This window comes from Dermacentor andersoni, chromosome 9, assembly GCF_023375885.2.
Source record: "Dermacentor andersoni chromosome 9, qqDerAnde1_hic_scaffold, whole genome shotgun sequence".
Classification (NCBI taxonomy): domain Eukaryota; kingdom Metazoa; phylum Arthropoda; class Arachnida; order Ixodida; family Ixodidae; genus Dermacentor; species Dermacentor andersoni.
Window position 1 is genome coordinate 30,637,287 of NC_092822.1, and position 288,358 is coordinate 30,925,644.

The 288,358-nt window shown below is 47.2% G+C and overlaps 7 protein-coding genes and 1 long non-coding RNA gene across 13 annotated transcripts in view; 3 read left to right on the plus strand and 5 right to left on the minus strand.

Annotated features, from left to right (window-relative positions):
• Window positions 1-28,261, minus strand: part of LOC129383815 (uncharacterized) — a 309,376-nt gene extending 281,115 nt beyond the window's left edge. For 3 of the 4 annotated variants that reach the window (XR_008611695.2, XR_011890280.1, XR_011890279.1), the window contains exon 1: window positions 27,826-28,261. This is a non-coding gene — a long non-coding RNA (uncharacterized lncRNA). The remainder of the gene's footprint in view (window positions 1-27,825) is intronic. The other variant, XR_011890281.1, reaches the window with a different exon arrangement.
• A 12,855-nt stretch (window positions 28,262-41,116) lies between these two features.
• LOC126527390 (uncharacterized) lies at window positions 41,117-77,464 on the minus strand. 2 transcript variants are annotated; one of them, XM_050175207.3, is made up of 3 exons: window positions 76,913-77,464; window positions 53,519-53,693; window positions 41,117-42,734 (listed from the first exon to the last, which is right to left on the minus strand). In XM_050175207.3, the coding sequence occupies exons 1-3, from the start codon at window positions 77,060-77,062 to the stop codon at window positions 42,607-42,609; spliced, it is 453 nt and encodes a 150-aa protein (XP_050031164.1). In that variant the 5' UTR covers window positions 77,063-77,464; the 3' UTR covers window positions 41,117-42,606. The 2 variants fall into 2 exon arrangements, with proteins under 2 accessions (XP_050031164.1, XP_050031165.1); XM_050175208.3 differs by lacking the exon at window positions 76,913-77,464 and adding an exon at window positions 68,711-69,193.
• Window positions 77,465-91,290: 13,826 nt separating this feature from the next.
• Window positions 91,291-119,525, minus strand: LOC126527391 (uncharacterized). The gene is made up of 3 exons (XM_055068711.2): window positions 119,396-119,525; window positions 92,992-93,181; window positions 91,291-91,424 (listed from the first exon to the last, which is right to left on the minus strand). Exons 1-3 carry the CDS (start codon window positions 119,432-119,434, stop codon window positions 91,393-91,395), a joined length of 261 nt encoding a protein of 86 aa, XP_054924686.1. The 5' UTR covers window positions 119,435-119,525; the 3' UTR covers window positions 91,291-91,392.
• Window positions 101,871-110,943, plus strand: LOC126527387 (CMP-sialic acid transporter-like). Its single transcript, XM_050175202.3, has 6 exons — window positions 101,871-102,127; window positions 103,162-103,303; window positions 103,953-104,199; window positions 106,830-107,013; window positions 109,146-109,263; window positions 110,408-110,943. Exons 1-6 carry the CDS (start codon window positions 102,110-102,112, stop codon window positions 110,806-110,808), a joined length of 1,110 nt encoding a protein of 369 aa, XP_050031159.2. The 5' UTR covers window positions 101,871-102,109; the 3' UTR covers window positions 110,809-110,943.
• Window positions 119,526-120,892: 1,367 nt separating the features above from the next.
• Dcps (Decapping enzyme, scavenger) lies at window positions 120,893-128,456 on the minus strand. The gene is made up of 4 exons (XM_050175206.3): window positions 128,066-128,456; window positions 127,856-128,001; window positions 123,847-124,071; window positions 120,893-121,231 (listed from the first exon to the last, which is right to left on the minus strand). Exons 1-4 carry the CDS (start codon window positions 128,427-128,429, stop codon window positions 120,962-120,964), a joined length of 1,005 nt encoding a protein of 334 aa, XP_050031163.2. The 5' UTR covers window positions 128,430-128,456; the 3' UTR covers window positions 120,893-120,961.
• A 230-nt stretch (window positions 128,457-128,686) lies between these two features.
• On the plus strand, window positions 128,687-130,874 carry LOC126527385 (CCA tRNA nucleotidyltransferase 1, mitochondrial). The gene has a single exon (XM_050175199.3). The coding sequence runs from the start codon at window positions 128,865-128,867 to the stop codon at window positions 130,257-130,259; it is 1,395 nt and encodes a 464-aa protein (XP_050031156.2). The 5' UTR covers window positions 128,687-128,864; the 3' UTR covers window positions 130,260-130,874.
• A 742-nt stretch (window positions 130,875-131,616) lies between these two features.
• Window positions 131,617-163,538, minus strand: LOC126527386 (E3 ubiquitin-protein ligase makorin-1-like). 2 transcript variants are annotated; one of them, XM_050175200.3, is made up of 9 exons: window positions 163,203-163,537; window positions 159,124-159,252; window positions 158,306-158,460; window positions 153,930-154,043; window positions 151,083-151,318; window positions 148,849-149,063; window positions 141,959-142,069; window positions 133,939-134,098; window positions 131,617-132,181 (listed from the first exon to the last, which is right to left on the minus strand). In XM_050175200.3, exons 1-9 carry the CDS (start codon window positions 163,235-163,237, stop codon window positions 132,041-132,043), a joined length of 1,296 nt encoding a protein of 431 aa, XP_050031157.1. In that variant the 5' UTR covers window positions 163,238-163,537; the 3' UTR covers window positions 131,617-132,040. The 2 variants fall into 2 exon arrangements, with proteins under 2 accessions (XP_050031157.1, XP_050031158.1); XM_050175201.3 differs by lacking the exon at window positions 153,930-154,043 and having other exon boundaries at window positions 163,203-163,538.
• Window positions 163,539-164,067: 529 nt separating this feature from the next.
• On the plus strand, window positions 164,068-220,463 carry LOC126527517 (ATP-dependent RNA helicase DHX30-like). Its single transcript, XM_055068712.2, has 19 exons — window positions 164,068-164,310; window positions 164,396-164,506; window positions 166,680-166,807; window positions 168,089-168,209; window positions 172,918-173,145; window positions 178,044-178,321; window positions 182,316-182,563; window positions 183,945-184,155; window positions 185,522-185,749; window positions 190,374-190,532; window positions 192,221-192,446; window positions 197,714-198,018; window positions 200,602-200,810; window positions 206,064-206,163; window positions 207,436-207,586; window positions 210,212-210,446; window positions 212,791-212,983; window positions 214,417-214,687; window positions 218,621-220,463. Exons 1-19 carry the CDS (start codon window positions 164,139-164,141, stop codon window positions 218,629-218,631), a joined length of 3,585 nt encoding a protein of 1,194 aa, XP_054924687.2. The 5' UTR covers window positions 164,068-164,138; the 3' UTR covers window positions 218,632-220,463.
• The last annotated feature ends 67,895 nt before the right edge of the window (window positions 220,464-288,358 follow it).

Consider the following 288,358-nt stretch of genomic DNA (forward strand, 5'->3'; position numbering starts at 1 on the left):
TATCACTGCTGTCTGTCTAAACATGTATAAGTATGCGACTTCGATTGTGATGATCGTGACGTCTCCAGAGCTGCGCCTGTGTGCGCGTTGGACCACCTTGTACGTTCTCGTTTATCAAGGCGATATTTATGTACCTCTAATCTATTTACAATCGTGCGATTTCGCGCACACTGGGACACGGTTGAGCGCGCTGGAGTTCTCTGTTAGATCACCACGAAAGTGCATGAAGTCCATTATTAATGCTACAAAGAAAGGCGCGATCGATGGTGGGATCGAACCTCCGCATTCCAGCACAGACGTCCGATGTCCTAAACATTAGGCCACCATTCCACGGATGCAACTCTCGGGCCAAGGCCGCCCTTAATTGAAAAGTCTGGCGAGTGGGTCACGTGCCATTAGATACCTTCGGAGCAGGTGAAGTTGCTGGTTTGATGCTGCCTTACTAAAAGCAACGGCCGTGTCACTCCACAGCAAATCATCAGGCACGTTTCGTTGCTCTCTAACATGCACTGCCGTTAACAGTGTCGGTCTTACTCCCTGTTATAACGCAGTGATTTTATGATGTTACATGTGTCACTGCTTATGTTGGTGACTAAGACGAAGACAGCAATCTTTTTTTTTCACGAACGCGCATTGCCGCCGGTGATGCAACGAACGCCCTTCATGTAAGACTATTCTGGCGTATAACGAGGCACTCGGCGCGACGAATGAAAAAAAAACGAAGTTAGTGTAAGTGAAATGAACCTTGCAGCACGCCACCTCCTTATACAAATATGTGCGCCCGTATCCAAATATACGCTTCAAATATATATCGGACAACGTTATTATTTCCATGTGTTTTGCTGCCAAATTCTAGACAGAAGCGCTGTTACTTTCTGCGTCACAATAAAGATGCAAATCCACTGCCGAGCGGCTTACTCGAACAACTGCCAACAACGAACAATGGTAGCTGGCAGAATTTGTCAGATAACCCTGCAAGAGAGACGTTATACTGACCGTCTCGGAACATTATTCAATAAAGTTTCTCGTCATCATCATTACTGTGTATTTTTCTGTCAGATTGCGGGACAAATGTTTGGCCATCTGCACAGCAGAAATGGCGACAGCTGCACTCTTTCTATATACGATGGTACCTGCGCCAATTTATTTTATTTGCTGGTTTCATTTCCAAACGGGAAATAAAACCAGCTGCCTGCATTAGAGATGTGTTCACCTAATGCGCAGTGCTGATCCATCCACGTTATCTTAGATTGTAGCGCGAACTGACACGGACACAGACTAGAAGCAGACAGGACGAGCGCTCGTCCTGTCTGCATTTAGTCTGTGTCCGTGTGAGTTCGCGCTACAATCCAAGATCTTGTTACCGTACCAACTCGCCCAACTTTCCATCTTTTTGATCCATCCACCATTCACCGTTTTTCTCGTGGGTGGACTAGCGTAACCTGTATATTTCTGCCATCTGTATTACACATGATATTGCTGGCTTACGACGAAGCATTAGTGAATTGGAGTTCGAAGAAAATTATGGTTTTTGTGAAACACCTGCTTTGATATCTCCTATGGTCACGAAAACAGCGCGAGTTGTCGCAATATATTGTTTTACCAGCTGAATGGATCCTTGCGAGCTGGCGACGCTAAACCTGCAACATCGGGTAAACAGGAACCGAATGCACATTGTTCGTGACGCGTATGAACGACGACGCGCAACAATGGTGTGAAAAAATTTACATCGACCGCACCCTGTGTTGTCAAAATGCGTTATAAAGGTGCCAGCCGCCACTTAAATGTGTTTGCGCATCGCGAAAGGTGCCTGTGCTTTCAGATACTAAAGTAACACTTGCAAAGTGCCATGACAAAGCGGCACCTGAGAATATAGAAACGTTATTTCGTATGGCTGTCGGCCCAATCGTGGGTCGACACTGGCTTCTTTATTTATTACCTGAAAATAGTGGTGAGTCCAACTACTTAGAACCAGCTAGCCCGTCATTTCTGACAAGGAAAATAACTAACAAGACAGAAGAAACGGCAATAGCGGACAATGCCGAAACAAGTCTATGACCAAATAATGAAACGCTATCAAATCAAACACATGAAGTTCGTTAAAACCACAAAACGAGATCAGAGGTTGTAGGAGAACAGTACAAGTCTAGAGATATGTTATCTGCAGGCGCATCACTATGCGGAGGGGTCCCTTGTCTGCCCCCTGCCACGTATGGACCCAACATGCATTCATTCTTGTGATTCCTGCACAATCTTGCTAGTGATACCCACCTCCTGTGCATGCCTTCTTCGTTTCCTTCTCTTTTTTTCGCGCTGCTCTGCCAAAGAGTGTAGTTCCAATTGACCCAGCATGCCATCCTTCGATCGAGTACAGTTCGGAAGTGTCGGCCATGTAGGGCCACTCACAGTTAAGACAACCAATCACACAACAACCGAACTGGTGATCCCTGCAGCGTCGTTCGTCAGTGCTATAGAACGCGCTCGCACGTATACGCTCTGCTACTCGTCAGCTTAGTTGCAGTTTCCACAGCTTTCCATTGCTACAGGCAGACAGAGCAGCGCACGGAGCAAGGCTTAGCGCGGCACAAACCTGTAGCCTCGCGGGAGCAAACAATGCGCGCTATGACCCGTGACCTGCCTGCTCGGATTCGATCAATAAGCTGGCTGGTAGCAGAGCAGGATGTATTGTACTCGTCGCGGCCGGGCTTACCACTACGAACGTAACCCACTTCCTAGTGTTTACAACTTCCGGACGATTTCCCGTGGTTTGGGGGCTCAGCCAGCTGCTGTGCTTCATTAAAAGCGACCGGCTCAAGAGTGCGAAAAGTGTTTGTAATAGGCGTGGAGGGTAACTATGCCCTTTTACGTTTTACAACTGGTAAACGGCAAAGATAGAAATATAGTCGGCGCCTGTTTCTTCCCGCTGCTTAACTGCTTGTCTCTATACTACAGAAGGACATTTCTTTTTATTAGAGATTGCTTGCTAAAGCAGATCACTTACGAAGTCAGAAGACCCAAAAAACGAAAAAAATAACACATGTAAGCACATTCCATAGGCGCTGAAAGTGTGTCTATGTGTTATCCTTCATGACTGTGTCTTAGCTTTGGGGTTATGTCATCTGTAGAATATCCTTAAGCTACAGTCTGTGGTATTTGTACGCAGGCTGCAACACGTTTGCCTTTTTGCCCTTTAGTTAAATTTTTAATCATTGTGTAGTCAGAATACTGGTGTTTGTGCATTACGTGAGCATTTGCACTTAGGTTTTGGTGTGAGCTTGTATTTGCACACACGTGTTTCTTTCTTCGTTTCGGTTTGCTATTTCTACTCTGCTCTCTATTTCTATTTTTATTCTATGTATCGGTTTGCAAGAAAAAATGTTGTTAACGAGCCGAACATGGTTATGTTTAATCATGCAACTAGCATGAGAACTCGAGACCGTGAACGTCACGGAGTGGTATGTACATTAATCGCAGAGTAGTCAATTTCTTGGAGTGCCCTTTCTGACACCTACTACTCCAAATTCTGGTGCGAAAAAACTAGCATTCCTGTGTTTTTTGTGAATATGTGAGACCGACCTACTTGCGTTATGTTAGATCACTTTTTTTTTCACTCTCTGTCCTTCTACTCGCATGTTGAAAAGAAGAAACAAAAGTGTTCATCTTTGACGTATTGTACAAACACGAGGCATAAGCCCCAAAATGAGTTCAGTGACAATGACACATTTGTAGTATTTAAAACATAGTAGTTATAATCTATTGAAAACTCAATCATAAAAAAAATTAGAATAATTCAGAGCATGTCAGCATAAGTAACCAAAAATTTCAGCACCTGAGCAGTAAACCTTCAGTTTCTGAACACACTGGAAATAGTTGACGGTGGTTGCTGTGACTCGACGGAGATCGTTATTGTGGTTTCATGGAAAAAAACTTGAGCTCCAGGAACAAAAGATTCATCACTTCATTTTGTTTCCCATTAGAGGCTTCCAGTTTCGTGGAAATTAATAACACAAACCCGGATTCGTGAGCCTTTACGGATAGCTTGACGGCTGATGAAAGACTTCTCCCACCGTGAAGTCCCGCACGATATCCTTCGTCAAGTGCTACGTTGACTTGGTTGTTTGAAGCGTGTATTCCTTTTTACTGCTCGCGAAAGAGTCACGATTAGTAGGGCCAGGTTTGTGTCAACGTGGTGTGATTTTTGTCACAGACGTGGCTACCTGATCAAGTTTTTGCTTCGAAGAAAATGGGAACGCGACTATATGACGCTATCGGCCATATGCATATGGCTGTAAACGTTGTGCATCGATGACGGAGAAAAAACCTTGACGGTTATCTTCATCTTCAGTAGCGGTCTAATGTAGCGCGATGGGACCGAGACAATAAGCTACAATACTGCTATTAAGAACGCCACTGTTCCGAGAAGCTCGCCTTGTCAATGACATCTTTCACCTTGCCTTGCTAGTAGTCAAGTGGGCTCGACCTGCATCGCCATCGACCATGCTGCAAGCGCTTGCGTCATCAGCAAAAAAGCAACGGCACAGAATACATTCACCTTTGTGTGGCCAACGTTCCATTGTTGCCAACGCATTGTTTTTATTCCCCAAGAAGAAGCGGTCCGTTAGTGTTACCAAAACCTGCGCAGATGCTCAGTGGCTAACTCAATCGATAGCTCAGAACGAGGTCGCGAATAGCCTATCCACTCGCAGCGGCCGGATCTTCGTGATGGCAGAGTTCCCGAGGGCCTGATAGCCAATTCAGTATCTTTCCTTTTTTGTCTGCTTGTGTTTTTGTGTTCACTTTGACACGCTTCGTCTTTGCCCGACGTTAATCCAGCGTCCTCGTCCTGAGCATTGTGAAAGCCCGTGGTCCAACTTCTTTATCTAAATATTTTGTTCGTAGCTTCTGTGCATCATCACATATAGTCGTAGTGAGTTTGATGACTTCCGACAACTCTGACGTACTGCTTTTTTTTTTCAATCTTTTCGCTGCTTCTTGGCTACAGCATTGTCACCAACGTCTGCCCTTTAACTGAACACTATCTTTTCATCTTTCCTCAGAGGGCTAATATTCGTCTTCTCATTGATGTCGTTCCGTCCCTTCTGATCACGATCGAGCCAAAGTCTGGTTGATCTCATGGCTGCGAAACCCGTGACGTCATGTCTGGCACAATTTCTGTGTTTTCGGAGCCATATCGTTTTCACCAACCTCACTTGAGCAACCCAGAAATTTGAATGCGAAATGTATTCATGAGAAAAGTGCGGCCTTTTAGAGATACTCGTTAGGCCTAGTGCATATACAAGTGACTCCCTCCATTAAGAGTTCCTAATAAAATTGTAAAGGCCGCAACCAGTAAACAAACTTCCAATTAAATTTGGTAAAGGTATCATATACACTACAAGCTATAGACCAAGAACTGACTAAAGGCAATGGACTCTATAACGACCTCTGTCTGCAGACAGTTCGCATAGATTTGCAACATTGACAAAATAAGTAATCTACAGAAAGGAAGAGCCGTGCAATCAAATATATAGATACAAATCTATTTTTGTTGTAAATGCTTTGAAGACTCCAGTCATTTCACCAGCTAGCTGGAAAATTTCACTCCGTATATCTGTCTTCTTTTGGCGCACTACCAACGAAACAAGTTTGAGCAATTCTATACTGTCGGTTATAAAGTGTTTATCAATTACACTGAGAAGACAGTAACAAGACAGTAAGGTTTTATTTGCTTAGTTTAAATTATTATTAGACATCAACGTACCAGTCTTCTTCCATGTATCACACCAACAACGACCGGGAAACGCCTGTATCAATTTCTTTTTATCAATCACACGATCCTGCCCACATTTTCTATACACTGACTGCTAAACACCTTGTCTCGTTCAGAAATAAACCTAACACTTGAGCAAGGAAAAGGCTAGGAATTCTAGCATGAACTTGAAACGAGTCGCCGTTATTGTCCTGTTCCTAAACGAAGAAATTTTAATTAAGCGCTGCTACTGCCTTATCTCTTTGTCAGCTAGTATTGCTCAGAACTTCTCACTAGACATCTGTCCCCTGAAAGTGTTTTGTTTGTAGCTTGGCAATCATCTGCCTTTATCGAAAGAAACTGGTCGTTCGACATGCACAAATGGCTGTCTTTTTCTGGATCGCATAGGATAGACCGTTAGGCAAATAATCTCTCGAACGCAAAATAAGGAGCAGTCCCAAAATATTTCCCCACTTAAAATGGAATTCCAAGCCTGTAACTCTGAAACGAAATCAATATAACTCCGGCCTTGCCATTCCCTTTCAGATAGCTATTTTAGGCGCAACAATGGTACCAATAAATGGCCTCCTTTTCCTTTCTTCTTCGCTCACTCGCTCTACTTGTGTTACAGCTCGTAAACCGACACCAAAAATGCAAGAAACGAGGACTGAATGCCCGACGTCACATGTTGTGGGAACAGTTAAGAGAGATTGTTCGTCATCTGGATACTGCATGAAAAGCACTTTTAGAAAAACGAAGAAAACAGTAAACAACATTTCCGAACACGCGAAAAGCCCATTTTTGAAGTAGAATCGTAACGTTCTGTGGGGCAGGATTCCGCTTCAAGAACCTCGCAAGCGCACAGATAAAACGCCGTAAGCGTTCTTGTTTGCGTCTTCTTTCGCGCGGCAGCACAAACTGCATTCCGCTCCAGCGAAGCCTCAAAAGAGGTAAAACGGGACACTCATAAGCTTTCCGTTTGGAAAGACATACTCGTAAACACGCACAGCGTTTGAAGGGATGAGATTTAAGAAACGCCGCCATGCGCCGTATACGCAAAAGCCGTGGCAACAGCAGCTGTGGCAGTAGCTCAAGCTGTTCGGTGTGCGGAAGTAAATGATTTCGAAACGATTTTCACGCTGAGAAAAATACGTCATGCCAGATGTGTGCAGATGCTCCGGTCGATTTAGTAGTAGCTGCGCGCGAGCTCGAATGCTGCGGAGTTGGCAGCAGCCAGTCGGGAATCCAAGTCATTCGTACTTAAGAACCTCTTAGTGAAGGATTTTTGCTGGAATTCTCATCAAAAAGTTCAGCAATAAAGAGGATACACAAATTGCCACTCAATCGCAGATGACGTCAGATTCACCGTGGCAACTTTCTGCGTTCCATGACGTTCAGGCAAAGCACCTTACGCCTGCATTATAGGCCCTTTGCGGTATGCGGGTAGGTTCCTGACTCGCCTTAACTCGTACCCCTACAAAAGAAAGAAATGCATCGCCGACAGTGGGATTTCGACTCTCACTCCGCGCACAGCAGCTGGATGCGGTAACTATTACTCCAGCACTGCTTTCCTTTACTAAGGCGAGAGACTTGAGTGGCTCATCGCAATGGCTCACAACCGAAAAAGGCGGCGTCTAGTCCAGTTAACGAAACGGTTTGTGCCGGTTGTGCAAATGTGCGAACCACGTTTTTCTGAGAGTAGGTTTCTTGGCAGAAGTAGAAATAAAAGAGCACGTGAGCTGATGGAAGTTTGCCATAAAAAAAATAAAGGTTAAAGTTGCATTAGCGATATATCTATCTTGCTCTACAAATCGGAAACGAGATTGTTTGACCGCTGGATAACGTAGATTCGTGAACAGCCTGCGCGTGCTTGTGTCTGCATATATATTCAGGTGTCACAGCCCAAATTATACTTGTTGGAAGTACCGCCCATGTTGTCTTTATGTGTCTTCCTTTTGTGTGTGTTTTAACTTGCGGCAAAAAAAGCTTGTCTTTTAGCAAGCACTAACTAGGCCAACAAGCAGTTCTCTTGCAAAAAAAATATAATTAGGAATGGCTCACACTCCCGTAAGCAAGCAACGATGCAATGGGTGAATATGAATGAAGAAACGAAAGAAAGAAAGAAAGAACGAAGGAAGGAGCGCAAGAAATAAAGAAGCAACCTTTAGGTAGGGCTCAGGTGCTCGCATGTGTCGTTCAGGAGGTCGATCTACCTGTCCTACAGCACCATACGTTTACTTCACACAGCGACTGGTTATGTCTGACCCCTCCGATCGTATTGTATAATGCATTAACACGTGTGCCGCAGGCTTTCGCCTTCACGTGTTACGGGAGCGCAACAACCTACTGCCCAGCGTTTTCTTTTTTATTTCTTGTGCTACAATCACATGTAGTCTCTTCCCTCGTGCGAAATCAAACCATTGCTCTGAGAAAATTGGCGCTTTCGTGACCTCCCAGTTCCTCGCATCCTACCCTCGCGACAGCTAGCGCTAAGAGACACCGACCGTGCTAAACGGCACCGTCTTCGGCATTGGCTCCCATCCCTCAGTCATTCACCCGTAAAAGCTTACGCTACGTAGAAGCTGCGCAAAACATCATACCATGAACGGTCCGCGTCGAACCGGTTTTTTAACGTTCCTTCGCCGCACTACGGATGTTTTAACGTAGACCGCATGAGACGAGCATAGGCACGCGTACGATTCTATAACGCCTAGTTGAAGATTACCGTCGGAATCCGTTTAACTCGCTTACGCCATTCCGGTACATACGAAGGACCCAAGATTCGGCAGGTCGTGAACTCACGTCTAACGACCGCAGTGTAGAAATCACGCACTCGCCGTCACACAATCATCGTCGGCTTTCGTCTTGCTGCTGTCGTCACGCGCTTGCGTCATACACAATTGATCGCATTACACAAACGTGTTGCTCCTCCTGATAACGCTATTCGGGAACGCCAAACGACGTTGAATAGCCAGTTACCAGCAAAACGCTTCACATAACATCGCTTGCCAAAGCCCGTGAGATATGAATTTTTTTGTTGTTGTTGGTGGTGGTTCTTTTGTTGTATACTATCTCGATTGCTGTATTTCTTATGCTACATTTTGGTTCTTGGTTTTTTTTCTTTCTGTCCCCGTACGATATTTCACTTGCTAATCGTCGTTTGTGTAGCACTTTCGTCCCACTTGCACTCACGATATTCAAAATATAGATCCCATGGAAAACCCTACCGGAATGAGCTGATCGTAGCTGCTGCTAGTGATGACGCTTCGCCGCATAGCTGACAGAACGAAGAGCAAACAAATTTTAAACCGTACTATGTATATTGCGCCAGCGGTCGGCTCTGTTCTGTACCGATTTACGCAGCGTAACAACAAATGGTAGCAAATTATCCTCGCTACTTCACGTAACACACACCGCGAACGAACGAGTAACAAACGTACGCCTTCGAGCGCGTGGTTCCTCATTAGTTGACCCTACAAATAGTGCGGTAGTAAACGTCGCTGATCACGGAGATACACGATATATTAAGTAAATTGCGCCGATCCCGGAGGCAATGAAATCCGTGGTCGCGAGGGTCGCATCGGTCGCGCCTCCGTGCGCAGGCACGCACTCACTATGCTGCAAAACGAGTCGCAGAACACGAAAAACTTTATTCCCTTTATTCGAGCGCATCGAGAAAGCTTTGCTTCACATTGATTTCAACATGTGCGTTAGATCTGTAATTGTTTTTTTATCTTTACGCCTGTATTCTTTTTCTAAAATCATGAACGTAAGAAAGACATACCCAAACGATATAGTTCTAAGCGCTGTAACTAAGTACTGTTTTAGATTTTCGCTGGTCCCTGCCTGCTAAAGAACGAAATAAAAGGTAAACGTAAAGCGATTGTCCTTATATAAGAGCAAAATTCCGATTACACTACAAAATTTATAACATCAATGTTCACACCATCATATACGCTTTTGCGTAGACCGTGCGATTTCTTTCCGCTAAAGGACACCAGAGCGAAGAGGTGAGCAAAACAGTTTCTGGTACATCGCTACTCTTCACTTTGAACCACTTGTCATTTCATCTACGTTGGCATACGATCAAATAAGCCAAGCAAAACCTTTATCGGATCAATTTTATAGATGGCTTGGCGGAGATTTGACCATGCCCTGTTGACTAACGGATGTTCCTTTTACTCGTAACGTGGTTCGAAAGTTTACGAGCCAGCCTAAAATTATATAGAGAACAAAAGCACGTCACGCATGCGACTCCTATAACTTTCACGTGGAAGAAAACAAACTAGCCCTTCAGCGTGCCTGCCTGAGTGTATATTTATTGTGATTTGTCTGTTTTCTTCTTTAATTGTTTCCACTTGGGCAAAATATGTTCAGCCGTGGAACGTATGTGGAGTCAAAGACAAGGTGCAACATATCGAGCTTCGAATCTTTATCGTCTCTCCCTCTCTCTCTTGTCCGCTCACAGTTCTTTTTTTTTCCTTCTCGATTCTCAGTATTCTTTCCAACACAATGAAAGTATGAGAAGCTGCAGCTGGGCTCCTTCGCGACAAACTTACAAACTCTCGCGTAGTATAGATAAAAACGCCGAGGCGAAATGATGTGGACTAGGGGAAATAATGTAAACTCAGCAACGGAAAGAGCCTGTCGCAATATAGAGTAGAAGACCACTGGCAGATAAATCGATCCCACTAGCCAGTTACATTTTCGTGATCAGTGAGAAAGCAGTATTTGGTCACTTCCAAACGTTCCCTAAAGAGGCCCTAAACTACTCTTTTATAGAAGTTGAGGAATGCACTTGAAGTTAGGATAAACTGCTTCAGAAATACTTTGCCGCAAAAAAAAGTGTTTGAATGAGTTCAACAGAAGTGGAGTTATTGGTAACCAAACACCGTATACGCGGTTCAACCGCTCCTTCTTCAGTGAGTGGCACGGCAAAGATTACGGCGGAGCGAGGTATCCTCACAACGCTCCGCCTACTGAACGTGACGTCACCGTGGCACGCAGTTCAAATTTCATTTTGGGCGTTCACGTAGACGTCACTACTTCCTACGACAAGCCAAACTAGCGTCTCTCTGAAAGAGAGAATAATCCGCCGCTACTTTTATCCTCTCTTTCAGAGAAGATAGTTCACTGATGTCCAACAGAGCAGATAATCCTCTCCCCCCACCCCCTCACGCAAAAAAAGGAACTTACAGTGACACGTAGAGCGGCTGACACCAAAACGCTACTTCACATTCCTCCACCGACGGTGAATAGCACATTTTTCTTTTTCTATTCTACACCCTCGCCGCTAACACACCCTCGTTCGTTGCCTCGTCCACCCGCCTTACTCCCTCTCCAATTTAGAACCGTACCTATATTTACCGTGCCGAGAGGAGCATATGTTGCCTTGAAAAAGACAAGTCCACTTGTCGAAACGTTGGCTCCGGCGTTCACTTTGTTCTCGTTTTGCTTGCCGTCTTGAATTTCTATTTCCCGCCTTCCCCGTGGTTTCCCTCGCCTTGCTCGCGATGTGAGAGGCGCGACGCGTAGCGTCGATACGTACAAACTTTGCATTGCAGTTGCGTTCTATTCCCCCAAGGTGTCCTGACTTGTAGATGTTGCGCATGCCACTCTGCCTCCACCTACGAGATTGTCCCAGCCACTCTCACTTTGCATTTATCGTTCCTGGTTGCTATGTTGCCTATTATACCAGTCGCATTCTGGCTGGTAAGCTTCTTACTCCTTATGCAACACCTGCAACGCCACTGGCGGCGGTCGTGAAGCTGGTAGCTCGCACGGTGTTGTTCCTTCTGCCCACCACGAGTTGCCGCGCGCGCTGCTGAGCGCCATCACGTCGCACCCGCATACAGTCACAACATCGTCCAAGTAGTGCTAGGGCAACGCTAGACCTTGCTGTTGCTGTCACGGCATCGCCCTTCGGTCTAAACTTTTAATAAAGCAATTTGCATCATAACTTCAAGGGCACGTTGTCCGTTTTGTTGTGTGTGCGCCACTAAATATCAACCGTCTAACAGAAGGCCTATATATTTTAAGCGGAAACTCATTTACATGTCTCTCGATTAAACTAATATGTTATTACACTAAAAGTCACAAGATGTGATGGAAATCCTGTGCTAGTTTTGCTCCTTGAGCCAGTCGGCGAAATTGCTGATACATCATTTGATAAAAATGCTGAAGTATTACCAGAATTGTTACGGCAAATGAGTAAGGTAGCGTGCACTAAGGATTATTGAAGCATCGGCTCCAAAGTAGTACGCAGATGGGTGGTGAGAGTAGAGCAGTTAGAAGATGACGTTATTCAGCTACTACACAGCGCGAGGATTTCAACATTTCTGACAACGTGTGCCATGTATGCAGCAGTGCGCAGTTAATAAATGAATCGCGCATGCCTTATTACGACAAAGCAGATAATGGGTTGAGTGACCGTTCGGCGAACATAAAATTACCTTTGGCAATGGCCTTGAGGCTCGTCTGTTACGCTTGGAGAGCCTTGTAGGGGCTGGTCTTCCATTCATTCTTTTTTTTTTTTTTGCCTGTGGGAGACTTTGCGACGCTGCTGCTGGACTTGGATTCCTTCTGCGTTTCTCCGGCGGCTGCTTTAGGCGGCGTTCCATCGTCGGCAGCCTTGCCATTCTCGTGTCTCTTGAAATATCTTGAAGATACTTCAATATCTCAATACTTCACGTCTCCTTTGTTCTTTGCCTTTACGTTGCCCTTGCCGCCTTCCTTACCGTCCTTCTGAGACCCGGTGACGTCTTGTTCTCGGGATAAGAGCACTCTTGTACGGAAGCTTCGTAAACGATGGAGGAGCTGCGGCGCTGTCCCGGGCCCTTCCATGGCGAGGGGCGTTTTGTACTTGTATTCGTTAGCTTCCTCAGCCATGTTTCGTATGCCTACTGTATTTAGGTGCGACATCACAGAAATGTCTACTTTCAATGACACATCTTCTCTGGGAGGCTCTCCAGTACCAAACACCAGAGACGTGCACTGCACAGTTAAACCTTGGAAGAGGCTGCGGAGGGTTCCCTGTACCATCCGTCTAGAACGGGTTTCCACTGCAGCAAGTTGAGGGATAATCGACATATATGGCCGGTTAAAACGTACCAGTAGATATCGGAGCCAATGAGAAAGCTTAACTCGTTTTCTCGGAAAGTAGCTGCTTCAGGGCTCGCATCAGCGCAAAGAATATGGGGCGTCGAGGCGATGATCACGCCATCCGCTGGTGGACTGGTTACCGCAGAGATTTCCGGCACTCCGAAGGCATCTGCAGTGGTCTCGTTGGTACTGCGCTGGCTCCGCTGGCGTTTTCCCGAAGGTGAATACGTTGAGGCGCTCAACACCTTGAACAGAACAATGAAGTGCCCGAGCAACGTCCTGCCGAACGAAAGTGTGCTGACTACCGGTATCTATAGAAGTAACCACAGCGAAATTGGCGTATCTGGTGAGACAGCCCAAGCTCCGCCCGTTTGCAGGAATACGAACATGGGTCCCGTAACACTCGTCGACACGGATGTTGCTCGAGGTCGTGCGTCGATGGACTCCGTCCTGCTCTCGCATTGCACGGACGACACAGATGCGTTGACCAGAAGCTGTGGTTGGATTTCACTTGGAATAGAGATATTTAACAGGGACGTCCAGTTCTGTCCAGCAACAATGTGCACATTGCTGATTTCTTGCGCCTCGCTGTTCCTGGCGACGTGGTTGCGATTGGCGCTGCGGAAGCAACGGCTGCGCGCTTGAAGCTTCCTTCGTTTTACCGCGTAAGTGGTTATGTATGGGCTCATTCCAATAGCATTTTCGTTTGGTGATGGTGTCCGCGGCCGGCGCTAAAAGCTGTGTCCGGTGTCCGTAGCAGCTATCGCCGGAAATGAGAAAAAAGTACCCACTTCCTGCCGGGATCGAGACCGGGCTCGCTCCGTGGGAATCGGCTACTCTGCCACTGAGCCACGCCGGCGCTTGCTGGCATGCAGAGGAAGAATGCCCTATAAACGCCTCCTTGTGCGCGATGAGTCATGCGATGTAACGTTCTCACCGCGTAGCGTCGATACGTGCCCATTTCGCATTGCAGTTGCGCAGTATTACACCATACAGAACGTCATGTTAGCAGATGCACAGGTAGCCCTACAAGGCAGTTACACTGCTTTTTCTTCCTCAAAGTTCTTTTAAAAATATGTGTAGAAGAATGCTAGAAAAAATATACGCCGAGTACTGACTAAATCAAGCTGGCTAGGTGACTATGTGACCACCGCGTTTCAAAGGGGATGCCGATAAATCATCGTCACCAACACCATCAGAACCGTACCATGCCATTGGCCTTGCGATGTGAGATGCCCACCGCGCAACCTCTATACGTACGCCATTTGCATTACAGTTTCATATCACTGCACGAGGTGGCAAGCCATGTAACAGTTGCATAGTTACCGGTACAAGGTAGCTACAGAAGTCTTGAGGAAGAAAAAGATTATGGATATGTATAAATATGTGTCTAATGAAAAAAGACGCAGTTTCTCTCGAAAGGCGAAGCATCGGTTGCGATAGCATATTAGTAGATAGCTATACAAAGTAGGGATAGCAGTTTTATCGGCCGTATAAACTTGTAAACATTCGCTTACTAACTAAATTAACAAGCATTGTGTCACGCGCGCACAGGTAAACATGCACACATCACGCTCGATGGCGGCGGAAACTCTGAAAACATTGGAGTGAGGAATCGTGGCAGCAGCAACGAGCGATTTGACCTTCTTTCACCTCTCGCTTTACCGCGAACGAAACGTCGAAAGCACAGCGCACACGAAGCTACCGGCACTACACGCACTCTGCAAACATCGCAGATCGCTTTGAAGATGAAGCCCGTGTGGGTGCGCACTTTGGCCACGCCACAGATGTCTTCCAAGATACGGCATTCGCACATTAAGTGTGTGAGCGTCCTTGTTCGTGAACGGAGCTTACATAGGTCGCTTTCCTTGTCCCCTGTGATTTTGTTAATGTACTTTGGGTGTGGTATTGTTTGTCTGGAGCCGCCTAAACGCAACCGCTTGCGTTTTATCGAGTTGCTTGACCTCGCTCCCGTTTTCTCATCCCCCCGTCAGCGGCGAGACTGACTGGACAGCCTGGCTCAGTTCCGGGGACGTCGACCGACAGCTTGAACTGGTGGACTGGGCGGAGAAGACCAAGCAGGCCCAGGGCCTTACTCGAGCCCGATCCCTCAGCCACCTCCCCCTTCCCCCTTTCAATAAAGTTTACCACCACCACCATCAAGATACGGCGACCACACGGCCGCGGAGTAAGCAGCAGCCGTCGGAGAAGAACGCACCTACCCCTCCCTCCCTCCCTCCCTCTCTCGCCTGACCCCGTGCCTCGCGCGTGACAGAAGAGGGCGCGCTTCCGCGTCGCCTTCCTGGCGAGCGCATGCGAGATTGAGCCGCGTCTCCGGCTCACCCTCGCACGCTTTCACTCGAACATACAGCACACGGCACACGCCGACGATATTATCGCCCTTGGATTTTATACGGGACCTCACGGCGACGCCGACGACTGAAATGCGCCTTGAGTGTCCATATAATTACTATCGCAATAAAATATGTATGGTATACTCGATTAATTCAAGTTGGCCAGGTGACTCTTTGTCACCGTCTCGTTTCAAATGGTATGTCATTAACTAATAATCATTATCTTTTTAGCATCGTTTCGTGTCATTTGACAGGCGATGTCCAAACTTTGCATGCAGTTCCGTTATAATCCACCAGGTATGCCGACATGTAGCAGTTGCATGCTGCATGAAGCTGGACGTGGCTAACTCAAGCAGGCAACGTGTCCATTTGTGATCACTCTGTTTCGAAGGATATGCCAATAAACCATTATCATCATCATCAACGGCAACGTACCGTGTCACGGTTCAAGTGATGTGACATGTGCGCCACGTAGTCTTGGGTACAGATATGGCATCCTGGCAAGCTACGAACCGCTGCTGAAGGAGCCAATCATAGAGCTATGCGCGTGGCTGCAACCAGACAAGATCGGGCACAGCATACCGCTTTACAGAGAGCAGGACAAGCCGCAGCTCGCCTTGGACGCAGGGCGAACAGTTCAGATTGCTCTCGTGAAAACAACGCGAAGAGACTTCGCTGAGAAGACCCTGTAGTGTGGGGTGCCGAAAATGGAGCTCCTATGGAGCCGCTCCTACAGGTTATTCTGTGACTGTGCTGCAGGCCTGCGATATCTTTTTAAAGCGAAAGCTTTACTGGCCGTGAACTTGCGATTTCGCCGTGGCGGTGCACCGAGGAGGCACATGACGTCACAACACGCGCCTAGCCGCGGATATTTTTCTCTCTCTCGCTCCCTAGTCACTACTGCGCATGCGCCACTAGTAGCACCGAGCCACAGATGTTCCGCCGCTGCGTAGCGTCGCGCCTTTCCGCTACCGCCGTTTGGTATGACGTCACACCGCGTTCCTCGTCGTTGCGCTGGACTCCGCTCGCTTTAACAGCTGCGTCGCATACCTGATAACATGTCGGAGGATTGAAAAGGAGAGCTCGCGTGCGCCGCAACCACAGTTGAGGCGGCACTATGGACGGCGACAATTCTGATAAGCAGAAGGAGGCCTGGAATCGACATCGGAACGAGATGAAGAGGAAACGAATCGCCCAGAAAAGAGACGAACAGCGCGCCGAACGACTGGCTAAACGCCGCAACATAGCTAGACCTAGAATCGCAATCAAGATTAACCAAGGCTACGTGTGTGTGTTTGCATTAGGGTGCGTGTGTGTCTGTGTGAGTTTGCGTCTGTGTGTGCATCTGAGTGGGTTTGCGTCTGTATGCGAGTGCGTCTTTGTGTATTTGCGCCTGCCTAAGTGTGCGTCTGTGTGTGTATGTGTGTGTGTGTGTGTGTGTGTGTGTGTGTTTGTGTGTGTGTGTGTGTGTGTGTGTCTGTGAGTGGTTACGTCTGCGTGCGTTTGCGTCTGTGCGCGTGAGCGTGTGTGTTTGCATTAGTGTGCGGGTGCGTCTGTGGGCATGTGCGTCTGCGTGTGTTCGCGCCTGTATGTGTCCGTTGCTGTGTGCTTGCGTCTGTGTGCGTGTGCATCCGTGTACTTGCGTCTGCGTGTGTTTGCGTCTGTGTGCGTTTATGTATGTGCGCATGTGCGTGTGTGTGCGCCTGCGTGTGTGTATGCCTCTGCATGCATGTGCGTCTGTGCGCGGTATGCGTTAGAGTGCGAGTGCGTCTGCGTGTGTATGCGTCTGCGTGTGTTTGCGTCTGCGTGCGTGTGCGTCCGTGAGTATTAGCGCCTGCGTGAACGTGCATCTGCGTGCGTGTGAGCGTTTGCGTTAGTGCGTGCGTTAGTGCGTGCATTAGAGCGTGTGTGTGCTTGCGTCTGTATGCGTGAGCGTCTGCGTGTGTCTGCGTCTCCGTGCCTGTATGTGTGTGCGTCTGTTTGCATCAGTGTGCGTATTCGCCTGTGTCTGTGTGCATATGCGTCAGTGTGCATTTGCGTCTGTGTGCCTGTGCGTCTGCATGCGTGTTTCTGTGGGTATGCGTCTGCTTGCGTGTGCGTCTTGTGTGTTTACGTCAGTGTGCATGTGCGTCTGTGTGTCTGTGTGCGTTTGCGACTGTGTGTGATTGCGCCAAGTAAGCGCGTGCGTCTGAGTGAGGGTGTGCGTCAGTGTGCGTCTGTGTGTTTGCCTCTGTGTACTTGTGCGTCTGTGTGTATTTGCGTGTGCGTATGCGCAAGCGTGTGTTTGCCTCGTGCGTGTGCGCCTGCGTGCGCTTGCGTCTGAGTGTGTTTGCGTCTGTGCATATTTGCGTCTGCGTGCGTGTGCGTTCATGAGTGTTCGCGTCTGCGTGTGCGTGTGTGCGCGTAGTGTGCTTGTGCGTCTGTGTGCTTCCGTCAGCGTGCATGTGCGTATGTGTGTCTGTGCGTGTGCGCCTGTGTGCGTCAGTGTGTGTGTGCGTCAGTGTGCTTGCGTCAGTGTGCGTTTGCGCCTGTGCGCGTGTGCGTCCCTGTGCGTGTGTCAGTGTGTTTACGCCTGTGTGTCTGCGTCGGTGTGCGTCTCGTGTGTTTACGTCAGCGTGCGTGTGCGTCTGTGTGTGTTTGCACCAAGTATGCATGTGCGTCTGTGTGCGTCCGTGTGCGTGCGCGTCTGTGTGTTTGCGCCTGTGTGTGCTTGCGTCTGTGCAAGCACACACAGACGCAAGCACACACAGGCAGACACACGCAGACGCACAGTGTGCGTCTGCGTCTGCGTGTGTTTGCGTCTCTGTGTGCTTGCGCTTGCGTGCGTTTGCGTCTGTGTGTGTTTACGCCTGTGCGCATGTGCGTCCGTGTGTGTGTGCCTCTGCGTGCATGTGCGTCTGTGTGCGGGTGCAATCTGCGTTAGCGTGCGTCTGCGTGTGTATGCGTATGTGTGTGTTTGCGTCTGTGTGCGTGTGCGTCCGTGCGTTTGCGTCAGTGTGTGTGCACGTCTGTGTTTGTACCTGTGTGCGTGTGCGTCTGTGTGGGGGTGTGTGTTAGCGCCTGTGTGCTTGTGCGTCTGTGTGGGGTGTGCGTATGCGTGTGTGTGCTTGCGTCAGTGCGTGTGTGCGTCTGCGTGCGTTGCGTCTGTATGTATGCGTCCTTGTACATGTGCGTTTGCGCCTGCGTGTGCTTGCGTCTGTGTTCGTGTGCGTCTGTGTGCATGTGCCTTTGTGTGTTTGCGTGTGTGTGCTTGCGTCTGTGTGACTGTGCGTCTGTGTGCGTGTACATCTGTGTGTCTGGGTGTGCGCGTCTGTGTGCGTGTGTGTGCTTGTGTGTTTGCATCCATGTGCATTTGCTTCAGTGTGTGTGTGCATCAGTGTGTGCGTGCGTGTCCGTCTGAATGTGTGTACGTCTGTGTGCGTGTGCGTCTGTGTGGGCTTGTGCGCTTGCGTGTGCGTCTGCGTGCATGTGCGTGTGCGTCTGCGTGTTTTCGTCTGTGTGTGTTTGCGCCTGTGTGTTTGCGTCTTCGTGTGTTTGCGTCTGTGCGTGTGCGTCTGTGTGCGTGTACGTATGTGTGTCTGTATGTACGTGTGTCTGCGTGTTTGCGTCTGTGTGTGTTTGCATCTGTGTACGTGTGCTCAGTGTGCGTCTGTGTGTGTTTGCATCTTTGTGTGTTTTCGTCTGTGTGCGTGTGCGTCTCTGTTTGCGTCTGTGTGTGTGCATCTGTGTGCGTGTGTCTGGGTGCGTGTGCGTCTGTGTGTGCGTACGCCTGTGTGTGTGCGTCTGTGTGAGTCTGTGTGTGTTTGCGTCTGTGTGCGTGTGCGTCTGTGTTTGTTTGCATCTGTGTGCGCGTGCCCGTCTGCGTGTTGAATCTGCGTGCGTGTGCGTCTGTGTGCGTGCGAGTCTGTGTGCGTGTGCGTCCGCGTGCGATTGCGTCGGTGTGATTGCGCCTGTGTGCGTGTGCGTCTGTGCGGGTGTGTGTGTGGGCGTCTGTGTGATTGCGTTTGTGTGTGCCTGCGCCAGTGTGCGTGTGCGTCTGCGTGCGTTCGCGTATGTGCGTATGCGTGCGCGTGCGTCAGTGTGCGTGTGCGTCTGCGTGCGATTGCGTCGGTGTGATTGCGCCTGTGTGCGTGTGCGTCTGTGCGGGTGTGTGTGTGTGCGTCTGTGTGATTGCGTCTGTGTGTGCCTGCGCCAGTGTGCGTGTGCGTCTGCGTGCGTTCGCGTATGTGCGTATGCGTGCGCGTGCGTCAGTGTGCGTTCGCGTATGTGCGTATGCGTGCGTGTGCGTCGGCGTGATCGCGTCAGCGTGCGTGTGCGTCTGTGTCTGCGTCTGCGTCTGTGTGTGTACATCTATGCGCGCGTGTGTGTGTGTACGTGTGCGTGTGTGTGTGTTTGCGCCTGTGTGTTTATGCGCCTGCGTGCGTGTGCGTCTGTGTGTGTTTGCGTCTGTGTGAGTTTGTGTGTGTTTGCATCTGTGTGTGCGTGTGTCTGTGTACGTGTGCGCCTGTGTGTTTATGCGCCTGCGTGCGTGTGCGTCTGTGTGTGTTTACGTCTGTGTGAGTCTGTGTGTTTGCGTCGGCGTGTGTTTGCGCCTGCGTATGTGTTTGTGTTTGTGTGTGTTTGCGTCTGTGTGTATGTGCCCATGGGCGTGTTTGCATCTGCGTGCGTGTGCGTCTGTGTGCGTGTGTGTCTGTGTGCGTGCGCCTGTGCGCCTGTGTTCACGTCAGTGTGCGAGTGCGTCTGCGTAACAGTGCCGCGCCAGCGTGCGTGTGCGCCTGTGCGTCTGCGCGCGTGTGCGTCAGCGTGCGCGCGCGTTTGTGTGTTTGCATCTGCGTGCGTGTGCGTATGTGGGTGTCCGCGTGTGCTTGTGCGTCGGATAATTTGCGTCTGCGTGTGTTTGCGTATGTGTGCGTGTGCGTCTGCGTGATTGCGTCTGTGTGAGTCTGCGTGTGCTTGCGTCTGTGTGCGTCTGTGTGTGTTTGCGTCTGTGTGCGTGTGCGTCTGTGTGTGTGCGTCTGTGTGCGTGTGCGCTGTGCGTGTTTGCGTCTGTGTGAGTATGCGTGTGTTTGCGTCGGTGTGTGTCTGCGTCTGTATGTGCTTGCGCTTGTGTGTGTTTGCGTCTGTGTGCGTGTGCCCGTGTGCGTGTTTGCATCTGCGTGCGTGTGCGTCTGTGTGCGTGTGAGTCTGTGTGCCAGCGCCTGTGCGCCTGTGTGCGCGTCAGCGTGCGTGTGCGTCTGTGTGCGTTTGCGTAACAGTGCCTGCGCCAGTGTGCGTGTACGCCTGTGCGTCTGTGCGCGTGTGCGTCAGTGCGCGTTCGCGTTTTTGTGGTTGCGTCTGTGTGCGTGTGCGTCTGCGTGCTTACCTCAGTGTGCGTGTGCGTCTGTGTGCGCTTGCGTAACAGTGCCTGCGCCAGTGTGCGTGTGCGTCTGTGCGCGTGTGCGTCAGTGTGCGTTCGCGTTTGTGTGCTTGCGTCTGTGTGCGTGTGCGTATGTGTGTGTCTGCGTGTGCTTGTGCATCGGAGAATTTGCGTCTGCGTGTGTTTGCGTATGTGTGCGTGTGCGTCTGCCTGTTTGCGTCAGCGTGCGTGTGCGTCTGTGTGTCTGTGTTCCTGGGCGTTTGTGTGCGTTCGCGTCTTTGTGTGTGTGTCTGTGTGCGTGTGCGTCTGTGTGTGTGCGTCTCTGCGCGTATGTGTCTGTCTGTTTGCGTCTGTGTGCTTGCGCCTGTGTGTTTGCGTCAGTGTGCGTGTGCGTCTGTATGCGTGTGCGTCTGTGTGTGTCTGCCTCTGTGTGCGTGTGCGTCTGTGTGCGTGTGCGTCTGTGTGCGTGTGTGCGTGTGTGCGCGCGCGTGTGTGCATGTTTGTGTGTGCGTGTTTATGTGTGACGAAAGGGGTGGAATTAGATATGCGTCGCTTAAATGGCCACAGACCAATGAATAATGACACGTTGTTACTTAGAATTCGTTTATTGTAAAACTGAGGTTCACGTTCATGGCTCGACGAAGCGCACGCAGAGCGGGCCTATGTGCCGCGTGCTACAAAGGTCGCGTCGACCTGGTGCGTGCGCCAGATGTTTTCACTTGAACATAGCCACAAGAAGCTGCCAAAGCGGGCTTGTGGAAGTGAACCATTGGAAAGGAGCCTACGTCGGCTGATGTGTTTAATTAGAGTAATGGCTGCTTCTTTGGCTGCATTACGACCGAATGCTTCATGGGGTTTCATGTCCCATAGCACTTAGATACACTGGAAGAACATAGATCGTGCTGCTAAATTTAGGTGACCAAGCAATTTTTTTTTCATTTCGCCATCAAAATATGGCCTTCAAAAGGTGAAGCACCAATAGTGACGGCACACAAGCAGAAATACAGACAGGACAAGGCGCGTGTTGCATCTGCGTGCGTGTGCGTCTGTGTGCGTGTGAGTCTATGTGCGTGCACCTGTGCGCCTGTGGTCGCGTCAGTGTGCGTCTGCGTGCCTTTACGGTCGGGAATTGAACCCGCGACCTCGTCATCAGTAGCAAAGTGCTATGCCCCGGAGTATCACCCACGGGTTAATAGCATTAACAAAATGAGGTAGGCATCACTATGCTGTCTCTTTCTTGTTGCCGATACTTTCTTCATTCGATACCCCTCAGCACTTACGGTTTCGATTCTGCGTTATGCGCAAACCATATGCTGCGCCTTTACGCCCCAATTTTGGGCCTGGGTGAGTCGAAAGAACTTTCGGTTATCATTTTTGCCACTGTGGTCATCATGCGGCAACAGGGCGATAATACCCGTTCATTAATCTCCCGAAAATGGCGGGTGCGAAATAACTCTGCCGAACTTGCGATAGAGGCCACAGTTGTTTACTTCTCAACCACGAATCACTGAAGCTTATTGGAAAGCTAGCAAAGCCACTGCTTCGAGCGTTTGGCCTCATCATCTCTCCTTAGATCCCAAATATAACGTTCCTGGCTGCAACACATATACCAACATGCGGAGCAGAGGACGTACTACAAGTCGTATACAGCATAACGCCTGAACGAGCCTTACTATTAGGCAACAAGCAACAGCGCTATCTACAACGCCAGATTCGCCACCGGCCAGCCAATATTGGCATCCTACATTCGCGAACCCCTGCCTATTCGAGCGAAATAGCTGAGCTGGTGGTAAAGTTGTGTCGCCACTATTCGTCGCTGCCATATCTGTATAGCACCGCTGCAAAAATGAAGCCCCTTCCCCCCCCCCCTCAAGAAAAGAAAATAAGGGTGCAAGTATATCGAAACTACCTGACCTTGAAGAACCCAGACTAGCTTTTACTGCTCCTAAGACTCGCCGCTTATAGCTTCGCGAGCAATTCGGTCATGCCAACAGCCTTGTCACTCACAGTGAGCGGCCCCCTCAAGAAAACAAGCCAGCGCTGTTCATGGCACAGCCAGATTCAACCAGTCAGCTACCGACCTCGCAGAGCTGCTCCCTTTACAGTAAGATTAGGCGTCACTGAAACACTGACAACTGGGTGGACAGACTAGTCCTTCTGAGGAAGTAACCCATATTTGACCCCTATATTTTGGCTCCCTTTTCTTACAGCGCTCATGATTGTCTAGGGAGCGCGCTCACTTATCCGGAGCTCAAACGGAGTTAATGCGCTCTCATTGAAAAAGAAAGTGTTTCAGGTACCCCTTTATTTACTTGTAGTATACTGAGCCAAGATACCTTGGCTCGCCAAGGCCTCCTTGATTAGCAGCCAATCATGAATCCGTCTCAAGTGATGACAGCTTTGCGGATGCAGGTTTTAAGTCGACCTGCTGCTGTCAGGGTGGCTCCCAGCGAATCCAGAACCGATTCTGCAATAAGCTTTGTGCCTACGTATATTCGACAGCTTGTACCAGTATTGTCGCATGTATAGAGAATTCAAATAGATGCTGTCAGACCGGCTACCAACAATCCAAAACTATGCTGGGACTTGGAAAGAAGTCTGTGTTACGGCGTTTGAATAGCTCGTAGGCAGTCAGGTCCAGGTCAGTCCAGAAGGAGCCTTACGTAGAACTTTGTGGATGCGGACCTTGAATAGCTGTTATCGAATGGGCCCCCATATCGATAGAGAGCCAGAACTTGTTTTACGTAATAAGAGCATTGTAGGCACGCGCGTTCAATGGCAGACGCATTCGATATACCTCCCATGTTGCTGCATCATTCTAACGAGAAAAACAAACTCTCATAAGGAGTAAGGCTACGATAAATGAGATATAGGAGTGCATTATGGAAGCGCCCAATGTCTTCATCACGTGTCTCTTCCTTCCTGCGGGGAAATGGAAACTTGGTCGAGAGCCCATCTTCCTCTAATTAGGGCCCAGAAGCGCGCAGTTCGGCGTACGCGTAAGGTTTACACACGAGTGAGAACGCGCGTGAGTTAATTACGCCGAAATCCCGATGCCTTGATTGCAGTGCGGATGCGAGTGGCGCACCTCGAGGAGCTCCTTTTCTTCTACTTCTTTCCTTCCTTTTTTGTAGTTTCGCGTTACCTCCTCACCAGCGCTAGATATGCGGGGCCCTGGATGCATACGTAGCCGAAGCCCAAGAACTAACGCCCCCACCCAAGTACCGCCTATATCAGACATCCGTGCCACAGGGGTGGGACACACTTATTTTCAGATGAATATATAGGCTCGTTTTAATATAAAGAATTGTCTCTCGCGGCAGACTCGTTCTCCATTCGCAAGCGACACTGAAGACTCGCAGTTACGACACGAATGTGTATACGATCGCGATTAAATGCAGGAGAAATCCAGGTGTGACATAAGCGTCGTGAAAACTCTTCGGCTACACAAAAACCAATGGCTGTCGCATAAGCCGCTGCTTAAAGGAACTAAAGCACTTAAACGATATCAATTTAATGTATATTTTGGAAAATGTGCCACTGATGTAAGTGCAAATTCTGTAAGCGATGTAAGCGCTGTTTCATGGGCGCCGTGACGAAGTTTGCTATAGCGAGGTGCGGATGCTCTCGAACGGGGTGAAGGATCTGTGTTGGCGGCGATGCCGCGACTGTGGCGCCATCTTGCATGCACCCGGCGAATGACAGTGCTAGTGCGCAGGACCACCTTGGAAATATTTTTAGGTGGTCCTGCGCACTAGCAGCCCCCCCCCTCTCCCCTTGTGTACATAAAGCCCTGTTTTCCATGAATAAGATTCAGTTGAAGTGCGGCGTTCGTGTTGTCTTTCTCTTCTCGTCCGTGTTCAATTGAGCGCTGGAACGATGTTTCATAATGCCAAAAGAGATTACATCGATGTGAGCACACGCGCAGTTACATGATGGCCGGGTTCTTTTTTATTATTTCTTTTATTGTATTTTTATTTTTTGCCAGTTGCTCAGAGATACAAGCAGATAGCTGTGACGTAATGGGTGATGTGATGTGCAGATTGTACTGGGGTGGCATGAGGTCACGCTTACTCAGCTTTGCTAAAATTGGTATGAGTCCCATATTGCGCATGTGTATTCCCTCGCCAAAGTGACGGTGAAGAATCTAATGCTATCTTCGGCTGGTCGTTTCAGAGCACTCTGGAGCGCTCTCGCGAGCGGCGTTGTCTTCGACTGGTTGAAAGAGGGTGCGCGCCCTGCGTTCGGCTGGTTCTTCTCGATTGCTCTCCTCTATCTTAGAGCGCTCTGAGGCGCTCCGAGCCCTGTCGTCGGAGCAGTCATCGAGATTGAAACGTCATCGCAGCGCCGCGTCGCTGCTGTTGGCGACGGCCCACCGTAACCTTGGCAACCTAGGCCACTGCATGCTGGCGTCTCGACGAACGTTCGTCCCGCCGGCACGTCCGCCGGTTTTTCGGGCAGCGCCGGGAGCTTTGGACAGGCGAAACATCGGACGTTGGCAGTAGTCACGTGGTTTCGCATCAGCAATTTCCACCTCCGAGAGCGAGTCGTACGTTCGGCTTGCACGCTTGTCCCCTACCTTTGAGCTCGGGAAACGACCGATCTACCCGACTCTGCTTCGGGGCATACAGGCGACCAGTCGAAGATACCATAAGACATCCGGAAAGTGCAGATGTAGGTTCCAACTGTTCATTGGGCGAACTCGTGCACAGCAATGACGGCAACGCTCAAATGATAATGATAGCAGTGAACAAGGTCATCGGTCGAATTCAAAACGGATTTTAAGAGGAAGCTTTAGCTCGAGTGCTCCTATCTAAATACATGTAAAAGGAGAATTCGTTTTTCTCGGCAACCACTGCACCAAATTTGACTAGGTTTGTTGCATTTGAAAGACAAACGTAAAATCTAGTGACTGTTGGTTTCGAATTTTTGAGTTAGGTCGTGAAATTTTTATAAAAAATTGCTAAAAATCAAAAATTTTCAAAAAACGAAACTATCAAGTTTACAACTCTGTAACTCAACCACTATAAACGATAATAGAATTCTGTGGATTGCATCTAATAGTACATCTAAAGCGGACAAAATTGATATGTTACACATGAATATAAAAATAATTTAATCATAGGGAAATACAACTTTTGCAAAACCGTTGTAACCAACGTAACAAATTCACGTAAGATGTAAAATGACATACCGAATTTGTCCGCTTTGAATGATCTAATGGATGCCGTTTACAGAACCGCGATATCAGTTCTTGATGCAAAGCTATGAATTTGTAAACTTTGTGCTTCCATTCTTTTCAAAAGGTCAAATATTTGAAAATCGATTTAAGAAAATTCATGCCCGAAATCGAAATTCCGCTTCCTACAGTCACTAGAATTTAACTTTCTCTTTCAAATGCAACAAATTTCATCGAAATCGGTCCAGGGGTTATCTCAGCAAAACGTTTTTGCGTTTTACATGCATTTGAATAGGCCGCGTCGGAGTTCGGCCCGAGCTAAAGCTTCCTCTTAAGGCTCAAGTGTCAGCTATACACGCTTCAATGCGTTTTTTTTTTCTTTTTAGTGGCACAAGCACCGAATGACACTTGTTTCTCGCGCAGCACTTCCGGTTCACTTCCTTAGTCGGCCGGGGACGAAATTGAAAATAAATAAGAAAATAAAATATAAGAAATAGTGCAATACAGAATTCGTGGGTTTCATTATAGATATGATATCAGTGCATAAGTTTAGTCTCAAGTTGAGTTACTGAAGTGCGTGGAATAATTAGAATTAATTAGACATCCCTGATTACTGGACACCAAAGCACAGTATCGTAGACTTTAGAGGCCTGCCACGTGAGCACGACTTCGGAGAAATTCCTGGAAACCCGGAAGTGGAGCGCGGAAGTAATGACGTCACTAATGACGTCACACACAACGAGGAGGCATGATATTTAACCGTCTAATTAATGGAAAACGGTTGCCTGGCACAGACTGAAGATCTGCCCGACTGAGGGGATGTAACGTCACTCCCTCCTCTCTCGCTTCCCTCTCCCGGCGCACACCTGCTCTCGCGCTTGCTCGCAACAGCAGCGCGCGCGCGCTCGTTACATGCTGTGACGTCAGCACCGGAGAGGACGCGTAAGGTGCGCTGTGTGCGCCGCTCGCTAGGGGGCAGGTGGCGCGCGCTGCGCTAGCTGCGCTTCCTCCTCGCCCTCCCTCGCTCCTCGTCCGCATATGGTGCCAGGGAAAAGTCGTTCGCTCGCTTAATCCAAGGAACACCAACGCCGAGTTGCGAGTGCGACTGAGAGACACATAAGTGAAAGATTAGGGTCGCCTACATTTTTTTTTCCCAAAGCTTGCTCTGTGCTAGCTGCCACCCCGTATATACTGCATAGCTTAAACGAAATAAATAAAATTCTTGCGTTTCACGTGTTCAAACAACAATCTGATTGTGAGGCACACCGTATAAGCTTGGGACTCCAAATTAATTTTCACCTTCTGCTGTTCTTTAACGTGCAACCAATGCACGGTACACGAGCAGCCATGCAATCCGCCTCAATCGGAATGCGGCCGCCGCTGCTGGGATCGAACCCGTAACCTCGAGCACTGCGCTGCTGCAGCGGCGCAGTCATGGCTGAAATTATAAGCACGAAGGTAAAACATGGACAAAAGGGGAAAAAATGACGAAAGGAACCGCGCTGATTTCCAACCGCTTTATTCCTTTCCGAATAGAAGCTTTTGCACAATTCACGTACGAGGGTCGACAGAATTACGAGAAGGGAATAATTGATCCAACCATTTGGTGTGACATATTGCGACCCGAAAATGCATCTTACAACAGAAATGGCGACAAAAACGGGTCAGAAAAGAGACACAAACTTGCCCAGCTTCTTCCGCTATTCTTGCCTTAATGCTTCATGCACCAACGAGCCCGAAGAGCTAACACTCCTGAAGACTAAATACGTCAGCGTGCAGCTGCGGCCAGGTTCGAACCCAGTACCTAGAGCTCAGAAGCGCAACGACATAGCCCCTGCATGTGCTCCAGCGGCGTGTCATGCTCAGTGTGAAAGTCCCACTGAGACACAAAGCGTCAGACAGTGCGTGCACCGTGTCTTACAGTCGCATTTGTCCCACAATCCGGTATCCTTTAGGCGACGCGGCAGCGTGTTAATGTAGCGGCTCGCGCTAATCACAACACAATAACTTTTTTTCGGTGAGTGCGCTCCTGACCAGCTAAATCAATTTTTTTCGCGAAGGTTTGGAGGTAAGCATGATTACTCACGTGAGGCCTTGCAGCACGTATAAGAAGGCACCGCAGAACAGCAGCAAAATACCAGGTCCACACCGAATCCGGAGCATCTCATTCGAGCACCAAGATCGACGCGTTTCTTTTCGCCTAGGCAGTCAACATCACCAATGGCAATGGTTATCGATCAATAGGCTTGTCTCTGAAGGTACTCACGAGCCGTCTGCTCACCGCGTTCTGCTCACTATCTCGCAGACGTCGACATTCCGTCTTTCGCCGCTTGGTGTTATCTCGTTGCTTCTTGTCGCCTCCAAGCCATGTAAGCCAAGCCGTACTTGCGGCATCGTCTTATGGGGCACAAAGTTCCGCCTTCGTTTGAGGCCTACGTTGACCCTTCCGCTGCCTTTAGCCGAAAGAATGTTGAATGTACATCGCCGAACTATGAATAAACTGCAGAGCATGACGTCATGAAGGTGCTGCGCCGTTGCTGTCACATTCCATGCTGGCGAAGCTTATACTGGCCCGCATTCTCAGGGCAGGTAATAGTAACAGACGCGGCCAAGTTGCTGAAAGTTACTTTTCAGATATTGCTCCCTGTGCGTCGAACAGAAAAATAGTCTTCTGGAACTACGGGCTTCTTTTTTTATTTCCGTGGCACCTGTGTACGTGTTCTGGACGTTTGTGCTTGAAATATGTCACTCATGCCGGGTTCCAAGAAACACTTGAGATAACGCTGTACTAATTCGCGAGGCACAAACGCTTACATTTACCCCATCGATGCTATGAAAGACCACCCTGAGATCAGACCTGGCAAACCGGCGTATCAAGCATGTGCTAATTACCCAACGTACTCCTTGCTTATTGGGAATAGACGGGTGCACTCTCTTATCTGCACTTTTTAACTCGCTCGAACATCCCACCCTTACTTCCGTATACTTCGAACAGCTGAACCGCTCTACCGCATGGAGATACTCAGATTATATTTCTTTGCATTTCTACTAATTACATATTCAGTCTTAATTAATTATTCAACTTCCTAAATATTACCATAAAATGAAAAGTATCAATGAGAAAATTGCAGAGCAATATGAAAAACTCCGGATAGAGCTTTTGTGTTGCTCTGTACGTGCTATATAAAAGTGTTTTTCTGAGCGGGAAAGCAGCCCGCGAATACACGCAAAACTGAAGTGCAGCTGGCTGCTCGAGGCACCTTGCGTGTTTTCGCGGGCTTCTTTCACGCTTGTAAAAACACTTTTATGTAGCACGTATTGAGCAACAGAACGCTGTATCGGGAGTTTTTCATGTTGCTCTACAATTTTCTCATTGACACTTTACATTTAATAATAGTATTTGAGAAGTTGATTATTTCATTAAGACTAGTTATGAGGGGAATCATGGTCATTGACAAAGTTTAATGAAATATCTGGCGTTTCGGAACCACGTTTGGGAACAGCTAATGAATGTGAAAGACAAGTTGCCCATTGGATCAGTCCCAGGAGTCGTGTATAATATGCGCTGATTGCCATCAAGTTCGTATTGGCGAAACAGGGAAGTTTTCCACACGGCCCAAGGACCACAAACGTGACGTAATAAGTAACAGTCAAACGGCGAACGCCATTGCCGGGCATGCGCAAAAACATAATCACAAGTTTGACTGGGACAATGCCACTGTTGTCGCCAAGTAAAAAAAAAAGAATAACGCGTCATCCCGGTGGCTGCTAGAATCGCTAATCATTCAGTCGACACCAGCCACGATGAACCGGACAGCCAAGACTATATATGCCATTTACGCACGCTCGTTACGTCACGTGCTGGTTGCATAAGCGACGACGATTTCCTGTCCAACCGACTCAACGAGCAATCCGTACGCGGTTCCGAAACGTCAGGTGGGCTGTGCGGTGACAGTATGCGGCGACAGTGACCGACTGTGATTGTATGTCTATGCTCCTTTCTTTCTTTATCTCCACTTTGTTATCACTTTACCTGCCCCTCCCCTCTCTCCCCAGCGTAGGGTAGCAAACCGGATATTCCCCTCTGGTTAACCTCCCTGCCTTTCCTCTGTCTCTCTCTCTCAGATGTTTCATCACACTTGGTCAGTGAGCGTGATTCTCCTCATTCCATGCCTGACCAGACGAGCTTTCGTCGAACCCTTGATTATAAGACTAATTATGCAATTAGGCGGTATGCAAAAAGTAATCAGAATACCTCCAAGCGACGGCAAACAACATTACCTTGGTTCTGTCCAGCTACATGGCATTTGCAGATTTTTAAATCTTGGTTCAAGATAGTTGAGTCACCCTGTATACGGCCACTGCTGATGTCTTACTTATATGACCTACATACCGGCTGGTCATTTCTAAGTTATACGGAATTCTTAGAAATCACCTGCGGCAACTAGATAGCGCAATTCTTGTTCTTGAGGTGGATTACTCGAAGAGTCAGACATTACTAGCACGATAAAAGGGAATACATGCGGCATGACAGTTTTTTTTTTTTTTTATCCTGGAAGAAGCCCGCGAAAGCCCGGGAAGTGTACCACGCGAATTTTTTGCTCGTTTAGTTGTATGCTATGAATGCTTTGTAAAAGAAAAGGGCATGCATATTGCTCGATTTTGCGCTTCTTGAAAAGCAGGTACCAAACCGTCGTATGCATTGATCTTGTGCTGTCTGCGTTTGTCAATAAAACAAGGTGACTGATGCTTTCTGTTGCAGTTGGATTTCTTTGTTTTACAGAGAAGCTGTTAGCCTCTCGTTCGTAGGCATTTTTCGTGTCGATGTCCGTAGGCAAAAATGTGGGCCCATCCCGGAGGTAGTCAAATACCGGGCCGATCCGCGGTGAAACTGAAGCAGGCCTCAAGCACTTTGCAAAGTGAGGCGAAAAGAGGCATACATTCTTTGGTATCACGCATACAATATACAGAAAAGCATTCGTTTCAATAAAGAACAAGCACAAAACAAGCATCTGTACCGCATAATCGATGATAAAGCACACCTGATAACAATGCGAAGGACGTAGAGGCTCCTCGCATACGTTTCCCGGTAAAGATTCCTCTTGCGCAAGCTGCCGCGGGTCGGCAGCTTGCGATGTGGGGAGTGACGTCACTAGCCGTTCATATTGTTACGCGAACAAAGGATTAAGGCTGGAGACTATTTACAAAGTATATTTACAAAAGGTAACTGCAGCGCTGGCCAGTTCAGACGACAGCTCGAGAGCCAGAGAGCATTCGTCGTCTTCGTCGGGGCGCCCACGTGCATCAGCCACAAGAAACACGCATGTATCATTACCCCCGGCGGCAGAAGCACCATCCCGGGGCGTCTAAATATCGGTGATAACACGAGAGTAATGTGGCTTGAGGCATGCGACGTGCACAACGTCAGTGGAATTTGGGCAGATGAGCCACTGGTACTGTCTGGGGCGATTTCGTTGGTAACTGGAGTCACGGGCCGCAGCACGCGATATGGGCCTGTGTACCGAGACAGGAGTTTTTCTGACAGGCCAACGTGACGAGTCAGGGACCACAGGAGTACCAGATATGCAGGCGAAAAGTGGGCGTCTCTGTGTTAGCGATCGTACAAGCGCCATTGCTTGTCTTGAGTGATCAGGAGGCGAGCGTGGGCAATTTTGCGTGCTTGGGCTGTCCTGGTGATGGCGTCAAGTGCATACTCACCGGTCTCTGCTCCGGCGGATGGAAGGGATGGGTCCAGTGTCAATGTGGGTTCTCGGCCAAACAGCAGAAAGAACGGGGAATAATCGGCAGTGTCGTGACGCGAAGAATTATATGCAAAAGTTACATAAGGCAGGGCAAGGTCCCGATCAGTATGGTCGGACAAGACATACTTTGCAAGCATGGCTGTTAGGATGCGATTCAGACGCTCAGTGAGACCATTAGTCTGTGGATGGTAAGACGTAGTAGCTTGTGCTTGGTGGAGCAGGACTGCAGGATGTCGGCTATGACTTGAGAAAGAAATGTCCGACCACGGTCTGTGAGCAGTTGGTGTGGAGCACCGTGCTGCAGAATCACGTCGCGTAAAAGAAAGTCGGCGACATCTGTGGCGCAGCTGGTTGGAATCGCTTTGGTGATGGCGTAGCGCGTGGCGTAATCTGTCCCCACAGTGACCCACTTGTTGCCAGACGTGGATAGCGGTGAAGGGCCAAGTAAGTCCAAGCCAACGCGAAAGAACGGCTCCGAAGTAATGTCGAGCGGTTGGAGGCACTCGGCAGGTAGCGTCGATCGTGTTTTCCGGCGCTGGCATTTTTCGTACGCCGCAACGTATTTCCGGACGGAGTGGGCAAGGCCTGGCCAAAAGAATAATAATAATATATGGGGTTTTACGTGCCAAAACCACTTTCTGATTATGAGGCACGCCGTAGTGGAGGACTCCGGAAATTTCGACCACCTGGGGTTCTTTAACGTGCACCTAAATCTAAGTACACGGGTGTTTTCGCATTTCGCCCCCATCGAAATGCGGCCGCCGAGGCCGGGATTCGATCCCGCGACCTCGTGCTCAGCAGCCCAACACCATAGCCACTGAGCAACCACGGCGGGTAGGCCAAACGAAGCGTCGGCGGCTCCGGTCGTAGGTGCTGGAAACACCAAGGTGACCTGCCGTTGGTAAATCCTGAAGTTCTTGGAGAACAGCTGACCGGAGGTGCTTAGGAATGACGAGGAGTAGGGCAGGACCGTCGGGACGTACATTGTGGCGGTATAATACACCATCCCGGAGAAAAAACAGGTGAAGGGACGAATCAGAAGGTGAAGATTCCTAGCCATCAATGATGGCGCGCAAAGTCGCATCACGGCGTTGCTCGTAGACAACGTGTAGCAGGTGAGAAATGGAGAAAACACATGCGTCAGTATCTGGGTCAGGGTCGCCGGGTGATTCGTCCACTGGATAGCGTGATAAACAGTCTGCGTCTTGATGTAATCGGCCTGACTTGTACGCTACTGAATAAGAATATTCTTGCAGCCGCAGAGCCTAGCGATCAAGCCGACCAGTAGGATCTTTGAGTGAGGAAAGCCAGCAGAGCGCATGGTGGTCCGTGATTACAGAGAAGTGCGTGCCATACAAGTACGGGTGGAATTTGGAAACTGCCCAGACGAGAGCCAGGCATTCACGATTTGTAATAAAATAGTTGCGTTCCGCTGCTGTGAGGAGGCGGCTAGGGTATGCGATAACGCGATCGGGACCCTGTTGGCGCTGGTCTAAGACGGCTCCGATACCGTGACCACTGGCATCGGTACGCATCTCTGTAGGACAGGACGGGTCAAAGTGGGCCAGTATAGGTAGCGTAGTGAGAATGTCGGTGAGGTGGATAAACGCGGCAGTTTGAGCGGGGCCCCACATAAACGGCGCGTCCTTCTTCAGAAGATCAGTAAGAGGTCGGGCAATCGCTGCGAAGTCTGTAACGAAGCGTCGGAAGTAGGAGCAGAGTCCTACAAAACTTCGGACGTCTTTGACAGACTGAGGTAGAGTAAAAGACGCGACAGCACGAATTTCTTCCGGGTCTGGTTGGATACCGGAAGCGTCGACGAGGTGGCCCAGCACTGTAATCTGCCGAGGACCGAAGTGACACTGCGAGGAATTTAATTGGAGCCCAGCCTCGCGGAAGACTTGAAAAACAGCTGATAAGTGTGCAAGGTGTGTCTCAAATGTAGGCGAAAATACGAGAACGTTGTCTAGGTAGCAGAGGCATGTTGACCATTTGAACCCTTGAAGCAAAGAGTCCATCATACGTTCGAATGTTGCTGGGGCGTTGCGTAGACCGAATGGCATAACTTTGAATTGATATAGACCATCAGGAGTGACGAACGCGGTCTTCTTTTGATCTTTTTCATCCACAGAAATCTGCCAATAACCCGACCGCAGGTCTATTGATGAAAAGTAGTTGGCGCCTTGGGGACAATCGAGGGCGTCGTCAATGCGAGGCAAGGGGTAGACGTCTTTCTTGGTAATGCGGTTTAGCTGACGATAATCTACGCAGAAACGCCATGTGCCATCTTTCTTTTTAACAAGCACCACGGGCGACGCCCAAGGGCTCGACGAAGGTTCAACAATGCCTTTGGCAAGCATCTTGTGCACTTCATCTTGAATAACATTTCGCTCTGAAGCAGAAACCCGATATTGCCTGCGATGAATAGGTCTGGCATCGCCAGTATTTATGTGATGCTTAACAATTGAAGTCTAGCCCAATTGGTGATTGCTGAGGTCGAATATGTCGTGATAGGAAACCAAAAGGCGACACAGAGCTGCTGCTTGTTCAGGCAGTAGGTCCGCAGCAATCATAGGACGAAATGTTGCGTCAGGGCAAATAGCATCCTGTGGACATGGTGAAGAATGTGAGCAGACGTTTACGGAAAATGCCGTAACGTGGTCATATCCGATAGCACGGAGCGTTACAAGCGATATGCCTTTGGGTAAAACTTCCTTTGTCAGGCCAAAAATAACGACAAGGAGGCATGTCCGGTTATCGGCGACGGTGACGACGGAGCGGGGCACAGTGATATTGCGCCTCAAAAGGACATCAGGAACAGGTGTGACGACGAAATCACCATCGGGCACAGGAAAAGATGATAGCAAATCGACGAAAGTCAAGACTTTAGGCGGCAGGTGGACGAAGGCGGTCGTACTAAAGTTGTTCGGCAGTTCGCCACAAATATGCGCGAGTAGAGGAAGTTCGAGGCAAAGGGTACCGGCAGAACTGTCGATCAAAGCTGAATGTGCCGTAAGAAAGTCGAGTCCGAGGATTAGGTCATGGGGACAGTTGGTCAGCACTGTAGGAACACGGCGGCCGGCGGTACTTATACGGGAAGTACACATTCCAGTGACGTCAACAGTGCTGCCATCGGCCACACGTACGACTCGAGTAGTAGGAGGCGTAAAAACTTCCCTCAGTCGACGACGGAGGTTACAATTCATTGTGGACACCTGGGCTCCAGTATCGATTAACGCCGTCAAAGGGACACCGTCGACGTAGACATCAAGTTCTGGTTCGTTGGGAGCGTCAGTAAAGTATTTCGACATAACGAAGATAATGCAGCAATATATATTCCAGAACCAGCCTAGCAACTGATTTCAACGTTGTTGCAGCACCACTATGGGTAGGCAACGCATTGTTAGGACTCCCAAGGAGCATCGTGAATACGAGGAGTGGCAAAGGGAAGAAAAGAAAGGGCAATACGACCAGCGGTGGCGTGCCGTCAAATTTATCATTACTCCCATTACTCTAAAGCAATAAAGCATTGCATACTTCCCTACACAGTTCTTGCGGCGGTTTTCAACAGCTATGCTGGACATCCACTTTAGCCGGGCCGGGATAGCGAGTCAGTTTTTCTCTTTTTTTTTTTGGTCTTGGCGCATGTTTCATCGTCAACGTCAGGAATTGCTAAGACAAACTGCGCACCAACAGTGGGCTACCTCAACACCGCCTTGATAGCGCAAGGCCTCTTCACTCCAATCCATGACGTCATGCTACCTGGTCCCGGCTGCCATAGAATCTGACGGGGACGCTCCCGAGTAAGCAACAGTTCTTTTAATTTCACCGCTTTCGTCACGCCAGCCTTGGCAATAGAAATTTCGGGCAGGTAGCATGACGTCACGGATAGGAGTAAACACGCCTCGTGCTACCAAGGTAGTGCTGGGCTACACGCGAAAGAGAACCACGCAGCGCGCATGCGCAACGACAAAAAAAAATAAAGACAAAAGAAGGGTAGCACAACGCCATGGCACGACAGGCGAGCCGGCGAGCGGGGACGGCACAGAAAAAGAGAGAGACGAATAAAAGCAGCCAGTTGGTGCTCCTGACATACGCCACTTGTTGAGGCCAAAGCAGCACCGCACGTGTAGAATAGTGCTACACGCGGCCGTGGTTTGTTATGGGCACAGCTGTTCAGCACGAACGCCACTGTCTGCGCGCACAATGCTCCTGCAAACAGAGGAAGGCAGAAGGCTGCCCTGGTTTCACTGCAGAGCTGATCGCACGGAGCCTGAAGGTGCGTCCACTAAGTAGGCTTCTCTGTTTTTCTTTCTTCAGCTAAGCGCCCTGCGCATCTCTGGAGTCCTAAACATTCATGCAAGGGCTGCGCACGGGCGAGCACGCCTCGAGGGTCCGTTCACTACAATATAACATGCACCCTTAAAAGACAGCGAGGGTGTAAGTCGGTCTATAGGTTACATCCTCACACCCAAAAATGTGTGCGTGTGTGAGTTGTAGACAGATTTACGCCGTTATTCACGTTTACGGGTGCAAAAGGTGTGAGCGTGTGAGTTATAGACCAATTGAGAACCCTATTCACATTTAAGCGTCAAACAAGTGTTAGTGCGTGAGTTATAAACCAGTTTAAGCCATTGTTCTCTTTTAAGGGTGGAGATGGTGTAAGGGCTAGTTCTAGACCAATTTACACCCTTGTTCACCTTTAAGAGTGTAAATTATTTCACAGTGTACAACCGCTATGGCAGGTAAATACACCCTCCCTGAATTAAACGAAAACCACAAAATTTGTTGTGCAGCGGCAAAGCAATACAGTGCTGAGTGCGGTCGCTTTCCATTTCCGCAACGCCATGCGCTGTCGCTTTTATCGTGGTGCTCACTTTTATGATCACACTGCGTTGAAAGGACAACGGCAGATCTCACAATGGCTCACCATTGTTAACCTTATCATAGCATTTCGCAGCATTGGTTAAGCTTGTGTGGCTACAATAAAAACACGTACGCGTACCGCCGTCTGCAAAACAAAGCTGTGTAGTGGGTATTTAACATAAATTGAGGGAAACCCCATCCTTTGACACTCAACGGCGTCAAAAGCGTGGCAGTTTGGGCGAGTTGGTATGTCATGACTGTTTTAGGCTTGTAGCTTAGCTCAGGACGAGCAAAAAAGGAAGGCGGTAGGGGTAATCAAAGGGAACGGAAAACAGGGTGAGCGCTCACCCTGTTTTCCGTTCCCTTTGATTACCCCTACCTCCTTCCTTTTTTGCTCGTCCTGAGCTGCGCTACAAGCCTAAAGACTCAACGGCGTATTTTACAAGCGAAACTCAACCTGCTAGACAATAGAGCGCTCTCAGAAGAAAAGATCCTTGTACCGTGACCTATGCGTTCTTGCATGCAAGAGGCCATAAAAGCCTTTTTGCGTTTCTTGAAGGACACTGAATTGTATAAGCGCTTGTGACAGTACAGATTCACCTTCGACTGACTGTGACTGGCTGACTATTATTTTTCTTTTCTCTCCTTATCTGTTCTTCCCTTTTCCCCTTCCGCAAGTGTAGGGTAGCCAACCGGGCACGTCCTTGGTTAACCTCCCTACCTTTCCCTTTTTGTTTCTCTCTCTCTTTCTCTCTGTCTCTCTTGAGGGAAACTTTAAAATGGGCTACATTACAAGCGGTCCTAACAGCATATTTCTCATAGTCATCCTGAGCAGCTGAAGATTTCTGTTTTGCACATACAGCTAGATATAATGAACTAAAATAAACTATGCAAGCATTTTAATATTAAATTTGGGGCATGTATTGGCAAAAGCTATCACCTACATGTTCAGAAACACAGAAGGAAGTCAGGACAGCGGGCTCCAGTTTTAGTTTGGTAATATAGTTCAGCGCATTTCGCGATAGGCGAGGTACCCAAAGAATAGGGCAGAATGTCCGATATTTGCTGTAGTTGAAGTCTATAATTATTGTTTGTGTACATTGTGTATGGAACTGAAAGTTGTCTTCTTTTCCCTGCTGTTTCATAATTTCTTGCACGCGGTCGCATTGTTTACTGCTCAAGCAGACGGCTTTTTCAATGTTAGTTGCCCGGTCTCAGTCTCAACCACAATGAGTGATCGGCTAACCGGGCTTGTGGGTGGTGTTATCAAAGCTACTTCACACCAAATAAAAATTTATTTTCCTACATTTCAAAGGAACGAGCACCACGTAAAAACTGAGAAACTAAGAAGCTAGCCTAGGCAGCTACTCGCATAGCGAATGACAACCTGATTTTTTTTGCACACTAAATGCCAGTTCGGCCGCCATCTTGTCTCAATCGCCATCTCTTGTGCACCCTCTGGCGTGGTCACGGGCTCGCCTGCTTTTTGGAGAACTTTTATTTTCCGCTTTTAGCGTTGGCCACAACTGGCGCAGCTTAGCGGTTAATTTACATAATGACATTCGTGGTTTATCAAAAAGAAAAGCAGCAGCCGGGACAAGCTCCGCTTCCCAGCGGAAGATATGCGTAAGCGCTGTATAGTTGTCGCACTTGCAGTGAAGTTAGTTAGCGTTCAACTTCACGTAGTAGCTAGCTGTGTCAGTAGGTCGACTCGGCGGTTGTGCGGCCTGAAAAAAATAGTCTGCTGAACTGCTGCTCTTCAACACACAGGTGTTTGCCTTGCCTTCGACGTGACATACTTATCGCTGCCTACTCTCTCATCCGTTGCACAGCGGTCACCCCGCGAACTGCGTGGAATCGTGCACTGGCCGTGACCTGCCTGCTCGTCGCGAAGAAGAGTGCTTCGATCCAACACCAGCGTCGCCTCGCAAAGCTGCGATCGCTGCTTTCACTCCCGAATGCACGATCGTCAGCGAAATCCGTCGACACACCGGCTTTAGTAAGAGGGCTACAGCCCCGCGCGCCAACCTGTGGACTCGGTGGCTGTACCACGAAAGAGGTTCACAAACTGCTGCCTCTACAAACATGCAGGTTAGTCAACCGAGCGATATTTGCGCTAAACAACCTGCAGTGACAACCGATCGGTGCTGCTGCCGAGCTCATCAGTGTTTTGGTTACATCGCTTTTGGTTGTCTTCGTGTCATGCGTTTCTTCTCTGGAAATGTGGAAACAAATCCAGGACCCGATTTTCCAGGACTATGCGGCGCAATCAGCTGTCCTAGATCTATTTAGTGACATGTGAAGAGGCTGTCTGCTTTTTATTCGCAGCCCATCTGATGGGTAGGTCCTCCGTTCTTCTGACCGAGGATGGAACATGTCATCGTGCAATGTGCCAGGGAGCGCTGTAGCGCGTATCGCAAAATCCCACGTTTTTTTTAAAGCTTAAAACTATAAAGATTTGTTCGGTCATTACTGGGGAATGACTGTCTTTGCGAATGTTAGCTGCGTGAATGTTATCTTCATCTGGGCGTCCGGAAAGTCCGAAGATAAGAGCTTCCCGTATCCGTAGTCACACAAGGAAGCCACAAAAGCGAAATTCCTGCTTCCGTAAGCAGAACACAGAAAATTCTCTAAATTTCGCTAAGATTTCACTGATTCGATCGCCTCTGGAAGCGTATCTACGCGTGCCTGATCTTTAGACTAATAACATGAAGCGTTCTTTTTTTTTTTTGCCTCATAACGAGCATTTTGAGATAGTTACTGTCGGTCCTCGTTACGGAGCTTTGCAATAAAAAAGAAACAGAAGTTATGATCCCAATGGTAATGTTGAACCAAAGCAGTGACAGCCCAAACGCCCTACGCTCCATCTATTAGCACCGGGCTACCATACCAGGCCACAGTCCTCCCGTGCCAGCGCCAACCAGCGCTTTGAGACGACTGGCGCATGCGTCGCGTGGCATGCCAACAATTCGCTTTAAAGAAAAAAAGGCGAAAGCCCGCACTTGCGTGCCAGCTTCCATTGGGTCACAGGTGCGGAAATGCAACGCGCCAATATTTCCCACTGTTACCCTCTACGCGCGCGCTTCACGTGCTACTGCTTTTCTCGCTCTCCTCTCTTTGTTGTAGATAGGAGAGGAGAGCGAGAAAAGAATCTGTCGTCTGCGTCACCGGAGCATGTGCAGGAAAATACTGGCGCGCTTTTACTGGCGCGCGCTCACAGGGCTAAGGCTCTAGTAAACAAACTTAAAAACACACCGGCGCATAACGTAGCGTACGTGGACGCCGCTTGCGGCAGAGACGGGGCTGCGGTATCGACGGTGGTTGATGGCGACGGGTGCGTTAAGATAGCGTGCTCCACGTGCACGAGGGACGCCTGTACAGCCGAGGAGGTTGCAGTAGCGCTCGCTTGTGCGGGTACAAAACCGGGAGTAATATTATGCGATAACAAATTAGCTATCCGAAATATTAACAAAGGGAGAATCTCGGAAGAAGCCCTCCACATTCTACTCAAAAACCCTCCCAGGAGGGACATAACTTTTATTTGGGTACCGGCCCATGAAGAAGTCCCAGGCAACGAAGCCGCTCACGAGCTCGCCCGAGCACTCTACCACCGGGCAACTCTAGAGCAGCCAGTTCCAGGGATAAAAGATAGCATGATCACGTACAGGGAAATTGTCGATCACTACAAAGCCGAAAGAAGAATCTTTCCGCCTCCGCATCGGTCTCTCTCTCGGGAGGACGCTCGCATTTGGCGACGCCTCCAGGGAAACAATTATACATCACCTCATTGGATCTACTTAACACAGACGAGGGACTATAACGACGCCCTCTGCAAAATTTGTAAGCAAAAAGGTACGCTAGACCATGTAATATGGGAGTGTGCTGGCTTCCAAGGGGCCAAGAAAAAGATTGACAGTAGAGAAGCCTGGCAGGCCTTGCTCCAGAGCGAGGCTGAAGACGACCAGCGTCGAGCAATCCGCCTGGCCGTTGAGGCCGTGAAGACTCACCGTCCTCAACGCGCGGGGACTGCTTCGTCCTCCCCCCCTACCTACGTGTAGGTTAAAGGCGGGCACCCCAGCTCGGTGGAACAATAAAGTTTTCAATCAATCAATCAATCTTTTCTCGCTAATGGGGGCCCCTCCAGCGCCGCTCACGCAAACCACAGAAAGCGGCCATGTTTAGGTCTCCGGGTGGCAGACGACGCAGGCGGCGACAGCCAACGCGACATATCGCTGGCGCGCCAGCCAATTCGCGCGCTGTGATTCTCTAACGATTTTTTTTTTTTTTGTCATTTCGAGAGATACTGCCGCAACGAGCTGAAAGCCATGTCACTGAAGTCGATAAATTCACCTGAATATTCCAGTGTATATTTTCTTCGAAAATCGATTTTTTTTTCTGCGCCAGACGGGGCCTCGAAATTTTGAACGGTTCCATACACTCCCATATTCCAAGCTGTGCATGAGATGTGAAACACACTTCTGGCGAGAAAAAAGAAAGTTGTGATGTTTGCTTATATGACATGTCGGATTAGGTGTGTAGAAGTTATTTTCTGACTTATATATATATATATATATATATATATATATATATATATATATATATATATATATATATATATATATATATGTGGATTGGTTTTGCACAAGAAACAACGCTTTTCCATGCAACACGTGAATGCTTGCAGGCGGAGGCTGCTAGGACGAGCCATGGGGCTCCTAATTTCTTGTCTTGAGCATACTCACACAAACATAGAAACGAAAACAAATTATTTATTGATGCATGGTGGACAGCAAACACTGCGAAAGTTATCATTCTGCAAGATTGCTATCGTATAATGAAAAACTAAAGCTATGAAGCGACTCTGAATGCCGTCTTCTCTTCAAATGTCTGTGTTTATGCATGTGTGTGCGTGGTGTTTTCCGACTTCGTACAGATGAAGACGGTGTCTAGAAACTGCTCGGGGAGACATGCAATTGTCAATTAATTGCAATTCATTCGTGATGGCCAGGAGGACTGCCGCCGTGTAGACTTTGGAAGATGGTGTTTATTAATGTTCGAATAATCCTGTGACTTCCACTTTTCATCCTTCAAAAGTCTGGCCTTCACAAGACGCGCACGAAATTGAAAAGACATAGCAGCAACTCCCCCCCCCCCCCCCCTGCCTCTTTTTTTTTATCACATCCGAAAATTCACAAGCGTGGCCGAAATGCACAGCTTATATCCACAGCGTCGCATCCCAGTGATGCGACGCTACTACAGTAATGAATGACGTTATGGTCATACGAGGAGAAATTTATGACCTTGTGCAGCCACACAAGAAGAATCATTTTTTGTCACCATTGCCTCCACCCCATTCACTTGCCTTGCTATGAAAAAAAAAATATGAACGCAATTGCACATAAATTAGCTAAGTCTACCCATCGTATCCTTATGTGCATGTATGTGTATGCCCTACCTAACATCCGTCAAGCCTGCTATCTTAAAGAGACAATGAAATCAAACACAGAATCAGTTTACATTGATAAAGTTCTTTGTTCAAAATTTCATTTTCGTTATTGCGCGGTGAGAGGTCAATCGCTAAAAGAGAAATTGAAGGCCAGACTTCCCAGCTTTTGAATTTCCCGCCAAAGCCCTTCTCCCGCTACATCACCGTGACGTCACAAACTTCAACGTATTGTCCCGTACGTCTGGCCCGTTGCGGCGCCATTAAACCTGTGTTCAAAAGTTCCTCAGGTCAGTCTGTGGCTTCCTTGAAATACGGCGTGTTCTACGTTTTACCAGTAAAGGAGGACTGAGCCCGAGCAAACGTCATCAAAATTCATGACGTCACGACGAACTGGTTCGCGAACTTGCACGGGGCGTCGCCACTCGTATTCCGCGATTTGCGTTCTTTCTGGCTGAAGAAGACTCTTCTCTCGGCAAGTCGCTTCTGTGGCATTGTTGAAGCGTAACTTACTAAACAGCTCAACTTATCTTTGTATTTAATGTATCTTTAAAGTCTATGTTCCCAGTGTATTCGCGGGGAAAAAAGGAACACTAAAAAAACGTGTCGTCACCTAAGTACCGTTGGTAAGTAATTGTTGGTGAGCGCAGGGGGGCACCATCAAGCTGGCATATGATAGATATTCTTATTGTTCGCTGGAGCTTGCGGTACAAAAACGCAACTTAATACAGTGTTACAAGGAGCCTCTTCGGAGACCGTGCAATTAGCATTGGACGCTTCCAGCGGCTGCGCTCCACTAGGGCCTGGGAAACTGTGGCCTCTGCTGGAATCCTGACTCGACGGGGCGTTGACCCTGGCTTGGTGGTACGCACACTCCGTTGTCGCCGAAGTTGTGAAGTCGATCACGCGTCAAGGAGCAAAGGCCTGCGAAGAAAAAAATAAAGAAACAGTGAAACACTGTGCTTGAGCATTCTGATAAGCTTGGTGCGCGTGAATCGTCTGCCCCGAAAAACAATTCCAACGAAGAAAAAAAATTAGGGAGAACTGAACGGGAATGGACGAGTTCTTTTCTGAACACCAGATGGAGCACAGTATTGTGTGCGATTAGAACCCAATGCCCGAATTTCAAAAAAAAGAAAGAGAGAGAAAAGATACAGAGAAAGAACGCCGTTAATTTTGAACTCTTCTCCTGGGTTTCGAAGTCCTACCGAGATCTTGTATATCTTCTAATACGTTCCACTCGACTGGTCTTTCGTATGCGTACCTGTCCGCCGACATCTGCTTCTTCTTCTTCTTCTTCTTCTTCTTCTTCTCTGTCATTTTTACTGTTAAGTATGAAATATGGGAAGTTTAGCCACAGATACGGAGCCGACTATAAGTGTGGCCAGACAACTGCCTCTGCAAGATTGAGATTTGCGACGAGTAAAATCATAGCCTCAACATCGCTTTGCCAGTGAGTCGGTCAGCCACACCTAGAGTAATGGTGGTTGAACGTTTTGCTTTCTCTATGGTTTCATTTAATTAGCTTATAATACATTGGTTATCCCACAGGGTACATTGGTTCCGCAGGTTCCACAGGGTACGTTGTGCCGGTACACTAGGCATTTCTCGCATGCGGGTAGTCCTTCATTGTCGTGCATGTGATCCTTGTAATTTAAGACAGAAAGAACAATTGTAGCCGGTGATACCGATAAGTTCCTTCGCACTCGCAGTTCAACGAACTCCACGCTTCCACGACACCTGAGGTCTCTACGATTCAGGTCAAAAGGCGTATTTATGTGGATGAGAGCATTTCTTTGTTTTTGACATCACTAAAAAAGGACATATTGGCACAGGATGTTGCACCAACTAATCACTTTAACATGAAGATTGTAGAAATATATCCAAGTGACACAACGTCACAAAGGCAGAAATGAAAGCACGCATTAAAGCTACATAAATACCACTACTCGGCGCACGAAATGTTGCGGTTAAATAGGAACAGGTCTGAAAGGATCATAAACGCGTCAAAAACCTATGACACGAAATATTAAACATTTCACTGCGACGAAATGGAAGTGAAATAGCTCTATTATAAATGCGATGTTGCTAGGGCAACATTTCATTTCCAGAATTTCGCAAATCTTCTAATTCAAGGAGTCTCTGAACAGACACAGCGAATAATCAATGTATAATGGTAAATTAGGAATTTGCGAACGTCTCCAACAATACAGTGGATTGACGAACACCCGAGGTTTCGGAAGCCAACTCGGCTCGTTCCTAAGGAGAGAAAAACACACCGCAGCACTAAAATAACATCTTGTATCCAGCGCCGCCGCCACCGCAACATTTTCATAGAATATGTACACAAATTCTCAACAAGTTACCCGAACCAAACAGTCGTGGGAAAATGTTTAGCTTCCACTCTATACCGAGATACTGCTTTCACAGAACCTTCTCGAAAATTTGCAGCGCTATGTAATTGGTTATTAGCCGGGAAATCTCAAGGCCACATTACTTTTTTTTTTATTCGCGGTCAAACGTCCGTGTTTTCGCGCCTGCCTTCCAGTGACATAAATGGGCACTTACGTTGAGATCATGACGTCACGCACTTCGTAGCACATTTCCCGCATTCGCGTCCTTCTTGCGCCTGATAATAGTGCGGAAAAGTTGGCAGGTTACGTTTCCGCTTATTTTTCAATCCAAATTATAATTTAACCCTTTATTGTGTTTGAATGCTGGCTGACCTTGGTTATGGACACTGCTTTGTGTGTCCAGCCGAGGTCACCGCTTTGTGTGCGTGTGCGCGCGTACGTGAGCGCGTGCTGACCATTATCAGTAGCTCCCAATAAGCGCGGTTATTTAATTAACCGCGATTGCAAGTGACACGCCAATCTCTTATCAACAACACACCCTCGCAGCTCAACGCCTCGCCGAGAAAAGAAGCACATCCAGATTCGTCGCGAACGAACTCGTTTAGTCGGTCCGACACCCGCGGATATTTTTCCACGCAAGAGAAAAGAAGCTCCTCGGTTTCGCCCTCCCCGCCATTATACCGTAAGAGCCCGCACATAGTACACGAGGTTTTGTTCCGGACTTTTGCACATCAAGTTTTCGTATCGTCGCATGCAGGTTAACCCATGCTATAGAGGCTTAACTGCAACAAATTAAGCCTTCGGTGTCACGACGTTAATAGATTCTAAAAATATTTACACCCTTAAGGGAGCTTTAACGTCGCGTTGGTAACACCTTTACTGTTCGGGCTTTATAAATGTTTATAGATGAGGACAACGGAGCTTTAACTACAGGTGCGATGACAAAATGCGTAATTGAAAACTATGCAATCATCCTAACAGCCTTGGGCGCCAAGAAATATCCGACAGGAGAGTTTCCTATCTCTTCCTGTAAAATTTTTTTGTCGGATATTTCTGTGGGACCAAGGATGTCAGAATGAGTAGATACTTTTCAACTATGTCTTCTGTCATCGCACGTCTAGTTTGAGCTCCGTTGTTAGCGTCTATAAATTTTTGTAACGCCCTAACGGTAAGGGTGCTTACCAGTGCGACAAGAAAACACCCTTAAGGATTTAAACATTTTTGTAGCGTAAAGCCCTGGCTTTTACTTGGTTTCCTGTGCTTTCATTCCCAGAGAGAGAGAGAGAGAGAGAAGGTCGCACAAGAGTGTTTGTGAATTCGCATAAGTGAGTTGTTCCGCCTTATACCACTGAAAACAATGTACGAGGGCGACAGAGAAAGCGTAATTGTGGATTTGATACATTCCTGTAGTGCCATTGGCAACTGGAAGTCTCGTCAATTAACTGAGTAGTTTGTAAACTTATTAAGCGACTCGTCAATGCACAGGAAAACGATATCATACAATAGTTAAACTTCCATATGCCGCCATAACCACGGTTTCAAAATTTAAAGGAAGGCAAGGGCAACTAGACCCACATCCGGTTTGCAACCCTGTACTGATGGAGAGGGAATAAAGAGATGAAAAGAGAGAAAGAAAAGAAAACGGACAGTACTGGTTGCATAAGTGCTGAACAGTGTTACAGGTGGTTATTACGAGACGAAACACGATTGCGGTTGCCAGTTACACTGTCGCGGAGATTGCTTCAGTAACTGATTGCACGTGGCAGAGCAGACGTACTAGATGCTTGGATTGGATGCTTGGATTAGATGCTTGGAAAATACGCGCAAAGCTCTGTCTGTTATCTGCAGCCGGCGTGGCGTACGATGATGCTAGTGACAATGCATTTCCGCGTGTACTGTAAACTATTTCAGGGAGCAAAGAAACAAGGACTGCCTTTCGTGTGGATTCCAAGGACTGAAAGTGCGAAGTGCCTAATCTATAACAATGAGTTACCTAATTGTGTGTCTTCCCGCATCAGGCTTTTTGCCGACGACCGTGTAACATATCGCACTATTTTATCTGACGACAAGCTTATTCTTTAAGCTGATCTTAAAGCAATGAGTAAATGGCTTTAAACATGGCTAAAACGCTTTACGTCTCTAAAACAAAATCGTTATCACGTTCCAGACGTAATCACAGATTCCCAAGAGCTTACATAATAAATAACAGCATAACAACGCCGTTGAAATTATAACTTCATATAAGTACTTTGGCGTTCACTTAAAGTCCAGTCTAACATGGCCTCATCACATCTGTCTTACGCTAGCATCAGCTAATCGCTCACTAGGCCGCCATGGAGACTATCATGCTCCGGTTAGCTTACCTAGACTAGCATACACGACACTGATACGTCCCAAAATCGAGTGCGCCTCATCCATTTGTGAGGTTTCCCAAAGTTATCTCGTTCAGGAAATCGATTCGCTGCAAAACCTAGTGGTCCGCTTCATTTATTCAGATTATTCCCCGTATACATACGCTAGCATTTCTGCACTAAAAGATCGCGCTCAGCTTGGCGACTTATCACATCGCCTCAGAACCGCTAGCCTATCGCTTCTCCATAGCCTCTATCGTCACCCGCACCTTAAGCCGATCTACCTACAGCCTTCTTTCGCCGCACAGATCACTCTTTTACGATGAAACCTGTCGTTCGTCACTTTTTGCTAATTCCTTCATTCCCCGAGCGATAGTTGAATGGAATAACCTGCCATCACAGATTGCTACTCAATAAGATTTCCCATTTATCCAAGAATTACCTACACGAAGAATCAGTTCTCAGTTTAATTGCCGATTGTGTAACCCTTCACCGCTTTTCACACATATATCAGTGTATAAATTACTTGTTTACTGTTATGTTCAAGCGATCGCCTAAATTACGAGTAAGACCGTGCTTTCTACCACTTTTCCTGCCCATTTTTGCACATCTTTTTGTGTATTTTTGCGCCATTATTACATAATTATTGTCTCTGATGGCCACGTATTGATAAATTTATTTTCAATTTCGGGCTTAGTTTGTTTTTAATAAGTTGCAGTTCTGCCCATGTATACATTTGTTCACCCTCACTTCTCAATCTCTTTCATTTGTGGATTTGGCCTTATCACCTCATGGTGTATATTCTTGTCGCTTTTGTATAATTCAGCTCCCTTCGTGTTTCGTCCCCCCCCCCCCCCCCCCCCCCCCCGCTCTGTGTGATACCCTTCAGTGGGCCTTTCGGGGTACTGTGAAACAAGCTTTAAAAGAAAAAAAGGAACAAGGGCTTCGTGTTAGTCCCCACTTATAAGAGTGCGAATTACGCGTGAGATTTCACGGCACTCGCCCCGTCCACTTCCTCCCACACCTGCCCCCAACCGCGAAGCCGACCACCAGAGAGGGGTCCCGTCGGAACAACGACAGAACCCCTTTCTCTCTTCCATTCACACAGAGATAAAAATGGAAATGAAGTATATATAGCAGGCGGCCCAACTAATTATTCACCCAGCGAAGCGCGCGCTGCCAGTTGTGAGAGGGGGGTCTACCCGCGCCCCTCTCACCCTCTACGGCGGACCGAGTAGTCACCCTCGCTTAAGGGCGGCACTCACAGAGAGCGCGCGTTGGTGTATAACGGGATTTCCAGTGGCCGCGACGGCGCCGGTCACAACGCGGAAAGAGCTCGCCAAGCGCAAGAGCTCGTGTCTGTGCCGCAACTGTCACGAGGCCACCGTTCGTGAGTGCCTAGCTTCAACGTTTGTCAGATACTCCCCGAAAGTTGCCGGGACAAGCACCGCCAGCAACGTCTCGCTTTTACACTGGCCTCTGCTTCGCAAGCGTGCGGTCGAAACGGCAGGCCCTCCTAGCTAAACGGATTTTGACGTTCCCGCCCCGAGAAGCTGCAGCCCACCGAAAGAACGCCTGCCGATCAGTCGTGTGAAAGCTGCACCGCTAGTTGATTTCGGCGAGGCTTGAACCATTGCTGAATATTGAGCTTGTCCGCTACAAGACGTTACCTCCGTTGCCGTGTGTGACTGAACCGTCAACGATTTTCCCCTGACAATGCGTGTGGGGTGCGTCGAACTGTCGTCGACGTGCTCGTCCCCTGCACTGGAACCTCTCTACTTGGGCGAAAGGAGTCTTCCGGTTAGACTTTTGACTTGAGCTAAGTCTGGACGTGCCACTGAGCGCGAAACGTAAGTTTGCCAGGCGAGAGTGTCGGTGCTTTTGTCTGCTTCGTGACTCGAAAGATTCTTGCCGCCAATAAACACGCTTCAGACTGTGGCAACGGGTCGTTTCGGAAGCGTGAAAAATCCTTGTCGATGCTCATCGGGCCTCCCATTGTGCTCTGTGGTAGAAATCGCTCAGTGCTCGAGCTGAGTCGGCAGCCAAGTAAACTTCAAGTTGCGAGGGCATAAGAGACGTTTCGCTCGACCACCTGTCTACGCCGAGTGTCTGCAACCGACCGGCGGATTGAGGCCCAGGTACTGAAACTCGAGCAACTTCACCGGCTGGCCGCTACGTGGTGGATCGCCGCCCCCAGCTGAGAGCGACCTCCCGAATCCGGTTTTCTGTCGGCGCACGTGTGTGTAAAGCTGCCGTGTTGCTTTTCATTCAACGAGTGCGCGACGTAAGAGCAAAGGAAAACCGAGTAGGCAAACCGGACTTTCCCGCCAACGCTGTGGAAAGTGGGTCGCACCGGGGATGGATGAAGTTAGCGCCAACGAGTAGAGAGTTCGCGACAGCGCAGCGAGGTGGAGCCACTGCCGTTGAATCTCTCGATGCTGCGTCTGGAGTCGTCTGCTGCGTGCAAACAACGATCCAGATGCCGCGTGCGGTAAGCAATTTTCGAAACGCGCCAAAATTTCGATTACTTCGTTACTTTGCTGGCTGTCTTTTGCCTTTAAACAATTGCCCAACTTTATTTCTTATTTGATTAGTTAGTAAATTGTACCCGTGACACACGTCAGTAGTTTTCTAATATCATCATATCTCAAATCACTGCTGGGCTTTTAATGGCATTGAACATGGCGATGCCGATCGCTGAAGTCAGTGCTGCAAGTTGTTTGGCAATCCTAATATTAAAAGAAAAGAGAGAGAACGAGCTTTTTACGGCCGAAGGATGCAGTAAGCCTCGAATGAAATCACGTTTCATTAAAATTATGCATGCCTGTGTACCACCACATCATTCTCATTAACGTTTGAGGTATTAGGCAGTTCGCGTCATATCTGTACTCGAGGAGCACGTGTATTAATTGTTGAGCAGTTCGTCAGTCATCCCACATACTTTGACAGTTATGCTACATAAACACCAAAAGCGACACTATAGCTGCGTAGGGCCTACTATGTGGTAGTTTCGCTTTCATTTTTACTGACAGATGTGCTGCAATCAGTGGCGTAGCTAGGTCGTCTGGCACCCGGGGCCCATAGGTCTTCTGTCACCCCCCTCCCCGGGTGTAGCCGGTGGAAAGAGGGGTGTCTTCAGACGTATATGACACCCCCCTCTCTCTGGCCCCTTGCACCCGGGGCCCACGGCCCCCCGGCCCCCCATGTTTGCTAGGCCACTGGCTGCAATACAAGTGGCTACGACATGGAACATGTCCTTGATTTTTCTTTTTCCCTTTCATTGCTCGATCATACTTGTACACAGCGGTATCAGGTCTTGCCTGCGACTCTTTTGAAATATTTCTTGTTGTCAGCGTACTTAGCCGAGCCAACGCGACAACGGATACCTAGATGTAGTGTTGTCCTTTTTTCCCTTTCTTTCTTTTCTTGATAAAATAATGGTTGGCAAAGGTTATTTCTCAGGGTAAAGCAATCTCGCTAACTTACTTTCAGAGTAAGTGCCAGGTACTATAATAATGCTCTCTTACAAGCGCGTTATTAAAGTGAATTTTCAGTGTAGGACCAATTATTAAAACTATGACATAAGCGTTCCGTGTAGGTAGCTAATGAGGGGCAAGCAGAGCTCGGTCAAGCTGCAATAGACCAGCTTTCATTTACTGCCACCTTTTTTCGAATGTGTAACAATGTGAAAATAAGGTTTTCGAATTGATTGATTGATTGATTGATTGATTGATTGATTGATTGATTGATTGATTGATTGATTGATTGATTGATTGATTGATTGATTGATTGATTGATAATTTACTGCCATTAGTGCGGTGCCTACAGCCTTACTTAATGGAATTAAAGCTTCATACCATGCACTTACCAAGCGGGGCATTCTCACACCTCCTTCGGTACTCGAATGCATAACCCGAGATAGCTATTACGAGTGCGCGTGATACACATTTGAGAGTAATCTGAAATACGTCTACATAATATGCATGCCTGTTAATATTTTTATTGGTATTTAACGTAAAATAACGTTTCGGCGATGTTAAAATGGACCAACAAATGAACTTTCTCTGTTTACTGCAGCTATCGATCGCGACGTTCAATGTCAATAAAGAAGCTACAGTGACGTTTCACTTCGTGAACGCGGGCTAAGCGCAAACGTAGGCACTCCGCGAACATGCACAGCGACATGGAGGAAGGGTAAAGTTATAGGAGAGAGCATTACGTCACGCAACCAGCCTCGGCAAGCGAACGCTCCGCGACGCCAGTCTCTTTGCTCAGTGTCGGCCCAACACGTGACCTCTTGCGTCGAGATCACGGAGCAAGAAACGAGATTTGCCGAGACGTTTCGTTTAGAATGGGCACGGGGGAAGGAAAATGCGAATAGGTATCGAAAAAAATTCAACCCGGAGCACTAAAACCTACGGCGCGCTCTCACGTATCATCCGTGTTCTGACGTTTTCCCCCACGTGTTTGGCAGATACTCTTCGCTTCAATCACATTGTGTGATGCTGGCTCCCATCTTTTTCCTTCCTGCATGCACAGCGAGAACCACAGTGACGAAGCACAAACGGAAACGGCGCGAAAGCGGTCGCGGACGCTACATTGATTAAGGTCCCTGAATAAAACTTAGTGGTAGCGACATGCTTTTATCTTCCCGCCGCCGCTGCTACGAGGAGCATAAGAGGAGGGCGGAGAAGAGGTCTGCGTCTCCCAATTGGTTGAGCGCCGTCACGTGGTACCTTTCGCTCCCTTTTCTCTATTCTTTCTTTATTCTTTTCCGCGTCTCGGCGCACTCACCGCCATGACATTTGGCCGTCGACTTTCCGAGGCGAGGCTTTCGCAAGAGATTACAGATGTTTTAGCTAAGTTTCGTGCCTAATCGCGTCATTCAAGAATTCAGTTTTTTTTTTTTTTTTCAATCTTGGGGATTGATTTCAATAGTACTGGAGGTGCAAACGTGTATGAACGGAGCCTTCTTTCTTTGTTCACGGGGTGCGGAGCTCAGGCATTGGTAAGCTTATGCACGGGTGCTATTCTCGAGGCTCGTTCATATTTGTTTTCCTGATCGCGCTATCATAAACAGGTGTGTGAAGCTACGGAGTGCATAGGCTGTGTTCTGTCATATATCGTTCTAGAAACGCAACACGTGTTATTGTTGTAGTACTGAGAGTGCGCAACTTGGTGAGTCCATACTTCTGTTAGGCACTGCAAATGTATTTTGCGAGGACAAGTTGTTCACTACCAGCGCAACTGATTTTGACTATTGCGAGTAGGCTTTCTCCGCTTCGCCGTCTCGGCAGGATAAAGTGCACGAGTTTGTTGGCTCATATTGGCCTAATTGGAACTGCGCAGAGGGGGGGAAGTGCTCGTTGATGGAAACCAATTGTATGTGTAACTTCCGTCCATGCATACGCTTTGTTCACAAACGAAGTGTAGGTTCCACTGTGATGCTTGCGCTTGAGAGCCAACTGCGCCAGTTTGTCACAAAAACGTACGACCAGTTTCACTGCATAACGAGATGCCAGCGTCATGAGGAAACGACGAGAATAGCTGAGATGCTCCGCGTTGAGCGGGCACGTTTCGGCGTGACGCTCGCGTTATTCAGGCGAACATGTAACGCTTCCTGCGTTCGCTCATCATGCTACTAAGATGCTTAAATTGTGAAGGTGCACAAGCTGGACGCACGGCAGTCGATTGGGTAGACGCAAGTACGCACGTACGCACTTCGAGCAGCGCAAACGCATCCGAGTTGTTGAATCGGCAGCTACACAGTGCTGCACACACGCGAGCGCATCGTCGTTGGCGTGTACCGCCCAAACCTTCATCGTAGCCCTTTCACACCCGGGCAAATGTCATGAGAAAGCCAAATAAAGAATCTGATAAATGCAATAGAAACAACTCGCGAAGCGGTTTGATCTGTGCAAGCCGCGACAGTGTTCTTGCCTACGAGTACAATGCATGGCAGTGGACGACATAACGCTCAAACAAAGCTCTGGCATGTATATAAACCATCGTGTACATTACGTATACATCATTGGCGGGACAAGGAATTTAGGTTTTTGTGCTAGTACTCGACACTAAAAGGAATGTGTCCACCAAACTAGCCTCCAAAGCCTTCTTCTAACCGGAAGCAGGCAGCCAACCCGAATCCACAAAACAAGCGCGCATTTGCGCGCTGAAAAAGCACAAAAAACATCTGCTTCCGCCAGTGTCACAGCGTTCTATCATCGCTGCTAGCACATCACACAGTAATCAATCCTTAACTGCGGTAAAAACTCATGCGCAAACACCCAACAACAATTTTTAATGTCCCACCTCGTGTAACTCTATGGGCGGCTTCCGAGCGAACGGCCAAACTGCGAGGGCGAGCTACGAGGGAAAGAGCGAGCTGCGAGAAGGCCAGGAGAAGGAGAGGCCGGGCGAGGAGGAATGCCGCTACCTTTTAAGTTTTGTTCAGGGACCTTAATATTGATAAAGACGGTGCAACCACTGGTGTGCCACGCGGAAAGCGCATGTTGCTACCCACGTAAAGAAACGCCGCGAACATGCCCAGCGAGCTCCACGGCGTTGCAACACAAACGGAAACGGCGCGGACGTGGCGATTCTTTTCTCTACTTCCAGACGCCTTCCTCCTCCTCCGGCGTTCGCTTCCCTCGCAGGGACAGATCTCGCCGAGTCTTCGCTTGCGCGTAAAAAAAAAATGCGTTTTGCATGTATGCGCAGCGTACTCACCGTCGGCAGCGCAGCATACACCGAAAGCCATGCGCTCCGCTGGTCGCGTTTCATTAAGTCCTGCTAGCCCCTGTACCCCTCCTCGCTTGGCTGCCAAATCACCGTTGGCGTTGCCAAATCAACGTTGGCAGTGCTGAGTACATAAGCGACTCTACTCAGCGGAGTAAGATAGAGACTCGAGTGACTCGTATGCGAATACAGAGGAGGGTGGGGGGGGGGGGGGGGGCGCTTAAGATATTGCGTCTTGCCCATGTGGTGCCGGGGCACGTTATACCTTCTAGACAAGGGCAGTGGTCCGGGTAGGCGCCGCCCTTCACTTGTCCGTTGGTGCACTTCTGCCCGATCTTGGACATGGGCTGGCACGTGCGTGTGTGGTCCCTAGCCAGGAGGCAGCACAGCTGTGGCTGACAGTGGTTGCTGTTGCGGCACGGCCCGCCAACGCCGTTCCTCTGCACAGAACACGGAGCGACCCACATCAGTGCGGGACGCACGAGAGTTCGGATATAGCCCGGATGGGTACAGCGTGTCCCGAGTCCGACCTTGGGGCGTGCTCCTGCAAAAGTTACTCTATGCTCCATCTCACAAATCGTTTGCAGCACTTCCGAAGTTACGAGGCTGTGCACAGGCAATATCCTCGCGCAGCTGAATATAGTTCCGGGAGTAACCGTCTAATCAACGATGGGATTTGAGAGTTGTGTGTTTTTGCGTGGCGCATGATAAGTTACAAGGATAAGGGACTTGTTACAACCTTTGCGTCTGCACGTTTGTATACCGCGAATCACTGTGGCGGCGAGCAGACGACGCGGCGCGGATGAACACATCTCGGTGGGCACTCGGCCTTCGTATTGGTGAAGGGGTCTCCTAGCCTCCACAGTGCTGCAAACGACTCCTGAGATGGAATGTACGCTCTGTTTTTCTTTATTTCTCTATTTATACTACAATTAATATTCCACGGTGGAATAGGCATTATAGGAAGGAAGCGCGTGGTCGTGGGTTCGACTTCCCGACCGCAGCGACCGCATTTCAATGAAGGCGAAATGCAAAATCAATGTTAAAAGAAACGATAATTTACCCTGTATTCGGTGCACGTTAAAGAAGCTCAGGTGGTCAAAATTAATTCGGAATCCTCCACTGCAGGAACTGCCACATAATTAGAGAATTGTGTTGGCGCGTCAAACCTCAGAATTTAGCTTTCTATCTATGAACGTTAACGAAAGCTGGCCCAATTTCGCTACACTTTGATAGAAAAAAAGAATAGCACACCACCCGCACTCTTCGTACATTGTTATTTGACTGATACCAAAAACAAATCGCTATATACCACTTACGTCGTCGAATTCGCCCCTCTAAAGAAGGAGCTTTAGTTCGAGGTCCGCTCCGATTTCCCTGTTGAAACACGCGTAAAATGCAGAAGTTCTCTCGTGAGACTATCGCTAGACCGACCTCGATAAGATTTGTTGTATCTGAGAAGGAAAAATTAAATTATGTATAGTGAAGGAAGCAGATTTTTGATTTATCAACATGAAATTGCTAAAATTTAAAAAAAACGGAACGTTTACAAGAAACTAAAGCTCGAAGTTTCCAAACCCATAACTCTGCAATAAAAACCTATATCGCAGTTCTGTGGCCGTCATTTGCTAGAGCATCTATGGTAGATAAATTTCACATGAATTAACAGCTTACGCAAATTTGTTACAATGTTTACGAGGATTTTGCAATACCTCTATTCGCAACTCAGTGGTACATTTCAGAACGGCGTATAACACATCAGTTCTCTCCGTCATATATATATATTTAGGGCAGTTTCTAGCATTGTGACACCATTATTTTCATTGCTGAGTTCGCAAAGCTTCATACTTCATACCATTGCATTTTAGAATTTTGAAAAACTTTTGCGAAAAATATTTAGCGTCTCAATAAAAAAATATGCTTTGCTACAGTCAATATATTTTAACTTCTTTAAAATGCAACAGTCCTTGTCCAAATCGGTGGAGCGGCTGCTGAGAAAAGCAATTTCTCTTCGCTCCCGTGCTATGCCCAGAGCTAAAGTTTTAAAGGGACACTAATGTGAAAAATGATTTCTTCTGCATCAGTAAATTACCGCTCTAAACAACAAAAACACCACACTTACAACGGTAAGACGTTTGGTAAGCCAGAAAAAGCGCAAGAACGAAATACGGGTGGCGACGCCTACTTAAGTTCCCGCACCTGGGGGCTGTGACGCCATGGATTTTGATGACATCTTCTAGGGCCTACTAATTATATATAGCAGTACAGATTGACTACATTGTGTTCTAAAGGAGCCAAATATTAAACATGGCAAGTTTCGGGAACCTTTATTCAGGCAACGCGGTCCAAATACGAAAACGTACTTTGGAAACCCTGACGTCACGCTGACGTACCTGCGCTGGGGTTCCGGCGCGCATTTTAAATACTGATACTTGTACCTTCATTTTCTCTTCTAATAATCAAACTATTTTTTGAAGTGACTTCCTGCAGGATTCTCAAACAATGCTTCATTAGTCTAAACTGATTTGGTGTTTCGCTTTAGTGTCCCTTTAAGTATTTTCAGGCCGTTGGCTCCTGCGGGTAACTCCGGCATGACTATCAGATCGGATTCATCACATCGCTGTTATGCGTCAACTATGGGACTTAAGAGGATGTTGAAAAAGCACTGACGTGATATTTTCGACTTAACTACTTGCTCTAAAGGAAAAAAGAAAATACTTGCGTGCATTACAGCACCTTGTACAATATTACTGCAATACTCGTTCCTAAGACCCAGTTTCGGTTTCGGCGCCAAGGAAGTATGTTCTTCATGACCGGCCACAACGTCATCAAATATTGGCTTGCTCTCATCCTGCGATAACGGAGGCAAGGCTGAGACCTCCCCACGCGCGAGCGCAGGCATCACGCACAGCCTTATTGCTACACTGCGTCAACAGCAAATTTTGCTCTGTGTCGTCATATGACGTCACAACGGGGCCGACGATGCCAGGTCCGGCATCTTGAGACAAACTGTAGTATCAAGCTGAAATATATTAGAAGCGATTGCGAACTTGCTTTCACACCTGCTACGTGTCAACCTATTAAGTCCGAGAAGCGTGCAATAAGAGTTTCTATAGTTTCTATTTCGAAAATATGTAACGGTACTCATTCAAGCGTTACCTCACGGAGCGCAGCGTAAATGCACTGTAAAAGCATTTATAGGCCTAAAGCGAATAAGGGTGTAAATTGGTCTAATACTTATACCCTTACGCCCAAGCAGGGTGTAAGTGTGTGAGTTATAAACCGACTTATAGAGAAGTGTGTAGGGGTGTGAGTTAGAGGTTGACACCCTCATTCACTTTGAAGGGTGTTAATTATTTTGTGCAAGGGTGTGAGTTATAGATCCATCAAGGGCCTCAATCACTTTAGAGGGTGTAAATTATTTTACAGTGTATGGCGTCCCGCCTTCTCAGTGAGCTTACTCAACACTTTGTGGACAGCTGCGGTGCGCAAATCTGGAAATTTTACTTGCTCCCCCCCTACTTTTTTTTTCTATTTGGCACTCTTTCCTACCTTTCTCCCTAGCCCATATTGCCGATCGATATTCAGGTATAGTGTACTTGGACGGGCTGTCACCCACGTCAAGCCGTATTCTGAAGCGTTATAAAACAGTTTACACAATTAGAAGCTCCAGAGAACATTACCAGCATAGTAATTAAGCAACAAAATTTGCCGTGAGACAACCCGGCATTGTATTGACTCGGGGATTGGCCCGTGCATCGACACCGCACTGACTTGGCTCGTGCGTTTGGAGCGGTTTTTTAGACAGCTGAAGCTGCGGATGGCTGTATCGTGTTGTTGCGTTAAGGAGGCATAAGAGAGTTTTAGAATAGGGGCCCCAAACGTTTGGGGCCCCAAATAAATAGCGTCGAAGCCACTGCGCATGCGGCAAAATTCGCTTGGGTTTTGCGTCGGGCACGCTATTTCACTGATTTAGCGGGAGCTCCAAAAGCTGCCCCAAAAGATTTGCGTAAACAAACATGGCGGCACCCATCGAAGCGACGGCTCTAACCTAGCGCCAAACTGGGCTCGATTCGTGGTAACGCGTGAAGTTCACAAGCTACAAGTGTCTGCGCTTATCGCTTTCTCTCAACTAGCACGTGTTATGAAGATTGATTCATTAGACGCCGTTGATTCCGAATGCGATTGTGGATTTCATGGCTTGTAGGCCTAACACGGCTCAGCTTGGCTGGTGAAAGCACGTAAAGTTGGTTACTCAAAACTAAGAGCAACTAATTGTTCGCTGCCAATAGAATAACCTCCAAATTGTAATTACACGCGAGAACACGAAAGTCAAAATTACTATTCTTGTCACAAAATGGTATATCTTATTTAATTATTTCTAATAGCTTTTCTTTGACGCCGTAGTGGCGCTATCAGCGCAAGACGCTATACGCAAACGTCAAGACCTATTCTAAAGCTGTTCAACTCCTCCGTGCCCCAACTCTAACGCACGCAAAGCCTTTGGGTGCCCCAAACTATTGGGGCCCCTATTCTAAAACTTTCTATTAGGTGCCTGCGCCGCGCTGTGCTTTCGATCATGTGGAAGGCGTGGCATGGGCAGCGGCAAACCGGGAGAGAATAAAAGTGAGAGACTCAAACACCTCGCGTCGTGAAGTGTATCGTTGCGTGTTCACTACGTTTGCATGGTAGTGAGCGTATAGCACAGTGTTATACTTGCGTAACATATTATAGAATAGCATAGCATTGTGCATAAAACTGCGTCGCGTCGTAGACAGTTGCATAGCGCCGAACCGGCTCTGCCAAAGCAAGTTGCTCAGGGGTGGCATGAAGACAGAAGCATATTTTTTATCTCTTCTGTTTTACAAGAGGTGCCTTCTCAACTGTCGTCTTGAAGCAGGCAGATTCAAACTCCGTCTCCCTATACTTTGTTCTATTCGACAGATCCCTAGCAGCGGGCAATATTACCCACCTGTTCAGGAAACATATAGGGCTGGCGATGTTCCGTTCACTTGCCTGGTAACTGTGTGCCACGATATCTTTATTAGTGGGGCGCGGCTTTTTTTGCTTACATCAGGTGTTTCTGCTTACCTCTATAGATTTCCGTTACGCACGACCTTGAGCGTCTACACTGTGTAACTGCCTGCGCCAATGTAGCAACTGCTCTCCAAGTAATATGAGCTAGTGCGCATGCGCCATCGAGCTCGGGCGTTGCGTGCCTCCCACACACTTCAAGCTAAACTAACCATTCAGAAGGTGTCAGAAATCGCTCGCGCAAAGCCCAGCCTCACAGACGCATGCAAATGCACGGGCGCCTCGCGCGCCACACGCGGTATCTTCTTTTGCATAAAACGGCGATAATTGACGCATCGTCCTTGAAGGCGTCCGTGTTTCGAAGGACCTGCTGCTAGAAAGACAGCTGTACACGCACAAAAAAAAATGCGCTGCCTAATGAGCGAGGCGACACTCTCGAATGCCACAGCTGCCGGTGCGTATCGTCGAGATTGATGGGAGCCGCTCGGATGTTGCGCATCACTGTAGTGCTCGCTGAACAGGGTGCCCTCGGCGTTCCACACGTGATGCTCCTCTCGGAGGCAGCTTGGGGTTAACTTGTTATTCATCAATGTTTATCTTTTATTCATTGAGAGGCTGCGTGACGCGCATGTAAGTGATGTCGACGTCGGTATCTTTTTTTTTTTACACCTTCACGGACTCAAGCTTGAATTAGTAAAGGCAAGGCGCAGAAGACCAGGACTCAAGAAGTTTGTGTTCTTCTTAAGTCACGGACTCAAGACCGCTCCCCGAGTCAAAGATACTCGGACCATGGCCACACCCGTCACTGGCAAGAAAAGGAATTCGAGCACTAGTACTATACTTGAAGTGCACTAGCTTAAGAGGCCATTTGTAGAGTCCCTCTGTATATTGTCCCTCCCACATGCACTCAGTGCTTACTCTCTCCCTCTTTCCCTCTTTCTATTCCCCTTTTCCCACCCCCTGTGTAGGGTAGCAAACCGGGTGCTCGTCTGGTTGACCTCCCTGCCTTTCCTGTCCTTGCTGTCTCTCTCTCTCTCGCTCTCGCTCTCACGTTGACGCGCAACCAACGAAATAGTGGGATTATTTTTGCTATAAACACAGTTTACGAAACCAGAATAAACGGGGTTGTTTCAAAGTGAGATAGAGATGGGATGAGGTGTACGATGCAATATCATTGCAGAAAAGAAAAAGAAGAGAAAGAAAACAAGATAACGTACTCGCAATAGACAGTGGGCCTTGAAGCACCACCCTAAGGATGTGCAAGTTATGCCGTTGGAAATAAAAAAAAAAAGCATCCCCAATAGAAGCTAGAGAAGTTCGATCGGCCGCAGGTCTGGACAGTGCTACCTTCCCTTAAATGGAGAGTTAAATTAAAGAAAGGATGCGCACGGAAGGAACACGCACTCACACAGGCGACAGTAACATGTTCAGACTTGAAAGTGTCCACAAGGTTTCATTGGAACGCTGTTTCCGCTTGACGGAGGCCGCTTTCATTGTGAGGCACGCCTAAGAGTTACTTTCCCATAGGCCGACAGCATCTATCAGTTTCAGGTATAAGCAACGATGACTGTTTAACGTTAATAAAGGTTCATGGCTGAAATCATGCGTGTAGCAACCACATTCACACGGAAACACACCTTCTAGAGGCCAACCTTAACCCTTAGCCCACCTAAAGGGGGTGTTCTTACTCCCGTTCTTTTACTGGACAACACTATAGGTTATATTTTTCCTTGAATCGGCTTCAAAATACACGTCAGTGTAACCTCTAAGGGCCGACTCTCAGAAGAAAGGGCGTGCTGGTACTTTGATCTTAAGATATACCCCTTGTGTTCTATACTTGGGCGTATATCAGATTGTGAATAGCTGAAAATATTTCCCCTGGGTGCTCATAATGTTCGTAACGGGAGTGTTGGTACTCCCTCTGTTGTTAGGGTGTGCCATAGAACGTATATTTCAGAGTTAATGTGCGTGGTTGCGAAGGAAGCGGAGGGGGAGCACACCGTACGGAGGGCACTGCCACAGAAAATGACGGATAGCGTTCACGCTATCAAAAAAAAAGAAAATTCTGCGAGGAAATGCTTAGGATGCCGCAACGCTAGAGGTGGGCAAATGTAAACTTTCTTTCTCGAATACGAATCGAATAGGAACAGTAAGTATCTAATACCGAATCGAATATCGATTAATCAAACACAGACGAATATATTTATAAAATGAGTATTTATTTCCATATAGTTAGCTACCACATTTGTGCTGACTGCTCTATAGAGTAAATTATCTATGAGGAACAATTAGGATCAGTTTTAAACACAAGATTCCTAATTGTCGTTTTAGAAACTGCAGCAACAGCCTCTCAACATTTTTGGAGCCTGGTTGCAAACCAACTTTAAATATGAAAGGCGGCTGCATGACTACCTTTAAAAAATAAACGCTAAATAAACGCTGAATAAACTCTTGCAGGAAAACGATTAGAAATTGTGAAAAGGGAAAATAAAAAGCTGCTGAGGGTTCGACGGTCACGTTTCAGTCCCTGATTTTGGGACCCTCGTCTGTACATTATCTGTAAGCCATCCACTGTAAAAGAATAATAAACTGAAACTGAAGGACTTGTGTGACATAGACACTTTTAATGATGCCAGTTGCAAGGAAAGCATCACTGGTTCTAGCGTAAAACATAACACTGCTACGTGACTAAACTGCCCCAAACACTAAACGACAGACTACAAGCTAGAATCGCATGTTTCCGTGCATACGTTTCAGCGGCGAAACCAAGAACAAAGTTTGCCATATATACCCACTTTCTTTCTGCATTGCTTCAAAAACTTTTCTCGCTGTTTCCCTTCTGATAATTTGCCATAGTTTGCTTTGTAGACGGAGAACAGTAACCAATCTAACAGTTAGCTTCGGCAAAATATTTGGTTAGTTCTGATATTTGAAATACCAAATAGTTCATTTTCTAATACAAATACGAATACCTAGAGACAAATGTTCAGTTCGTATTTGAAACATCGAATATTTCCACCCACCCGCCCTGCTCAGCTCCGAATACGGGGTGATCATCTTTAAGTTTTCCAGTCCTTGAGCTGGATTATTCAAAGAGGGGAATATTATTTTCACCAGAAATCGAAACACATATCCAACTAATTAATACAATAAACTAATTAACCTACTTAATTATATTACGGGCCATGCTGCCATTTCCGAGTAGTAGCCGGTGAAATCGCAAAGCGTATCCACTTGGAATTAGTTTCCGGAATGACACCAGTTTTGAGATGCTCATAATCAAACTCGCCCTAAAAATGCACTGTTGCTCCGCTCACTTTCTTTAACGAAGCGCTCTTTCATGAACTGAAGAAAAAAAGTAACTGGAACGCCCACGTATTTCGTCCCACTCTTTGCGAAATAATACCTCGAAACTGGTGTCACCCTGGAGATTCATATCAAGCGAACACGTCTTGCAACCTCACCCGATGCAATTCGTGAATTTCAATGTGTGCCGCAAATTAATTAATTAGGAAGTTAATTGGCGAACTTGTGTAAATTAGTTTAATTTGTGTTTCGATTTCTCGCACCAGCAATGCCCACCTCTTCGAGTAATTCAGCTCAAGGACAGGGATTATGCTAGCTGCCACAGGCAATTTTTGAAAATTCTGGAAAACCTTAAAATGATCCCCCGCCGTATATCATTCGCAGTCATCGGCAAAGTTCAGTTCGCAACGTCCGCTGTTATATTCAGTGTACCGGTAGTCATTGAATAATACAGTCAGCGCTGAACAACCTTTCATTCCAAAGCGATCCATGTTGCTTATGGCAGCAATAAAGTTCTCTGCGGGTCTATTAAATATGTTGGCCTGATCTCTGCTGCGGCCGTAGTAAATTAATTGGCCTCTATTGTGATCTACGACGCGAACAAAAGAGGCAAAACGCCATTTCAACCTCCCACTTAGTAGCCCATGGCAGACGAAAAAAAAAATCTAGCAAGAAAAAGCTGAAATGAAATGTGTGAAAAGAAAGTTGTTCGTCATTAAAAGCACGCCTAGTTATTCGCCTGTATCACAGTTCGTTTCACTCTCACGCATCTGGCAAAAACATCCAGCTGCCGTGTTCCCATACGGAGAGCATTAAAAAAACACTCCCCTTGTGGGGGAGTTTTTTTTTCTTCTTCTCGCACATGCGTTTTCTTTCAGACACGTGCAGTGCGCTTGCCGCAGCTGGCCTTAGGAAATTGTTAACCACACATGTGAGACGTCGCTTTGCAAGTCATACGCGCCTTCCTTAGTCACTATGATGTGAGACAAGGCAGTTCACTTGTGCATTCCTTACCCGTGGTACTTATGCAGCCGCACTGAGTTACGCTTGCTGCGCGTCGTGTTAACAACTCTCGAAGTATTCAAGGCGCGCGCGCGTTCGTGGATGCATTGCGTGTGGCTTGTGAACGCTGAGATATGTGCGCTGGGTTCTCGCTGTGTATTCAGAGCGAAGCGAGAGAAAAGAAAAACGAGGCTAAAAGAAAATCGTGCGCCATATGTCGAACGCTGTTAAACGTTGATTGCCTCAAGAGTGGGCTGCCTACAATAGACTTTTACCTATAAGTGAAAGTGCACGCCACCTTAACACAAACAAACAAAACGGTTGATGCGGGAAACTCAAAGGAAAGCCTGATACGCCACCCGAAACATAAGTAGCTGCCCCGACGACCGCATGAAGACGAGGACAATGAAATCCTGCTACCGAGTGGGCTACGTCTCCTGCGGTTTTGCGAAGAAAACACGTTGGCCATAAACACAGAAAGTACTTCATGCGTACTCGACTGTCTGAAGCACTACTTCCTAGCCCATTTCTCTTTTCAAACCAAGGTGGTTTTCCACACACCTAATGATTGCCCCTTAACGAACACCCAGACAAGAGACTCGCTCGACTAACACCTACTACTAGCGTCTGTTTAAAGTACATAGACCCGCATATCGAAACGTCGACCGGCATACCTAGGCACCGTGAACTACCCTCGGTTTCCACAAAGTCATTATGTGCTTCTTCAGAGTGTGGCGCATCTTTTTCTTTGAAGACCACCAACTTCAACACCAACCTCAGTACGCGTGCACAGGCTACTGAGAACATTTACGTAGTTCGGTGGGAGGAACAGAATTCACAACACACCGCCTAACCACGTCTGGTAAGGAGAGGACATTCCTACGTCACTGTTTACTTGCGCAAGGCACAAGTGGAAGCTTTCGCATCCATGTCACCAATACCTACATTCTGTACTATCGCTTTGCGCAGTTTGATGACTTGTAGTCAGTGTTGTAGTTGGTACAAGAGTTCATCAGCAATAGCGTTTACATCTTTAATTTGTGCTAATGAGCAATGGCAAGATTTGCAAGCCGCACGTTTCTTATCTCTTCAAAAACATGAGCGGCTGTCTTACATCTGGCATCTTTAACGCGCCTCGCTCTCAAGCTCATGGTCATTGGGCAAAAACATCTGTTGCAACAAGGCTGCTCCCGCAATTTATGCGGGGTGTAATGTGCTAGATTGCGTTTTGGTTTGCAAGAGGGCAATATTTTGGCCGGTGTCAGTTGCCGAGTAATATGAGTGACAGCGTGCGATTTACTGCCGTTCCTCTCCGCTCGCAAGAGGACGACCGCTCCAGTGCCTGCTCCATGCCAGCGTGGACGAGATTCTGCGAGAGAGTGTACGCGTATCCTCGCGTGTCTGTAATTACCTTTGATTCCTGGCACGTCTTTCGCAGTACAGTTGTCGGGCAGTCCCGGCTTTTGTACGGAGTTAAGAAATGAACAATAGTTTGCTGCCACGCGCCGTGGTTACTCAGTGGCTATGGTGTTGGGCTACTGAGCACGAGGTCGCGGGATCGAATCCCGGCCACGGTTGCCGTATTTCGATGGGGGGCGAAATGAGAAAACACCCGTATACTTAGATTTAGGTGCACGTTAAAGAACCCAAGGTGGTCAAAAGTTCCGGAGTCCTCCACTACGGCGTGCCTCATTATCAGAAAGTGGTTTGGGAACGTAAAAACCCATAATTTTTTTTTATTTTTCTGCCGAAATCGTCATCACCTCCTACCAACACTTGGCCTGAATGTTTCGTTGAGAGTGATACTCAGCACTCTAGCAATAATGATACCAGAAAACTTTGCCACATTAGAATAAGCGTACGCCGAGCATCAAACACACTCTAAGAAACACGACGTGGGTTTAAAGTGCAGCCGTTGCGCGCAGGTAGACCATAAACCGTAGTGTCATAACATGTCCGTACGAGGAACTGGGTTATTATTTCGACATGGTTCAAGAAAAAAAAATAACGCGCAAGGACCGACGTCGCAAAAATTTCTTTCACGACAGTTGGTAAAGGAGAGTTTCCGCATGCCAGCGTTAGTATGACAGCGTTCAATACAACATTGTCAAAGAATATAGCGTAATATCCTCCCACTTTGAATCTGTCATGATAAAATGTCAAAGCCTTTTAGTATTTGCTATATATAGGCCCCCTTCCGGAACTGTGTCTGATTTCCTGAGCTGCATGGATGAAATGCTTGAGTACTGTGAACAGAATGGCGCACAGGTAATTGTTACAGATCTCAACATAGATATGCTATCTACAAGCAACAACAAACAATATTTTCTTGACAGAATGCTTTCCTTTGGTTATGAAAACACAATTCATGTACCTACAAGGATAACACAGTTGACTGAAATTGCCCTGGATTTATGTTTCACTAACTACAAAAATGAAATATGCACAGGGGTTCTAACACCTGGAGTCAGCGATTACCTGCCGATTTTTGCTTTTTTTTCCCGTAATGCGTAAAACAACGAAATCCAGCAAATCCTACGCAGCGTAAAAAAATTTGCCAAGAAACAAGTAATCATTTTCAGAAAGTCGTCGCCGAAACGGATTGGAGCTGTATCTTCAATAATACTGACCCAGTAAATGCCTACGACATATTCATAACAAAGTTAACAGACCTTTATAATTGAGCTTTTCCAATTGTGGCTCATAAAATAAACAAGAAGGCAAGCAAACCATGGATAGACGCTTCTCTTTTCAAAAGGATGAAAGCAAGAAATAAGCTGTTCACAGAATTCATAAAAACAAAGCGCTTAGAGTACTTGGTTGAACTTAAGCAGGTCAGAAATAAGGTAGGATCTCATATTAAAAAGGCGTGAATTAGCTACTACGAAAAAAAGTTTGCAAACATACTCAATGATCAGAAAGCCATTTGGAACGCTGTGGACGATCTTTTGCAAAGGAAAACTGCGAAGGCTATCCCTCAGCTTCAAATAGAGGGCAGATCTTGTTCAGGTACTTTACTTCCGATATGTTCAATGATCATTTTTTGAGTTCATGAGCTTCTGATATTTCAAATGGTGATGACCAGTCTTACAAATCGTATATTAAAGCACGCGTCTCGGAATCTATTTTTCTAACTCCCACGAATGAATCGGGAGTAGCCTGGCTGATACAGGATTTAAGTAACAAATGTGCTGTGGGTTTTGACAACGTAAAGGCAGAACCTCTAAAAGCAGTTTCAAAGCACATTAGCACACCATTTGCACATATTTGCAACCTTATTTTGAGCACTGGAACGTTCCCGGAGAAATTGAAAATTGCTAGAATGTTCGTTATTTACAAAGGTGGGGATGAAAATGACATGAATAACTACAGGCCCATTTCTGTTTTGCCCATTTTTTCTAAAATTATAGAATGTGTCATATATGTACGAATCGCAAACTTTCGTAGCTCAGAAAAATTATAACAGAACATCAATATGAATTCAAGCAGAACAAATGTACTGAACAGGCCGCATTATCTATTAAAGATCAAATTATTTAACATATTGAGCAAAAACATCACACAATTAGAATATTTCTTGACTTTAAGAAAGCTTTTGACTCGATCAGGCATGAAATTCTTTTGCAAAAACTGAATTAATATGGAATAAGAGGTACGCCCCTTAATTTATTAAGAAGTTACCTTACTAATCGGTTTCAGTATACAGATATACAGCACTCGAAGTCACAAATGGGCAAGATAAAGTACGGCGTCCCACAGGGGTCCATGCTTGGGCCACTTCTATTCTTATTTTATATAAATGACATCGTAAACGTACTTTTGACCCCAGATATTATATTATATGCAGATGACACTAACGTCTTTTTTTCAGGTCAATATATGTCTAAACTAGTACAAGAAGCGAACCTATGGCTTAGCAACTTGTCGCTATGGTTGAGAACAAACAAGCTGGAATTAAACATTAACAAAACAAACTACATTATTTTTCAACCCCGAAACCATTGTATTCTTTGCAATACGCAGCTCATATTCCGAGGAGCTTTGACTCAGCGCGTCCAGATTGAAAAGTTTCTAGGCGTTATCTTTCACGAAGCATTGAGTTGGTCGAATCAGATAATCTCCGCACCCACATATCGCGGTCCACTGGCATAATTGGCAAAATCAGATGCTTACTGCCCCTTTGGGTGACAAAGCAGATTTACTACACTTTAGCTTACTCGCGCATACATTACTGCATATTAATGTGGAGCACAACGACAAAAACAAATAAAGATAGTATTCACAGGCTGCAAAAAAGAATGTTGCGTATAATCGAAAATGTTCCGCGCCGAACGGCTTCTGCTCCACTTTTCCATAAGCACAGCATATTAAAATTCGAAAATATATTTTCTAAAAAGCTAGCGACAGTCATCTACAATCAAATTAAATCGAATACAGATATATTTCAGGATACCTACTCCCGCAAAAACACACACCTATAATCTTAGGAAAACCACCTATTACAGTGAAAGGATTCAGACCAACTACGGCAAGCAAAAACTAATACACCTTATTCTTTCATTTTTAAACTCTAACATGATAGCCATGAGCATAGAGAATGAAAGCCGATCAGTAGCCATGTTCAATATATATATATATATATATATATATATATATATATATATATATACACGCTTATCTACTGACGCTTCAAACATGGCATTTTTCCCCCTCTTTCTCTTCTGTGTAAGACTTGCTTATCTTGTATACTTTTATCAAGAAATGTATTGTGCCTTAATATTCATCTATGAAAATTGCTTGTCGATAAGCTCTTGATATCAAGTATGTTCTAGTTCACTTATTAAAACCACGGCTTAGTTCTTTTTTCTCCTTCACTGCATTTATGTATTACAGCACCAGGCTGAGTGCTCTGCAATATTTTGTTGTTGTTTTTACTGCATTTATGTATTACAAAGTGACACACCGAGTGTTGTGCAATATCGCGGTCAGGTCGGGGACTGGCGCATTGCCAGGCATTCAGTTGCCTTTTCGCCACCCCTTCCCGCTGTACCACTGGATATGTATGCTTGTACTGATGATGAAATAAACCATTCATTCATTCATTAAAAAAAAATGTAGCGAAGCGTCCGCTGAATTCGTGTGGAGAACGCGTTGCCAGGACGCCAAGTGAGACGTGGCTTCGCCTGTCCACATTTTCGCCTCCCGCTAACTAATCCGGGCAACGTTAGGTAGGAAAGCGAACGAAGTACCGTGCAGTGCGCGCTTGAAGGAGCTTGGCCCACGCCGTATTTGCGTAGAACTACCAAATGACTCTGGTGGAACGTATACCCACTGTGCCATTGTGACTGTCGCCAGTTCAAATACTAACATTTATCTTTAGTCGCGCAACTATGCAAACTATGCAGTACTCGTGACTACGAGGCATGCAACTACAGTAAACCGTTCTACCGTTATTAGCAGCTTTTCTGGCGCTACCACCGTGCACAGTTTATTAGTATTCTTACTCATTTTTTTCCAGTAGTAATGGCAGCGTTGTTACCACCATTGTGAACAGTATTCCAACACTGCCACCGTTGATACGAACACTACTACCGCTACTGCCATTAGTACTGATACTACGCTTAGTACTCCGACTACTGATGCTATATAACTGTTACTCAAATTGCTACTTCTCCGTCTGCCAGTGCTGCTATTAGAATGTCTACTACTGCTAAATACTTATAACAGCAATCCTGCGGCCAAAATCACTGATGGTGCTACCATCAGTATTCCAACGACTTGTACCACAGCTTTACTGTTCCTGCTAGTACCTCTCCTACCATTACTACGATTATCTTGTAGACGAACATTGTTGCTTACTACTTCTAATAGTCGTTTTCGTGCCACTAGAATTACTACTACTACTACTAACGATAATAACAATAATATTATAAAATAATAATAATAATAATAATAATAATAATAATTACTACCACTACCATCAATACAGTAAACTGCAACACAACTACCACTACTACTACTACAAGTAGACAACGGAAAAACTACTACAATGCGACAGCAGTAAAGCTACCCCTATTGCAAGTGCATAGCGCGACGTGGTACGCACTGTGCCCACCTGATTCGGCTGCTGACGGAACAGAATGTCGTGCTGCATTGTTCTTTCGTCGACCTCGAACTGCAGCTCCGCCGCATACGCAGCCGCAAATGCCGCGCAGGCACAGATCAGGATCACGGACCACGGACGAGATGCCATCGCTGAACGCCGCTACGAAACTGACCGGAGATTCTTCAGGAGGATACCGATCGGCTTGGCAATGAAGCGCGGTGAATTGAGACAGGCTCTCGGGCTGCTGTCAAACGTAGACGAGAGCGAGCGGACTTCGAAGCGACCCGGCAAAGAATGCGCTCCACACCGACACGCAGAACGATCCCGATCCGGTCGTCCCACCTTAAAGGGTGTGGGTGTGCGAGAAAGACGTGGGAAAAAGAAACACGCCAATGGCGGAGGAGGCGATGAGTTGACGGCCGAAGAGAGGCTGCGACAGACTCGCTCTCTCAAGAAACGTACGTCGCAGAGCGCAGTCCCCTCGAAGAAAGAAGGGGGGGCCTTGGGGCCCAGCCCGGCGGCAAGCAGAGCCGCCGACGGGACACGACTGCTCAACCCTTTCCGCGTCTCCCTCTCTCTCAACCCCCTATTAAAGAAAGGAAAGGAGGAGGACGGGAAGAGGAGCACATGCATTTGATATAAAGCCACTTCCGGAGCAGCAGTCGGAGGCTTTTTCACATTTTGTCGGATCCGTCACCTTGAAGGAGGAGAAAAAAAATTTTAAAAATAAAGAAGTGGGGCTCCGGTGGAAGTCGTGAGTGGATCAAGCTGGATTGCGCGTAGGCTGTTGACGCTTTCTCGTAAGCAACCTTGTTTCGTAAGACAGCCTGCCTTGACGGCGTGTATGCCGCTTGACAAATCGCACTGCAGACCTCACATTGCGCCAGGCAAAGGGCGCTGACACAATTGCACAGATAGCAGACAGCGTCCGTCTGGTTACTTATTTGGTCATTGCAGTTTAGCACTCTGTAAAACACTATTCTGAAACAAATGGATATTTTTGTGCTGGCTTCCCAGTACCTTCTATGTCCCGCTTACTTTTATCCGAGAATCTACGAGTTCCAGTAAAGATGCTAACAAAAAAAAATTTTCGCCTCCGTAAGAAAGTTCATGGGCAAGGAACGACACCATGACAAAGAAATAAGGGGACAGCGGTCATCCTAAATGTATACAATATAGGTACAGTGTGAGTCCTTATGTGTGCACTTATGTGCCATTTTTAGAACTGATCGTTGACGATTGTGTTTAATCGTCGTGGGTTAGATCGCCGGCCACGGCGGCCGCATTTTCCTAGGGGCGAAATGCAAGAATCACTCCTGCACTTAGATTTAGCTGCACGGTAAATGTGGCTAAATTGAAGGTGGTTAAGAGTAATCCGAAGGCCCCTTACTACGGCGTCATGACATAGCCCCTTCGTCGCTTTTGGACCCTAAACCCTGTGAATCAATTAGTGAAACGATTAAGTCCACAGCATATCACACGGGTCAATGTTGATTTTGAACACGTGATCACGCACCCAAGCTTCGAAACGAAACGTGTGCAACGACATTCCCCGATTGTACCTTGAGTAGCTATAAACTTCTGACTTTGTTTTTTTTTTCCTTTTCAGTTAGATTACGTCATGCTTCGGTGAACAGAGTCGTCCAACCCAGTGTTTCACTTCGTTTAACAAAGAAACCAACGTTAATACCTCTACTCTAGTAAGGACAAAGGCAGCGTGTAAGATACGCCTTAATTGCTCGTTCCAGACGCAGCGAACGTTTATATCAGGGTTACGCTGGCTAGGTGGGGTAGCAGTTATGTACGTGCGTCCGTCCAACATGGAGTCTTCTCAAGAAGTAATTGTGTGGCTGGAACGAGGACAGTTCACAGCCAAAGAACGAGCTGTTGGCTCTTCCCTTTTTATCACCTTTTATGCAGCTTTTCATAACAGCCTGTTGTCTTGAAACTAAAGCTATAAAAGAGCTTACTTTTTTGTTTTAAATTTAACAGTAAATGTTTTTTGTTCTATGTGTGGCAGTACTCTTGATATGAAAATCTAGCTCGGAAGGAAAAAATAAATCGCGCGGCTAGAGTTTGTAGTAGTTCCCACTCAATAAGACAGCTCAGACCTTAACGTTAATTAAAATTATGGGGTCTTACGAGCCACAACCACGATCTGATTATGAGGCACGCCCTAGCAGAGCACTACGAAATAATTTAGACCACCTGGGGTTCTTCAACGTGCGCTTAAATCTAAGTACGCGGGTGTTTTCGCATTTCGCCCCCATCGAAATGCGGCCGACGTGGGAGACTTTAATGTTTGAGCTACTTGTGCATAACACAAGCCTGCGTGTATTCTCGTGTAGCACATTATGTAGCTGCTGAGTTGTATATGCAAGACTCCAAACCAAGCTGATCTAAAGACACGTTGCTTCCTTTTCTATCCACTCTCCTTTGTGTTTCTCTAGCCAACTTTTGACTTTCTGTTAAGAGCCCCTAGATTTACAACAGAAGTGCTTCCCATTGCGGCTTGCCGGCCGAACATTGATCAAGGCCGATCACTTTTGATCACACTTGAAGGAGTAGTTCACGCAAATACAGCTTCACTGGACAATACTAAACAACGCATGGTGCCATTGTAAAAGTTTCAATGCCGGCTGGTGAAGATCATCATCGATAAATTACGTTACCTACGCAGAGTTATTTACACGCAAGCATAGCTTGGCACAGGGCGTGTTCAAGCTTGAAGGTTGTTCCACGCGCATGATTCGCTACAAAATTATATGCAACAGTCTTTTTTGTTTCTTTCTACGAACTTTCAACTGTACTTTTGTTGCCTACTCCGCATTGTATAAGGAATTCACAGATTCCCGACAGGACTTTGTTTATATGTGGTGAACCAAACATACGTTTTAATGGGTTCCTTAACGCAGTAGTTCCGTGTATGGGCGAACGTAATTGACTGTGCGCGCCACTGCTACAAGTTGTCAATTAGTTGAGCAGCACGCGCCCTGCATTTGTCATTACATTCTTAGGTTGTCGCCGAGTATAGTGCATATTTAGTTTGTCATTGTCCTCGGGGAACTGGTACGTTCGAGCTAGTTCAACTCCTTTCCTCTGTGCTCGTTTCGGATGGTGTTTCAGGCACAGCTAACGCTCGAGCGCCCCTCCGCATGTGCGCTACAGTTTATAGCTCTGGCTGGGCCGTGTGACTCAACGAGTCAACAAACAAGCGATAACTCACGAGCGGGTCAACCAAGAGGCCGTCCTTCTCGCAAACTGCGTGCGCGGCTTCGACTCCCGTTCGCCTATCGAGGCATCGCCAACCATGGCCTGCGCGGCAATTCGTTAACGGTCTAGGGTACAGGCGCTGCGCGGCGAAAGGGCAGAGGAGACGAGCACGCCCAAAACGGGTTTTCCGAAGGAACGTGACAGCACCCCGACGGTACCAGCGAAGTACGATACGCCACAACGTCCGAGTCCGGTCTGCAATCGGCGAAGACGGAAGGAGAAAGGAGATGCTCGATCCTGCGTCCGGAAGCGAGATTTATGCGCGAGAACGTTCGTTTATTGGCTGAACTGCCGTTCACGGCTGAATCGTTTATTTATTGCCTCGCCGTATTATCTAATTCCACCCCGCTTTATATGATGCGTCGACGGCCCCCCGGGGTAACTGAGCAGGTCTGTGGTTTTAAAGGAGTCAGTTGCAAAGCCGCATGCAAACGCGCGATTGCCGCACACTTTGCCTGCTTACCGGGAGGCTTTGGCTGTCGTACCCAGATGCAATGCAAATGGTTGTCTGACAACAACAACAAAAAAAGAAAGTTGTGTGGCCTATGAAAAGAAAGACTTAAGTTCGAGTCCCAGACGAGGACGAAGTTTTCTTCAACTGCGAGGCTCTTCCTTCGAGGAACCCGTATGGGTTCCCTTTGTAGCAACTGCTACGATCGGGTGGTTGTCTCATTTTCCCTTTATTAAAGACTTAAGTACTACCCAAAGCAGCTCCATCCGGAGAGAGACGACTAGCATGGCGCGAAGCTCGCTTTCTTTGTACGGCGTGCCCTCAAGCGGCCCACGTCGAAGATACCGCACCAATCTATGCACGCCTTTAAGCGCCTAAGTGTTCAGCAAGTGCGGAAAGAATGTCGTCGTAAGTGAACGAAACTGCATTGCAGTGAAGTGTCATTGCATGTTGAGATTGCAAAATAATCAAAACGTCACGCAATTTTGTCGATCAGATGCAACGCTCGTCAGTTTCGGGTATGAATTAGCGACAGTCACATTTTGAATTTCGACCGTGGACGCCCGTATAAATGAATTCGTTAGCTAAGCAAATATTGCGAGGATGCATGAACTGAGTGGTATTTATACTCAGTTATACCAAATGTCTTGACAGTAGCTTTAGCCAACAAATGGGAAGCTATTAACAGCAACCACTAGAGTACTACTGCAATACTATCGACAGTTTTTCATATATTAGTGATAATTTAAGAACTGTCACTGCCATCGGTAGTTAACTTACCGATGTCTCCAGTGCGAATATTTGAAATTTCACCTAATTGATTGTGCTTTCTTTGATTCAAGATAGTGATATACGGTTGCTTCGAATAGTCGGTTATGACCTGCTACGCATAGTAAAGGGCCTACGTAGGTTGGCACATCGGCTGTTCAAAATACTTCGTAAACCAGTCAGGCCCAGTGTTGAGCTTTCGCTTTTAGCTCATTTACAGGCATGCATAGTCGAACTAAGTGGCCCGATGAAATTAGGAAATTTGTTGCGGGTGTAGTACATCCTCAACGACGTCTCACCAATCAGCACAAGCAAGCACTTTGATAAGGTTGGGGTCAGCTGGCGCAAGACAGGGGTAATTAGAGATTCAATGCTGATCATGATGACCATGAGAGTTAAAGAGATTTTCAGAGACCTTGAATGTATACTGAAGTTATTTGCATCTCGTAGCAAAATGGTCAACTAGGTCACGTGTACGTGGGAGGCGTGGCCTAGATAACATGACCTAGGGAGCACCGGAACACGCTGCAAGGCCCAATGTGTTCCTGGCACTTGGCAATGCGTTGTCATGACTGCGTGCACTGCAAAATTCGTGCGCAAAAGCAAGCGAAAAATGCAATGGCTCATAGCTCTGTAAGTCTGAGATTACAAGCGTTCAGCAAAGTGAAGCGAAAAATGCTACATTCATTGAAGACACCCACACACACGCAGAACAGCATACGTTTCAATAAAGAACAAGCTCAAAACAAGCATCTGAACAATCAATAAATATTTCTTAAGAAGGGGCTTTACCTCAAGGCCAACTGCAATTTCCCTCTTGAAACACATGTAAAGCACAGAAATGCTTTCATAAAACTACCGCTGGAACGACCTGAGTAAAATTTGCTGCACCTGAGAGAGTAATTTAAAGTATATGCATTGAATCAGAATTTTTGGTTTAGAAACAAGAATATTTTAGAAAAATATTTTAAAAGCAGAAGGTTTACAATAGAATTGAGGCACGAAGATTTCTAATCCATAACTCTGCGCTGAAAACTGACAATCGCAGTTACCTAAGCATCATCTGTTAGAGCACCTTGAGTGAGAAATTTCATATGAATTTACGGCTTACGTGAATTTGTTACACTGTTTTCGAGGGTTTTGCAATATTTCTGCTCACAGTTTAGTGTTATATTTCAGAGCTGTGTTCATACATCAGTTCTCTCCATCTTAGATTTTTTAAGAGCAGTTTATAGCACTGTGACATCATTATTTTCATTGCCGAGTTCGTAACTTTCGTACTTCAGTTCATTTCATCTTAGAATTTGCAACAATACTGTAGAAAAGCATTTATGCTCTCAATAAAGAAAGCTTCTTTCCTACAGTCAATATATTTTAACTTCTTTTAAATGCAACAAACCTTAACAAAATCGGTGCAGCGATTGCTGAGAAAACGAATCTCTTCGGACCCATGTCTTCTGCATATTAGTCTTCAACACTACTTCTACACTTTCTCGTTAAGGTTCCCAATCGTTTGTTGAAATTCATCCCCTGTATTGCTGAACAGGACAATGGCATGTGCAAACAGAAGGTTGTTCAGATATTCGCCGTTGATCTTCACTCCTAAGCCTTCCCATTCTGATAGCTTGAATATTTCTTCTAAGCATGCAGTGAACAGAATTGGAGAGGTTGTGTCTCCTTGCCTTACCCCTTTTAAGTGATTTTCTACTTTTCTTGTGGAGAAGCGAGACAGCCGTGCAATACTTGTAGATATTCCCCAAGGTATTCATCTATGCCTCTTGTACTCCTTGATTACGCAATAATAATAAAGACGGGTCGGAATGCATATGGCAGACATTACCAAATCCTGAGTGGAAGCTTACCACTGTCGTTGAAAAGAAAAGCGCACAATCATTGCATTCTACCGCTGCTAAAATATGGGGAGAAACTTGGAGGTTAAGAAAGAAGCTCAGAACAAGTTCAGGAGTGCGCAATGAGCGACGGAACGAAAAATGTCAGGCGTAACGTTCAGAGACAGCAAGGGAGCAGTGTGGATCAGAGAGGAAACGGGGATAGCCGTTATTCTAGTTGACATTATAAGAAAAAATGTCGTTGGGGAGGTCATGTAATGCGTAGGTTTGATAACCGGTGGACCACTGGGGTTACAGAATGGGTACCAAGGGAAAAGAAGCGCTGTAAAGGATGGTAGAAAATTAGGTGGGGTGACAAAATGAGGATATTTCCAGGAACAAGTTAGAATCAGCTAGTGCAAGATAAGCGTAATTGGAGATCGATGGAGATCGATGATGATGCTGATTCAATTACACAATACTAAGCAAGAAAGCGAATGAAGAAACGTGTAATACGCGCTTGAAGAAAGGTGATCCATGCTGTATTTGTATACAGCTGTATAAAATTTATCAAAACATTCTGGTAGAAAGTTGCCCGCTGCGCAGTGGTAATCGTCGCCAGTTCAACTTCTGACATTTATATTTAGTAGCACAATTTTACGAACTAGTACTCAGATCAACGCGGCATGTAACTATAACAAACACTTTGACGGTTGCTGGCAGCACTGTTACCACCAGAACTGTGCACTACACTTGTATTCCAACATTAAATTAAATTAAATGATGGGGTTTTACGTGCCAAAACCACTTTCTGATTATGAGGCACGCCGTAGTGGAGGGCTCCGGAAATTTCGACTACCTGGGGTTCTTTAACGTGCACCTAAATCTAAGTACACGGGTGTTTTCGCATTTCGCCCCCATCGAAATGCGGCCGCCGTGGCCGGGATTCATATTCCAACATTGACATCGCTGGTACAAACGCTACGACTACTGCCGCTACAACTGTTAGTACTAATACTCCACTTAGCACTCCGACTGTTAGTGCTATAACTGTTACTAGTCTTACTACTACGGCGGCTCCTCCGTCTGCCAGTGCTGCTATTATCATAACTACTATTGGTAACTCCTTTTAGCAGATATCTTGTGGCTATAATCGCTGCTATTACCACAACCAATACATGTAGAAGGGTTACTTTTACCGCAACAATTACTAGCGCGTTTACTATAATTAGTAGTCTGACGACTTGCATCCTGATTTTCACTATTCCTGTCACTACTTCTGCCCCGAATACGATTACCATGCCCACTAATGCTGATAATACTATTTCTAATAGTGATTGTGCCACTAAAACGTCTGCTACTACTACTATACCTTCTAGTGCCACCCCAACCACCACCATCAATAACAGTATAGCTATAACTGCGACAACTAATATTGCTGCTGCAAGTGCTGCTACTATGCTACTACTATACTACTACCACTGCTGCTGCTGCTACTACTACTACTACCACTGATGCTGCTGCTGCTGCTGCTGCTACTACTACTACCACTGCTGCTGCTGCTGCTGCTGCTGCTGCTACTACTACTACTACTACTACTGCTGCTACTACTACTACTACTACTACTACTACTATACTACCACTGCTGCTGCTACTACTACTACTACTACTACTACTACTACTACTACTACTACTACTACTACTACTACTACTACTACTACTACTACTACTGCTGCTGCTGCTGCTACTGCTACTACTACTACTATTACTACTATTACTACTACTACTACTACTACTACTACTACTACTGTTGCTGCTGCTGCTGCTACTACTACTACTACTATGAATAAACAACGAAGACAGCAGTCAAGCTGTATTCATTGTGCCCACCTGGTCCGGGCGCTGGTTGAACCCAATGTCGTACTGCCCTGTTCTTTCGTCGTCGTCAGGCGTAGTCTCGAACTGCAACTCCGCCGCAAACGCAGCCGCAAACGCCGCGCAGGCACAGATCAGGATCACGGACCACGGACAAGATGCCATCGCTGAACGCCGCTACTAAACTGACCGCAGATTCTTCAGGACCGGACCGGTCGGCTTGCCGATAAACCGCGGTGTCGTCAGACCGGTGCTGTAGAGGAGTGGCTAACGTAGATGAGTGCCAGCGGACTTCGAAGTTACCCGGCAAATAAGAGTGCGCTACACGCCGATACGCAGAACGATCGAACTCCGCTCGTACTATATACCTTCTCGGGTGAGTGAGCGCGTGTGTGATGCGAGCGAGAAAGATGCGAAACAAGACAAAAAAAAAATACACGTGAATCGTAGAGGAGGGGAGGAGTTGGCGGTCAAAGAGGAGATTCGGCTGCGGTAGGCACCCTTTCTAATGAAAACAAAAGCAGTGCGCAACCTCCTCGAAGTAAGAGACTTGGGATAGGGCCCAGCAGGCCCAGCAGCAGGTGCAGTTGCCGAGAAGCCGCAACAGCTCGACCCTTTCCACGTCCCTTTCTCACTCAGCCTAACAAAGAAAGGAAAGGAAGGCGGTAGAAAGAGGACGCGGGCTTGATATAAAGCAACATCCGGAGCAGCAGCAGCCGGACGTTTCTTTTTTTCTTTTTTTCACTTTGTCAGCTCGTCACCTTTATGACGAAAATGGGGTGGGGGGGGGGGGGTTGTAGGAAGGAATAAAACTTCTTTGGCGGAAGTTGGGGGGGGGGGGGGCAGTTCCGATTGTGCGTCGGCGGTTGATTGTTTCTTGTAAGCAACCTTATTTCGCAAGACATATCTTCTGTTGTTTCGCTTTGACAGCAGATATGCCACTTTGCAAATCTACCTTGTAACGCTGTAATTAAGGCTGTCTATTGACTTCCATTTTTGCCTATGCATGTCCTTCTATTTAATTTCGCCTCAGAATTTAGAAGTTCAAGATACATCAGTTTTTGTCTCTTCAACAAAGTTCATGCGCAAAGTACTATCTATAAAGTAGGATTCAACGGACACGTGCCACCCTAAATACATACACATCTGGCACTGCCTGATTGCTTATGTGTGTGTTGACGTGAATTGTTTAGTACTGATGACTGACGATTGACGTTTAAAGCATATATTCCATAAAGCAATTGAATACGCAACATAATTGGCTAAAGCCACTGTTTAATTTGGCCGTTGAACGAAGCCGTCCACTATACGTTTACACCATGAGGGACAAAGTCATCGTGTAATATCCGTCCTAATTGCTCGTGGCAGACACAGCAAACATATATTTCTGGGTTACGCTGGCTACGTAGGATAGAAGTTATGTACGTGGGTCTATGCAGCATAAACTCTGCTAAAGCCATAATTGTGCGGCCGGAACGCGCACAACTCTCATACAAGAAAAGGAATTGTTGGCTTTTAGTCTTGGTATTCACATTTTACCACCTTTCACCCTAAGAAAAGTTTACACCCTTTGGGGTGTGTATTTGCCACACAACGATAATCGTCATCTGCCTTGACCGCATTTCCTTTCTTGAAAACGCCGCGCCCGCTACTTTCAGGTCGGGAATGCTATGTCAGGCTGATAACGCACATGCCGTTCGTTACTGGGAAGTACCGGGCTCGCAGCGTTAAAGAAAGGAAATGCGGGCAAGACAGATGACGGTTATCGTTGTGTAGTAAATATACACCCCAAAGGGTGAAATTGTTTTTAGAGTGTTTGTGCGGGCTCTAAAAAATCCTCTTTAAACTAAAGGTATAAAGACGCTATGCGTAACTTGAATAGTACTCGTGTTTGGCTCTTAGTTTCACAATGCTCTTGAAATGAAGATATCGCTGTGAAGGAAAAAAAAAACAGCGCCGCTCAAGATTGTTGCAGTTTCTACTCAATAACACAGTTCAGACCATATTCTGTGAGCTACTTGTGTGTGGCAACGCACGAGCTGCTTGTGCATAACACAAGCGTTGCACGCGTTCTCGCGTAGCACAGGCTTTGCGACTGCTCATTTGCATATGCAAGACTCCCAACACTGTTGCTTCTTTTCCATAAACACTCTATCGTCTTTCTGTTGCATACTTTTGAATTACTGTGAAGAGCACGTAGACTTCCAACAGAACCGTTTCCCATTGCAGCTTGTGGACCGAACATGTATCACGACGGGTCACTTTAAGTAGTACGACATGACATGACAAGAACTTTATTTTAGTCCTGAGGGACTGAGATCTTGGGGAGCCAAAACCGAAGGCTCCCGAAGATCAAGTCGGTGGCTCCGCCCACGATGGGACCGGGAGATCAAGTCCCGCCGCAATGTTGTGGGCCCTCTGGACAGCCTGGAGTTGAATGTGTAGATTGCTGCTCTTGAGATATTCCTGCCATTGTTCTTTCGTGACGGGTGGAGAGGCGTTAAGGGCTGGGCACAGCCAGAGCATGTGTTCAAAAGAGCATGAGTCATGACCACATTTGGGGCACGACTGTGAGTGGGCAGGATCTATCCTATTAAGAGACCGAGGAGTGGGATACGAACGGGTTTGCAGAAGTCTGAGTGTGCTAGCCTGAGGTTTGTTCAATTTAGGGTGAAGGTGTGGAAATGTCCTCCTGCCCAGTCGATAATGGGAAACGATTGCGTGGAAAGTACATAACGGATATTTGTGGATGTTGACCTCAACAATACAATACAACCTCATTGAACAAGACTAATCAATGCACGGTGTCTATGTAAAAGTTTGAGTGTCAGCTGATGGAGCTCATCAAGGCTGAGTTACGTTACTTACCCCGAGGTATTCTACACCCGAGCATAACTAAGCCTACTACGGGGAGTGTTCAAGCTTGAACGTTGTTGCACGTGCATGATTCGCTACAAAACTAAAGCCCGAATATTTTATTATTCCTTTCTACGAACTTTATTTTGCGTTTCTGTTGCCAGCTCCGCATTCTATAGGGGATCCGTGGATTACCGACAGAGTTTCATTAATATGTTTCGATCCAAACATAGGTTCCAATGGGTGTCCTTGCGGAGTAGTTCCGAAAATTGGCGAACGCAATCGGCTGTGCACACCGCTACTATAAGTTATATATTATTTGAACAGCACGTTCTGCATTTGTCATTACATTCTTAGGTTGTCGCCGACTCTGGTGCATGCTTAGCGTGTCTTTGTCTCCGGGAAGATGGTACGCTCGAGCTAGTTCAACTCCTTTCCTCTGTGCTTGGTTTGGATGGCCTTTCAGGCACACCTAACGCTCCAGCGCCCCTCCGTACGTGTGCATCAGTTTATAGCTCCGGCTGGGCCGTGTGGCTGAACGAGTCAACAAGCAGGCCATAACTCACGAGCGGGTCAACGAAGAGACCGTCCTTCTCTCAAACTGCGTACGCGGCTTTCACTCCCGCTCGCCTGTCGAGGGACCGCAAACTATGACCTGCGTGGCAATGGGCCGGGATACGAGCTCAGCACGGCGAGCAGGCAGAGAAGACGGGTCCACCGTAAACGGGTTTTCCGAAGGAACGTGATAGCACTCCCATGCTGCCAGCGAAGTACGATACGCCGCGACGTCCGAGTCCGGACTGTAATCAGCGAAGACGGAAGGAGAAAGGAAATATTCGATCCTGAATCAGGAAATGAGATTTATGCGCGAGAGTGCTTGTTGATTGGCTAAAGAGTTTATGGCTAAAGCACTTACTGCTTAGCCGTGTTATCTAATTCCCCCACCCCCCCATCCGCACCCCGCTTTCTACTATACGTCACGTCGACGAACCTGCTCTGGGGTGACGGTGCAAGTCTTGTTTTGAAGGAACCAATTGGGGCCGCATGCAGTTAAGCGATCCCCGCACACGTTCCCTGCTTATCAGGACACTTTGGCAGTCGTGTCCAGATGCAATGCAACTGTTTCTTTTTACACTAAACAAAGTTGTATGGCCTATGAAAAGAAAGACGTAAGTGCCACCAAAAGCAGTCATAACCAGGCGGACGAGGACCAGCACGGCACGAGAGCACGCTGCCTTTTGTACGGCGTTCCCTCAAGCGGCCCACGTCGAAAAACACCGCAGCAATCCGTGCACGCTCCACCACTGCTCCGGACCTCGACGATTGCTACGAGATTACGATGTCTTCCATATAGCCGTATTCGGACGGTAACCTCGGTGGACCCATGACCAAGCCATCGCGAAGTTCCTGCACGGTGTTGGCGCACTTACGGTTGGGGGTTGGGGACTAATGATGCAAAATTATCAATAATGTACTATCAATACGATCGATACTTCAGTCACTATCAAACTGTCAATGATAAAGTGTCTAAAGTGCAATCGATAGTGTACTATCGATACTACTATAGCACGCCAAACCTTTCAGGGACTGTGTAGAGGGGTGGTCTATGAGATACCCTTAGATTGCGGCAGGTCCTACGTTGGACAAACGGGACGTTGTATTAATGACAGATTGAGGGAGCACGCTAATTGTATTGGTAAGTGTGACAATGCGCATCTTCATGCGCACTGGAAAGCCTGTTGTTGTACGCCATGCTTTGAGCAAGTCTTGATTCGCGGTAAAGGTAGGGACAAAACTGCCAGGGACTTGTTGAAAGCCGTCTGTACCGAAAAAAAGGGATCTGATTGTGTCAGCGATACATCTATTATAATTCTATTCCGCCAGAAATGTGCTTTCTTCAAGATGTTATCATGACCACGTTGTTCTACGTCACACCCTGGCTCTCTGCGCACGCGCGGAAGCTGTCTTTCTTCAGGATGTTTCTGAGGCTGTTAGTAACAGTTGGGGCAGTTGACGCTTCTCTGTCTTCCTTTTTTCTGTCCCTTTCCGCGAAGCGTATTTCGTGCCACAATTAAGTATACCTAGGGAAGATAGTCAACTTACCGGTAGTTTTGCATCGCCAGTGGGAATACTCAAAATTTCACGTACGAATGTACTGATTATGCTTAATTCGATTCCAGATGGCGATATATATGGTTTCTTCGTATGTTATCTTATGGCCTATTACACTGTGTTGCTGCATTTATTGCAGCTTGTCGGGCATTGAAAAGGGCCTACGCAGGTGGCCCATCGGATGCTTGAAATTGTAAGCCAATCAAGGACAGCACTGAAGTTTCACTATTTACTTATTTACATCGTGCATAGACGAACTAGGTAACGCGAAGAAATCAGGAAATTTGGAGGTATAAGATGGGGTCCACTGGTGCTAAAGACGAGGGTGATGGGAAGTCGCTGCAAGAGGCCTTCGTCCTGAACTGGACGTAATCGTCCTGAAGTGCACATAAATAGAACACGATGATCATGATGAACATGAAAGTAAAAAGGACTTTCAGTGACGATTATACATTGAGGGAATTTATCTCGTAGCAAAATGGTCAACTAGGTCACGTGTACGCGTGAAACAAACGGACTTGTTTGAATGTACGCCTTATGGAGCGCCGAAACGCCTTGAAAGGACCAGCATGTTCCTCGCACTTCACAAGGTGTTGCCACGACGGTGCGCGCGCTTGAAAAATTCGCGCGGACAAAAATTTTCTTGTGGCATCGAGATCGATTTACGAGCGAAATAAGCGAAGCTTACAGCGGACATTCAAGTATTGCAGTGGTCTCCGACACCTGCAGTGACGACAGGGGGATGACGACGGTGGTGATAACCAACTTTTGCACAAACGCCAATATCTCTCCGACTTCTTTCATGTTCAAATAATGATGGCAAGCGACATGCGCCCCTCTAACTCTCTACTTGTGCCGTGGCACTACGGTGACGTTGACAACCAGCAATAAACTTCGTTGTACTCCGTGATGCTTCCCTTGAGAGGAATATTTACTATGGTAGCTCCTATGTAGGTATATATGGGAACACAGAAATCGTTTCTCTCGGTAAACACTGCACAGAGTTTTATGAGGCCTGCAACGTCTAAAAGAAGTTATAATGAAGTAGCAACACGAAGTGGATACTGAATATCAATTCTTTTAGAATAATTCTTGAAGACTGCAAAGTTTCAAACAAAAGTAATAACGAGTCAACTTTACAGCTCTGTGACTGGGCAGTAATAAACGACGTCACAGTTGTGTACACTGGCAGTAATAAATGAATTCACATTTGTGTACACTGCGCCTAACAACACATCTGAAGCGGACAAAACTGATGCATAATAAACCGATCGGGAATGTAGTATATCGCTACTGTACAGTATTATCTTCAAATCCTTGTAAACATTGTAACAGTTTCGCATGTGCTTCAATGTTATGTCACATTTGTCCGGATCAGATGATCTAAAAGGTACATCTCACAGAACCTAGATGTTTGTTTTTAGTGCCGACTTATGCATTTGTAAAGTTTGTGCTTGTAATATTTCTTCGACTTGCTGAATTTCGGCAGTTCTTGTAAAACTTGTGGGAGATACGGGGGTTCTCCTCCCGTATCTCTTGGGACAAAGGAACGACAACACAGTAGTGCAAACAATCACAAGCGCATTTATTGCACCTTTCATAGATCAATGCCTGCTAGCCGAGTTGCTATCCGCAAAACATGCCGATGGGCGCGCGACAAATCTAGAAGTCCGACTTACCGCGACCTGAAAACGAGCGAATATGTTCGCCCCATGCTGGATCCCAACGCCTGGTCGTTCGCGTGTACAGTCACGCGAATGGTGGCACGTTCGAAGGCGGCCACGCGAGACAGTCTCGCAGAAGCATCGGACGGCGCCCGCGCGGACGTCCGCGCCCGCCGACGACCTCGAACCAAAGAGCCCGCGCCTTGTCTCTCGGCGCCCGAGTAACCCCGCCGCGGCGCGACGGTCGCGCCATCTCTCGCACCGCGCTTGTACCACTCCGACCGCCGCGGGCGCCAGGCCACACGAGCCGTGCGGGAAAACAGCATATCAGGGGATGCGTGAGAGTCGCGCATCCCCACAAACTTGAGGTCCTAAATCAAACTTCTGCTACGTGCAGTTACAGTTTAACTTCCTCTCTCAAAAGCAACACATTTTATTCTATGAAGTATGTCCAGCGGTCGTCATGTGACAGAATTATTGCATTTTAAACCTATTTGAATATAAGAATCTGAGTTGGACCCGAGCAAAAGCTTCCTTTTAACAGCTATCCCTGTAAAAACAAAACAAATAACAAAAAGAGTTGGCACGCTTTCCAGGGGCAGTGTAAAGTGATACATATCTTTTTTCCAACACGACTCACCACTACTCATTTCTCTATGGAAGCGTTAAGTGGACCGATCGTTGTAACTTGTACACTATGTTCAGTGTTCGCGCATTCGGCAATCCCGCACATTCCCCGTCAGTGGCGTCAAAGTACAGCTTGACGTCAGAGAGTTTGATATCAGTTCTGACGCACGCTCGCTTCGCTGCCCTGACATATTTTGTGCAATGCTTCGCGGTGAAAAAATATGAAAAAACGTTTCCTGGGCCTGTGCTCTGTGAGGCAGCACCGTGCACTCTCTTAATGGAGAAAGAAAGAAAGAAAGAAAGAAAGAAAGGAAGAAAGAAAGAAAGGAAGAATCTGTTCTGAGCGCCTGAATGTAAGCGAAAGAAGCGATCGAATCGAAAAATTAATTTCTGGGGTTTTACTCGCCATAACCACGATATAGTTATTACACATGCCGTAGTGGGAGACTCTAGATTAATTACGACCACCTGGGGTTCCTTAACGTGGCGCCACTACACGGTACACGGGTGTTTTTGCATGTCGCCCCCATGGAAATGCGGCAGCCGCAAACGGGATCTGATCCAGGGCTCTCGGGCTTAAAAGCGTAACGGCAGAGCCCTTACAGCACCACAGCGGGTAAAAGGTATGAGAATGTAAAATAAGTAAATTATAACTTAAATAAATACGGGAGTAGTGTAGTTGAAAGGAAACGGTTTGTTCGGTGTTCTCTAGTTTCTGTAATTAAACGCAAGTAAAAGAAATTAGGTCAGTCGGATAAGGCAATATAAATTAACAAGAAACACAAACAAGTGTCATGGTAAGTGTTCACACATGGATACAAAATTCCTTCCATTAATGAATGTTACTAAAGCTTCTAAAGTAGATCACTGCAACGGCGCGTTAGCAGAAGATGTGGTTGGGCGGGTCGGCTAAAGTCTACGGGATCCATATTAGCGCGACGAAGAAACAAAGACTTTAGTAGGAGAGAAAGCAAGAATGAACAGAGAGGGTGTTGCTCATGACGCGTTACTCCATGGTCCAAGCAACACCACCTATAAAGCAGGCTTTCGCACACTGCTTCGTGAGGTCATGCTAGTTGGCCCAAAGTATCTACTGCCAGGCGCAGCGTGACGAAAGTGGTGACGCAATAATTGGTCCGGCTGCGTTTCCAGCGTTCCCACTTGAATCTATCTCAGTCGGACCAGGTAGCATGACGTAATGAACAGAGTGTAGATGCCTTATACTGTCTAGGTGGTGCTGGCCCAAGCAACATTCGTACACTTTGAAAAAAAATTAAATCATGTGGTTTTACGTGCCAAAACCTCTTTCTGATTATGAGGCACGCCGTTCTGGAAGACTCCGGAAATTTGGGCCACCTGGCATTATTTAACGCGCACGAATTGGGGATAAGAGTTAATGGAGAATACCTTAGTAACTTGCAATTCGCTGATGATATTGCCTTGCTTAGTAACGCAGGAGACCAATTGCAATGCATGTTCACTGACCTGGAGAGGCAAAGCAGAAGAGCGGGTCTCAAAATCTGCAGAAAACTAAAGTAATGTTTAGCAGCCTCGCAAGAGAACAGCAATTTACAATAGGTAGCGAGGCACTGGAAGTGGTAAGGGAATACATCTACTTAGGGCAGGCAGTGACGGCGGATCCGGATCATGAGACGGAAATAATCAGAAGAATAACAATGGGCTGGGGTGCGTTTGGCAGGCATTCTCAGATCATGAACAGCAGGTTGCCATTATCCCTCAAAAGGAAAGTGTATAATAGCTGTGTCTTACCAGTACTCACCTACGGGGCAGAAACCTGGAGGCTTACGAAAAGGGTTCTACTTAAATTGAGGACGACGCAACGAGAAAGAAGAATGATGGGTGTAACGTTAAGGGATAAGAAAAGAGCAGATTCGGTGAGGGAACAAACGCGAGTTAATGACATCTTAGTTGAAATCAAGAAAAAGAAATGGGCATTGGCAGGACATGTAATGAGGAGGGAAGATAACCAATGGTTATTAAGGGTTATGGACTGGATTCCAAGGGAAGGGAAGCGTAGCAGGCGGCGGCAGAAAGTTAGGTGGGCGGATGAGATTAAAAAGTTTGCAGGGACGACATGGCCACAATTAGTGCATGACCGGGTTTGTTGGAGAAGTATGGGAGAGGCCTTTGCCCTGCAGCGGGCGTAACCAGGCTGATGATAAATCTAAGCATCCGAGTGTTTTCGCATACCGCCCCCATCGATATGCGGCCGCCGCGGCCGGGATTCGATCCCGCGACCTCGTGCTCAGCAGCCCAACACCATAACCATTGAGCAACCACGGCGGGTGGCAGCGAAATATTGTTAATTTCTTAACGCTGTGCAAAAGCCAGGAGTGCCCAACAGCTATATACTGCGATAGACGCGCCAAGAACCAAACGTAAATACAGACACGCGAGTACGCGTACGCTTTCGCAGAATTTCGTCTACGCTGGCCTGGAGCAGGCACACGAACGGCCGTCCTCTTGCGAGCGGAGAGGAAACGTCCATAAATCACTCGCTTTCACTCATGTGACTCGGAAATGGACACCGGCGAGTATTGCCCTCTTGCAAACCAAAACGCAATCTAGCTCATTACATCCTGCAGAAATTGCGAGAGCAGTCTTGTTGCAACAGATGTCTTTTGCTCAATGACCCTGAGCTAATTGAGAGCGAGGCGCGTTAAAGATGCCAGATGTAAGACAGCCGCTCATGTTTTTGAAGAGATAAGAAACGTGCGGCTTGCAAATCTTGGCATTGCTCATTAGCACAAATTAAAGATATAAACGCTGTTGCTGATGCACGCTTGTACCAACTACAACACCGACTACAAGAAATCAAACAGCGCAAAGCGACAGTACAGAGTGTAAGTGTTGGTAACATGGTTGCAAAAGCTTCGACTTATCTCGCGCAAGTGAGCAGCGAGGTCAGGGAATTTACTCTCCTTACGAGACGTGGTTGGGCGTTGCGTTTTGAATTCTGTTCCTCCCACCTAACGTCGTAAATGTAATCCGTAGCCTGTACACGCGTACTGACGTTGGTTCGGAAGTTGGTGGTCTTCAAAGAAAAAGATGCGCCACACTCTGAATAAGCACATAATGACTTTGTGGAAACCGAGGGTAGCCCACGGTATGCCGGTCGACGTTTCGATATGCTGGTCTATATACTTGAAACAGACGCTAGTAGTAGGTGTTAGTCGAGCGAGTCTCTTCTCTGGGTGTTCCTTAAGGGACAATCAGTAGGAGTGTGGAGATCCACCTTGGTTTGAAAAGAGATGCGGGCTAGAATGTGGTGCTTCAGACAGTCGAATACGCATGACGTACTTTCTATATTCCACATATTCAGTGGCGCATACCCAGTGATGAAGGCTGGGGTCAAAGAGGTTCATCTTAAAGTGCGACACATACCCGGTGACCAAAATATGTTCGAGGGTCAGTTTCGAAACCCGTTTTCTCAGCGAAGCATGAAGTGCCGTACCTATCAGACGATGAACAACACGGTGAGCTAAGTTGGCGGGAAACGGTTGGAGACAAAGACAGATAAATAGTCCTTAGAAAGTGTGCGTCTACCGAGCTGCTCTAATGTAAAAAGACGAGTTATGACACGACCTTACGCTCTCACTGCGGCAATCTCTATAAAGTCGCCCGTTTAAGCATGTAGAGGCAAAATTTGTGAGTTTGAAATAAGGCAGGGACATCGGTGCTATTTGGTGCCTAGCGAGCGGCGTCATAACAGCAAGGTTTAGCTATAGGGGCCCGCTCTTGCTTCCCTGTTCAGATACATGCGAGACACAGAAACGCTTTCTTTAAACGAAAAATGAAACGACCTCAGTAAAATTTTTCGAATGTATTAGAGAAAGCCTAATTCCCTAACGACTGTAGGAAGCAATATTTTAGTTTAGGGCCTCTTGCAATTTCTTTACAAGAATGGCCCGAAATCAGCAAGTTAAAAGAATGTGGTAGTTTCGATCATTGACAGAGACAACAAGGTTTATTGTCTTGCGTGAATTCCTCGGACAGGGTTCTAACTACACGTGGGTGCGACATGTTGGCGCACGACGTATAGCACGCAAGATTACCACTGGTGGTCAGAAGGAACAGCGCCCCGGCAGCTGCCAGGCGTCTCAATATGCTGCCTCGGTGAGGAGCGCCGACAGGTGACGCAGCAGGCGCCGCACTTCAATGCCTCACGAGATGAGACCGACGGGAATAGGCACTGGGCGGCCGTTGTAAGACGCCAGAAGCGCGCTGGTGAACAGCGCCGTGAACGGCAGCAGTATAAGGCCACTGGCATGTGAAGCAGACGACAGCTAGGGCGAAGGCGCCCGCTGCTGCGCGCGTCCAGCAATATCGCACTGTGGTTCTCAAGGCCTGACGAACCTAAAAACGTATTTTCGGGCGTCTGCTATTGAGAGAGGTCGCGGCTTCTACGAAGGAAGTCAAATTCGTAGCATAAGCTACTATATAAAGCGGGAAAGGAGTGCAAAATGCGATCTAAGTGCGCCCCGCAAACAAAGCTCACCGCGGCAAGCTAAGACGCGGAATTTCAACAGTTATTTTGCAGTTGTTATTTTGCTGTGCACGCGAACATCGTCGTGTATTTAATACGCGTAGAATGGCGAAGCATCACAACAATCACAGGCAAAAAAAGTGCCTTTTTTTTGCGCTGCTTCGTCGGTTGTACTTGTGTCGGTACGTTCCCGTTCGGCGTTCATTTTCTATTTTTCTTTCTGCGATGTTTCGCTAAGCTTAATGTATTCAAAAATAGCCCAATCTTAAGTCTTGATCAATTACACCCAGCTTGACGGCGGCGGCGGCGGTCGGTGCACGTGTAATGCCGGAATTGACGGCAAGTGTGAACGTGCTACTGCACTGACATTCGCCGTCGATGCAGAGCAGAAGGAGTCGTGTACCAGACTCAGCCACAGGAAAACATAGCGTGAAAGATCAAAAACTGAGCCACTGAGAGAACGGCAAAACGACGACTACAATTTCGCGCATTCGCCTCGGCGCCGAAGCTCCGAAGTCACCACAGCTGCGGAAGCGAAGACACAATTTGCATGGAACACGAAGCTCCCGCTAATAAACCGCTCCTTTATTCGTCAGAACTAGTCAAAAGCAAAGCAGCCTTGCAAATGTACGGACGCTTGCCTACGGACGGCGCTCGTCCAGGCCTTCCGAGGAGGCGATGAAAACCGAAGAAACTGCTTCATCAGCTCAAGTCATATTTGCGTAACTGGTCGTGCACACAAAAACGCAACACGACTGTCCGGATTCGTATCCACGAGGTATAGCGGCAACGCAAAGCAGAAGAAACGATGGAACGTTATCAACCGACGCAGATGGCGCCTGCGCCTGCTGCGCCCGGTCCGGCAGTGGCATGCCAATACATTCGCAGCGCCGCCGCTTGATGGCGCCACCGGTCCAAACTCGTACTCGTATGGAGCATGTTTTATTAGAGTGTGAAGGCGTCTACCCAGCGGTCGATTTAGGCACCACTGGCCTCCTTGAAGTCCTTGGGTTCAGAGGGAGCAGTGGTAAAGTAAACATGTCCGCAATAGGCATTAGTAAGAGGAGATTGGAGGATTGGTGGAAGAAAAAGTAGGGAAACGACAAAACACGGAGAGCTACAAAAGCACAGTTCACACTAGGGGATCAGAAAATTTGGGTGTGTTTTTTTGGGTGTTTTTTTTTTATTGTTTAACCTAGGTAGGACATTAGGCAGTATAATGGCAAGAGCTTGGTGGCGCAACCCACCGCCCCGTTCAAAAGGGGGACGCTCATAACATCCATCCATCCATCCGTACCGCGCCCAGTGCCTCGCTGGCGTTAGGGCGTTACCGCTGGCGTTAGGGCTAGAGCGCTGTAGTTAGGGTTAATTCACACTGGCGAGTCGTAGAGGTGGCGCGACCAAGTTGGTCGCACAGCGACGGGTAGCCATATATACGTATAACCGCAAAGACTGGTCGAATAGTGCCCGTTTTTGGGTGATTCGGTCGGCAGCACGTTCGCAGGTGTGGATGAGCCTTTATGAGCCAGCGAGTGAAATATTAGATAACGTTAGTTTAACATTTTCCGTCCATTCCGCTCAAACCAGTGCGACCACACCGAAGCTCCGCAGGAACGCTGGCGTGCTTACAGTATGTATTGTGCCTGGAACACACTGACTAACTATTATGCTGAGCGCAGGCACGGAGAGTGGTGCCTGTCAGCGGCAGTACAGTGGTGCGCTGCAGTACGGGACCATGCAGAGCATATACTCTAACTCTTGGACACTCTTGAACGCTCGAATAATTAATTTTCTACAATGGCTGCAATTAACCTACACAGGATAAACAGTTCCCGTTCGTCATTCGCAACATGCTTCGCACTTCAACGAAATAGTTCACCGAGTAGACCAGGAAGACGAGCTACACGTCTCGCATAAAGCATGAGAAACTGGGACGAAAACGAGTGTTATGTTTTTATTTTCAAGGCACATAATAACCTACGCACTTGAAACTTTCGGTACACGTCACCCATAGGGTCACCCCAATTTTCTAAAAACGTGGAATTGCTGCCGTTTTCGACCTCCTCTCCCCTCCCCCAGGGAAGCGAGGAAACTTGCACGAGTTCAATTTAGCGCCTCTAGACAGCAATTTGCATTTACCTCTTAACAAACACACGCACCTCAAAATTTACCTGCACATTTCCCCAAGCAATTCTAACATTGCCTCGAGGTAGAACCTTTTTGAGTGATCTAGTTTTTTGAGAAACACTGTGAAGACAAGAATATAACATTTCCGAACGATTTTCGCGGCATTAGCAGCTTCGCTGTGAAGAAAATATCGCTAGTTCTGTAAACAGCAGCTATTAAACCATCTTAAGCAGACAAAGCTTATATATTAATGTACAGCTCATGTGGAATTGCTACGAAGTTCTCAAGGGTTTCGCAAAAGTTACACAAATTAGTAGCATATTTTCAGGCGGTGGACATCACATCAACTTTTTGACCGAAACAGATGCCTTAATAAGTGCATAGTTGACAGAACTTATGTGTGAATCATCCTGGTCGCCAAAACTTCCAAAATCGTTAAAATTATATCCACGATTGAATTGTCCAAGTTGAAAAGCAGTAAATTCCACATTTTCACGCTCTCAGGTGCATATGTTTATTAAACTCCGCATTTCGTCGAAGTCTGCACGGGCTGCTCCATCGCCTTCAGAGCCCCAAGAAACTTGAGTCAGTCTCTGCCCATCTCATGAACAGTATCCGTTGCTTCCGCAGTGGCCTTGAAAATGAAAAAAAAGGTGTTAGTGAAGAAACACGAACAGTAGCGACCGTGCATGAAATAAAGACAGACACACATTAGATACATTAAAGAGTATTAGAAACAGCATACCCAAGTGGCTATGCGAATGCAAAATATCCAAGCTCCATTCGCGTTCATCTGTAATCTCTTCCGAGTTCTTTGGTACGCGCGGCGGATAGCATCCCCCAACTTACAGCGCCTTATTCCTAAAACTCCATACTATAGAGGTTTAGCTTGTTCCTAAATTGTTACCGTTTACGGATTGCTGGAGCCGTGGGCAGCAAAGTCGGTAGTGACATCTTGTGGCGCTTCGTGCAACTACAATGCGTTTTGAAATATGTTCTTGTGTTGCGGGAGTGTTTTCGTCGCAAGGAAATCATAATATTACTATACGTTTACGATTATGTCGCTATCGACGCTCTGTAAATAGGTAACTGCAGTATTGTCATCCCTGCTCTATGTTATGCTCTTTGTCACAAGATGTCGCTACCAGCATTGCTGCGGCTGTGCACCTCCCTCCCTCTGGAAGCCGGTATTCCGCCAACGGCTAGAGTACGCTTAAGAACTAAAACTCTCTATTTTAGCTTCACCGCAAACGTATTGCCTTTGCCGAATACCGGGTTACCAGAGACGTAAACATGAGCGTTCTAAAGCGGCTCTATAGAAGCGCCTTAGAGCGTCCGGGTTGGCTTGTGCCGCCTGACGGCGTTGAGTTTAATCATGCAGAGCGCACACATACCTATGTGTATATATCACACTAAACACCTTCGTGGGCGTACAAAGGGTGTTTGGTTATTTCGTGGCTAACACCCTCACGTTTAAGGGGCAAGATCGAATCGTTGGTGAGGACAAATAAGTTTTTCTTGCTTGTCAACTTTTTATGCCAAGTAAACATGGTGATAGCTCCGAAAGACGACACAAGAGAACTGCACATCAAAACGTTTCGTAAGTACGCTGTCAAATTTTCGTGTAAGATATTAAATTCTTGCACCAGGTGTTAAGAATTAGTGCACAGTTTTCACTTAAGCCTTTTCGTCATTGTACGTATACGTAGAGCTCAACGTTCGTGCGCAACAATGTTTTTAATAGCCATAGAAGTAAGCGTGTCAGCCATGGGACAGAAACACCTTTAAAGCTGTACACTTTTCTTAAGAGTGGTGAATTTTGCACGAAAATGACTCTCATAATTCCGGTATACCCTGAGCCGTAGAGCACACACCGAGGCGACAGAAACACCCTTATGTATGTACACTTTTCTTAAGAGTGATCAATTTTGCAGAGAAACTCCGGTAATTTCGTTATACCCTGAGCCGTATAGCACATACCGACGCGACAAGAACACCCTTAACGGTGTACACTTTTCTTAAGAGCGGTCAATTTCGCAGAAAGAACTCCCATAATTCCGGTACACCCTGAGCCATATAGCGCACACCGACGCGACAGAAACACCCTTAAGGGTGTACACTTTTCTTAAGGGCGGTCAATTTCGCAGAAGAACTCCCGTAATTCCTGTGTACCCTGGGCCGTAGTGCTCTAGGCAACTCACCGACGCGGCAGGGACACCCGTTCACGTAGACGCCTCCCTTGATCTGCTCGTCACTGCATGGCTCGCCGGGCTCGGCGTAGTGGCGGCACTGCCTCGGACTGCCGGCCTGGTCGCCCCTGGGGAACACCTTCACGCAGCACTTGGAGCGGCACTCGGCGCTAAACCGGCAAAAGCCGCCCACTTCTACGTCCTGTTCGGCGAAAGGGATAGTGAGTCGGATGTTATTAAGTGGACACTGAGGAGCTAGGGATAAAGTGCGATGCATATCGTGCCAATTTCAAACTTTTATAGTTCGTTCCACTTTTACTTATTGACAGAGCCCGCTTAATTTGGCCAACAAGAATGGCAACAGCGAGCAGCAGTACTGCAAGAAACGTACGCCGGCAGACTTTTTCAACACTTTTACGCTGCAAGTAATCACAAGTTTACGACTCAATTATGCCGTAAAATGGGCAAAAATTTTAAGAAATTTAGCAGAGACTTCCTGCACATTGAATCAGCTTAGGAACACACCTTTTCTCGGCACATTAGACTGATAGGACATGCGACCAGAATTTTCTTGGGGATACGGGCTCGGTGTTCTGGCGATGGGTGTCATAGAGAGCAACACAGGGCCACCGCGAAGCAGTCATATGGCGCCATATCGCAACTACGGGGTTCTTTCGTCCGGACCTCAGTCAATGGCCCAGGATATTTTATTTCACACTTTTGTTGGTAGAGATCTGACTCCTGACAACTATAGCCACATTCCGGAAAGTGAACGGTGATACGAAAAATAAATAAATGCATTTGCATTTAGTATGGCAAGTACAATATGTGTAAATATATATACAGCTACGAGGCCAGATAGCTGAAGTTTCACGATAGTGGGCGCGGGTAGGCAAACGCTTTGCTTGAAAACGCTGCGGCTGTATGATCGCTTCATCGGTCATATATACACGCAGCCCTTTTTGGCTGAAAGATTGACATCTGCAGCTGCGATGAAGCCGATTCCTTACCTTCGCAACCGGACCCACGGGGACTTGCCCGATGTCCTCGCTGAATGCCGACGATACTGCGGTAGCGGCAAGTAGCAGCAAAGCGACGGTGGCAATTTCCTTGCGCATTTTTCTCGTATAGTTGAGTAGAGCCGAAAGCAGTGGATCCCCGCCGGTTGAACGCTAATACGAGTCTTACCCTTCGTCTGATGATTTGTGTTGCGTGCTTCGCACTTAAAGAAGCCATTCACTTATCAGATTTGGCGGAAAAAGCGTCAAGTGCCGCGTTTCATTGTGTTCACCCATCGCTTATAGGGCGTGAAACGCTGATAACAGCGTATCACCTGAGCTCGATTGGCGGCAAGCTATAGCGCTGCGAGGTTATTATCTGGAGTTAATTAGAGTCCCTATCCGAGCGGCCAGCGATAAGGATCGTGAATATGTCGTTTAATTTGGCCGTTCTTTTTCATTCTTGCGAACTATGTTCTCTTGTTTTGCGGGCCCTCTCAAAACGAGCGACGATGCTCATTCAGCAGTAAATCGCTGTCGTGTGTTAACAAAAAAGCACGATAACATCAAATCAATAAATCAAATGTATGCAAATTCCTGCCATGAAACACTGCTTCGACGACTCATTTCAAGGCTTTCATGAAAACAAATAATAAATAATCTGGTCTACGTAACTTCTCTTATACGCTTGTATTGCGCATCAGGTTGCAAGGACACGTACGTGCAGCCTTTGCGTGGACATGACTTCACCTCGATCGTGGATAGGACGATAGTCGTTCTTTCGTGGCACAGAAATACCAAAGGCGAACGGTGGGACCTCTACAGATTAAAGGTCGCAGGTTGCATAAGGTAGTATTTCCAGGTATTAGCGCCGCACGTCTATTTCCTTATCTACCCGGATGAATAAACAGGGCTGGAAAAGACAATGAAGGATGATAGAGATAAGAAGTGGACGAAAAGATACGAGAGCAGCTGCCCGAGACCACCTGTCTGGACATCGGGGTAAAATAGCCCTTTCCGTGCGAGAGGCAAGGTCAGATCGTCCAAACTAGGTATGAGCTTTGCGAAACCTGCTGTGAACGTTGAGAACGCATACACAGCTTGCGTCTACGCCAGTTGGAAAAGAAAGAAAGAAAGGAAGAAAGCCTCAAACTTCACACAGTTCAAGTAGTCCGAAAAAAAATATTTTGCAACGGTTTTCTCTCACTTTCTTTTTTTTTTTCGTGGTGCTGGCTATGATTTGGTTCAACATGACGGTCTCTCCGTGTTCTCAGTCGGTGGAGCACGACGCTGCAAAAAGAAACAATTCTGTGAATTCCGGGGAACAGGGACGCCTTCGATCACAGGCATCGCAGTGCATATTAGACATATCACGAATACTGAAGCGGACGTCGTAACGCCGCAATATATTCAACTCTACACTGCGGCCCCTGGGACCGATTCCGTGCCAGACGCAGTCCACGCAGTCACTGTGTGACACTGCACTTTTTTCGCACAACGCAAGCGCGCGACCTCGCATACAGAAACGTGACAGGCACATCTTCGAACGTCAAGAGCATGCGGGTGATCGTTACTCCGCCGACAAAGCAAGTACAGAGCACGTATTTAAAACAGCTGTACCCGTATGATCGCACACACACTACCCGTACACGTACTACATGTACTACAAGGCTGCCGGCGCTTCCAGCGTGTTAGCGGCTTGGCTCACCGCACGCACAACGTATACACACGGGTGAAGGTGCAGGAAGCGATGTCTCATACCGCGTCAAAGTCCGCCGTCCATCCGCGGCCACTCCGCTAGCAGCAGCTAACATACGTTCTGGTGGATGAATGGGAAACACTAGACGCCTGTATCACGCAGCCACACGTCTTGCACGTCTGTGATCCCCTTCCTTTCTGCCTGAGTCGAGCACCACCATTATCCATGTTCCCATCGAAACGCGATGAGTTGCTGGGTGAAGTGCTTACGCGATCGTCTCACCATTACGGCGTCCGGAAGACTACGGAAGGGCAAGTGTTTTGCGACGAAGTAAGTGAGAATTGCGAACACCAGCGCTTGACTGTATAACGGTGAATGATTTCGAATTCTACGCCGGCGTCAGCAGCCACAGACATCTGCTCCCGTTGATCAAAAAGCTTCGTGATCTCCCTGCCTTTTTTCTTTGTTTTTAATCTCCATGCCAAAGTACACGGAGCATAGTGCGGAAAAAGCGAGAAGTCGGCCTCAGGTATGATCTTTTTTGTGTGTGTGTGCGTGTAGACTTAGACGATAGACTGACTGCATCAGCGATTTCGAGCAGCCGCTATGAGTGAGTGAGTGAGTGAGTGAGTGAGTGAGTGAGTGAGTGAGTGAGTGAGTGAGTGAGTGAGTGAGTGAGTGAGGGGAGTAAGTCAGTGAGTGGGGGAAATAAGTGAGTGAGTGGAGTGAGTTAATAAGTGAGCAAGCGATTGGAGTGAGTGAGTGAGTTAATAAGTGAGCAAGCGATTGGAGTGAGTGAGTGAGTGAGTGAGTGAGTGAGTGAGTGAGTGAGTGAGTGAGTGAGTGAGTGAGTGAGTGAGTGAGTGAGTGAGTGAGTGAGTGAGTGAGTGAGCGATTGACATTGTACTAAATCGACACGATCGGGTACGTCGGTTGCAGTGAACAATAGAATCCACGCCTTAAAATGGCTCCTGGCTCGCGTTTATTGGGCAGTTGGCCAGTGGTGCAACCACAAGGGTGGCAATTGCTGTCTCTTTTATTGTCTATTATCCTTTCGGATATGCTCCTATGCAATGATCGCCATTCTCACGTCTGTAGCCAACGCCCTCGTAGTAAACGCCCGTACTTCTTGGGATGTATTCTGCGGCGATCACTTCGGCGATGCTATCGCCTTCACGTGATGCAGTGCTCAACCAGCGAATCAGCTCATCCGGTTTTGCGCAACCAGCCAATTAGCGCGCCCCTGACGGCGATGCTATCGTCCAGTCGACACTAAAGTGATAGCCGCAGAGTACGCCCCTTTGTCTCCAAACGCAACAAAATGTACTAGCCCCTGTCAAACACGCCCCCATAACCCCACGTCTCGCGGTAATTCCCCAGAGCAGTTGCCAATATGGAGCTCAACGCGGAGCTAAAACGCAAGTGCGATGCACTTTTTATCAGAATTTTAGTAGGTAGCTGCGCAGCAACGTAACATTTTCACATAATGAATATCCGTCTTTGTATATAAGGCACATTTTAAAATAACCTACACCCTAAAACGCGAATATGGGTTCAAATCAATCTATGTACTCGCACAGTTACACCCAGAAAGGGTGTAATCAGAAAGCGATACAGATTGAGCACGTCATATGCATTCTGTTGCCGCCAAGTTGTGCCAACAGGTGGCTGCCGCATCGTCTTCGCTTTCCTCACTACGCGGTCGCCGCGCAACGAGAAGCAGAGCAGACTGAACGAAACAAAGACGAACAAAAAAGAAAACACAGGCAACGTTCAAACCGACACGTTTAGCGCTGCGAAACAACCGGAACAGAATGCGCCCGTCACAACATGCATTCCGTCGTCACCAAATTCCCTCGGCAACGGCGTCGCTTAGGTTTCTGTTATTGCGCTATCATGGAAAGGTAGAACACACACACACACACACACACACACACACACACACACACACACACACACACACACACACACACACACACACACACACACACACACACACACACACACACACACACACACACACACACACACACACACACACACACACACACACACACACACACACACACACACACACACACACACACACACACACACACACACACAAAACAACCACAAAACCGAAAAAAAACACGAGCCACGGTAGCGCACAATACGCGCTGCGAGCCGAGAGCGGCCAACAATGACTGTCACGACCGGACGACCGCGTGTCAGTGAAGCGTGCGCGACCTGTGAACGCAAACTGCTCGGCGACGAGCCGGCAACCCCCCGGCGCGCTGGAGGCGACGCAACGCGAGTACGCGGTCCGTGTTCGCGCTCGCTTCCTGCGCGCAGCCAGATTTCTCTTGAACGTCTTCTAAACGTGTTTTTTCCAAGGATTAAAGAAAAAAAGACACTGCAGTATGGGATGACATGCTACGAGGACTACACGCCAGAAGAGGCAAGTGCCTAAAGGACACAGTCCTTCCTATAGACCTCGCGTATTGCTGGGAGGAATAGCCATACGGCGAATTGCACCTTTTCTCTCTCTCTCTCTCTGTTTCTTTTTTTGTCCTGTCTCTGTTGTCCTGTCTCTGCTGCCACGACCAAACTCGTACATTCTTTCAATTTTTTCTTTCTTGCGGTGGAGCGGTAGGGAGAGGAGGGAATTTATCTGGAAAAAGCATTTCAATGGAACTTGAAATACTTTATTGCGAAGAAAGAGCGTTCCATATTCGTTTCACACTTGCTACCTCTGGCTGAATTAAGGCTTGCGTATGCTTGCTATAGCTGGAAAAGCATCGCTGGGGAACAGAGCTGCAGAGTTTTAATTTGTAAGATATAAACAGGAAAACGATACACAAACGCAAGAAGCACTTCTAAAAACTGCTTTGTTTCATGAAGAAACACAAAAGTGGATTCGTGAGCCAGAGCACCCAAGCACCACGCGGTGGCTGTAGCGCTGTCTAACAGTCAGAGCTAATCTCGTACACACATGCAGATATACCTGTGAATACGCACGGGTGGCCACCGTGGGAGCCTAATTGTTAAGGCACCGCATACACATAAAGGTGTGGGTTCGACTGCCACCTGCGCCAAGTTCTTCTCGTCCACTTTCATTTCTCTCTTTCCGGTTACTATTTATACTATTCCGAATAAACGTAATGACTACGCTCTCCTACGCGCTCCTTGTCGCTTCGCTGGCTCTTTTCTTAGTGCCATTCGGATATAGGAGCTCGAATTCGGTGTGTTGCGAAATTGTAACAACAGGATATAAGTGGTCCGAGACAGGGAACTCTATAGGGTTCTTTAACTTGCACATTTAAATTTATTAGTACACACGGGCGTTATTGCATTTCGACCGCATCGAAACCGCGACATGGTGCTGAACAGTGCACCGCCATAGCCACCGAGTTACATCGGCGGTGGTGGTGGTGGTGGTAACAACTTTAATAACAATCCGGCAAATTCGTGGCCTGGGCCTAGGCCGCCCCCGAGGAGGTCCGGAGATCCTGTCTCCTCGCCGCCTCACGGGCTTGCTGGATGGCCCATAGTTGATTTTCGAGGTTTGAGCTGCGCAACGCGGCCGTCCATCGCGCCGCAGCTTCATCTGGGGAAACTGCATTTTCTCGGCATATAACCTCACATTCACAGAAAATGTGTCTAAGAGATGCGTGAGCCCTGCCGCATAGTTTGCAGTTATCATCTGAGTAGATGTCCGGATATATCCTCCTGAGATGGGCGGGGTTGGAAAAGGTCTTTGTTTGTAGCTGCCTCCAGTCTACCGCTTGGGCCCTGTCGAGTTTGGGGTTTGGGGGCGGATAAACCCGCCTTGAGTTTTGATAAAATTTGTAATTACATCGGCGGTGATTTAATTACTTGCGACTGCATAAGGCGAGCGCGGTGCACAATTAAACTGAGACATGCCCAATTAGCGCTTTCACAAAGTGATACGCGCAAGAGTTTACGCCAGACAATCCGAATGGGTTGAGAAATGCTTCTTTTGAAACCGGTGATCGAAGCGTTTTTTTTTTTTTCGCGTTTTCTTTTTTATTTATTTGAAGGCGGAAGCCTTGAGTGGCTCATAACCGCGATGGTCTGGAAAACGCGGCGTGCGGTAGAGAAGGTCACGTGAGCTCGCCTCGCGCGCTCGTCGTCTTCTTCCACAGCTGGCTCCGATGCCGCTCATCATGCCAATGAAATAGGGTCAAAGTTATTCAAGATAGAGTTAATCCATGCACTCAAACCCACGACCTCTGGTGTTAACTAGAGCGAAATTAATTAAGGCACAGATAATTAAGGTAGCGTCAATTAAAGCACTCAAACCGACAACCTCTGGCGGGCGGAAACACGTAATAAGAAGTAACAAGCGCATTCGAATGAGAATGCGAAGTAATTTAACGAATGTTTCTTGAGCGCGCAGGCTTTCGCCTTCACCCCGTTTGGCGTATACTAAAGTGACTTCATTATTTTCCGGGTTGATCCAAATATACAACGTTGGGTTGACGTTCACTGCACGCGCTTCGCTCAGAGCAGAGCATGAACACGGCAGCTGAGCAGGAAACGCTAGTGCGACCAAGTGTGGAAGGGCACCGGTATACGACGCTCACGCCAGCAGCGGAAGGCAGAACGCTTCCCTGGCTCGGCAAGCGAGACGAATGGGCGTATTAGCGTTGACGGTGGGGTCCACGCAACGCCTAAAGCTAAGACGATACGATTTGCTCTGATGCACCAAGCGCAGTGGCCCAATGTGGTGCTGCGCATCCATCCGATATAACAAGTAGCCTCGTTCAAAGAAAGCTTAAGTGGCGTGGAGACATTTGCATCACAAACTGCATTACCGCGCCGGCTACCATGTGAAACTGCATGCTGCAACACGCGTATGCTGAACGTTACCACGATGGCGTTAATAACCTCAATGCAAACTCCCTTAAGTTGGCCACAGCGCTTTACTGCACGACTGTCGTACTACCAACATATTCGCCTTCTGGTCACACTAAAAACAAACCGATCGTCGTCTGAAAAAAAAAGACAGAAAAAAAAACAGTCTCGCACAAAATGTCGAGAACACAACTCTTGTCATCGTCACAACTATGCGACGCGCAGATCCGCCATCCATGTGGCTCTTCAGCGTCATCAGTAAAATTTGTGAAAGGAAACAGACTTAACTGCCATTCAATCTGGCTGATTAACACTGCAAAACGCAGCAAAATTGCTTAGCCGCGCGTAGTTTCTAAGATGGATTGGATTGGATAAACTTCAGGTGGAGTCTCCATCGCTCTACAAGCGCACGCTATCACTGTAGTATAGGGTGACAGACGGTCCCATATCGTTTCATGCAATAATCACTAGAGGGCAGTATCGCGCAAGTGTCTACGAGGGCTGCACGCGGGGTGGTTCAGACAGCATGTGAATAGTGGTTAAGTACAAGAATTTGCTTGAACTTCGTCTTCCTGACTTCAAACGGCTTCATGCACTTCGCGAACTCGTCATTTTAAACCAATTACCGTGTTATGAATAATTCAATAAACACCAATGAAATCGTTCAACGGCAGAATTAGAACGCAGGACGTCTGGTATAGGAGCCGGATCACGCCACGGACGCATGCATCGGCAAGCAGCATAGAACGTCCTTGTAAATTTCTTGAGGGCAAGCGGGCGCGCTGAGACGCTTGACGCGTTTCGATTCGGCCACCTCGACAGGCCGAACTCCTGCAATTAGTAGCGATTATGCATGTTCACAAGGTCTTCTGCATTTATAGAAGTATAGAGTGCTTTGAACTTTAGGACGCTGAAGGCAGATAAAGCGTAATAAACGAAGCCACAAGAACGTCTGAAGACATACACAAGCACACACACACAGGGAGATCAGACAAATCCATGCACTTCGTTTCCGCGGTGGCTGAACGATAGCAGCGCTAGATTTCCCTCTAGTTATTATCATGGGAAACTCAATGGACCTTTTCCGACCTTCGTGCGAGAATTCCTGCGCTCGCCGCTAGGTGTCGCATGGACCTGCTGGAGTCGCGAATGCGGTGCTGAAGCGGCCTAAATACTCATGAACTACTGGCTCCTCATATAAAAAATAACAGTGGCTTCATTCATTACGGATACATGTCCACGCACAATGTCACGCTGTGGTCATATGCGCGACCATCATGGCAACAAGAAGAAAGAAGACGACGATCGTGTCGAGCGCAGTAGACAGCCACTCAGGAGAACAACGTTCATTATAGCTTACCTATCATAAAAGTATGACTTATTTTGCACTTTACTATAACCTACCCGATTCTTAGCCAATCCCCCAGAGTGGGTACGTGCCAGTAGATCACAATGATCTTCATCTACATCTAGTTAGGCCCGCGAGCAAAGGAGAACGACACGAGTGAGCCATCTAACTTCAGTGCTTCATTTCCCTACAGGAATATCGAAGTGAATTCTGCGAGAACTCGGCATGGAAGCCAAAGATGAGGTGAGTCGCTGCTGGTTCTCTTGAGGTGCGAGAGTCTGGCGACTTGAGGATCCCTATGATGCGCTTTATACTTAGCAGGTAACGCTGCGGAAGCTATACGAAAGAAGTTCGATCATACAAGTTGCACTCTGCGCGTTTGGCACTGCATTTGGTTTGTTTGTTTTTTTTATCTGCGACGCTCCCTACGGCGTAAGCACTTGACACGCTACAGCTGGAACTAGTGGACCTAGCGATAAGTCGGATCGCGTATACTTCGTGCACATTTGTACTTGTGAAGACTGTGCACATTGATGGACTTATATTTTTGCATGTGAAACAAAGCTACCTCTGCTTCTTCGAACACGTATTTCACTGTAACATTATGAACAATTCTTCTTAAAGAGGGGTCAACGAACTTTTTTGCATGTTTCCACTACTGTGTGCTCCGGCCCTTGTTGCTAGATCTCACAGCTCAGATCTCACACATTTTATTCCTCCCTTGCACCCACCAAAGTGTATAGCGTAGCAAATGAACCAAAACTTGGGCAAGAGGCTTTACATTCATCTCGAGGACAATGCGTGTCAAGATGAATGTATAAGTACATTGCCATGTGGCGTCGCGGACCCATCTTTTCACCGCAGTGGTTCTCCATTATGGCGGCTAGGATGGCGTCAATGTATCATAGTCAGACGCTGGTAACCGGTTTCCCTGGAGGAAGGACAGCTTAGGAGAGCTGCCCCTGCCCAAGTGGCTGTGTTCGAGCCGCCCGAAGCGCCAACGCATGAAACTGCTCGTCCTGCTGGTTCACCGGCATGTCACCTTGGACAATGTCAGTGCAAGACATCTATACCTGTGCGTCCGTATACGTATGCACTGTTCTCTTCTAATAAAAGTTAGTTGCGAACAGCACCAGTCTTTGTGCTGTCCTTTCTTACGTGTCCCTTCTCTGTCGGAGTTTGGTTCTGAAAATGAAGGGTAGCTAACCGGATCCTCCTTTCCAGTTACCCTTTCTTTACTCTAGCTTTCCCTCTCCTCTCACGCGCAATTGCCGCAGGCGGGGACTGGCTCGCCGAAGTCGTCTCTGGAGCGCCGCGAGGTTACGTCGCTACCCGTCGTGCTGGGGCTGTTCGCGGCATCGACGTTCACTGACGTCAGCAAGATGATCTGCAGTTACTCGCTTCGCTACCACAACGACGGTGAGTCCTAAAACGCTGCGTAACTTCAACGAGTGAAGTCTGGCGAAGCGGTGCCACGGACTAAGCGATGTCTTGCGACTTCCGGCTCTTACGTAAACTAATTGACGCAGCCTAAACATTGTCTGTAGACTTCTCGTAGACCGCTTTGGCAACCTATGAACTTGTCCCTGTGGCTATATAAAGTTTAAATACTGGGCGTCCAACGTAAATTTAGCCATAATTTAAAGCTATGCAACTGATAGTGGTGGGACGTACGCACATGCGGTCGCAGGGTGATCTGCGGGCGACGACATGCCTTGTTTGATGTTGGCTTGTTTCCATGTTGACCAGTGCTTGCTACCTCTTGCATGTACACCGTGTAAATGTTCTACTATACGGTGCTTCCCCGTAACAATATTAATTATCCATCTTCTAAATATTACGTTCACAGTAAAAAATGTCAATGACAAAATTCTACACCACCTTGAAGAATTCACGATCCAGTTTTCTGTTGCTCAATGCGCGTTCTACATAAAAGCTCCTTTCCAAGTCTGCCAAAAAGTGAAAGAAGTACCGTGCACGGCAACACTCCCGAACTGGTGTTGTAAAGTGGGGGGAGGGGGTGAGCTTATATAAACAACTGGCTTGCTCGTACCTACTTGTGACGCAGGTGCGTACCCGATGAACCAGTCGCTCATGGTGGCGCTGACCGAGGTGGTCAAGTGCGTGCTCGTGGCCGTCGCGCACGTGGTCACGAGTGGCTCTCTGCGCATGCGCCCCTCGCTCAAGTTCCTGCTGCCGTCGCTCATCTATATGCTCACGAACAACATCTTCTTCTTCGCGCTGAACTACGTGACGCCCGCAGTGTGGCTCGTGTTTACCCAGTGCAGGATCTTCCTCACGCTGCTCGTGTACAAGTGAGCCTGTGACGATGCACGCTATTTTCCTATATAGTGTGAATTTCTTTTTTCGAGTGTCTGATAAGAAAGCACGTAAATGGAACTCGTAAACATACTCTCGGGGGAGAATCATCATCATCATCATCATCATCAGCCTGGTTATGCCCACTGCAGGGCAAAGGCCTCTCCCATACTTCTCCAACTACCCCGGTCATGTACTAATTGTGGCCATGTTGTCCCTGCAAACTTCTTAATCTCATCCGCCCACCTAACTTTCTGCCGCCCTCTGCTACGATTTCCTTCCCTTTGAATCGATTCCGTAACTCTTAATGACCGTCGGTTACCTTCCCTCCTCATTGCGTGTCCTGCCCATGCCCATTTCTTTTTCTTGATTTCGTGCTTTCTTATCAGACAGTGTCGGATAAGAAAGCACGTAAATGGAACTCGTAAACGTACTCTCGGGTGAGAATGGGAGAGCCAAAATCAGTTTCTCGCCACTGGCAACTTCTATGCGAAACTAATTGTGGTCTTTGATAACGGAGCGCACAAATTTGTGAAACGCGGGTGAAATAAGTATCGCGAAAAAACTAAACGTTTGGATGTCCGCATATTTCCGTACTGCCGAAATTCTAAATTGCCAGGTTAGTCGTCTCGCGTCTTAATGCAGCTTACAAAACAGTCAGTACAATTTCGGAGATGACGACGGCAATTTCTTGCACCTGGGTGGATGCAGCCGTTTGAAGCTTATTGGAGTGTTCACTGCCGATAGAAACTTGCTGTTGTGACACGCCTACGTATTTTTGACGCAAGACTACAAATAGCATCAAAACCAAAATAATGACGGAGCAGCGCAATACGACAGGGACCAAGGATAAGAAAGACACCTACATAGCACTGTGTATGTGAATTGTCCTCTGTCCCTGTCCTACTGCGCTGCTCCGCCTCTATTATGAATCCAAACCAACTAGCCCTGCGACATGCCCTAGAAAATTTCATTCAGAACCACACTTTCGCTTAAGCATCCATTTCGAGTTTCGGAGGTGGTTGGATTTATCGCGAAATTGCGACGACAGGCTGGGCTTCAAGTCGCCCTGGCGGCATTATGTGTTAAAGGCACACTAGAGAGCAAGAATAAATTGCTTCGAATTGGCCCGCCATCATACCTATTCAAAACTCTTACTTTCACAGACTTGGTGGAAAAGGCTTCATTGCTACTTTGCTATTTTTTCGGCAGAGTTTATGACATATTACTAGAACAGAGTTTAATAAATGAGTGGCAATTGGGATCGGCAGTGGTGTAAGACATTGCACCAAACGTTCTTATTCGGTGGCCAAACGCTACCCTGACACACGGCCGGCTATTTGCTCTGTTGCAACCCCTTATCTGTCAACAAATATCTATACCTATCGCGGCACTCACGCTACCCTTTGCCGTAATTGAGCTAAGGGAAGGAAAATGAGCCACTGCGGTCAGACCTCCCAGACGACATGCGCTACTCTGGCGCCATCTCGTAGCCACTGCCACCGCACTACGCTTTTCTTCTCACGCTTTCGCCATACCCTCCTCCTCCCGCTTTCTGCCTCATGGTTCCGCTGTACCCTCCTCCTCCTCCGCTTTTCTCCTCGCGTCTTTCATCCCTCGCCGCGCTCCACGTTCACTCTTTCGTCTATGCTCGTTCGCTCGCTTACGCCGACGCTCGCCGCAGAAATGGGCGCCTAAGAGCTGAGCTCTAAAGGAGTGTGTATATAGACGTTTTTGATGCCAAACTGGGGAAAAACCGCCGCCATTACCGTTCAACGGAACTGATGCGGAATCCAAAACTTCGGCATGAGCTCCGAGATTCGGCGGTACCAACGGCGCGTTAAAAATCTTGGAGGCCATGATCTGCGATAAGCGTCATATCCGCTCGCCGCCAGATACCCGCATCGTCTGCTAAGTTACTGATTAAAGGCTTCTCAATGTGAAAATTTCGAATTATAGCGATTACAAATATATTTCTGGCACACGAAGGAAATCAGAAATTATTTCGAAGTGTAAATTATACGTAGTTGAAATTACCTGACTGTAATTACCTGTAATGAACTAAAAATTAATCTGAAAAGAAAAACAAGAGCCGAAATATTTCGAGCGAAAGGCAAACTAATGTTTCACACCCCTTACAGTATATATTTTACCGACAAAGTGACTGAACTTGTTAACAAATTATATACTGACTCTGGGACTAACTTTTTTTAGAAAGAAATCAAATGAGACGTGCACATCCAAAACGTAGCGACAAAAGTTGCACGAATACCGGGCCAAGTTTATAGAAATCACCACGCATATCCAACGAGCCCTCCTCTGATGAACTATCGTTCATTTTCTTTTTCCCACACATAAGCTATTGTTTTTTGGTATAGGGAAACGCTACACGAACAATGACAAGCATCTAAGACTCCGCAAGCGATTTATGAAGATAACTGGTAAAGTACTGTAGTTACCTGGGAAATTGTCTGCTAAACAAATTATTTTAATTGCATTGAAAGCCTTTATATGTACCGGCTCCTTAAAGGGATTAGGCCATGGCGCTACCTAACGACGACCTAATGGCCATGATTACTAATTGACATGGTGACGCTTACCTGCACCATGCCTGCACCGTTCCCAGGTACCCGTTCGGCAGACACGTGACCCGAGCGCAGTGGACTGCTGGCGCCCTCATCGTGGTGGCCGTGGTGGGCAGCCAGGCGGACGCCCTGATCAGCCATGCGCGGTCCGCGTCAGTGGCCACGGCCCTGGCGCTGGCACTGCTCTGCGGGTCCCTCTCCACTATGGCGGCTGTCTACACAGAGGTATACCGCACCTCTACTTCGCAGAACATTAAAGGTACCACGTGCACTATGCAGCCATAGCCAGGAGCGTGATCGAGCTCATTGTCTCCGGGACCCTGCGGTATCAGTGGGAACGGTAGCGCCGGCAAAGCCCCCCGGCATACCCGTAGGAGTAGTCGATGCGTCTGCAGCGAAACTTCCTAGGCGCACCTTAGCGGACTTTGCTGACGGCGACTCCTGCTGAGTGCTGCTGCCGCTATTCTAATGCCGAACAGTTCACACAGAACAGCACTCGCGTAGCGAATCGGCTTATATATGTAGTGCATCTGAACTACTGCCCCAAAAGTGCGCCGTGGCCAGGTCTATTCCTTACGGAGTTGCACAGAGACGCAACAAAGACTACTTAATTATCCTCATTGGAAACAATCTGCGCTTTCGAGCGCATGCTTCCTTTAAATAAGCGAAGATTTCCACGCATTCTTTCCATCGGTTTGGCGCTACTCGGCATTGTCTTCTTCTCGAGTAAGGTGGGCCGGCCTGAAGATGGTGTAAACGGGGTCGATCCCCGGAGGGAGTGCGCGACTCGCGGTCGCATGGGTCATGTGAACCACGTGGCTTAAGCTCAGTCTCTTGCTAAAGGCGCGTAATCTCTATGCTGCAACGGGCGTTCTATAAAACGATTAGTCTTACATTTAATTAACCGCTTCACGAGAGCATTGCTTCTCGATGATTCTCTGGGCTCATCATCATCATCATCAGCCTGGTTACGCCCACTGCAGGGCAAAGGCCTCTCCATAGTTCTCCAACAACCCCGGTCATGTACTAATTGTGGCCATGTCGTCCCTGCAAACTTCTTGCAGGGACGACATGGCCACAATTAGTGGGCTACGTCCGTTCAATGGCTGATAAATCTTCATCGCTAAGTCTTTCTGTTGGGAGCACAGTGCAGATGTTGCCATTTCTAGCACAATTGTTTCACCGTTTCTAGGATACGGTCATTGTCCCTTGATCTACAACACCGTCTGCTGATTGCGCTAACATGACGCTAACAGACAGACAATATTGCACCATTTGTGATTCGTCGTGGCATTCACCTGTGTCTGCGTTATTGGAATGGCCAACAGCTCTACGTGCGTCCCGCACAGCTGCGAGGCGACATGCCCAAAAATTTATTTGTGCCTGCTCACGCTCAAAGTGATAGAGGAAAGTGATGTGCTCTTTCCTAAGTAGACTGGAGAATCGTCCACTCTTTTATCAGAAAGTTCTAGGCCAAAGCTCCCTATGTAACCTCGCGCAGGAAGGCTTTATCTTTGCTGCTTAAGTATGTAAGGTCTCCGGATCAACCACACTGAAATTTTTCGATTGCGTGTGCCGATTATTCCTTTGGGCTCCACTATGACATTACACCAAACTCCATGAAACCACTCAGAAATACCTCCAATTAACATCCCTTCCTTTTCCAGGCATCCTTCTTTTCTTCTCTCTCTGTCTTTGCTCAATGCTTTTCCCATAAGGTTGTCAGTCTGTCTGTCTGCGAAAAGACAAGATCAGACAAGACCAGAACAGACCAAACAGACAGACAGACAGGCATTGGTGTGGTGACCAGTAGGACCTTGCAATAAATTAAAATCCGCACGACCTACATTTTCCTCAATAACCACAGCTGCCGCTCAGTCAAAATCAGTTCATACACCACAACTTACTGATATGATTTTGTTGAGTGACTGATTTGGTTTAACCTATCAATTAAAGTAACCCACAGGATAAGAGTCGTCGTAGCGGAGGGTTCGATAGCGGTTGTCGGATATACTATAGCCTTAACTATGCAATGACACGTTTAACAAGGTGCTCGGTGCCGCCTGTTAATGCGCCCCGTTATGCAAGTTACGGAGATAAGTCTGTGTGCTCACAAGAACAGAGGAATAATTTATGCTATTGCCTCTGTGCAAGTTAAATAAAATACCTTTTCCTAGCTGTCGCCTTCACAAAAATACGTCTACCAGACATCTAAAACCCGCCTAAACCCACCTAAAACCGAAGTGACAGAAATCTACGCACGCTTATGACAACTCGTTATGCTTTACCTATGACGCTGCGTACCCACGCTCCATTATATGTCATGACAGGGTGTCATCTCTGTGTTTCCATCGCAGTACTACTTTAAGAACGACAGTCGCACCATTTGGGAGCAGCAGTTCCAGATGTACTTCGGCACCGCCTGCATCTCCGGCGCAGCTGCTTTGTTTTCCACAGAGTCACTCGTCTCCACAGGTAACCGAGTCTGTGCCACTGTATTCTGGCATAGCCTCCTGTGTTTTATTCAATACCTGCCCAGTGCGCCAAACTTCGAGGACGCCACATTTCTAGTAAACTGTCGTAGCATGGCCTCCGAGATACAGCGCTGCGCTCACTGCCCGATATCGGGTGACATGACGGCTGAAGTTTACTACAAAAAATCACCGGAGAAAACAGGCCGTGCGATCACTCGGTTATTACGAGACCTATGAGCGCGTATTTGTGTAATCTTCGTGCTTGTGACTTCCAACGTTCAATGGGTCCTTATTACGCAAAATCATTTTTCGATTTCGAAGGAATTCATATTGTTGAAAACGCACGAAGGCAATTAGGTTGGCGGATTTACACAATCATTGCGAATTGTTGCATATCTAGCACAATATATTGCTGAATATGACAAAATTATTGAACAACAAAACCCGTTGAAACCAGATGGACGACGTCTAGGCAAATTCATGCACTACCAATCATTCCTATGACGGTCAAAACGCCGCCATAGACACATAGTGCGTAGACACTAGCGTCAAAGTTTGCACTAGTATTGAGTGCTGAAGTTAGCTGGCATAAAACATCTCCGAGATCAGGCGGCGCGGAGGCCACGCGCGATATTTTGGCTGCCGCCGGACAGGATAATATAAGGTCTCTTCGAGATAAGTTTGTCCTGCAATAGACGTAAATGTGTTGTTGCTGATTTGCTTGCTCGCTTGTGACGAGTGCTGGAAGTTGGCAGGCGCAGTCATACGATGAGTACGGCTAATACAGGATGGGGTCGAGAAATCTCTTGGAAAGGACTTCATTCTGCGGCAGACTTAAACCTGGGGGGTTATTCTCTAAGTGTCCACCTAGAGGACACATCCACTTCAACTGCTGCTGAAGTGCTGACTGGCTGGGGGCGCCTGTCTCCTTCTTACGCGTAGCCCAGCCCAGCCAATCAGAACGCCAGTAGCAGACTAAATCGACATGTCCACTAGGTGAACACTTGCTCGCCCCTCTGCTCGCCGTTCTGCTTGCTTCTGTATTCTCGCTTGTTGCCTGTTAACCACACAAGTTCATTCGTGTGACTCGTCCCTTTCGATTTGCAATCACGCAGCACTTGTGAATCGCTTTCTCCTCCGCACAGACGAGCTGACCGGCCGCGTGCGGAATTTCCTGGTCGCCACCGTGGTGTTCAGCGCCGCGTACGGCCTGTGCGTGGCGCTGGTTGTGACGCGACTTGACAACGTGGTCAAGTACCACCTGTCGGCCACTTCCAGCCTGCTCAACACGATCGCCTCGGCCGCCCTGTTCCCGGACCAGTTCCGCGTAACGCCGGCCTACGTCGTCTCGTTCGTCGTGCTGATGGTGGCCATCTACCTTTACGAGAAGAAGAGCTTCGCGCTGCCCGACTGCTTACACCGCTGGCGTCACGACAGCTTCAAGCGTGTCGGCCTGACGACAGTTTCAGTTACAGGTGATGACCCCTACGACGCCGAGGACGTTGACAACGAGAAGGTGCCACTTGTCGAATCGGGTCGAGCCTGACAGTGACGTGATGCGGACAACCCAAGTCTTGTATGGTGTTCTGTGACATTAACGCTTCATCATCATGTTGTTCACTGGTCTTGTTGGATAATCATTCACTGGCCTCCTTTAATTACACATTCATCTTATTGATAACTGATGAGTGGTACGGTGCCAGTAGGTCATAGTGGAAAGAAGGCATAGTTATTACGCATGTATAAAGAACACTGGTAACGATAGCCCTGACGATGATGCTGACACGAATACACTACTAACGGGATAGGGCCGCGTCTAACGGCACTGCCTCACGGCCAGCCTACCACCAAACCGTTTTGCTGGTCAAGCCACCTGCGAACGCTTGCGAAGTTTTGGCTTCTTCGCAAAGCACTGGTAGCAGTTGGGACCGTTTGACCTAGTGATGGCACTCGGCGAGTACCGGCACCCTCAACACCCTGTTAGTACGCGTAGCTACAAAGCGAGGCACACTAATTAAGAAGAATTATGAGCTTGCTGCGGAAGATTACTACACAGCTGCCGGTTTATAGGCTCCTCTGACCTCCGGGAGGCCCTTGCATTTGGCGATAGCAGGGGGAAAGTAAAATGTCCGCAACAGAGATTAGTAAAAGGCGATTGGAGTTTTGGTGGCAGCAAAGTAAGACAACAAACAACGGAGCCGTACGAAAACAAAGTTCCCAATAGTGGTTCAGAAAGCTTGATGCTGGGAATCCCTTCCGTGTTATTTTTTGTTAAACAAAGAAAGATAGGTAGGACATTAGGCAAAATAAGAACTGAAGCGTGGTGGCGCAACCCACCACCCTGTTTCAAAGGGGACGCTCATAGCATCGATCCATCCATCCACAGGAATCGCTGCTGACGGCGCGAGCGTCGCGCCGTAATATCTGCGCAACGCATGCACCTAACGCCCGCTGAAGACCATGACGAAAAACTACCATCTGCAGCCGTGACCTCCGATATCGGACGGCGAGCGCTGTCTCGCCACCAGATCACTGAGGCCATAATTCAGCTGTCAAGGGTGCCGCTTCAACGTGCACGCATGCATGGGCCAAATCGAACAATGTTAGGGGCCCCACGTAGTCTGGCTACGTCTGGCTCTAAAAAAGACAAGCATGCTTTCAAAGTGAAGCCTTCTTAGCCTCTTCCATCGACTTTTCCACTGCTGCTGCTGCTGATGTCACTGTCTTAAACGCCGCTTCGGGAGATGGTTCGGGAGATGGATAGCGCGCCAGAAACGAAATGCGACGCTAGAAACTCTTTTGGACCTTTCCACTGCGTCGCCACAATTCCCTCCAGGGCTCCCTAGGCATTCCCACAATACCCTCTCGACTGATGTAATTAGCCGTGGCCCTCCTCAAAAGCATTGCAGAAAGTGCAACGCTTTCTGCTAACCTCCAACAGGCCGGAGGGGAGATAGATAGAATGGTAAAGAAGAGGCAGGGAGAGCAGGCAGAGAATGGTTAGAACCAACGCAGTGACGAACCGAGTGAATAACAGCCAAGTCATTCTTCGGTCGCCGCCTGCATACATGGGGGAAGGCATTAGAGGGAAAAGGCGACGTAAGAAAAAAAAAGAAGGAGCGCTGCAACTAGAGCCGGTACCAGTTACAAACTGTCCAGATAACTTGAAATCCAAGGTACGCTACGGTACTTTTCTATTATATCTGAAAAATAAAGTCCGTCCGCGTTAAATGGACAACAGACGACGCTGCAGAAGCGGCCGCCGATCCAATTAACACTTCAATACCAGCCGCGGCAGTTTTGTATGAGTTCGCTCGAGGTAGCCGGTTCAATCCCGACCGCGGCAACCGCAAGTCGACGGCGGCGAAATGCAAAAGCGCTCGTGTACCCAGATTTAGGCGCATGTTAGAGAACAACAGGTGGTCAAAATTAATCTAGAGTCCTCCACTACAGCGTGTCTCATAATCCACTTGCAGCCTTGGCAAGTAACACCCCATAATTCAGCTGAACGTTAGAACTTCTGCCACGATTACATATGTCGTGTGAAAGGCAATCACAGTGCTAACCTTCGCGGAAGCTACGCACAATGGCGCACAACAGATCAAGCAAACTCGTGTCGTCTGTGGGCTCTGTACGCGTACTACGCACATAACCGAGGTAGCACACAAAGTCTTGAAAACGTCGTATTAAGGGATTCAACGTCTGAAACGGATTTTTGACCAAAATCGACGCATCAAAGACGTTCCAAACAAGATAGCTTAAAAACGAGGGGTGAATACGTTTTGATAACGTTGGAAGTCAGACAGCTTAAAAACGAGGGGTGAATACGTTTTGCAAACGACTCAAAACGCCACCGCCACGCCACGGCGCGTCAGCCTCTTTAGCGGCTTCTACAATATTCAACAACCCATCAACGCGATCCAACCTTGCGCAAGGTGGCGATACCGTCGTCAAATCATGTGACTAAGGTGGCCACGTGATTCGTGATGCCGGAAGCCGGGCGAGCCGGGCATAGTCGCGTCGTCATGGCGTCGTCGCGTCACCGCACTCGCATTGCGCTGTGGTGTGTTTGCGGCTGTTCTGAACGTGCTGCTGCTGCCCTTTGCTATGTAAGTGTTGCAGTGCTTTGCTGTCAAGAAAACGATATTATGTGATCAGTTTGGGCTGTGCGATATGTTTGTGTGGTTTTAATTTGGAAATCACTAGTGTTTTCAACTGTTATGTGACCAAGGCGGCCACGTTATTCGTGAAGCCGGGCATAGTTGCGTTATCGCACTCGCATGACACTATGGTCTGTTTGCGACTGTTCTGAATGTGCTGCCGCTGCCCTTTGTCATGTAAGTGTTGCAGTGCTTTGCTGTCAAGAAAACGACATTCTGTGATTAGTTTGGGTTGTGCGATCTGTTTGAGCCGGGCATAATAGCGTTATCGCACTTGCATTGCGCTGTGGTATGATAGTGGCTGTTCTGAATGTGCTGCCGCTGCCCTTTGTCATGTAAGTGTTGCAGGGTTTTGCCGTCAAGAAAACGACGTTCTGTGATTAGTTTGGGTTGTGCGATCTGTTTGTGTAGTTTAATTTGGAAATCAGTAGTGTTTTCAATTGGAGGGCGCGGAGTGGAGGGCACTAATCAGCTCTTCAAGTTCATTGTCATGTTATGTGAGGCGCCTTTTCACTGACGCTGTAATTAAGGCGTTAGGGCAGTATAAGGACGAAAGTTAGAGGGACGAAATCGTGCCTGTGTGTCCCTAGCGTCGGGGTCGGCCGCTATGCGTGATCCTAACAAAAAAGCATTTTGCAGAATGCGAAGAAAGGCGGCAAAATTTCTGTCTGTGCGCACCTTGCCGATCTCCGCAATAGAGCCGTCATCGTGGTATTTTAGTCTCCCGTTTAGCAAGAGTGTTGCAGACAAGGGAACTGGTTCAAACAGGCTTTTTTTTTATGATTCAGTACTAGTGCGGTATCCCAAAAGGTGAGGTCAAGTGCTCGCCCTATTTTCTTCCCTCGCGCTACAGCGCACTGACAGAATTTCGCGTGCACCATACCGTGCTTTTATCGTTTGCGCTTCAGGTTCTCGATTGTGTTTTCGCCCCCTTTACCCATGTGATGGGTATTTCATGGTATTACCGGGTACCACATGTGTCCATATATTGTGTCCAATATATGAAACGGCCAAATTCGATATTATTTGACGCCTCAAATGGTAGTAATGTATTGAGTCCCTTGTAGCTTTGTGCTTGTTATCAATTTTACTATTTGGCGAATGGATACAGCATGTACGCTGCGTAACTCGCTTGTGGATACTGCATACGTGAGTCGAGTATGCCCTTGGTATAAAATAACTTGTAAGATTTAGGAAGTACGATTGTTTGCAGTTTGGGACATGTGTCGGAATGTACGCTGTGCGCCCTTCGCGCTTTACGGCGGCCTGCCGAGTTCGTGCGGGTGCCATGTGTGCGCATGGAGTTCGCGAAGCGCTCTCGCAGTTTTATTTTTATATATATATATATATATATACATGTGTTCTGTTCGCGCGCTTCGCACAATAGGGCATGTCGCAGTTCTTTGTCCTTGTGCAACACATTTTCCTAGCGTACGACTATGCATTATTTGATACCGGTTTCACACGGGGCTCTTTTAGCCGCTATCCAGTCCGTTACAAATCGAATTTCTCGGTCGTGATTGGCTCCTCTGCGCAAGCTACAAGAGTGAGCCAGTCGCATCGATAATTTCGATCCGGATCGGGCTTGATCGCGATCGAGAGTGGTCGTGTGACACCGGTTTTACACATGGCTCCCACATAGGGAACACTAAGTTCAATGCTACTGAGTGAAGAGCAAGTGCATATATATGCCAGTGGTGGTATGTGGGCAAGTCTTTCTGGTGAAGCCAATACTTGTGCATTCAAAACATTTCAATTACCAGCGTAGTGCATCAACGTGTCTGCTTCGACAAAATGGAGCACCAGTGCAGATATCTGAGCATACCTGTCCAGGGCAGCAAGTGTGTCTACATTGAAACCACTACCAGCATGTGCGGCAGTTCTATTTCCAGCAGCGGTACTGCACAATAATCAGTAGGGTGCTCTCAAGCTATTTATCTATGAAGCTCTGCCTGGACTGTGTGCCAAATATTTTTGGACGTGAAAGTGGGGGTGAATTGGTAAACATCAGTGGAACTGTGCCTGGACTTTGTGGCAAATGTTTTTGGATGTGAAAGTGTGAGTGAACTGGCAAAGAATTTGCTCTGGGCTACATGTGTTAAACGTTTTTCTCATTCAGAGTGCTTTTTTTTTACTTTGGGAGACTGGAGATGTGTGCAAAGTGTGACATGTCAGTGTGCTAATTAATGTATTTGCTGGTTTGCAAATTATTCGTTGCAACTTTGTTTTTGCCAGAGAGGTACAACTTTGCCTCTTGTAAAGGGCTTTTTAGATAAAACACTTACTATTTATTATGACCATTGCTTCCTTTGTTACACAAATGCAGCTTCCAGTGCATTCCAGTTTATTTCCATGTTTATGTAAGTTTCTAATATGAGGCTTGCATATTCATTTCTCACGTTCTGGAGTGGCAAAATGCAGCATTACTGTCTCATCGTTCGCTGTACTATATATGTATACAGTAGTGTTCACTTGTTACACTGAATCCCGTTAAGTATTCTGTACTAATTTCACTTTATTGCTTTTTTGTTGTATGGCTATTTTTTCTCGCCATTACCTTCTTTGATATATCCTAAAGGCAATATTTCCAATTTTGCATTGTTCCCATTTTTTTTTATTTCTGTCACAGGATTGTTTTATGATGGTATACGGTGGTATTTCTTTTTGTGCTCTTTTCAAGCTTCTAGCTGATTGGTAACATTGCTTGGAGGCAGTTACCATTCAATTCATACTCTCTTGCATTTTTCAGTCTACTTCTTCCATTCGCACCGATGTCACTTCTGCATAACTCTAGTCCATCTAATAGCACGTGCACTTTACTATGATAAATTAGACACTTTAGTACACTCCAGGTTTTTCTGTTCATTTTTGTATGTGTACTTGGAATTTTATTTATGTGCTAGTGAATGTTCACTTTCGAGTTCATTACGGATCCTTTCTGCGACTTTTGTCATTGTTGATGTACTTTTACTTCTATTTGCATTTCTCACACAGTTTGTTCGAACCTTGCATAAGCATCACATTTTAATAAAGTGTTTTTGCTTTGTCACAATGTTCTCATTTCATGCACTCTTGGCATGAAGGGCTTGGTCTGGTCACCTGCCAAGACGTGGCCATTTGTTCTTTGCAGGATGTCATTCCCATTGTGGTTGTAAGCATTGTAGCTTACTAAAGGCGGTATTAAGGATTTATTATTCCTAACAGGCTCATTTTCGTGCGACTTGGTAGAGGATGCGCCGGCCATGAGGGGAGAGAGAGAGAGAGAGAAAAACTTTATTTGTTTCCTTCAAGGATTTAGCGTCTCGAGGTCTCGGTCGTCTTGGGCGCCGGCGACTTGGAGCCTCTTCCGGCAAGGGTGGGCCCCTATTCCAGGGCTCCACTGAGCCTAGCTACCTCACTAGCGTGCTGCACTAAGGCCCTTTGGACCGTGAGCTCGCAGCTGGTAAGCCGACTCTCCCATTGCTCCGCACTCGGGTTATTGTGTTGGTGGAATGGTTTATTGTGTTTACATTCCCATGTGACATGATATAGTGTGGGTGTGGCGGCGCACCATGGGCAGGTGTCTCTGTATTGGCTTGGGTACATTTTGTTTAGGATGTATAAATTTGGGAAGGAGTTTGTCTGCAATCTGCGCCAACTCGTTGCTTCCTCCTTCGTTAGAGCTTTGTGCGGTGGGGGATATTTGGCTCTCGTCCCTCTGTATAAGTTTAAGATTTCTGTGAATCCTCCCTCGCAAGCGTGTGGGTGATACTCCGGGGTGCGCGACTGCTCTGCTCGGAACGTGGTCTCTCGAGCTAGGCTGTCTGCCCTTTCGTTACCCTCTATGCCTGCGTGGGCCGGAATCCAAATTAATTTGTGTGTAACGTTCCATGAGGGGAACAGTGCTTGGCACTGCGCCATGGCTCTTACAGTCAACACCGACGCTTCTGCTCATCTGGGGCGCGATTGGAGATTGTTGTTCGAAACGCCCGATCAGTTTCACCTCACGCGATTGGCCTAGGCCGTGCCAACGGGTGCGGCTGACGACGTCTGCGCGGCATAGGCCAGTCGCGTGAGGTGAAACTAAATGCGTGTTTTGAACAACGATGTCTGATCGCGCCCGTCACCCGCGCAAATTAACTTCAGATGATCGTAAACCTTTCAAGACCGCTTCTAGACCACCTTTTTGATAACGTCCTAAAAACGTTTAGAAATTGGTTACGAATAGTTTTGGCAAAGGGATTACTTGTGTCTTTCCCAATCCTATTTCTAGACCAGCTTTTCGAATACGTCTTGCAGACCTGTTCTAGATCGTCTCAAGAAAGTAATTAAGCCGGACATCAGCAGAGATATACGACGTTTTCCCGCCGAAGTTCTCTCATTCGTGTCTTCTTTAACCCGTTTTTATCGTCTTGGATAAACGCTACGAAAACGTTACGTATCTCTTTTGTGCTACCTGGGAAACAGCAGTGGTGGAAACAACGTGACGTTACATTCACTCACCCCTCTGGTATTGCACTAAACACCGAAGAACTTGAACATTCACCGTCAACATCACCGCCAATTAGCGTCAGTCAACGCAAACACTATAGAAAGCCTCGCTTACATCGATTGCCACAGCGCGTGGGATCCTCATGACTTTTAATTCAAATTAAGTACAGTACGGCGCGTGCCGTACTGTAGCAGAAATAGCAGAAACGTAAATTTCTGCTATTTCTGTAAAATAATCACGCTGCAAGTTCGTGCATGCGGACAAGTGGCGCAGGGCGTGCGAACGCAAAGCGAAATTAAAGCAACGCAGCGTCAACACGACAATGCGCAAACAATACAAGGCGTCGATGAAAAGAGACTAGAGAAGTTTTGTTGCTTTTAAGAGTCATTAAACCACGTATTACACTATTCTTATATTATACTGAAGAGTGTTAACGTCGGAGGTTTTATTCATACCCTATATACTCGCAAAGGCCACCCTCGTGTAAGGACCGCAGCCCCACTTCGGAGGGCTAAATTCTGGAAAAAAATTTGAAACATCCCGCCGGAAGCGAAGTTAGTTTCATTGCCGCTAGATGACGCCATCTTCTTTTTCGTGGACGCGGTTCAGTCCACGGGATGTTCATTTGAGGGATCGCTAGCCGTTTGTGCGCATGCGCGAGTAAAAGCGGGCGCGAGAGAGAAAATCTGGGGGCTTTTCCTCCTCGAATATATGACTCTGCCTAGGCACTACGGAGGTTTCTTAGCGCACGTTGTAGGCATTTGTCCCTAGGCGTTCCGGCATTGCGGAGTGGGGTAGAGTTTGTTTACGCTCGGACGCTAGCTGCAGGCGCGGTGAAGTAGGTGAAGCACCGGATACTGACGCCCGATTTGGCGACCGCTGTGTCGGACAGACTGTCTCGCACCTGCGGCGCTCGTGCTAAGTCAGTCGTAGCGGATCATAGCTTGCGACTGTAGTAGAGCCCAGGCCGCATATATTGAAGATGTACATGGCAGAGCGCCTTAGCAAGTCTGTCCGACCTACCTTCAGAGGCAACATTCTGACTGGTGTTGCAGAAGTCGCGGGGCGCGGTAGTGCTGAACTTAAGAGTCCCAAGTTGGCGGCTGGACATAACTATATTTATTCAACCATGTTTTTTTTTTTACCAATTGTAACAACGTGTCATTATTTCGCATTATCGACGGTGCCTCCAGGTCACCAAAGCGGCAACGGGGACACCAAAGCTAGAACCCGGACTGGTGCGTGGGTTGGGGCTTGCAGAGCCGATCTTATACACCCCTGGCACGCGCAGCGTAAGGTAACGTAACGTAACGCTAGCGCATGTCTCAGATTTACCGCTGAATCGCCACTGATGTTCTTTCTTTCTTTAGAAACTGCCGAGTGAAACACTGTTAAAAAAAATCTGACGAAAGTGTGGTTCGCTGTCGCCAGCATAATCTTTCTTTCTTTAAAGCAATTGGTGCTTTACGTATCGAAAAGCTGCGAGAAATAACTTCACCTACCTCTGTAGAACTCATCGCTTCACATTCCTTCCACGGCATCGCCCGTAGCCACTCATGATGGCGGCTGTCTTCCTTCGAGAAGAACACATGGCAGCTGCGGCTGGTCAGGACAGTTATCGCGGCACCTTTGCACACGACACTTACATGGTATGGCCAGTGGCCATTGAAAAAGCGGCAGCGCAAAAAAAAGGGGGGGGGGGGCACGGACGGATGCAAGACGACCAGGCTCTCTCCCGTTTCGCAAAGTTGCACAACCACACAGGCACCGCGAAATAGAGCGCAATCATCACACGCCGAGGCCGCACAAGCGCGACATGCTACAATCACAAAAGCGCGTGTTCCGAAGCCGCGGCGGCTCGTCGCCTACTGCCAGACGGATGAACTACGAAAGAAACGCGACGCGCATGACGTCACGCGGATGGCAAGCTTACTTTCAGCCATGTCTACGAGATGTTCGCACATTCCAGCGTAACGGTACACGCGCCGCTCACGCAATCTGATTAGATCCTTTCGGCGTTGAATTGCCCAACGACATTCAGGACAGTTCTGATACATGTAGGCGCGTCTTGTACCGAGCGGTAACTCTGTAACAATGCTTAGGCGTTGATAAACGGTCACCAGTGAGAAAAAAAAATGTGCGTGTGTCAATACGTAAATATTCGCCCAGGGAAGGTATTCTGTAGGAGTCCACCTAGTGGACATGTCCATTTCGCCTGCTGCTGAAGTGCTGATTGGCTGCTGAGCCTGGTTGCTGCGGACGCACTGCTCAGCCCAGCCAATCAGAACTTCAACAACTGCATGATCGTTCTGCTATATGTGGTTCCGCCGTCACAGCGTCGTCTGCTCGGTGCACCAGAGCCACGCCTTGTAGCCTCCCACTCCGTGGTGGCTGCCGGATTGTTGCGAAACGTACCACAAATAGGGTGCCCCACGCACTCCTGCTTCCCTGCTACGGAGAGACCGTATCGAAGCACCCTACAGCCCACATAAAACCCCTTAAACTTCGTAAAGTAGCGACACTCTCCTCCTCCGCCTTCACCCCTCCCCGTTTTTCCTCTCTTTCACGCTCCCTCATCGACCGTGGCGCCACCTACACTGCTCGAGCGTAGCAGCGGCGCCAACATGCGCTCCTCGCCACTCCGTAGACGCTTCTCGAGCAAAAATGGCGCTGAAGCAAGGCGCGAGGGCCCACGTGGTGCTATTAGGCCAATAGCGACGCGGCGTCGGACTCGGCCAGAGCGCACGAGGAGGAGGCGGCATTCTTCAAAGCGTGGTGCTACTTTACGAAGTTTAAAGGGCTTTAAACCCACAACGGTCCTCAGCGCCACCTGTCGGCCGAGTACAGCATTTATGCAGCACTTGGCGTGACTGCAACGGAGAACGCAGGTACTCCATTATACCGTCTTCAGTCCTTCGATGGACCGAAGGCTCACGGAAGTAACTCCAAAGTACTTGTGCCAGTGATATCACCCTCGAATAAAGATGCACGAGGAAGCGTTGTTGTGAACCATCGTCGTGTTGTGTACAAAGGAAATATAGAGGGATATCATCTCTGCCTGGGAGTCGCTAATCGAAGTAGCCGGCCTCCTTGTACTTGGCGTGCAGACCATCGCCCTCCTTGACGGTGAAGCCCAGCGTGGCATGCCCGTAGTAGTCCGGGTACGCCTCCAGGTTCGCGATGACCGAGGTGAGCAGGTGCGCCCTCTCGACCTGCGTGCCGGGTGCATCGAAGCCCAGCACTGAGAAGTGCACGTGCAAGTGGTAGTACGAGGGCTGGTAGTGCAGGTAGCCACGCAATCGGTGCGAAGGAACGCCGAACTGCAGTGCCAACGCCGCCTGGGCGAGTGAGGAAATAGAGCACGTGTTACACAACTGGCGTGGCATGGCCTCCGGAATTCTTAGCACAACCGCGCTCACCGACAGATATCGGAGGCCGTAATACCGGGCCTTCCATTGTCTTTAACTGTACAGGGTGATATAGGTAAATGAAGGCAATGCACGACCCGGTGTCATGGCCTTCGTGGTGGTGTGGGGTGCCGCGCTCTGTTCCAAGCAGGCCGATCTGCCATCCACATTGTCATAGGCTCTAATATCATCACTTAACTAAACAAACACTTGCAATCCCGTTTCTTTAGACTGGGATGGGAGAAAGGGCCCGGGGTGTCGTAATATCGGTCGATTATTTTTGGCGAATACTTCCCCTTTGCGCGACTAACCTCAGAACCTCAGGACAGGAACTGCTCACTGGTGTCACGCTGTTCCTGTCGATGCACTCGATAAAAGTAGTGTTACCCGACATGAAAATAGACCTGACAAGAGACGTGTCATTTCATTTATTTATTTATTTATTTATTTATTGGCACGTAAGCCGCTTCCGACGACAAAAGTCAATCAGCGCTTAGTGAAAGGGTTGGCTCCGAAAGTGTACTAGCGAGAAAAGTGCTCCTGGACTTCTTAGGGGGGTGGACGCGTCACTTGAACCAAAAGCCGCAAGGTGCAATTAGACAATAGCAGTTGAATGTATCATCAACAATAGCAATTGAATGCATCATCATTTGCGTTTGGGGAAATAATGCAATTTCCCGAACCGAAACAAATCAGCCCCCAGAGACTGACTGACTGTCAGGGACTCCTGAAAATGCGCCGCGCACTACACCGGCGTTCACAATTACTGTCGATCGATGTTGTCGGCTACGCACGTACATGAATATATCCAACAAACACGTTATACCGCAAAAGTGAAACCAATGAGCGAGCCGGGTTGCTCCTCATCGCGCCTCTTATTGCGGGAAAGCCAGCCTTGACGAATACTTTTCAGCGACAAGGCTTGAAAAGCGGCTGCTGAACATCCACATTCTACGCGCTAGAAGCGACGCTAAGCTGAACAACGGATACAAACACGAAGGAACAGGACTTGTATGGTGAAGTGCAGACTAACAATAGGAATTTAAAGAAAGTGAGCAAAAAGAAAAAAAGACGAAAAGACTTGCAGCTGCGTACTGCATTGTGGGTGAAAACAATGGAGACTGTCGATTTTTATATTATACCTTTATGACGGATATACAAACAAAACTTCGCTCCCAGTGAAACTTCGTCATATCGAAGGTTAAAGGTCAATTGCAAGGCAATTTCACTTTGGCCAAAGTGGTTATAAGTGAGTAACATACAGCGTATTATTGAAGCATTCTTGGCAAAGCTGTTGGACTAGTAATCGCCTTACGGCGCTTTATCAGATGCGGTCAGATTCCGGCGGCGAAAGCGTATACGGCGTAAGCGAAAGCGGCGGCTGCGTATGGTGCAGCTGAGCGCGGGTGCGCGAACCTTGTGGTGAAAGCGATATGCCATGAGTTGAGTCCACCGCGTGGGCCCTATCTTGAGAGCAAACTGCGATGGGTACAGAGTCTAGATGCACCGAGTGCTGATAGCGTCGTGTGCGCTGTGTTCTCGCCGCTTAGTTTGCGTTGAAGCGAGAGGCAGCACGAAGGTCGATTCGCTCGCTGCCGCTGCCGCTCTTCTTCACGCCAGCGTTTTGACACCGAATGTCCGTGCTCTTCGAGTGAGATGTGTCTTATGTTCGCCTGTGCGCGCGTGACACCATGCTTGTTAATTTAGTTAGTAAGCGAATGTTTAAGTGTTTATACAGCAGGTAAAACTACTATCCTTACCTCGTATAGCTGTCCAATAATTTGCTATCGCAATCGATGCTTCGTGTTTCGGGCGGAACTGCGACTTCTGTATTTTCTAACATATGTAATACGGGTCACGCAGTTCGCGGCAAACAGCGCACTGCATCATGTTTCCATTGCGAAGCTTGCCCAATCGCTCCTCGCCGGTACGTGCAATACGTTAAAGGCAAGAAGACCGAGTTTAGAGCTTCGTCTTTACGTGTAAGTACATCCTTTTCAAAATAGAAAAGCACGTCGTACAAATAGCCACAGCTTTTGTTTCATTTACCTAACACCTTGGTGGAAGTGCTTGCTGGTGGAGGTGGTGCCTGGAACCATCCTCTTTTTACGCAGTCCAAACTTTCGTTGCATTTGCCCTTTAAACTGCGATAGGCGACGACATGCAAAAATTGACAGTCACTTAAGATCCTTACGTGATTTGAATGCGAAAGCATTATGAGTTGTCTACGTTATCACGTTAAATTAAAGCTCCATCTTAATCAGCGTCGCTGTAACTTGTACCAACCTTAATCCACTTTAACCCACATTAATTCGACTTTGGGAGTGGGCCACGGCGTCCGTCCTACGCCGTAGCTGTTCACCGTGTGATTTCGCAGCGCGTGCAGCAGCAGATGCAGCGCCGCGGGAACGTGACGTCATCACTTGGTCACGTGAGCTTTGGTACCATGGGATGATAACAATAACGGCGCACGTCGGGTTTTCCGCTTTATGGGGCACATAACGCTTTCGCATTACAAAAGAGAAAAAAAAGAAAGGAAGGCTTACGTTGACTTTCTCGTTGACGTTGCGCAGCAGCGGCAGGTGGTTGGGTTTCAGGTCCCTGAGCGACCTGATGCCCCGCTTGTGGCAGATGGCGAGCACATACAGGTTCTCCGGCTGCTTAGTGTCCCACTTCATGTCCGGAAGTAAGATGAAACCCGTTTCCGGGTCCGGGTCCTCGAACAGGATCCGCTCGGACTCCTTCTTGTGCTCGAGGATGTTGTAGACCCACTGGCGCCGAGGGCGGAAAAAGTTTAAAGCGTTGTGTGGCGCGCAACCATGGCCTCCGAAATCGGCGCGCCGCGCTGGCATCAAGACGTTACCATCAGCGTTAATTGAAGCACAAGCCGGATATAATAAGGCCATTTCTTTTTTTACCCACACAGACTACACGAGTGTAGGAAGTCAGCATTTTTTGTTTGGTTTTTCTACTTGGTGTAGAGAAGTGTAGTAGCTTCGCCCACCTACACGAAGCCATTTTTTATAGTCGTAGTGTAGCATGAAAACTACACCTTCTGCACTGTCGTTTCGATGAGTGCACGCAGCAGACGACAAACAAACAGGCTTGCGTTCCAAACGCGTGGCGTCATTTTGTCTGCGAATGTAGGCGTTGATATAGCGACGAGAGCAGAGGAAAGTGACCCAATCTTCCAAGAAGATAAAATTATCTTACTCACAGATGGTGCGGGCTGTTTCAAACTCCGCGCTGTACTATACGCATTGAGAAGCTGTCTTCGTGCACAGCACATCGGCGGTGTATTTCGCTGCAGTTTGTCTAGATTTGTTCATGAAACGGAAGCTCGTACATTGGCGTTCCATTTCAGTCAAGGGCATATACGCAGCCAGTAAGTGCGAAGTCAGGCGAAGTGCGGAGTCAGGCGCTTTTCGTGTTCTGATGCAGAAGACGACTTCATAGCCTCTGTCCGGCATCACACTAGTCTACACGAGCCTGCACGAAGTAAAAGCAAAAAAAAAAAAGCACTAATACGTGATGCACTAATACGCTTTTCTAGCCCTCGAAGAGCTTCCAGCGCATGCAGCCAGCAAAAGCATAGCCTTCGAGATCTGTTCGAGTTGCAGAGAGAGCCGTCGCTGCAGGCGTACATGTAGAGGTAAACTCCAGCGTTTGTTTAACCGTATTAGGATACTGTCATTTTCAAATGGCATTGACAGTCCTGTCACCGGTAGGGTGGATCAGTTTGCTTAGAAATTCATCAATAATTTTAAATAACCAATCAACGGGATGCCGAAACCGAAACTGGTAGCTGCTTCGTGTGACGTCACGATCAGTTGATGACGTCAGATCCTACACAACCATAATGTAAACACGCAGAACGCGTGCTACACTTGCAGTACACGTGGCAACGCCAAAGAAGCGAAGCTGATGGTGTCTCCTGACGACACAGGGAGCTTTTACAGTTTCCGAACTAGATAGCGGCGATTTAAGCGACGATTTCAGCGACAGTGGTGGTGTAGTCTCTGACGTCACAAACGCAGGGTGGCCAGTAAAAAGTCATGAGTCGGGAACGCAACCAATCTTTAAAATTAATTTTCAGGAAAACTAAATGACTTGCAGCCATATTGTTTCCCACAGATAATCAGAGTGTAAAAGAGAGCGTATATTCAAAATCTTACTAAGATCAGCGGACATCAAGAAATCACCGGAGTTGCCCTTTAAAAAACACCCCCTCCGACCAGAATACCTGTTACAAGTAATTGTTTGAAAGAGCCTCCTGTAATCACTTTGTGGCCAGGTTCTAAGCAAGCAGTACTAAAAGAGTATATGTTTTATAATTAGAATTAAGCCACTGCTGCATGTGTACGTCAACCTGGAAACGCGGAACACAATGGGATAGTTTCGGAATTGTTCGCGTTTGAATTTAGGATGCTAGTACATCTGGCAAAAAAAGAAAGCCGAAGTGTAAATCGATAACGCGAAAAGTGACTGTTCCAGCAACTACTGCTACATAATTTATCTATAGCGCCGCAGACTACTGGCTTTTCCTGAAATTTCGGTAACGTCAGCACATAGGTAGCGACGCAATGCGATTAGGCCAACGCACCGCTCCTCTGGAGCCTACAACCTCAGAGAGAGAAAAATTTTAATGATATGCTGAAGATGTCAGCCTGGCAGATCGTCTGGCATGCTACTACTCCAGGTGCTGGACGATAATTATGATATGCACGGTGATTATGTAAACACGCAAACAGCCCATGCAGTCGCAGACCAGAGTGTCGAACCGAAACTTTTCACCGTTCCTGCTTTCCGTTCGGTTCACCGAAAATGGTTCACAGTCCCGGTTCAACTCCGGAGCAAAAAAGCAAAATAACGGTTCAAGTTCATTTGCATAACCGAAGTATAATGACAGGAAGATAGCACATATTTCTTTTTGTACACCTTGACGCTGCTGCTAAGTTGTACTGAAAGATTACCCCTGTTGTTCAAGCCGCACAAAATAATTATGCAGATCCAACACGAATGCTGGAATCTAGGTGATGCGAAGTTTTATTGAGAGAGAGAGAGAGATAGAGAGAGAGAGAGTACACTGAGGAAACGCAGAGTCCTTCAGCCTGCTACTATGCTCAGGGGCAAAGGGAAGAGAAGAAAAAATAGAGGACCGAGGAGTACCGATGACAGGCAGTAGGCAGCAGTTATATACACGTTCATAATCGACAGACTTCAATCTAGGTATGTGTTAACTAAATATCCTAATAGTGTGTTCATGGTGATCAGTGGCCCAGTAACAGTTTTCCACTCAACGGTCTGCTGTTAATTGGCGCTAATGGAGACAACAGTGCCTTCCGTTCAAAGTCATAATGAGGACAAACAACAAGCATTTATGCACCACGACTCAGGTACTTTGTCCGCATCACAGTCTGGCGAGTAGGCGAGTCGGAGGCACGCTAATACTTTCGCGTTAACACAACACCATGTCTGCCCTCTGATGCAATACGCTGAAAAATCACCGAAAGATGGCATGTATTTACAAATGAGGTGGCATAGTTGAGCCATAGGTGAAGGCAATGCATGGATGAAAAGCTCCAGAAAAAGTGGCCAACCTGAACAGAAAAGCGTTATATTTTTTTTCTTGGTTTCGCTCCCGGAGGGAAAAGCAGAAAATAATCATAACGTTTCGATTCGAGCAAAAATAACGCATTTTCCCGGTTTTCGGTTCAGTTCCGGTGCGATACCCTGTCACAGACACAACTCACGAAGATTCCATTTTTAATGCCTGTGTACCTCACGATCAGAATTTTCGTGGCAGTTCAAGGCAGGCTACACAAGCTATGGGAAAATGCAATAGCATGTGTAACTATAATTTGTGACCACTGTTCAAACACTCGAGAAACACAACTCCACAGTTCACACGATTACCAATTTGAAATGTAGTAAAGCTGCCTTATGCGATACTGTCTATACACATGAAGTTTTTATTGATTTTCTTGCTCAGACAACCAAAATGTCCATTTATTAAGCCATAAACCAAATTCGAACAAGAAAGTCATTACCTTGTCCAGCAGGACGCTTTCGAATAACGTGAGTCGTACTTAGCATCTGTGACGGCGGGAGTAAGTTATATAGTTATGCTTCCAAGCACTTTGGCGCTAGCACATGACTTCACTGATTCGTGACACTAATTGTTCTTTATATATACACACACACACACACACATATATATATATATATATATATATATATATATATATATATATATATATATATATATATATATATATATATATATATATATATATGAGTGTGTGTGCGTGCGCGCGTGCGTGTTCGTCATCGCTGAGAGGGTCGCTACCCCTTTATACCACCAGAAATATAACTTCAGGTAAACGTAGCGGCTCAGCGAGGTTTACAGGCGACGACGTGACCGCGCATGAAACTCTCACTTACAAATGACAAAGCCGTTGGCCGACAACGGTTTGCCCAACACTTTTGAAATACGACCGCCCAGAGAGAGGACGAATATCTGCTAGCCGCCTATTCACAAGAACGGAATCCCACCTGCAAAGACAGCTGTTGCGAAGCGATGTACGGTTCTGTCACTTCTTTGTACAGTTTTGGAGTCTCGGTGATCATGTGGTGCGGCTTGAAGAGGTACTTGTCCACATGTTTTTGAGTCGCCGGAAATATGACAGTGGCTGTGAGTCCTACGAGGAAAGGAAGAAAACACTGAAAAGGCGTCTCGACAAGGCGCCCGATAGGGCAACTCACCGTTCAATGCTGCGGTCACTTTGCCTCCGTACGAAGAGTAGATGTCGTTGTGAAAGGTCTCTTCCAGCTTCGTGTCGGCGGTGAAGACGAGTTCGTAATTTTCTCGGCTGAAAGGAGTCTTTTCGACGACGACAACGGCAGCGGTATCGGACAAATCACCGAACGTGCCTTCAACAGCCATAAACTTGGTCCGTGCGTCTTCGCTCAATACGCGGCGCGGCTTGAAATCACTGAAAGACGAAATGTGCTGGAACCCAGCTGCTGCTGTGTCGAGCTTCGCCTTTTTCGCATCATCGCCGATTTCTCCATCGCCGGCAACTCGCTTCGTAGCGAGCGTCGCTTCCGTGGAGCTTGTCGCCGCCATTTTTTAAACAACGCTACTGGAGAAAGCGAAACTGGCCACTAATAAAGTCTGGCTCACGGTCTGGCTACAATTTTTCAAATATGGCGGCCATGACGTTAAAGTGCATGGCTTTCAACATTTGCTTTTATTTCTAGGACGTAACTGTCGCTTTGCGTGAAATATTGACAACATTTGTTCAATAGCAGCCTACGTTTGTAATTATTAAAAAAGCAAACAAAAGTACGAAGTTTATTTTAAGAGTACGAAAGCAATCGAATCCAAAATCAAAGCCACCACTGCACGGAGGAGCAACTGCCGCGTGATTTCAGTCTGTTGCAAGCCTGTTTTGTTTGGTGCATTACACAGCGGTTAATCAGTACCGTGGCTAAGAAACATGCGTTCTGAAAGTTCCTGACGAGAAGAGACGTAGGAAAAACTTACCAGTACCCCCGTCTCATGTTACAGGCCTGGCGCCACAAGATCGTCGGCGCTGTTTTGCGACGGTGCAGCCACTGTTACTACTCCCGCCGCGTGGACTTTCGCGGCACTGCGACAACGGCTTCGTGCACCGGCGGCGATCGCGTGTCGCCGCGAACCATGAAGCTCGATAGCCCACAGTTTCGCGCGCTATTCACGCCCGAAGTGAAGGAGCTTGTGGACATCTTCAAGCGGCATGGCCACGAGCTGCGCATCGCCGGCGGCGCCGTCCGAGACCTGCTCATGCACAAGCAGCCGCACGACCTGGACTTCGCCACAACCGCGACGCCGACCGAGATGAAAGAGATGTTCGACAACGAAGGTGTGCGCATGATCAACAGCCGAGGAGAAAAGCACGGCACCATAACGGCGCGCATCAACGACAAGACAAACTTCGAGGTCACGACTCTGCGCGTGGACGTGGTGACGGACGGTCGTCACGCCGAGGTCGAGTTCACCACCGACTGGCACACGGACGCCAACAGGCGCGACCTCACGGTCAACGCGCTCTTCCTGGGCCTCGACGGCACGGTCTACGACTACTTCCACGGCCTCGAAGACCTGGAGAAGAGGCGCGTAGCGTTCGTCGGCGACCCCGCGCGGCGAATACAGGAGGACTACCTGAGGATACTGCGCTACTTCCGCTTCTACGGACGCATAGCCGTGGAGCCGGACAGTCACGAACCGGAGACGCTGACCGCGATCCGAGAGAACGTCGGCGGTCTCGCGCGCATATCGGGCGAGCGGTTGTGGACGGAGCTCAAGAAGATACTAGTCGGCAACTTCAGCAAGGAGCTCGTGTGTCGTATCGTCGACGTGGGCGCGGCGCCCTTCCTGGGCCTACCGGACTCCCCGGACTTGCACGAGTTCTGCAAGGTCTGCGACGCGTCGAGACCGCTCGAGCCGCAGCCCACAACCCTCCTGTCGGCTCTGCTGCAGAACGAGTCGGAGGTTATGAACATGCACAACCGCTTAAGGCTGTCCGCGTACGAACGCGACTTGGCTCTGTTCGTAGTCGCTCACAGGGAGGACAAGAAGTCGTTCGAGGACCGCTTGAAACCCTTTCAGGCGCTGCTGTTCACTACCAAGGGCAAGGTCGGAGACGTCCAGGAGTGGATCTGCGAGGTGCTCAAGTACCGCGCGGACGCCGAGCTTTTGGAACGATTCAGGTGTTGGGATGTACCCAAGTTTCCCGTGAACGGCAACATGCTCCTCGAGCGGGGCCTCAGGAGTGGGCCCAGGTTTGCGACGGTGCTGGCCAGGCTGAAAGAGATGTGGTTCGACAGCGACTTCACGATGACTGCGGAACAGCTGCTCGAGAAGCTCCCGGACATTCTCGCCGAAGTCAAAACGAGTAAATCGAAAAAAGCTTGAACATTTTCAAGCTGGAAGGTTGTAGGCGAGGCCACAAAACATGCTGTAGGAAGCGGGCCATGGTCAGAGGCCACCTAAATATGCAGTTGTGGAGCAGCTTCCGAGTTCAGAGTGATCGGGCTTTCCCTCACAGATATTGAAGTAAAGAAAGCATCATGTAGTGCGTTTGTCAGTAGAGATAAGTTGCTTGCGGTACATTCACTGCAGCAACACGCTTCTCACCATCTGAGGCAGGAATCAAGCTGAAACATAAGCAGTTCACGAGCACGCTACAAATGCTGCCCCCAAAGAGCTTCTCGAGAAGTTTCCAGACATCTTGTCAAAGGTCGAAGCAACACGGAGGGAATGGCACGACATCTCGTGCATTTTTTTTTTTTTCACGGTTTCACAGAAAAACTCATCACAAGAGACGTGCTGTAGAGACACTAGCTTTATTCCATGCCAGTTCGCACAAATCATTTGCAAGCTCTAAACCAGCCGCGCACACCACTCAGAATGACTGGAAAAAAAGGTTGCGTGCAGTGGCATGCCATACCATTGCTTCCTTCCTCAAAACTTATCTTTCCTAGTCCCAAAGACTATCCCCTTCAATAAAACTACGCATTCCTCCTGTAAGCTCTCCTTCATTGAGCGCTCTATAACCTGTACACAAGCCTAGGCTTGGCTGCTGTCTCTTCGGGACGCAGCCGTCGCAAGAACGAACTCCCGAGAACATGGCAATAAATAAGCGAGCATCACCGTAAAACACTGCAACAACTTCTCTTTCTCTCATAAAGATAGGCACACTATGCATTGTACTTCAAGATGGATAAAGGGACCAGGAGTAGTGGTGGGGGAGGGGGGAAGTGGTCTGAAAGTATGCCACACCTCAGGAAAACAGTGATCACAAAACGAAGATTAGTATTACGGCCTCACTTCGTTAAGAGAGGCATGCAGTGGAATACTGGGCTGGGCTGCACGCACGCACACACACAAAACACGAAGGGAGCCGTAGTTAAATGTTTATTGTGCATCTGACTTATCTGTCATGTCGGGTGTGTCGTAAATCTCTCAAAAAATCTAGTTTATCTTACTCTAGTAAGCTGCTGCTTTCTTTTATTTTCTTTTTAATTCTCAGCCTTTGGTGCAAGAAACGTGGGGAGGGGGGGGGGGGGGGAGCAATAACTGGACATCTCTTCGCTAGTCATGATTGATATAATGTGAAGAAAAAAACAAGCAGGCCCTGCAATGAGTAAGAAAAAAAAATGAAGCTAACGGCTCGATGAAGTCAAGATTTCTTCGCAAGTATGTCATAGAAGAAGAGCTATCTTGAAACAATTCTCAACAAGAAAATGCAAAAACGAAAAAAATACCCCCAAACTTTCTTTTTTTTTCGTTTTCTTTCTGTGCAAAGAAACAAAATGGGGAAGGGGACTGCCGCGGGCTCTTGAGCACGGCGAGTGGAGTAGTAGTAGTAGTAATAATATATCTCTTTTGTCTAAATTTGCCTAGCACCCATTGGAGGGGCGACAAAGCAATAGAACAAAAACAAATCACAGCATAGTTTTCGGGCGATGCAGGCACGCGTGTGCACGATTTTGGCGGTCGCCCCTTAAAAAAAAAGTGTCGCCCGATTTGTGGCGGTTCTGGAAGGACTAATAAAGTGGGCGATGTTGAGGACCGTAAAGAAGTGCATTTTTGTGCGTTCCCCCTTTTCTCTCTCTTTTTTTTTTAGAGGGACCGGTCAGGGCATAGGGCGCAGAGCTGCCGCATCGACAGCCGGTGGTGGGTGGGACAAGTCTTCAGTTTAAGAGGATGTCAATGTCACTCCAGTCAGAGTCCGAATCTTCGGTCTCCGAGAGGATCTCGAACACATCTTCCAAGTTGAAAGGCGCGAACATGTGACTGTCGGCGACGTCGAGGAAGTCCCACAGGTAGAGGCGCTGGAATAGAGGAAAGATGCAACACACTTGTTGAAATCTATGTTAAGCAGAACTTTCCTGAATTGTTTAAGGTACCATACTTACTGCATTATAACAAGCATGTTATTTTCTGCGATATTTCATGAAACAAATGACGTGCGTGGTATAATTAAGTACATAACAGTTTCCACCGCAATGCTGAAGAAAACTATGGCCTTTGTTTTCTCCAGTAGTAACCAATCTTTTACCACCAAACTGACCAAAATAGAACTTTGGAAGAATGCTTTATTGGTCTCAACTGATTTACTGCCTCTGTTAGTGTCCTTTTATGTGCTATTGCTGAAGTTTAAAACAATTAGTCGGCTTGATGTGGTTGCAGTTTGAGCAACTGCTCTGGCAGCGCCTTACAACTTCAATGGAACTCGATAGACGCATACTTCCTCATACACAGCAGGCAACACAACAGAAGCTGTGCAAGTACAGTGAAATCCTGAAAATTCGAAACGTTTTCATTCAATTTGCTCTGCTGTCCCAGCAAAGTTGTATGTATCTGAATTTAAACAAAAAGAAATAAAACACTGTCGTGAATTCGAACTCCCGAAACCACACTATCAATTCGTAAAACTAAATTTCTTGCACCCATGGACCGCCTTTCAGGCAAGCCAAAGGCAAACGTTTGACGTGTCACTAGCTACTGTAATGTCGCGTGCTGTAAAAATGACAAGAAAAGATGTGCGGGGAGCCCGAGGCCAAATTAGAACTAGCAGAGCATGGAACCCTTCCCACCTTGGTTTTAGGACCCACGTCTCCCCTTAAGAGGAGCAGAAATAAAAGGTCACTTTCGCCCGAAAGGCACGGCAATGCTAGCAGTAGCAAAGCATTGGACAACTAGATGAAGTTAGAGTCGTAGTTTAATTGGCCATATAAATTGCAGTAAACATTCACTTAGTAATTAAATTAACTAGCATTGCATCACGCACGTACAGGAAAACATGACCTGATCTCACTCGATGACTGTGGGCACCAGCTGTCGCGATGCTAATATGATGAATGCCGACCTTGGAGGGCGAACACTGTGGGCTGCCTCTCACTGACACATGTCCGACACTTGAGGTTATGCGAGCTCCAATACTAGGCATGCGGGAAGACGACGCATGTAACGTGACCAGCCATCTCGGCTCGCCCAAGCTTTGCACCCGCCACAGATTACCTCTAGCACACGACGCGTGGCCTGTGTGGACAGCCTTTTGCAGCCAGGGATGGGGTAGGGGAAGAAGAAACTTGCCCTCACCTGCCCCCGTGACTTGGCTTACCGAGGCATGGCTCGATTGGATCGCACTCGGCAAGCCAACATGCCAGTCCCACATAACCTCAATGACACAGTTGCATATTCACGCCAGTGCAGAGCACATGTGATTTAGTCTCGCACATGCCTCGAACCAGCACAGCAAGATACTGATGCGCCATAAAAATCAGCAGGAAACCTTTTGCTGGCCTGTCACGGGCACTTCTTCGTGTTTCTTTTAACATATACTTGATCACTTCTTTTGTTCAACGATATCTGTGTGTATGCTTAAACAAATATTACATGTAACAAACATACTTTAGTGAGCGATGAGAGATTGTTAAGATGAGGTTCAACTGCTTTTCACGTGCAAGATTTTTTTCCTTTGCTGCAAATGAGAGAAGTCTTGAGCATTACCAGCATTGCCTGCTTTGAATGAAATGGAGCGTAATGTAAAACAGCACGTGTCTTGCAACTATATTTTCCAATTTACCTCCATGATCTCGAGGTCACCGTTGTGGTTTTGCCTGCGCCGCGGCCGTGGAGGTGGCATGACGGCTTTTCTTCCGTCTGGGTACATGTGCTTGTAGAAGCAGGCGCCCGCAAACGGACATTCCCCCCGGCCCTCCTGGAAGTACCGACATGGCTTCGCACTGCAAGGGATGGGGAAAAGAAAGAATTGGAAGCACGGGGTTTAGTCAAGCGTCTACTTGCAAAAAAACAAAAAAAGACGACCAACGAGCCCAGCTCATCCAGCAGTTTTGTATTCTTCAAGCAGCCCTAAGATGATTTGGGTTCGTCCATTGCTCTGTACTTGTAAAGATTCGTACAGGTTTTAGAGGAAAATTACAGAGCATTCAGACTTTCAAGGCCACGTCAAAGCTTACTGCAAAGTGCAGCGGGGCACCCAGTTATTTACTACCATAACACCTACAAAATACTACACCAAAATTACTTGCACAACAAACACACTTTTTTTTCCTGCATTATATGTGCAAAATTTTACCCCGTTCACGATGCGGGGTAAAATTTTGAGCCACTTTTTTTCCCCGGCCACCTCTAAAAATGTCCCAGTTTCGCCCAAAAGGCAAACCGTCGATTGCAATTGCAAATTGGTAGACAGCTATACGAAGTATGGATAGCAGTTTCATCAGCTGTATAAATTTGCAAGCATTCGCTTACTATGTAATAAGCATGGTGTCAGCAAGCACAGGCAAACATGAACAGATCATACTTGATGACCGCAGACACTCGCGCGATGTCTAAGCATAGGCACGAGGAAGTACGCCAAAAGCAGCGCATGAATTTACCTTCGTGCGGCCTCTCACTTCAACATGAACTGAACACCAAGAACATACAGCACGCACAAAGCTACGAACCGCAGATGCAGCTATGGACAAGAACGGAACCGAGAGCGGCGCTGCTGCGACGGCGTTGAGAGCGCCGCATGTGAAGCAAAATTCTATTAGCGGGTGGTACTCCGCTCCCATCTCTTGTTCGCACCGCCTTGATTGCCTCCTGCACTGCGCGTGTTTGGGCACGTTTCGTGCCGCGCGCAGTGTGTGCCTACGTGTGTGCGCGTGGACATTTCATTCGAAGGGCGATGTACAGTCTGTTTCACATTTAGGGGAAAACTCGGAGCACATTGCAGCGCGATGCGGCGAGCGCTTGAGTCAGGCGGCGGCAGCAGCTCGCGCAGGTGCTCGAGGGGCGGGATCTTGAACGGCGTCGTCTGCTACGGCGGCGCGCGCTGGCCGCATTGTCGGGAAACCTTCTACTGTCAGTTGCAGGGCACCGATTTCATCGTTACTGCGTGAAATTAGCCGGTATTCTTTAATAAGTGTTGTGCGACGCCCACTGATATGCCTCGAAGGTAAGTTCATCGCTGCAGGGCAGTCCTAGACGACGTAGTGATTCCATACATTCTTGACGGCCCGTTTTTGGAAGGCGACTCTATATGCTAACGCGATAGGTCACCGATCCGCACTGCTCGTGTTGTGCAAGAGCTGCTGGAAGAGCGCGCAGTCACTCTTTTGGAGTGGTCGCCTCAATCCCCAGGTGCCAACATCATTTAAGATGTCTGGGGCTCGTTGAAAGTATCGCTGCTGCACCATCCCCTCTATCAGTTGCCCGAGGGTAGGCTTCGATCCACCATCGTCAGTGACCGAGACGTGCTGCGAATGAACACATCCCTGATCAAGTCATTCTACACTTCACTGCCTTCCAGGATGAGCGCTGTCATCGCTGCCGCTGGGGACATGACGAGATACTAACTGAAGTTCCGAGCACGACGTGTCCAATTCCCTGCCGGCGGGCAGGGTCTGTCTGGTTTAGTGAATAATTGTCAAGAAAAATCACTTCCAGCTCATTGTCTTAACCTAAAACATTCCTTTAATCGTATCCGTTTGTTTCATCGTGTTCGACCCCCATAGTTATCATTGTTGAGTGCTTTGTTTTCCTTTTGAGTCAAACAAAGACTGAGCACATTGTGCGCACATCTTGGTGTGTCTTGTCGTTGCTTATTACGGAGCACACACAGTGAAGAAATATACATGCATGCGCTCAGTAACCCGCCCTTTCGAAAGAACAAACGAAGCATGCTGTCAAAAGAAGTTTGTGGAACTCCATTATCGCCAATGAAGGCTCAGAGTTTGGTGACGCAAAACGTTTAGTAAAGAATATCAGCTCAGTTCCCGCAGTACCGGTGAAATCGGTGCACTGCCCCTGATAGTAGCACGCTTCCTGACAATGCGACCAGCGTGCACCGCCGTAGCAGACGACGCAGATCACGACTCCGCCCCTTGAGCGTCTGCGCCTGCTCGAGCTGCTGTCGCCGCACGACCGCATCGCAATGCAATACGTTCCAAGTTTTCCCCTAAGTGTGAAACAGACTGTACACGCTTCTATTTGCCTTTAAGAAGATCGGTACGCTTGACAATCATTTTTATGGCTGCAATGCGGCGAAAGGGCAGCGTCTGCTTAACCATGTAAGTGACGCCGAGCAGGTACAGTCGCCGACCGTTTATTCGGACCTCACGGGGACTGTGGAAATGTCCGAATAAACAGGTGTACGAAAAAGCGGCTAAAGAAAAAAAAAATGAAATCCTTTATTTCCACGCACTTATTCGGGCTCTGCAGTAGGCTTGAAGAAATCGTGAGTGCGCCGTTGCACGCTGTTCCGTTTACGCGCAATCAGATAAGCCTGAATCTCGGAGAGGGTCGAACGGTCACTATAGGCGGCTGAAAGCACAGCCACTGCTTGTGCACGCTCCGCATGCGCCGGAAGCATAGCACATGGTGCGTCATCTTCCGACTCAGAGTCATCGTCCGGCGGTGCAGCAGAAGCCTGACGAATGATGTCGCCGTCGTCGAGTTCTGCGCATGTCAGTACAGCAGTGTCAGCACCTGTGAAACTGTCATATGAGACGGTGTCCGGAATCGCAATGCAACCACTGCGCAGGTTTCAGCAGAACATTTTCCGCGTCAGTAGGGAGCACATCGGAAGGCGACAAATCTTAGGCCTCCCGGCACCCGCTTGTCGGCATTCCCCAGCGCAGTCTACGCGGGGCACTGTCGGCACCATTCGACACTTGACGCGATGTTTCCGTACGCCGCGTTGGATCACCAAAACCTCGACACACCACACAAAGCAAACACCACCGTGCCGACACCAGTCGCACTAACGAAAAACGTGGCCTGCTCGCAGTGTCGCGTGCGAAAGAAACAAACCAGTGCTGGATTGTCTTGAATGGCTTACTAAGCTGCAACCGGAACTGCTGTACGGCCACTCTATCGAACCAGGCAGAAACGATGATGATGAGCGGGGATTTCCAATAGCGCCACTTCGTGGGACAGCAAGGAGGCTCCGTTCAAAACAAAAATGGCGTTCAGCAAGTCGAACTATGCGCCGGTCAGAGTCGGTGCATGATGCCCTCGATCGAGTTGGCTCAAGGAGTGTCCGAAAAATTAGACGAGAGGTTGCAAGGTGTCCGAACTTTCGGCAGTTGTTATACATTATGGTCTATGGGGAAAATGGCGGTGCCGCGAAGCTGACCGAATAATCGGGCATGTCCGAATTTTTGGAGTCTGGAAAATCGGTCGGCTACTGTAATTGGAAACGACATCGTATGTGCCGCCGGAAAAATCGTCAGCACATACGATGCGGCACGTACATACGGCACATACGAGCTAAAGTCATTTTTGCAGTTTCTCACAATATGTTTGCTACAAATCCGTGTTGTCTCTGATGGCGACAATGGACTTCCATCGACACTGCGGAAATAAAATATATCGCTGCATAGCACAAGTACGACATGCGCAAACAACTTTATCTAGTATGTCCCCTACAATATGGAATAGAGGCACCAATGTAGACAGCTTGGCCATTTTTTAACAGTGCTCAAGAGACGGAAGTTGAAAGTATTAGTAATCATTCCTGCTTCACTGCTTCAGCAATGTTGGCGCGACCAAGACGCGGGCGTGTATCGTCCGATAACTCGATCGATCGGTGCAGTGGTGAAGCGGGAATGAACTCCGGTCATGTTCAATGCATCGTGCACATATTCAATTTCTTGGCACGCGTGAACTTCGGCCACTGCTAGCGCATACAACAGAAATGGTTTCCATTCTTGGGCAGCGCACATACAAATGAAACACGAGAAAGAAGACAGGACAAGCGCTCGCCGAACAACTTAACGTTTTTATATGAATAAAAGGATTATGTACCGCGTAATTATTAAATTCATGTAGGTTACATATAAAAACCGTCATAAACTCAGGAGTGATCAATGAACGAGCTCGCTTCGTTAGCCAGTTGTTTACTTCGCTCGGCGGACCGCAGTAATCCATGTCTGTCGTCTGCTTTTTTCGTACCATTTTCTTGTGAATTGGCAGAGTTTCAATGGTGGCATCAACCCTTTCATGTTTACATTGCTGTCGTGCCAGTTAACAACACGATAATAATTTCCGGTCATCCGAAGAGGCGCCGTCACAAACAAGAGACGTTTCGCGTGCAGCATGAACTGAACGCGGGCGCGACCGCTAAGGGAAGCAGCGGCGGAAACCTACACCCGCTGGAGATGAAATCGTTCCGCCAGGGGAGAAACGAGCGCTGGCGTCTAGGATGACACTTGGCGTGCGGTCGTCCACACTCTGCCCCCAACGAATATAGCTCTCAAGATAGTCACACGACCGCGCGTAGTGGTCGCGTGGCTGAAGTGTGCCTGGTTGTTTTTTTACAAGCAAAAACAAAAGCCGGCGAAATATGAAACGGATGCGCACTGCTATTCACGCGCCTCCAAGCAAACTTTGATAGACATACGGCTGGATGTTTATCACCGCATCGTACAAGGCTTCGTCGTGTAGGATGGCTCGAAAGGCTTCGCGACCTAACTAGCGTGGTGCGATAAACGTCGGCATCTGTGGACGCAAGAATATTGTGCGCAATCGTGAGGCACTCGGGATAGCTTTAACCTTCGCGTATCATGAAACAGAGCTGCAAAAGAAATTCAACTAATGATAAAGAAAAACTGTGCGCAATAGAGCACGAAAAAAGACAGCTCTCAGAAGAACAGGAAAGGGCTACTCGGGAGTTTATTTCAATAAAAAATAAACGAAAAGCATGTAAGGCAACTCAGTCACTCACAAAGAAACATCCAAAGATGCAACTGGTTTAACCATTTACCGTTTCTGTCCTTGAACCTATTTCTATCTTTGTCGCAAACCTTTTTTTTTTTGTGTGTAAGGATAGGGTGACACCACAAAGGCGCGTTAAACAGTCACATTTTACACCAGTTTCGAGCAGTTATTTTCCACTGCCACTCATAGCACGTGCTCAAACAGGTCACCGTCTCAAGCAATACAGTACTTGCTTCTTTCCAACACTTGTGCTGTTGCAGTTTTGACCAACGACCTTGGAATCTCGTAACAGACTCCGCTCATTTTTACCTCAGGGGCGTGCGGTGGGGAAGTTTTGATGCTATACACGCGATTTCTCACATAGCCCCCACAAGAAGTCCAGCGGTATCATGTCCGGCGACCTTGCAGGCCAGGGTACAGGTCCGTGCCGGCCAATCCACTGTCCAGGAAGAAGCTTGTCGAGCCACGCTCGAGACTGACAGCTACAATGGCGCGGGAGCACCATTGTGTTGGAACCAGATGTTCCGAAGGCGCACGAGTGGAACGCTGCAAGACGTAGTTCACGGGGCCCTCGAGGATGTCATTGACGTAGCGTTGCGTCGTTAGTGTGTTGGCAAAAGAGATGGGTCCAATGATGATGTCATCAAAAATACCGCACCATACATTAAACGACCACTGGTATTGGTGCCGTGTTTGTGCCAGCCAGTGCGGATTCCTGTCACTCCAGCAGTGCGCATTGTGAAGATTAACGTGTGCGTTTCTGGATAAATTAGCCTCATCCGTCCAAAGCAGGCGAGTGAGAAAGTCCGGTTCTTCACATTTTGTGAAAATCCAATTGGCCAAGTCAAGTCTATTTTCATAATCTCGGTCTTCAAGTTTTTGATGAAGATGTACATGGTACGAGTGCATGTGGCCCTTTTTTAAATATCCACCACACTGATGACCTTGAGGTTCCTGCCTCTTCACTAGCATTGCGCATACTACCGTGAGGGTTAGCAGCAAAGATTGCTAAAACATCCGCTTCCGCTTCTTGAACTACCGTCGCAGTCCTGTGTCGCTTTCTTGTGAAGCTACCCGTCTCGCAAAGGACTGTGCGTTCTAAGTATTGTTGGCGGACCAGGGCGTCCTCCACACTGCCGCATCCGGAATAACTTGGCTGCCTTCCTCTTGTCGCCGTGCGCCGCCCCCGGCGCCAGGGTAATTTTAGCCTTCTGATCATTCGTGAAGGGCACAACAGTCTTCTTGAAGAGCAGGTCACTGGGGTGGTACTGTCGGGATCTCCAATAATTATCTACGCCCCGACACATCAAGCAAAACTGATTCACGTAATCGACAACGGCACATGCTGGCTGTACAGATCTGCCAAAAAGCATTAGAGGGGCATAGCCCGCGCGCAAGGTTTGTTTCTATTGCCGAAGGGAACAAAAGGAACCCAAGTTCCGGGCACGCCTATCTACAGAACAAGATGAGTGCGCAGAATTACAGTCCCAAGTGTGCCATCTCAGTTTGCCGGCTTCACAATCCCCCCACCTCCCCCCACTATGGCTCCGCTACGCTCATCAATGAGTCAGTGACGTGTTCTCACGATGCCACAACCATTACATAGCATGAAGCCCTGTATCAAGCTGCCACCGCTAGTAAAGCCACGTATCCGTGGCTATTCACTTGGGAGCGCTTCAGTAGCAGCGTGTGAACATGTATCTGTTTCGTATTTTTAATGTTTCGCATGCTTTCGTTTTTTCTTGGAAAAACCAACGAGGCAGAGCTGAGCACGAAACAAATGTATGATTCGGATGTTATTTCAGGTGTCCTACAACTTTGTAATTGATATGTTTGATATTCAAGCAATAATTAAAAATTCACTATTTACAAGCAATTAATTATACTTTGTGATGAAAAAATACTGGCTGTAAGTACACATGACTACAGCTACTATGCGATCAGTACGATTTCTCTAGAGCTCCTGGTTTTCTTCTTTTTTTTTTTTCAATCTTGGTCCAAGTTAACTGGGACACCCGGTATATGAAAACAGTGGTATACCATTGTTTCTAGAATGGGCAAGTTTGCCGGATGCATGCTGATCCGTCACAGAAAGCGGTAAACATATCTTAGACTATTACTCAAGAAATTTCAACGGTTTTCGAGGAAAGAAAAACGAATTCCAGGACTTTTCAAGGGCCTTGAAGACATACTTTTCAATTTTAAGGGTCTTCAAGGGCCTGTGTAAACCCCGACTGTAAACAATACCAGATGGTGCAAGAAGTGAAGAGTTAAGTTGTGAACATGCTTTCTTTTTTCTTTTTTGCATTGCCTGTCTTGCATTTAAAAATGCCATCCGCCATATAACGTGCGAACACTTACTTCAAGTAATGTTGAAAAGAAAAAAACATGCAGCAGACTGAGAGCTCAGCTTCAAGCGAAAATTTTTAACTGGACCCAGACAACAGTGGCGAGTCACGGTTGAAATAACTCAGTTTGAATAGCCCACACGTGTGCAGTGAAGCCCATGTTCATTACGGAGTAAATTTGATTTTCTAATAAATTCTGATGCAAAGCTTTGTGCCTTGACAACAATGACAATCCAGAGAAAGACAGTCGCCAGCAAGAAGTACAACAATGTAAGCAGGACAGTAGTACACAGTAATCCGTAGTACTAGTAAGTGGCAGTACTTAGCAGCAATGAACAGCAACACGTCAGGTTGAGAATGGAAGCCAAAAAGAAAAAAAAAAAAGGCTGACAAGGCTTTGCATTCAAATTACCCAAAACATCAAGTTCTGGCAGAAATTTGTCACAATATACACAATGTATGGATCGCATTGGACATTCAGCTAAATCAGCAACTTCAGACTGCAGGGATTCTCATTCTCAGACTCACCTCATAGCGGATTTGTAGTCTGCTATTAATTTGTCCTTCTCATCCCCCATGTCCACCCAAAAGCTGCTTGGTGTCACAAAGTCCGACGGAACTCGACATTCTGGACATGCCCTAGAGGAAACGAAGAATAAAGAATTGGGTTAGTACAATTGAACCCTCGTAACATTATTCAAGTGACATGAAAATTCCATTGTTATAACCGCAATGCATGAAAAAATCGAAATAGGGGAATGGAGCTGTTGTGAGAAACTATAATCCAGTGCCCCTCCCCACCACCTTCCTCCCCATCAGCTGCTGATCGCCTCGGCTCATTTAAGGGGAAACATGGGTTCTAAAATGTATTTCTTTATTTTTGGTTCAATCTGAACTAAACTGTTTTGATCAGTTTTTCATGCCAATTTAAGATACAGTCAACGAATGAATTTTCGGACAGGCCTGATATTTCGGACGTCTTCGCAGCACCGCCACGAGCCCCATAGAATCAATGTATAAGGACATCTGAAGTTTCGGACGCTCGAACCCCCCGCCATCCAATTTCCCGGACTTTTTGACGCGACGGAAGGTCCTTTGACTCCTCGCGTAGCGCCCTTGCGCAGGAAATCGACTTGCAGCCGAAGCATATCACCGCTTTAAACCACAACTAGCCAAATCTAGCCGTCACACATCGATTTGGTCTGGCCACGCTGGCTCTGTTCATCGCAGCACTTCCGCTTCTGCCTCCGGCGGAGTTTCCGGAGCGGCGCCATTTCATTTGTTTGCGTAGGCCACGTTTTGGCTAGCGTGGTGTGTGGTTGTGCTGTTGTGTCAAGTGTGCTCTGCAACACTAGGCCTAGGTGCTTCGACGCTCGTCTACGAACTACACTGTTCGCAACTTGAGGATTTCGCTTGCCTTCGATGGCCCCCACTCAGTCTTCGTCGTCCTCGCCAATGGCATCGAAGCGCTGAAAGCAGTACCGTTGGTTAACGATGGAGAAGAAAGCCGCCATTATTAAGCAAGTCGTGAGCGGCCCATCGCAGGCTGACGTGAGCAAGGAGTTCGGCATGGAGCAAGGAGTCAGGTTGTGGGGGAGTTGGAAAACTCCGATGTTGAAAATGAGGAGCCAATGCCTGCACCGCCTACAAGCGCCGAGTTGACGCGAGCACTGTTGACTCTTTCATCGGTGTACAGTGCTGACATGACCCTTGCTCAGATTGAGGTGAATATGATCGCATGCAACCGGAACGCCGTCCAAACAACCATCAACAAGTTCAAGCCACTGCAACAATAAAACCGGCTGCCCGACGATGCACATGTACATAATAAACCGGCAGTCGGCTGCATGCATACAGAGTTTCTGAATGCGTTTTTTTATAGCAACTTCACTGATGCTTTGGCAGGGTTTCGGAAACCTCGTACTTCGCCCTTTACTTCTAGATCAGAGAAAAAAAAAAAAGAAAAAGTGAGTTTTTTGCATGCATTCATTTTTTTCGGACTGCCTGAATTAATTCTGACATTTTTACGTTCCCTAGAGGGTCCAAAAAATCGGTCGTTGACTGTATATAATTCGTTTCAATAAGTATTAAAGTCTAAAAATAAACTTAATGGGTACATCTTAGTGGTGTTTTTGACAATTTCGCATTGCTAAACACAAAAAGTAAGTGCATGACCCTAATGTCAAAGACTTGCTCTAGGGGGTGATGCTATATTTATTTGTTTGAAAGCATCCTAAAAAAAGGAAAGACAAACATTTACTGTGAACATCTTTTCTTATTTTCACTCTATTATTTTTTATAGTAATTTACAAAATGATGCTAGGGTGACAGAAATAGCATCACACCCCAGGCCATTTCAATAGGAAGACATTGATACCAAACTTATTGTCACTCAACAACATCACAGAAAAAAGCCCTGTAAAGGCTGCAGCGTGTAAAAACGAACTTAGAAAAACGCATTTGATGTTTAGACAGCTCTAACTTTTTCTAGAATGCAGCTACAGCAGTAATTAACGACGGGTTTGGCCAAACCAAATGTACGACTGCAACCTCCTAGAAAACTGGGAAAAGCTTGTTATAAAGCCATGTACTGACCCTAAACCAGCATGAACAACTACATTTACCACTTCATGTGCCAGTTCCAGTGGCCTGCAAGCTAAATGAACACCAGAATTTGATAATAAAAGTAGCCTTTTCATAGGCAAACAAACTTGCACAAAGTTCAAGTCAAAAACGTGCATGGAATATTCACTGAATGACCTAAATTGATTATTGTCATGCATCAGGATGCCAAGGCTGTATGCAGGGTCCTTTGCCGGCTTGTGCCGTTTTGCAATTCTGGCGTTGGTAGCACTGTCTGGATGCTCCTTTTCCTCCTTCCAAACCTTTTGCGACTACCAGCTTAAACTTCCGCTCTGCCATGCACTGTGATGCCACCAAGATCGCTGCAGTCGTCACACGCTCGGCCGACTCACCCACTGAATACTGAACAGTATGCCGTATCAACACAGTCTTGGATGCCACTGGACGAGCCGGCTGACGATCCGATGACATCAACCTGCAGCTAGGCCCAGTAGAAGCAATGGCATCGGTCGAATGTGCCACTTTGGACGCAAGAGGTGACACGGCTGTTCTGTTCGTGTCGGACGTTCAGGCAGCACGCCGTCATCAGTGATCTTCAGCCTCTCGTTCCATTGACACTTTAGTTTTTTTCCGTAAGCTTGACAAGTATTCCTTAGGCAAGTGTCGTCTGACACGGCACAAAACAAAAAGATTGTGCGTCAGCCGCATCAGCACGAGTGAAAGCAGACAACGACCCACGCAAACCAGCAGGAACGGTGGAGACGGTGCACACAGAACAAAAGTAAATAACAAGACGGCTGCCTCGGTTGCGCCAGCCAATGGGAGGTGCAAGTCAGGGGGCTCGCCTTGCGCACGTGCGCTCCGCCCAATCATAGGCCCGAAATCACCCTTCAGAAAAGTGGCAAGAGCGGTTGTCCCGTTCAAGCGGCGCCATTTTGAGCCTGTGCAAAATGTGTACAAGAAAACTAGCTTCAAAACGAGCCCAAGATTGCGGCGGTCAGCTGGTGACTGTGGCCACGGCACATGCGGGAAGTTTGAACAAATTTAGCCCGGCGCAGGGTGTTTCGTGGCTCCCACAGGCGTTTTAAGAGCCCATATTTTTTTAAAATTTACCGATAGAAATCAGCGTTAATAATTTGAGGGCAGGTGCTTGAAGGCACAAACATTCCTAAAATGTGTTTCCCTCAAAATAAATTATTACTATTCTAGAACCCACATCGCCTCTTTACTGCTTAACTGCTTCCCGCATGATCCGATCGCGTGTAACAAGGCAAGGCTGTCAACGTTAAGAATGGCACTGCTGCGTCAACTGCAAAGCACGGTCCCGAGCGGCAACTGACATGCTAGCTCCATTGAGGCATCGCATTGGTGGCCTCAAAGGGGCCTTTTAAAAGATGCGAGAAGGTTGCTGTGGTAGCCTCTCGGCTTGAGAAATCCGGAAGAAATGCTGAAGTGAGATTGCCACAAGCATCTCGCCACGTACTTCTCGCCACCTTGCACAAAAAAACCACACGACTGTCAGCCTTGCTTGCATTACGCAAAGCTTGCTGACATCCTTCTCCAAGGCACCCAGGTGATCCACGTCGCGCAACGGAAGGTCCCTCGCGAAAACGAAGTCCCGGAGGGACTAAATCATCTGCAGGGCCTCCTGTGAGGATAACGTTGAGGTATCCTGTCCTACTGCGTCATTGCTGCCGTCCTCGCCATCACCGTCGCTATCCAATGCACAAGCACTCACAACAATCGCCTCCTCGTTTAGAAGTGCGTGCTTTGTTTCCAAATCTACAGCAGGGTGCTTTCTTTTCTCCGGCAATGTCGTGCATTGCCGACGATCAGCAGGCAGATCGGCCATCTTTCATTTCAAACCGCATGGCCAGGAATGATTTCGATGCAACCAACAAAGACGAGCACAAGGATGCGTTGGCAGAAGTGCAGAGAGTGAGGGGCCAGCGAGCGACCTGGGAGCAGCACAGCGCAGTTAGTGTGGTCCATTCGATTTCGGAGGGTGGCGCGGCGTAGAGCTATGGGCGCAGCCCATTCGTGTTCAGAGTGGAAGGGCAACTGGGGAGAGGTGTGCGAGGCTGGCAATGCGATAAAAAAAATTTCAGAATACGAAACTATCAAGATTAAAACTCTAACTCGGCAATGAAAAATGATATCACAATTCCATGAATTGAATCTAATAGTACATCTAAAGCGGTCAAAATTGATATGTTACATTTGAGTCTAAAAAAATTTAGTAATATGAAAATGCAGCTTTTGCAGAACCCTTGTAAACAACGTAACAAAATTACATAGAATGTAAAATGACATATCGAATTTGTCTGCTTTCAATGATCTAATGGTTGCCATTCACAGAACCGTGATATCTGTTCTTGATGCCGAGCTATGAATCTGTAAACTTCGAGCTTCTATTATTTTGAAAATCTTTTTAACAACATTCAGGCCCTAAATAGAAATTCCGCTTCTAACAGTCACTAGAATTTAACTTTCTCTCTCAAATGCAACAAATTTCATTAAAATCGGTCCAGGGGTTATCTCAGAAAACCGTTCTTGCGTTTTACATGTACAGTGAAACCTCGTTAAACCGTACCCGCTTAAACAGTAGTTTCGGTTTAAGAGTAGTAAAGTCAAATCCCCGACTCAGTGGCCATTAAACAATGTGTTTTGTATTCGCACAAACCGTACCAGCTTATTGCGTACGCATTGGTTAAAATGTAGCGTTTCCACTTTTCGTTGTGCAAACTTGGCAGTGCGTTGTCTCCATTGGGCGGCCTGGCAGAACAACGGCCTCCAAGCACCCTGTGCGTTTGCGCGTGAAACCACATCAACATCAAAATCATTTCGACGCCGTGCCAAAGAGCGTTGTGGCATCGTGCTAGCGAGGACTCGCATCACGCTGAAGCTCGGATAAAAAAAGACGCCGGATGCTCAACATAGAAAAAAAATTAGACATCGTCCGTGCTATTGAACGTGACACGAAGAAGTCTGCACTGGCATGCGACAGGGATCTGCTGTTGATTACGGTGTGTGCGAAGAAGTCGCTCAGCAGCGCTGCTACGACCACGAAGATATGTCGACTACGAGGTTCAACTTGTTGCCATCGTTGCCTCTGTTGTTGCCGAAGTGTCGACTAGCGACAGTGATGAGGACGACACAGAAAGCGATAGCATGGGCAATTCAGGCCCGGCAGTGGCAGGAGCTGCGCGTTACGTCAGCCTCATGAATGCAATCGTCGCGACGAGAACAGGGGCGCGATAACGTAACTCTATTCCAAACGAAAAGTATTCCAAACTCCGGCACCCGGCAATGAAAAAGGCGCCCCGGGACTTCTGCAGCACTACTATCGCATGCACGGAGAATACGTAACGCCAACGAGGAATCTGCCATGCGAGTGTTTGCCGAGGAGAGAGGGCTGGCTGAAAAGCTGGCATGCAGCTTCAGCAAGTTTGAGGCCGCCACGGCATCAAAGGAAAATAACACTTTTGTCCCACAAAGTAAATAAACACTGCATGTCCTTTTCCCCTTTCATCGCACTCTTTCGCATCGTTTTCAGCAGGTAAGTGGGCGATCTCGTGCTATTTCGGTTAACCCTTTCGCTGTCACGGACGTACCAGTACGTCTTCGCGCTTCCCCCCCACAGTGTCACCGACGTACCGGTACATTCTCTATCGTGCGTTCAAAATTTCACGCCTGAGCGCAAAGCTAACGCTCCTGAACTGGCCCCTTCCTGAACTGACTCTTCCTACAAGTTCGTATTTTCGCCTCGACCTGTGTTAGTCACGTATTGAAGAGTACGGTGCGACTGCCACTTGCCCCTCTCTCTTTGCTGAGTGGCGCGGTGGCTCCACGTTCGCTGTATCATGCGTCGCGCGCGTGTGGTTATGGATTCAAGGGTTGTTCTGCCATGTCCACGGGTTTGAAGGTTTTTATTTTTATTCTGTTGGTGTGTCTGCTACGGCGCATCAAGCTCAGAGGCACGCGCCGCGCCGTTGCCTCTCCGAAAAGAGTGACTCGACTGCTGCTTTCGCTCTCACTGCACCCTCGCTTCCGACTTGCAGCAGTAAACGTAAAGCCCTTCGAACTTTGTTTTAGCCTTTTTCCATCTCCCTCTGTCTTCTTGATCACGCAACGTCCCATTTCTCTCCGTTGTGCGGGCGACTGAAAGCGCATCCTCCTTGCGTGCGGTTACTTTCGGATGGCTGAGCGCGAGGACCTTCGTCTGCTCATTGGAGCGGTGGCTCAATTCCGATTCAGAATACGAGCCGAGCTCGGATTCGGACTCGGACAGTCTCATGCGAGAAAGAGGGAAGTTCCGCATCGTCAGATTCGGATGTTGAACGGATGTTATAGTCAGGCTGGTGATGATGTTTACTAACAACACTTGCAGAACACTGAAATGTGCATATTGCAGTGACTATGTTGTTTGTATACCAATCATAATCAAAAATAAATTGCTATGTTCATTCCCTGTTATGCTCGTTCCCTGAAACCAAGCCGACACTGGGGGGACGTCACGGCCAGAAAGCCCTGACAGCGAAAGGGTTAAACAGTACTACCGTTTAGTACGTACTTTTTCTGAGCTCCAGCCAACTACGGTTTAACAAGGTTTCACTGTATTTGCATAGGCCGCGTCGGAGTTGGGCCCGAGCTAAACCTTCCTCTTAAAACCGATAACAAGAATCAGTGTTCGAACAAAGACCAGGCGTTTCCTTTCATATCGTCACAGAGTGAACTGCCTGGAGGATGCAATTCAGTTACTTTCCGGCACTTCTACACCCAGTTCTGGCCGACGCAGCCTGCCGACAAAGGAAGACAAGATGTGCCATCCTCACCGGACGGTCTTGCTGTCAAACTGCTTGGAGCCACGCCACTTGCGGATGCAGTTGAGGCAGAAGATGTGACTGCACTTCTCGAGGATGCCAAAGCGGCGCTCCGAGGCGGGCTCCTTGTCCATCACCACGTCCATGCAGATGCCGCAGCACTTGTCCGCGCTGCGCTGGATCGCAAACGACAGCTCCATGTCCTGCTCGTGCCGCTGGACGCACTCCTGGAACCGAAGTAATTACGACCGTGCGTACAGTGTCGGAACGAGCAGTGCAGGTGACTACACTAATGCACGTATCATCATCAACCTACTTATGTCCACAACAAGACAAAGAACTCCCCGAATGATCTCGCAACTGCCTTTGTCTTGCACCAGCTAACCCCATCCTATGCCTGCATATTTTCTCATTTTATCGGACCACTTAATTCTCGACTCCCCATCCTTGGACATGCTTCCTCTCCATTGGTACACACCCATTGAATTGGATTGGCCGAACTTTTATTCCTGCAGGATGCACGTCAGCACGCAGTGCACACCTATTCTACAACTCTAACAAACCACCGATTGCATGGCCTACGCACTACATGGCCTGCCCAGCTCCATTTCCTAATTTCCTAAACTGGAATGCCCACCACACCTATTTTGAGCAGAATTTCCACCAATTTTGAAATTAGTACTAGCACAAATTCTGAGATAAATGCAAACAAGCTTAGGCCAAAATATAGTGCTGGAGCATGCTTCTTTAACATAATGCCCTTCTAGGCATTGCAGGACATTCATCGTACATTTTGGCAATGGATATCTCAAAGCTGCTGCCAGCCCTAGAATACCTTTCAAGTAGATGTAACTTGTACTCCGGCTTCAATTTGTAGTTTTCACTACATGCCCTAAAGTAGCAGTTGACTTTTGTTAGTTCCAACCTGACAAGACACGACAAAATTGATTCAATTATCGGCAGGTCAAATTACGCAAGATGCAGAAAAAGAAGCCAAAATAGTACATCACCAATTCATTTGCAGTATTTGCCCAATTCTAACGTGTGCACACTTTCTACGAGTGCAAATTAGAAAACTAATGTACAAATCACATTAAAGCTTTCAAACAAAATATAAACCTAACGCACATCCAATATATTATGTCTGTGTTGCACAAGATAAGCCTGTTTTTTTTTTAAATTCAACTTCACTGGATAATTTTTTTGGGGAGTCAGCTTCGCCGCAACACATCCGCATTATGCGGTAAAGCATACGATCGTCTCAAAGGCAATTCTGGTTACGTATGCGATTGTAACATGCAGGCAGTGTTTGAACCAGTTTTCTTTTAAAAAATAAAAAGGTGCGCATTAGATTCGGGTACGTACAGTAACATTCACAAAATTATTTTGCAAGGGCGTGCTGGGCATGGGGATGCGAGGCAGGAGATAAAGCTTGTGGGAAGCCAAGCAGCATGCTGCATGACAGAATGGTGGAGATGTAATGACTAGACTTAGCAACTAATTTCCCACCACCAGGGTGTGACAAATTGAGAGTTGAGGCAAGTGAACCTAGATATCTACAAAAACAAAAAAATCCTGGTAGAACACTCAAAAGCATTGTACTTGGGATTGTCAACTGTCCTGAATTTAGCAGGACAGCCGGAACATTTGAGTAAATGTCCGAAGCCTCGAGCGCCAGATGTTTGCACTTGAGCATTTTTTTTTCCCTACTGAATAACAGTCAATAAACCCGATTTCCTTCTAATCATTACCGACAGCTCGGTTGCCCGTTCTTCCCTTTTGTCTTCTGCTGCATTGTCAAACAAAGTGGTTTCGATTTTGTTGGGGTTATACAGCAAAATTCCAACAATTCGAGATCTTTTCATTCAAATTGACGGAGATTCCAAACTGCTCTGTTGGGTGCCGGCAAAATCCTACGTACTGGAATAGATAAAAATCTCATGCGAATTTGAATTTAAAAAAAACCACACAACGGTTATTTCGAACAATGTTTCTCACTCCCATGGACCACTTCTCAGACAAAACCAAGCCAAGGGGTCGATGCATCGCCTGTAACCGCAATGCTGTGTGCCGCCGTATGACGACGAAAGAGGCACAGGAACCCGACCGGCACAAGCACAGTGACAGGTGCCCTCCTTTCCCATACGGCTTAACAGGAGCAGGAAGGCGTCCTCAGCGCGGGTTTGACCCCGTCACCACGCGCTCACCTACTTCGTCTACTCGAGAGTTGGCCACCCCGGTCGTACCTCTCTGTGCTGCGATCGCTGTTCCTCGTTGTAGGGGTGCAGGCAGGGCTTCTGGCAGAGGTCGCACAGCTCGCCATGCAAGTAGGTGCAGTTGGCGCCAACCGGGCAGCCATCGCTGGCCACCTCGTACGGGCAGAGCGGCAGAGACGCCTCCTTGCTCGGCGGGGCCTTCTCAGCGCTGCCCTCGGGTCGTACGATGGACGCGTACGACTTTGATGCTCTGGCTGGCAATCCACCTGTCGGCAGGTGCATTCGTCCATTCATTCACTGGGTTCGAATGAGGCGAGGCCGATAATAACAGGGCTATCAAATATACTTCAAAGGCGTTTCAACCTGATCTTGTTGGTATGACTTCATGGCGGAGAAAAAGCATGGAAAACGGGACAACGGGAAACGCACCTTATCCTGTCTGATTCTAGGTGTCCAGTTTTTCATGCTATTGTTCCGCCACGAAGGGGTACGAAGGATAATGCTGACGAAGGCTGAGGATTCACTTTGACCACTATGGATTGATTTCTGTTCTCTATTAGTTGATCGGGCTTAACATTCTGAAGCAATACAAGGGCTATTGGGATGCTGGAGTGGTGGACTGCAGATTAATCTTGTACACGCAGGCTTTCTCTTTTATGCACATCTAAAGCTTGGTACACAAGCCTTTTGCACTCCAACGCCATCGGAATCCGGCTGCTGCAACTGGGAATGAGACTGATAACCCTGTAGCCGGCAGCAGAACTGATTGGTCGACTGGGTTGAAAGTGCCGAAGGAACATTTCGGCTACAAGAGGTAGAATTTTGGGAGGCTTGTGAACCATTTTGATGACGCAGGACTAATTGATTTAATTATTGCCACAAAGGAATAGCTGCGCCAGGAGGAGAGAGTGTTCGCGAAAGTCTAGGGACCAATTTTAACCACCCATTTCACTTAAAACGTGCGTAGGTCAAAGTTCACGAGCATTTACGCAACAAAAAATATTCTTACAAACAGCACGGTGCAGAGCTTTACAAAATGCTGGCCCACGGCAAAATGATCATGAAATTGGAAGGATGAGCTGAAGCTTTGGAGGACATGCCATGCAAGCAATATGGTCATTCAATCTATGATGACTTAAAAGCTGAACCGCTGCCGGCAGCAGCCTGAACATGCCAGTGTGCCATAGGCATGAAGAGGAGAGTGAACAAAGTGGTTCAAAGAGGGCCATGCAGGTTCAATGTCTCACTGGTTTCGAAGCTGCTTGCAGCAACAACAAGCAAGTTGTGCAAAATATACACACTCCCGCAAACAATGTGGGCACTTCGAAGCCCAGATGTACCATGTTTACTCGATTCTAACGCCAAGTGTTTTCTTAGAAGAAACTGGCACACCTGCTAACACGAACAGTGAATACGTTAATGGGGCATCAAGCTCTACTAGAAAGTCTTCAGGAAACTTTAGCTCAGGGCCTCTTATCTAAATACACAGGAAGAGAGAAGTTATCTAGGCAACCACTGCACCAAATTCGGCGAGGGTTGTTATATTTGAAAGAAAAAGTTATGGAGTCAAATCTCGTTAATTCGAGCAGGTTTGCTCAAAGTCATGTTTATTCCAATGGGCGAAAACGCCCGGCACTTCAAACTCGCAAGCATTTGCGACAGTTAATTCAAACATACCACGCTCAGACAGTACTCTCAGCAGCACGCCACCTCACGCGGCAGCTTCTCCGAAAAGCATTGCTCTGACCCCGCCACAGAGGAAAGGCTCAGAAGTAACCCCTCAACGCCACGCACGGAAAAAAAAAAAAAAGAAAGCTGTGGCGGAGATTTTACCCTCTCCCAAATGGTAAGGACGCCATTTCTGTGTCGCACCATAATGCCCCAGCCACACCAGCAGCAAAACGCATGCTGCGAGAGGGATCGATCCTAGGCCGATGTTTTGTGGCTCGCCACGGTGACAAGTGAGCCACGAGCGGAGAAGACCAGAGGGCCCCTACAGTGATGTACGCGCGGGAAACTGGTATCATGCTGGCCTATGCTGTTTTCCTGTAATCATTACAACGTAACGCAAATGAACACACTATAGGTTCAAACCAGTTTTAAGTAGAACTGAACCATTGTCGATGAACCTGAATAGGAAAAGTGTAGAGTCGACACGGTTGCTAGAATTCCCTGACCAGCTAACAGGTGGGTGCTGCCACTCACAGTAGTGATCGGCACGACGACGGGACAATCACTGTGGGAATGGCCAATTGCCAATAGCCTCTTATGTAGAGCCAGCATCAAGAGTTCAACACCTGCAGGATCAGTAAAATCGTACAACATTATGTTACTCAAATATACTCGTATGGGCTGCGAATTCGCGTAGTGCCAGGCTACATACTCGGTCAGCGGAACTATTCAGCTTTTGCTCGGAGTACGTCGTATGGAAACTTCTGGTGCCAACTGTACGCAAGGAGGTTTTTTGAATAGAATCGAGTAAACATGGTGAAGCATTTCAGAGTAAACCAGCAAGAGGCATGCAAACATTCGAAGTTAACACTGGTGTCACATGACCATTTTAGGTCACGGTCAAGTTCAATCCGGGTCGATTGCTGCTACATGGGCACTTTAGATTGCGACATTGCTTGTTCTTGTCACTCATGATCCATTCATGCGCACTATGATTTTTACTGCACATCAGGCAAACTTGTCAAGTTCCTTGCACTCACTTAGCGACATCTGATGCACTAGAGCTTACCCAACTAGATGCAGATTATTGGACCACATAGCAGTGATCACAGAAGGAAAAAATTTGATACCGATCTGCATCGATCGCAGTCAAAAGTGCCCATGCAACACCGGTATAAGTTGGAAAAGAAACAAAGGAGAACATACTTTTGGGGACAAACTCTGGCGCGTCGGCCCAACTAGAAGAGTGCACCGTCTTGCAAGTTGGATCGCCGCTCCAGGAAGACTCATTGTTGTTCTTTTTAAGAACCGTCAACGGCCCTTGGGGGAAGAGAGGTGGGAAGAAAGAATGCTCAATCAGGTGAGCCCGCCACCACCAGCCGTTAAGCCGCAAGCAACATTAAAGGAGTACCGACACACGTTCTCGAAGTTGTACAAGCTCCACAGCATACTTAACATGAAATAACGTTATGAAGTACTTCTAGGACATCTTAAGTTGACGTTAAAGTTTGCCTCGAAATACTGGGCAAGTAATTATAGCACTAGAGCTTTAGCTTGTCTGCAAAGTTATTGGGTTACTGGAGCTGTAGACGTAGCAAAGCTGGTGGCGAGACCTTGCAACACTTTGTCCAACTACAATGTGTTTGAAAAACTCGCATTGGGTCAGTGTGCTCATCGGATGAAAATCATATGAACGGCTGCACATTAATGATTATGTCACTACCAATGATTTACAGCAACAGTTAAGCAGAATACCGCAAGTCACTGAAGTATTAACTTTGTGTGCTTACTGTTTAGACTATGTCACAAGGTGTAGCTAGCAGCGTTGTTGCTGCCATAGAAATTCCTGGTATCCCAGTTTTCTGCAAGCGCTATTACATTTACAGACAAAGCTAAAGCTCACTATCATTGTGACACAAGGCAAAATTTGCCGGCATCTTGCAGCAGTAACGCTAGGTACGATGAAGTTCATGATAGAGAGTGCTGCACGCAATTCTGCAGGCCATGCTTTTGTGTGGCCACCACAGCAATTGCAGGAATGGAGAAATTCAGTGCACAGCGCGGTTGTGCTGCGTCCACTCAAACTGGTTTCCAAACTAGGTACCTAGGTACCCAAACTAGGTCCTAGGTACCCAAATTGGTTCGCAGGGAGAAGTACTGTTACAAATTAAGTAGGCTGCTCGGAGCTTCAATTACCGCAAGAAAAATAATGTCCACGTTGAAACCGTCATGTCGGTGCTCCTTTAAAATACGATAGTAGCATTATGCGTGCCAAACAATGCTCATGAGTGACACTAGGCAATAAGCAGCAATAGGCTCGGTCAAGTGAAATGCGAAGTTCCAAGCATGACGAGGGCGCATTCACATCGGCAAATTGAGGGAGGTTGCACGACTGACCGCGACTGGCGACCTGGAACTAAAAAGTGACCCACGTTCATCGACATTCGCATTGGTGAGCGCGGCACGCCACTCGCCATTCTGAAATGACTCAAGGTCGTTGCTGTATTTCGCACTTGCTTTCACAAACACCTGCTTTCACGAAGACAGCATTTGCGCCTGCTTCATTTAAGTAGCGTAACATGGCGGACAACCCGAGACATATTGTTTACCTCAAGCAGGCAAAAATTTCTAACCACGCAAACCAAAGAGCCACACGCAAGTCCAAGTCTTCTATCACATATTCGCTTGCCTCTCGCTGCTTTGCACTTGCGTTATTCTTGGACTCTCTCATCACCTTTGATGGCGGGCTTGTTACAGATGCCTTGGAAAGTACAGTGGTAGTGTCAGTTGTGGTTTTGCAGTTGCTGTCACAACAAAAAGATGAAAAAAATAATAAAGCAGCCTGTTCTAGCATGCACGTTTGCTACCACCACTGTCGCCAAGCAAAATAAACGAAAGCGCATTCCGCTGTCTTGCTCCTAGGTGCCACTGATTGGCCCTGCAGCTTTGTGGGACTAGTCGCAGGGCTGAAAAATCTAGCAGTAAGTGGCTAGCCAGGAAGAATGGCTTGTGGACCAAAGTGACCATTTACGGCCATTGCTTTGCGAGCCAACTTGGTCGTGCATCCTCCAAGATTCATCCGTGTGAATGCACCTCATCACTACGTAATGTGCAGCTCTGCCTACGTTCTTCAAACTAAGACCTGCTAACCTCCTTTAAATACACTTTGATGATGGCAAGGCTCCAAATGGGGCAAAGCTAGGCAGGTGTTCTTAAAGCTTTTCTTTAATTCCACTTGAGCACACACCAATGATATATCCCAATTAAGTGTGCATTTGTGACTGTATGTTTGATAAGGACAGATCAGGGCTGTGATTTTGTAGCTATGCCTTTTGCTTCTTTCTATGCCCCTCTCATCATCCACCGTTCATATATCGACAATGCTGGTGCAGCGTCGCTCTGGCCATTGATGAAGTGCAGAAAGGATAAGCACCAGAAAAGGCATCGCTACAAAATCACGGCACAGAAGCGCATTCATGAGATGTGCGTGGGTGGGCATTCGGGTGGGCATGGGTGGGCTTGCAACTGCCAAAACACCTTTCTACTGTTGAATGCTAAAGCAAAACAGTGATGCGAATTTAAGCATCCTATGTTTCCAAACCACAGACGCTCAGAACTAGAAGACAGCACTTGCAATCGCGTGCTTAGATTCTGCAGTTGAGCCTTTTATTTTTATTTTTGGAGACAATTATCAGAACACAAGTGTGCTAGAGTGAATGAGAGCTCAAGTTGATGTCCACACAGTGAATCGCATGCAGTGACATGGTTTGTGAATGCAGCAAGGTGCATGGGGGTGCTTGCTTGCATTCAGGGGCCAGGAAAGAATAAAAATGCACTTCAGCCAATTCTCAGGAAGTAGCTCTGCACAATGAGACAGCTGAATTTCTAAAGCATGGTCAATTATTGTGCAACATTTTCTGCCGCAACTTTCAATACGCTGTAACACGGCCGTAACTGGATCAGATTCCAAAAGTACTTCCAACATTTCACTACTTACTCTTTACACTAGCTAACCATGTGTTAGAATTTATTACGGTGCCTTCTTTTTCATTATGGCCTCACGCAAAGTGGAATATTAAAAGGACCTTAGTAACTAAGTGACCTACACCAAAACTAACTTATTTAAATGTCAGCACAAAAACTGAATATGAATGTAAGGCTTCATTATTATAGATTAGAAGAAACTACAAAAATGGAAGTACCTGCTTAAAATTAGAAAAACATTTACGCTGCTTGAGCACATTTCAAACAATGTAACATTGCTTGTGGTACTGCAATTGCAAGTACCAAAAGCCACAAATGTACCGTACATCGGTCTTTTGGTATGTTAGGAGCATCGTACTCCCCTGCAAGACCTCATGTGCGCGCCATGGATGGAAAACCAACGACACTGATTGTCAGACTCAACACAGTGGCCTGTCTGACTATTTTCTCGTTTTTATTAGAGCAACAAGTACAAACATTTAAACGTAAAAAATATTTAAAAATAATTAACTGAAGCGAATGGAACAAGCCTAGACCAAAACATTTCACTTTTCCACTATGCGCTCGTAAACGCAGAAATCAGTCACCGTGACTGGTGCATGCGAAATGGGAATGCAAACCCAAACGTACAGATAATGCACCTCAAAAAAAAAAAATACCGTACAAAATCAGTTCATGTGAAAATGCATTTGCTGCAATTTTCAATCAATTTTCAAGCTTTTCTTCCTTTCCTTTGTTTTTCACTAGTAGTTCAGCTCTAAATGTGCTGTCCTTCCATAACAGAACTCAACTTGTTAATTGACATCTGTGCTTGCTCGAATAATAATTATACTGCAGGGTTTAATGTCCCAAAACTGCCCAGTGGATTACAAGGGACGCCACAGTGGAGTGCTCTGGACTAACTTTGACCATTGGGGGGTTCATTTAACGTGTGCCCAAAGCTAACCACACAAGCACTTTTGCATTTTTGTTCCCACCACAATGTGGCTACCACAGCAAGGAATCGAACTCAATACTTAAGAAGAATGCCATAGCCACTGGGCCACCATGATAACTGAGCTTGTTTGAGTCAATACTCTGTTTCATACATTTCAGGGACTTCTTTCACTCCTTGAATGGGTAACGAAAAAGGTAGTGTCGCATAAGAAAAAAAGGTGCAGGTATGCATCACTTAATGATGTACCTTGTACCTTTACGTTGCAAAATTTGACATTATAACATGAAATGCGCCGCACATCTGGACCTATTTATCCCTGCAACAAGAAGAGCAACATGTTTCTGTGAGCTACGGCCATGGTGCACAAAAACATAGTACATCAGATACGGGCAGCACAGACGTGCGGAAATAATGCGCGACTTCTGGTAACCTTATGTTCACAAGTTACGGTTGTAATATATGAAGCAATTATTTTGTAGAAAGTGTCACAGATCAATAACAATTGCACTACGAAACACAGGGAGAGACTTCTGCGAGTGCCTTACTATTTACCTAGCTTTCCCACCTTTGCCTGCCAAGTATGTCTCCCAATTTTTACAAGTGCCAACACATTCGGCTTTTTGTGCCGGTCCACTGGCAAGCAGGAAACTACCCGACCAACCTGTGTGTGGTCCGCGGCTGACGGATGATGAGCAAGCCGGTGTGGCTGCCTCGGGTGGACTTATTTGTGACCGGTTGCCCTGGTTTGTTCCTCGGCTCCCCCTCCCCGACCGTGTGGTGCTGTCGGCCCGGGGTTTGGTCCGGATGTGGTCGTACCTGAGAGAGTAGACAACGGCAAGGCAGGAGGGGATATACAACAACTCTGCTACAGCGACTGTTGTGCCTGTACCTACGGCGGCCACATGGACCATCATCAAAGCAAGGGCCCCAAAGCAGCTTAACGAGTCGCCCAGTCCTTCCGGCCCTTTCTGTACCCAGCGGCGATGATCAGTACATGCGTCAGCTTGATTAGATTTGCTGTTTTCTACATTAGATAACAGTGCTAGTTAGTGTTAGCGGCCTTATGTGTACTTCTTCCTCATTTTTTTCTATGGGCTACTTTATTAAAGCTTGGATTGAATATATGGCTGCCTGTGCACTGCATTTTTCGGAAATGTATGGAAAATTTGGCTAACTTTTCGTCATTTCCTGCAGTAAGGAAAGGGAGCTCTACCTCGGGGCCAACTCGAATTTCCTAACGCCTTGTATTGCAGGTACAGTTCGCACCTCACATGCATGATTTCAAACAAAATGACTGGATCAATGAAAAGTTCAGTTAAGAAGTCACTGGGGCAACAATTGTCCAGAAGAAAGAAAAAAAGTTGTTCAGCGCACTGTCTTCTCTTGCCCAAATTGGCTCAAACAATTCAAATGACTCCACGAGTAACACTGAAAGGCAAGGAAAACAGCGAGAGGTTGTAGCCGATTGCGCCATCTTACCTGCACCGCGTGCCATAGATGCATTCGCCCTTGAGGTAATAACGGCACACATTGTCCACCTGGCCCGTCGAACGATCGTGCGAAAATAAGCACCGACGCCCGTCTCTGCACACGCCACTTAAGAAATATCTGCAATAGTAAAAAAAAAAAAAAAAGAAATAGCACGCAGTTAGGATAATTGAGCTAGTTCAGGTACTCGTATCGCTATTACGCTTGTGTACATATAAATGATCACAAAGAGGAGACGGAAATAGCTAGCTCGCAACTGCCAACAGTAGGGGTGCAAAGCCTGCCTGCTCCAGAAAACTTAAGACAGAAAAAGGATAGAGAGGTGATGCATTCTCTATTTGAGTTACCAAAGTTACCATCTTACCATTACTGGCTGTAACGACTGGCAGGGTTTATCAGGCTCCATTAAATTTACTGAAATGGCTGCAACCACTTACTGTGATCATGCATAACAACACGGCAGTTCCCCAGCTTCCTGCTTCGATCCTAATTTGCCTGTACTTCTTGCTCTTCATTGCGAAAGCAATAAATAAATGATAAATATCAGCTACCACTTAGCTGCATCTCACCAAAGTGTAAGCACCATCTTGTCATTAGGATTTAGCTCAGGTGATTGTTCTGACACAGCTAGGCCTAGAAAGATGGCACCAAGAGGCAGGAAAGAGTAGATTTCCACCCAGCAGTTGGCATCATAGCATTGCACAGTATTGATCAACGCTAAATGCTAAAGTGCACACAGCGCCAGGTGGGTATATGCAAGTGAAAACTCCTCCCAACAACAAATTGTTCTAGCCATAAGTATGCATATTGCAGACAGAATAGGAATACAATACGTTAGCAGTGCTTTGTAAATTATCGCTTCAGTTACTTCCCAAAGGCACCCAATTTCCATCGCCTTTTGCACCTTCCTGGCAAATGCCGGCAGCAGAGGGCGGGAACCGTCTCCTCTCGCCTCCGGTTACCTTTGCAGCGCGTAAAGTGAGACACACAGGCCCCATTGTATGTGCGTACAAAAAATGTAAGAACAAAAACATTCCAAGCGAACACATGAGCATGGGAACAGCAGAAGAACAAAGGGATTCCAAGCTGGATGTCACGGAACAAACTGCATGACATACAGTGCTGTTTCTTCAACTCACACCAGGTTTCATTTTAAAACAGTATGCCGGCAAGCAGCAGACAATGAATTGTGCTCACACACGTAATCTAAATGTGCCTCCAAGATTGCGCATGCGTGCTCCCAACCTCAGATGGTATGCCAAGTGTAAAATCCCTTTATTCTCCGATGCATTGTGGCACTTCAGACAGAATTTGCCTGCTGGTTGTGGAACACAGCAATGAAAAAGAGTTGCATTTCTGTGCTGCTGAAAAGGGCGACTTGAGAACCGACCCCAGCAATCACGTAAAAAAAAAAAACAGTTGATGCATACAGTAATAGTTTGTTTCTTCACTGTCTGCCGTCCTGAACAGTAATATCTGGCAGGAAACTTAAATTCTGCCTTCGGAAGAAAACCTGTCATCTATAGAGAAACTAATTGCACTAATGCAAACCACAAGCTCATGTGCTCAGGACACTTAACAAGGGCAGTCATTTCTCTTGCCTGAAGTAAATGTGTCTGTGGCACTAGTCAATATCTTAAGGGACTACTAGGTGCCTGTTAACTGTTGGGTACTAACTGTTTGAAGTTGGAAGTACTGCATCCAAACACGGTATTAGACTCCACCACGAAATTCCACATTCAAAATAAATTCGAGTGCAGACAAGCCAATGGTTGAAGGCAACAAAAGTTGTTTATGCCTCATTATTTCATTTACACAACACACTATAGATCACATAGGGCAGTACAGTTCCTATCCATGCCACACGCATAATGGCCAATTGCAATAACAGACCAACTGGGGTTGTTTTCTTACCCAACAAACAGTGCAAGCTTTACAACAAAAGAGGTTATGCTTACTGGGTCAACCGGTTAATCTTTGTTAACTTTTTATCGCAGAATGAACAAGAACTCAGTCTTGTTCATTATCCATAGTTCCTACAGATCCAAAGGGGTGTTGGTCTCTTCAATAGCCTAAAACATTTTCTGTGCTTAACTGGCGATCTAGAGAGCCCCACAGGACAACATAAAACCACCACCAGCTGTTTGATGCAAGTTTAAACTGAAGCAAAATTTGAATGTGAGGCTTGCTAAACATGCTTTAACGTATAGATCATGAATAAAAGACGTTGCTGACACTGGTACTGTGCTGAAATTCATGCACTTCTATCACTTTGCCTCTGAAGTTCACAGAATCCCCCCCCACCTCTTCAACACTCAGTGAGAGCATAACTTTGTGACCACATAAATGAAGTGCACAGCATGAGCTGTAATGCTGCTGCAAAGGTAGTGTGCAAACAAGACTTTTCTTTTTTTTTTTTCAGGAAAAGAAATTGTGCCTTTTAATCAAGACCGTTTCACAAAGCACTAACTTATGATGAGGTTTCACTATTATGATCATGTTGACACCAGCATTTGGTCTCTGCCGGCAAGTTAGACATTACGAAGCACAGGTGAAGAGCTGGTCCTTTTACCGTTAGATCAAGGTTCGTGAATAATCCACCTCTCAGTGGACACAATTCTTCTAGAACTCGAGAACACAAGTGCAGCATACGGGCATTCCAGCGAAAATGTTTGACAAACATCGTAAAAACTGACCAACACACTACAGCTGCACATTTCAATAACGAAACTCAGCTCACAAACGTGCTGACAGCTGCTTGTCAAGGATGGCTCGCTATGATGTTTCACATCCTTTGTTTCTTTGTACCGCGTCGAATTACCGACTGACACTATGGTTGGAGGTAGGCAGCAAATATATCACGCGGAAATGTCATACAACTCCATCTCAATTTACGGTTAAAAGTAAACTGATACGTGCAGCGGAAAATTGCCTGTTTCTAGGCGCCACATCATCAAAGTCCCAACGCATAGTAGTGACACACCGAGGGGGCGAAACACATTTTTAAATGCCCTACCGCAAGAAGATACAGCGTAAACGGTAAAGCTAGCCAACTAAAAGAAAGGTAATAGCCCTGATAAGCGACGGCAGGTAATGACCGTTTGTCTCTAACCAGCGGGCAGTCCAACGTACTTTCGCGTTCAATATGAGCAACGCGCTTTCGCGTTGTAGCTCATATTGGACGCCATAGTATACGTAAACGAAACTACTCACGACTGTCACCACGTGCTAAAAACAAAAGAACGAAATGCACCAAAGAAACGATTCGCAAATGTGTGCCAGCTACATAGGCTCAAACAACGTGCAAAAGTTGACTACGCACTCGAGAGGCTCGGGGCTAGTAAACGCGGCGGTTAAGGATAGGAAAATTATACAGGCGCTTCTGCTAATCCACGACCACTGGTTTTTGCAAGGTGAAACTAGCAGAAGCCATCCAAACAGTGACGCGAGATAACCGTCCGGCCCCCAATTTGAATGGGAAACATGCCGCGCGGCTGGTTGTCGATGCCGTGGTAACATTGCACAGGTCGACTTTTGCACCAAAGCAAATGCAGCGTTCGCATTGTTCAACACGAAGGGAGTTACTGCTACGAGCATTCGTCGCTATTTTCACTAGGCGGTGGCCCTATCAGCGAAAGAAAGGCACAAGCGCACACGTAGGCTGTGCTGTATTACTCTTTTTTTTTCTCCTTCCGTCTAGTGGTATTAAGACACCGTGGTATCGCCATTTGGTACGCGTACACATTACATAACGTGCTTGCCAAAGCACAAAACACACAGTAGTTAGCAGCGAACGGCGGCTTGCTGCAGCACTGAGGTTCCCGGGAAACGTTATCGGGCACTCAATTAGATTAGGCGGGTTACGAAACACTCCTTTTTCTGCTCAGGTTGTGCCGCTTTCGGGGGCTCAGTACAGTTTTCCTAGAGAAACGGAGGCCTTGTACGGCACACCGGCGCAGGCCAACTGACAAAAGCGTTTGGCGAGGCCGCCCTTAAGTGAAACATTATCGCGTCGTCGTGTCTCTAGGACGCTATTGTTGAGAGACAAATTGTTCAGCATGTTTACTTGCCTACATAGGACACCTTCCGAACCGCCCTCCGCCATCTTGCTTTCCTTAATAGACAATTTTGGATGAGGGCGCTGAGATCTGTGAGTCAGCCGTCGATGCTGGCTCCGACTTGCGCAATCCGCGCTGGTGTTCTTCACAATTTAAAGTACTACGCGAGCGAGGCGAGAATGTTTCCTCGACGCTATGAGACCGTAAACGTGAGCGAATTTCCACGCGGCAAAGCGAACACACAGTTGTCGTTTAAGCAAAGCATTTGTCGATGAGTGAAGGAACGTTACGAGAGTGCCTTAACCATTCTTTAGCGCTTGCATTACGCAAGTCGACCGACAGAACTCCCACGCTTACGAAATGCGCAAGCTGATTGGACAAGAACTTGAGGCTCCACTGATTGTCGCGTCATCTTTGGGCTATGAAACAAAGTAAGAATCTCGCGAAAGTAGTTTTCGGAGAGACAGCAAGTAAGATTCAGAAACCAACAACATTAACAAGCAAGCGCATTTCATTAGTCATTTTCGCAGGCAGCGGCGAGGGTGGCTTACGAAACTTATTTTGTCATTATCTGGCAGCGCGTCGATCGGATAACATTCCACATCATGCTACAAGAACAGTTATAAAACGGTTATAACTTCAAATTTAAAGACTGTGGTGCCGCTTTTAGCTCGTCATGTCGAACTCGTAAACCAGAGAGATAAGCAGTTGTATTAAATATTGAAATACATTTTGTTGCCTAGATGGCGCAAACGCTGTTAAGCACTAAAAATTGATCAACATATGGCGGCATTGTGAAGTCAAACGAGTGTAGCAACTACACCACAGCAGCAACGCATGAGATCAGCATTGGATCGGCTATTGTGGTCACGTGACATGCGCCGGCTAACAACGTGCTTTTAGCGCGTGGTTCTGCTCGTGCGCTCGCGGGCGCGTTCGACTTTTGGAATGAACGCAACGAACGCAGTAGGCCGACTGCGACTGTATGCCAGGTTAGCCCAGGCCACCCAGGCCGGCACTCGACGTCAACTCAGTGATACGCGGGCATTTTCCTCGGACAACGCGCTCAGTTCGAGCGATGGGCTGAGTAACACGGCTGACCCCACGGAGTCGAGCGCCGGTACGAGTTTAGAACGGCACTTTCCGTGTTTGACGGGTGCTGTTTCACGCCATGACGCCACTGATCATCGAATTGTTCTATGCAGCTTCTCTTGCAGGCATCATGGATCCTGCGAGCGTCCTGGCTGCTTTGGATCCCATTATCATGAAACACTGCGGAACGGGGCATTGTGCGGCGAGTTGCAAGGTTTCTAGGGGTAAGATTCAAAAATTACTGATCGAACCACGACGGCAGTCTCTGTTGGCTTTATCGATAGCCCGCACATTTGTTGCGGCCCCTGGTGGTACAGGCGACCTGAATGAAAGAGAAAGAAGTGACTGGCGGGTGATTTGCGATGACTTGTAGCGTTTTTCGATCGATTCAAATTAAAAAATTTAATCACATACAAATGAGACTGACTCCAGCGAATGACACGCAAATTACTAACTGGCATATTCTAATATCACTTCGTTTTGCGCAGTTATCTGGTTATCTAGACAGCTAAAGGTAAAACCGCTGATATGGGGTCATGCAAGTTTTCAAGCAGAGGTAGAAAACGGTGAACAGTTATGTGTAGGCTAGCTGATTCTTGAACATGGAAGGCAAGTTGCGCTGTATACGAAGAACTCACGAAATGACAGGGAAAGCTTACTGCTAAAACTAGATAAAGAAACCAGTCAGTGACTCTCATTGTATTGGAGCATGGATGTTTCTATTTACATTTTGATTGTTCTTCATGGGCATATGTGCACCTCGCCTTTAGTATCTACTTTGCACATCATCTTGTGCGTCTCCTTGTTTCTCTTTGTATGTATGTCGTATGCAGTGCAAGTTGGCCTCAAAGGTAGAAATTTTGGAAATGTTATGAGAAAGCAACGATTTCTTAGAAGTTAAAGGGCTAAATATTTGTTCAGGAATGTGAAGGGCATGGCCTGACAGGACTACAGAACCATTTAAATGTTGAGGTAACGTTTTGAGTAAATTGCATGCTCAAATAGAAAACTGTATCAGTATAATGTAGCAATTCCTACCACTCGATTCTATGCCACTTCAACTTATCCCGTTGATAGCGCAGGCAGAACATTGGTCTGACCACTGACAAAGCACGGCAAGGAATGGCATTGGAATAGACTGGGATGGAATTTTTCCGGTTCAGATTGCAGATTTCAAGTATACTGGGTACTCTTTTCCTAGAAAGAAGAGGGAAGGTGCGAGGGATGCGTATTTTAAAGGAATCATGAGTGATAGCACGATTGTGCCAATACATTATTTGTACAACTTGGAAGAGTCTGAGATTACTTGCACAGACATGGGCCAGCAGAATAAGCAGGTAACTCACTTATGTTTTTGTAGGCCATGTGCTCACTCATACTCGTGCACTCACTCGCATTCCTACTCATGCTCACCAATGCTTTTGCATTCATAGTCTCTTCCATTCCCACTTGCCAACATCAACTACCACTCGGCGACACTCACTCTCGCAAATAACTCGTGTCCACTCACCATCCCTGACTTTAGTTTGTACTGCATTGATCAGCACGCACTCCCATTCATACTCAACCTCCACTCACACCCTTTGTCACTAACGCTCTATCATGCCTGGAATGGGCAGCAAGTGTGAGTCACCGTATCTGTCAATGAGTATGCCGACCTATGCTTGCACAAGCCGCATCGTGTGAAACTGTCCAACACCATTACACAGATGGCCCATGCCATACTTAAGGCACTTCCACTTGGTGGTGCATCATTTTGAGCAAACAGGGCATCATTGATAGCATTTTCATTCGAACTTGTGTGGCACATATTTCCAATGCTCACAACAGACCACCACGTAGAATAGATGAGATCCCAACACCTGTCCTCTCTATTTCACATTGCGTTCAGGCTAGAGCTAGCACTGTGGGTTGCAGTTTAAAATATGAAACGGCAAATTTCCGACGCTATAACTTGTCAGTGAAAATGATATTGCGATTCTGTAAACATATTGAGGCACCTAAAGTGGACAAGATTAGTGTAATAAATGTCACTCTGAAATATAACCACTTATTTGGGAGTAGGATTTTTGCAAAGCCCTTGTGAGCATTGCAACTATTACACATAATTAATAAGTTCCACAGATGCAGTTAACGGAGCTGTGCGTATGCTTTTGGTGCAGAGTTGTGGATTTCTAAAATTTGCGCTTAGCAATTTGCGGCATCTCCTGGACAAAAATCTGAGGCCCTAAATCGAATTTCTGCTTCTCAGCTTTCTCACTGTTGCAAGCAATTTCATCCAAATAAGTACAACTGTTGTCCAGAAAGACATTCATGCATTTCACACATTTGAATAAGAATATTGGTCCTCGAGGTAAGTCGTCGTCTTGAATCAGATGCTGATGTTCTGTTGCCCAGATGGCCAGGAGCTCTGGAGAGCTCGAGTTTCTGTGCCGTGGCCCAAGGAAATGGCCTTCGAAGCCGAGGCGCAATCCAAGAAAGGGTCATTGTTGTTGGCGAGTGCCCAGATGTGCTCTGCCCTGCAGGTATGCTCATCAACATTCCAGCGAAGCTCACAATACCCTACCTACCAGCTCTCCCAAATTTTTCGCCAAAAATTTATCACTTTTGTCTCATTCTGCAATTCTACTAATGTTGCGCCGTGTTTTCTGAAAAATCAACTGACTTTGCAAGGAAGCTCTAAAGGATTGGGCAGAGCGAAATTGCAATAAATGCATGAAAAGAAAAAAAAAAAATTGGTGCTACTCACGCTGGCTTCTTATGGCAAGCCAAGATGCCATATACAAGAGGGGTATTTGCGTTGAGTGAGCTTAGGCTGTACAATTTCTGAAGCAGTTGTAGTTGGCAGCAGCAGAGTCACTGGAAAAATGTAAACTCGTGTAAAATGTAAAAAATGTCTCACTTGTCAGCCTCTTCTCTTCCTAGTTTGCTGCTGCTTGTGTGCTGTCTCTGAAGGCAAATCGTTATTAAAGTATGTATTCCAAAAAGTTTCTTCATCAGATATGTAATTGCTTACAGTGACCAATTCCAATTAAAGTAATCGAGGAATTATTAAAAATGATTGATTACTTTTTCGTTACTTTCCTCCCAAGTTTTGTTAGCATTGCACGGATACGGTAAATGAATGAGTTGACCTGGCTCTTTCAATGCATCATCTGCAGCCCTTCAAACACTGTTTATCCTTACCAAACAATGCTTTTCACAACGTTTGTCCTACAGCTTCCCTCATTTTCTTGAAAAAATATCAGCATTGACGCAGAAAAATTACTCTATGTACACGCTGGAGGGAAGAGCAGTGATGTAGCGTACAAATCTCTTGTGCACAAGATCGTGATCACTCGATGCTGCGATGCTTGCCTCTGGATTCTCTACAAAGCACAGTGTTAAATTGTTGCTGGGGCTCGGAGAAAGCACTCTTAATAGGGCCATTAAAAAAAACCTAGAAAAGATTATCCGCAGGTGATTTTCTGGCATAAAGTTCAAAGTGGCCATCGCCATTGAGGCACAACAGTACTGGTTCAGTTCTGCAGCAAACAGCTAGCGAAGCGTTAAGATGAGGAAGCAAATACCGAGTACCCGGGCATGTGCTGCGCTGTCAAAAATTTGCTGTTTAACAAGATTTGCTGACAACCGGCCCAACTGCAGATGCCCTTAGCAACTCTACACATTTTCACCTAGCAAGGCCTCTATCAGTCTTATTCCTGCTCACATTTCAATTTATGCCGGCAGCGCACGACACATTCCATTGTACATTACGTGTGCTGTCCACATTGTAGACTGTGCCATCTGCATGTTGTTGGTTGCAGGAGCTGGGGATCTTAGATTCCAAGATTTTCAAACGAGAGCCACCACACGAAGCGGCAGGTGAACCCTGTCCTGCCAGAACTAGACCCTACAATGACACACAGCCCTGTAGTCCAGGCCAAGGTGAGATGCTGAGATACGCACAACGAAAATTGAGAGATCATCATCGAGTAGGCAGTAGGCAAACCTCCGCACAGCTTCTTTTCATAAGTGGGACGACGTATGACAGGCATTTGTATCAAACCAGGTCATGGGGTGACAATTGTTATAAGGAAACCTGCTGAAGAAAGACTTATATTTCATTTGCAGATGATTAGTATAAAGTGCAATCCCACAGTCTAAGCACAGATTTATAGGAAAATTAGAGAGGGCCTGTCACAACCTAAGGTTTCTTTCCTGCAGTGGGAGAGCAAGCTGTTATGATGGCAACTGTGTTTAGGTTCAGTATGTGTGTGTCGTTGCATGCTTTTGTTATCACAATGTCTGTGTTGTGTTCGGTGTATATTTCTTTAGGCTATGCATCTTTTGTAGCTTTGTCATGTTTACTAAAGTAAATGAAGGACAGATTAACAGTGCAATTGGTGATGAAGACAAAGGTTTTACAGTCGAACCCATTTATATCGAACTCTCAAATAAACACCTTTTAGATCAATATAGGGCATGATTCGATGTAAGCCTTCTAAAGAATTGGACGTCTTAAAAGCACATACCATTTACAAAAGCGCTTTATTGCTGAAACTAGCTTAGTTTCGCATGAAATAGTTCTCTATCTTCTTCCACTTGGGCAACTTCGCTGCCTGCGACAGCACGCATTTCTCCACATCTGTCTAAAGGGTTGACGCAGCTAAAGCCGCAGCCTTCCACATTTGCGCAGAAGTGCCAGGCTAGTGCGAGTGCACCAATCGCCTCGGAGGATGTGGGCAAAGGATCGGCGTTGATTTCCTCGTTGTGCCCACTTTCACTTGTGTTCAGTACGATGTCGGCAGTGTGGTCTTTGTTTTCGGGCTCTCCTGTGGTTGCGACACTGCCATCCGCACTCCCAAACTTGTCGACCGTTGATCCGTCAATGGCTTCCGGAAATTGTGACAGCTCACTTCAAACTTCAGCGACACCAGCAATGGCTTCGTCACACTTGTAAGTATTTTCAGAGTCTCCACCGGGCACACAGAAGCTGGCACGCCTGAAGCAGTTTCGGATGAACCACTTGTACACGGCCACCTCGACGTCATGGCCGTACGTACGCTTCGGATGCCACGGGCACCGGGTCATTTGTCCACTTTAGCCCTAATCTCCCCCTTATTCAAGATAGTACTGAGAGTGCACCTCGGAATCTTGTACGCTGCGGCAACAGCAGACTTCTTGCCACGTTCGACTCGACTTCTGATTTCGAGCTTCACAGCAAAAGGCACATTCAGTGCACTTCGTGCCAGCCATCACAGCAACACGGCGGGAGAAGGCCCACAAGGTGCAAACACAATAAGAAAAGCAGTGAGGCAACTCGGATTTGCGCCATCTTGCGTGACAAGGGCACAAGAGCCTCTGATTGGCTGTCCGCGCAAGCGCTGCAGGCGGGCCAGGATCATTTTTTACAGGGGGGGTCTCACCAAATCTCCCAACGGGGCACAGTTGCAGCAGGGAGAGTGGGTGTATGAAGCCACGCTGCCGGGCTGAACACTTGTGGGATGTGTCAGCGAATTTGCCCACTGCCACGAGGGAAAGCAAACTTTTGGGGGCACTTTTGTACTGTTTGATGTTCTATATATTGGGAGTCGCTGCTATTTTTGTTCGATGTAAGCATAATTTGCCATATCTACTCATAGTAACTATACTGTCTTCAGAAAGTGTTCGATATACAAGATAATTTGATGTAAGTGGGTTCGATATAGTCGGGTTCAATTGTATTTTTTTCTCAGTCAGTGCCCATCCTGTCACCTTTCTTGTCTTTGTCGGCAATGGCGCTGTTAACCTGTTAATGTCTTACCAGCTTGCTAAAACCAGTGCGCTCCTTAAATGTAAAGAAAATGGACAGGTGACATTGTGTTTAAATGTTCTGTTAAGAAGCTTTGGCCTCCGTGCCTTCTGCACTGTTATGCTATTGAAACATCTGTGTTGTGTTATGCTCACAATATGTACATGAGCAAATGTCCCTCTCTGGCAACTCTGCAAATATTCATGTTTGTGGCAGATGTTTTGCAGAAAACCCTATGTACACCCTTGAGCTAAAGTATACGGACCACAAGCTGAGATCAAGTGCACTAGAAAGTTTGCAATGCCAAGGGTAGAGAAGAAAATTTGCTTAATCACGGAATATCTGTTCTGTATACTTTTACTCAAGAAAACAACCTGCACAGTTTGACACCATTATCTACAAAATGTAATCGAGTACAGTCAAACCCACTTATAAGGATACTGGTTTTAATGATATATTGGTTATAACAATGAGAAGCTGCTGCACCATCAACTTTTGTATGTGTTCTGTGGTGAAATAACCCTCTTACTACAATGCCGCGATGCCACATTATCGGTTATAGCGATAAAATCTGGCTGCTGGGTGCCCGAGCCGAAAGGTGGTGAAATGCGAAATCCTTGAAAAGAAAAAAAAAAAAAAAAGAAGACAAGAAATTCGAGCTGCTGCAAGATGGGCCGCTGCTCCAACAGCCACCGTGCGCCTCTCTCCCGTTGCCCTTCCACCCCTGTGAACACGAATGGACTGTGTCCATAGCTCTAAGCTGCCCCACCCTCCGAAACATGAATGGACCGCGTCAACAACGCTGCTCACAGGTTGCTCACATGTTGCTCACTGGCTCCTCATTCAGCGCAGTTATGCAAACAGCTTAATCGCTCGCGTTCATCTTTGTTGGTTGCGTTCAAATCGTTCCTGGCTGTCCGGTGTCTCAGCCTCGTTTGACCAACAGTTGGTTTGACTCGCCACTGAAACGGAAAATGGCCGGTCCGCCCGCTTGTCATCGGCAATGCACGACGTTGCCAGTGAAAAGAAAGTGCACGACTATAGATATGGAAACTAAGTGCTTCTAACCGAGGAGGCGATCGTCGCAAACATGCTTGCATCAGACAGCATGACGGCAGCGTTGACGCAGTAGGGCAGGCTGCCTGAGGCCCGCCAGATGATTCAGTCCCTCCGGGGCTTCGTTCTCGTGAGGAACCTTCCGCTGCACTACGTGGAGCACATGGATGCCTTGGAGGACGCAGGCAAGCTTCGCGTAAAGCATGCAAGGCTGATGGACATAGGGTTTTGTCGTGCAAGCCAGCGTGAAACGCTGGCTTGCACGCTGAGGCGAGATGCTTGTGGCGATCTCACGTCAGCATTTCTTCTGGATTTCTCAAGCTGACAGACTGCTGCAGCGGTTCTCTCGTAATGTTTAAAGGCCCCTTTTGGGGCCACCAAAGCAATGCCTCGGCGGTGGTCTCATATCGCGTGCCACCCGTGATCCCTCTTTGCAGTTGTTATAGGAGTGCCATTCTTTAACGCCGACAGCCGCGGCTTGTCGCACGCGATTAGGGCTCCCAGGAAACAATTATACGAGTGAGCACAATCAGCAGTGAGGCAGAGGAAGGTGGGTGGGGAGTGGCACTGGCCTCCCCACCATTTTCACACATCAGCTCTGCCATCCCCCTATTTAGATTTTTTGATACAACCCGCTTATAACAGTTATTGGTTATAACAATGGAATTTTCGTGGCACTTGAATATTGTTACAAGTGGGTTTGACTGTAGCCCTGCGCATTCCCTTAAACAATAAACCTAGCTGTGGCCTCTCTTTCCTTTTCACTGCCCTGCCGTTGCTTCTCCATGATGATTGGTGATTTCTGATGGCATCCACTTTAAATCAAGGTGGTGACAGGTAATTACTTAGACTACTTAAGCTAGGTGCTAAAACAAACCTCACTATGTAATGAAGAAATCACATCCAGCTCAAAAGTACCTTCGTTATATCTGATATTAGTTGTTTATGTATTTTCAAATTTTATTTCATACTGTAAGCCTTACACAGGCTTATACAGGAGTGGGTACGTATAATGCAGGCAAACAACGTCAAACAATGCATATCAAAACATATAAATGGAAGGCTTGCCATACACTAGGACAATTCATATTGTTAACCTAACAGCTTTTGAAAAAGTAGTGAGCATCTTTTTATTTTGGAAGAGAAAAACGGGGGGGGGGGGGGGGAGAAGAAAAGCAAAGAAAAGCATATATGTACATGTGCTAACAGATACACAAGTGTGTTCACGTTCATGTGTACATCGGGAATAAACCAATTTCAAAAGGTACACATGCTCAAATTAGAGGGGAAAAAGTTCACGAGTTTTATATAAATGGTTTATTATAATTGATTTGTCTTTGTGTTCATTATACTGAGGCTTGGCTGTCCATTGTAATCAAGTCCTCTGCCTATCTCTGCTTTATCTCGTAAGGTTACCTTTGCCTGTAACGACCCCAGCCCCATCTCTTCCCTACCTTCCTCTTCTCACCCCCTCCCCACCCTTCCCCGGAAATGTTCTAAACATCTCTTGCTTACCTCGACCACTGACCAGTTAATGCTCGCGTCAGCTTTGAAGGTAGATATTCCTTGCAGTTATGGCAATCTTCTACGTTCAGCACACGCAAACGTGATGCTCAAAGAAAGAATGCCACGCACAAACACACAGTGCTGACTCACCACTAAGATTTATCGGCATTAGTATACGCATTGTATGCACTGTATGTAGATTATGTAAATTACCAACTCGCACCAGCAAGGTTCTGACTGGGTGAACATCTTGGAATCCCGTTACAATGGCCTGAGACGTCATTGTATTTTACTTTTCAGCGTGTGCTTTAACTCCTTCAACAACATTTGCTGGCCAGCTGTCCAACACAGAGGCGCAGATGATGGTGAGAAGAAACCTCACGACACCTAGCCAGAGACTGAAGTCGTGGACCGAGAAAAGAGAACTGAGCCGAGCCAAGTCGATAGTGCACAACATTTACGCCTATGTCTGCAAGCTGAAAGAAGACAGAAGCCTGATGGCATCGTACAACTCAAATGTTGAACAGGGTGAGTGGCTGTTGTGAACTTTTCATTATGGGGTTATGGGGCACATACTTGAAGTATTAAAGGAGCACCCGCATGATATCTTGGGCCTTTTTGCATTGAATGACGGTCTGGGAGCTCTAAACCCTAGATAAAGTACCGACAAGCCTCGGAGCACCCTAATTAATTCAATATATAATAGTTTTTCTACAGCCAGTTTGAGTTTCATTTCCCATGAAGTGTCTGTGTTGTGGCAAAAATATGTCAGTAATAGCCCCGCAAAGCGCTACATGTAGTTTTTGTAAGCCAAGTTTGATACGTCAGAAGCGTTACCGTATTTACTCGAATCTAGGCCGACCCCGATTCTAAGCCGACCCCCTAAAGTCCGAAGCCAAAAAAAAAATATATATATATTACCTCGAATGTAGGCCGAACAAAGAAAGCGAGGACAGCGTTCACAAAATTCAAACAGCATTTATTGAATCTGAACATGCAGAGCTCATTAAACGTCGTCGTCGCTGTGTTCTTTGTCACTGTCTCCTTCAAACAGTGCACTAGTATATCAAAATACACAGCCGTCTGGTCGGCGTTGCTGATCTGCCCAAGGTTGTAGCCTGCCGCTTCTCTCTTTCGCAGCACATAGCACTGAAAAGCTATCAGCTTTTCTTTGAAATCGCTCGGCAGCTTCTGGGTGATTGAAGTGCGACATCGGAGGCTGAAGCTGAAGCGCTTCATGAATTCCTGAAGCCAACCCTGGCTGGCTTTGAAATCCTTTGGTGTTAGGCCTCACTCCCTCGAAAGTTCCCTAGCTTTCGCTTGGAGCACTTCTGTTGTCACTGGAAGGGTAGCTGCTCTCTGCGTCCTAACAAAGTCGGCCAAAACTGTCTCTACTTCGAGGTGACGGCCTTTATTTGGTCCGCTAAATGCCATCCTCACTGCGGCACACGCAAAAAGCTGCTGTCGTTGTCCCCTCCAACGATGGACGTTTTTCTCGTCGACGCTGAAGCCCCGCCCAGCTTGAAGGCTCGACGCCGCCTCTGTGGCTATCACAACTTTTCGCTTGAAAGCAGCACTGTAGTGGCATCTCCTGCTAGGTGCCATCGCGATAACACCACAGCGCACACCGCTACGGCTGACACGACACAGGTCAAAATGGCGACCTCGCTTGTGTACGGTTCGCTACTGGCACGGCTAGTAGCGGCTGCGATATTGACTTCTCTAGATGGCACTAGCTATGCACCATATTTAGCAGTTTCAATGAAAAACTGGCACGTTTTTTAAAATCCTCGAATCTAAGCTGACCCTAGAGTTTAGAATATGATTACAGTCGCCGGCCGTTTATTCGGACCTCACGGGGACTGCAGAAATGTCCGAATAAACAGGTGTCCGAAAAAGCAGATTAAGAAAAAAAAATGAAATCCTTTATTTCCACGCACTTATTCGGGCTCGGCAGTAGGCTTGAAGAAATCGTGAATGCGCCGTTGCACGCTATTCCGTTTACGCGCAATCAGATAAGCCTGAATCTTGGAGAGGGTCGTACGGTCACTATAGGCGGCTGAAAGCACAGTCACTGCTTGTACACACTCCGCATGCGACGGCAGCGTAGCACATGGTGCGTCATCTTCCGACTCAAGAGTCATCGTCCGGTGGTGCAGCAGAAACCTGACGAATGATCTCGCCGTCGTCGAGTTCTGCGCACGTCAGTACAGCAGTGTCAGCACCGGTGAAACTGTCAAATGAGACGGTGTCCGGAGTCGCAATGCAACCACTGCACACGTCTCGGCAGAATATTTTCCGCGTCAGTAGGGAGCACATCGGAAGGCGATGAATCTTAGGCCTCCCGGCACCCGCTTGCCGGCATTCCCCAGCGCAGTCTGCGCGGGCACTGTCGGCGCCATTAGAGACTTGACGCGATGTTTCCGTATGCCGCGTTGGATCACCGAAACCTCGACACAGCACACAAAGCAAACACCACCGTGCCGACACCAGTCACACAAACGAAAAAACGTAGCCTGCTCGCAGCGTCGTGCGCGAAGAAACAAATCAGCTGCTGGATTGTCTTGACATGGCCTACTACGCTGAAACCGGAACTGCTGCAGAGCCACTCTATCGAACCAGGCAGAAACGATGATGATGAGCGGAGATTTTTAGTAGCGCCACTTCGTGGGGCAGCAAGGAAGCTCCGTTCAAAACAAAAATGGCGTTCAGCAAGTCGAACCATGCACCTGTCAGAGTCGGTGCATGGTGCTCTCGACCGAGTTGGCTCAAGAAGTGTCCGAAAAATCAGACGAGAGGTTGCAAGGTGTCCGAACTTTCGGCAGTTGTTATACATTATGGTCTATGGGGAAAATGGCGGTGCCGCGAAGCTGACCGAATAATCGGGCATGTCCAAATTTTCGGAGTCCGGAAAATCGGTCGGCGACTGTATTTGAAAAAAAAACTATCGGCCTAGATTCGAATAAATACGGTTTGTAAGGGCAGGAAGCTTAATGCAGAGGCCATAGAGCATTTTGGTCAACTGTAATGTGTTATCACTTGGGAGTAGTTCAGCACACTTGTTAATTAGTATACTCAGTTAACTCAAACCATGTTTCTTAGCTTTTATTTGTCCGAAAATTAGTCTGCTGTGAGCATGTGATACTGAGTGACACCAAAAATGCCCGTTTGACACCAAAAATGCCCGTTTGACACCAGTGTTAGACCAATAATTTTTTTACTCTTCATGGTATATTGTGTGCTCATTTCAAATACAGTGTTCATTTTTGTTTCTTTAATTTGGTTGCAGCTTTACATAAGTCTTCCTTTCTTAATGTTTGGGGAAAATGCAGGAAAAATGGCTCCTCGGATAGCGCTAAATTTGGTATTATGAACTTCTACGTGGTTCAAGAAGTCCAAAGAAACTAGCCTTATTGTGCTGTCCAGACACTGTTCAAGACACTCGAGAAGAGTGTTGTTCCGTAAGTTGTGGGGTTCTCACCCGCGCTCTTGGGACTAAGGAACAACAACACAGTAGTGCAGACAACCACAAGGGCATTTATTGCACCTTTCATAGATCAATGCCTGCTAGCCAAGTTGCTCTCCCTAAAATATACCGATGGGCGCGCGATAAATCGCGAAAGTCAGACTCACCGCTACCGGATATCGAGCAAATATGTTCGCCCCATGCTGGATCCCAACACCTGTTCGTTCGCATATACGGTCACGCGAACGGTGGCGCGTTCAAACGAGCCCTCGCGAGACCATCTCGCAGAAGCGTGGATCGGTGTATGCGCGGTACATCCACGTTGCTTGGCGACCTCTAGCCAAAGAGGAAGCACCTTCTCCTTTCTGCGCCCAAGTAACCCCGCTGTTAGGCGGCGTTAGCAGCACACTCGCGCCATCTCTCGTACTGCGCTTCAACCACACCGACCGCCGCGGGCATCAGGACACGCAGCGAAGACTGATCACAGGAGACGGGAGCCATGCGGGAAAACAAATATCAGGGGCCGCATGAGTCGTGCATTCCCACCAAGTCTACTGTAATGTCTCGCAGCTTTTCCAGGATAGACGGAGCAATAAGGTTGGTCATATTGTCTACTTGAATTGTAAAGGAGCCAACAGTACCCTTCTTAGCGTGATCAAAAGAACTGATCTTTTCTGAAATTTTTCCTGATTTAAATAACCAAAGGGAACTTTCATAAAGCAAAAATGGACTTACATCGGAAACACGTACCGTATTTACACGATTGTAAGTCGACCCTCCCCCCCCATATCGCGTGACAGGAAAAAAAAAAGAAACTAAGAGCATACTCGAGGGCACATTCAATAACGAAAATTTATTAGTAGCTGGACTACTCGTCTTCACGAGTCCCACAGCGCTTCGTCGTCCAGCGAAATTCCACATAAACGACCACACCTTGACATCTTGTGGAACAGCAGCCCCCGCCGAATGCATCCACCCCCACCCAGCCGCCAGGGAGGCTCTTTTGACAGGTCCGGTTGGCGGAAGTTCGTGGTCTTCTGCTGCCAGCCACTTGTACTCACGGCGGAGCAGGTCCTTAAAAGGCGAAGATCCGGGCTTGTTTCATGACCATGTCGCACTTCACTGGCAGGGACTGATCACACATTTCAGCGACATACGCCGCAAGCTTGGCCTACAGCTCCGGAAAGCGTCCAGACTTCGGCATGTGGGACATTCCTCACTTGCCGTCGCAGGTGAAAATTTCGCTTCGCTGCAGTTGCCACTCTCGCACTACCTGTTCAGAAGCATCGAACTTGTGGCCCACCGTGCAGTGATTTGTTTCTTCGGCGTAAAGAATGACAGCCCTCTTGAATGCCGCTGTGAATGAGTGTCGAATGATTAGTGGGCCTGGAGCACTCATGACTAGTGAAGAAGCTTGGAAGTAGAACGTAGCCGGCAGTTAAGTCGCACGCATCAAACCAATGCCTTTGGAGAAAAACCCGTGAGCTGTGTCTGCTCTTCCATGAACTACCGATACTCCCTGCAAGCGCCGCCGTTATGAGGGTGCAGCCGCAAATGGAACAGTGGCGCTTCCATCAACTATTGACACCCCCCATGAGTGTTGTGTGCACTGTAAAACTCTCAAAAATGTTGAAAAACCCTTCCGAAAAGCGAACAAGCACGCGGGATTGTGAAAACCTACGGGTAGGGCCATAGAGCAAGCATAATATTGTAACTACGTTCTGGCTCTCGTTGGTCTCGCTTTTTTGGCGGTGCCTTGTTTTGGTTTCGATTGTAAGTCGACCCTTCACTTCATCTTTTCAAATTAAAAAAAATGGGTCGACTTACATTCGTGTAAATACGGTAACTGCATAAGATGCATACATCGCACTTTTTCAGCACCATAGCCCTAAAAATGAATATTTCAAACAATTTTTGGCTGAGGACCCAGCTCTTCCTCAATACACTTACTGCATTTCAGGCAAGGTTTGTCTCTGGACATCGACGGTCACCGTGAAGTGGCCATGCGAGCTGGCGTTCGAGGGCAGTGCCCGAAACAAGGCCGAGGCAGAGGCATTGGCCGCTGCAGCTCTTGTGCGGTACCTCGTTGAGAAAGGACACGTTGACAAAGATCTAAGCCCGAAGACCATTTCGGACCAGGAGGTCCGACGCCAGAAGAGCCAGCGATTTGCCCCAGTACCCGTGGTGCTGCCAGAAACCTTCATTCCCGACATGCAGGAGATACTCTCAGATTTCGAGGCAAGTACTGATGGCACTTTAGAACCATGCATACCAAATTTTTTCGCACGTAACCCGCATCATAAATCCTGAAGGATCAACAGTAATGTCAGGGTGCAAGGGTCATATGTAAATTTTGCCAGCAGGTGCGGCATCACGGCAGCGAGCAGGGTGCTGCTGTGAAGCCATAACTTGATGCACGGTTTTCCACCATTGTGTTTCGTTATCTCCTGGGAAACCCACCCTCTCCCAACCCCCGCATGCAGAGCTAGCTCCCTTTTCTCACCTTTCGTAGCCACCCATTATACTCCTCTCTTAGGGTCGGCATTTCATGTTTTGTGCACGTGAGTGGTTAGCAAGTAGTGCACAGGGTGAACCAGAAGTCGGTGGTAATGAGCTTCGCTCATTGGCGGTCCTTTACGGCGCAACAGAAGGAAAAGGGAAGCGCAGAGTTTGTGCATGCACGAATGGAGATTGCTCTTTACAAAGACTTTAACGTGCAGTTATTTCTGCGTGTTATATGCGTGGATTATTTTTTTAGTTTCTATGATGTTGTAATTGGGGGCCCGGGTAGTATGCAGAAAAATGCGGTATCACAGCATGCAGTCTAACTCATTATAATGAAGTTGCATTCGACACCAAACATGACTTCTTTATTCACCATACCTCCAATACCTCATAATATAATGAATTTGCGTAACGCACAAATACTTTTATATTCAGTGTGAACGTATTAATGGGGAAATAAAGATTCTTGGTTGTGTGTATACAAAAGGAATGCAATCAAGACGCCTTGACTGGTCAGCAGAGAGCCTCCTGTCAGTTTTGATGGCCCATCCGTTACCCGTAAACACAGCATGCAGTCTAACTCATTATAATGAAGTTGCATTCGACACCAAACGTGACTTCTTTATTCACCATACCTCCAATACCTCATCATATAAACAATTTGTGTGTCGCACAAATACTTTTATATTCAGTGTGAGCATATTGATATTGGTGAAATAAGGATTCATGGTTGCGTGTATGCAGAAGGAATGCAATTAAGATGCCTTGACTGGTCAGCAAAGATCCTGCTGTCAGTTTTGATGGCCCATCACGTTACCCGTAAATAACGCTAAATTACGGATGCACTTTGCACCGTCGATATGCACGCAGCCAGGATATTGGTGTGGTCAAGCAGAATCGTAAAATTGCCTTGCCGGCTGTGGGCCAACCAAGCCAAGCTGTTTGGTTAAAGTGTGCTATTATGTCAAGAGTGTGCCAGTTCAAGTTGCTCTTACTCAGCAATCGACATTTTGCTGCCAGATTACATACTTTGAGTTATGAGTGGACAAACATTTACCTCACTGTAACTGTTATGGTAGTGGGCACTCCAAGCAAAGATCTTTTGCTACATGGTGAGCCTTCTATGTAAGGCTGTCATCACCGCAATTTTTTTTATTTTCCTCTGTTGTATGTGCCCTATGTTGTGCGCTGACTCCTCGAATCTAGGATAAGTCTGCCATGTCACCTGTTACTCTCCCCTCCCTTTTCTCCAGTGTCTGAGTTGGCAGAAAGCCCAGATTATTGCAGAAGTCTCAATGAATGTACTTTTCTTCGAGCTTGCGTGAGCGGGAAAAAAAATGCTGCTGGCGGCATTTGTCATCAATTTGGGTCCTGCTTCTTGTTGGGCCAAGCTGCTTCACTACCGAAGAAAGAACAGTAAAAACACGGCAGACACTTTTCCACAGTGCTGGGGAAGACACTGGGCATGCCTTACACCGGATCTCCAGCCTTGGATGACCGAGGGCAAGGTCATGTACACGTGACGGTGCTTTATAGCTAGCTGCCCTCTGAGGTGGGCATTGCAAAGCCACTCTATAGGGCTTGTGTCTGTGGCCCATTGGTGCCCATTAACTTTGAAGACAAAAAGCTTCTTGTTGCATTCTCAGGACGTAACTTCTGTTCCTTGTCTTTGTGCGCTTTTACAATTTCAAGATTCTGTAAACAAGCTTAAACGGCGCATCTCTTGTTACTTCTGGTTTGAAGGTATTCAGAGCAAACACGAAGTAGCAATGTATTCATCCCAGTCATCGTGAGCGGAACTGACATAATACAATGTCCTTCACCATGCGATTTGTGCGTCAACCAGGCCATTCATCTGTGAACATTGCGGAAAAGCAGCAGCAGGTCTGATGCCATGCAAAGAGATCATTTCTTGAAGGCACATGGACGCATTGCCACGGTCAGGGATCAGCAATCGTGGTATTCCTTGACGAAAAATGTAGTCTGTCAGAGAAGACATGTGTGGCCGAACATTCGGGTATGGCTCTGACATCCATCTACTTTCTCAAGCAATCAGTGGTGAAGATCAGAATCCTGATGGCAGGTCAGTTCTGTGGGTTACTGCCAACTCGTCAGGGCCATTCTGTGCAACAGAAGAGAGCACCAACTGCGTGTCATGTGACTCAACATCGCCCCTCCGCAATTATCGTTGACGCAACTTAGGTCAACCACGGTCAGTAGTAAAGTAGTCAGTGTCAGTAGTAAAGCAGGACAAAATAAACTGCATGCCTGCCACTCATCTATGTGCTGCGGCAGTGCATTGTATCAGTTGTGCAGTACGAAGCACTCTGTGATCGCATGTGGGTTCCCTAGGCGACGGAGAAGCCTCTACCATGACCATTTGTCAGCGGCATTCGCTCCGTGCTGAACAAGTGCGGGTCATTGCTGTTTGGCATTTTTTTTTGTCTGCTTCATGCGGCTGTTTGGAAAAGTTAGTCAAGCGTTGATCTTTCAACGTTTACAAATTTGAAAGGGTGCAAAGACTGCAATCGCATGTTTCTATTGTTAGATGCATGCAGCTGCTTGGTTTACATGTTTTGCACCCACATGTTATTCTATGGCACTTTTTCCTCAAGGCTTGCATTCATAATGCAATTTGCTTGCAGTGATCAAATTCAATGGTTCCTGAAAAGAAAAAAGAAAAAAGCTGTCTTGCCCTCCATGTGTTTCGTGCATGTTGATAAGTGCCCAATTCGAACGAGTACCGAGGTAACCTTTTGGGATCCCTTGGCAGAGCAACATCACAGAATTCGCTGTTTAGAGGACTTTTGCAAGACAATAAAAAGCAACATTTGATATTCTGACAGTTGTGCACATTGGTTACTGCTGCCATAAAATGGCACTGCTAACCAGGTAACTTGTAGGTATTTCACTTTTTTCTTACTTCCCGCCATTATCATTGATCGGCATGGCCCCTGGTTGCTGCCGTCACAATCACAGCACTCCTGTGCGAGCTCGTACTTCTTTGAGCCTTGCAAAATTTGCAGCTTCGTTTCGAGCGATGCAACGCTGCGCTTTGTCGGCGGCGTCTTCCATCAACCAGGCTGTCCACTGCTATGTTTGCAGTGCATTCTCGCGCTTGCTGAGAAGGGGGCAATGGGCGTGTGCCGTTTTGCTTCTCGCATCTTTCTTTTTCCCCTCTCCTCATGCATATCTCAATTGTGGGCAAAGTGAGGCGGCTGGCGCCATCTTATGGCACGTTGCGTCAACTAGCGATGCTCTCCGTGGCTTTCGCAGTCGGCGCGTGGGCACTGCGCGGCTAATGGTGGCAGACACGAACTCGGGTGGGAAATCGCGTAGAAATGCAAATTTCACAATTATTCTGCATGGAAAACGCTGTGCAGAAGTCAAAATATGCAGTGAATAACTTGTCGTTATATAAGGTGTTTTTTTTTTTTTTAATCATAGCCCTGGTGTACAAACTGACACTCTGAATTCGGTTTATCATTGCAACGGATATATGTAGTATCGCTATAAGTGGAGTGCACTGTATAAAATTTGTCCGCAAGTAGGACAGCACTGTATTTACTGGTGTATTCTTCAGTTATCACCCTTTGCTGTCAGGCATGGAAATAACGAAATGTTACAGCCAAACATGGATATAGCGAATTACCTGATATGACGCAGTGAATCTAAAATGCTTATTTGCATAATGCATAAGAGCTTTAACGAAAATCATTTTCTTCAGACTGTTGTAGCGAATGCCCCGCACCTCCCTGATGATGAAATCGAAGAGCAGGCGGCTGGCGGTGACATGGTGCCTGACAACATGGGCTCTGGGGAAAGAATTGTGCACGACGTCATGACAGGACAGCTGCTCAGGCCATCGAGTCAGGCCTGTGGCCGGAGAGACCTTACGCTCATGGCCAAGCTCGAAAAGTCTTGGAACTACTCGTATCATCGAGCAAGACGAGAGCTTCCAATATTTTCACGCAGGTGAGAAACTGGTACTGCCATGCATAATCCTGGGCCAACAGGATACCGGAAATCGTCTTCCTCCTGAAAGGTCTGCTGCAACAAAATTTAACTTTGCTATAGAACTAGCAGCTGCCTAATCCATCCTCTAATCACCTTAGCTTGCAATGGGAGCGTGTGGTGGCCAGAAAATACGGTGGTTTCCAGAGCCATGCTGATACTGATTTTGCTGTTGTGCCTGGACACCCAGGTGGTCTCTTGTTCTCAACTCTTTGGATTCTGCGCCATTTCTGGTGTGTGGTAATAGTAGCAGTTCTTTTGACTTCTGGCAGAAATTTTTGCTAGCTTTCTGTGGCGCATCTTCATGCCATTTTCTAGGTTATTTTATGTTGTCCAACATTTCGTTGCCACGTCCCTGTATATCTGTGTTCACCTGACATTATCAAGTTGGTATTATTCTTTGTGTGAGTTAAATGGAGACCTGAACTTTTCAAGTGCAGAAAGTATATTGGCAAGCATCATAACTGCCTAAATAATTTGCTGTAGTACTTGTTTGTGCAAAACTGTTACATTTTCAGTACCTAGAAGTTCTATGCATCACGACATGGATACGTTGCTTCGATCTGCAGGTGTTGTCTTTGGGCACAGCCAGAAGAAATGCTCTCGTTTATGTTTTCATGAGCATTCGTCATTTTACCTAGTCTTATTGCCACACGACAGAACATTTTGCTTCGTCATGATGTTGTGATGTTTATGACATAACATACTTTAGTACCAAATAAGATATCCTGCTTCCAAACCCTCGTACTTCCAGGGTGTCATCCTTTTATGTACAAGAAGCTTATGCTGAAGTTCTTGCAACATAAAAATATATCCTTGAACCTTCATATAACAAATTATTCTATGTAACAAAGCAAATTCAATATGTCAGCCCTTCAGGTGTGAGAAGCGTATTGTGGAGTTTTCAAGATAGAATATGTGGTCATAAAATAGGCATGTGATGATGATAATGTCAGTACACTCAAGCTCCGATGTAATGAACATGGATGCCATCCTATTTATGTACGAGACGCCTATGGTAGAGCTCCTATGTCGCATATTTGTGTCGGTACAGTCGAATTAATGAGTCTACTGTGTTGAAGTTCTTTATAACGAGGTTTAATGGTTTTCTACAGACAAAAAGTTATCAAAAGTCATGTACTTCATTATATTGAAAATGTTATTATATTTAAATCTATTACATGAAGTATTAACTGTGTAACAAAGATATTTCCATGTTGCGTGGGACTTTTTTGTTACTATAACAAAGTTCGGCCACACTTTAATTGTGATTCAAAAGAGCACGGTCATGTTTACGAAAACAAATGCTGAAAAAGCACTTGACCCGCATTTCACGCTGCAGGGAAGACATTGTGAGTGCCATCCACCGTGAACGCGTGGTGGTGATCTGTGGCGAGACTGGATCTGGGAAGACCACGCAGGTTCCCCAGTTCATCTTTGAGGACTACATTCGTGGAGGGCAAGGCTCAAGGTGCAATATCGTGGTCACCCAGCCAAGGAGGATTGCAACAATCTCCATGGCAAAGCGGGTGGCTCTAGAACGGGACGAAGAGGTTAGTTTATGTATTAAAGCACACTTCCTTCGACTTTTTCATTGCTTCTGCTGCTGTCACCGTCTTGCACGCCATTTCGGGAGGTGCTTCATGGCAGGAGCGTGGCCGAGAGGAAAGGCGGCATGAGAAACTAATTTGGACCTTTCCATCGCACTGCCACAATACCCCTTTGACTGCTGTAATTATCTATGACCCCCCACAAAAGCATTGCGGAAGCTGCAGTGTGGACTTTTGTACTAACGTGCAACAGTCCAGAGGGGAGGTAGATAGAATGGTAGAGGGGAGGTAGGGAGAGGAAGCAGAGCGTAAGATAAAACCAACACAGTCATGAAATGAGTGGCTAACAACCTTGCTGCTCTTCGCTCACAGCCCACATACGGAGGGGGAGCGCGGAAGAGGGAAACGGCAACATAAGAAGGCAATGAAACACTACCACTACAAACGACAGTAGTTATGGACTTGCGTTCAACTAATGTTCAAGGCACGGTACGGTACATTTTTTCTGTTCCTGCAAGTAAACACTGTGCAAATTTGTCTTGCAAACAATTGACACAGGGTATGCAGACATTGAGCCACATTAAGCACCATGGCATCTAGGCTCCACTGTGGAAGCAACCAGACATCAAATCAGCACTTAAGTCCACGCAATTCACATGCATTGTGGTGCAACCATGGCAGCTGCGAACAAAGCTGCAGCCACGTAGCAAATTGCTTCTTGGGCTGCCGACTGCCATGCAAGAAGCACTTGTTAGGACTAGTGACCTAGGCAGTATGGTTGCGATAAAAAATTTACCCGTGGCTGGTGGCTGGCAGCAAATTGGGGGCAGCTCGCCATTGCGTGTACAGCTTGCAGGTTAGGTGCTGGTCGTGCACAAATTATAGTTTTCACTGCGGCTCGACTTTATGGCCGGCTGCTCACCATAGCGCTGGTAGTATTTTCATGCCAGTAACTAATGTTGCAATTTTATATCGGCTGTAGTGGGCTTGTATGCAATTCATTATCTATTCACTCGTAAAGCATTCTTTGAAGACTGTTTTCTTTCGCAGCAAAAGGTTGATTGCTTTGTTCCCTTTTTATGCATCACACGTACCAAGCTGTGGAGGTTAGCAAGATATTTTACAGTAAATTTCGGTATTGTGGAAGCATAGTTACACGTACAGCTCAACCTAATTTTCTCCTTAGTGTGTCCCCTTAACATTGAAATGCCGAAGTCAATGTATTACACAAGAGAAAAGAGAGAGCAAAAGCAAGGACAGGAAAGGCAGGGAGGTCAACCAGAAGAGCACGGTCTCTTAAGCCAGTGCACTTCAAGTGTTGCAGAAGACGCTGCAGACGACAACAGCCTGGTCATTTTCATTCCTGCAGCTGAGTGACACCATAGGCTACCAAGTCCGCCTCAAGAAGCAGCTCCTGGCGAGTCGTGGAGGCATTCTTTTCTGCACCGTGGGCATCCTGCTGCGGCACTTGCAGCAGAATGTCAAACTTCAAGGAGTGTCACATGTCATAGTCGACGAAGTCCACGAACGGGACGTCTGCACCGACTTCCTGCTTGTACTCCTTAGGGAGGTGCTTTCCATAAACCACGAACTGAAGGTGGGCTTTTCTTTTATTCTTGTAGCAGCATGTCTTCCAACCCTACCAAATTTTCGGCAACGTTTACGCATTTTTATGAATTTCGCCATATTCACTTGCATTATGCTGCTGGTAGTGAAATATGTCACAAGCTCTAGAGTAAATAATGGCGGCTGCACTTCCAGTTTTTGAAATGACAGGTGATTGGAACCGGGCACTGTTTTGAAAGAGCTATACGACGCTGCGTTTTGTTCTTTAGATGTATGTTCCTAACGCAGATTTGCATCTAGTTGCGGGAATGCGCCGGGAACAAAAATAAGACTGAAATTATGGTTTTCGGAACAAAGTGCTGCCTCATTGTAACTACCGATGCCAGCTTCAGTGTGGCTAATTTTTTTGTTTTTAACAGCGAGTTTATACGTAACAAACTGCTGATATAACAACCACTTCTCGTGAGACTGTTGAGTTCATTATAAATGGGTTTGACTGTATGCGCTTCGTTAACTATAACTTAGCTTTACACACACAGCACAGAAGCAGCAGAAAACTTGGCACAGCAGAGACTAAAGCACCATATTGTTTCTAGATGAATGACTCTTTCGGTGACTGTACTATAGCTGATTTCACCTGCTTTAGGAACTACAAATAAGCTTTGTCAAGTAAGCTTCTGGCATATAGCGTGGTGGTTTAAAATGTGTGGTAATCCACACTTACTGGTGGTGAATACTGGTGTGCGAGGTGAAGGAGTTGAGGTAAGTGACTGAGTGGCAAAGCCGCACTCCAGCCTAAACTGATAATCAACGCGTGATGAAATACAAGATGGATGAAGGACGAGTTGTTTCTTGAGGTTAGTGTAATAAATTTTGTGAAAAACATAGATGGGCATTCTTGCAAGCAGTACAAGATCAGGTAATATTAAGTTCAAGGACTGTGTTACAGGACTGCTAAGGGGCTGTTAAGGGATTGGTAAACGTGAGCAATTCTCCATGGCAATGAAGGGACAGCTACCGAGTGGAGCTTCTGCATTACAGATCTCCAGCAGAGATTCACAATGCATTCTAATTTGGTTTCTCGGAGCAGATACCATATTTAGTTGATTCTAACACGAAACTTCTTTTTCCAGGAAAGTTGCCTAACAAATTACATGTGCATTAGATTTGAGTGCCAAACAAAAACTACACTATATAGATACGTTGTTGGCATTAATCATTTTCTGTAATGCCATTCAGTCCACACATCGCTGTAGCTATAAGAGCTGTAGTACGTTTTGCCCGCTCCTGCGTGTTTTCTAGGCTAGATCTTATTCTAGACATTATATAGTAGTTAGGCTGCCTCAGTCTGCAAGGCTTTTAAATAGGAACATTGCACTTAAAGCTAAATCTATGGGCACGTATTGATTGAACTTGTATCACTTGTGTATTTTAACATGCTGATTTCAAATACGCAATTGATTTTCCCATTGAATTAATAGGTTCTAAATATCATGTCTTCTGTGTAGGCTAGCCTGAAGGTGAGCTCGCTATGAAATGCTGGTTATTATGAAGGAAACTGGCATATCAAAATTATTCTGAATGGTCAGTTTGAAGTGCTACCAGAACGAAAGTTCTAGACTGATTTGCACAAAAGTTGGAGCAAAGGGACATGAAAATGACATTGCCCAATTGTTGACTGCAAGGAGCAGTGTTCCCCTTTTAAGAAATGCAGCATCTCAGATGTCATGGCCAGCACCAAAAATGTCATGCTCCTTGCAGTTGATAGTGAATAAATAGACCTCTGACGGTGATAATGACACAAAGCTTTCGTTCTTGGCTGGGCTAGATGCCGCATTTCCGCCCGCCGCTTCAGCTTTCCGAACGACTGCACGCCTTGTCGGCCAACACCACATTTTCCTTGCGTCTTATGTATGTTTTAATATAAGTCAATAAGATGTTTGGTTCTTTAACCCAGATCAAACACCATGCAGCAGCTCCACACTGTGCGTCCCGTTGAATCGATTACTCTTGTAATTAGGAGGAGGGCCCTTGAATACTTTTTATCTGGCCATAAAACTTGCACGTAAGGCCGTGGGAGAGCCCCATCTAGTGCCCGCAGGGGACGCACCGTAGTGCTGGCACAAGTAGGTGGACTGGAGCAGATGCCGAATGGACGCCGCAGGCGTTCTGCGTGTACGCTCGCTGTTATTGCAGAAAGGTCGACTGCCTGTATCAGTGGGTCGATGTTGTAGACACAACGTGCAAATTGCTGCCCTGTTTCTGTACATTGTTCAGAAACGTTAAGTGTGAACCATCTCAAAACACCTACAACGCCTTGTTCCAGGTTCAACTGCGTTCACAACAGCAGCTTAATTCGTAATTGTACATTTGGAAGATGAAGCTTTCGGCAAAGTTCTTAAGTGTGAACCACTTCAAAACAACTACAACGCCTTGTTCCAGGTTCAACTGCGTTCACAACAGCAGCTTAATTCATGATTGTACATTTGGAAGATGAAGCTTTCGGCAAAGTTCTTAAGTGTGAGCCACTTCAAAACAACTACAACGCCTTTCCAGGTTCAACTGCGTTCACAACAGCAGCTTAATTCATAATTGTACATTTGGAAGATGAAGCTTTCGGCAAAGTTCTTAAGTGTGAACCACTTCAAAACAACTACGCCTTGTTCCAGGTTCAACTGCGTTCACAACAGCAGCTGAATTCATGATTGTACATTTGGAAGATGAAGCTTTCGGCAAAGTTCTTAAGTGTGAGCCACTTCAAAACAACTACAACGCCTTGTTCCAGGTTCAAGTGCGTTCACAACAGCAGCTTAATTCATAATTGTACATTTGGAAGATGAAGCTTTCGGCAAAGTTCTTAAGTGTGAACCACTTCAAAACAACTACGCCTTGTTCCAGGTTTAACTGCGTTCACAACAGCAGCTGAATTCATGATTGTACATTTGGAAGATGAAGCTTTCGGCAAAGTTCTTAAGTGTGAGCCACTTCAAAACAACTACAACGCCTTTCCAGGTTCAACTGCGTTCACAACAGCAGCTTAATTCATAATTGTACATTTGGAAGATGAAGCTTTCGGCAAAGTTCTTAAGTGTGAACCACTTCAATACAACTACGCCTTGTTCCAGGTTCAACTGCGTTCACAACAGCAGCTGAATTCATGATTGTACATTTGGAAGATGAAGCTTTCGGCAAAGTTCTTAAGTGTGAGCCACTTCAAAACAACTACAACGCCTTGTTCCAGGTTCAAGTGCGTTCACAACAGCAGCTTAATTCATGATTGTACATTTGGAAGATGAAGCTTTCGGTAAAGTTCTTAAGTGTGAACCACTTCAAAACAACTACAACACCTTGTTCCAGGTTCAACTGCGTTCACAACAGCAGCTTAATTCATGATTGTACATTTGGAAGATGAAGCTTTCGGCAAAGTTTCGTGACCACATGAATAGTATTGAAGGACCCTGGTAGGAGTGTGCAAATATCGAAATTTTCCCGTATGAATCAGATGTGAATACTTAGCTTCGAATACCGAATAACAATATGCACATGGATTTATTAGCAAGTTTGGTTATCTTAACATGTTGGAACATTGCAAGTACAGTCGCGGACAGAATATTATGGACCATGAAATCTAAGAAAAAGCTGAATATTCCCGCAACCTCACAACGCAATCTGGTATTTGCATTTTGGACCTCGACTAGAATATGCTAACAACGTTGTCGTGGGCAGTTTTACTGGTTACTGCTACAGGCTGCTCGGGAATTGAACGTTTTCGGAGATCCCGTGGTCCATTTTATTCTGTCCGCGACTGTACATTGTCGCTGGTAAAAATTTCACTAGCAAGCCAGCCATTATACTAGAAGATTGTGTATTGGGCTCATGTTAACTTGGAAGATGCCCATCCTGTGCCTTATTATACGACATCAAATGTCAATAAACTCGGAGTCATTTGACCCTGTGCCAGCTGGCGCTCATCGCATTTGCTTTCACGCAATAAGCTTAGACTGGGGGTGACTTCGCAAAAGTCTTTCCTCGCTGTCCGCAAACTGCTGTGCCGTGCTACCGGGAGGCTGGCTTTCCCGCAAGGGTTGTTCGTCGAGCGGCTAAGAAGGCTTTACAGGTGAAATTTCTCCAGCAGCACGATACGATCATAAAATTCTGCACAAAATCAAACACATATTCTTAGATTAGGTAGAATAGGAATAATAAACGTACAATCAGTAATATTCTAAATTTTTGAAAATTCACACACTCGTAGTCATAAGATTCATGTCCCTTTTGCAGCACAAGATATATTCTCCTAGTCATTTCATACCTCGGACACAACTGGAGTGAGACCACCTTTTTGTAACCATTGTTTCCATCAGTGATAATTCCTTGTTTCGTGATGCATTCGTCAACATTAATTCCATGGCGCAGCTTCGCTCTGATAGTTTACTTGTTTAAATTTTTTACTTAATTTATCCCTGCCAAAGTATTGCATATTTCAACATTTACTCCCAATTTTTTTTTTTCTTTTTTTTAGTCATGTGCCCTGTAAGCAACTCTCCTCTTTAAGTTATCTTGAAAGGCCCTGAAGGTTTTGTAAGTGTAAATAGATTGCTGAAGAAAATTTGACAGCATTGTCTTATGTCCCTTTTTTTTTTTTCATCCGGCAGGTTATTCTGATGAGTGCGACTATCGACACAGAGAAGTTTTCAGAGTACTTTGACAATGCGCCCATCATCAAGATTGCGGGCAAGACTCATCCTGTGACGCAGTTCTTTCTAGAAGACCTGGTGTCAGAAGAAATCGTGACTGCAGAAGTATTACAGAAGGTAATGGCACGAACAGCTGTCTGTGTGAAACGCTTCTGATTACTGGTTCTGTTCTCAACTGCCGCACCATGCACGACTTCTTCCTGTTGCCACCTTCCATGTATGCTATACATTATTTCAGTGCCTAGAACTAAAATAGTGCCATTGCCTCTTTGTCACCTTTTCCCTCTCTGTGATAACGATTTCTGATGACGTTCCCTTTAAATTACGGTGGCACTAGTCACCCAGCCTGTGTGAGCTAGTCAGATGTTCGCATATCATAACCTAGCACTTTTATCTATGCCTTGTACCACTGTGCCTATCTAACGGCATGTGGGCTGGTCGCGCCTGCTCAAAAGTGCCAATCAACTTGCTTGAGGTGTCAGTTAACAGACCATGACCACATGGATGAGTCACTGACAACTTCTGGTATGCTTCACCGCGTACGATTGCTGTATTGGGGCGAAGTTGACTTTGGGGAACCCACATTGCGCAACGCGCCACGCTTTCCGCGCTCCGAAGCTATCTGCGAGAAATACAAAGGCGGAGTCGGCGCCATTGGTAACAGCAGCAAATTGTTTCAATGAAAAACACGGCACCAATCGGCAAGAAGCTAGGTAGCGAACGTCGAAGTAGGTAGGCCTAGCACTGCCGCAGTGTGGCTACGGTTGCCAGTGGATCTGCATGTGAGAGCACCGGCTCGAGGCGGCGCGATAATCAAATTGGCGGTGGTTGTGGCTTCATTTGATGCCGTTTTGGAGAGTGTGGTCTGCAAAAAGCCCGGAAAATCGGACAGCGAAGGTTTATTGCATCCGAAATTTCACACGTTCTTATACATTGACTCTAGGGGGGTATATGATGGTGCCGCACCACTAACCGAAGCTACTAACCAGTCACTAACAGAAGTAATCGGTGACGCCCTCCTGCACACGTCTGCACATGCGTGCAGGCAAATTTCCGGCACAGTTTTTTTTTTTTCTTAGCATGTGACATTGAGGGATCTTTCCTAAGCTCTTCCTCTATAGCTGGGTCGGAGGTGCCGCCGTGTGATTTGGCGCACTGCCGAGAGCATTGTCAGAGTGCAGTACGTTCAAGTTAACCGTCACGAATGCTTGTGCATTCAAATAATCGGGCATTTTCGCTCATTGGACTACACATAACGTTGACGGGACCAAGGTGTCAGTTCGAAGAAACCGAATGTTTTAATTAAGCGCGTTCGAATTAACGAGATTCGAGTGTAGCAGCAAGGAGCTGAGCAAGTGTGCTCGAGCAAGGATAGAGAGGAGGAGGAAAGACGAGCACAGGAGTGTGGCCTGGTGCAGCGTCTGGCTCGGCTAGCAAGCTGCAAACGGGTGAGAAGCGAGTGCGAGCGACTCCGTTGCGAGCGAACGCCGTCCTGTTGACTTTTCCTTGGCATAGTTTCGAATTTGAGATTTTCAAAATATCTGTAGTATGGCGCAAGAACTTTTCGAGATACAGGGTGAAAAACACATGGGCGTGACACTACAGCTGGGAAAAAAATTTCAGACTTAAACAATATTTCGAAGTGTCGAAGTGCGAGCTAAATGAAGATTAGGTATTTGTTGCATGCTAACATTAGTGATAAGCGTCTTGTGTTTACTTTGTCGTAGCTCGCAACTTGTTATATCTGTGTTTGTCTTATCGAGCTTCGACTGCAATTGTCATGGCTCTCAATTTGTTGTCTGCAGTACGGTTCTGACCCGGTCCGGATGGTTCCCGATGTTCTGACATACATCATGGAGATGAAGCCACCCGGAGCGATTCTCTGCTTCCTGCCCGGGTGGAATGAGATTAACAAGGTGCGAGGAGAGCTTTGCAAGCGAGCCCCAGCAAAGTTTCATGACTGGATTCTTCCACTGCACTCACGGCTCCGATATGAGGACCAGCAAAAGATCTTCAAGACTCCTCCAGCAGGTTGGTTTGTTGATAGGTCGGACAGCTGATTAGTTGGCAGTACAGGCGGATTTGTCTATTTGCAGTAAAACCTCAATAATTCGAAGGCCACCAGACCACAAAAATTCTTCAAATTAAAGGGAGGGACCCTGTGCCTGAAAACTTTTTTTTTAAATTCTTTGTTGATTCTGATTAAACTTTCTGAGTTCACGTATTTCAATGTGCTAGTTTTAAATATACATCCAGTTTTCTTGCAGAGTTGATAACTTTCCATAAATTGAAGAAATTCAGCTTTATTGCATGTTCTTGGGGTGGGCAATGCAATCCGGACGCTGCGCTCGTATCGTGTCCTTACTTTTGTCTTTCGTCCGGGTTGCGCTGCCCACCCCTAGGAGCATGTTCAATCACCAACTCGCCCAGCTTGTTGTGTTAATTCTGCATTTATTGCATAATTTGCTTGGAGGTGAGCTTTCTGCCAAACTATACATAGCATAATAAACATTGGCATGGAAATGATGTGGAACTAACAAAAAGTTCAAATAAGGAAGTATGCTGTTATAACCCAATTTTATATCAAATGAGAACATTGCGAACTTCAGTGAGATAAATCCATGTAACTGCTGTCGGCAATGCGGTTTTACATATCCTCAAGCAAGCTTGCCAAAGTAGGGGAACGTAATTTTGATAGTAAAGTTTCATTCTTTGACGCATTATCTGTGCTGTGTCATTTTGCAACAACGAAATTCTTGCGAAAGCGAATTTTTTCGTGTTCCCCGCCGATTTTGTTATTCTTGCGACTGATTTTTCGGACGAATTGAGGCCCCAAAGTTCGATTTGCCGGTCTAAATCGCACATTCCCGGCCACGCTGCGTGTTCTTGGAGGCCGCCATGTTGGATTTTTCGCTGGCTTGGCTTCCAGCGGCCCGCACTGTAGCCTCCAAGATTGGCAGGCGCACACTATTCAGTAGAGACCGCGTGCCATCCTCCAGTCTCGGAGGCCATGCCCATTCTTGTTGCTATTTTGCACGTGGTGTCTCGGAGACGTCGCATCTTTGTGGGCATGTGTGCGGCTTTGCATTTTTGTGATCGGTGCCACCTGTGCGTTTGCAAGAGCGAAGTGGTGTGAACTTTGTTTCTTCAATTTCCATGGCGAAGTCCGTTGGCGGAGATCGCCAATGCGGTGATGCTCTTGTCAAATGTATACGGAGACGATGCCACTCTTCTGCAAATCCAAGCAAGTCTGACCACCTTCAAGTGTAGTATAATGCAGGGCATTATTAGAGATTTTTTAAGCCACTCTAAGCCTAATAACATTTTTTTTTCTATTTTTCGGTCCTCGCTTGGCTCGCAAAATCGGTTTGTGATTGTATGTAGCACCCTAACCTAAGAGTAGCACGTTGCTGCAGACCGGAAACTCTGAATTATCCGGATAGAGCCGCACGGGCTATTCAATTTATCCCTTAGAACTTGTGTTGAAAATGACGGGACCGCTCAAATTCTTCTAATTAACTCAAAATTTCGAATTAATCGACTTCGAATTACTGAGGTTTTACTGTACTTGCTTTTATTGAATTTAACATTCACTACATGCTTGACATTGCTTTTGTTTTCGAAGCTGTGAAGATTTAACACCCTTCCCACAGCCATCACATCAAAAATTTATCAAATACAAATACATCATACGCTCACTTTGTATATATGTTTAGTTTGCTTTTTTTGCCATTTATTGTGTGCACTGAGTGCTGCCCAAATATGAGTGGCAGATATACATGATACATGACCCTTCTTGCTAAACCGCTGGCTTGTCTAATTTTGCAGAGTGGTAGTGCTTTGCAGCAGGTTTGGTTTAATGTAGTAGAATTCCACTAAAGGGCCCCTGAAACGGTTTGGACAAATTTTGTAGACGTGTAGGGTGCAGCTAAAGTTAATAGTTCACACTACAATTTGTGTGAGGCGTCTCGTATTAAGAGAGCTACGAACGATTACAAGTTGCCCTCCTCCATGGTCATGCATTTTCTCCTCAACTCGTTCTCCGAGTGTTCGAGGCTAAGCTCCGTCTTCACTGGCTCTGCGTCATAATGGCACGTCGTGTTGTCGACTTCCGGTTCTCTAGGAGCGCGCGCGCAAAGCCTCTCCAAACCCTCCGCCAGCTGCTTGGCAGTCGACCCCAAGCGAGAGCAATCGAAACAGCTTGCGTTGCGAGCTTTCTGCCGCAGCGCCGAACATATCTGGTATTCTGGTAACCACAGGCGAGCTGGGCATTTCGACGGATGGCTGGAAGCATAAACTCAAGCTGGTGAAGGAACTTTAGCGTAGACGTATGTGAGCGGCCCGATTGGGGCTGCACGGTGCAGCCACCTGTTGGCGCAGAGCTTAACCAGCCAAAGTGTAAAAAGTGTAAAACATTTTTAACATTTACAGAAACAATGTGTTAATGATTGCACTCCTGCAAAAATTTACACCAGCAGCAAACAAGAATATATTTCATTACTGCTACTGTGTGGTTGAGCTCTGTGCCACCAGGTGGCTGCACCGTGCAGACCATTCACATTTGCGCTTCTGCTCATACAGTCAAACGGCCAGGCCCTGTCCCCTTGCACTTGTGTTTGCCCGAATACCAGACTCTCGAAACGCTATTGCTGTAGTAATCCTCCGGTGTAAAGTGACGGCCGCAAACGCGCAAATCCTGTCGCCAATCGGATAGCGGCAGTCCTATGCGCTGCAGCCAGTCCGCTCATCTGCTTGCTGCCTTGCAAAGGTACACGATGTCGCAGCTTGGCATATTGCCAATTGCTACGTTTGCAGCCCACAACGCAACAAAGTCGAATCATGGTGCTCGCGAAAAGACTGAGACCGACTCTGACCTTGTAGCTCTTGTCAAAATGGAGCGCATTGTATCGCAAGCAGACGACGCTTGCTGTGTGCCGGAAGTGCTTAAGTGTAGTGAGAAATTGTTGTTGTGCATTTTCTTTCTGTTCCTTTCTTTTTATAGAAACAAATTAACTAACATTCCAGCTATTACAAACAACATTTGTTCCCCATAAAGTTGGAAAAATTACTGATGAAGCTTCCTGGGCAGCCAGTCAGATAGCTCGCCCTACTAACGTCATTGGGGTAAATGGCGTCAAATATGTAGGGGCGGCTTAAAATTCAGCCAAGCGATGTGCTGCGATCAGCAACGAGCAGCACATTTTTGAAACCTTATAATAAATTACACGCTTTACGCGGAGTGTTTAGATACGTCAATTAATGAACAGAAGGACCTACTTTAACGACTCTGTACGTTCGTACAAAATCTTCAAAATCATTTCAGGATCCCTTTAATTCCGCTCCTGTTAATTACATTTTGTGGTTAGCTCAATCCAAACTGAAGTCCCAGACAGCATCGATACTATGGCAGCATCCAGCTATGTCCCAAAAGTTTTGGTATTTCAGTCCTAAAATTACCGGATAAATCAAATTTGGCTGGTCAGCATCCACACTCCTGACCCCAATGATGATGTCAGTAATGACTTCACTAGAGCAGGGCCTGTCTTGGCAGCACTCTGGGTACAGTGAACGCATCAAACACACGTCATCTACAGTCAAAAATGCCCATTTTCAGCCTGTCCTAATAAGATCTGAAAGCGAAAACGATAGCTCACAATGAATTATACAGTATTTACCCGATTCAAACACACCCCTTTTTGTTAAAAAAAATTTCGCCCGAAGATTGCTTGCATGGTGCAATCCGATGTGAAACCAACACCAAAACCACTTTCACAGCATTCATAAGAGCCTTCTACCAGAGCCAGCCTAGCCAGTGCCATCACCATTGCCATCATAAGATGGTGACCATGAATGGCCACCGAATAAGGTCTCTCATAGCATGACAATGATGTGCTGCTTTCTGTATGGTTACGAGAGCACATTCAAATGACAAGTTACTTTAGATGTTGATCTATCAGCAACAGGTCTCGTCACATGTTCTTGGCATTTGGAGAATCACATGCATCGCAGGATGAACTAGCAAAGTGGTTAGTCTAGGTGTGGGCCACCATCTCATTTGCAATTGTTGCAGAGTCGTTTGATAAATGCAGAATATCAAACACAGTATGGACCAAATGGAGGACGACTTGTAGTTCTCCATAAACAGTGATAAGGTGCTCCGAAAGTAACGACGACAGACTAAACTTTCATTCCATAAAGGTGAAGTTCCCTGGTTCCAGCTTTTTCTATTGCCAGGAACAGAGGCATGCCGAATTTTTTTTGCTAAAAAATCAGGTGCACGTTCGATTTCTGCTTTATTTAAGAGCTCTGTCATTTCCATGTTAGCTTTGTACTTTGAACCCATAAATTGTATGCGAGCTTTTGATTCAGGGATGTGTTAGAATCGGGTAAATACTGCCTGATTCTTTCTGCCTCTTGTTTGACCTGACCCGCCGAATAATTGTTTTGTCAGGGTCGAATTAATAGAGGTTGACTGTACCATGTTAGCTGGCGTTAGTTTTCTGCGGATTGTAACCCTGGGACCTACATCTGCATGCACTCGATCTTGGATATATCAAACTTGGATATATTGAATTGTTGTCTATATTGAAGAGTTGGAAAGTTACCTTTAAAATCCATGCAATAGTATAGCAATGTACTACTAATGCATTGAACTCCTGTTCACCATCACATTTGGTATGTTGAAGGCTGTGCTGCATCGCACACCTGCAAGTACACTGCTAATGGAGGCGCAATCACTTCTTGCATTGTCGGAAATATTTGATGCCAACAAATTAAACGGCACTGTTCTGGCAGATGCGGTCAAACGAGATTGAATGCGATGGGCAGTACATGCCATGGAGGAAAAATGAGCAGGGTGCTCTCAGTATTGCTTGCTGTGCATATGGATGGCTCGCGTAAACTGCGGCCGTTTGTCCTCTGCGAAAGCGGATCGCCACTCGGCTTCAAGAATGCAAGAAGATTTTGCGGTTCAATACGTATTCCACAAGAACGCGTGCATGACATCTCCTTCGAGTTCAACATATTCGGGATCAGCTGTTATTCCCTGTGAATCACTTCTGCTCATATCACTAATAAAGGTTAATTGATTGATTAGTTTCATCCACTATAAATCCGAAGTGGATGTAGTTGACGCCACTCAAGACATGTAGATTCTACTGCAGTTGAACAGTGGTGCCTTCCGTCACAGCTATGGCAAAAACGCGGTAATTAGCATGCCTGCAAAGCTCTTCCACTTGCTGGAAACTAAGCCAGAAACCCATCCTTCATCAGATTTTCTGCACTCTTCCCACCTTCAGATGTGCGCAAGGTGATACTGGCCACCAACATCGCCGAAACATCCATCACCGTCAACGATGTGGTGTACGTTGTCGACACTGGACTTCAGCGCGAGCAGCGCTTCAACCCGTCCACGGGCGTGAGTCTGCTCGGCACGTTCGCCACGTCGAAGGCCAGTGTGCAGCAGCGAGCAGGTCGCGCAGGTCGTGTGCGACCTGGGGAGTCTTACCATCTGTACATGAAAGGAGAGCTACAATCATGGGAACAATGTAAGCGGCCAGAAATCCAGACGACTGACCTGACAAGAGTCGTTTTAGATTGTAAGGTGAGTGCAGGATCACTTAATTGTTTGAAGTTGAAACAATTCATCGCCACTGCCACAATGCTAAAGAAATGGCATGGCGGTGAACAGTACTAGAAAAATATGGAATGAGAAAGTGCACATTGCGGGCACAACTGTGATCATTAAATAGGGTGAATGAACTGCAGGCATGCGATGTAGTTGGTATTACGGGTCAGGTCAGTAAAGCCCGAAGGCTGTCAGTCATCGCTTACGAAGTCAGTATCACAGGTATTACGGGGTATTGGTACAGGATGTAGTTGGTGTTACGGATATTACGGGTTACGGGTCAGTAAAGCCTGAAGGCTGACAGTCATCGCTTACGAAGTTGTGTTGTCGAGACATGCAGTAAAGTGTAGTGCAGCGACGCTGCCACAGTTGAAATGGAGCAATGTACGAATATGAAATTCTGCTTCAAACTTGGGAGAGAATGACAAGGGTATGCCATAACATGCTGTGCCAGATGTACGGAAATAGTGCTCTATCGGAAAAAAAGAATTGCAGTTCCGCTCAAAAGGCAAATCATCAAATCATTAGACACCTGTACGAAGTAAGGTTAGTAGTTATATGGGCTGTATAAATTAGTCATCATTCGCTTACCAACTAAATTAAGAAGGATGGTGCCATGCGCACCCAGGCAAACTTGAAGCGATCTCAATGGTTGCAGGCACTCGCTGTCAGAACACTGGTGTGTGAACACAAAAGCACCGAGCGGATCGCTTAGTGCTGCCTTGTAGAGATAAGGGAGTGCCAGCGGCGCTACACCTCTGCACACCGTGCACCACGATTGGTGCATGCCTGCCCGTAGACCACCATCGAGTACAAGCCCAAGGAAACAATAGACAACCACATATACACTCTGAAAGCATTTACAGTTAAACCTCGATATAACAACTTCAATATAATGAAATTCTTGATGTAACAAACTGGAAGAAAGGGGGTTAACCGAGGGGCCCGACTTTTTCATTATGACAAAGTATTTTACTTTTCATAACCTCTTGTCCATACGTAGAACACCATGTATTTAGAACCTCAATGTAACGAAGTGTGTTCGTATGCAATTTCAATATAGCGAAACTTAACTGCTGCTGCGAAAGAATGCCAAGACAGTAAATGGAAACTTACCATAGACAGGTGGTCAAATGATTGAATTAAAAGCAGCTCTTGCAAACGCACCTCTCAAACCATACCGCACAACAAGAGCAACGTCAAAGTGGAACCGCATCATGTTCCATATAAAGTCCATGTGCGATAAGATCCTATCACACCCCGTGCATTTTGTGCTTTAAGTGCGAGTGTAAGTGCACAATGGTGAGACAAGAAAGGTGCTGGCTTCATGAGTGCCGCCTTCCCGCACGAGCAAAGGCAAAGAGGAGAAGGGGGTAAGTTGGCGCATGTGTCAGCCGTGGCTGCAAGCATGGCTGAGCCCATACACAGCCACGCACCCTGCTTTAGAGGTAATCTGTCACATGTGCAAAGAGTAGGCATGCCGAGAGGACGTGGCCCCTTGTAAGCTGTCTTCCCGCGCATTTGGTATTGGAGGTTCCGTAAGCTTTAGTGACCCATTTGAGCAAGAGGCAGTTGGCAGCATTCGCTTTCCACTGCCGACGCTTTTCCCGATAGCGTCGTCACAGTGCGGGCAACGCATGCGATAGCGTGGCTGGCTTCATTTAATATGCACTGCCAGTGTGAAGATACGGTCGACATGTGTAGCATGAAACTGTATCATTCGTCGCCGACTTAAATTTATCAAAATTGTTTTCTCATTTAAGTGTTATATTCGAAAATTTCTGCAGCCCCTCTCCATGTAAGAAAAATCGATCGGCAACTACTTATTTGTATAAAAGGTCGAATTTCAATACAACAATCGATATAACATAGCGAATTTATTATTTTACCGACTTCGTTATATTGTGGTTTAACTGTGTTACGATCGAAACTAACACTTTAAGCAGGCCAGCTAGCTATAGCTTGCACAACTGAGGATTCCCATGAAGATAATTTTACACTAGGTAAAGAGGGGCTTCCGACATCAGCTGTGGTACAAGTGGTTGAGACAACTGCCACGGCAAAACAAAAACACAAAACATGGTTGACTAACTACGTGCGAGAAAACGAGAGCGGTGGAAGAGCTTTCCACACTCGCCACTTGCTAGTGACTAAAAAGACTCGGGGCGATGTCAGAGGGATTTCGTGTCACACGCCCGGTGTCTTGTCTTAATAAAAGTGTTGTAAGATGTTTGTACTTTTCTGTTCTTCAGCTTAAACATGCTCTAGAACCGTGAGACTATCTTCAAAAGCACTGTCTTCTGTGCTTGTGTTCTATAGCATTCTCTTCATTGCCACAATGTTAACCTAAGTATAGAAGAGGTTAGATAGCACCTCCTACTTTGCCAGTGCTTTGGGCGTGCTGGCATGTGTGAGTGGTCATTTTCTTGCCCCTTGTCTGGTCTTCCTTGAATCCATGCCAGATTATGCCGTCTGCTTTCAAAACCACACGTGTCACAGCTTCTGCACACAGCGGACTGTCCCCGACTTGCCTAATGTCCTCTTTTTGCCCGTTTGCAGCTGTTCTGTCCAACAATGTCAGTCGAGGATGTGCTGTCTCTTGCGTTGGACCCACCAGCTCCAGAAATGATCGCGAAGGCCATCAAGGACCTTCAGGTCATGGGCCTGATGGACGCAAATGCGGAGCTTACGGACCTGGGACACCACGTTGTCCATTTCACAACTGCACCCCAGTTGGCCAAGGCCACCATCATTGGGGCGTTGCTCGGGTGCGTGTTGGCTTTTTCTCAGATCTGGTTCTTGCCCCTTTTTTTATAATTTTCTTAAATGTTGAGATTTCCTTGCCGCTTTCCCTCACATTGCAGTTACTGGCTGTTCTGTCAAGCAGACACTGTTGGGAATTTCACGCAAGACGTTGTTTTGTTTAAAAAAAAAGAAAGTATCTCCGACGAGATGAGCTAAAGCCCCCCCCCCCCCCCCTGCACAATAGCTCAGTGCTCTACCCACTAAGCTACAGCCACATTCATGGCATGAGGGAATTATACAGTAAAAGCTCGTTAATGCGAATTCTGTGAGAATGCTACGAGAATCCTAATTATAAAAAATTCAGACTAATGAGTAAAAAGGAAATTGCTCGGTTAAGGCGCATATACATGGTGTCCCAGCTAACTTTAGCCCGAGTTTAAAAATATGCCGATGCTACGTAGCTGGACAGAATAAATGCCGTGTCGTTTGCTGTCGCTTGGAGATACTAAAACTATTTTTTTCATTCTGCCTAATTAGATAATTAGTCTTACTAACCTCTCAAATATTATAATTAGATTAAAAATGTTAGTGTGACATGAAAAACTCCTGATACAGCTTTCCGTTCCTCAATACGTGCTACATAAAAGTGTTCTTCCGAGTGTGAAAGAAGCCCACGAGTACACACCAAATTGCTGCACGACTGGCCGCTTGGGGCACTGTATCGCACCAATGCTAGGCCTAGATGCTGCGACATTCGCTACGAAGCTTCCTGCTGTTCGGTACCGTGCTCTTCATTGAAAGAATTTGCAGCTGTCTGCAATGGTGCAGACTCCGCCTTTGTCATTGGCGCGGATCGCTTCAAAGCGCAGAAAAGGAAAAAAAAAGTCAACATCAAAATTTACATGCCGGTTCCCAAAAGTCGGCATCGCTGCAATGCAGCGACGGTACGCGGTGAAGCATACGCAATTTATTGCGGTGAAGCATATACATGGTGTCCCAGCTAACTTTAGCCCGAGAACCGAAAGGGGCAACTTTCACGGGGCACAGTATGTATTCATTAATTACACACGCGTGCAACCGCAGTCTCCTATCACAGCGCGAACACCGCTGCACTTAATAAGTGTACTGGTAGGCCTTTAGAGCTATTTCGGACGTCCCTGTGGTGATTTGGGCGTTTGGGGGAAGTAAAAGGCACTCTCTCATTTCTTTTTTTTTTTTTTTTTTTTTTTTTTTTTTTAGTGTGTTCTTTCGGCCCTTAGGGAGTCTGAAAAATCGGACATTGACTACAAAAACGAACCCAACAGAAGTCCGATGGACAGCCTGAGAGTAATTGTAACATGTGGGCTTGTAGCCCTTTCACAACATACTGTGGCAGCAATTTTATGTATGACAGACTTAAGGTGCAATGGACGTTTCCTGAGTTATTACGGTTCGTTGTAACAAGCGCCGGTTATAGTATGAAATCATCATTGTCATGCTGTTGGGCATAATGAAGCTAGTCCCCCCCTCCCCCCCCCCCCCCATAAAAAAAATTCTGCTATACAAAGAGGTTGCCAAGCTTTCAGTTACAATTGTTACAAGGGCGCTGCAGTACCTCTAACAGTGCCATTTTCATCGCACAAATGCTCACGTTGGATTCACAGTTGCTCACCTAACATGGACACACAGTCCCATCTGGCAACACTTTGCATTATGGCAAATGATGCTGGATAGCAGCTTCCTTCAAAGGGCTTGTTTCATGCACGTGGGAAGTATATATTTACTTATTTTTCTGTTTGAGGGGATAGTACCCTGGGTGTCTCCAGCCTCTCAACAACCTCCGTCTGTCAGTAGCCTCTCTTTTAACCCCTTTGTTTCTGCCCACGCGGCACTTGTCTTGCTTGGTGCTCCACGGCACATTTTCGCGTTCTTTTCACCGTGTTACATGCGTAAGCAAGTTGCTAGGAATTCAGCTGCAGACATCACATTTACAAAATATTTGGTTTATTTTGTCCACAAAGGGCCTTTACATAAAATCCATTGAAAAGGACTTGCAGACATGAAAAAAAAAAGCTTAAGACATGCTGGCAAGTAGCATACAGCTTCGCGTTTCTCGCACTCTAAATGGCTCTCGGACTTCTTGCCTTGGCCCTTCCACACTAAAACAGCCACAAAGGGTTCTGCTAAACAGTGTTTGGCAGTATGTGCTGAAGAAAATTAGCCCATTCATAACTCTGTTGGTGAGGCTTGAAGAGATGGCTTTCGATCAGCCTGATGCTTTGGTTGCAGTGGCTGCTACCACAGAGCAGTGTCTGGTGAGCGGGAAGCCTTGCGTTGTTTTGCTACCGCCTCCTGCTGAAAGTGTGGGCAAGTGTGCAAGAAACATCTAGTGTGCAAGAAACCAAAACTAGAAAACAGCTTGCAGTGTGCGGCCACCTACAAAAACCATTGCAAAAACATCTACTCTTAAAGGCGGCCACACAGAGCCGGCCCCCTGCACTGCGGCTTCCCTGTTCCGACCGGCTCAGCACCACTCACTTAAATGAACGGTTTACGAACTGAATGCTCTCAGCTTCAAAATGGCTTTGCCACACCATCTGCATACATGTCAGGGGTTGACTACAGTTTAACAATTGCATACGGGGCACATTATGCAATGAGTGCTTTACAGCTTCTTAATAGGGGCGGCAGCACAAATCCTGTCATTTCAGAGGAAGCGCACTTGATTTTTTTATACATGTGTCACAGGCCCAAAAAAGCATTGGGTGAGGGGTGCAGGCAGAGCTGGTTTTCGAACTCTCCAGGGTCAGAAAAAGATAAGTTGTCAGGAATATCATTCCAGAGCTTAATTGCTCTCGGTAATGCAGACGAAGTGAACAATTTTTTCCACATATGCGGTTATAGCAGAAATGATTTGTAAGCACCATGATGATCGAGGAGGTGATTCCAGAGCCAAAAATAAGGTGCAGGTGGGAACATATTTATGAAATAAACACAATAGGGAAATAGAACGACGATTTTCAAGTACGTATCTGTATGTCATTAACCCTCTCAGGGTTGATTTTTTTTTTTTTGCCATAAGCGGCCGCCCAGGGTCGATTTTTTTTATTGCAGATTCCAATTCTTCTGAGGTACCTATATCAAAAAAATTTACCGTAATTTTTCTAGGGTGATCGTAAAGTGAGAAAAAATATTTTGCATCGGCATATATGTACTCTTATTCATGAAAAACAACAATAAAGAAAGGAAATAAACTTATAAAAATTTGATTCATTGTTATACACATAGTTCAAGATTTAGAAAAATGCACACACGAGAATATTTCGCAAGTCTCAAATGTTCCTGCTCTTACACTAATATTTACATCCATAGCCTAATCAAACTGCATAAGTGAGCGCACTCGAGAAAACTGTGTGGTTGTGTGCCCGTCAAAAAAGCAAAGTGTGTGACATATTACCGCTAATCTTCATCTTATCGCCAACCAGAGGCAGTTAGTTTTCGAGTCTCCAAAATAAAGAACAGGAAACACATACATGGCGATATCCTTCCTATGCGCACCCCTGTGAGCACTAAACGAGTGAGAAACAGGCGGTCACCCTTTAAGTGAATAGTAATGAGATAGCCATCTATTTTGTGAGTGCAAGAAGTTGAAACCGCCTGCGGAACAAAACCCAAACTGCCGCCCACCCGCGCGGGCACCAATGCAAAAGCGTTAGTGTATAGACGCGCCGGAGCAAGCTAGCTCTAAAACAAACCATGCAATGAAAACCAAGAGAGGGAGGCGCAAGAAAAAAATTCCCTGTATTCCCACCTAGTGGTAGCACATGCCAGGAAAGAAAACGTTGACAGAAATTGACGCGCTTTTTAAATGTACAGGCATAAATGTACAGATGTAAATATATGGCATCGACCATTCTGGACTTCTTCACGGTGCCGTATATTTACGTCATTGACACTGAAAAGGTTAAAGTTCTTACGCTGGGAGACACCGGCGAAGGGACTTAATTTTAGAAATGAACAGGGCAGCTCTGTTCTGGATGGACTCGAGCATTTCAATGAGGTATTTTTGATGGGGAGACCAAATAGATAAGACGAATTCGAACTGTAGACGAATAAATGTTACATATGCTAGTTTTCGAACGGAGCTAGGTGAGTTTTACAGGTTTCAGTGTATGTACCCTAATGTCTTCGATCCAATGAGCGGCAGCATGAATCCTGTCATTTCAGAGGCAGCACACGTGTTGAGACATGCATGAAACACTAGATTACACAAATGTGAGCGCTTGTGTTCGTATGATTTTTTGTTTGTCCATGTCTCAGCAAGTGGGTTGCCTTTTAAATAATAATGGCCATCCAATACCTCCTAATAAATCTTATTTTTGCTAATTGCGATGCTCTTGGCATGTTATAGCAGTAGTTCTTCACTATGGCTTGCCTTAATATTTGCATTTAGAGGGGCTCTGAACCACTTTTTATCGAAGTGGAGAAAGGCATTTAAAGTGAAAATGTGCTATTTCAGAAATACTTTGCTACAAAAAGTACTTCAATGCATTCAGCTGAAGCGAAGTTAGGAATCAGACACTGCCTCTGTTGTGCTCCCGTTCCTTCTTCAATGCCTTGCACTGCGAAGGCTACGACGCAGTGGGGCGTGCCCACAACGCCCCGCCTTCTGAATGTCACCGGGGCATGCAGTTCAAATTTCATTTTTGATGTTAACGTAGACGCACTACTTCCGCCTTTGGTGCCCACGACACGCTAAACATAAGCCAAAAGCGATAGTCTTGGCGAGCCACAGCGTGCTTAGCCAGTAGACTCACGATGGCACATTGCGGTGGCCACGGTATCTACGCCATGTAGCCGACCACAGCATGATGTCAGCTATCGGCCAGTAGCAGCCATCTAAGGGAACGACAAAATAAAGCATCCGATGATTAAATAAAGCGTCCAGAAGAGACTGGGGACAGGGCCTTCTGTTGAAGAGAGAGCCTTTGAGAGAAAAGTGACTTTGGGATCCGCATGCAAGCTCCGTGCACCGCATACAACAGCAGAACTTGGCTGAGATGTTCACAGCAACTTATGCTACTCGCAGACTGTGTTATTTCACGAAGCCCAAGGGGTGGTTCAGGGCTCCTTTAATGTCCAAGGGCTCGGGAGGCTATAATAGCTTAGAAAGAATGGCTGTATGGGTGAATGAATGGTCAAAGACTACAAGGTAGTGTGGGAACAGGATCAAAAAAGTCACGTTTAGCTATGCTTACTGATTAGTACCATCATTTACTGTAATTTGTTTATTGTAGGTGCTTGGACAGCGTGGTGTCGATTGTTACTCTCCTGTCCGAGTCTTCTAACCTTTTTACCACCAGAAATGCGGATGGAGCCCGTGGAAGCAGCCAGAAGGTAACTTTTATTTACATACCCTTTCTTTGTGAATTTATTAGTCAAGGAAGTTAATTACTAATGAAGCAAAATAACTTTCAGCTCTAAGAAAGCTTTGAAATCGGGCTAGAGGGGTTTGTTAACTTTTCAAAAGACTCTCCAAGACAACAGGGTCGATATTACCAGACTTCGGGGGGCGTGTTGTAATTGTAATGTGCAAGTCCCCCATACTCCCAGCATATAGCTTTTCTTACTAGAAACTGTAGCCTTGGCAGCATCTTCAACTTATCAAAACCTACAGCGAAATGTATTGCTGTTTCAATTGTTTCCACGCTGAGAAATCACATTACCGAGAAAACGGTGCATTTCGTAGCCAGTTTGGGTGAGTTAGAGGAGCGCTACGTCATGCCCTCTGTTACTTTTTTTTTTCTGTTTATTTAGTAAGCAGTGTTAGGGCATGAATCTTGCAAGTTTATGGAACTTGTTTACTTAATTGTTTCACCACGAAAACAGAAGAAAGAAATGGCAGAGAAGTAGGTACAGATTGGGGTCACACGTTACGGACAAGAACAGCAGAACAAAATAAATGATACACACATGCCACTAGTGCCGTGTATCTTAAAGGGACACTAAAGTGAAAAATGATTTCTTCTGCATCAGTAAATTACCGTTCTACAACACTAAAAACACCTCTCTTACAACGATAAGACGTTTGGTAAGCCAGAAAAAGTGCAAGAACGAAATACGGGTGGCGACACCTACTTGAGTTGCCGCACCTGGGGGCTGTGACATCTTGGATTTTGATGGCATCTTCTAGGGCCTACTACCTATATACAGCGGTACAGATTGACTACATTGTGTTCTAAAGGAACTAAATATTAAACATGCCAAGTTTCAGGAACCTTTATTCTAGCCAACGCGGCCCAAATGCGAAAACATACTTTGGAATCCCTGATGTCACGCTGACGTACCAGCACTGGGGTTTCGGCACGAAATTCAGATACTGATACTTGGACCTTAATTTTCTCATCTAATAATCAAATTATCTTATTGAAATGACTGCCTGCAGGGTTCTCAAACAACGCTTCATTAGGCTAAACTGATTTATTGTTTCGCTTTAGTGTCCCTTTAGATATAAATGGTCCTAATGCGTATAATTTTTTTGCTTTCATATGTGCTATGTGTGTATAATTACTCCTTGTGCGTAACATGCTACATAATCTGTACTTGTGTCGCCCACATATGTGGCATCCGCAATGCAAATGGTATAAAATTTTTCTGCTATATTTTCAGATAAAACTCTGCTATGACAAGACTGGCACGAGCGATCACTTCGCACTGTCGCAAATTTTCTCCCACTGGAACCAGATGATGCCGGGGGCGGAGCAGCAGTCCTTCTGCCAGCGCAACGATCTCAACCCCTTCTGCTTAGAGCTGAGCAAAGGTTCGTTGATTTTGATGCACATCAGGGCCGGGATAATATAAAACTATTCCCCTCCTTTTTTTTTACTGCAAATTATTGGAGGGACCCCAGCCATTTTGGCCAATCACGGAGGGCTAATGGCAGATTTTGAAAAAGAAAAATAAACGTTACAGTAGGACTCATCGCTTGACGTCTTTCGATGGTAATGTGATTAGCATTTGAGCAATGTAGCCACACTCCATATTTCTTAAATCACGTTCATTTAACATCTGTAGTGGTCGTTCTGAGACTTCCATTAGCAAGTGTGCTATGGCACTTGCTTGTCAAGGTCTCTCATGAGAATGGCAGATCTTATATAAAAACACAGTGGAATAGTTTTACATTAGCCCGGCCCAGGATCTTTATTGTGCACAACCTCTAGCGCTTAAACTCCCCAAATCATTTCTGGAAAACTTGAGCGAAATTCCTGAATTTTCTTTTTCTCCAAGGGTTTACATGTAGAGTGCCCAATCAAGAAGTATTAAATATATACTTTATTCCTTGTAGTGAATGAAGACATTGAATAACAAACTCTTTTGTGCAAGACTTATCCCTCAATACACAAGTGTTCAATAATAATCTCCCAATACATGACAGCCTGACAAATGTAAACTACAAGTTAATTCGCGTGAGTGCCGAAATTGGTACTCGTGCACTGGGATGAGCAGACGCATGTCACTCTTTTACGGCAATTAAAAGCAATGGACACTGTACGGTGAATCTGATTAATCTTTTTGTTTAGTTCGATTCAGTCTTCAAATCGAGTAGCCATTATCTGTAAATAGGGACTTTTGCGTGTAAAAACAGGGTCAGAGGGGGTCGCTTGCTGAAACCAATGTAATAAAAATATGTTCTAGCATTATCGCTTGTATCTTTGCAAACCAAACTATCCATGCACCTTACTTTGGTATTGTTGTGTAGAGGAAAAAGGTCCTTCAATTTTGTCACGTGTGCAGATGGTGCCGTTGTCACGCCACGCATGTTGCAATCTGTGCTAAATTTAGTCTCGGGTGTGGCGTTCAGAGAGGCCTAGTTTGGCAGCACATTTGTTCAAATGAGCAGGAGCGGTCTCGTTTGAGGGAGCTCACTATGCCATGGAAGATACAACTAATTACACTCAAATTGGTGTTCATCAGGAGTTGTAAGGCTTGTTCAGTATGTTAGAAAAAAATTTCACACTTCATCTGTGATAGCACCAAAAAGGGAAAACAGAATTGTGCGGCCACAGCGACTTCCGATTAGTGGCATCAACAAACCGGGCCACATGCCTTGTGGTCGTGCCAAGTTGTACGATCTCTTGCAGGAGAGGCCCTCAATGTGCCCCTTTTTTCACTCCGAGCCGAGCGCATCCTCCACACTTCGCGCCACGCCACCCAAGTTTGTGTCGGAATGCAACCACTGCCCAAATCTACACCCAGTGACGGACTCACCGTGGCCTCTGAGATTGCTGTGGTGCGCCAGTGCAATCATGGAGGCCACGGACTCTATCTGAGAAACAGACACCGATCTCAAAGGCTGTGCTTTTGCTGGCGGCATGCGCGAGCAGCAATTGCAGGAATCGGAAACACGCCACGGCTGCCATGTTTTTGGAAAACTCTCCACACCTTCTGCCCTGTTGCGCACAGGTTGGCTATAGGCAACAGGGCAGCATCGCTTGCACTCATTCTTAATTTGAATGTACCGCTGGCAGTAGCGAGCTGCTCATGCCGGCACCAAGCTCATTAGCCGAGCTACATGGTGCGCTCCCTACTTATTCTTTCCCACTTCTTTCGGTCATCACTTGCTCACCTGCTCACTGCCACTTCATTGTCGCCTCGCTCAGAAGCATCGAACTGAGAGTCGATTCTGTCTCATTTAGTGACTGTAGTGATGCATCAGTTTGGCTACAATGTATTAATCATGGTCTTGAGCAACATGGTCAACTCATTTGAACAGGTGCAATTAGTCCACACTGACGCGCGCAAACCAGGTGAGCATGCAAGCCCACAGCGTCGTTTCAGTGAGATCGCAGCTCGGTAGCGACTTCATGGTTGCGCAAAAGTGAGGCGTAAACAACATCACTAGCAGGCGTCTGCTGAAGGTTTAACAGTTTTGGCTTTCTAAGTGAAGTTGTCCGGAATTCATTACGCTTCAGAAACTTCAAGAAGCCTGTCATCCAAGTTCATTCATGTCATCCATAACTAAAGGGGTGACCCCTTTAGTTACGAACTTGGATGACGAGCTTCAAGTATGCTGTTTTGGCATAGTGCCAGTATGCTGCTGCTCGTCTACACTGACGTGTCCGGAGCCAAGTCGCATGAAATTGATCAACGAAGAATACATTACTGGCACCATTCTGAAAAAACTTATGTGGTCTATGCATTGCCAGCGGGCTTCTGTTTTCGTAATTTTGCTTATCTCAAAATTTCTTTCTGGTTTTTCACATTTTCGAGTTAACGAGGTTTTACTGTGTCAATGGTGCAAATGGCTGGTCATTATTTAGAAACTGTTTGAAGAGCTTTCCATACTCTGTTTGATTTGGTTCTTGTACTGTTTGATTTGCATTCGATTCAGTCTCAAAAATTAAGTTTGCACATGCCAGTAACCTGTTCTGTCATCCACACACAGGCATGGGTGAAGAGCTTGTCCGCACTCTCAAGCGGGTGCTGGCAAATAGTGGAGAGACCTCGCCCGAGCAGACCATCAAGAGGGAGTGGGGCCTAAACTTCAACAGCCGCCTCCATCACAGGGAGCTGGCACTGGCAGCCATGACTGCCGGGTTCTACCCCAATGTGCTTCGAGTGCTGCAGGGGAAGATCAAGAAGAACCAGGTCATCCGCGAAGGTGTTGAGTTCGCCTGCCTGTAGGTGTCTGCAGGGAAATCCTGCTCTTCCTTCAGCCACCTTTGTTCTGCTGTTGTTTGGGGTTGGATCAGATTTACTACAGTCGAACATGGTTATAATAAGCAGGCTTATTATGCATGCCCCCTTCCCCCCCCCCCTTGCCTGCTTCAAGGCAGGGGGAGCAAATCGACTGGCGCAGTCTTTAGTTACATGTCCCATGAGAGCCTCCTATGGCTGCTGTTGCCTTTTTGTTTGCATTGTCTATCAAATGTGCTTTGATAATTCAGCATCGATCAACAGAATGCAGGCTTTTGCTTTAAATAGGTGAGGAGGAGATAATATTAAACTTTCGAACCTTTACTCAAATCATTCGCATTTGTTAGCATCCCAAGTTGTTAATGCTTACTACAATGGACTCTCTTTAAACGGAACCTCAAGCGACCATGGAAATTGGTCCCGTTTATCAGGAGTTCCGTTTACTGAGGGACAAAGCTGAATGCAATTGCATGAATACAAAACCATCCAACCATGAGAATGGAGTTCCATGTAAGAGGCAGTTCCATTTAAACAATTTCTGTTTATTGAGATTCCACTGTACCACGTATATTGAAAAGCACGAGGCAAGATTTTTGTGCTATTAGAGAGTTCTAAAAAGAAACCTATGCATTTATGACTGTGCAACAATCAACGCCTTATGGATTATCTTGCGCAAAAGGAGAAAGTTCTTTTAATATTGTATCTCTGTGTTGGTTTGTATCGTGGTGGGTTGCAGGTCGTTTAAAATGAGCTGTGCTCAAAGTGAAGATTGCACATCAGCTTAGCACAGTAGTCACATGTGTGATGAGCAATTATTGAACAAATATATTTTATGCTGGCTTTTCATTTTTCGTTGAATGTGCGTGAAACGTAGCTGGTTAAATAGCTTGCAACAAAGAAAGTAAGAGAGGTGGAGCGCACACAAAGAATAGTTTGGCCCTCGAAATGAGAACACCTACACACGCTTGTACTTATACGCAACAAAATTGTTTGACATATCAGGTAATTCGATATGCCCAGACTCGCCTGTACCAAACTAACACAAACCTTTGTGATGAGTTCGTTATGTAAGGATCTGTTATTTCTAGTGGAGAAAGAAAAAGGAGAAACAAATATATTTACTGAATAGAAAACTGCGTGGTAGGCACTAATTTTTGCCTTTGCCTTAACATGTTTCTCAGTGTCGCTAAGAGTGCCATTCACAATGCACGAGATTACATAGACCTGCTCCAATTCATTTCCCTTTATGCTTTCTTGCACATGCAGCAGATGCCTAGAGTTCGATACAGCCAACGTCCAACTTGTTATAAGGGTGTTATTTTACATGAGTTTTAATGTGAAAGCATTATATGCCCCATTATGTTAAAATAATCAGTTCATCAGTCTCGGGCTGTATGCCCTCGGAAGTATTGCAATGGTAAAAGGACAAGACGACCAGCGTGGAAGCTAGCTTCAACATTCGTAACAGCCGTAAAGCACTAACAATGGTCATTCTAGTGCGAGCGCACTCCCCTATGACCTAACGCCACATTCCAGTTAGGCCTAATTTGTAGGGATGCTCGAATTGGGAAATTTCCAGGTCAAATAAAATACTAATAATTGAAAAACAACCCCCGAATATCAGATGGAATAAAAATATTTTCTTGTTTCTGAAGCGGCATGAAATGCAAAGTTTGCTTGAAGTTCATTTGATAAAAGAAATCAGGCTTGTGTAACCCTGTTCATAATTAGATATACAGATGGAGGAGGAACTTATGACAAGTAACTGCATTGAATTATCTGAGGCATCACGAGAATGACAGTACTCAAACAACGGAACAGCATGTTACCAGATGGACACAGTGTTGTTTTTGCGTAAGGAGGGAATTATGATACCACAGTACTGTGGATTGTTTTAAAGGGCACAAACTTGCTGGGACAGGGAAAAATGAAATCCTAGCAAATTTGCACTTAGACTGCCTAAAGGGGAGTTATTCTTATTGACTGACTGGAAATTATTGAGCTGAAGTTATCCACCTGTGCATTCACTCAGGAACTGGTGCCCCTGCAGAAGAACCACAGCTATCCTGCCACGGAATCATTTGGAACAGTCCTCACAGCCGTTGTTCCGTCTCCCCCAAGACTCCAACTATTTTCATCCCTTGCATGTTTGAAAGAAACGTATTCAACAACTTCAAATGGTGGATTCTCAAATGGGACACAAATAAAAAGTAACACAAACTATTCGATTTGTATTCGAAATTCAAGTATTCGCCTGCCCTCTACTAATTTGTTCGCGCTTCGTTTGTCTGCTACAGCAAAGATAGATGAATGCGCTTGGTCATGCAGAGACCTGAAGCTGGCTGCAGTCTCGGAGGACTCCCTGCTGCACAGAGTGCCACCTCAGTACGAGCACCCATGGCTGGCTTACTACAGTGCCTTGCAGCCTTCGGAGTACCAGCCAACGACTGTGTACGACTGCAGCATGATCACGTCACTCCACCTGCTGCTCTTTGCCGGTCTTGGGGTGCACATCATCGAGGTGGGCAATTCTGTGCCACGTGGCTGTTATACAGCAATAGCTCGATAGCTACAGCGATAGCTCACGTCATTGAGGTGGGCAGATCTGTGCCGCATGGCTGTTCTGCAGTAATAGCTCGATAGCTACAGCAATAGCTCACGTCATTGAGGTGGGTAATTTCGTGCCACGTGGCTGTTATACAGCAATAGCTCGATAGCTACAGCGATAGCGCACATCATTGAGGTGGGCAGTTCTGTGCCACATGGCTGTTCTACAGCAATAGCTCGATAGCTACAGCGATAACTCACATCATTGAGGTGGGCAATTCCATGCCACATGGCTGTTCTACAGTAGCTACAGCGACAACTCTCATCATTGAGGTGGGCAGTTCGTGCCACATGGCTGTTGTACAGTAATAGCTCGATAGCTACAGCGATAATAGCTCTCTGCTGCACTCTTTTTTGGACTAGGATGGCAATTTGGCCAAGTAGGCCTAAATAAGTTTATGGTGTGAATGCAGCAGGAAGCACCGAAATGCGGGAGGGTAGGTGGCAAACACGGGCGCCGACTACAAATTGAGATTTATTGGTCAAAGAAGGCGTACATAGGAACATAGAAGGTAAGCGTGTTATTGAATACTGTATCGCAGATGCATGGCAATATCGGCAGGTTGCATAGCCACAAGCAACTTTAGCCAAAGATTGCCAATTAAATGGTACGCAGGTTCAAAAGAGCAAATTCTTTTTCAAGTGCATGTCTTTTGACATATCTCTTCAATATGTTGCTGCTGGTTCTTGGACCTTCCAATATTGCCATGTGTCTGCAATACCGTGTTAGATCACCCCGGGGGTCACTGTGTTTATATGTTATGTTTTTGACCAGTAAAATCCAGCTGGTAGTCAGCACCTGTGTTTGTCTCCTATCTTCTCGCACTTTGGTGCTTTGTGCTGCATTCACGCCATGAACTTATTTTGATCTCATTGTTGTACACCTAAACTATGGCTTTAACCCTCTTTTTCTTCTTGTGGTAAGAAGAAAAGATGACATTCTCTATTTAATTTCTTTTGGTATCAAAAGGTCTACTTGAGCACTCATCACAGCACTCATTCACTTGTATTTAGAATGTAGAATCTTGCACAGTGGTTTCTGTGGGCCTACATTTTAAATATAACTAAGCCTTCTATGGTGTCCAAAATTTTGCTGCAATTGAACATTTAGCAGAACCTGAGTAATCACTCAATATGTGCAACATGCTCTACTGGCACCCTCAGCAACATGTATGTATGGTACTGGTGTACTGCCCTAATTAACTTCATTGGCACCAGTTCATGGTACACGTGAATCTAACAGACTTTCAATATTATGACGTCCTCACATCATTACATCATCATTACATCACCAACAATGTGCCCAGTGGTAGATTTTCAGCTGTACACCGTCCCCCTCACACGCAGGACTATGTCTTCGATGCACACGCTAAGGCACCATCGAAAACCGACCGGGGCTGCTTGCTCATCGACGAGCAACGACTGCTGGCCTTCCGGTGCTCCGAGCGGGATGCAGACCTCATCTGGCGCTGGCGCCGGATGCTGGACTACATGCTCGACTTGCACCTGTCAATGCACCAGTCCGCAGAGTTGTGTCCTGAGGAGGCATTTCTGCGGCGGGAACTTTGGCCGAGGATTGTGGATGCCACGTCCAACCTCCTGTCTCGCCATTCGACAGGTCAGTAGCTACAGGGATGTGTGACGGGTGGGCTTTCCGGCCAAATGTACAGCTTCGTTCCTTCTCTCAATATCTTCTCCAACAAAAGTTATTGGTGTGCACTGCACCACTGCTTCTCCGTGTTTGAGAAGTGCCTGGCTACAGGTTGCTCCAGCCAACCAGGAACTACCCCATACCATATTTACTCAAACCTAACGCGCACTTTCTTCCTGATCAAAAGGGTCCAAAAATTGCATGCACGTTAGAATCGAATACGACCGTAAATCTGCATTACCGTATCACCATCAGCAATTTAAAATGGCTGCCTCGTACATGCTTAAAGCCTAGCTGTCGTAGCTTCCTCCATGTGCTGTGTGTAGTACGCATGCTTAGGTTAGTACACCGTCAATCTTCTCATTTTCTGCATTTGCTCTGTTGGCATGGAAGTGCCGACTGTGCAGACGTGTGGAGACGGACGGAAATCTGGCCGCATCATGGGCATTCGGAGTTCCCGAAACTTTTGTGCGGGCCTGATGCAAACAGAAGCGCCATTCTACTCTGGTAGCTGCTGCATCTGGCGCAGCCACGCGGCCCCTATCTTGTAATTGATCTGCAATGGAGACAGAGTCTGTGCATCTTGGGTACACCGCGCTACGTTCTCGTCGCTTAGTCTGCATTCAAGCAAGAGGCCACACAAAGGCCGATTTGCTCACTCTTGCTACAGCACTTCGTCACTCCAGCGTTCCTCACTCCCGTTGCCGCGGTCATCGAGTGAGACCTCATGTTTGCTTGTGCACGCATGATGCCATGCTTGTTGATTTAGTTAGTAAGTGAATGTTTAGAAGTTCATATGGCCGATAAAACTATACTTACTTTTCATATAGCTGTCTACTAGTTTGCTATCGCAATCAATGCTTTGTCTTTCGGGCGAAACTGCGACTTTCCTATTTTTAGGTCACGGCAAACGCTGCACGTTACAATTAAGGGCACATTAGAATCAAATAAATACGCTACTCCAAATCGCCAATTCTGTGCAGTACAGCGAAAGGGCTGGTGTCTGCCAATCGGCAGTGGGAGCCAGCCGCGCATTTCATTGAAGGGAGGAGGGCTCTCCCATCCTGCACTTAATGTAGTCCCATGAAGCTTGCATTCAGTCTGTTTGCACAGAGGGCAGTAGGTGCTTGGACAGTGGATGCGTGCTTCTTCTTGTTCTCTGTTCTGGTTGGCTGATGTTACCCGTAGCCTTGTCTGCGTTGCATGGGATCGGTGAAATGGAGCACAGAAAGAGTATTGCTGCGTCATGGTCCATCACTGATCCCCTTGTGTTCCTCGGGAGTTGAATTGAGAAGGGTCACGAGAGAACAAGCAATGCGCAGCTGTCGAGTTCATCTTTTTTTATGGAGACACACAGCCAGTCTCCTTGTTCTGGATTGACAAGACAATAAAATTTCCTGCAGAAATTACCAGGGGAAATCTGGCGCCAGTGTCAGTGGGAGCTGCAAGTGTGGCCGTTCAGCCAGCACGATCTGCCTGAACTGCATCCCTCTAGCTTCGAACGACTCCGTGGTTTTGCAGATTGATCATTTTCAGCAGCGCATCTTGTAATGCAACAACTATGCATTCGCGAGGAGGCTTATTGCCTTCACGTGCATAGAAAGAGATGCTCAGAGATTCGGAGACGCAAAGCGTAGTAATGTGGAGATTTAGCGTAGCATTACCTTGTTACCACTTCCAGCACCATCTGCCACAACTGAGCACGCGCAATGTTTGGGCTCCGGTAATTTTAACCAGGTGGCTCTCGCCAGTTACCATGACTGCCTAACACGGCATGGCCCAGGCTGCCCGCTGTCATCCTAATTCGCCCATGACACTCGGTCTCCGTGGTGACGGCAAGGAATAAGATATGAATGGTAAAATCTTGTAAAATGGTAAATGAAAGTCAAATGGCTTAGTCTCCTGAACTGCATCCCTCTAGCTTCGAACGACTCCGTGGTTTTGCAGATTGATCATTTTCAGCAGCGCATCTTGTAATGCAACAACTATGCATTCGCGAGGAGGCTTATTGCCTTCACGTGCATAGAAAGAGATGCTCAGAGATTCGGAGACGCAAAGCATAGTAATGTGGAGCTTTAGCGTAGCATTACCTTGTTACCACTTCCAGCACCATCTGCCACAACTGAGCACGCGCAATGTTTGGGCTCCGGTAATTTTAACCAGGTGGCTCTCGCCAGTTACCATGACTGCCTAACACGGCATGGCCCAGGCTGCCCGCTGTCATCCTAATTCGCCCATGACACTCGGTCTCCGTGGTGACGGCAAGGAATAAGATATGAATGGTAAAATCTTGTAAAATGGTAAATGAAAGTCAAATGGCTTAGTCTCATTTCACACTCCGGAAGATATAAGTGCTGTTTTGGCATTATTATTGAGATCTGCTGTTTTATTTTGATGCCGCTAGGTGTAGAGGGACTTGCAAAGATGGAAACTGATAATTTTCAGGTGTGCAATACAGAAAACGCGTTTACAGTTTCACTCGGTGTTTGGCTCAGGCACTTGAAATTTCATGACGGTCAAGGCCACAGCTTTGTTTTGCACTCGCCCGTCGCTCGGCCCGATGTTTGCCACGTGTCGTCTGGATTCCACAAATTGCAGACATTTCATGTGATATTGGTTGTACAACAAGGGCAGTTCAAGCACTGTTGCACGAATTAGGCTCTGTGCTTTCTGCTTAAGCACGAGCCTAACCCGTTCCATACAGCTAGTGTGCAGACGAACTTGTTAAGCACACTCGCCGTAGTTTTCGGCTGTCGTCTGCAGACCCAAATGCTGCTTCTGCAGCCTTTGGTCTACCCACGCGTGCAATCACAGGCCCGATCCCCAATGAGCTGGATGATGAGCAGTAAACAATAAACTCACTGGCCCACGCAGGGGGCATTCTCTTTATGTTAAACTGACAGTACTTAGAAAAAAAAGTTGTATACACTTGTTTGTTCCCAAATATTTCACGATTTTGCTTGTCTATGATGTGCCGTGGTTGTTTTTCATTTTATTCTGCGTTGTTTAGTGTTCTATTTGTATACCTTATCTACCTTATCTTTTGTATTTTGTTGAATATCGTTGCTTTTTCATTCTTTGTGTAGCTCGTACGTGTGTTTATGCACGGAAAAGAAAGTGTTCATGCCCGTCTGCTAGGCTCTCGGCTGAGAGCGGCAGTATTGTAAAATAAATAAATAATATAATGCCAATTGCCAAGGCAATTAGGCCTAATTTCCTTTGCAATTAGACTTAATCAGTGCTACTTTGCTGGGTATCGGTGATTCAAGTTATGGTTTGGTGACGAAGTCAATGCAGATTCGTGCACAGCAGTCGTGTAGCCTGTATGGTTCTCGGAGGGTGGAAAAAACCACCTGGCCTACGAATTTGAGAAGACTGATAAAATCTGAATGGCGCCATTTTACAGCGTCATGTGCACAAATGAGGTGCACAAATTTATCGAGACACTTTACGGCATCTGAAACTTCAATGCGATGCCGCGGCCACATGACTGCAAGGATGTTAGAATCTGAAAGATTAGCAGCTGTAAAAGAATTCTTTCATTTTGGCTTGTCTTGGCTTTGAGCCGTGTCAGTGACTTGCGCACTGAAACCAAAACACCGATTTGTGCATGTTTTTTTCACTGATATTTCAGTATAATTTGAAAATTACAAGTACTGAAATTCCGTCGAAAATAAATAGCATAATCCAAACAAGATAGCATAATATCTCATCAAATATTCAAAAATTTTGAACATTCGTTCGAACCTAGTTCCATTACTTGAGCTCAAAGCTGTCTTCCAGGCAGTCATAGCAGACTTCTTTAATGCTGGCCAGAATTAGATGACACCCAGACTTCACAAGTCAGGACAGCCTTGCTCGCAGACATTTCAACTGGTGTCACCTCTTGTGTTTTTTCAGGGAAGCCATGACACGGCACCTTCATGTTTGGAAATGACAGCAAGGTGGTGCTTCACCTGTCAGAGCAGTCACTGCTGGACCAAGACGTCGCATATTTTTGTGTGCTTTCCTACTTTTCATCTTTCACATTTCATTTATGTTGTTCATCTTCATAGACTGTGCACCTCAGTCTATTGCAGTGTATTACCTTAAAAAAAAAAAAAAAGGGTATTGTTTCACTTTCTCACATGTTTTAGTCACTCCTCAATAGGTTACAATTCATGAATTCAGTGAAACTTTTTGGAAAAGCCAGTTTGTTTTTGTTTAATTCCTCATTCTCCTGTTTTCTGGACCAGTGCGGTGCAGTTGTTGTCTGTTAACAAAAAATGTATATTGCTTACCCTTATTTCAGGGGTAGTGTATGCCTGTACTGGTAGTGGCCACCCACTATTTTGACGCTGAGTGCGACTGATATTTTAACCACTTGGAAGTAGTTAAGACAAAGTTCTAGCTTGGGTCTGGCTTCAGTTTCTTCTTTTAAACAGTGTGAACAAGACTGCTAGTGAGTTTGATGCATTTTCGCTTTCACGAAGCCTTGCGCGAGTCTTGGCCGCGCCACCGAGCTTGCCGCAATACTTCACTGCAAGACGGTTTTTGTGAGAGCTTGAAAGGGCTCCTGTTGAGCCGACGGCCATACTGATGCAACAGTCATTTTTTTTTCTTCTTCTTCTTCCCCCCCCCCCCCCCCCCCGTTAAACAACGGCTCTAGACCTTGAAACACCTAGAAAATAATAGTTGGCAAGCCTTAAAGCACCCAAAATAATTTACTGGCTCTCCTATAAGTTGGTTAGTGGGAGCAGGTCATCGCAATGTTTCGGCTGCTCTGGCCCACTCAGTGGTCTGTTGCACTGCTGCATGGGGCCATGCAAGGACTACCAGCATAAACAAGAGCGTGCGCCAAAACAGTGCAGTGTGTTGCTCCCACGTGGCCCACTTATGCATCGCGTCATCATGACACACATTGGGGGAAAACGGGACAAACTGGTTCACAGGAAATCTACTGAATTGTTAAGGGTGTTCTGAGGCCTGCCAGGATATATTCTAGAGTTTCGAGTTTCAGAAACTTGTTTAGCACAAAAAAAAAAAATATATGAAAAGCTATGAAAAGTGTTGCTGCTCCTTTTAGTAGAGTGCTCAATTCTGTAAAATGTGTTCGTTTCATTTGTGGGCCAAGAAGTGAACATGGCCGTGCCTGGCATTTCTGTGGCAGTCTGTGTACAGCTTCCTTCTAGTCATGTAGCCTTTTGGTACAATAGGAAATGGTATGAGGTGGCGAAGGAGTGATCGGAAACTTGGTATTGTGCGGTACAGTCTAACTGCAAGCTTTTAGAAGGTTGTATAAGTCATCTCTGCAACTTGAAATGCAGCAGTAGACACTATGCTGTTGTTTCTATAGTATTCTGTCATTGCACTTAAGATGATGCAAGTTGACCAACTAATCTGATTGACCACTTTGTTGCCTCTGCAAGTTTTGCCAATTAAATTGGAGGTCATACACTTACTCACTTTCAAACCCGTCTTCCAGAGAAAACATTCAAGGTAGTTGTTTTCGTTTTTATAAACTTGTGCTCGTTTCCTAAATGTGGTAGGACATGGGCTCCTTCTCAAGCAGTGCTTGAGATGATAAGCTTGTACAAATGTGTGTTTTGCAGTACATCGATACTGGTACCTGTGATATAAAGTATATATCTGTGATACAGCTGCAGCTCCATTGCCACTGGGAAGTCCAATCATGTGGCAATGTGTGCTTTGTTCTAGTGAGCTGAAAAATAATAAAGGAAAATAGAAAATTGTTTTTCAATCATTGGCGTTTCTGTGTGGTTTATCAGTGGTATTTGTGATAACAGCAGTGTGTAATGCACACTCGGGAAGGCCAGGTGACATCCTGTAAAGGTTTATCTGATAACACCTGGCAGTGGGTAAATGTCTTTCTCTGTGGTGTTACTTGGCTTCTTCAAGAACATGACACCTTATTTGATAATGAGGCGAGGATGCATTTGAGGGACCTTACTGCTGCTGCTAATGTAAGGCGACAGAGTAGCCCACGGATTATTCAGACTTGACGGCGGTTGCCTGAGCTAATAAGGGGGATCTCCCAGACTCTGTGCCGATTGTACGCGAAGTTTTCCTTGATGTGCGACTTCACGGCAGCGCATGTTTCGCCTTATGCTTCGACTTACCGGCAGCGCTAGTCGTGATGCCGTGAAGCCATGAGCTATGTGGCGAAATTCGCATACGACGTGCAGTTTCCTTAGCTAGTAAATCTTTAGAAAGCCCTCACTGTAGTGAGGGGGGCCCGTCATAATAATGTATGCACTATTATGACGAAGTGAGGGGGCCCCCATTCCAACGAATTTTATGTGCTCACAGTTTCGATAGTCAGTGGCCTGTTTTACTGGGACACACCGTAACAACCGGCCATTATTCAGTGGTCTGGGGCTGCTAACCTGACCTAAGTGAGTCCTCCCTCCCCCCCCCCCCCCCTTTCTCGGAAACAAATTGACTCTCCATCGCGGCCCTGCGAAAGTTGATGTCCCGCGAAGCTGTTGAAAACCGCTACAACTGCCGAGAGTGGTATGCAATACTTTATGGTTTTTGAGTAACGGTAGTTTTGCTATTTTGGAGTAACGGGCGTAATGGTAATTTTGACAGCGCGCCACCGTCAAGTTGCCGTCGGAGCGGCAGCTTGCACAGCAGTAATCTTTACCGGGAAACGTTATGTGGGGAGCGCTACGTGATTCGCATTGTTATCGGGAGCGCAGCGCGTCTTGTCAATTATGTGGTTTGGACGCTTGTTTTGAGCTTGTTCTGTACGTGTGTCGTATGCACGATTCCAAACAATATATGCACTTTTCGCTTCACTTTGCTGAGTGCTTGTAGCCTCTGCCTTACGGAGGTATGAGCCATTGCTCTGCCCGGCACTGCCGACAGAATCGACCCACCATTGCTTTCTGTCGACTTTACGCCACGAAGAAATCTCGGAATCCTAGCCAAAGGCAGCTTCGCTTTAAAAGATTTCCAGCCACCGAGCTGAAGTAACTGATTCAACATTTTTACGTATGTCCCTTTGAGGCAGGATTGCAGACCCACTCGTACGTAAAGACGGTATGCCAGCATCAAGACTGGGTAATTATAGTTGTTTCCTTTGCACAAATGGCACATACCCCCCAAGAATTGGGTAGTTTTTAAAGAGATTTTTAAAAATGCGAACTGACTTGGTGGGGAAAGCTGCGTTTAACAGTTATACTATGTTTAATATCCAAAATTATATGAATTCGACACATGCGTTTTTTTTTTTCTTCGGCTGTGCCGTTTTTTACTAAAAGTAGGCTAAAGTAGGCTCAGACGCGTGTCTCATACAATGCTGTTCGGCCTGCAGTAATGGCATCACCGTCTTATCGGGTCGAGCCACCCCGTCTGACAGGTGTACTGATAACATCCTAACGCTCTATACACGCACTGGGAATGGCCCCGAACCCTGATCACTTCACCCCACTTTACGTGCGTTAGCACACTTTCTTGCATCCCTTCTTTCACCGATGTGAGTTGGACTGGGGTGGCCACTATCGATGGCAAATATATATATAAGCATATATATATGTGAAACATTTCGTAACTGGCTATTCACCGTCGCTCGGGGTTCTGCAAAGCGTTACCAGATGGACCAACGTGTTTGTGTAAGGCAAGCACTTTTTGCGACGCGAGCGTGTGTGTGATGACAGTAGCAAGATGGCGGCGACGTTATAGTATGACGGCGATGGCATGACGATTGATATTTCTTTTTTTTTTTTTTACTCCGGCAACGAAGTACTGTGTATACAACTTGTTTCATTACCTCGAGCGATCATGAAGGCGGTACAATGTCCCGCAGCGTCTACGTAACGCTAGGCACTACAGGGAAATGACGGGGGAATCTGGCCCGATCCCGATGATGGTTGCAATACAGCAGCGCCTCACAGCGCTAGCTGCCACAAAGGCAGAATGGGAGAAAGAAGCACGCTCTCGCTTTTATATATAAAGAACATGTTGCCATGCGACTTGACGCACGCGAAAGACAGTGGAAAGGTTGGATACATTGCTCGCGCGTTTTTCGTCAAACGGGTGCGCACCCGTGCTCTCCGGTGCGCGTGCTTTCGATCGTGCTACGCGACGACAGGCACGCGCCAGTCGTCTCGCGGAGCTAGTAGCATGGCGGTGGAATGAGAGGCGTATGCGTGCGAGCCATAGTGGTTAGCGCATCGGGCAGTTTTGCTACGAGGCCAGGGTTCGATGCTAGGCGTCGAGCAATGTTAAAAGCGGAGCTTTTGCGAACTTAGCCGGGTTACGTGACCGTGAATGGCTGCAGCCTCTGGCTGTTCTCTATAACCTAATATGCCAACCAATCGCAGCGGAGGACGCGCACCGCGTGCACCGCTGGTCTCCTTGTACCATCACCAGATGGCGCTCTCTGCGCATGCGCGGTGGTGCCGGCCGTGTGGGAGACATAAATATAGAGAACCAGAAAGCTTGCCGTCGCGCATCCGCGGCGGCGGCATTACATTAGCATCTCTACAATGCCCGAATAAAGCCTTCCGCGTTACTTCATGCGAACATTCACTAAATAACACTAACTCGTGTCTCGACTCTTTTGCACTCACACAAAGCTTCGCTGTATGTAGAATCCAACTCGTTGGACCTGCTGTTTTTTTTTAACAATTGAAAAGACCCGAAGCGACGCGGGACGGTATGCCCACCCCAATTAAGTGCCTCGAATGAGACAAAGAACGCTTCGCATTTAAAAAGGAAGGGACATCGTTAGTAACGTAGATAAAACCTCTTGACGTACCCACTGTTACCGGACGTAACCATTAGAACTTGGCGACGTTGTTATTTCGTGCACATTCCGAACCACGCGTTACGGATATACAGCGGTAACGATTACGGAGCTCTGCGACTCCGCGTTCTCGCAATGCGCGCGTCAAGGACCGCTGCAGACCGATAACCGCACCGCATCACGACAACAGAACTTTTACATATGTATAACCGTGCTTGTCAGGGACGGCGCTAGGTTGTTTCCCTTGGAGTGAGTCACGATAAGCAAGACCCTTCAGGTATAAAGGGCCTTGATAATTTGAAAATACCCCCACTCTATGAACTTTGCCGCCGCCCATCATGCGTCCTCTCCGGGGGAACCTAATTATCAAGGGGCTTTAGGGGAACAGGATTTGTGCCCACTTTCCGGCGCGACTTTTGGTCTCCCTGCCTTTGTCCTTGGAAACGCGCGGATTTTGCGTTTAGCTTGCGCATTTTCTTTTCTTTTTCGTTGGCGCCATTTCTCTCCTTGGCTCGGCTGGCTCGGTGCGGCGAACGTTGCACGCTGTTTTTCCCTGCGGTGTTGTGCTGTATGCCGTGCTGTAGCGCATGTAACTGCAGTGAGAGGCCTGAAGATGGTTATGCAGTTTTTGTGATACCACAAGGAAAGCGTGACGGCATGCGCAAGAAGCAGTGGCTGCACAACAGTGGTCGAAATAACTGTGTTCCGACAAAGAACAGTGTTGTTTGTGAGGTAAGGCGCCTTTCTTACTTCCGGCCTGCTCATAAGCGCTTTTGCTGCCACAAGTTGTGCGTTGCATAAAAATGGGGTTATCCTCAGTATGCTGAATATTCTGCTTGGACTCCATCACCTCGCACGTCGACAACTGTTATTCAGTCGTAAATGCTGCACTATAGGTACTGCTTTCCGCTGTGAAAAATTATGTGCGAAGGTACAGCCTCTCGATCGCACTTTTCGTGATTGTTAGGATCCCTTGTCTGTTCTACTCAAAATCGAAATAGCGTCTTGTAGGGAGCTTTCTTTCCAGCTTTTGGTTTTCTCACGGATACAGGCTATGTGCAGGGGATGTTCACATGATCGCGCACGCTTGTTCGCACTGAAAATGCGCACAACCGTCCTAATCAGTTTTAGAGACCACAGCGCAAAAGCTACTTTCACATTAAGAAGATAAACATATGGACGGACGATGCACTCGCGACTAGTTCATTATAAGAAAAGCACGCTGGATATAATACATGTGGTGCACATGCGCGCACAGGCAAGAAATAATAATAATAAAAAAAGGCAAACTCAAAGGGCTGTGCCTCAAGCAATACTAGATCAGATGCACGAAGCGTGGTCAAAATTTATCCGGAGTCTCGATCATAATCGTGCCTCAGCATTCTCGAAGCATGCCTCGTAATCAAATCTTTGTTTTCGCACGTAAAACTCCAGCGTTCAATTCAGCAACGAAAGCATCTTATCCTGCGGCAGAAAAAAAAAAGTGAAGTATAGCACTCACCTCAAAGCTCCTTTTGCATCAGAATGCCCCATTCATACGGCTTTAAGTAGAAACCCAACCTCATAAAAGTTACCTTCAGCGTTCTCGATGCTGTTGTCACCGTTTTTCAAATTTTTTCACGCCACTAGGGCTCGCAACTGGCCCAAAATCGTTCGCCTTCGTCCGTCGATTGGTGCGGCCCGTTCTTGGGATCCAAGGAGAAAAAGCGTGCCGTGCGCAGCGCGCGCAGCCGGCGAGGAGAATCGAGGAGGAAAGCGTCGCGAGGAGGAGAGTATCGCTACTTTCAAATTACCAAAGGGCTTTACCTTCAGGGGGGCAGTGGCATGCCCTCATGCCAGTATACTGGGGGCGCCACTGCTCGCCCTAGTGGGGGGCGAGCGCATACCGTGGCGCCATTTTCTGGGAGCGCGCCCCTGACGTAGTATGAGGGATAACACGGCGCCCTCCGCATATTTTTGGCTGCTGGCGCTCAGGCGAAACACCGCGCAAGCGCCCGCCGACAGTTGTGCAACTACAATACGACTGGTCCTTTGCAAACCACAAGCACAGAACACTATACGTATCTTCACACAATGCAATGCACGGTCAATGGGTGCCGTCGTCGCAATGGGGTCCGCCGAGCCGCGGTTTCTTAGGCGTAAAAAGCAATGAAATACGTTCGCGTTGTTCACTATATAAAAAAAAAAAGTCTCAGTGCAGCGATTGCACGGATTCTCAGACTCGTTGCTCATGCGCGGGTACGTTATTGTACGATATCTCCATTTAGATGCTGGCGGTACTGCCTGCGTGTCTCGTTTCTTTATTTAGTTCTTGAACGGGTTTTTGCAAAAGCGCCTGTCGTTCCAATCAAGTGGATTACATGAAGAGGCGGACATTACTTGCATGAGAAACTGTAGCTTAATTATTAAAATCCTCTGTATCTTTTTTCAAATTATTCACCAGTTGAAATTGCAAAATTAAAACCGAGTCATAAAGTGAAGTCCTGTTTGCCTTACAGATTTTGTACAGCATAGAAGGCCTAGCTGTAATTAGTGTAGACCCACAGAAGCCACCGTGCAAGATTCTACATTCTAAATGCAAGTGAATGCGTCCTGTGAAGTGTGCATGAATAGATCTTTTGACGGCAAAACAAACAAACAATAAATAAATAAATAGAAAACATCACCTTTCCTTCTTAATACTGGCATGGCGTTCTTTGGGCATACCTGGCCCTTGCGCCAGTAAACATCATGCATTCAATTCAGTTCATTTTATCACAAGGTAAGAAGAAGAGAGGGTCAAAGCCTCAGTTCAAGTGTACAAGAATGAAATCAAAATAGTTTCATGGCGTGAATGCAGCGCGAAGCACCAAAGTGCGGGAAGATGGGAGACAAACACAGGTGCTGACTGCCTACGAGCTGGATTTTACTGGTCAAAGAACATAATATAGAAACACAGAGGGGGTAATCCCACGTGGTGTCGCAGACACATGCCTATATCGGAAGGTCCAAGAGCCCTGCAGTAGCAACTCATTGAAAAGACATGTCAGAAATGTGCACGAAAAAGAATGAGTTATTTTGAAGCTGCGTACCACTGGACATCTTTTACAGCGAAGCTGCATGTTAGCCTCTCGGTGGTAGGCATTCTTCGTGTCCGTCTGTGAGCAGAAATTATCATCAGCAGCAGTGGTTCATAACCCTCTAAGAAAGCACGAATGCACTGGCTCATCCCCCTCGTAATGCAGAAGCTACAAGCACTCGGCAAAGTGAAGCGAACACTGCATACATCCATTGGAATCTTGCATACAACGTACACAGCAGCGTGCGTTTCAATAAAGAACAAGCTCAAAACAAGCATCTATCATCAGCAGCAATGGCTCATAGCCCCGTAAGCAAATAAAAAATGCAATGACTCATACGCCCGTGAGGAAGAGGCTACAAGAATTCAGCGAAATGAAGCGAACAAGGCATATATTCATTGAAATCACCCGTACAACACACAGAACAGCATACATCTCAATAAAGAACAAGCTCGAAACAAGCATCCGAACCGCCATACAAGCGGCCAGTCGCGCGGCAATCTTGCGTGTATTTGCGGGTTTCTTTCACATTCGAAAAACACTTATGTAGCACGTATTGGGAAATAGAAAACGGTATCTGCAGTTACTCGTGTTCCTCTAGAATTTTGTCATTGACACTATTGATCTAATTATGATATTAGAGAATTTTCGTTAATTGATTAATGGTAATTCCATAATTAGGCGGAATACAAAAAAAGAAAGATAATCGAAGTATCTCCAAGCGACGGCAAACAACATTACCATGGTTATATCCTGCTACGCGGCATTTGCATATTTCTAAAATTCGTCTGAATTTAGGTGGGACAATCTTTGTAATATTGCATACTTTATTCATCATCATCATCAGCCTGGTTACGCCCACTGCAGGGCAAATGCCCCTCTCATACTTCTCCAACTACCGTGGTCATGTACTAATTGTGGCCATGTCGTCCCTGCAAACTTCTTAATCTCATCCGCCCACCTAACTTTCCGCCGCCCTCTTCAACGCTTCCCTTCCCTTGGAATCCAGTCCGTAACCCTTAATGACCATCGGTTATCATCCCTCCTCATTACATGTCCTGCGCATGCCCCATTTCTTTTTCTTGATTTCAACTAAGATTTCATTAACTCGCATGTGTTCCCTCGCCCAATCTGCTCTTTTCTTATCCCTTAACGTTACACCCATCATTCTTCTTTCCATAGCTCGTTGCGTCGTCCTCAATTTAAGTAGAACCCTTCTCGTAAGCCTCCAGGTTTCTGCCCCGTACGTGAGTACTGGTAAGACACAGCTGTTATACACTTTTCTCTTGAGGGATAATGGCAACCTGCTGTTCATGATCTGAGAATGCCTGCCAAACGCACCCCAGCCCATTCTTATTCTTCTGATTATTTCAGTCTCATGATCCGGATCCGCGGTCACTACCTGCCCTAAGTAGATGTATTCCCTTACCACTTCGAGTGCCTCGCTACCTATTGTAAACTACTGTTCTCTACCGAGACTGTTAAACATTACTTTAGCTTTCTGCACATTAATTTTTAGACCCACCCTTCTGCTTTGCCTCTCCAGATCAGTGAGCATGCATTGCAGTTGGTCCCCTGAGTTACTAAGCAAGGCAATATCATCAGCGAAGCGCAAGTTACTAAGGTATTCTCCATTTACTCTTATCCCCAATTCTTCCCAATCCAGGTCTCTGAATACCTCCTGTAAACACGCTGTGAATAGCATTGGAGAGATCGTATCTCCCTGCCTGACGCCTTTCTTTATTGGGATTTTGTTGCTTTCTTTATGGAGGAGTACAGTGGCTGTGGAGCCGCTATAGATATCTTTCAGTATTTTTACATACGGCTCGTCTACACCCTGATTCCGCAATGCCTCCATGTCTGCTGAGGTTTCGACTGAATCAAACGCTTTCTCATAATCAATGACAGCTATATGTAACAGTTGGTTATATTCCACACATTTCTCTATCACCTGATTGATAGTGTGAATATGGTCTATTGTTGAGTAGCCTTTACGGAATCCTGCCTGGTCCTTTGGTTGACAGAAGTCTAAGGTGTTCCTGATTCTATTTGCGATTACCTCAGTAAATACTTTGTAGGCAACGGACAGTAAGCTGATCGGTCTATAATTTTTCAATTCTTTGGCGTCCCCTTTCTTATGGATTAGGATTATGTTAGCGCTCTTCCAAGATTCAGGTACGCTCGAGGTCATGAGGCATTGCGTATACAGGGTGGCCAGTTTTTCTAGAACAATCTGCCCACCATCCTTCAACAAATCTGCTGTTACCTGATCCTCCCCAGCTGCCTTCCCCCCTTTGCATAGCTTCAAGGCTTTCTTTACTTCTTCCGGCGTTACTTGTGGGATTTCAATGTCCTCTGGACTATTCTCTCTTCCTCTCTTCCATTATCGTCGTGGGTGCCACTGGTACTGTATAAATCTCTATAGAACTCCTCAGTCACTTGAACTATCTCATCCATATTAGTAATGATATTGCCGGCTTTGTCTCTTAACGCATACATCTGATTCTTGCCAATTCCTAGTTTCTTATTCACTGCTTTTAGGCTTCCTCCGTTCCTGAGAGCATGTTCAATTCTATCTATATTATACTTCCTTATGTCAGCTGTCTTACGATTGTTGATTAACTTCGAAAGTTCTGCCAGTTCTATTCTAGCTGTAGGGTCAGAGGCTTTCATACATTGTCGTTTCTTGATGAGATCTTTCGTCTCGTGCGATAGCTTACTGGTATCCTGTCTAACGGAGTTACGACCGACTTCTATTGCACACTCCTTAATGATGCCCACAAGATTGTCGTTCATTGCTTCAACACTAAGGTCCTCTTCCTGAGTTAAAGCCGAATACCTGTTCTGTAGCTTTATCCGGAATTCCTCTATTTTCCCTCTTAGTGCTAACTCATTGATCGGCTTCTTATGTACCAGTTTCTTCCGCTCCCTCCTCAAGCCTAGGCTAATTCGAGTTCTTATCATCCTATGGTCACTGCAGTGCACCTTGCCGAGCACGTTCACATCTTGTATGATTCCAAGGTTAGCGCAGAGTATAAGGTCTATTTCATTTCTAAGTCTCGTCATTCGGGCTCCTCCACGTCCACTTTCGGCTATCCTGCTTGCGGAAGAAGGTATACCCATTATCCGCATATTATTCTGTTCTGCAAAGTCCACTAATAACTCTCCCCTGCTATTCCTAGTGCCTATGCCATATTCCCCCACTGCCTTGTCTCCAGTGGCGTAGCTAGGTCGTCTGGCACCCGGGGCCCTTAGCTCTTCTGTCACCTCCCCCCCCCCCGGGGGGTAGTCGAGGAAGGCGAGGATATCGACAATTTTCGGGTGTCTTCAGAAGTATATGACACCCCCCCCCCCCCCCCCCTACTGGCCCCGTGCACCCGGGGCCCACGGCCCCCCGGCCCCCCCTGTTGCTACGCCACTGCTTGTCTCCAGCCTGCTTCTTGCCTACCTTGGCATTGAAGTCGCCCATCAGTATAGTGTATTTTGTTTTGACTTTACCCATCGTCGATTCCACGTCTTCATAGAAGCTTTCGACTTCCTGGTCACCATGACTGGATGTAGGGGCGTAGACCTGTCTGTACGACCTTTAATTTGTGCCTCTTATTAAGTTTCACAGCAAGACCTGCCCCCCTCTCGTTAATGCTATAGAATTCCTGTATGTTACCAGCTATATTCTTATTAATCAGGAATCCGACTCCTAGTTCTCGTCTCTCCGCTAAGCCCCGGTAGCACAGGACGTGCCCGCTTTTTAGCACTGTATATGCTTCATTTGTCCTCCTAACTTCACTGAGCTGTATTATATCCCATTTACTGCTCTCTAATTCCTCCAATAGCACTGCTAGACTCGCCTCACTAGATAACGTGCTAGCGTTAGACGTTGCCAGGTTCAGATTCCAATGGCGGCCTGTCCGGAGCCAGGTATTCTTAGCAGCCTCTGCTTCGTCGCAGGTCTGACCGCCGCCGGGGTCAGTTGCTTGGCAGCTGCTGGGGACTGAGGGCCGGGGTTTGATTGTTGTATTCATATAGCAGGTTGTGCATACTTTATTAGCTACCTAATATTACAGTTTTCCCCTTGCTTCTTAATATTCTGGTATTTTAAAGAGAACACACTTTTTATCTATAAGTACTTTTCTACGGACACTGCAGTTTTGTGTATTGCATTATATGCATGAGTGCATTCTGTTTATTATGTTTATCGCGTACTTCTTTTATCACATGTGCTTAATTTTATTACAAGATTTTTTTCTTAAATTGGTTTGTTTTACTTTTTCGCATCAAATTCTTCTAGGTAGTCGTAAGTTCTACCCATAGCTCGAATCTGTGATGGCGTATTTAATACTGTTGTTTTAGCCTAGCATAAGCCATTGCAATAACGCTCTTGTATTTATATACTGTATTTAGATTCGCTTTGCTGTTCGCAGCTCTTACTGTTGTACTTGTCCTTCTTGTTATAATCCCATGAGGGATTGACAGTATGAGAAATAAATAAATAAATAAATAAATAAATAAATAAACTGTACAAAGAGCTATCGCTTCAAATAAAAGCTTTGTCGGGGTCAAGGTCGGGGTCAAGTTTGATTTCCCTATAAAAGTGTGTGTAAAACCTAGAAATGAATTAATGAGCCAGCGGGTGCACATATTGAATGAAATTTGTTGCGTTCGGGAGATAATGTTAAATTCTAGCAACTATAGCAAGCATCTTGATTTAGGACATCGGCTTTTTCACGAGCGTTGCCGGAAATCAGTAAGCTAAAGAAAAAGAAGAAATAGAAGCACGAAGTTTGCAAATTCATAACTCTGCACCAATAACAGATATCGCGGTTATATCAATTGCAACTATAAGACTAGCTCAAACGGACAAATTTTATTTATGAATTGGGAGCCTGGGAGGAATATGAAGTGTTCACGAAGGTTTCGCAAAACTCATACTCGCAAATTATCGGTATAATTCAGAGCGGTGTATAACGCATCGCTTTTGTACGCTTTAGATGTATTATTCGGTACGATTTGCAGAACTGCGATATTGTTATCTTTATTGCAGGGTTACAGAGTTGTAAATATGAAACATGAGTTTTCATTTTCATATTTCGTTTTTTCATCTTGCAAGATTAAATAATTTTTGCTACGTTGCATAAAATCAAACTTCACTTTCTGCAGTTACTAGGTTTTAATGTTTGAAGTGAAACCAGCTTCATCAAAATCGGTGCATTGGTTGCCGAAAATAAAAAGAATAAACTAATCCTCCCTTTCCATGCATTTAGAGTTCGCGAGACACAAAGACTTCCTAAGCTCGAGATTAAATCCACTAAGGGCGATGGAATCTTTCACGGAGGCCCGCAGCTGCCCTCATTGGACGATACGGCACACTCCTTTCACAACGGCGCCAACCGGCCGTCGTCATGGCGACGTACCTATTGCTCGCGAAACATATACGTTGATTACAACTTCGAAATCGAAACCACGAAGCTCCAGCCTTTACAGCTCAAGTTGGAGTGCCTGGGTTTTAGTCTACGCAGTAGAGCCGAGCTCGCGCTGCCTTGAACAGGAAAACTAAGGCACTTCGTGGAGCACCATCTTTCGAACCCTCTCGGTTTAAGTGCGAACAAAGAAACATTCACTTCGCCACTCCACGATGCACCGCTGCGTAATTATACACCACAGGCCTCCTATGAGTGTGCTCGATTTTGAACTCGTACGTGAGCGAATTGTTATCATTTCAATGTGTCCCACACAACTAATGAGCTTTGACTTCTTGTTGACTGCAACCGCACGGTTTCAGAGGCATCATCATAATCATCACCATCATCATCATCATCATCATCATCCAATTTATATGTCCACTGCCCAGAACGAAGGCATCTCCCAGCTATCTCCAATTAACCTTGTCTTGCGCTAGCTGATTCCAACTTGTGCCTGCAAATTTCCTCATTTCATCACACAACACAGGCTGACCCTCTGGAACGACCCGTTGCAGGCCACGAGAGTGGCCTGCAGCAACCTACCCTGACCTTACCTTCACAGCGAACGTCCACTGGGCCGAGTGGAGTCGACTCTCGGAGACGCTCGGAAGCGACCGCCACGTTATCCAACTTGACATCGCACACAACCGGAAACTGACCAAGACTGGAGTTGCCCGGCTAACTGACTGGAAGTCCTTCAGAGACAATCTCAGTGGCAACACGACAATCGACGACATTGGCCATTGGCTCAAGGGCCTCCTCATCATTTCAGAAAACCACACAACGAGCATCCAACGATGCACCAACACCCCCGCAGTCTACCGGCACCTCCTTCATCTCGGAGGCTAGATGAAGCCTCCTGAAGAGGTGGAAGAGACAACAGCTCCATAGAAAACTAAAGCAACGAATCGCCCTTCTCACCATACAGGCCCAAGATTACGCGGAGCAGCTTAGCAGGCAAAATTGGCATACCTTTTGTGACAGCATACTAGGGACACTCAGAACAAAGGAAACCTGGCATTTGCTGCGCGCTCTCTTAGCTACCGATCGCACCAAAGCGCAACAAAGGCAAGATCTGCGCAGACTGATACACGATCACGCTGGATCAGAGCATGATCTATTTCGTGAGCTTCAGCAAAAGCTTAGCAGCGACAAGCCCACTTCGTCAGCGAGAGGAAAGACGTACGACGGTGCACCAAACCCCGATCTCGATCGACCATTCACCCAGGCAGAGCTCCACGCAGTCTTAGCCAAACTCACTAGAAACACCAGTCCCGGCAAGGACAGAATAACTAATAAGCTCCTACGCAACCACCGCAATCTGACACTACAGCACTGCTACAGTACTACAACGACTGCTGGGAAAAGGGGTACCTACCAGCAGCCTGGAAGCATTCGGAGGTCACCATGATCCTCAAACCCAAAAAACCTCTTCGCATAGAGAAGCTCCGTCCCATTTCCCTCACGTCCTGCGTGGCCAAACTCCTCGAGCACATGGTGCACGAGAAGATAACACCATACCTAGAGGACAACGGCCACTTGCCGTACACCATGTTCGGATTCCGACAGCATCTGTCCACGCAGGACGTATTCCTACTCCTCAAAGAAGACTTGTTTGACTACCTTGATCACATGCGCAAGTCATGAATCCTGGCAATCGACGTAAAGGGCGCATTCGACAACGTGAACCACGAAGCCATTCTCCGCAACCTCGAAGATACAGGCAGCGGAGCCCGGATCTATAACCACATCAGCAGCTTTTTGACACACCGAACAGCAACAGTAGGCGTCTGCAACATCCGCAGCGATAAATTTCGGCTACCCTGCAAAGGAACCCCAGAAGTATCAGTTATCTCACCCCTCCTTTTCAATATCGCAATGATCAAGCTACCAAAACAACTCAAGGCCATTCCGAACCTATGCCATGCCCTTTACGCCTATGATATGACGCTCTGCACCAAAGCACCTACTACTGGACAACAAGAATGCAATCTACGAGAAGCCGTCGATATTATCGAAAGATACATCCGAAACTGCGGTCTCCAATGCGCACCCGAACAGTCGGAGCTTCTCGTCCTGAGAGCACGGACACGAGGAAGGCCACCCAACTATATTGAACCCGATCCTAGCGTCTCGCTCAACGGAACACAGATACCTACAGTCGGCTCCCTTCGCGTACTGGGACTTCACATCCACAAGGACAGATCAGGGGCGGCCACTCTCCCACGTCTCCGACGCACACTGTCACAAGTTACACACCTCGTCAAGAGGATCACAAACCAAAGAAGCGGTCTCAAGGAGCAAGACTCACTAAGCATAATTCAAGCTCTCCTAATTAGCCGTATCACCTACGGAACTCCCTACTTGACGCTCAAGCCGGCTGAAATAAAGAAATTTAATGTTATCATTCGAAAAGCAATCAAAGTAGCCTTGACCCTTCCACCCATGGCATCAACGGAGAAACTCCTCAAACTCGGCGTCCACAATACGTGGGAAGAGCTTGTCGAGGCTCATAAAATTAGCCAACTAGAACGGCTCAAGCTCACACCCACTGGACGTGCACTTCTGCGCTACCTCAACTACAGTGAAAGCTACATTGTAGACACAGACCAGAAAGCAAGAATCCCACCTGCAGTCCGGGACTGTATCAGCGTTGCAAGTATACCGCGTAATATGCATCCAACTTACCATAAGGAGCGTCGGCAAAGCAGAATCCGTGCCCTCAGCAACAAATACGCGAGGGACCCTGATACAAAGTACGCCGATGCTGTCCGGTACCTTAAACGGAACGCCTTTGCCCTAAGCGTCACGCATCACCAAGGCAAATAACTCGCAGCTGTCACAATCCGAACAAGAGCCGCCGAGACTGCAGAGGAAGCGGCAATCGCTCTGGCAATCACAACTTGCCCTGAAGTAGCGGTAATCCTAACAGGTTCCCAAGAAGCAGCTCGCAACTATCGAAAAGGACGCATATCAGAAACCGCACTCAAAATATTTAGAAATCACGTCGCACGCGCTTTACTCCCCGACAGCCACATGAACTTGGTTCCAGGCCATCAGGGCATGACAGGAAATGAGGCGGCACACGCCGCTGCCCGCGAGCATACCAGCCGGGCTTTCCTGCCATCCCACACCAGGCCGGCCATCAATGTTTATGACATCACCCTAAAGTACTCCGACCTTCTGCAACGGCACAGACTCAGCAGATGAACGTACCCTTCACCACAGAAGGATCTGAGCAAAGAGGAAGAAATCATCCTCCGCCTCCTACACAGACAAACACCTAGGTATACGGAATAATCATGCACAGACTATATCCTACCCAGTAGTCGTACATATGCACCCACTGCGACGTCCCAGACACCCTGCAACACATGGTCCAGGATTGCCCACTGCATGGTACATCCGCAGACCCCACCTCACAAGCTCCACAAGACGACTTCAAAGAAGGCCACCTCATAAAAGCACAAGAAGAGCGCCCCAACTCGCCGCAGATCTATACCACAACTGAAACGTGGGAGGCCAAGCTTTCCTCTGATGACCTCGACGACCAACGCAGTCTCGTCGCCCGGGCCGTGGAGGCAGCCATAGCCAGAGGGTTCTTGGAATGAGGATTCCTACCACCTAGGGTGAGCTGGATCCTGACTCGGATTACCGTTTTAGAAAATAAAAGTTTAGTTCTCCCGTCTCTCTCTCTCTCATCACCGCCCCCCCCCCCATATGACTCTGTCATCACTTCATCACCCTGCATAAGGGTTGAGCAGCTGTGTCAACTTTGCAAAACGAACTGTCATAATTAACTCTTCCCGAAGCAATATGAATCTGTCAATTACGGAGACGAGTTGAACGTCTAGCATTAAAAGGTATTGAGTACTGGACACTGCCTTTCCGTATACTGACAACACCTGACAGACTCAACTCGTTTATTTTAGTTGCTGCCTCTTACAGCAGGCGTCAAACAACCTAGCTTTGGTAAGTACAAAGAGGAAACGGCGCCAGCAGAATCCCAATCTGAACGCTAGTAAAGACCTTGTACTATTGCGGGAAGTCTCAGTGAACAAATGAGAAAACTGAGTGTTTTAGCGTTAGCTACAAGTCATGACAAAACAACTTTTCACACGTTAAAATCAAGGTAAGTATTGTAGAAGCTATATGTAGCAAGCATTTGTAACATGCTTGTTGAAACATAGGAAATGTTCCTCTGGTGTCTTAATCAGGCGCTTTATTTTAATTTGTACTCTTATAGTTTGATTATTCATCTAAACTCCCGCTCATGCAGGGGATGTATTCTGCGACGATCACTTTCGGCTATACTGTCGCCTTGGCCACGGCTTTGCCATCGGCGTGCGCTGATTGGCTGGTGGAGCACTGCGTCATCCGATTTGCTCAACCAGCCAATCGGCGCGCGCCTGACGGCCGTACTATCGCCTAGGCGATACTGTCGCCGAAAGCGATCGTCGCAGAATACGTCCCCAGGAGGTACAACCGCGCACTAAAGGTTACAAGTTTGCACCGGCTGGACCGAGATCCGTCGGCAAACACTGTAAACGCTGCATTCGAGAAATAGACCGGTAAGCCGTTTGTATAAGATTTTCAGCCGGTAAGGGCCGGGAAAGCTATTTCAAAGAGCTGTCAGAAGTGTCTTATCACAGAGAATTAGAGCGAACAGACAAAAACACTTTGGGAGGCAAGCATACCCTGCTTGCACAGGGTGCCTACCAACCGGGAAAACTGGCAATTCTCAGGGATTTTGAGTAGTCTGGAAAAACTCAGGGAAAACTCAAGGAATTTGTGCCTCTATCAGGGAAAATTAGTTGTAATATTGTTGAAAGGGTCGAAAGTTGCGGTAATGCTGGCTCGAGTAACAGACAGGAATCGTAATGAATCGTCTTTGACGCGCTGTCATCGGCTGGAGGAGTGGCCAGTGTACAGTCAACGACCGACTTTCCTGATGGCCGATAATTTGGACGGCTTTGCGGCACCACCGCGTACCCCATAGAGCCAATGTATCAGAACGTCTGAAATTTCGGACGCAAGAACCCTTCGCCGTCCGATTTTCGGGACTTTTTGCCGTGACCGCAGGTCCGAAACGGCATTAATCAAAGCCACCACCGCTGCCATTTCGATTACCTCGCCGCCTCGAACCGGCGCTCTCGCACGCAGATCCGCTGGCAGCCGTAGCCACCACCGCGGCAACGCTATAGCTGCTTCGACGTTCGCTATTGAGGTTCCTGCCGTTGGGTGCCGTGTTTTTCATTGAAAGAATTCACTGCTCTCGGCAATGGCACGCACTCCACCTTTGTGGTCATCGGGATTGGCTTCGAAGCTTGGAAAGCACGGTGCGTTGCATAATGCCGGTCCCGAAAGTCAGCTTCGCCTCTGTACATAAATGTTACTTGGTGAAGCGTAAGCAAAAGCATTGCACTTAGGCATAACAAGCGTGGGATGGGGCTATTGCCACGGGACACAGTATGTATTCCTTAATTATACACGCGTGCACCCGGTATCTCATGTCACAGTACGAGCAACGATATACTTAATACGTGTGCCTACAGGCCTTCAGAGGGTTTTCGAATGTGCCTGTGGCGGTTTGAGCCTTTAAGGGCAATAAATGACATGCATTTATTTTTTCCAACTGGCTGATTTTTCGGACGCTTTCGCGGCCCCTAGAGAGTTCGAAAAATCGGACATAGACTGTGCAACCGACCAAGAAGATGCTTCAAATGTTGCGTGGGGCGAACGAGTGGCGAAAGGCGGACAAGAACAGAAAGGACCTACGCATTGAGGAATGAACGGGAAAGAAAGCGTGCTGCCGCCATTTTGAAGGAACTTGAGCTCAAGAAACTAAGTGTTGCCTGATGCCGAGATGCAGGTGTCCCTCATCCAAACTAAAATAAACTCTTTAAAGCAGTGAAACACAACACTGAGGCGTCGTGCGCGGGGTGAGAGTATGTCAAGACAGTTGAGGTTGACTTACGAGCTCCAGTGTGACAAAGTTCGGGCCTCATATCACTGAGCTTGCTATCGGTTGATAGATATAGCTCATATTCACAAATATTTGATTCTGTATGTATCTCCTTTTTATTCGCATTTGAGAATGTCCGACTCGATTTGCAATCTTTTTTCGAAGACATCTTATTTGCTGCGCGTTTACTAACCCCTCCCTTCTGTTCTCTTTTTGAATAACATAAACACTTCTCCGTAGTATTCAAAGTGGATTAAGTCGTATTTTTTATTTTTCCATATGCTTACTAGAGGGTAACAGCATCGGGCGATATGGCTTCAGCCCGTCTTGACATAAACCATCGTTCTGCATCACTCAGGAAATTTTGCAAAGGCACTCAGGGAAATCCTGGAAAACTCGGGGAATTTGGAAATGTCAACTTCGTAGACACCCCGTTGCACTCTAGCAGACGACAGGCGAGAGCCCTGTCCCTGACGTCACGCGAGCGCCGCTCGCAGCGCCCCATGTGGGCAGAGCTCGGGGCTAGTAGCTTCTGTACCTCTTGCGCAACACATGAAAGCTCTTTTCCCTACATCACTTTTTTTTTCTCAAACACTCCTCCATTCTACGGAATGCGAGTGTTGCACAGACATTTGTGCAGTATACACACGATTGCGTGAGCATAGCGGCAGGTCACGCAACAAAGGAAACAGTATTAATATCGACAGCCGGACGTTTTCAGGAATACTGCACGAGTGCGTAGCCCCCGCACTAAAACGCCCTCCAAAAAAAAAAAAAAGAACCGTTGCCGTTGGCACTTATCGCAAGTAAGCACAGCAACCGAGCTTCCACTGTGTGTCGCGTGCGTGCCTTTTACGAGCCCATGCGAAATGTCATGGTCCATGATAGCTGAGCGAAGAGCCCATTACACAGTCCTCTGAAGGAAACAAAAAATCCTCATTTCACGAACCTACTCTCTCAACGCAGCGTACAGCTCCGTACGCGCGCACCTCCTGCTCGCAGGAGACGCGAGCGGTGAATTATTTCCACGTCCACGCCTGCCATCAACAATTTATACGTAGGCGGGCAAAACGCGCAGCAACGGGACGGGCTTAGCAGGGGCGTTTGTCGCGAGAAATATATAGCGCGCGACATCGCTAGAAAGCAGACGACGTCGCGAGAGCGCAGACGACGATGCGAGAAAGCATACGACGATGTCGTCGTCGTTGCGAAGCGCGGTTGTGCAGTCCTCGCTGATGACCGTCTACGAGGCAGCGGGCGGGCCATGGTGTGGAACCGAGATCTCTCCCGTGCCTCCGTTGCCATGGGGACCAACCGGGAGTTCGGGAAGAGAATGGGGGTGGAAGGAAGCGGGCGGGGGAGAAACATGGCTGGTCGCGCGCTGGCGGCGGGAACAACGGGAGCAGCAGCGGCCCGGTCTCGGGTCTTTTATATCGACCAGCCAGCAGCCGTCGCTCCACGAGCCTTTTTTTTCTGTCTCGTTATGTTTGCTTAGACCGCGACTGAACGTTACCCCCTCGCCACTCGAGCGCACAGTGTGCAGTTCTCTCCCCTCAACCCTCCCTAGACCCCCATTTTGCCGGATTTCCTTTGTGCTCCCCGACTTTGCTTGTACGCCGCAGTCGATGGTTGTTTTCTCCGCCCATTCCAGAGCAGACGACGGCTGGCAGACTTCGGAGAAGCCTAGCGACTGACGGAGGGTCCTATATATTCCATCTGACAGAATCGGTGCACCGCTGTAGAAGCTATATAGGATACGTATTTAGACACTGGTCACTATTGCGCAAACGGAAGTAGTACCGAACTTAAACATTAGGAGAAACGTTGGCAGCAGTATATTTGTGAAATTTTCTGGCGTTCAGACGAATTTTGCGGGTTAGAGTTCTTGAACAAGGAGTCTGGCTGTCCTGACTTCGTGTGCACTCGCTCGCTGTTAAACCGTAAGTTTACTAGAGCGGACAGAAAAACTAGACCTTGTAGTTCGGTAACAAGTCTGTAACTGTAATAAGTATGTTGCAAACCGTACTCCTTATGGCTAAAAGAGCTCGCACAAACAGGTTCTCACCAATCCCACGCAACTTAGTTCATGCACCACGCCTTGCGTTTTGCTGCATCGCCTGCTAACTGCATTCGAGAGCAGACGACGACACTATCACACAGCTTTGTGCGTAGTGAAATGATTCGTCAAGTAGGCCCACCCGCTATATCCGACCTAACCTGCAAGATAAATCCATGTTTGCGCGGCATTGCACGCTTTTATTAGGAAACGTGCAGGCGGTGCGCATAGGGAGCTGCAGAACCCTCGCTGTCATCACGCGCGGCTACGTCTCGTCTTCGGCGCTGTGTTGCTGCCGCTGCCGGCTCTTTTGTTCTAAAGGCGGACTTTTGCTCTCGGTTTACGCTTGCTGCGTTGCAAGCGCATGCGACAAGCGGGGAAGGGGATGGGAGTAGGAAGGAGGCGGTGGGGGTAGGTGCTCCCGCTTCGGTTTCCCGTTCTCCTTTTCGGCTTGACGTATATGCGCTGTAAACAGACGCCCGAGAATTTCGAGGCGGCGTGAATGAATAATTCACGGCGGACTTGTGGGCATTGACAGAGTGAGCGAGGAATAAAGTGAAAAGAAGAAACACTATTCGGATGGCTAGAGTTGTGTGTTTCAGATATACGGTGGCATAGCGAGCGGCGCGAAATGTCTCGATTTATTACGCTACGCTTTACGAACGGGAGCACAGCTCTGCCTAGAGCAGGCAGTGGACATGTTGCTGAACAATATGGAATAATGCGTACGGCAAGTACTAGTTTCACAGCAGAATATCAACACGTTGACGGGGAAACAGAGAGTCATTCTGAAGTATATACCGACAGGCTGATGACACAGCTATTTTACGTATGCTTTACGGCGAAGGATATACCGCTGTACCGGATGCATTTCGGTATAACGCTATACGTGTGTGTATATACGTGTGTGTATACGTGTGTGTGTATATAGCTCAGCACGCCTGCAGAGACTTCGAGAAAACCAGAAATTCGAATAAACCGGCTTTGTCATAGCGAATGGCGTCAGTAAGTACGCGACATCGATTTCAAGACGACACACTCAAATAAGCAGGCTCTGGCATAGTGGTGGCTCAGGGGCCGAAGGCGAAACCGCAACCTCGTGATCAGGTGAGCCGAGCCGTAGCCGCCGATCACGAAACCTCAGACGGGTCAAGCTACATCCATGGCGTAAAACTTTCATAGCCTCTGTGTCCTTAAAAAATGAATCAGGGTGATTAGGATGCAGTATGGATTAGATGGCAAACTCGTTTAGAGGATCAGAGGGCAAACTAGTTGGCTCCTGACAGAGGCTTCCCTTATTCACCCTGTGTTGGTCAATTCAAACGTCACCATCCCCCTGTGATTTTATGACGAAGACAGGCTCTTGTAGAGTAGTAGTCAACACTTTCTTTATCCTTTTTAAACGAAAGGGGCAATGGGGTAGAGGAGGGGAGGGGTCTACTCGTAGTAGTCCTGCGCCACCCTCCCAGCCCACGAAACGCTGGGCCCTGACAGATACTTCCCTTGTTCACCCACTGTTGGTCAAGTCAAACGTCACCATGTTTCTGTGACCTCTTGAAGAAGGGAGGTCCACTTCTGAGTGAGACTTCCATTGTTCACTCACTGTTGGTCAATTCAAACATCATCGTCTCCCTGTGACCTCTTGATGAAGACATCTTGCTGAAAGATTGGCTGCAGGCTTATGACGAAACGTCGGTTCCTTTTTAATTGCACACTGTTGAGCAATATTATGCAGACTACGGGCGCTGCAAGAAGGACTTAATTATTTCCCAGTATAGGCAAATAGCCTGGAAACGAGGACTACGGCCTGAAATTATTCTTACGTAGAATTTCTTTTTGACGACCACGATGGCCCCGAAAAACAGCTAAAACATTCCCAGTGCTTTGGAAGATAAAGGAACGCCTAAAAGCGCTGGCAATGTCACAGATAGCTAGGTTCCGTCTAGTTGAGCTGTCTGTTTTTAGCCCTGAAGTAATAATAGGGATAATAGAATAGTGGGGCAGAAAGGTGTGAGATAATATTGAGCACATGCATTCTTGAAGGGCACGTAAGATTTGCTACAGCAGCCCTTTTGCTTTCCGCCCCATTCGGAATGTGGCCGCCGCGTTCGGAAATCAAATAATCTACATCTACTTCAGTAGCAGAATTACCGCATAGACTCGTGTAAGCGCCGCACTTTCTTGTTCACAATTTTGACGAGGTGCGGCACTTACGGTTCAGTCCCGTCTAAGGGCCGCTGCTAGACAGCTCTAGATGCAATATGCCGCTACTAGATGATTCTCGTCACCTAATAGGGGCGAAAATTCGCCGATGCGCGAGCGCGCGGCATCGGGGCACCGAACGCGATTGCTTCTCCACTGCACATTTTCCCCACAAAATTATGGGCTGCCAGGTTGGGGGTGCGGCCCTTACACGAGTCTTTACGGCAGAATGGCAATCTGGGTGAGTTGGTGATTTGACATCTTTGGAAACAAGAACACGGTGTTCAACATACGAAAGACAAAGAAACAGGCAAGACTGAGGCAATTGTTCGTTTTTCGTTCATTTTGGGAAGCTAATTTCGAAAGTGCCATGAACACTGAGATTAACAACAAGTGATGCGCTCGTTATAACAGAGCTTTAGCATTCCGCTACAGTTTCCCCCATGTGCCAGTATTGAGCGTGCTGTCCGAGCGGCGCCATGAACGCTTGGAGCGGATTAGCTACAGCACGCACGAAGCTGGCAGATGGCTGGAGCGGTAATTGCGTAGTGGAGCGGAATGCTAAAGCTCCCTATTTTCAGATTGTGCGTCTTCAAACCAATACTACAGTTGACACGCATATTTTCAACTGCGACACAGAAACAGGGACGCGGCACAAATAAAGCAAAACTAAAGAAAGAAGAAGAGAGAACAAGGGAATTTGTACACAACGGCGCTGTGATCTTGTGGTACTCTTTCTCCGTGCCGTGTCTGTGCCTTCGCCCTGTAGTTGCGCGTCTGTTGGCGCGTCTTTCTGCGCGTCTGTATAGGAGGTGCAAAAAAAGGTGTTTTCTCGACACCCGTGGTCCGCAATTCATTTACTGACGGGCGCATACACCTGCACTTGTCTTTGAACACTTTCTCAGCCCCCTCAATATTTTGTCGAGCGCAGCGCCATCAATATTTTGGCAAATCTGGAATAAAAAATTTCGTCTAGCCGTCTGGGTCTGTATAGTCTTTTCGATAATCCGTGTCTTTTGCACCGTTCGCGCAGCATAAGGCAACTAAACCAACTATAACCTGATTCATTCATTTTCATGAGATGCTTTAAGGACACAATTGCATCATAACATCTGGATCCCTATCCTCTGATTACTTGGGACCCGTTCACCGAATGACTATGTCAGTGACTGATCCGTATAATTAAGAAATAAAGGCATATTGGAGTCAACCACCTCGAAGGTATACGTTTCGGGGATGCCGCGACGTATAAGGGACAGAGCTCGGGCGAGCCCAAACTCCTGCACACTGCAGGAACAGGGCTCGTCGAGGGAGCTATAGGAGCGTCGGCGAAGGTTTGGAGGGGAGGACGGGAGGGTCGGGATGTAGCGGTCCGATGGAACGCAGGAGGGTGGCCGCGTTGCCCCTGGCAACGGAGGAGGCAGCGCGGCGCTGCAGCACACAGAGGCCGGATGCCGGCGGGCAGCCGTGCGCGCACCTCGGAATCGATACTATACGCGACTGTAACGGGTTCAATTTCGAGAGCCGCGCGAGAACTCCAGGCGGCAGAACCCGCCCGGTCCCAGCGAGCGAGCGGGCAAGCACAGCGGGTGCGGGGGGGACCTGCTGTATGGCAGAGCGGCGGCTCGCTGTGTCCGGTCGGGCGCAGAACGGTGTACCGCATCTGCTCGCCACACAACTGTCGTGCGCTACAATGCGGGGACGTATACTTCCGAACCGCCCCCCTCACTACCATGTGTGGATCTACGGTCGGCACACCATGTAGATCCGCAATGAAGGGAGAAAGCGAGTGCTGCTCTCATCTGGTTGTGCTCACGGCTTTTTTTTTTTTTTTGCTTTAAGACCTGCCTTTCGATCAGTTTATGCTAGTAAATTTTTTTTCTAGCGCTGTTGCACCTGTAGCACTGCAGTATTCCATTCCTGGGAATATAAAACGACATGCTGGCTTATGCTCTTATGCCACGAATATTAAGGTGCAAGGCTTTCGGGTGGACGATTGGCTGAGCTTCAAGGCTGCAGCAACTAAAAGGCTTAACCGATATGTTCCATACCACAGATCCTTGCTGAACATTTAGAAGGGAACAAGCTGGGTATGGTACCATCATAGGAAATAAAAAGGCGGACAAGTCGAAAACGATTGGAATGCACCGATGCTTTTCTAAGTTTGCCCGAGTCTGTAACCATGCATGGTTTAAAATTTAGGCTCCAAGACGCTCACCTGGGACTATCGATAATGCTTCAAAGCCTGCTACGAAGTGATTGCGCATCGCACTTCTATGCATTTATGCTAGACAGATGTTATGGTCAGTATTTTCTTGCTCGTGTTTCAGTTTATGCTGAGAGTGCACAGGAGATACTAACATGTTTTGTTCCACAGAGCTAACTTTCGCACTAATGCACTGTCGTGCGCATCGTCTCTTCCAAAAAATTATGATTTGCCATGTCATTCCTCGTGGCTTGCCTACAGCCTGCACTGATTGCCACTGTACTTGACTGACTTAGTAGTGTACACGTTCAAGTATGTTTATGAGGACTATGCGCTGACGTCGGCTCAGGCGCCAGGATGGTGTGTATATAGTTATAGCACAGTGAATAACGCTGGTTATCTCGGTTGGGCTATCTTCAGAAGCGCTGTCGAAGCTCCGAATACGACAACAATATGGCGTCTGTGATGTCACGTGACAAACTCCATAGACGTGCCGGCGCAGGGAAAGAATGAATACCAGCGAATGCAGCGCCATCGCTATAGGTCTGATCACTACGTGCGCTCACGATAAAGCTGGTGCATGGTCTACGCATTTTCGGAAACATACGGTGCCTTTTATAAATTTTTAATCAGTACATCGGACAAAATGATAGACAAGCTGCAAGTTTGTAAAGAGGCATCTGGAGCACAGGCAGAATAAGCAGACGATTACGTTAAGGGGCACTGAGACAAATAATTTGACCTCATTAGTAAGTTACACTTCTCCAATAACGAAAAAGCCACTCTCACTTTGAGAAAAGGCGTGCTGAGCCAGGGGAGACGCAAAAAATGAAATGAAGATGGCGGCCAGCTTACTGTGACGTCATGGCTTTTGGCGGCGTCTGCTCTAGCTTTGTTATTTTTTTAACGGTATATACGGACTGCACTGCATTCTAAAAGAGCCAAATACTCAAATTTACAAGTTTGTACACTAATGCAGAACAGCCAAAGCTCGAGGAGATACATTGAAATCCGTGACGTCACATCGACGTACCAGCGCCGGCGTCTCGGCGCGAAATTCGAAACGTAGAACTAGTTTCGTTTTCTATTCTAGTAATCAACTTACTATTGCGAAATTAATCTAAATAGAGTGTTGAAAAAATATTTTACCTGTCTAAACTGATTCAGTGTTTCTCTTTAGTGGTTTGCTTGGTAGTTAACAATTGCTTTCTTCGCTGTTAATTCACCGCTTTTAGCAATAACCTTTGCCGAGGAAATGTCGAAAACATGGCTATTTGTGTTGACTTTGCCGCAAAGAAAGTTCGTGCCATTAGAACCGATAAACATTTTTTTATTGCGACAGCAATTATGTAGACTCTCCAGGCGCATTTCTGCCGTCGGCGTCGCCGTAATGTTCTATATAAAGTCCGAAGGCGATAAAATAGTCGCCGCGCCCCGTATGCTATATGTGCGAGTGAAGGCGTGCGGGGGTGAGCCGGCAATCGCGGCTCTATCTCGCACACACAAGCGAGGAAAGCGGTGAAGAAGCGCGCCGTCTTCTGTCGTGCGCAAACCTCCGGTAGGGGGGGTTGGGGGGGGGAGGGGAGTGTTCTACTCCGGGCGCCCGCGCGTGCCCGCCCGGGGCGCTGTATTTTGAAAGCCATCGGCGACGGGGACAGAGTCCGGCCGCGCGCTGTGTTTTCGCTGCTTATAGTTCGCGTTGATGCGAGACGTAGCAGGAAGGTCAGTTCGCTCGCTGCTGCTACCGCGCTTCCTCGCTCCAGCATTTTGACATCGAGTTCTCGCGGTCATCGAGTGAGATGTGTTCATGTTCGCTTCTGTGCGTGTGACACAATGCTTGTTAGTTTGGTTGGTATGCCTATGTGTGTACAAGTTTATACGGCGGATAAAACTACTACCCTTACTTCGTATGCTGTCCACTAATTTTCTATCGCAATCGGTGCTTCGCTCTTCAGGCGAAACTGCGGCTTTTTTTCTTTTTTGCTTCACATCTTCGTGACGTCAGGTTCTGGTGAGATATCAGCCACGGTGATAGCCGCAACTAGTACTTTTTAGCCCAAAGTGAGCCCTAGCAGGTAGCCGTGTCGGAAATGTCTGCGTCGAAGAAAGCACTATAGTTGGGTGTCGAAAGAAATCCGCGCGTTGCAAGGAGCACTAGCATGAAATTGAAACTGTTTTTGAGTACTGCGGACCTGAATTTAGTGCCGGTGTGTTGAGTTGAAACTTTACTGAGCTAAATAAATTGTTAGAATAATTAAAGGAGCGCTGAAGAAGGAACACAGGTGAAATTGTTGCCAAGTTTACCACTGTTTTGCAAGTCCTGCTCATATTTCAGTGGCATAATACAGAATGGCGTGTGATGTACCTAATTTTCCGCGTTAGATATCTGATTAGGTGCCTTTTGTAGACTCGCAATATCGTATTTATTCCTGAGTTACATTGTAAACATGTTTCTTTGGCTTCGTTATTTATATTATTTTTTTTATTTCCGAGCATTTGTTCTAAACTTTTGATTGTCTAAGTGCAAAAATTCCTTGAGTAAGTAGATTTTATCTGTTTTGAATGCGACGATTCTAATCAGAAATAGGTAGTACGGCGGATTTATAGAAAAACGATTTCTCCGTGCCCGTGTATTTTGATAGCAGCCCTATCCTGAGGTGAGACATCTTCATAAACTATTACCAGGGGCTGTATCTCGCCTGTTCACTGAACGTCAGCTTGTGACCCTGCTTTTTGCGAACCGCTTGACAAGGACAGAGACAGAAATTATGAGAAGTTCGAAAGGAACAGACATTAGGGAAGATACGCTACAGACGGGTCGATACGGTAGACTGCTTTCGCAGGGTTCGGCGCAATTTTCCGAGGAGGCAGGCACCGGGCTAGCTGCAGAGTATCAACAGAAGCACCGGAGGTTCGGACCCTTTGCCCAGCGCAATATTCACGCCCCGTGGACACGGCTCTGCCCGGTGTGGCTCCGAGGGCGAGTGTACGCCCCTGTTCCGTCTCAAGGATTTCCGTTCTCGTCTTACAGTTCACGCCACCGCAATTTCGGTGCGTCGCTTTGAGAGTGCGAGAAGATTGCTCTGCTGTGTCACGTCGACTTGTTGTTTACGTGCGGCTGTGCGCCTTAGCACGCGTGCGTGCCTGTTTGTCGAAGTGAGTGAGTGAGTGAGTGAGTGAGTGAGTGAGTGAGTGAGTGAGTGAGTGAGTGAGTGAGTGAGTGAGTGAGTGAGTGAGTGAGTGAGTGAGTGAGTGAGTGAGTGAGTGAGTGAGTGAGTGAGTGAGTGAGTGAGTGAGTGAGTGAGTGAGTGAGTGCGTTTGTGTATGCGTGCGTGCGTGTACGAGAGCGAGTGAGCGTGTCTGTGTGTGTGAGATAGAGTGAGTGAAAGTGTATGTGTGTGTCTGTGTGCGTGTGCGAAAGTGTGAGTGAGTGAGAGAATGAGTGAAAGTGTATGTGTGAGAGTGAGTGTGTATGTGCGTATGTGTGAGAGTGAGTGAGCGAAAGTGTATGTGTGTGTCTCTGCCTTGTGTGTGCGTGTGAGAGAGTGAGTGAGCCAGCGAGTGATTTGAATGAACTATGCTGATACAGATTTCTTTTTTTTGTTTAATAGAGGCATTTCTTCTGTATCGGTGTTTTTCTGACATCAACTTGTATTTCTAATCATGATTTGGAAGATTAGCGTAGAAAACACACGCAAGAGGACCGAAAAGGACAACCCGAATTTCGCTTTCGTTCGACACAGAATTCCTTATATACGTAAAAAGCAATAGTGTGGCGCTGGTGTATATATATACATACACATATATATATATATATATATATATATATATATATATATATATATATATATAGATATATATGGGAGATGCACGCACACTGGCCCATAAAGCATGGGAATGTTGGGTAACACATGACTGTGGCTAAACCACATCCATCTAGCTGGCTTGGAACGGCTTTGCGACTTGCAAATTGGTCATTTTCAACGAAATGTGCAACTATTCGCAATGATTTTATGTGTGTTCAGACACTTATTGCATTTATACATTTAGACATATATTACCGTCTGGAAATTTAGAAACCGAAAGCGTGATTAAAAATAAAGGTACGCGAACATCTGCAGCAACAAGCATGAGGAGTAGGAAAAATCCCTTAATGTACTTATCAATAACATGGTAACTGAATAACCACAGCGCCTTGGCTTTCTGCAGTAATTTCATTGGGAAGCTATATGGTATCTCTGTCACCCTTTCAACCTTTCAAATCATGAATCCTTCCTAACTTTCTAATCTTTGTCATTTTACAATTATTGTTCCTCGCTCTCTTTCTCTTTCTACCTCACTCAGTTTGAAAGAAACGGTGAGTCTGAATGCTTGTGTATGTCTAGTGCGCTCGCTTTGAGTTGCCGTTCGCGCGAGTGCGTATGCGTTTGTGTCTGGCATATGAGCGCGCTGAATATGCGTCGCTTCCCTCTCCGTTACTTCAAAGAAATGCCGTCTGCTTCCTCTGCTTGCTACTTCTGCAGATACCGCTTACTCTCTGCGCTGTTATAGCTGCCGGCCAGAATGTGCTCGCGCTAGAGTATTCATATGCGTTCGCTGTGCACGTTTGCCTTTACGTCTGCTACAGAACCCGAAAACAATAATACTTCTGTTCATCTCTCCACACGCATACACTTCGCGTAGTCCCGTTTTATTTTCGCGTTCAACCTGCTGCTGTTTTTGTTTCCCGTCTGCTTCTGGAAGTGCGGTTGGTTGTGCAGACGAGCAGCCTCTTTTGCGTTTCAGTGCAACGTCTCTCCCGGCCACTTCGTGAAACCTCCAGTAATGATCGAAACACAAAGCCCGACATGGGTCTCAACATATAAGATGACTACAGTCACGTGAAAGACAGCGGGTCGTACATATAGCACCGTATATTACCAGGACGCTGGGGTACCGCGGCGGTTTGAACAATGGCAGCTCTCGAGCGAACAAGTGGTCAGCGAACGAAAGAAGATTGAGCCAACGTTTTGATAAGAGCTCCGTCATGAGGTGATAGGAAAATGAAGGCTTTTCAGTAGATGAACAGTGGGCTAACAAGCGAAGCCACAAGCCGACGTTAACGTTTCGACAAGTTATCTTCTATAAATTAACGAGCTCTCAGCTGAGACTTCCCATGTTCACCCTCCGTCTTCCCGTGACCTCTTTGTCTTGCTTAGTCCTTCTGAGAGGTAGCTTTCGGACGTAATCCTCCATCAAATAATGCTTTTGAGACATTCGTATAATCCCCTTTGAAAATTGAACCACGAGTTTCCAAAGCTGTTACTCATTGAATAAAAGACAACACTAAAACTATGTTAAAATATGGTAGACCAAATTATGAATCTTCTCAAAGAACTTTCTGCGGCTAATGAAAAAATCTCAGAAAGACGCGTACATCAAACTCAAGGACATCCAGTCGAATATCACAGATGTCAAATGACGGTGGTCACAAATTGAGCAGCACCTAGAAACGGTAGACAGCGTTCACAAAGATGTATCCACAGTGCGCACGCTTGTGCAGGAAACTCGGGATCAAGTTCGAACCACTGAACTGAAACAAATTGAACAAGCCAATCTTGCCGTGGATGATCTGAACAACCGAATGCGGCGGAAAAACCTTATATTCAAGGGTATTCTCGAGGAAGGAACTGAGAAGTAGAATTACAGGGAAAAACTCATTACAGAGTTTATAACAAAAACATTCGACATGCAGCCTAGTGGTATTGAAAGGGTTCACAGATTGGGACAGGAAAAGCCGGGATATAATCGCCCTATAATAGTGAAGTTTTTGAAGTTCAAGGATAAAAACAATGTCCTGAGGAATATAACAGCGAGTCGGCCTAGTTGGAACAGATTCATCTTAAAACTTTTTGTGCGCAAACAAACAGGGACAAAGAATAGGGGCAACACAAGGACGAGCGCTTTCCTTGTGTTGCCCCTATTCTTTGTCCCTGTTTGTTTGCGCACAAAAAGTTTTAAGATGAATCCTGAGGAATGCATTCAAGCTTAAATACGTTGCATCTGCTCGGGTATGGGTAGAAGAGGACTTTTCACCCCGCTTGCGGCAGATCAGAAATAAACTCCGCGATTTTGCTCGGACTAACCACTGCCCAAACGAAAAATTAAAGCTAGTTATTGATTAACTAATTTTTGCCAGTAAGCACTATACATTTGATTCCTCGGCCAATAAGGTGGTAGTTCTCTCATACCACCAGACACGTAGAAAAAAAAGAATGAACATGAAGATACCCATACGAATAACACCTTGTCAATCATAGTATCAAATTTCCGAAGTCTATTAAACAAACAAGATCATCTGCAAGCCTTTATTGAATGGGGTTCTGCATGTTACCGAAACGGTACCGCAACTTGGTTGTGCTCTGATGTAGCTGACAGCGAACTATGGCTTTCGAATAGTTTTTGCTTGTTTAGAAAAGAGAGAACGACATCTCGACGCGGTGGCGTCATAATTGCTGTAAATAAGAAGTTCAGTGCGCATCTTGTTGACGCTTTTCCTGTCCTGGAAATATTGTGGATCACACTCCATTTATCGCCGTCTGTAACTTGCGTTATCGGGGTTTGCTAGCGACCACCCAGTTCTTCCGCTGACTTTGTTGAATGTCTTCATGATTCTTTAAGCATTATTCAAAACAGGTATCCGTCATCGGAAATAATACTTGCAGGCGACTTTAACTTCCCTGAATTGACTGGCCGACATGCAGACCCGTCGAGGACGCAAGAAGGCATGAATGTAGGCAGTTTCTTTATGTTCTTTCTTTGTTTAGTTTGAGCCAAATGGTATCATGTACCACGCGTGGTGTTTCAGTTCTAGAACTTGTATGTATGTATGTATGTATGTATGTATATATGTATGTATGTATGTATGTATGTATGTATGTATGTATGTATGTATGTATGTATGTATGTATGTATGTATGTATGTATGTATGTATGTATGTATGTATGTATGTATGTATGTATGTATGTATGTATGCATGCATGTATGTATGTATGTGTGTGTGTCTGTGTATGTGTATGTATGTATGTATGTATGTATGTATGTATGTATGTATGTATGTATGTATGTACTTACGCGTCCTTGACTGCATGAGTGACCACAATGTTATCTACTGTGAGTATACCGTAAAATATGAAAAGCCTCGTAATGCAAAGAAAACCATATACGATTACAGCAGAGGGGATGTACGCGCACTAAATATTGGCCTACTAGCATTTTCTACGCAGTTTTTAACGACCTTTTCCGAGCGTGATACAAAGGTAAATTGGCAGATCTTTCAAAGGACGCTCACTGAACTAATGGAAAGATATATTCCAAGAATTACTATCACATCTTCAAATAAAAACACGTGGTTCGCAACACATGTTAAGCGGTACATTAATAATAAGAAAATAATGTACTCCAAGGCAAAGCATTCGACCTCTGCCGACGATTGGGAATGCTATCTCGAACAGGCAAGACTGCGAAGCAGAAATTGAAGCAGCGAAGGAAAAGTTTTACAAATACGACTTATCACAAATGTTAAAAAACAACTGTAAAAAATTTTGGGAAGTAGTAAGTCCGAAACCATTGTCATCATCCCTTGTGTCGATAATGGAAGACGGTGAGCCTCTTCTGCAGTCCGATGTTGCGGAAGAATGAAACACTTTTTTCTGTTCGGTTTTCACATCAGAAGGACCAGTGCCACCAGATATGAACTTTTTCAGCTTAAATAATTCAATGAATGACCTCATAGTCACTCGCTAAGGTGTAGAAGCAGCTATAGATCGTCTACCCGTTAATTCGGCACCCCGACCAGATGAGATCTGCGCAAGATTGCTAAAACTTACAAAACCAGCTACATCACGTATCTTGGTTGCTATTTTTCAACAGTCAGTTGATACAGGAGCGTGCCTGACGCCTGGAGGAGCGCACGCGTGACTCCCATGTTTAAATTTGGTGATCCCTCCTTAGCTTCAAACCACAGGCCCATTTCACTAACAAGCATATGTTGTAAATTACTAGAGCACATCATATCATCCACCGTCATGAAAGTTCCAGCAGATCACAATTTCTTCTCTAGCAATCAGCATGGTTTCCTCCGTGGTCGTTCCTGTGAAACTCAACTATTCGAATTGGTAACTGACCTCCGTGAAGCCGTTCATGGTGGACTAAAAATAGATGCTATATTTATTGATTTTGCAAAAGCATTTGACAAAGTTCCGCACATCCGATTATTACTGAAGCTAACGAATCTTAACATAAACCGTAGGATTATAAATTGGATAGCTAATCTTTTAACCAACCGAAGTCAATCAGTCTACGTGAATGGGTACTCATCTTCACTTTCGCATGTAAAATCCGGTGTGCCACAGGGTTCGGTCCTGGGTCCAATATTGTTTCTAATCTATATTAACGACATAGGAAGCACTTTATCTTCTACTATCAGGTTATTCGCAGACGACTGTATCATCTACAGACGAATTAGTAACGCCGAAGACGAGAACTCATTACAGGTAGACCTCGACAAACTCGCATTTTGGTGTTGCCAGTGGCAAATGGAAGTTAACATTTCTAAAACTAAGGCGATGACGTTCACGAGAACACATAACCCGGAATTGAGCTACTACATGATTCAGGCAATCCCTGCTGAGAAAGTATACACATTTAAATATCTCGGAGTTCATTTATCCTCTGATTTGTTTTCGAATGAGCACATTAATACCATAACCAGTAAGGCATCCAAAACACTCGGCTTCATTAAACGTAACTTATACTTGGCGAACTCTGCTACTAAGTTACTAGCATACACTACGCTTGTTCGTTCAAAGGTAGCGTACGCATCTAGTATCTGGAATACGCATCAAGCCTATCTGATCGATGAGTGAGTGAGTGAAGGAACCTTATTGCAGGTCCGGCGAGGACGCGAACTCTTCGCGCACCCGGCTAGTCCCACGTCGGGATCGGCAGGCCTAGCCCACCGGCCCGGTCGCGGGCACGCCGGACAGCCAGAATTTGCTTTTCTAGATCGGGGCTACGCAGAAGCGAGTCCCACTCCTCCTTGATGAACCTGGGGTATGTTGACCCATACTCCCAGAGCACGTGCAGTGGAGTGGAGGTCTGCCCGCAGGACGGGCAGGCGTCGTCGCGATACACGTCGGGGTAAGCCTCGTGGAGAACGGACAGACACGGATATGTGCTGGTCTGTAGAAGTCTAAGCGAAACGGCTTGTGTCCTATTCAACTTGCAGGGGAAGGGATGGAAATACCCTCCTAGACATGTAGAAAAATTTAATAACCACGTTGTGAGTAACAGGAGCGTCCCTGTGGCCGTAGAGAGGAGGGGAGTCAGCGCTCCTTATAGAGGAAGCGCTGTCGGTGAGGTCACGCGGAGCCTCGTGAGCAGACTCATTGAGGTTCGGGGGAGCACCTTCGACCGACCCTACGAGAGCGGGTAACCAGTGAATTGAATGATGTGTGAGATCATATGGACCCGAACCGCTAAGAAGACGAGCAGCTTGCTTGGCGATGCAACCCTTCTGAAAAGCCCTAACTGCCGTTTTGGAATCACTATAGATCTCGGACCCACGACCGTCTAGCCGGGCGAGGGCGATGGCGGCTTGCTCGGCGACTCCGAGGTCTGAAGTGCGAATCAAGGCGCGATTGGAAGACTTGCCGCTGGAGTCGACCACAACGACGGCAAAGGTCTTCCCGTCGCTGTACTCCGCGGCGTCGACGAAGCTTGCTCTAATGTCTCGTTGCTTGATGTGTTTGAGGATGGCTGCTGCTCTGGGCTTGCGTCTGCCCTCTTTGTGGACGGCATGGACGTTTCGGGGCACAGGGGCCACTACGAACTTGTCTCGAATGCACCTAGGGATCGGGGTACTGTGCATCGGAAATCCCGTAGGGTGGTAACCCAGCTCTTCGAGGATGCGTTTACCTGCCGCTGTGGTGGTCAGGCGAGTGAGTTGCGTGCGTTCTTTGGCTTCGGCAATCTCCTCGGTGTTGTCATGTACCCCCAGCTTCAGGAGATCCTCGGTATGGGTCCTGGTCGGTAGCCCGAGAGCCCTCTTGACTACTTTGCGGATGAGAGCGTTGAGCTTGTCTTGCTACGCTCTGAGCCAGTTTTGCATAGAAATCGTGTACGTGAGGTGGCATAGTACGAAGGCATTGATCAGCCTGAGGAGATTGTTTTCCTTCATGCCTCGGTGCCGGTTTGCGATTCTGCGAACAAGGCAGAAAGCGTTGTCCGTCTTTGCGATGATCTTGTGGAGAGCCGTTACGTTTCCACCGTTGTATTCGACAAACATACCCAGGACCCGAATAACGTCGACCCTGGGTATCACGCCCCCGTCACAAGCGCGAAGACTGATGGTGCTTTCGGAGACGGGCTTCCAATCTTTGGGTCTACCTCCTTTCCCTTTTCTATAAAGCAGAAGCTAGGTCGACGGATCCCCGTCGCGGCGGACAGGCAGGTACTTCTGTATGAGTTTTGAGACGAGTTCATCGACCGTGTGAGACCTGGTGGCTTCGTGAAGAGCCCGGGCCAACGTATGCCTCTGATTTGACGTTGAGCCGCTTTCGTCGAGAAGGTGCTTCAGCATACCCCAGGATTTGCCGTTGCGCATCTGTCCGTCGATGGATTCGCAGAGCTCGGCCCACTGCTGCTGGCATAGTGCCTTGAAGTGGTCATGATGACCTTGTTGAGCTCCGAGTTCTTCTTTCGGAGTTCGCGATTGAGCATTTGACCCTCCCATCGGCGGAGCAGAGCGTTTTTGGTCTCGATCAGGTTGGCTAGTCTGCTGTCCATCCGCTCGACGTCGAGATCGGTTTCCACTTTTTTGGTGGCCGCGGAAGCGTCGCTCCGGATGCATTCACACCATTCTTCGAGAGTGGCGGCCGCCCTGGCTTTCCCGGGTTCTTCGCGAATCTTGCGAAAATGGGCCCAATTGATGAACGGGAATTCCCTGACCCTACTCCGAGACACCTTGAAGTTGGTCTCGAGAATGTAGTGGTCGCTGCCGAACTCCATCGCGGTGTTCTCCCAGCCCACGTTCTCGACGTTCCTGACGAAGGCTAGATCGGGTGTCGAGTCCCGAGTGACGGAGTTGTCGATGCGCGTAGGAAGATCCTTGTCAGTGACCAGAGCGAGGTCCATCTCGTTGGCGTCTTGCCACAGGTTGGGCCTCTTGGTATAGTGTCGTAGACGTGACCCCAGGTACCGTACGGTGCGTTGAAGTCGCCGACGACGACCTAGGGTCGAGGGCCGGCCAAGTTGGCCGCTTTCTTGATAATGGTCTTGAACTGCTGGCGCGAGTCTCTGCGGTTGCTATAGTGATCGAGGACGAACACGCTGTTTCTGCGCTGATTCCGCTGCGGTACGTCGAGCGGGATCTCAACCATGACATATTCGATTCTACCACTCGCCAGCCTGAGGTCGTGGGTGAGATGAGTTAGCCTTTTAGCGATCAAGGTGCAAATACCTCGCCCCCGGGCCGGCCCGACACGGCCCTGTAGCACTGGAGCGAGGCGGCGGACGGAGATTAATGTTTCCTGGAGAGCACTGACCTGAGGTTTGACAGCGAAAGACCTGAAAAACTGCTGCAGAGGGGCTTTTTTGTTAGAATACCCCCTTCAGTTCCATTGCCAAATGCGAAAACTCTCTTTGGATCTATCCATTATGGCTGACCGGACGGACTACCACCTAACGGGGCAGTTAGGGCTGCGCAAAGACTGGGACCTCCTGTCACCGCTCTGGTGGGATACTGAAGCCTAGCTTCCTTTAGTATGGCGGGAACGGTTAGCGGTTATCTGATCGATCAACTCGAAGCAGTACAAAATAAAGCAGCAAGACATATCACAAAGAAATACTCGCGAAACTACAGTGTTACGGATATCAAGGAATCACTTTCATTGCCCTCTCTTCAAAACCGTCGACTAATAACATTGTTATCACATTTTCACGCGCTTCATCATAGTAAATCCCTGTTCCGCGAATCTTACATCAATGCAGCTCGTAGTACTCTTTAGCGTTTTGATCACCGATTTAAAGTGCAACCTTTTTTGGCTCGCACTAATCTGTATCGTCATTCACCATAATTACTTTTGGCAAGATATCATTGGAATAAACTACCGAGGGACATTGTATCTGCCGTTAACTATGATGCTTTTGTTAACAAGTAGAAGATTTTCCTAAATGTGCGATTATTTCCGTGTTGAGTGCTTAGTTGCGTATGTTATTCTTTCTGTACATAATTATGTCACTGTATCTTACCAATGCTCTTTCTTTACACGTTTGTAATTGTAGCTGGCTTCCTCCTATGTAATGCCCGAATGGGCCTTTAGAGTATGTGAATAAATGAATAAATAAATGAATAAATTGCACCTTCTGAGACACCTAGAGCGGACAAAATTGGTAGGAAGATTAAAGCGGTCCAAGGAACTTAAATTCTATTCGACCGCTATATTGCGGTCGCAACATTGACGCACATGCGCATCCCGTCCTTGAACAGCTCGGAGGCCTCCGGAGAAGCGCGGTGCGTTTGGGCTGCAAAAGCAACGACGCCAAGCAGACGCGCCGTAGCGTTCTGCTAATCGGGTTTTGCGGAATCGGCGAGGCAGCCCTTCGGGTTCCACTGTCGGCCCGAGTGTTGGGCGTTCCTGCTGTGGGAATTCCGCACCGTGGTGCATGCACTGGTGTGAGCGAAATGGACAGTAAACGTCAACGTAAATCTACGTAATCCTTTCATCGGGCACTAGCAAACGCTGTGGGTCTTCCGTCGGTCTCATCTCGTGCACCATCGCGGTGTGACGCCGGTAACGCCTTAAAACAAAGAAAAAAAAAACTCAGTCACCTTCTACTCTGTGAAGAAAGATGACCAACGAAGCTGTGTATGTGAGCCCCGTAATGGCGAACTGCACCTCCGCCGCGGGTCGGCCCGGCATTCCACCATCCTCGGGATTTTTTTTTTTTTTCTGCATGCGGACATGATAGTGTGGAAAGTAGCCCTTGACAGCTTGGCTGTAAAAACTTGCAAGACTGCCGTTGTTTCTTTAAGGTGTTAGCATGGAATGTCAAAGTGGGCATGTGTGTGAAGTTACACTGACGGTGGTCTGCTCCAATTACAGTCGTACTGCAGTTGCCCTTCGCTCCTTCGAGCTCCTTCGCTCCTGCACGCCTGCCGACTGAGCGCCTGAACAACACTTTGCAATGTGGTGAACGCGGTTTAAATCATGGATCCAGGAACTAAAAGAGCTGCGACTTAATGCTAACGCTTTTCTCTGGCAGTTGCCGCTACATTGACACTGATTTCTTTCTTTCTTTCTTTTATGCGATAGTGTCAAAATGGCTCCTCGAGCGAAAAAGCCGGCGTCTGTCACGCGCGGCAGCGAAACGGCAGGTGAATGCGACGGCACATCACCCTCACTCTCGGAAACCTGTGTTATCCACGCGTTCCTTGTCCGTCGTAACTTTATTGCACACAGGGGAGTTGCGGACACGCAGGTCCTTGGGCCCCCGCACGGCCCCACTGCACTCAAACGTTCATGACCGGGACCTCTCACCAGCGTAGCAACTGCGCCGCGGTAAGGCCAAACGCGTCGAGCGTCTCAACGCGCTCGCTTGACCGCGAGGAGTTCGCAACTCGAAGGACCGCTCAGAGGTGTTCAATTGGATACGAATGCTTTCACATTCACATTTCATAAGTGTTAGGTGTCCTCCGACTTCTTATTTCTTAGTTACGGACGTTGGAATCGGAGAAATCATAGGGGAACATATGAATCATGTTTAACGGAAACGTTAAACATGACCTGGCCTCGACAGAGCCGACTCTTATGCGAGTGTCCGCATAATTTCAAGCACAACAATAAGGGAAAAAAAAGGAAATGAAAATGGACGAAACCAGAACTTGGGGCTGCAGGAGAGGGGCAAAACCCATACCTTTTGCGCTACGCTTGTGACTCTAAGAAATAAGTTATATGTACCACGCGGCCATTCTCCCGTCCATTTTCTAGGATATTTGTGCATTTGTAAAAGATTATTCATGGGGACAGTTAGCCAGCGCAACTCACGGTCACGGGAGCGGATGCCTTTAAAACCCCCGGCATCGCGAAGTGAGGTTAGTTGTTAGCTGCTATCGTTGTGATTTGACGACTCTTGCCATGTCCTTCAGGGTGCTATTTCGCCCAAACGACGATTAAATTCTTAACGCACGACTTGGGCAGTGCTTATTTCTTCACCGCGTCGCTGCCCAACGTGGTGCCATCGTTGCCAATATTCCTTTTCATCGCTGTGCATGCCTGTCACTTCACTCCGGCATGTGCCAGAAGAATGTTTCACCGGCAGAAACTCTCCGCTTTCTGCAGTCTGCAGACGGTTATTCGCGCTCAGCAAACAACCTAGCGTTGCAACTAGCGACGCTTCGTAGTTCATCCACTCGGCTGATCAAAAGGAGGGAGCGCAAAGCGATCCCATCCTCTCGCCTCGCTGTTCTTCCCCCATTAAGGTGTCTGCCCACTCGTGCGCGGCGTCTTTTAAGCGTCCCAAAGGCGACAGCTGGCGCGGAGGCGCCCAAGCACGTCAGACCTCGTTTAGGGAAGCACGGGCGCCTATTCCCGCGTTTTCATTAAGCGCTGCATCGCCGCACATCCCCTCGCATATGTTTACTTTCAAATGACGCAGTTGAGTGCACTGAAAGGCTCGTACTTTCCAACGTCTCGTCGGCAAGCATCGAGGCATACGCTGTGTTGTGCAACGCTCGGAAGCATCTACCACATCCACACAGAGAGATTCGCGGGTCTAAAACTCGCTTGAACGTTCCACCAGAACCGCTATCTCGAATTGCGGTGCCCCGCGACGAGATTCGACGAGATTCGCGACGGTCGTGCAACAGTTGCCGCCGCATTACATTATCGCCACGGCCATGTACCTCGGCTACGGGTTACACCAGCAGGCACGCACCCGCACCTGTCATCTCGCGAGATGGTGCACGCAATTAGAGCGAAATAGGAAGGCGTATACGTGTACTACACATGTAACTAACGGCGCCGGGATCCGCCTGGCAGAATAAACATGGGCTCAACCTGCGGGCGCTCGTCTCAGAAACGACGGGAGCGGCCATTTGCTAGCGTCATTCGCGAGTGCACCGAAGGCCCTTTTCAAAAGGACCTGCTCGGGGGAATGGGGAAGGAGGGGATTGCGCTGCCGCTACCATTCCCTTTAGGGAGCGGAGAAAGAGAGGACTATTCCCTTCTTGCCTCATCTCTCTCTCCCTATACCTGGCGCTGCGAGCTGGAACGAGCTCTCCATCCGTTGGGGATGCCGCATGAGTCCAGCGTGCGCAGCGCCCTTCCCGTTTCGGGAGTTACGACCGCATAATAGGACCTCGCTAACGTCGCCGAGCGCGCACCTGCTGCTACTGCTGAGGCGGCGGCAGTGAAAGTGGCGCAAAAGGACGACGCACGCTCGCCAAAAAAATTATAAAGTGACATAAAAGAGCAACGCTAGCTTAAGGGAATGAGAGGGGGAAATGGGATGTAGAAGGATAGACTCTCGCGGAGACGGAGTGCATGGAGAGGTCGAGGGGAAGGACTATCTTTTGTGCGGAATATGGGATAATAAGGACAGACCCTTCCCTAACAAGAGCTAGACTTAGACTTGCCCGCAGCTCAGTGCACCCACGAGAGCTTTTCTTGCGGGGCCGTATAACGTTTCGAAATGTACGACGCGTGTCTGTACGGGTTTGTTGTACTACACGGGTGGAAATAGAGGAGCCCTTGTCGAGAGGATAGGGAAGGTTGCGGTGAGAATTTAGGGATGCGAGAGAAGCGAGCGCTCGTAAACCAGATGAGATGTCCATCACACTCTCCCTAGGAGGAAAGTAGAGAGAGAGAGTAACTGTCCGAAGGAGGAGGTGCTGCTTTCTGCAACGTTCTTTTCACAATCTCTCTCTCTATCTGTTTTTCTCCCAAGGAGAGTGTGACGGACGTTTCATACGGTTTACGAGCGAAGTAACGTGCTGGAAGGCATCCGGCAAAGACCAGTCGTAAGAATATAAAAAGAAAGTAAAGTGCGTCCTTACAAGGACGGCTAAAGAAGCTAAGCGGTACATTGGAGGAAGGAGAAAGTGGGGAGAGGGATGATTTCTCAGCCACTTTCCTATAACAGAGAGACAGTGTTCTTGTGGTGGAGAAAACAGAAGTCCACAAAATAAAAGCTAAAGAAAAGAAACTAGAGATAGGAGAGGCGGCATAGAGGCAGCCTGGTAAGGTCGACACTTGGCATGCGAGGAGGTCGCTGGCTACCCTCTTGTTTCTCTCCAGTTTTTGTCCCTACACTGGGGAGAATGAAAGGGAAAGCGTGCCAGCCACCCGTATACGGGAGCCGCGCCGTCTATCGATCCACAGCGTCGCTTCGATCGAAACCACCACGTGCGCCACGTCGTATAACGTGCAGGCGGTGCCGGCTGGGTGGTAAGGAGGAGAGACGGGGACATAGCGAGAGAGAGAAGGTACGAGCCTTGGCCGTCCGTCGACTGAAAAGACAAGCACGAGATATACGTCATCCGTGCGTGCGCATGCGCGGAGAGGCCATGATGTTTCCGCCTTTCGTCCCTTGCAACCTCGATTTGGACTCTCTCCCTTGCTTCCTCCCTGTTTTCTCCCCCGTCCACTGAATCGATAGCTCAGAGGCGGCGGCGGACGGAGGTTCTTTCGGGGTTCTTCGGCGGAGCTTCAAAAAGTTTCGGCGCAACACACAACGGTCGGGCCTCGCGACGGCGGCCACTATAGCTGGAGCAGGAACCGGCAGACGGCGCGGCGTTCTTTCCAGCCAAAGGGAATGAAGGGAGTGCGTGGGGGAGAAGGAAGCTGGTGGTCGGCAAGGGAGAATAATGTGACAGACAGCGGAGGAGGCGCGAGAGACTGCAACCATGGGGCTGTTCTGTCTTTCCCTTTCGCTCCTATTCTTTCACTAACTCCTCTTTCCACTTTTTAAGGCCTGAGTTTGCCTTCTGGGTTCCTCGTGCACTGGGAATGAAACACCCTTCTCTCCGTCCCGGTTTCCTTGATTTCTTTCTCCAAGCCTGTGTCCCACACATTTCACTTGAGGGAAACATCAGGCCCTTCTTTCACTACCCTCTTCCCTGTTCTATCTTTTTATTTTAGGGATGGCTGCTCCCTTTTGAAAGACTTGTCTCTACCCGAAACGTTGAATTTCATTCCTTTCGGGAGACCCGTCGTCCTTTCTTTGATTCTTCAACGTACTGCATCGGCGTTTTCGTTCGTTCCTCCATCCCCTTTCCCTCACTCGCGGTCCTCCTCACCGCACACACGACGCGCGTCACGAGGAAGCGTTCTCCCGATCGGGATCTGCGCGTGCGCAGGCGAACGTAGCTCCCCCTGGATCCCGGCGTCGCGTCATCAGAGCCGGGGACTCGGAGGAGGTGCGTTAGGTGCTCCGGTGCAGGGCTCGCGACGTCGCAAAGGCGCCGAAAAGCTTTTCTGTTCCTTTTCGGAAGGGGGAGGGGGAAACGGGTATCCCCTTCCCGTTACCTCCTTGCACCCCCTGGGGTGGGACCTGGTCGAGAACTGCATCCGTCGCTCGCGAGAACGCGCGCCGTGCGCTGCAACCGTCTGCTACGCAGCCCATGTAGCGGCGGCGTCCGCGTCGCCGACTGTGCCGATGGACAATAGAGGACGCGGAGCTACCACTACCGACGAACTATGATCACTGTTATTTCCCATGCTGCTGCTACTGTTCCTACGTGGTTTGGTTGATTGGTGCGCCATCGACCTCGCCCGAGCCAAGACCCCTTTTCCCGAATCGACCTCGAAAGCGATGACAAAGATCCTGCCGGAAGCAAAAAAAAAAAAAAGAAGATGAAGGACGTCACGCTTATGGGAACTGCGGAAACTCCCACACGCGGAAAGGCCGAGGGACCGTAAGCGCAGTATGGAAGTCACGGAACTGGATAGCTGTGAGTACTTTAGCGTGTGCTTGGAAGATAACTGTACAACGCCCTTTCCGACCTTGCTTTCACCCCGATCCTCCCCCGCAACCCCAAAGCCTGCCTCTGTGTTTCCTCTACCCCGCCCAGCGGTGGTCGCCGCCCCGTTTGCCTCGCATGATTTGTCTAAAGATTAGTGGCTGTGCATAGATGGTGGTAGCCTTAATGGAAGAATGCCGTAGGACTATACTACGCGCTGACAGCATGGAACGCCCATGTAGAGAATGCTTCTCGGCAGCGTAGGCTGTTTCGTAAGCATCGTACATACTCTCGCTTTTAGGCACCGGTGCTCTCTTTGTTCGCCTCCTTACCTATGGGTCACTTGAGTAGAGATCGTGCGCGAGGGCCGGCGATCCTACTTCCTCAGTACATAGTTTCTGATTCTAAAACAAAATGATTACCAATCGAGACTACCTTTGTGAATACACTGCAGGCAGATTTAGTACACGCATTTACTTTTGCCTCAGCTAAGTTCTTTTCAGCCACGCGCTCCGCCTCCCCCCCTCCGCCCCTACCTTCCCTCACGAGTAGTGTTATACCCTGAATTACGACGCTAGGTATACAGTGCAAGAGAGTTTCGGGCCAGCCGTGTGCAGACTCGATCCCAAGCCTAAGCATATAAAATGTCGGATGGTTACCGACCGAAAAGCGTAGTTTTGCCGACTTTGGAGGTCAGTAAAACGTTAGACGTTATCGATGGAAAAGGCAAATGGTTGGCAGGAGATGTCGTTATGACGCGAGTCGAGCTAGCTTTGTTTAGGCCGGCGCCATATGGCAAACGAAATCTATCGGACGTTGCTAAAAAGCATGTTAATCCCGTGTATATTTCGTCGACTGTTTGTAGGCGTAATATTTTCGTTTACCTTAAATGCCTACAGTAACTCGAACCTTGCACACTACCTGTTTCGAGACCTCGCACAGTTACTTGTGTGGAAGATAACTTGACGGCGTAGTAAGTTGGAATTAAAACAGCACTGCCGCACTAACTCTTGCACTGAAACCACTTCGACAGCAAGATTACGTCAGAGTGCTTCAGACCTGCGATCTCTTGGTCCAGTTTCGGTTTTCCTTGTGCAGAGAAAGGCTTCAAGTTGTCAGTACTAATTTTTTTAAAGTGAATTGCAACTAATTTATTGTATTTAACAAATACCAAGCCCTTGTTAGTCGTCGCTACAATCTGTGACGTCACCAGGTGCTCCTTACAGAGAAGGTTGCAACGACTCTGGTCATTTAATTTAACCTATTTCCTTTCTTTTTTTCGCACCGGAGCTGTTTATCTAGTAAACGCGAAGCACTTGTTAGCTTAGAAGTGCTGAACTAACCAATGCGGCTTGATGCCTTTTCTTATCATTCTTCTAACTATTGTAGTTATAGCTCTGTTTGTCCTCTCTGCGAATGTTTTGATGTCCGCAAACGCAGTAATGATAATCGTATTGCTGCATTCTTCAAGCTTAATGATTCGGGCAAGCTGTGTAATGTTTTTGCCAGTAGAAAAAAAAAAATCTGTATATTTGGATGTGGTGGCAGCCGGCCGGCGTCGCTCCGGCTTGTGGCGCCACACAGCGAGTGAACGCCGAAGCTCAACCCTCACATATGCGTCCTTGAAGATGCTTCAAGAGATGTGCGCTGTCTGGTATCTTGCGCGTAGTATCGCATCATTTCACAAAATTTTTATTCGATGCATCTCCATCCAAGTGGGCGTAAAGAATAGACTGGTGGTGGTGATGATGGTGGTAGTGGTGGTGGTGATAATGATGATGATGATGACGATGATGATGATGATGATATCCGGGTATTATGTATGCAGTAGTTTTCGCTTCTTCGGTATCTACTCTATGGCGCACCTTAGACAATGCTCGCCTCAGACGTGCATTCGCATATTTTGTCGAAACTATCGTGATCTTCATTGTTTGGGAACACGCATGGTAGCTGAGCTCGACAAAAAAAAATGCGCACCGACTAGCGAATTTTAGGCAGCGCTACTTTTCAAGTTCACATTATAATAAGCTTCACCCTATATAATATATATATATATATATATATTATAATTTTGCCCCCAGTAGAAAGGGCAATAGCTTGCGTATCCGTCAGCGCGGTGGCCCCAGTGGATATGGCGGATCTGCGACTGAGCACGAAGTCGCGGGTACGATGCCCGGCCATTGCATGTGCATTCCGATGGGGGCGCTATGCGAGAATTCGTCATCATGATCATCATCATCCCAATTTATTATGCCCTTAAAGGCAAGCTGTAGGCGCACGTCGAACAATTATCAGGGGGTGGCAGACATTAAACTGGAGTCCGCACATATACGCATGTATATATTATCTGATTAGGGCAAACCGGCTGGGAGTCTGTTTGTCCCCGCAACGTTTCAAAGGGCATGCCAATAAATCATCATCATAATCATCATCATCATCTCTACGTCGCCTCATAACCAGTGAGCTGCTTTGGGGCGTTGAACCTGTTAAATAATCTAATTTTATCATTGAATAGGCTGGCGTTCAGGTGTATATAAAAAAATGAAAATGATGATACATCAATGGAACCGAGTGTACGTGGTTGCCAGCAAAATTCGACCTTCGCTGTTGAGACATTATTATTTTTATTTTTTTCATTTGTGTGTAGAAAGCAACCAATGAACACGATCGCTTTCTTACATTGTGGATACTTTTTTTACGAGCCGTGGGCCACTTTTTTTGTCCACTCGTTCCTGCATATGCACCCGACGGAGACTTTCATCGCTTAAGCCACGTCAGGAAGGACGCTTCGCGTTGAATCAGTGAAGATTAAAGCCACTCATCGCTTGTCTTTCTCTCTTTCTTTTTTCGATGCCAGAGGAAATAGGCCAGGCTGCAGCAAGGTTGTTGATGAGACGCCATGGGAGCTGTGCGCGTCACTTGCACGTGGTTGATTGATGGTTGGCGTAGTATGTCGCGGCGTTACCGGCAGGTGACGCTACTGTTCTCGTCTAGGTTAAAAAAAAATCTCTATCCTCGTTATCGCACAGCGTTCACGCAGAGACGAAGCCACGGGAGCAAAAGTACCCGTGGCATCTTGTCGGTAGGCCGCGCTCAATTGAACGTCCCACAAAACGTTCTGCATATTTCGACAGAGCTTCACGGTATACGCTGCAGTCAAATTTTGTCAGGAGGCATCATTTGCATAAAGCAATCCTTTCCTTCTTACATTAATGTTTTTTTTTTTCTATCACGAAGCGTCGTGCAACGTATATTTGAGCACAGTTTAATCGAATGCAGCCACCAATGCCGCAGTTTACAGCGACCTCCAATTATGGCGCGGCAACGCAGTAGGGGTAATGTTTGCGCGAGAGGCTGAAATTTTTTTTTTTTTTCTGTTGTGTTGCCATGACACAGAATAGCTGGGAGCAGCATTCTGTCAGCAGCAAGGCCTCGTGGAGCCGCGTTCAACCACATTTTTTTTTTCTGCAGTGGTGTTGCGGAAAAGTGGCTGATCGGCGCTGCTCTCAGCTTTTCGTGCCTTTGTGACTCGATATACTTTAACGCCTCGACTGTGACTCGACACTTTGTGACTCGACACTTGCGCGGCGCTTTTTACGAACGGATAAAATGCTTCGGGCTAGACGCACGAGGAGAGTTGATGGCACTGTGGCTTTCTCACACTACAGTTTTCGAAACCTTCGGCTTTTTCTTTTTCCGTGGCAATAATAATAATAATAATAATAATAATAATAATAATAATAATAATAATAATAATAATAAATTCTGCCACTTTACGTGCGGCAACCATCCGATAATGAGGCGCGTCGAAGGGTGGGGGGGGGGAGGACAAGGGATTGATTTTGAACTCTAGCTCACCAGCGCAACGCCATAGCTACTAAGCTGACGAGACGGATTTTCCCCGAGTCCAATATTAGGTCAATTACGGAAAGTGTTCCGCGGCGCAGCGGCGTATGCGTAATGACATCAATGTTCGAATACAAGCGTGTCATACGGGAGTTGTATCTTTTTTTTTTTTCCTAGCCATGTATGCTAGGGTCCTCCGAGATCATTCCTTATACAGGTCATTTCGCCTCAAAGGTCGCGCGCCGCACAACTCGCAAGAGAACCGCGGCAGCATTATTACTTCGTTACACGGGTAATTTCGCTACAGCGGGATGTTCGTTGTACAGAGGCGCTCGACTATATAGGTTTGTTCGATTCAGAAAAAGGTGCACGGCACCAAAAAACGAAAGGGTGCAGGAGGTGCCACTTATGGTGTGCCGGGCTGCACCCACTCGCTGCAAGGTTCAAGGGTGCACTGCACCGCGGCGACACCTTGCCTTGCACCCCGTTCAATCGAACACTGGAGTGCAGGCTGCACCGCTGCACCTCAAGGAACCGAAGGCCTGAGGTGCAGTGCACCGCGAATAGGTGCAGAAGGTGCAGAGAAACTTGGCTGAATCGAATAGACCTTGTATAGTCGCATTTATCGCTCGGCGTTTGAGTGGACGCGTTCGCAAACACGCTATACGTATATCGACTGCACCGCGTCGCGCGCACCCCGGGTCCAGTCGTCCGAGGTCCTGGCTCGGTCGCTGCCGCGCCCCGTGGTCGCCAAGGGCGGTGATCTCATGCCAGCGGCTGTGGCGCCGGCTCGCGCCGAGGGCCACGCCACCGCGCGCGCGTCCGCACCGTGCGGGTTTCCCGCCTCCGCAGCACGGCTCGAGAGACACACACGCACAGCCGTCGCCGTCGTCGAGCCGCCGCCGCCGCTTTGGGCGCGGCGCGACAAAAAGAAACACCCTCCCCCCGCCCTCCCCCACCCAGGCTGGCCGCACGTAGTCTTTGCCAGTCCCCACCCTTTCAGCCCGCCGCTGTGCTGCCGTGGCTGCTGTTACAACCACCGAGGCCCTTGGCGTCGCACGGCGGCTTGAATAATGCACGCCCCCTCTCCCCCTTTCCCCCCTTTCCTGGTGGAGCGGTGAGCGCGACAACCCGGGGCCTGGACCGTTGAATCGATGCGGAATACGTGACCACCCCTTCTTCCCCTACACTCAACGCCTCGTCGTCGAGTACGACGACGCAAGGTATAGTGGGCAACGGCAGTTGTGCTCGTCCCCACCGACCCACTGCTCTTATGTAGCCCCGGCATCGAGAGTCTTTCAACTTGTGGCGGCTGCTTATCGTCCAGCTTGCAGATTTTAGCCGGCGACCGTGGCTACGGGGACGGCGGGGATGGGTAAATAGCCCCTGTGGCAGCGATTTGAAGAAGGCGGCTAAAAAAGATTGCTTGATGTGAACGGAAGCATCCGCTGAAAGGAACGGTAAATTTCGTACTAAATTGTGGGTGTACATGTCAGGTATTAAAGGATACGCTGGCTTGGTACCAAGACCCACGGGTCTGGGGAGTGAGGAGAAGGCGCAGCGCAGAGTTGGGAGAATGTGTCCCCCTTATATGTCCATCCATCATTCACTCATCCATCCATCAATCCATCTATCCGTATACCTCCGTCCGCGAGTGCGCGCACGTTTAGAGGTGAGCATTTCGTGAGCGCGAACAATGTTAAAGTGACGTTAGAGAGAATAGTTAAATGGGAAAAGTACACTTCCGGCATTTATTTGGACAATTAAACCTTGGAACCGGCCTTGGTGAGACAGAAGCAAAACAGGCAGTGTATAAGCGCTCGACTACGCCAACTCCGAAATAATCCCGCAAAGTCATCCCATGACGTCACGAAATTTGGAAACGCCTGCTGCTCGCGGATGGCAACTTCTTATTAATAAAAAAACCACATCGCATTCGAAGACGCCATAATAGTCGACCTACCTGTAAACGTTACGCAACTTTTCCGACTCAAGAATGGCCGAAATGCGTGAGAATGTAGGGAAATTTGAGACGTCATACTAACGTCACTAGGACGTAGTCACGTTACGGAATACAAGATACGGTGATCGGCCGTCCTTCTCTACGACAGTAATCGACACTGTTCGGCCAAAAAATAAACACATATAGAACTCTGAGTGGCTAACGTCTTTTTTTCTGTTGTTCTTTAACAGTCTTTAAGTTTAAGTCTGTAGCCTTTTTTTTATTGTTCTGTTGCTGCCGGTTTTTATGTACGGGGGTGCGCCCCTCTGTCAAGCCAGTCATAGGCTTTTTGGGTGCACCTCTCCCATCCCTGATGTTGAAATAAAGGTATTTGTATTTGGGGGGGGGAGGGTATTTGTAAAGTACGCCACCTTAAATTGTCGTTTTATTCTGATTTAGCGTCCGTCAAAGAGCTAGCTGGTATCTGGAAACGACGGCAATTGGAAATCGGCACCTCTGTCGGCAGGCAGCGTTCAGCTGAGGCCAGCGCCTCTTCCAGAACTGGGCATTCACTTGCGAGTGAGCGCCTCTGTCTGCATCGGCGTTAATTATAGGAACTATAAGCCCATTTGTAGTCCGGCATTCCTTCGCACGCTGTTATTCTTGTCCTGCGCTGTTTGTAGTCATGCCGTGAAAGCAAGCGAGCTCGGGTGCATTCGCCGCACCTTTGCACGCGACGTTCCATGCATACGAATATGTTATCTGGAGAACTCCCCTTGTACACACAAAGGATGTTCTTCTTTTGGCTGCACCATATTGGTATGGGCGAGTTGGTACTGGTTGGACGTGTTGAAGGGGCTGCGCAAGACGACGAAGACAGAAAGCAAGGACACGCGGTACAGCAGCGCTATACTGTGCATTGCTGCCTTCTGTCTTCGTGGTCTTGCGCTGCCCCTTCAACATTTTTATATATTGCGTGTGGCAGACGGCACATTTATAACCCTTGAGCTAGATTACTCGACGAGGGGGGCCATTACTTCTACACGATATCAAGGTGCTTAATTGAATAATTATCGAATTTTCGCTAGTTAAGTGTTCACTAATTATGTTAGGGCACCTATTGCAATCTACGGATTTCATGGCTGGTCAGTTTGCAAGGCATATCGACTTACAACGAATTCTAGGGATGGCACTGGTTTCGAGACACGCGTTCCCCAACTTGCGGTGAAAATGCACCGTTGCTCCACTTACTTTTTTAAGCAGCTGTTTCATGCATTGAAGCACGAAAGTAACTGGAACGCCAGTGCATTTCGTTGGACACACTGAAGATTATATATCGAAACTGGCATCGTCCTGAGAATTCTTTCCAAGTGGACACGCCTTGGGAACTTGTCGGTTAAAGTTCATAAATCAAAATGTGTGCCGTAAATTCCTTTAAAAGTTACTTAGTGTAACTTTGTTAATTGACAAAAGCTATTTAGATTTCCCGTAGAAGTAACGGCCGCCTCGTCGGGTAGTTTAGCTCCAGAGTTAGAATTGCGCTATCTACCACAGGCAATTTTTTTTTAATTTGGTGCAACTAAAAAACAAGCACCTGCTATAGATTGCTACGAAAATCACTAGGGGTAACTCCGGCGCTGCGATCGCTCGGCTACCACGGGAACGATGGCTAGTACATGGCTTTGTCTAATCTTCATGTCTTCTTCTAATGTTCTTGTCCCAGAAAACTGGAAGAATGCAAATATTATAGTAATCCACAAAAAGGGCGACGTTAAAGAACTAAAAAATTATAGGCCCATTAGCTTACCTCCCAAGTATTATATAAAATCTTTACCAAAATAATCTCCAATAGAATAAGGACAACACTGGACTTTAGTCAACCAAGGGAGCAGGCTGGCTTCAGGAAAGGTTACTCTACAGAGGATCACATCCATGTCATTAACCAAGTTATGGAGAAATCCGCACAGTATAATAAGCCTCTCTAGATGGCTTTCGTAGATTACGAAAAAGCATTTGATTCAGTAGAGATAACAGCAGTCATAGAGGCATTACGTAATCAAGGAGTACAGACCGCTTACGTAAATACCGTGGAAAATATCTACAGAGATTCCACAGCCACCTTAATTCTACACAAGAAGAGTAAGAAGAAACCTATAAAGAAAGGGGTCAGACAAGGAGACACAATCTCTCCAATGCTATACACTGCGTGCTTAGAAGAAGTATATTCAAGCTATTAAACTGGGAAGGCTTAGGAGTAAAGATCGACGGCGAATACCTCAACAACCTTCGGTTTGCCGATGACATTGTTCTATTCAGCAACAATGCAGACGAGTTACAACAAATGATTGAGGACCTTAACAGGGAGAGTGTAAGAGTGGGGCTGAAGATTAATATGCAGAAGACGAAGATAATGATAAATAACCTGACAAGGGAGCAAGAGTTCAAGATCGCAAGTCAACCTCTAGAATTTGTAGAGGAGTACGTTTTTCTAGGTGTACTAATACCATGATAAGGAAATACACAGAAGAATAAAAATGGGTCGGATCGCATACGGCAGACATCGTGAGCTCCTGACTGGGAGCTTACCATTATTATTGAAAAGGGAAGTGTACAATCAGTGCATTTTACCGGTGCTGACATACGGCCCCGAGACTTGGAGGCTGACAAAGAAGCTTGAGAACAGGTTAAGGACCGCGCAAAGAGCGATGGAACGAACAATGCTAGGCATAACTTTAGGAGCCAGAAAGAGAGCGGTTTGGATCAGAGACCAAACGGGTATAGACGATATTCTAATAGACATTAAGAGAAAAAAAGATGGCGCTGGGCAGGTCACGTAATGCGCAGACTAGATAACCGTTGGACCATTAGGGTGACAGAATGGGTACCAAGAGAAGGGAAGCGCAGTAGAGGACGGTAGAAGACTAGATGGTGCGACGAAATTAAGGGATTTGTGGGTGTTTGTTGGAATCGGTTGGCACAGGACAGGGATAATTGGAGATCGCAGGGAGAGGCCTTCGTCCTGCAGTGGACATGAATAGGATGATGATGATGGTGATGATGATGATGAATTTTCATGCTCACGGCTTCAGACCTTCCAGTGGCGTTCATTTATCTTTATATACTTCCAAGTCATCATAATTTCTCAAGCATGTTACGGCAATGGGCATGTGCGCACATGCGTATCCATTGCGAATCGTTGCGCTTATGACGCAATGATTTGTTTCGAACGTCGACGCTCGCATTTGGCGGCGCCTCCAGGGAAACAATTATACATCACCACATTGTATCTACTTAACACAGACGAGGGACTATAACGACGCCCTCTGCAAAATTTGGATGCAGTAAGGTAGCTAGACCATATAATATGGGAGCGTGTTGGCTCCCCAGGGGCCAAGGAAAACATTGACAGTAGAGAAGCCTGGGAGGCCTTGCTACAGAGCGAGGCTGAAGACGACCAGCGTCGAGCAATCTACCTGGCCGTTGAGGCCGTGAAGACTCACCGTCCTCAACGCGCGGGGACTGCTTCGTCCTCCCCCCCCCCCGCCTACCTACGTGTAGGTTAAGAGGCGGGCACCCCAGCTCGGTGGAATAATAAAGTTTTCAATCAGTCAATCAATCGAACGTTAAATTTGCGATGTAGCCAAACCGCTTGAAGCCTCCGAGATTCGAGATCGTCAGGACCTCTGAGATCTGTCCGATCCCTGAGGCTCCGCTTGTACACTCAAACAAGACAGGAGGTTCACAAAAATAAGGCCTCACGAATTGATGAGCATTGGGTCAAGAAGGAAAGTCTAAGGCCGCAGTTACTCCGGTATGCGTGAGTAATTTATTTGCACTAAATTGGAAATGTTGGTAACTATAGGTGGTGCCCAAAAACCTGACGTCTATATGACCTGTTTCCTGCTCCCAAAAAAAGCTTCCGCCGTATTCAACCAGAAAAAGCATAGCCTTTAAGATTCGCGTGTTATATCCAGAGGGCGCCACCCTGCGGGGAGTGAATTTAGACACCACCTATTGCCTTACACGTAAAACATTTCAGCAATAAAGCACATTTTAGCATGAGTTCACTGGAAAGAAACTCTTAAGCCACCTGAGATGTCTCGACGCTGTCTCTCAGAGAAATCGTGCCGTCGTGAAGAAGCACCATACTTTCGCCCAACATTTCTCGAAGGCAAGATTCAGTTGTCTATAGTGACTTCAGACTCTACAAAGACCAACAACTCGATCAATGTGTTTTGGGTGTTTTTTGCTACGGCTTAATTATTGTGCCTGTACACAATACTTTATACTGACCAGCCACGCACACAAGCACTAGTGCTTACGTAGGCACTTCACTACAGAAGTACTCTGTTGCGGACCAGTTTGTTCTTACAGAAGAAGTACGTATTGCGCAAACACTTAAGAAGGATAGGACAACGCGCTGTCCCGTTTTTCTTTCCACCCTACTTCGTCTATTTGGCGCAGGACGTTAATCTTTCTTACCTTGTACATGGCCTCCGAGACTGGGCTACGTTCGAGCCGATTTTGAAGGCCACAGTTTGTGTCACTGTGGAAAAAAAAAAAAAGTTCATTTACAACCACAGACAGCCGAGACAACATTGACAATAAGGCAACGAAGCCCATCAATGTATAATTGACACGCCAGTTAGTATTAATAATTACTTCTACGTGTAATCAACTACCATGACGCGAACTGCCTGTGAATGTACGGCGTTGATGATTTCACGCGCTGGCATATCTATTAATTCAAATTCAACCCTAAAATTGTGAAACGTCGCGAAAGGCTATGAGCGACGTCCTAGCGGCGGGGTCCGGATTTTGACCAGCTGAGGCTCTTCCACATCAGCAAAGGACGTTCTTGCATTCCGCTTTCCATTGGAATGCGACAACAGAGGCCAGGAATCCAAACCTCGACCTATTTCTTTAGCAGCAGATCGCCGTAGCCAGCGAGACACCTCGGCATTTCGCTTGTCACCTGGTAACGTAGCCAGTCGCTGTGACTCGAGGCAATTATTGGACGCCTTTTGTGCTTAACTAGTGCAAAATTATTGTTATAAATAAACGTAGACAACAGTCACGATTTTCACTTCGTACTTAGTTCAAGTACAGAAAGACGGAATCGTGGGCTGGTTTGCTTTCGTACAACGTGTACAGCGAGCTATATCAACGCCACCTACATAGCACAAAGCCTTTTCACTCCGATCCTTAACGTCATGCTAGTGGCCCAACTGCCGTAGAATCTAATTTGGATGCTCCCGACTAGGCTACAGTGATTTTGACGTCACCGCTTTCGTCACGCCAGCCTTGGCAATGGAAATTCTGGGCCAGTAGCATGACGTAGTGAACAGGCCTCGCGCTATCTAGGTGGTCTTGGCTATATAAGCGCACGAGACAATGGGGAAAGCCAAATGACGCAGCACTTCGTCTTCCCTGCTGTCTCCGGTGCTGCATTGTTTGAGCTGCGCTGCACGGGCGATACTCGGCCCGAAGCGATACGAGGTTATTTCCTAGGTGGAACATTTCGCGTAGGGAGCAGCAGCAGCAGCCGCGTGACATAACTATGGCGGCGTCCGGATAGCCCTTCGTATGCAGCTGCTCTCACAAACACTCGCGAAGGCGCACACGCAAGCAGACACCGCACGCTCTGAAACACAACAGACAAACAGTGAGACACACCGGATGATCTGTTTCGCCGACCGGCGGTCAACGTGCGAAACGCAGCACGTGTCCTTTTTTTTCCTCCCGCTATTCTGTTCTGTCCTCCGCACGCGCTCATTTTTACGCGCGCGCGCGCACACGCACACACACACACACACACACACACACACACACACACACACGCACACAGACACACACACACACACACACAACGCACACACGCACATGCACACACACGCACATGCACACACACGAACACAGTCGCCCCCGGCGGGGATTCCCCCCATTTCTGAGTTCTTTTGTGTGTCTCCTCCTCTCCCTTCCTCCCCGACAGACTTCTTTGCTTCTTTGCCCTCTCCCAGCTGGTGGTGCTCCACCCCCTCTCCCCTGCACAAACCAGCCCTCCGAAGACCTACCTACCCACCTCACGGCCGTTCGTTTCGCGGCTGCTCGACGAACATCTGTTCGCGCCCGGAAACTTCCGGCAGCCGGGCGACTAAAACCGGCGGGATGTCGAGGGTGTAGGAAGGGGAGGGTATATCAAACCCCCAACGAGGGGATAGGCCCCAAAATCTGGGGGAGAGCCGGGGAGGGGGAGGAGGATAATGCAGAGAGGACACGAAGAGCGAGCGCGCGCTATGCTATACGTAGTACGAAGGCCAGCTTCGAAAAAAAAAAAAAAAGAACAGGACAAAGAAGAGACAAGAATCGTCAACCGTTGCTGCGCCATGAGGTAAAGAACGTGTATGCCATTCTTGTGTATCGGGCCTCAAGCAAGGTTTTGCGCGGTGTCGCTCGTATCCTTAGGTGTGTGTGTGTGTGTGTTTGCATAGCTAAGGTCGTGATGTGCGCAACACCACAGTCCCGCGTTTACACCGAACGCTAGCAAGCGCGGATGTTTGCACACGGCACAAAAGCCCGAGCGAAGTAACGAACTTATTCGAGAATTTATGAACGTGAGCTAGGGCAACCGCGGTGGGGCTCCGCTGTTTGTTACAGTAACAAATCTACAACAGCGCGTAATCCAACAGGCAATGAAGCCCAGCTGAGCATCCGGATAATTAACTGTGTTTTCTTTAATTCAGTATGTAGAACGGGAAGTTGACCACGGACCACCCTGATCGGTGCGGCAAGGCACAAGTGTAATAGATAGCTTGCACGTGACCTCACGGACGCAACCTTTCAACGTGTTGGGTCGCTAACATGGCGCCGAGGATGACGTCAGTGCAAGCCATCTACAAGATAGCTTGCACGCGACGTTAAGGACGCAGCTTTTCACCTTGTTGGGTCGCAAACACGGCGCCTAGGATGACTTCAGTGCAAGCCATCTACAACATAGCTTGCACGTGACGTCATGGACGCAGCTTTTCATCATGTTGGGTCGCTAACATGGCACCGAGGATGACGTCAGTGCAAGCCATCTACAATATAGCTTGCACGCGACGTTATGGACGCAGCTTTTCACCTTGTTGAGTCGCAAACACGGCGCCTAGGATGACGTCAGTGCAAGCCATCTACAACATAGCTTGCACGTGACGTCATGGACGCAGCTTTTCATCATGTTGGGTCGCAAACATGGCGCCGAGGATTACGTCAGTGTAAGCCATCTACAAGATAACTTGCACGTGACGTCATGGACGCAGCTTTTCATCGCGCTGGGTCGCAAACATGGCGCCTGGGATGACGTCAGTGCAAGCCGTGTATAGCTCTTTGGAGCAAATGGCGCAGCAGTCCCGCCCCTGTATTCGACATGAATGAGAAAAATTAAGTAAACCGAGGGGGGGGGGAAATATTTTTGTTAGTAGCAAACGTATGAAGCCAACGGAACAAACGAAGCCAAGGAATACACGTGGGGAGAATTATCCGTGTTTAGATTAAATGTAGAAATGATACGTAACTAGGAAATATGAAAGATGGACGAAAAGACAGCCTCGGCGCCGGTAAGTGTCGAACCCGCAACCCCGGCACGACGCGTGCCGACGGATTTTAGTCTAATGAACTTGCCGTTTGTTGGGCTACTTGGTGACACATTTCAGCTAATCAAAAGATCGCAAATAGGCATACTCAAAACCACGCACACACGTATCTAGGTGTGTCTGTGTGTGTGCCTGTGTGGACAACCAAGAGTGCAAGAGTGCCTATTTGCGCTCTTTTAATTAACTAAGGATTTCAGCCTGCCTCTGCCTTCTATGGGCCGTTATGTTCTCTCTCTCTCTCTTACGGGGGAATAGTTATCGAAAACTCGCTAGGTTAATTGAGTCATTGTCTTCTTTACCATGCGAAGACAAACGGCTAACTTAGTCTCGAGTATACGGCTGCCCCAAAAGACGCTAGTGCGGGAACGTGACGGTAGTGTCGCCACCAGTCCAGCTTCTCTTATTTTTGCGCCTTTTCTGGCTTACCAGGCCTCCACAAGCAGTAAAGCCACTGTTTTTCTTGTTTTTTTTATTACGGAAATGTGATATAGGTGTCGCATTTAACGTAATGACTTTTAGTTAGCTTCCCTTTATTGATATTGAAACGCCCAGGAAATTGGGAGGACGAAGAAAGTAACGTTGGTGGGTGGGATAGCGCAGGTTTCTTTTGATTGGGTGCACCTGCAGCTGTTGAAAAGCAACAGGAAAAAAAAACATTACTGCCTTTTTTTTGACACCCAGCGCCTGACCCGATCATCAGGAGCGTTGCTTGTTATCGACGGAACACTGATCGTGCTTTCTCGCGTGTGGTAACATCCACTTCCTCTCTGAATCATTAGTGATGATGCCACCGGTAACGAAAGACCGCACAATATGACACACCGACGTACTGTCAATTTTCTATCTGTCGTCGACCAGAGGTCTACGGTCGCCACGTTTTTCTCCGTATCTTTTAAGCCTTATTCGGAGTGGGCTGAAACTCCTTTCTCCAAATGGAAAAATTTTCGTGCGTTTTTCTTTTTCTCTCCTTTTGCAGCTTTTTTTTTTTTTGCTCGGTGCCTTGTCTACTGTTACAGTATACGAGTTTTACACAATGCTTTGACGAGGCTAAGTACTGCGCGCATTGGTACAATTGACGTAAAAAATTTTACGGGCCACAGGACTCGGGAAAGACCTTAATTCCGATGGCTGCAGGGGGCTAGCGCGACTCAATAGGCGTATTTTCAGCTTGTAATGCTACATGCAATCTATAGTGCTGTACAGTTTCACTTTCTGTATGGTCACTAACTCCTTCCAAATTTAACATTTTCTCAGATATTGTGGTCCGTAAACATTTGACGCCGATTGTGCGTGCTAGAATACACGGGCAGAAACCTCGGAAACATGGCCCATCTACGCAAGACGCAGGAAGACGCAGCATAGACAGTAAGTGCTGAACTAACAGCTGAAGTTCGGAACTTCAGTCATTAGTCCAGCCGACCGTCCGCTGTATGCTTTCTGTCCCTGCTTTGTGTGTCCTGTTTGGCTAAGTATTGCCCTAGTCCACAATACTGACCTTCCTCAGAACGCATTCTTTCAGGCGCAAAACAATTTAGACCGAACTACCCGCTGTACTCGAAGTCGAGGGTTCATTGCCAGCCGCGTTCCAATGACAGTAAAGAAGTGCCCGTGCATCTAGATTTCGACGGGCACTACATGACAAAAAAAAATTCTACATGTGACGAAGCAGAAGATAGCATATCGGGTAAACGTTTACTGGCGAAAGGGATTACGTAGAGGTCAGGTAGAAATTTTCCCACGGCTGATAAGAGGGTAGAAGGATTTTCGCAAACATTAATCTCGAGTGCCTATTTGAGGGCCATGCTTACGGCACCAGGCGCTAATGTCTCTTTGGAGAGGCTATCTCGACAAGTAGACGGCCGCTGTTCAGTTTATGTGCACAAAGTGATAGTGGAGCTAGAGGTATGGGAAAGTTACTGAGGTACTGAAAGGTTATACGACTTAAACTGTCCTCTGTACTGATAGCACAAGGAGAGGGTCGCAAAGCCGCTAATACTTCTCGCCTTTGGAGCAACCATTAGCATACTTCACTGAGCTTTACTTCGAAACACGAGCAACAATCTCATGTGAGCTGGTGGTACACACTCGACCAAGCTGAAAAGCCGGGCAGCCCTGTGCGCAGGACGTGTCTCGTTAAGGAAAGTCCAGCGTTAAAGAAAGAAGTCAGTGATGCATCGCGTGAACGGATGGAGTGCTGTTGGATTGAGCCCTTAAAGCACAATGGTATACGATATTTATTATTACCATTATTACCATTAAGTAAGTCCACTAGTAACGAGACCTACTCGCCAACATCACCAAAACGCACCAACCCCCTATTTTGCCCGAACCAATCTATTTAAATACTCTTTATTTCCACGCACCAATAATGACTGGAATGACTTGCCTTTATAAAACTTGTATCACGATTGTTTACCTTTTGTATCATCATTATTGTCGTATTGTTTCCGCATTTTGTTGTATTGACATTGTTTTACTTCTTGTGACCTAATGTTGTATTATCCACCCTGCATGGACTTCGTGTGCGTAGTATGTATTAAATAAATAAAATTAAAAATTATCTCCATTATTACTCTGAAATGAAATCATGTAACAGGACCTTCTTTGAAAGGTTGCCTATATATGAGAAGATAAAGAGCTTAAAGCAAGAAGCATGGGCAAAATTTTAACGAACTATTGAATTAAGGACTGCAGTAATATAAACAATGAATATGTAAAAGCTTATGTACGGCGTCATGAACGCCCTAGGGCTGTATAAAGGCTTGCGTGTGCGCCTGGCCCTAGCCGCTTGGCATTCAGGAAGTAACCCGCAACGTAGCTAATGTTTATTTTTTTTTTGTGTGTGTGTGTGTGCTAAATGAGACATCCATTTTCATCATAATGCTCTAAAAGCAGTGGAATGATATATTAGAGGGTAAATGAGGTCAATCATTGTCCCACAAAGAATTCGCGACGACAAATTAGCTTAGTAGAGGATCAGTTGAAGACAGGAAGACGAATTATATGTGGGCGAATGCACATACTGAGCCTTCATCTCCAGGTGAACTTAGCTCTCACGCCTGTGGAGCTCGCAACACAGCAGCTTCGGACTTCAATCTGGCATCATTAGAGCGAAGTTTTCGGTGCGCGCGATTCTCCGCCATCGAAAACCAGATGCGGGACAAGAAAAAAGAAGAAAGGGATACGAGTTGAAACAGGCAGCATCGTCGTTCCAAATCCCCGAAACCAGTAGCCTCCAGTCGAACCCCACCCCCACCCCTCCCCGGATTACGTCCCATGCACGCATCCCTCAACGTGAATGAGAACCTCGGAAAAAAAAAAAAAAGAAGTCGCCGTATCAAAAGCTGCTGCCTCCAGGCGTACGCGCGCGTACGTTAGATGCATTGTAAACGATGACAGGAGGCAGCCGTAAGGGCTTGGTTTTAAAAACCGGGGCTGGAACATAGCGCACGGCCAGAAGACCTCCTCGGAGGGGGGAGGGAGTCCGAGCCCAACCAACGGCGTCGGGCGCGCGTCGATTCAAAAGGAACGAGAGCTCGTCGCCTTTTCTTTCTCTCTTACTTTTTTTCAATGTTCCTCCACAAGCAGCCCTCCCTGTTTAGTTTGCCAGGAACCGAAAGCCAGCCGAATAAAAAAAGACAATAATACTGCATAAAGAAAACGCAACTTTTGAAAGTGGCGGGACAGAGAAATGATGTCGGGACGAAGGCCGGTTCGAAAGAATGTTGGTTGGCGAGAAACGGGGTTGGCGTAACAAGTTTGCGCTGAATAAAAACGAATACGTCGTAAAGAAGCACGGAGAATAGAGTCAGAGAGAGAGAGAGATAGCTAGGAGGGGGGGGGGGTTACACGAACGAAACAAGCAAGGTGGGGAGGGAGAAGGTGAAGGGAGGAGTACGTCGCTTCTATAAACGGCTTTTTCGCAGCTGCTGTCCCCAGGCTGCACGGCGAGGTCGAGGGGGCGAGTGGATAAGGGGGGGGGGGGGGGGTGGAGAAATAAAAAGCCACGCACGCGTGAGCACGAACTTTGTGTATCGCCGTGGATGGCAGATTTGCGTGCACTAATCTTGGTGCCTCCCCCCCCCCCCCTTTTTTTCTTTGTTTATGTTGCGTAGTGGTCCGGAGACAACTTTTCATTCGCACGCGTCACTTTGTTGCTCTCCTTCTTGGACAGTCCGGTTTGTCAGCGTGCGTCCATGTTTTAACGAAGGACGCATAAATGTCAACTGCTGAGGTTCTGGTTAGATCGAGCCGAGGGCTGTCGCATAGATGCACAATACAGCTCGAACTGTAACGGCTTGAAATGAAAGCGTCGAAACTTTGCAGAATGATGAAATGGCGGAGGTCGAGCTGTCGGTTGGCATATAATACGTTCGAACAGGAGTGAAGAAGCGTTCGCTTAAGTTACCGAACGTTCTCGAAGTGTTTAAAAACAAACATTTCAAACTTTTCACCCGTGTTCAGTAACAACTGGGAAAGGCTTTCAGCACCTCCAGATGTTTCTTCATCTTTTGAAACCAACAGCGCGAACAAAAAGACGTGGATATAATGTGCAACGACACTAAACTATGTAGCCCGCAAGCTGGCAGTACCAAAAAAAAAAAAAAAAAGATTAAGAAAACTGGACGCGCTCGCAAGACGTATGAAGACTGAGCTATAGCGCGGTTTATGTCACTGCTATTTGGACTCCCTCAGTCTAGGCTGCGATAATGCTGGAGCCACTGAGCCTCACACATTCCACTGCACTTCACCCCCTCCCCCGCCTAATACAGGCGCTCTATTTCTTTCTAATATGATATGCTTGCATGATTTCCATGGCAAAAGCATTGCCACTCCTGCCTAGAATCCGAATACCAGAAAGAAATGGCTCACAAGCACAGGACCTACAATGCATAGGCAAATGAAATGAGGCTTCATTAGCTACAGATCGCTCGTGTTCCCGTGCCCGATGGGTACGTCGCGCTCTTTGGCGACGCGAGCTCAACGCAGGGCATACGTGCTGTGGAGAAAACGCCGCCTCTTACTACACGTTCCAATGCCTCATATCGGTGGAGGTTTGCTTGCATGTAGCGCAAGTTCGCGAGCGCATAATAGGTCGATGAGGATAGCAATAGGGGCTTGCTGGCACGGCATATCTTATTTTGTCATAGCGCAAGCTTGACACGGACAACGGAAGACACATCTGACACACACAGCGCGACTTTCAACAACAGATTTATTCCTCGTTCTCGTCGCTATATATACACCCTCGGCCCGTCATCAGCACGTGTAAAATTATTGGAAAAATAAACAAAAAATATAGACTGGGAAGCACACGTAGGCAGTTTCTTGACTCACATATTCACAGACATGTACACGTTCAATGCGAACAAAGATAATTCAGCTCTTTTGAAGATAATGAAATGAAAGGTTTACTGACGCATGCGTCGCCGAATGTTGATATGTGTCTGGCTTCTATTATCAAGCGCGTCATTTCACACCTGCTTCTACTCATGATAACCGTTTCTTTAAATCTTGGTTTGCACTTGCATCTCTGGCAATTATTGGCAAGGAAGCCATCAGCGGCCACGTTGTTAACTTTGTTACTGTGTTCTCGTAGCCGGTCATTTATGCATGTACCTGTTTGACCGATGTAGGATCGTCCGCACCCGAGAGGAATACGGTATACCACACCGGCGATGCAATCAATTAATTTGTTTTTATGTTCTTTTTCGCATGCGCTACGTGGGATACTTTCTGGCCTTGTGTTTTTACAGAGGCTGACCAATTTGTTAGGTGCCGAAAATACAACGTTGATGCCGCTCCTTCCAGCAATGTTCTTTATTCTATGGGAGAACCCCAGTATGTAGGGGATGACGGCAACCTTTCTTTTGTTCACGTCAGTGCTCGAAACGTGCACCTGCTCCGAACTGCTTTGCTGCGCCTTCTTAAGCAGTCCTTCTGCGACTGACACGAGCACGTGGCTCGGGTAACCAGCGCAGCCTAAACGCGAGGCTTGCCGTTCGAAGCTATCGTGCATTAGGTGTAGGCATGATTTTTTCAGTGCTTCGCTGAAACACATCTTCGCTATTCCCCTCTTCACAAGTTTTGTATGCGCGGAATGAAATGAAAATGAAAAGCTTGTGAAGAGGGGAATAGCGAAGATGTGTTTCAGCGAAGCAGTCGCAGAAGGACTGCCTAAGAAGGCGCAGCAAAGCAGTTCGGAGCAGGTGCACGTGTTCGGTTACCCATGTAAATATTACAAAATAATAATCAGAGTCATTTAGCTGACCTGGTAGGAAGAAATATAACGACATTTATGAGCACGGAAGCCGCTAGCTGGGCTGGCGACTAAGCATCCCAATGTCAGGCGCTGAATGGAAATAGTGACACTACTTCACAAAATAAGAATATTGTGGGAAACAAGAACAACGACATAATGTATGCTTGATGGCTGCGAAACACATCGCGTTCGCTCATAGCACTTCTGACTCCTTTCTGGGTGGAGGTGGAAAACAAGAACACTCGTATACCGAGGTCTTATCGTGTGTTATTGAACTCTCAAGTGATTCAAAACTCAATTTTGAAATGAATGAATTGGAAACAAGCCATCTACTACTGCGTCTCTCATAACACCTATTTGTTCAAATTTGCATAACGTCCAGGCTGTTACGGCTGCTTATACGTCAGGTTGCTTATACGTCGCCCGAGAATATCAAATGCAAGCTGGTACCTTTATCACGATTGAGCACGCCGCTACTCCGAACTAGATCACAGTGTTTAATCAGCACCTTGACATGTCGTGGTTCTCCGCGTGGAATGACATATATGGTCTTACGGTGAATAAGTTAAGATTACGTAGAGAGAGTACGAATATATGGAGAAAGCAGGAATGATCGTTCAAGGTAATCGTAGTTTAAAGGTCAGCATCTCGTTTCAGCCGAAGAAGAATCAGCTGGAGTAGAGACTACAGGATATGGTTAAAAGGAGAGGCAATCATTAAGATATTCAGTGGGGAATCTGTCAAAAGAAAATAATAGAAAGCCAGCCCCAGTGAGTCCTTTTGCACCTCAACTGCGGTCCGTTCGACCCGGCCCAATCAAACACCCTGAATGATCAGCCAGATTGGTAGCCGGCCCCCGCCATCGCCAGCTGAGCACATCGGAACCGGCACAACCTTTCCAAGTTGAACCCAGCTGGTCTGGACCAATAATGCACCGATCCAACCGCCACACACCGCGCCCTCACGCCATACCACTCCCAGCAGCATCGATCCATTATGACGACGCAGGCGAGGAGTGTAGAGGAGGAACTCCTGACGTCACACCTAGCCCTCCTTCCCTCCAAACCCAGGCTCCATACGTGTGCCTCTCTCTCATGTTGCGAGGTACTTTTCTTTTACGTCTGGGTTCACGTCGTTCCCTCTCACACATCACTGAGGCTCGCCCGCTGCGCAGGCGCACGGAAAGGGGAGTGCGAGTAGGAGAGGGTGATAAATAGAAGAGTGAGAGCGATAGAGAGAGCGGAGCACGGAAGAGTTGAGGCACTACGCTGGCGAGGGAGAGGGGCAACCGGGAAGGGGTGTGATGAGAGGGAAAACGGAGAGCGAAAACGCAGCATTGGCAACAATGGGCCGCCTCAGTGGGAAAGTGAGGGGGATAGGGGTGGGAAATAGGGAGCCTCAGCTCCAGCGCCAGACGACCGCGGCGCGCGGAGCAGACGACGCCAGTCGCCATGGCGCCGCGGTGAGTTCGTCGACGTCTTCGTCGTCTGTGCCTTCGTCAACGTAACCGGTGCTTTTCGAGCGTCGTTCGTCGTAGCCCGTCTGGCACTGACTTCCTCGCCGACGACGCCCTCACTCCGCCCACCCACACCACCCCCACCGCTGTACGCTCGGTTGTATACCCCTCGCCCTCTTCTGTCGAGTGCTGGCTTCTGTCTAGCTTACCCTCTCCCACCATGTACCATGACAGACTGGTACAGTGTCCGGGCCCCAAACGAACGCTTGCGTTTCCCTAACGGTTTCAACCCTTCTTTCTCTTCGACGTCAGTGGCGGCATGATTCCAATCCACCCCCAAACCCTCCCCAGTTCAACGAGTCCTGGATTTCCTCTTGTTCAGCCTCCTCTCCCATCGTACCGTGACAAAAGTGGCTGTGCATCCGGACCTGCACTCGCGCTAGCGTTTCCCTAACGGTTTTCTTTGCGACGTCATCGATGGCCTTCCTTTATTTGTGTCTTTTGCGCCCTCTTTTGCGACGCCCCTCCTTGCTCTTGTATCGTCCTTTCGCTCGTTACGACGAAGGAGTGTAATCGTAATCTGACATTTGGCTTTGCTTGTCCGTGATTTGTAGTAGTCTTTATTGCTCTCCGATAAACGCGCGTACACGTTCTGGATCTCACTCTTTGCGCATGTTGTTCTACCGTTATGTACCTCGGGTCCTGACGTAGCGATGTAGTTCCGAGATTGGGTTCATCGGCTGCTTCCTTGGTGTACATAGTCCTTAGTTTGCAGAACCGTGTCACATGCAATCGACGAGAGGCTTACGTATCAGCGCACCAAACCGCGTCGGATCCTGGCGGGGTGGATTCGAGAGACGGCCATCGGCATGGATTTGACGAAGACCCCAGGGATCGTAGAGCGAACGTTGACCCCCGACTGGTCCGGCTTCGTTGTGGTAAGTCACCGCTGCCGCACGTGGCGTAGTCGTAACGGGAACGTAGAGGTTAAATGCACTTGCTTGTAACGGAACTTGTTTGTCTGTAGGCTAAACTTAAACATCCTTGCTTAAGCCGTAGACATAAGTGTTAGTGCATGAACTGGCTGCGTTGGAATGGTCGGTAGTTCGACTTAGATGACGAGATATGTTTTTGCTTCTTGTGGCATCCTTCTTTTTTTTTATCGCATTCGGTGAACCACATATACGAGAATCATCCGAATCAGTTGAGAGAAACGACAGAAATTACTGCCGGTGTTGCTTGACATGTAATTGCTTTTGATGACACAATTGTTTAGTCCTTGCTGGGGTTAACATGGGATTGATACCTGTTATCTGAACTGTGAGGTGCAGAGTAGCGCGGCATTTGCTGGTCGCTAATTAGCGAGGGGGCAATTGCAGTGATTTGACTGCTTCCGCAAGGCATTTTGGGTTGCTTAGGTGGAACTGTAAAGACAGAGCAGCGGTGCCTTGATGACGAGCAACCGAAAATTTGCAGTGGGCTTGTATGAATCCAAACGCCGCTAAGGGCAACTATCGCCGGCTTAAACCGCTGATTTCGTACACGTAGTAGGAGAAAGCCATGCAACCTCCAGTTTAATTGACTATACCAAGCGGAGATGGCACACGTCGAATGAGAACCTATACTAACTCCTGTATGGCCGCTGTTAAGTGTCGCCAAAACGATGAATTCGTACACTGCTACTAAGGGTGCGACAAACAATTGCGCATATACTCTGCAGATAAAACGATCTGGTCGGAAAAAAGACTGGCTTAAGATCGGCGCACATAAGGAAGAGACAAATTCAATGAAGCGTTCAGTGAAGATATGTTTGCATGCACTACACCTATACACTCGTTAGGGCACTTAAGCTCTCAAAGTTCGTCACTCTTACTAGCATTTCGAATGGCCAACATTCTCACAACATTGTGGTTGGAAAAAGTGAATTCGATTCCGCGCGGCATATATCGGAATGAAATTGGATATACAGATTTTCGTACATCATTCGCATCCCGTGTGGAAAGCACCAAAACGGGTATTTCTTCTCATTGTGTCAACGTTCGTACGATTCTGCATGGCGCAACGTGAGGATAGAAATCTCGTGCTTGCATTTCTGTGATGCTTTTGCGCGTTGACCGAGCACAGTGGGCGCGATTCAAATTCAAACTACTCGCCAAAAGTAACCCCACCTTTACGAAAGTCGTTTATAGATATTCTACCGCATTCTTGTTGAGGCCCCACGGCGTTCAATGAACTGTCTGTTGAAAAGCTATTGAGTTTCAACGGAGAATACTGTAGGTGGCATGTTTGATCTCATTGGGTGTGCAACAGACAGGAAAGGTGACCGATCACGCGTAGCCGCGTATTCGCCGCGGTATTCTCGAATGTACTCGAGCTCAAGCGGATGCACTACAACCGTGATTGCATTCAGATCATTTCCGGACACGCGAGTGCCTTGAGTCAACTCAAGCAACTGACGGCACGAGCACTTTCTGCACGTGAACACTAAGCTGTTCAAATGACATGTTCACGACATCCGTAGCAACTTTCAAGTCCTGCAGTTTCCTTAGCGACTGTTTTCAGGCGAGGCATTTGATATCAGGTCTGTGATCGCTTTAAAACTCGAAGACACTTCCAACCACGGCCTTAGCTAGCTTTTTCTTTTTTACGGTCCCCTGTGATATGTTCGCGAGAACGTCTCCAAGTGTTTTTAATGATTTTTCACCCGTAGCAAGTTGCACGGACCAGTCAGGGTACGTAATATTTCTCAAACTAGTTTTTTAGCGGTCCGTATAGGTTTTCCCTGCTCCTTTTTGTCGACAGTTTCGTCAGAAAGTCTAAAGCTTGCACATGTTCAGCGGGAAGACCTGTTTCATGCCTTTCTTTTTAATCCCAGTGTAATGCATGCCCGAATATTTCTGTAGTTCAGAATCTATTCGCCTTGCAAGTATCCACAGAAATCAAGGATTAAAATTAAATCTCTTCGAATTAGGAGATTAAATTGACAAGGTGATTTCTACAGTACTCGGTTGCGGGTGTAAAACAGAAACTCGCGAACTTCCAAACGGCAACCCTGTTCAATGACATCGTCATTGACTGCAACATTTAGTCTTTAACTACAGGTAAACATTGTGCTGATTCGAATGCAGGGCTAGCAAGCGTTGGAATACGCAAGTGGTTCTTGTTCAATAACCGCGCCGGACGTCATCACAACTAGAAAGTTTTCAAGGCGTACAAGTTAGAGTGGATATTGCCATTCCTTCAAAAGCCTAATATTTCAGATTGCTGCTTCAGGCGGCAACCATACGGGAGTATGGTATAAGGGTAGAGGATATGCAACTGTGCGCGTGGTCCTGGTGTCGCCTGCTACTCATATGCATAGTTATGAAGATAGCTCAATCGCCTGTCTTTCCGGAAGTGCCTCAAGCGATAAGAATCGTAACGAAGCCTTTGTGGCAGGCTGCATTTTGCATTCACTTGGGTTGAGCGGTCCGCCATTCGCATGCATTATCGTCAAAGACAGTGAGCCAGGCGTGAAGAGAGGGCCTATGCTCGAATCAGAATTCAATATTACATATATGTTGTTTGTCATTGCTTTGTTTTCTTCATCGGAATTAGAAAGATAAAGTGCGGCGGGGTAACTCGAGCAACTACCCACACGTGGAGGAGATTACGCAGCGCAGCGAACCACCTTAAATAGTTAAGAAGATTCTCGAGGAACCTATAGCCTGTACTATCAGCATAATCTCAAGCGCTGCCTATTCAGAAACTACCCCAATTGGTATAGTCCGTCTCCAGGTTCAACTGAATTTGTAACAGCGGCTTGATGCAGACTCAAAAGGACGTGCGCTTTGGGACTGCTCAATGCTTTAAAAGAAACGGCTACGCAGAGAGCGATTAGACGTTGCACTAACATGTAACTGCGCGTGACAGGCGTTGTGATCAGTTATTTCCCGTTCGCGCCTCAATTTACGCTGATGGTAGTACACGTTGGAACGCCTCAACGTCATCCGTATACCTTCAAGGACAACGTACGCCCTGACACGTGGCCCATCTTCTCGAAAGTTCAAAGCGCTCGTGCGCGCAACTCTAACGGCTGCAGTGAGGTGGTTCTTAGAAAACGAAAGAAAAAAAAACCCGTAAAGGTAATAACGCGCTCCGGCCGGGTACGCATGCATGCAACAAGTTGCAGATGCCACGACGGGGCCAATGTCTCTTTCGGGAGCGGATGTCCGCGCAGATGGGAGACCGGCCGAAGACGTACAGGCACGCCGGTAACACGAGGGAGGAGGAGCAACTCACACACAAAAAAGAAAGGAACGCTTCGGACGGCGCGAGCCACTTTTGTGACGCGTGTGCGCTCTCAAGCTTGCGCCGGAGCGCACACACACAGGCGCGTTCGCGCGCGTACGGCAGATGTTTGCAGTGCATTGAAGCGCGCGCTTTCTCCCTCCCTCTCTTTCTCTCCCGTGGCAGCGGTGGCCGGTGTGTGCGGCCTCCGTGTGTGAGTCGAGCCCGCTGACCCCGGCTATTCGCTCGCTGGCGCGAGCCGCAGATTGGCGTGGAACTCGCGCGCGAGCCCGCTGGAGATGAAGGACAGGGCGGGTACGGAGGGAGTGCGGTTGCTGAAAGAAAGAAAGAAAAATATAATAGTAACGCATAGATCCCGAGCTGCATTAAAGTACCGCGAGAGTTGAACATCTGCGCGCGAGAAAGCCTGTTGCGCCGCATCGCCAACTGTTTTGGCTTGCTTCTTGCGTACGGCTGTTCTTCATTGTTCGAGAAGAGAAAAGAAAAGAAAAGCCGGATGATATGCCC

Coding starts and splice junctions, on each gene's coding strand:
- Dcps (XM_050175206.3), bottom strand. CDS start 128,429: ATGGCGGCGACAAGCTCCACGGAAGCGACGCTCGCTACGAAGCGAGTT. Junction 128,002..128,065: donor AGTGACCGCAGCATTGAACG/GTGAGTTGCCCT, acceptor CTTTCCTCGTAG/GACTCACAGCCACTGTCATA. Junction 124,072..127,855: donor CGCAACAGCTGTCTTTGCAG/GTGGGATTCCGT, acceptor CCTCGGCGCCAG/TGGGTCTACAACATCCTCGA.
- LOC126527390 (XM_050175207.3), bottom strand. CDS start 77,062: ATGGCATCTTGTCCGTGGTCCGTGATCCTGATCTGTGCCTGCGCGGCG. Junction 53,694..76,912: donor TCAACCAGCGCCCGGACCAG/GTGGGCACAATG, acceptor TGTTCTGTGCAG/AGGAACGGCGTTGGCGGGCC. Junction 42,735..53,518: donor CCACTGCCCTTGTCTAGAAG/GTATAACGTGCC, acceptor TTTTCTTCGCAG/GCCTTTGCTCCTTGACGCGT.
- LOC126527387 (XM_050175202.3), top strand. Junction 103,304..103,952: donor GCTTCGCTACCACAACGACG/GTGAGTCCTAAA, acceptor CTTGTGACGCAG/GTGCGTACCCGATGAACCAG. Junction 109,264..110,407: donor AGAGTCACTCGTCTCCACAG/GTAACCGAGTCT, acceptor TCCTCCGCACAG/ACGAGCTGACCGGCCGCGTG.
- LOC126527517 (XM_055068712.2), top strand. CDS start 164,139: ATGAACGCAACGAACGCAGTAGGCCGACTGCGACTGTATGCCAGGTTA. Junction 166,808..168,088: donor AGATGTGCTCTGCCCTGCAG/GTATGCTCATCA, acceptor TGTTGGTTGCAG/GAGCTGGGGATCTTAGATTC. Junction 200,811..206,063: donor ATCATTGGGGCGTTGCTCGG/GTGCGTGTTGGC, acceptor TGTTTATTGTAG/GTGCTTGGACAGCGTGGTGT.
- LOC126527385 (XM_050175199.3), top strand. CDS start 128,865: ATGTTACAGGCCTGGCGCCACAAGATCGTCGGCGCTGTTTTGCGACGG.
- LOC126527391 (XM_055068711.2), bottom strand. CDS start 119,434: ATGCCGTGGAAGGAATGTGAAGCGATGAGTTCTACAGAG. Junction 93,182..119,395: donor AAGCGATGAGTTCTACAGAG/GTAGGTGAAGTT, acceptor TTCGCCGAACAG/GACGTAGAAGTGGGCGGCTT. Junction 91,425..92,991: donor CGGGTGTCCCTGCCGCGTCG/GTGAGTTGCCTA, acceptor TTCATTTTCAAG/GCCACTGCGGAAGCAACGGA.
- LOC126527386 (XM_050175200.3), bottom strand. CDS start 163,237: ATGGCGGAGGGCGGTTCGGAAGGTGTCCTATGTAG. Junction 134,099..141,958: donor GACTACAAATCCGCTATGAG/GTGAGTCTGAGA, acceptor CATCCCTTGCAG/TGCGAAGCCATGTCGGTACT. Junction 132,182..133,938: donor GTGACCTCGAGATCATGGAG/GTAAATTGGAAA, acceptor CCTCTATTCCAG/CGCCTCTACCTGTGGGACTT.